At 43.8% G+C, this 288358-nt stretch overlaps 2 protein-coding genes and 1 long non-coding RNA gene across 4 annotated transcripts; 2 read left to right on the forward strand and 1 right to left on the reverse strand.

The window, feature by feature from the left end:
* Positions 1–12281: 12281 nt before the first annotated feature.
* On the reverse strand, positions 12282–219748 carry LOC137542453 (uncharacterized). Of its 2 annotated transcripts, XR_011025435.1 has the most exons (5): positions 219559–219748; positions 80320–80393; positions 46595–46818; positions 25378–25508; positions 12282–12517 (listed from the first exon to the last, which is right to left on the reverse strand). It is a non-coding gene; the product is annotated as an uncharacterized lncRNA (long non-coding RNA). The 2 variants fall into 2 exon arrangements; XR_011025436.1 differs by lacking the exon at positions 80320–80393.
* Positions 31054–42826, forward strand: LOC137541916 (uncharacterized). Its single transcript, XM_068263489.1, has 3 exons — positions 31054–31129; positions 34869–35438; positions 42781–42826. Exons 2-3 carry the CDS (start codon positions 34873–34875, stop codon positions 42824–42826), a joined length of 612 nt encoding a protein of 203 aa, XP_068119590.1. The 5' UTR covers positions 31054–31129; positions 34869–34872.
* A 7808-nt stretch (positions 219749–227556) lies between the features above and the next one.
* On the forward strand, positions 227557–230776 carry LOC137540869 (transcription factor MafB-like). Its single transcript, XM_068262057.1, has one exon. The coding sequence runs from the start codon at positions 227878–227880 to the stop codon at positions 228832–228834; it is 957 nt and encodes a 318-aa protein (XP_068118158.1). The 5' UTR covers positions 227557–227877; the 3' UTR covers positions 228835–230776.
* The last annotated feature ends 57582 nt before the right edge of the window (positions 230777–288358 follow it).

Genomic DNA, 288358 nt, shown 5'->3' on the forward strand with positions numbered 1-288358 from the left:
CAATTATGTTCCAGATGCATGTTTGTGCCATAGCAGATGACTAGTAAAGGTAAGCTTGATTAAGCATTGATACAAATGTTCATGTAATAATCATGACATGTTAGTTTGTACAGGGGCCAGAGAATATATAAAGTACAGTAGGTCTAACCTTTTCTTTGGAATGTGAGAACTGTGTGGACCTATAAGACGACAGGGCTGCCCCTCCTGTAATGATTCATGCTGGCTAGAGGCCCTGTATTGCTATTATCTAGATTGTATAGACTAGCAAGCCAGTGTTATGTTAATTGGGGGTCCTTCTGAGAACATCTTGTGAAGAAGGCCCCCTGCTAAGAACGGAAGATGGATAAAATAAATGATGTGTATGTTCTCTCTTAGATCATACTATCTCTCTCTCTCTATATATATATGCATTAAAAATTGCATTGATCACTTAGTCCTATATTACTGTTCACCATGTTTTCTTTAGCTTATTTGTACTGCATTTAGCAACATCATATACCGTATGTACAGTATATTAACTTTAAGAAAAACCAGAGCTGTTTTAGTCAACCAAAAATGAACCTGAAACTATCTTATGCACCTAGAATGATTGGTTTATAATAAGCCTACACAAAATAAAGGCGCCAGGAAATTTGGGCGCTGGGGAATAGCCAATAGTAGAATATCGGTAACGTTTACCGATATTCTACTATTTTACAGGGGTAACTCTCCTTAGGATAATATTGGTAAATATTACCATTATTTTACTACAGCTAAATCTAGCCCTACTCTCATACAGAACCCTCCTCCAATGCCTAACCGTAACCAACCCACCTGACCCCCTTTCCTAATGCCTAAGCTTAACTGCACCCGTTCCCCCATCGCAAACCCCGTTCCTGACACCTAACCTTAACAACTTAACCAACCTCCACTCCCCCCCCTTTGGTGAGCAAACCCCCGTTTCTGACACCTAACCTTAAAGCTGGAGGATTAGCCATACTATGCCAGGGAAAAAAACACATATATAAGTAGATAAATACTTGATCTACTTACATAACACATGTATTGTACTGTCCACGTTTTGATTTCACTGAATTTTATATAGTAAATGAAGAGAATTCTGTTCCTGGTGGGAACCATGTCTTTTGCCCACCGTTTGAGGCTAAATACTGATGTAATTTCTTCCCCTCTTTTTTTCTTTTCTCCTCCAAGTTACCTCAGCCTTGCTTGTAAACACAAGTGAGCAGAGGATCATGTTTCAGCTAGGCAGCTAGGCAGGGAAATAAAGGGAAGAGGAGGAATATATTATAGATAAAAAGACCCCCCAGCATGCAACTGTTTGGCAATGGCTATTAAAGGGCCAGTGCTCCTAAGGTATGTGATAACTCCAAACCATAACAGCAGAAAACGTTTTGAAAGTTTTGAATGCAGGATTAGCATATTTATCACTTAATACACTCAGACCAGTTGCTGTTGAAATTTGATTTTTATGGTGAAAATCCCGCTTTAACCCATTCAGGTTCCGTCGTTTTCACTTGAGAAATGTTCACCTCCCATTCATTAGCCTATAACTTTATCACTACTTATCACAATGAACTGATCTATATCTTGTTTTTTCCGCCACCAATTAGGCTTTCTTTGGGGGGTACATTTTGCTAAGAGCCACTTTACTGTAAATGCATTTTAACAGGAAGAATAAGAAAAAAATGGAAAAAATCATTATTTCTCAGTTTTCAGCCATTATAGTTTTAAAATAATACATGCCTCCATAATTAAAACTCACGTTTTTTATTTGCCCATATGTCCCGGTTATTACACCGTTAAAATTATGTCCCTATCACAATGTATGGCGACAATATTTTATTTGGAAATAAAGGTGCATTTTTTCTGTTTTGCATCCATCACTATTAACAAGTTTAAAATAAAACAAATATAGAAATATTTCATCTTTACATTGATATTTAAAAAGTTTAGACCCTTAGGTAAATATTTACATGTTTTTTTTTATTATTGTAATGGTTTTTTTTTTTTTTTATATATTAAACATTTTATTTGGGTATTTTTGGGAGGGTGGGATGTAAAGTATAGTTTTATAATGTAATTGTGTGTTATGTTTAACTTTTTTTTAATTTTAGTTGTAGTTTTACTTTTTGGCCACAAGATGGCGGCCATGAGTTTTTTTACATGACGTCACTCTAAGCGTAACTCACGCTTAGAGTGACTCATCGGGAAGGGAACGGCCAGAAAAGGCGCAGCTTCCGAGTGAAGCTGTCGCTTTTTCAGCGGGGGAGAGGAATCAGTGATCGGGCACCATAGCCCGATACATTGATTCCTTGGCTACCGAATCCGTGGCCGGGAGTGCGCGTGCACGCGCGCGATTGGCCGCGGGAGTGCGCGGTAGCGCGCTTGGTTCCTGGACGTAGTTTCTACGTCCAGGAACCAAAATAGGTTAACCACCCCCTCCTCTGGGGCAAACCCCCTTGCTGACAAGTGACCATAACCCCCCAGACAAACCCCCTTGCTGATGCCTATCCTTAACCGCTAATTCTAAAACATTGAATTGTTGAGAACCCTCCTACCTGCTACACCCAATGGGTTAAACAACTCAACAAATATCTTAAACTGGAAAAATTGGTGCATGTGCATAGGGGACACGCAGGTCGGTTTGAAAATATATGGAGTAAATGGCTTGATACCCTGGAGGTGGCTGGATCTAATAAGGGATAGACTCTTTGGGAGAGGAGTGGGCTTGTCATTTTTCAGAGAAGTACATAATGTGTGGTGGTAGAATCAAGACTTTTTTATTAGTATGTATATATTTCTTCTTTTATTGTACTACCATGTTTCCCAAAAAATAAGACACTGTCATATTAATTTTCCTTCCAAAATATGTGCTATCCACTGCTTATATTTTGTGGGGCAGATTCCCCCAAGTGTATATAGGCAGATTCCCCCAAGTGTATATAGGCAGATTCCCCCATTCCTCCAAGTGTATATAGGCAGATTCCCCCAAGTGTATATAGGCACATTCCCCCAAGTGTATATAGGCACATTCCCCCATTCCTCCAAGTGTATATAGGCAGATTCCCCCAAGTGTATATAGGCAGATTCCCCCATTCCCCCAAGTGTATATAGGCAGATTCCCCCAAGTGTATATAGGCAGATTCCCCCAAGTGTATATAGGCAGATTCCCCCAAGTGTATATAGGCAGATTCCCCCATTCCTCCAAGTGTATATAGGCAGATTCCCCCATTCCCCCAAGTGTATATAGGCAGATTCCCCCATTCCTCCAAGTGTATATAGGCAAATTCCCCCAATTGTATATAGGCAGATTCCCCCAAGTGTATATAGGCAGATTCCCCCATTCCTCCAAGTGTATATAGGCAGATTCCCCCATTCCCCCAAGTGTATATAGGCAGATTCCCCCATTCCCCCAAGTGTATATAGGCAGATTCCCCCATTCCCCCAAGTGTATATAGGCAGATTCCCCCATGTGTATATAGGCAGATTCCCCCAAGTCTATGTAGACAGATTTCCCCCCCTTGCCAGCTTGCTTTACCTGCTTTGTGCTGGCTCCTGTCCCCCTCCTTAAGAAAGTTGGATCCCCTTGCAGTTTATGCCAGGCATAATGCAAACTGCAGATCAGCGGCGAAGGCAGCTAATGTAGTCCAGTAAGTGTTGCCGTATACAGGAAGTGATCTCTGTTTACTTCCTGTACAGGGCGACGCTGTAACAGGGCTGCATGAGCTGATCTGCGGTTTGAATTATGCCCGGCATTAACCGCAGGGGGATCCGGAGGGGGACAGGACCAGGCACAGAGGAGGTAAAGCAAGCGGGCGGGCGGGTTAGTGAGCGATTGGGGGGGGGGGTGTATACGCTGAACGGAGCAGGACCCTAGCGCTCACTGTGACTAGGGCTTATTTTAGGAGGATGTCTTATATTTTGAGTTTACTCGAAATATGGGCTAGGGCTTTTTTTAAGGGGATGTCTTAAATTCGGGGAACACGGTATTTGTTACCACAGGATGATTCAGGTTACATAGCTCCACCTGATTTTTATTTTATGCCTGATATGTGTTTTTCTTGATTGTGTTTTTTTATGGCTCTATACTGATCTATTTGTGTCTTTCTGACTACAACTGTTTTTGTTAACTTTATTGTTGTCTTTTAGAATAAACTATGTTTGATTAAAAAAAAGAAAAGAAAATCTGACAGTGTTAAAACGATCTTTCTGACTGAATCACTATCCTCTACCCAGGAAGTATAGCTGGGAATGCCCATCAGCGTAAGGAAAGTAACTCAGACCTTCATAAAAGCAGATACAAAAAATGCCATTACTACTTCCTGTGGTAACATATTTCACATGTTAACAATTGAAGTCTTGTACTCACGCTTGATTAAACCCACCCAAGACCTCTGTGAAGAATCTAGCATGTGTACAGCGGCCTGCAACCTCCCTCTGCACCTCAGGCAGCAATCAGCCTGGTGGACCGACTCAGTAGAGGGCTGGTCGAAGGACCTGTTCTTCCCACTCTTTGCACTCTGTTGGTCCTCCGCAACCCACCCTCCCTCGCTTAGCAACAGATCACATCATTGGAGGCTAGTGACACGTCTGTACAGCCTTGGCCCTGCACTGTTCAAATCCTGATCTCTCGGATGTATGTACAAGGCTGTAGGGCCGGATTTGTAGTTTTTACCGTCCAAGGCTACTATGACCAGCCGCCCCCCCAGTCAATGGCAACCCCTCCCCACATACACACACATTTACTGGTTCCAGAAATCAATATATTTAAGACACACAATTTACATACCTCCTTGTCTTTCTCCTCTCCTCATCTGCTGCAGCTCGAAGCCCCTGGTCAGTCTCTCATCAGGCAGTGGACACACTGTTTTAATTTGTTCTCCTTCAGGCAGGTCACTCTCTCTACACCTACACCCTGGAGTTCCTCAGACCTATCTGTTAGTCTCAGCAGCGCTGAGTCACAAATGACGGGACGCAACAAACTTTTCTGCCTTTCCACAGCTCTGATAGGTTGGAGCTGGGTGGAGCGCCGAGTTGGACTCAAAGAGCAACTGTCGGTGAGATTGGTTCAGGTAACCGAACGGAACCTGTCCCCGTTGGCTGCCTCTTTGGCCCAGACCTGATTGTCTGTAGCCACCTGTTATGATCATTTGCAGACTCTGTGGAAGAAGCAGGGCCGGTTCTAGGTGAGTGTTTGTAGCACAGTTTGTAGCAGGTACTTGCTGCTGTGGTCAAAATATTTGGCAGTTTAACTACTGGAGTGTGCCAGCCTGCTGCCTGCCCCTTTGCACCCTGGAGCTCTAGGCCATGGCCTATGAGGCCTTGCCTGAAATCCGGCCATGCAAGGCTGTGATAACCCCTTTCTAAAAAGGTGATCAAATCACCTGTCCTCCATGCACTGTTCAGGTCCTCTCGTTCTTTATACAGACAAATATAGGAATCTCTCTTCCCTAAGTGTCTAGGAATACATTATACATTTTATTCATCATGTTACTTTTATCACTGTGATTACCAATCCTGTATATTGTATTGATTTTGTATTTTGTCACCAACTATGTATTTTGTATACTGGTGCACACCATTGCCTGTATTATTATCTACCCTATGTTTGTTTCTTACTTTGTACAGCGCCACAGAATATGTTGGCGCTTTATAAATCAATAATAATAATAATCTCTGCATCCATTTACAGATAATACGTTAAGTAGAAAGGATTTGTGGCCCCTACAGGTCTCTGCCACTTGTTGCCTTAACATTCAGTCTGACCATATTTAACTGGCATTTCTCAGGCACAAATATATAAAAGATGAAAGTACCAGTACAATAGATAAAGCCTGTCTTTCCCAGCTAAGAATGCAGCATTTGTAGATGTTTGAATTTACTGCACAATGCCTAAATAAACATCACCTGCTTGCAGCTCATATATACACAGAGACACAGGCAGATGACTTTGTTGCTTGGGAGATATATTTTTGCACACTTTGCAGGGTTCTCGGCATCTCCCTGCTTAGCTGATATGTAAATAAAGTGCTGGACCAGATTGGAAGTCGTCCACTGGGTGCGTTATTAAAGATTGCAGCAAGCATACATCACGCGTTCAGTGGCTCTGATGCTGGAACCATGCTGGGTATTTGGCAATCCAGCCTTGCTCAGCCTCATTGAGAACAGCGGTGGGCCGTCAGAAGCTCTACTTCTGCATGAAATATGTGTGTGCTGGTGGGAACGTCTTTTTTTTTTCCTTTTCTTTTTTTTTTGCTGGAACACGGATTGTGTGTGTGAACAAGTAATACTCCGTAGCTCGCTCTGCAAAAGAGTCACCCGCATGAGTGATGATATGTCAGCTTTGCTAACATGTCCCAGAAGCTTACAATGTCCTGTTCCTATTTCCCTATTTCCCACTTTGTTTAATAATTACAGTATCCTAGGGGTTCATTTAAGCGGCTTGAAAGGTATTTTTCACACATAAAGAAATAAGGTTATTATAGTTTTTTGTAACACTGTTTTTTATTAAGAGAACTAAGAGAAACATACAACATATTTGGTACATCACAGGTCGTAGTATGAAGAGTAGGGTGTGTTTTAGCAACAACAGTAGTTCTTCCGAGATAAGTATACCAAATAAAATATCATCAAGAAGAGGAAAAACAAAATCTTCAGCCAATCTTCTTGTGGCTCGTACTTCAATCTACCCTAATAAAAGAATATGTGCGAAAAGGCATCATCTAGTCATGGGTAAGTATTACTAGACAATGAAGATGGGGTGGCTGGGGAGGGGGGGAGAGGGAGAGAGAGAGGAGTAGGGAAGAGTAAATGGAACAGTTAAAAGGAACCAAGATTTATATGAGTCACGATGATCAGGGACCTTGCATAGCAGGTTGGAGGATACCTCATATGAAGCAGATAGTGCAAGGGGCGATAAGAAGGACCTAAAGAGTAGGAGATTGGCTGACCAGGTATAGGAAGAAGGAGTGAAGAGGATAAGTCACAGGTGGTATCCGAGTTCCTCTAGGGTAGCAGAGGTGATGGAGAAGATTTCAGGTATGAGGATAAATTGTGGATGGAAACATGGGGGCATATAGTCAAGAGTTGAAGGTCCAGGGATCCCAGATTTTATGGAAGGTTATTACAGTTTGATGATAGAGAAGGTCAGATGGAAAACATTTTCTTACTGCATAAGTGGCCTACATTGGGAGTTCAGGAGGACGTCAGGGAAGGGTGACGTCCTGGCTTAGGGAAAAAAAAAACATAAGCTTAAAGTAAACCTAAGGTGAAAGGAAACAGAAGTTTTATACATACCTGGGGCATCCTCCTGGATCCTCTGCAATTCAGTCCGGTAAGCTCGTCAGTCAGCGCAGTCCGGCCAGGCGCGCTCCCCCGTCATGTTCACGCTTGAAAGGAGATAGAGAAAGCCACAGGTATGTATAAAACGTATTTCCTTTAGTCTCAGGTACAAATTAAAATGTGCCCATGGAACAGGGTAGAAGCCTTTGGAAGAGAGGGAGAACAGGGAAGCCTCTGGATCATGAGTCCGGAAGCTTCCCACGTCATCCTGGCCCTTACCATTGTGGCAGATGGACACATATCCGACAAGAGCTTGTATGAGCGCAGGCACAAATTTTAAGGGGGTCCCGAGCAGTAGTGGCGGTCTGGAGGAAGATGTGGGAACTTTCTATAAGATCCAATGGCATTCCTCTTTTTAGGCAAGTATCAATTTATTTTGTTCATGCCACCTGATGTTCTCTTCTTAAGTAAGTATCAAGATGCTATGCTTAATAATTAAAGGACTTAGCATTTATTTTTAAAGCATCCTGAAGTGGTATTAATCTTAAATCTCATCTATGGTCTAAAAGCATTAAATCAGCATACAACTAATAGCAAAAAAAGAAAAAGATATAAAGTTACTGAAATGGTTTATACTGACACTGCAACTTCACTTGAAAGTGAATTGATAAGATTTCAATTGTGACTAAATTACTAAAGTAAATTGTCTGATTTACTTGAGCTATACTAAGCTGTTGAAAAAATGCAGAATAGCTTCTGGGGGGGGGGGGGGGGGGGTTTGAGCAAAGAAACTTCTATACCTTGTTTGCACAGCAATTACTTCATTACAAGAAAATCAAATAATGTATCCAGCAAACTGGCAAAATTATTAATCGGCTTAAGTGAGTGTAAAATGGATTTTTGAGTTTTATACCAATTTAAATTGGAATTCCAGGAATGAAGATACAACTCACCTCTAAGTATAGCCCTGAAAGAGTATCAGCCTAGTGTCCATTTATTTTGGTGCAAGCATCGGGGGCTGAATGTCAGAACTCTTCTTCTGGATATGTATAACTAGTATTGAGGGACGGGAAGGTTAGTATAAGACTTCTGGTGAATGTTAGGGTAGACTTAATGTTATGGTTAGGTAATAGTTTTGGGCGGCTTGAAACAGTGGTGATTCAAGTGATAGGTTAGTGTTAGAGATTGTTAGTTAAGATTAAATCGAGGCTTAGGTGAAAGATCAAATTTGGTGTTAGAATTCGGTTTGGAATAAGCTTAGGCCAAGGTCAAACCTATGAGAGGGGGTAGAAGGTTGTGCGCTCCCTCGCGTCCTCCTCCATGCTTTGCAGGCCAGTCCAGTCTCTTCCTCTAGTCACCACCAGTCCTGCTGCACTGCGCAGAAAGCTCCTAGCAATCGGAGCACAATAGGTGCGTGCACGGCTGGGTCGTGCATGCGCAATATGCGCTGTCTACTGGAGAAGGAGGTCGGGCTGGCCAGCGGAGAATCAGGGTATCCTGGGAGGAAAGTAAAAGAGCCCACAGCCTAAAGGGGGCTGAAGGAAGCCCCTGGCAAGTATAAATGCTTTATATTTCTCTAACTCAGTCAGCCCGATATACTAGGACTACTGCACATGCGCAGCCCAGGCTGCACGCATCCTTGGCAGCGAGCATTCTGCACGTGTGCAGTTAGTCAAGATTTGTAACTGCACAGACATAAAATTTTCGAGGCCATGGGAGTGCTCTGTCGGAGTCTTTACTGGAGCTGACTGCGAGAGAACAGATGGGACCGGAGGCACACAGAGGGAGCCCATGGACTACAGGGGGCAGGAGGAGAACCCCAGCTAAGTATAAATCCTTGTGTTTGTAACGTCTCAGGTACACGTTAACCCTTACAGTCATAAAAAAAAGGAACACAACTTCTAAGTAGAACTTGGACTATAGGGGCATGTTTCATATCCCGTGTCACGTCAGACAACCTTTACATTTGTTTATGGCTGGTCACAAGAGCAAATTACGAAACGTTCACATCCACGTGATCAGCTGGTCTTGCAATATGTAAACTGATTTGCTTAGCAGTATCTGTATATTGGCATTAGCTGTAGGTGCCCTAATATCCCTGTATTTACCTTCGCTGTACATTCCAATTTCCAGTTTGATGTCTGATGATTTGATATAAACCGTATATTTATTTGAAAATAGAAGAGAGATAACAGAACATCATGAAACTGTAAGGGCCCGTTTCCACTGGAAGCGGTGCGATGCGGCTACATAGCCGCATCGCACCGCAGGTGTCCTGATCCCAATGCACGGCAATAGAATAGTTTCCATGCTATGCATGTTGTGTGGAGCGATCAGAGAATCTGCAGCATGCTTCACATTCTCACACTGCCGCTTCCGCCTGCACCCGTGTACCATCTCCTCCAATATACTTCCGCATTGGGAGATACTGAAGTAATGCGAAGCGGCGAGGTAGCCGCATTCGTATCACTATCCAAGTGGAAACGGGCCCTTAAGTAGTGTTTAAATATGCTAACCCTTAGACTGCCAGCTATTTAAAAAAAAAAAAGCTACTCGCCTGTGCCAGCTATTTTGGCATACTGGTGACTGGATGATTTGACAAGCTCTACATGTTCCATAGTCCACTTTAGTTGGTAGGGATTGTGTTTAAAGGCAAATAATTGAGATTTGATACAGAATTATGGTAATTATGATGGAAATCTATGTTGCTTGCAAATGGGCTCAACCAATCTTTGAAGCATGGGATTGGACCATTTTCAAGCTGCATAGATTTTCAACAGCATTTGCATAATTCTGCTTCAACTTATTTGCATATCTCTAGCCAAATGAAAAGAGTGCACTAACCCCCAGCTACTTACAGTGCAGTAGAGTGACGTGCAATAAACCATAGGGAGAAGAACTAGAGGAGCAACATCCGTGAATCCTATAGCTATTCATACCTTTATTCCATCACTAGGATATGTATATACATTAAGGGCTCGATTCACTAAAGCGTGATAACAAAGTTATCACGTGTTAAAGCTTTTCACGCGCAAAAGCGTGTTGCGCGTGAAAAGTTTAGCGCTCGCGTGTTAATTTTTATCGCGGGTATAATGTTGCGCTTCACACGATAAGCGTGCTTTTCACGTGATAATTACGGAGCTTCGCGTGTTAAGCAGATAGAGTTTGGTACTGAAAGCAGCAATGGTGCTGTGAAACATGTGAGTTAATTCAATACGGCGTAATTCATTGCGCGTGATATTCTTTACGCACAGTGTGTAATTTAGTTTCCTGCTGTCTTGAATTGGACTATTTAGTGTGTGTATATAAAAGGGTTTTTTTGAGGGGGTGGTTTTGTTCTATGCTGATCGCTCGCAAAGCTTCAAGCAGATTGCGTGATGTGCTGTGTGCAGATATAACGGGTGATCTGCAATCCGTTCGCATGATCTGCAGTGATATCACGTGATACTGACGGCCGTGATAAGCGTTATCACACTTTAGTGAATCGAGCCCCAAAAGTGGAAATTCTGTAGTTTTCACAGAAAAAAACCTTTAGATGCAGAAATTCCATAGCATCTAAAGACCTTGGCAGCAAAGCAGAAGTGTTCTTTGCGGAAAATGTCTTAGGACGTCTTCGTCATATAGTGACAGCAATTACAAAATGTCTAAAGATGTCTACGGCAGTCTAAGGGTTAAACGCCTTTAAAAAATATATGGGTGTTTTGAACTCGATGCTGGCAACACTAAAGTCTACAAAAAGTTGTCACGTGCTAAAACCCCAGTTGTGTAATGCTGGAACCCTTGTGCCCCACAGATCCAGGACACTATCTGCACAGAGTTTGTATGTTCTCCCTGTGTCTCTGCCATTTTCCTGGGCACTCGCACATCCAAAAACATTGGGATAAGTTATTTGGTTCACCTCAAAAATTGTCATTAGACTATATGTTATAAACTAGATTGTTAGCTCCTCTAAGGAAAGTCAGTAAGATGACTATGTACTCTGTAATGTGTTGGAGGAGATGTCATTGCTATATAAAAACATAATGAAAATATAGGAGGACATTAGACTATGGTTATGGCAGGATTAGATTGTGAGCTCCTCTGAGGACAGTCTGTGACATGACTGTGTACTCTATAAAGTGGTGTGGAAGATATCAATGCCATATAAATAAATTATTATAATGTGGTTGGACAGTACTCTGTGACTATGGTAGGATTAGATTGTGAGCTCCTCTGGGGACAGCCAGTGACATGACTATGTACAGGTAGTCCCCGATTAACGTATGAGATGGGGAGTGTAGGTTTGTTCTTAACCTGAATCTGTTCTTAGGTCGGAACATTGTGCCATCTCTGTCCCTTGTACCTCCTCTGTGCCTCCAGTGTCCCTCTCTGTGTCACCTCTGCCCTTTGTACCTGTTTATACAAGTTTAAAAGCCATTTTTTCTTTGATTTTAAAAAAAATGTATGACTTGTTCCCATGGAAACAGAGAATCCATGCCGTTCGTATCGGTGGGTCATTCGTAAGTTGGGCGTTCGTAAGTCGGGGACTACCTGTATTCTATAAAGTGACGTGGAAGATATCAGTGCCATATAAATAAATTATTATAATATGGTAGGACAGTACACTATGACTATGGTAGGATTAGAGTGTGAGCTCCTCTGAGGACAGTCAGTGACATAACTCAGTACTCTATAAAGTGTTGCAGAAGATGTCGCTGCTCTATAAATACATATTAATAATTTAGTAGGACATTAGAATATGACTATGGGAGCAATTAGATTGCGAGCTCCTCTGGGGACAGTTAGTGACAAGTCTATGTACTCTGTAAAGCGCTGTGCAAGATGTCAGTGATAGATAAACACATACAGTACTAATAATGTAAGCATAGAGTTCTCTGCTACTAATATGAGTAAGTTATGTCTTGATATTTTATGTAAGTACATAAGTCTTCAGTAAAATTAATTTTATGAGAATGATAAATAGATCAGTAACACAGAGAATAACACAACAATACAGCTACTCCGTGAGCATTATAGCTGGTGTTATATTTTTCAGTAAACAATAGGGCAGGTGTTTCCTCAAATAACATAGTCCTGGTAGTGCTGAGCAAGAGAGGGCCACAGGCTCAGCGGTGAGTCTGAGTGTGATCGATGAGTCGGGGGTTCCTGGGATCTCTGGTGTCTTGGCATTGCTCCACGTCTTGCACAGTCTTCTTCATTAAATACCGGGCATATGCCTCTCTTCCACCACCAGCATCTGGGACATAGAAAGAAGTGCTGAATCTACGTGCAACTGCAAGATTTGCAAGTGAAAGTTTAGGGATGCTTTTTGATATTTTTACCACAACAAAAGTCTTTATTCTTTCTTTATTTTATTTTTTTAATAGTAACTTTTTATTAAGGCTAGGTTCACAGTGGCCGTTGCATTGTGTTCCCTGTAACAGCAGGAAAGCAATGCGATGGATTGAGAAAGCAGGGCCTTATGTTGTCTATGCATCGAGTGGCATACAATGAAGCATACAGTCGATGAAAAGTATGCTTCACTGTTGCTTTTACTGCACACGTTTTGCGGTAACACTTAGCATGCAGTGCATTATGATGCTGCACTCTTGTATACCGCAGTGCACCCATCTCACTGTGAATGTTGCTCAGGTGGTACATTGCAGCGCGGCAAGCTACATTACAAAGTGGCCGTTATGCCAGGCCGCAACGCACCACTATAAACGTAGCCATAATTTTAACACAAGTGTTGAAGGATGAAGGAGGTACCTAATACTGGGGGCACATCTGCCATCTGTACTGAGAAAGGGCGGTACCTAATACTGGGGGAACATTTGCTATCTATAATGAGGAAGGGGGTAGCCTAATACTGGGGGGAAATTTGCTATCTGTACTAAGGAAGGGGGTACCTAATACTGGGAGCACATCTGCTATCTTTACTGAGGAAGGAGGGTACCTAATTCTGGGGGCACGTCTGCTATCTATAATAAGGAAGGGGGTACTTAATACTGGGGACATATCTGCTATCTATACTGAGGAAGGAGGGTACCTAATTCTGGGGGCACATCTGGTTACCTATAGTGGGGTTGGGAACCTACCTAATACTGGGGGCACATCTGCTATCTGTACTAAGGAAGGGGGGTACCTAATATTGGGGGTAAATCTGATATCTGTACTAATGAAGGGGGTACCTAATAATGGGTGCACATCTGCTATCTATACAAAGAAAGGGGGATACTTAATACTGGGGGCACATCTGCTATCTATACTGAGGAAGGGGGGCACCTAATACTGGGGGCACATCTGCTATCTATACTGAGGAAAGAGGGTACCTAATACTGGGGGCACATCTGCTATCTATACTGAGGAAGGGGGTTACCTAATTCAGGGGCACATCTGATTACCTATAGTGGGGTTGGGAACCTACCTAATACTTGGGGCACATTTGACCACTTACACTTAACCTACCTGATACTTTGGGTACATATTGCTGCCTATACTGAGGGGGAACCTACTTAAGACTAGGGACACATCTGCTCCCCAGAGATGGATTAACATGTAATGGAGCCCTAGGCAAGGTAGTAGATTTGGGTCCACCTTGTGTCCTTTTTCGTAAGCTGAAATGGAGAGAGATCAGAGAAGAAGGCTGGTAGGCCCCTTGACACCCACTAGGCCCCAAACACCTTCCCGGGCTGCCTGGTGGATGATCCTGCTCTGCTGCTCCCTATACTAGGGTGGGCATAATTCAGGGGTGGGGGACTCACTTAGGAATCTCTGGCTCTGGTGCTGGAAAACCTTGTCCCGGCACTGGTTGAGTGTTACCACAAGAAGGGTTCACATAGTGCCACTACATGAAGAGGTCCTGGTGCCCAAACAACCGCTAGTTGTAACCGATTGTCTATGATCGTCTACAACCATTCTTTCCTATGTAGTAGCTGTTCGACTACTATCCACAATGGGTGCCCAACTCATAGATTGGGCTATCTGATGCCTCCCGATCCCTGCGCCCAAATGACCTCATCCGTAGAGGCTGAATATACTATGAAAAAATTTGCCCTCGGCTGCCTTCCCATTTGTCAGTTGCAAAAATGAACAGGTTTTCATGTGCACGTTTCGTGGTGCATTTTTGCACAATTGTATGTGTTTAATCATATTTATGCGCTTACAATACATTGATTACAAAAATGTACACAACATCTGGAATAAAGCAGCAAGCTGTCATTGGGCTCGATTCACAAAGCGGTGCTAACCCAGTTAGAGACTTTAGGCATGATAACCATTGCACCACGCTGGTGAAAAGCCAGTTTAGGTGTGATAAGTTTAGGCATGATAAGTTTAGGTGTGATAAGTTTAGGCATGATAAGTTTAGATAAGTTTAGATCGCTTGCAAAGTCCCGCACGCAAAGCAGCGCCATTAAACTGTATACGAAGTGCAACAGACTTTGCTAGCGTAAAACTTTTGATCAGCTGTGCACTGCGGTGCTAACGCAGTTGGTGCTTAAACTTATCATGCCTAAACTTATCACACCTAAACTTATCATGCCTAAACTTATCACACCTAAAGTTATCATGCCTAAACTGAGTTTAGGCATGATAAAGGGCTTTTCACTAGCGTGCTAACTGTTAGCACCGCTTTGTGAATCAGGCCCATTGTGTTACCATGATCATGAAAACACATTAGATGTAAAACAGCCCATTGATTAACATGGGCTGTCGGTGCTAGGTTTCTCCATCCGATGTCATGCCAGATTGACATATGCTGTTTTGCTGAGCTTTTGAAAACCGTAATACATGCCCTTTGCCACATGACTGTGGCCACATTTAGTAGGCAGCCAATCATAATGCCTTTGCAGGACCTAAAGCACACAACCAAAAAACAATCAATAGCCGCTGTAGTGACATTGTTGAGGAAGATTATTTAGATGAGTGACAATGACATCATAGTATTGGCTGCCTCACCCAATGACACCTCTATGTTTTTATTTGATGCAGGTCTGCTTTAAATATATACATATTAATGGTTTATATAACAGATTTGAAAATAGCTAAGTGCGCAATACTATCCACATAAAGCAACTATTAACTGCTATTACTATTCACTGAGTAAAGTATTTTAACATAGCAGCAGGATATGCAACAATCTCTGATCTAACCATTTCTCACTTGTTTAATTAGCCACATCATCTTGTTACAGCTCTTAACTGGTTCGCTGTCAGGGTGCTCAGCAAGACATTGCCTGTGTGATGGAGTGTATGGCTAGTCACTCTGCCAGGACAGCAGCATGGGCAATTTCCAGAATCTGTGAGATCATATATCGCTCTGCAGTGCACTACTGTAGTAGAACTGAAGCTTGTAACAGCAAGGCATTAACCCTGAGCACGCAGTCAGGGATATTTAGTAAGCCAGCGCAAGGAACAATAATCATGTGCTAAAGGACAAATTCATAGAGATGATCTCATAATTTGCTAGGGTTTGATGCCATCATGTGATGCAAATAAACACAGGCATCACTATCAATTGGGTTTCAATGTCAAGTTTGACATTTATATGCTGAAAAAATAGATGAATAAAAAAAAACAAAACTACTGTCAGCTAGGCCACAGTTAGAGTGACCTTTGTGTTACCTATGACAACAGAAATGCAATATATTGGGAAAGCGGCTCCCACCCGCCACACATTACACATGGTAACATATTGCATGCAGTTTGTTACCATGTTGCACTCCATTGTACCGCAATGCCCCCGCCGCACTGTGAATGTCGCATTGGTGGTTAATTGCAGTGCAGCGAGCCATGTTACAGAGTCGCCGTTAAGCTACACCGCAATGCACTACTATGAGCGTAGCCAAACTATCTGCAAGTCAGATTGTAATTTGCCTTCTTAAAACATAAGGTGTTTGCACTAATTCAGCTGTAAGTTTCCCAAAATGCATCACTACTGAATATGAAACGATCTCTTTATGCCCCTGAAGCCAGGCTCACATCCAGAACCTCTGGTGCCTAGATTTTGCCAAGAAAAACGCTAGGAAAATTGATATGCGCAGAGCTTTTTAAAGCGATTTTTCAATTTTCCTATACTTAACCTCCTGAGCATTACGCCGCTCAGGAGGATTTGCACTATTAGTCGTTCCCCCCCCCCCCCCCCCCCTGCGCTAATTTATTAGTTTAATTGTAACCATTAGATACTAGCTAGCACTAGGCTAGCTAATATTGTGTCCGGATCCCCCCTGATTGCCTGCTGGATACATTATCTTGCCCGGATCCCGCGATAGGGGCAGCCTCCCCGATCAGCTCCAGTCTTCACTATGGGGAGGATCGTACATGACATCTTGACGTCACCGACTTCATGCGCAGTCCCGATCCTCCCCATAGTGAGGACTGGAGCTGAGCTGGAGGCTGCTTGATCGCTGGATCCCGGCGTGGTAATGTATCCAGCGGGCGATCGTGGGAGGGGGGGTGGAATTGTGGGCAATCGGGGGGTGCCGGAAGACAATACTAGCTAGCATAGTGCTAGCTAGTATCTAAAGGTTACAATTCAACAAGTAAATGAATTCTTGCGGGTCCTGATCGGCCGGAAAACCTCTGCAGCGGCATGCTCGACACAGTGTTAAAGAGGAACTCCAGTGAAAATAACGTATTGAACAAAAGTGCTTAATTTTTACAATAATTATGTATAAATGATTTTGTCAGTGTTTGCCCATTGTAAAATCTTTCCTCTCCCTGATTTACATTCTGACATTTATCACATGGTGACAATTTTACTGCTGGCAGGTCATGTCCCTGGAAGTAGCTGCTGCTTGCTTTTTTGGCAGTTGGAAACAGCTGTTATTTCCCACAATGCAACAAGGCTCCCACAGTGTGATATCAGCACCATGGTCCTGACATCACACTGTGGGAGTGGTTTAACCACAATATCAGCCATACAGAGCCCCCTGATGATCCGTTTGAGAAAAGGAAAAGATTTCTCATGGGAATGGGGGTACCAGCTACTGATTGGGATTAAGTTCAATCCTTGGTCACGGTTTCTCTTTAACATTGAAGCACAATCTCCCCTAAAATGCTGCAGCATCTGCATTTCCGATTGGGAAATGAACCATGGGAGGCCCCATCAAGGTTTTGGTGGGGAGCTCCATGATTTGCAATTATGCCCCTGGTTGTGCCAATAGCATAACACCATGAAAACTAAATGGCATGCAGCTGGGAACATCAGAGTTAGAAAAGGACTTGGGAACTGGGCAGCATGGTGGCATAGTGGTTAGCGATCTCTCGCCTTGCAGCGCTGGGTCCCCAGTTCCAATACCAGCCAGGGCACTATCTGTACGGAGTTTGTATGTTCTCCCGTGTCTGTGTGGGTTTCCTCCAGGCATTTGTGTCTCTCCCCCCCCCCCACAACCTAAAAACATACAGATAAGTTAATTGGCTTCCCCCTAAATTAGCCTTAGACTATGATACATACACTACACGATACACACATAGACATATGATTAAGGCAGGGATTAGATTGTGAGCCCTTCTGGGGGACAGTTAAGGGAAAAGATAATATACTCTGTACAATGCTGCGGAATATGCCGCCACTATTCCAATACTAACGGGGCAGTTTCTAGGCTAAATTGTACCCAGGGAGAGGGTGTAAAAATTGCCCCCCTCCCTGTGGAGCCAGTATAGGTTAGCCAAGTCTAGTTGCGCCCAGTATAGGTAGCCATCTATAGGTCCCCCCAGTATAGGTAGGCAGACATAGGTGCCCCAGTATAGGTAGCCAGTAATATATGTTAGATAGGTAGGTGCCCCCCATAGGTGATGTAGGGGTGAGCCGCAGGGAGGGCGGCCCGATTTCTCCCTCGACTCCTCTCCCGGGGGCTGGCCCTCCGTGCTTCCCCCTCCACTGCAGAGTAAGGCAGGGAAGCATCCTATTGAGCGACTCACCCCACTCCTCGTTCCAATTGCCAATCACTTGCCGCTGGTCTCCTCTGCATAGCCATTGATCAGCGGCTATGCAGAGGAGACCAGTGGCAAGTGATCGGCTGTTGGAGCGGAAGGAGGTGAGTTGCTCAATAGGAGGCTTCCATGTGCTTACTCTGCAGCGGAGGGGGAAGCAAGGAGGGTGGTCTCGGGGAGAGGAAGGGAGAAGTCAGGACAACCTCCCTGCGGCTGAGTCCCAGTGAGACTGCGGCTCCCCACTCCATCACAGCGCCCCCCCTCCCTCAGCGCTCAGGGCGGTCGCACGGCTGGCACACCCCTAGAAACAGGCTGCATACTAAATAATAATAATTCTGGTTGATAATAACTTAAGCAAGCTTTTCGAATGCCAAGTGGCCGCAGCTGAAGTAAATACAAATCTGGGATATCTTAACACAGGAAATACAATCACAAGATGCTAGAATGCTACTTCCATTAAAATTGAAGGATAATTGTCAGAAAAGTGAAGTGTCATGTAGTCAGGGAACACCATTGCCGTGATGCAGTATGCATACTCTTCAGTTATTGTTATATGACCCCAAACACAGCAAAGTGATGCATTGTGTGTCCTGGTACCTTTCTCTTATGGCCAGAATTAACTTTTTCAGCAGTTTGTGCTACAGTTAGAACAATCTTGGTATATGAGCCCCCTAATCGTTCTATATATAGAGCTCATTAGAACAATCTGCTAAAATAAAGTGTGATATAGCCGTGGAATTAAGGCTTCATTGTTATCACACTTTGAAGTTTCCATCCATTTTTAAATTGGCTCATTCATGGCGTCCATCAATGCACTTTTCAGATGACCTTGACATTGTAAAATTTATTCCAAACCACAAAATTCTTTTTGTGAAATAGGTACTTTAAATCCAGCTAAAATATGAACTCTCGCACCTGACTGCTACACATTTCTAAAAAGCAGAAGGAAGATACTATAGAGAGTGCACTTATCTTTTTCATCAGGTGCTACAAGTGTACTACTATTGTCAGATTGCTGCAGCCAGACCAGTAGTTAAAGAGAAACCGTGACCAAGGATTGAACTTCATCTCAATCAGTAGCTGATACCCCCTTTCCCATGAGAAATCTTTTCCTTTTCTCAAACGGGGGCTCATCAGGGGGCTCTGTATTGCTGATATTGTGTTGAAACCCCTCCCACAGTGTGATGTCAGGACCATGTTGCATTGTAGGAACTAACAGCTGTTTCCAACTGCCAAAAAAGCCACCATGTGATAAATGTCAGAATGTAAATCAGGGGGAGGAAAGATTTTACAATAAGCAAACACTGACCAAATCATTTATACATAATTATTGTAAAAATTAAGCACTCTTTTGTTCATTATTTTCACTGGAGTTCCTCTTTAAAGGTCACTATTTACCCCCCCCCCCCCCTCTCTCTCTACACACACACGTATACACACACACTCTCTCTCTCTTTCTCTTTCTCTTTCTCTCTCTCTCTCTCTCTCTCTCTCTCTCCAGAAGTAATTCCTACAGATCTCCCAAACACCCCTCAATAGCGGTTGTCAATATTGAAAATTATATCACCTTCTCCTAGACAAAAGTCCTGCACCAGCCACGAATTTTCATTGGTCAACCATGAACCAATGAGAATCCTCCCTGTAAGTAAGGATACTCATTGGTCTTTTTCAATCCATTAGGGGTTCCTACACCTCAGTCTGGCACTGATCTGCTTACCGGGACCAAGCAGAGGGCTCAGCAGCAGCAGCACGAGAATATTTGCATAGCGGTGATCAGAGCAGACGTGGCAACCAGTCTAGTGAGAATGGACACTGTTTAGAGATTGATTTTTGGTAGACTCTAATATATTAATGTGTGTGTGTGTGTGTATATATATATATATATATATATATATATATATATATATATATATATATATATATATATATATATATATATATATACACAGAGGTGTGAAAAACTATTTGCCCTCTTCCTGATTTCTTATTCTTTTGCATGTTTGTCACACTTAAATGTTTCTGCTCATCAAAAACCGTGAACTATTAGTCAAAGATAACATAATTGAACACAAAATGCAGTTTTAAATGATGTTTTTTATTATTTAGTGAGAAAAAAACCTCAAAACCTACATGGCCCTGTGTGAAAAAGTGATTGCCCCATGAACCTAATAACTGGTTGGGCCACCCTTAGCAGCAATAACTGCAATCAAGCATTTGCAATAACTTGCAACCAGTCTTCTACAGCTCTCTGGAGGAATTTTGGCCCACTCATCTTTGCAGAATTGTTGTAATTCAGCTTTATTTGAGGGTTTTCTAGCATGAACCGCCTTTTTAAGGTCATGCCACAACATCTCAATAGGATTCAGGTCAGGACTTTGACTAGGCCACTCCAAAGTCTTCATTTTGTTTTTCTTCAGCCATTCAGAGGTGAATTTGCTGGTGTGTTTTGGGTCATTGTCCTGCTGCAGCACCCAAGATCGCTTCAGCTTGAGTTGACGAACAGATGGCCAGACAGTCTCCTTCAGGATTTTTTGGCAGACAGTAGAATTCATGGTTCCATCTATCACAGCAAGCCTTCCAGGTCCTGAAGCAGCAAAACAACCCCAGACCATCACACTACCACCACCATATTTTACTGTTGGTATGATGTTCTTCTGCTGAAATGCTGTGTTACTTCTACGCCAGATGTAACGGGACACACACCTTTCAAAAAGTTAAACTTTTGTCTCGTCGGTCCACAAGGTATTTTGCCAAAAGTTTTGGCAATCATTAAGATGTTTTTTTTCGCAAAATTGAGACGAGCCTTAATGTTCTTTTTGCTTAAAAGTGGTTTGTGCCTTGGATATCTTCCATGCAGGCCGTTTTTGCCCAGTCTCTTTCTTGTGCTGGAGTCGTGAACACTGACCTTAATTGAGGCAAGTGAGGCCTGCAGTTCTTTAGATGTTGTCCTGGGGTCTTTTGTGGCCTCTCGGATGAGTTTTCTCTGCGCTCTTGGGGTAATTTTGGTCGGCCGGCCACTCCTGGGAAGGTTCATCACTGTTCCATGTGTTTGCCATTTGTGAATAATGGCTCTCACTGTGGTTTGCTGGAGTCCCAAAGCTTTAGAAATGGCTTTATAACCTTTACCAGACTGATAGATTTCAATCACAGTACTTTTGTTCTCATTTGTTCCTGAATTTCTTTGGATCTTGGCATGATGTCAAGCTTTTGAGGTGCTTTTGGTCTACTTCTCTGTGTTAGATAGCTCCTATTTAAGTGATTTCTTGATTGAAACAGGCGTGGCAGTAATCAGGCCTGGGGGTGACTACAGAAATTGAACTAAGGTGTGATAAACCACCTTTAAGTTATTTTTTAACAAGGGGGGGGGGGGCAATCACTTTTTCACACAGGGCCATGTAGATTTGGAGTTTTTTTTTCTCACTAAATAATAAAAACCATCATTTAAAACTGCATTTTGTGTTCAATTATGTTATCTTTGACTAATAGTTAACGGTTTTTGATGAACAGAAACATTTAGGTGTGACAAACATGCAAAAGAATAAGAAATCAGGAAGGGGGCAAATAGTTTTTCACACCACTGTATATATATATATATATATATATATATATATATATATATATATATATATATATATATATATATATATATATATATATATATATATATATGACGCAGAACATTAATATTGCATTGCGCTTTTCTACTGGTGAATTCAAAGTGCTTGATCTGCAGCCACAAAGTGCCAGCTCTATAGACAGTAGCACTGTTGTGGGAGTCTTGCTCAAAGTCTCCTCATTGAATTGTTGCTGGCTTACTGAACAGAAAGAGCCGAGATTCAAACCCAGGTTGCCTATGGCAGAGGCAGAGCCCTTAACCAGATTGCCCATGTATAATCTGACTTTAGGTCATATGCAGAAGTTTAGGATTCATGTTGAAAAGAGGTAATATTTTGCTTGAAGCAATAGTGAAATTTAGTAATGCTAACATGTACTGTATTGATACATGCACATTTTTAATTTTAGTGGTAGTTAAGCTTTAAGTATTGCCAAAAATCAAACCTAGATCCAAGCTGACATGAATCTGCTCTTCTGCAATCACTCAGAATTCTGCTGGCACCACACAATGATTAATGTTGTCTTCAGATGCCCCGCAGTACAAAGCTTTTTTTTCCTTCCTTGCTGCATACTTGCAACCTGCAAATTAATTTAATATTTCTCTACAGTCAGAGTCGGGAGCAGTGAAACAAGGTTTGCAGGCAGATGAAGCGTGAACCATTTGTGGCATGTATTTAATCTCCGGACAATAGATAGAGATGTTAGTGAACGGTACACTAACTTCTATTTACGCTGCCTATTAAATGCAGCCAGTCTCAAGTCTGATGGGGAGTGTTACAGAGGCCTAGAGGGAACCAAAATTGAGCACTACATTAACGACTGCAAATGAATAAGAGAGGAGGGGGCTCAGACAGCAGACAGCTCTCACAACACAAAGTGATTCTTGACAACATAGATACCCAATACCCAAATCGAATTCATGTAATGTACTCTGGTTTCTGTCATTTCCACTTACAGGATCGTTCTATCATATCTGTTATTGCTACATGCAAAAACAATGTTTTATCAATACTACAAGTATCTAACTTGTGGTTCTGCTACGCCAAACAACATTTCAGCTCTCCTCATTAACAATCTGCTGTACGGCATACAGCAGAGGTGTAACTAGGGTGGAGCAGGCCCTGCAGGGGGGCCCAGAGGTGTGTGTGTGGTTGGGCTTACTACTAACCTTCCCTTTCTCTGATTCTCCTGATCAGGTGTTTTTGTGGCTACATATGTTATGGGTTTGAGGATCCTGATGGCCACATTTGTTTTATGTGCATTGTAAGATGGGCCCCCAGGCTGTGAGGGTCACCAAGGGAAGGCAAAGGAAGGGTTGCAAATATTAAGGGGCTTTATCTAAGTTTTGCTGGGGAAGGCCCATGATTTGTAGTTACGCCCCTGTCATACAGCCTCATGTCCAAAAAAGTTGTGATGTTGTGTAAAATGTATATTAAAGACAGTGTGATAATCTGCAAATCCTGCATGCCCTGTATTTAATTAGAAGGACAGTAGAGTTTGGAACTCTACTAACCAGCAGTCTCACAACCAGCCAGCACAAATCACAGACATAACTCACAGTGTTGAAGGCCAACCTCTTGTTTTTGTGCTCTCCTGTGTTTAGAGACTGGGTTCCACGACTCCCCCAAGGTTATTATACTTACTATTGAATACATTTTAAAAAAAATGTCATCATAGCAGCAATCAGACGCAACCAACAGAAAGCTCTGTTGGTCGCAATAAAAGGAGGCAGATTCATTTGTGTGCTAAGTTGTATGGCCTTGCAGCAAATTGTTAAAGCTGCAGTGTGCTGAATTGTAAAAATGGCATGGTCACTAGGGGGGTGTAAGCCTTTGGTCCTCAAGCAGTTCAAGGGGAACAAGTATGCTACGTCAGTGTTTCTCAACATTTTATTGGTTTGTACCCCTTTTAAAACCCCGTACTCACCAAGTACCCCCTAGCATAGTAAACATTATCAAAAGTACCCCTTGAAAAATATATATTTAATCTTAGCACATGATAATTGGTTCTAAACAATTTCCAAGCATTTACTATTGCTTTTAATTAGCTAAAATACTAATATGATGGTGTTTAAATACGACTTATCATTTTCTAAAACTCTAAATTTGTTATTCTTGGTTAAGTATATCAAGCCCGAGTACCCCCTGGAACCATCAGAAGTACCCCCTGGGGTATGCGTACCACACGTTGAGAACCTAGGTGCTACGTGACTTGCGAGCGACCTGCAAGAAAAAAGACAATCGTATACTCACATCGGTAGAGAACTGCATGTAATAGAGACATCAGTTCCAGAATATACAATTGTTGGTTTCTCACAAGTCACATAGCATACTTGTTCCCCTTTAACCATATGGGGTAATGCTCAAGAGAGGTTAAAGTGGGTACCATGATAGAAGACTGCACAAGGCGTACCTGCTAATACATATTGCTTTTATGTGGAACTGATGTCTTTATTGCATGCAGTTCTCAGCACCTGTGTATATGGGCTGAGAAGCGCATAAGCTTAGTCAATGCATTTGCAGGAGGCGGGAGTCTTTTGATCAGTGGTGTAACTAAGGAGCCCGAGGGCAAGTTTTATATGGGGCTCCAAGAACTCTAGTGATATAGAGCCTCAAAACCTACCAAGGACAGCTGCATTGTCGGAGAGCTGTATTTAGCATAAATCACTACTGCTTAAGTTCAGAGCTCTCTTGGCCGCGGGAGCGTGATCAGGGTGTGCACAGCTCGGGGCAGTACATACGCAGTAGCTGGCGACTGGCGGCGAAAGGGCCAGCTTAGTGTAGGTTGCCACTGCTCGTCGCAGGGAGTCAGGAGGACGTCATGGGCACAGGAAGACTCCAGAGGGCTGCAAGAAGCCCCAGGTACCGTATTTTGCGGAATATAAGAAGCTCCGGCCTAGGTTTAGAGGGCACAAATCAGGAAAAATAAAAATAAACCTAGGTGCGTCTACTCTGCAGGGACATTTTATGGGCCTTTTACCCTCCCAAAAACTGTATCTAAGCTACTCTATCTACACCAGCCTTTCTTAACCTTTCTACCCTGGAAGAACCCTGCAAATAACTTTTGGATCTCAAGGAACCCCTGCAACCCATTATTTGATCTTAAGGAACCCCTGCATTTATTTTGCAGGAGGCATGGTCTTTAAAAGTATGGCTGTGTGGCTGTTTATTTCACTACCCCTATTACACTGCCACTCATTATACTGTCTCCTGAGCCCCCAATTTAGTGCTTCTTGTTACAGTACCCCCTATTATATTGTGCTCTATCATACTTCCCCCACGATAGGGGAAAATGCCAAGGAACCCCTGCAGAGTACTCAAGGAACCCTGGTTGAGAAAGCCTGATCTACACTATACTGCCCAGCTACACTACACTAATCCCTGCTGCCCCTACCAGTTACATTACACTACAATTATCCCTGCTGCCCTACCAACTATGCTACACAGCAATATACAACATTACACTTAAACTACACTACACTGCACTAAACTACACTGCAGTACAATTAACTAAACTACACTTCACTGCACTTAACTACACTACACTGCAGTACACTTCCATACTATACCTGTTCCTGCCGCCGCGATCCTCTCCCCCTTTGCTCCGGGTCCTACATCTTCTGCAATGTCATGCGTAAGTCCCACCGCACATGCACCTCTAGCGTACAGGGACAGCGTGGATGCAGATACATCTTATATTCTGAAAAATATGGTAAGTTAAAAAACATTTTCAGACTTAAATATCCCTTTAAGATTCCCGATTGCTTCCTAGGCACATCGGCTGCATCCATAGCCATGCTCACATTGAGTATTTTTTTATTTTTTTTTGCACTGACTATAATTGCGTCAAAATATTTTTTGCACGAAACAATGATTTTTGTAAACATGCAGAAAACATACGTTGTTCACATTAAACCAGTGTTGCCAATAATCCGTCTACATTTTCTACATTTTTTTTCTCTGTCTTCGCATCCGAGAGCCAAAACAGCTTTTTGTATAAGATGAACGCAGAGCTGGTGTGGCTGCTCAGCATTTTCCTTTGCCAAATCTCACCCTAAGGGCAGACAGAGCCATTGCTGATGCATTTGTGACATCCCCCTTTTTTCATATGTACCAGTGCAGACTGTTTATTTTTACTGACATCTGTGTGCGCCAGTTCTACAGGGAATTCAAATGTGCCTTAGACCAACAGGAGTTTTATAGCTTTAAGACACAGCTCATGGTTATTAGTGGGTGCTAATTTAGCTGGAAGCAATCACATGGAAGCTAGCAAAGAGTTCTCACTATAGCCAAAGTATTTATTAATATCTAAAGGAAAAATGCTATTGACCCACACAAAGCAAGTAATTAAGTTGTAGTGCAGCATAATAGTTGTGCAGTAATTAATTCCCAAATAGAAATACATATCCTATTGCAGAGATCATTTGCTTCTCTATGCACCAGAGAAAATGCCATCCATTTGGCAATATTAAATGAGAAATCTTTTCTCCAAAGTACAAAAATCTTTATTAAATAGGTAACGTGTCAAATAAAAACAATTAAAAACTACTACATGCAGCAGGGCATAGTGTCATGGTAAATACAATGATCTATGATGCAAATCACAAAATAACAATGGAAAGACAAGGGCTGATACAGTAAAAAGTACAATCTGGGCCAAGCGAGCAAAGTAGGAAACCAAAGGTATATAAAATGCAGACACCCGGTCCTGGTGTATGAAATGTAGGAGACAGTAGACAAGGCTACTATTTGCGTGCAAATGGAGCAGAGACCTCTTAAATAAAAAAGTAACAGTATCTTACCACAAATGTCCCCAGGAAAACACCAGCCGTGCTGCCCCTCACATGTATCGCAACAGTCCATTGCTTCTTCAGAGGATGTTTTCCTACTTTGTTCGCTTGGCCCAGATTGTACTTTTTACTGAATCAACCCTTGTCTTTCCAGTGCACTTTGTTCTCCAGTGGAAAGCTCAGTGGGCAGCTTCTGGACACATCTGTAGAGGTGATAGCATTATCTTTTGTTTACATTCCTTTGTCAGATACATTAAAGAGACTCCGTAACAAAAATTGCATCCTGTTTTTTATCATCCTACAAGTCCCAAAAGCTATTCTAATGTGTTCTGGCTTACTGCAGCACGTTCTACTATCACCATCTCTGTAATAAATCAACTTATCTCTCTCTTGTCAGACTTGTCAGCCTGTGTCTGGAAGGCTGCCAAGTTCTTCAGTGTTGTGGTTCTGTGATGCATCTCCCCCCTCCAGGCCCCTCTCTGCACACTGCCTGTGTATTATTTATATTAGGGGAGCTTCTCTCTTCTCTCTTATCTTTTACAAGCTGGATAAATCCTCCTCTGAGCTGGCTGGGCTTTCACATACTGAGGAATTACATACAGGCAGAGCTGTCTGCACTCTGCAGGAAGAAACAGCCTGACACTTCAGTGGAAGATAGCTGCAGGGGGAAAGAAACACACAAATGATCTCTTGAGATTCAAAAGGAAGGGTGTATACAGCCTGCTTGTGTATGGATGTATTTTCTATGTGTGGACATACTGTACATCAACCTACTTCCTGTTTTGGTGGCCATTTTGTTTGTTTATAAACAAACTTTTTAAAACTGTTTTTAACCACTTTTAATGCGGCGGGGAGCAGTGAAATTGTGACAGAGGGTAATAGGAGATGTCCCCTAACACACTGGTATGTTTACTTTTGAGCGATTTTAACAATACAGATTCTCTTTAAGTAAACATTACCTAACTGCCAAAACTAAAGGTCCGTACACACGCCGGACTGGAGGCAACAACGGGTCCGTCGTCACCTCCCGCTGGGTGGTCGTTCCAGCGACAGTCCGGCGTGTGTACAGTCTGTCTGCAGACTGATACGGCTGTTCAGAAACAGCCGTATCAGTCCGCCGACAGACTGTACACACGCCGGACTGTCCCTGAAATGCCCACCCAGCGGAAGGTGACGGCGGACCCGTCGTTGCCTCCAGTCCGGCGTGTGTACGGACCTTAAGCTTTACTGAGCTGAGAAGCAGAAAGAGCTGAGTAGAGATCACTAGATAGATTTTAATATATAAATACAGCAGCTATGCAGTAAAAAGCAGTGACAGCTGTCAGAGTAGATAAACTGGACTTTGGGAACCTGTGAATTGTAAACTGACAATATTACTTGTGCACAAAAGCTAATATGGTAACTGTATGGGTAATAACAAGTACAGTAGGAAACCACAATTTTATTTAATGTTATGTTTTTTTTTCCAAATTTAAGGAAAGCCTACAGAGGAACTGTAATGACAATAATTGAATGAATAAAATAAATTTTTTTCCCCCGCAATATTAATTTATAATGATTTTAGTCAGTGTTTGCCTAGAAAAAAATATACCTGGTCTCCCAGAAGGCTCTAGAGGGGGGTGTAGAATTTTTAATATCTAAATGAGCCTAGGCAAAGCATCACTGGGAAAGGACCAATATACAGGTGTATATAGAAAGTGCTCCTGCTGCGGAAACCAGAAAAATTCTCATAAAAGTGGGTTACTTGAATAATGTACTGCATTCTACTATTTTTCACTACAGTGCCTCTTTAAAGGATACCAGAGGTGAATTTAAAAATTGTTCTTTTACTTACCTGGGCCTTCTTCCAGACCCCTGGATTTGTATGTCCCATCCTCTTGGTCCTCCTCTTTGCTCAGTTCTTCGGCACACTAGCAGCCAAGTCACATGCATGGGCCCGGCGGTGTGCATCCTTCTGCGCATGCGCACTACATCATGTCTGGGAGACGCGCATGGGCAGAATGCTCCGGCCCACTGGAGCATGTTCAAGGACATGTGCCGCCGGGCCAACGCATGCGCAGGATTGCACGACTGGGTGACTTGGCTGCAGTAGTGAGCCGAACAGCTGAGCGAAGAGAAGTCCACGGAGGACAGGTAGAGACATACAAACCTATGGGGGCTGGAAGAGGTCCCAGGTAAGTAAAAGAAGAATTTCTAAATTCATCTCTGGTATCCTTTACGGCTATAGGAAAGGGGTTGGAAACTATTAAGGATTTTTATTTCAGTCTGTGCCCCAGTTGTAAGAGTTTGCCTCACTTTCTGTCTAGACAGTAACAGAATATTACATCGGTTTTATTATGGTACTTAGACTAGACATTTATACAGTATGAGATGTTATCCCAGTCAGAAGAAGTGTTTGCTGGTGGCACAGTAAAAGGCTATAAATCATGGCTTATGAAGTACTTTTCCTGTATAACATTGCTTGGCCAGATGCCGATGATAAGTGTTACTCAGTGTTGCTCTCTGTCCCCTGTCAGGCTCCCAGCGAGATGTATGATAAGTTCAAGCATTGCTTCTCCTTTCCGCTGATTCCCACATCCCCTCTGCTCTATGAGGCTCTTTAACTGTATATTACACAGCCTGGACTGTCACAGTGAGCCTCCCTCACTTAATAAATCCATCCATCTCGCTGACACATGTTTAGAGCAGCATCTCTAGCGACGCACTAAGACCTCACTCGGAGAATGAACACGCAGCTCTTTATAATGGAACCGAGACTCTTGTCATGTGCAGGCCCTTCACTGTTGAATTGTGACAATATTTGCCTTTTCTCTGTACATGTAAGGCTGCATCCAGTACATTAATGCTATAAACCAATGGTGCTTCTTAAATTAAATCTATACCAAGATTGTTCTACATCAATAAACAGTACACCAAGTTGCACAGCATGTAGGGTGTTGGCCTTCCCTGCCATAAGGTTGCAGTGAGCTCTGCTGCATCTCCTCTAATGCCGCAGACAACCATATCTCTGTACTGGTGCAGAGACTCAGGGTCTGCGCTACCATTGGGGCAAGTTGGGCAATTGCCCCAGAGCCCTCAAGCTCTGCCAGGCCCCCCACACTGCTGCCCCCCCCCCCCTTCCTTGATCATCCCCCACAGCTCTACTATGCTCACCAGGCCTCAGCATGATTAGCATTTCAACTCACCTGTTCCTGCGCGCTGCTCCATCCTCACTCTCTGTCTTCTTACCCGTTGGCTGCCTCTGCGCTATGACACATTACATGTCATTACGCAATAACATGCATCGGGTGATAGAAAAGAGGCAGGCAGCAGGATGAAGATAGGAAGCAATGGCGGAACAGCTGCTTGGACAGGTGAGTTGCAATGCGGGGGGAGGAGAGGTGTCCGGTAGCGCTCAGGGGCTGAATTTGGTGTGAGGGGTGTAAAAGGGGGTCCCAGTGTTACCTTTGTTGCGGTTGTGGTGGTGGTGGGTTTTCCCTGTTGGCTGCCTCTTCGCTAGGAAATGTCACGTCATTGCGCAATAACATGCATCGTGTGATAGAGAGGAAGCAGGCAGCAGGATGACGATGGGGTGCAAGGGAGGAACAGTGTGCTTGGACTGGTGAGTTGCAATGCGGGGAGGGTGGTGTCAGGCAGTGCTCAGCAGATGTGACCATGCCTAAGGCCCCGTTCACACTTGCGGTTTTGTAAAAACCGGAACGGATGTCCGGACTGCACCGGATCCGGACCGGACCTAATCCGTACGGTTCCTATCCGGATCAGGTCCGGATCCGGTCCGTTTGCATCCGTTTTCCGTGCGGTATGAACACGGTTGCGGTCCGGATCCGGTTTCTTAAAGAGATAACAACCTGTATAAATACCTGGGGTCTGGGAGGTCAGCAGAAGCTCTGGGGTCATTGTTGGAGACAGGTGGACGTGTGGAGACCATCCGTGGATACAGAGACTGCATTTGGGACCATGGATCCAGTCATTTTTTACTCGTATTACCTGGGAATTCTCTCCTTCCTGTTGTTCACCTACTACTATGTGGGGAGAAGGCGTGCTCCTCGCAGGAGATGGTGGGTGCACCCTCTACTAGCCAGGAGGCAGAGGAAGGGAGAGTTCCAGGCCCTCCACCGGGACCTCAGACGACACCCACAGAAGTTCTACAGCTACACTCGGATGTCTATTCCCCTGTAAGTATTTAGGCCTAAATACACCAACCCCCACCATCCCTAAACACCCCACCCTCACCCCCACAACACCTCATCCCTGTATACCTAGCTAAACACACCACCCTGACCCCCACACCCCTGTATACCTAGCTATACACTACACCCCCACCCTCCACAACACTCCCAAACCTCTGTAAACACACCTCCCCCATCCTCCACCCAACACCTTGTCCCACAACATACTTTACAGCTTCTTCCTTTCCATCTCCTGACAGGTTTGATACCCTCTTGGAGATGGTGAAGGATGACCTAAGGAAGAAGGATACCACGTTCAGGAGAGCAGTCACACCACAAGAACAACTACTCATCACACTGAGGTATGTAAAAACAATTTTTTTTTTTTATAAAAAACAATTATTAACCTTTTCAACATGAAAATATTCTTCCAACATGGAAGACAAAACATTTCTATGGTATAGCCCGGTCAGTGTTGAGGAACACCAACCACCAACTTTGTGCGGGAAGAGTTGCAGGGCATAGCTGCCCAAGTGTCTTTTGGGGACACCAGTCCCTAAAATTAAAGTGCTTCCAAAACCTAACCACTGGCACATGACCCTCGGAGCCATGGATCAAGGACACAGGTCAGTGAAAAGGCTAGGCCTCTCACCGACCAGTCAAGGTGTCCTTCATCCATGGTTCCAAGGGTCTTGTGCAAGTGGTTAGGAACAACAACAACAAAGTGATGAGCAAGAGGAACCGACGGCAGAGGTGCAGGACTACAGGTCTAGTGCAACAGGCACAAGGTTGTGACCCAGGTAGTGTCTTTCGGGGGCACCAGTCCCTAAAATTAAAGTGCTTCCAAAACCTAACCACTGGCACATGACCCTCGGATGCCATGGATCAAGGACACAGGTCAGTGAAAAGGCTAGGCCTCTCACCGACCAGTCAAGGTGTCCTTCATCCATGGTTCCAAGGGTCTTGTGCAAGTGGTTAGGAACAACAACAACAAAGTGACGAGCAAGAGGAACTGACGGCAGAGGTGCAGGACTACAGGTCTAGTGCAACAGGCACAAGGTTGTGACCCAGGTAGTGTCTTTCGGGGACACCAGTCCCTAAAATTAAAGTGCTTCCAAAACCTAACCACTGACACATGACCCTCGGAGCCATGGATCAAGGACACAGGTCAGTGAAAAGGCTAGGCCTCTCACCGATCAGTCAAGGTGTCCTTCATCCATGGTTCCAAGGGTCTTGTGCAACTGGTTAGGAACAACAACAACAAAGTGACGAGCAAGAGGAACCGACGGCAGAGGTGCAGGACTACAGGTCTAGTGCAACAGGCACAAGGTTGTGACCCAGGTAGTGTCTTTCGGGGACACCAGTCCCTAAAATTAAAGTGCTTCCAAAACCTAACCACTGGCACATGACCCTCTGAGCCATGGATCAAGGACACAGGTCAGTGAAAAGGCTAGGCCTCTCACCGACCAGTGAAGGTGTCCTTCATCCATGGTTCCAAGAGTCTTGTGCAAGTGGTTAGGAACAACAACAACAAAGTGACGAGCAAGAGGAACCGACGGCAGAGGTGCAGGACTACAGGTCTAGTGCAACAGGCACAAGGTTGTGACCCAGGTAGTGTCTTTCGGGGACACCAGTCCCTAAAATTAAAGTGCTTCCAAAACCTAACCACTGGCACATGACCCTCGGAGCCATGGATCAAGGACACAGGTCAGTGAAAAGGCTAGGCCTCTCACCGACCAGTCAAGGTGTCCTTCATCCATGGTTCCAAGGGTCTTGTGCAAGTGGTTAGGAACAACAACAACAAAGTGACGAGCAAGAGGAACCGACGGCAGAGGTGCAGGACTACAGATCTAGTGCAACAGGCACAAGGTTGTGATCCAGGTAGTGTCTTTCGGGGACACCAGGCCCTAAATTAGTGCTTCCAAAACCTAACCACTGGCACATGACCCTCGGAGCCATGGATCAAGGACACAGGTCAGTGAAAAGGCTAGGCCGCTCACCGACCAGTCAAGGTGTCCTTCATCCATGGTTCCAAGGGTCTTGTGCAAGTGATTAGGAACAACAACAAAGTAAGGAGCAAGAGGAACCAAAGGCACAGGTGCAGGACTACAGGTGCAGTGCAACAGGCACAAGGTTGTGACCCAGGTAGTGTCTTTCGGGGACACCAGGCCCTAAATTAGTGCTTCCAAAACCTAACCACTGGCACATGACCCTCGGAGCCATGGATCAAGGACACAGGTCAGTGAAAAGGCTAGGCCTCTCACCGACCAGTCAAGGTGTCCGTCATCCATGGTTCCAAGGGTCTTGTGCAAGTGATTAGGAACAACAACAAAGTAAGGAGCAAGAGGAACCAAAGGCACAGGTGCAGGACTACAGGTGCAGTGCAACAGGCACAAGGTTGTGACCCAGGTAGTGTCTTTCGGGGACACCAGGCCCTAAAGTTCAAGTCCAGCAAAAACAAAAGTACCCTGACATATTCATCTGAACACCTCTGAACCTTGGTTGAAGGAGATGGGGTAGGGAAAAGGTTCGGCTAAAAAGCCCTGGGATGGTATCCTTCCTCCGATGTTCGGAGGTATTCAGAGGAGCATGTCCAGGAACAATATGACTGTTTTTTTCAAATTGTATTGACACCACTACTAGAGAAGGTGGGAGTTGCTGCCTGGAAATCCGGACTTTCTTGGGTGCTGGTCGTGGATGAGCTGGACCCTGACAGCGGCGGTCCGTATTGACTGCCTCTGTAGCCAGTGTACATCTGTGATGAAGATTGCCAGGGGGGCACCACTGTAGGTTGTGGGGGTCTAAAAAATGGTGGTTGGAGCAATGGCGTGTCCATGTGTTGTTTGATCGCCTCCAGCAAAGTTGAATGGCACGCCATCATGTTTTGGGAAGGCACCTTTTCCAAATACGGTAGTAGAGACATCACAGTGTGAAAACACGGGTGTGCCTGCAATTTCAGCAGTTCCTTACTTTGTTGATGCATTTGCTGCATCATGTTCTGCAGCTGGCCCACCGACTGATGATGCTGCGCACGCAGTTGGTCGATTTCTCCTCTGTGCATCTCATGCATCATTTTAAGCTCGTCCCTGTAGTGCCCATGTACAGCTTCGAGCTCACATTGCAGTGAACTGATGTGGGCCTTGTACTGCTCCATGATATGGCCCCTGTCCCCATCTTGCAACTGCCGGGTTATGAGAGTTTGGTGGCTCTGCAGAATCCCGAGAAGTCCGGAGACAGCCCCGGACATCTCGGACTCTGTCTCTCTTCTTGTTGGGGGGAGGGCACCTCGACGCCTCAGTGGTGGGGTGGTAGCATCTTCCCGTCCTCTGGCTTGCGTAGGGGTTGCCCTGCGCGCTGGTTGTGCTGCAGTCTCTCTGTGCTCCTCTCTTTGCTCTTGGTCCCCTGGAGCTTCCATACCGGTCGATTGTGGAGGTGCAGCTTCTGCCACACTCGGTCCTGCAACCTCCAAATCACAGCTTTCTTCGCCCAAGTCAACCTCAATGTCGAGAGATTTGACAGGGAAGGACTCCCTCCTCCTACTCCTCTCCTCGGGGCAATATGTCACATCGGTGACCTCATCATCCACCAAGCTCTCCTCACTGCTGAAGCGTGCCTCCTCGGTCGGTTCCTCTTGCTCCAAATTGTCTTCAGTCCTGTAGATAAAAACAATATTTATTGGTTTGCCAAACAGCATGTGGCGTCAATTCACAGAGCTAGCAAACACTTATCAAACACTATATCAACCGTTTGTAGCAAACGTTTGATAAAGCATTTGAGAAAAGTTTGCTAAAGCCATGGGAATTGAGGCAAGTTTTAGCAATACATGGCCGAAGTCATGGTAGTTGTCTGGTACAATGAGTTCTCAGTTCCTGCCCACAGTAGTGGTACTTACTGTCTAGGTTCCACGCTTGCATTTATGAAAGTTAATTGCTTGGCGAATTGGTATTGCTTTGTGCGCTTTCCGCCGCCACTGCCACTTCTTTCGGCAATTGCTTTCCTGCATAGAAATTTTACGTAGGCATCCCGGATATTGCGCCACCTTGTCTTGAACCTTTCTCCTGTAACGACATGAAAAATTGATTTTGATTATTTCTCTTGTAGGTACATGGCAACTGGACAAACATATACATCGCTACATGTGACATTTCGTATTGGGAAGAGCACGGTGGCAGGCATCGTCGTGAGGACTTCGAGGATCATTTGGACGCGACTGAGGGCCAGATACATGCCAGTGCCAGACACCAAGAAATGGGAGGAGATCGCCCAGGGCTTCTGGACCGAGTGCAAGTTTCCTAATTGTGTTGGCGCACTGGATGGGAAACACATCCGGATTCAGAAACCCGTGGGGAGTGGCAGCCATTATTTCAACTATAAAAAATACTTTAGCATTGTTCTAATGGCAGTGGCAGATGCGGACTACAAGTTTGTGTACGTGGATGTGGGGTCGTACGGTAGTTCCAATGACTCTGGAATCTTCCAGCGTACGACCCTTTGCCGGCTGATGGAGGAAGGCAGACTGCGTCTCCCCCGTGACAGACCCTGGCCTGGGACAAGGGCACCGGCCTACCCCTATGTGTTTGTGGGGGACGAGGCCTTCGCCCTGTCTGACCATGTAATGCGACCGTACCCAGACAGGGGACTTGATGCCAGCCAGCTACACTTCAATGCTCGGTTGAGCCATGCAAGGAGAATGGTGAAGTGCACATTTGGGATCCTGGTGTCAAAGTGGAGGGTGTTCCACACGCCCATGCTGCTGAAACCGGCCAACGCAGTTGTCGTGGTGAAGGCAGCATGCATCCTCCACAACTTTGTGCGGCAGGAGGAAAGAGAGACTCCGGAACCCCCGAATGTGCTGCCACTAATGCCCCTGAGGAGGTATGCAACCAGGCCAAGGGTAGTGTCACTGCGGAACAGGGACCGACTGAGACTTTATTTTAACACACCACCAGGACGAGGGTGAATGTTTGGTTTTTTATATGTTTTGTTGAAATGTGTATATTTTGTAGTTTAAAGTTTTTAAGTGATTTAAAATGTGTTAATTTTTTAAAATAAATTGTTGTTTAATAATTGGTCATTGTGTATGTTTTATGTGCACAGGTGGGGTACATCACAGGTGGGTGGGATACATCACAGGTGGGGTACAGGTGGGTGGGATACATCACAGGTGGGTGGGATACATCACAGGTGGGTGGGATACATCACAGGTGGGGTACAGGTGGGTGAGATACATCACAGGTGGGTGGGATACATCACAGGTGGGTGGGATACATCACAGGTGGGGTACAGGTGGGTGGGATACATCACAGGTGGGTGGGATACATCACAGGTCGGGTACAGGTGGGTGGGATACATCACAGGTTGGGTACAGGTGGGTGGGATACATCACAGGTGGGTGGGATACATCACAGGTGGGGTACAGGTGGGTGGGATACATCACAGGTAGGGTACAGGTGGGTGGGATACATCACAGGTGGGGTACAGGTGGGTGGGATACATCACAGGTGGGGTACAGGTGGGTGGGATACATCACAGGTGGGTGGGATACATCACAGGTGGGGTACAGGTGGGTGGGATACATCACTGGTGGGGTACAGGTGGGTGGGATACATCACAGGTGGGTGGGATACATCACAGGTGGGGTACAGGTGGGTGGGGAACAGGTGGGTGGGCCACGGGTGGATGGGCAACACGTGGGTGACACAAATCAATAGCAAAAGTGGAATACATCACAAGCAAACAAAACCACAAGCCCCCCCAAACACTTCTAGTCACCATACCCTCTGTGGCTTGCTGTCTCTTGCTCAAGTTTTCAAAGCCCTCCACGTACAGCTTGGCAATTTTTTTCCACAGGCCTCTGCATTTTTTTACGTTGCTGTGGTCCGCATCCCCCTTGTCCCACAGGGCTGGTATCTGCTGCACCTGTAGGATGAGGTCTTCTGCTGTGTAGGGCCTCACCTCCTCGTTATCAGACATATCATCAGACATGTTGCTGCCAAAGAGCTCCAGCATGAAATCGCTACTGCTCCACTCTGTGAACGCTGGGCCCATGTGGTCCCCATCCAAAATGGCCACTATACCATAGAAAAAGCATAGGAAGTGGGGTAGAACGTCCGGTTTTTATAGCCAGTGTGTTGTGTGCTCTCCGGTTCTCATTGGTTTGTATTGGCCAGATGCAACAGTCCGGCTCCGCTCCGGATACGTCTGCCGGAGGAGCCGGACCAAAAAATAGCGCATGTTGGATCCTATGCCGGAGTCCGGATCCGGTCCGGCTCCGGTCCAGACGAAACGGACGCATGTGAACGGACGCATAGACTTTCATTGCTATGCCGTGCGTCCGTTCCGTCCGTTCCGCATGCGGTCCGGCTCCGGCACGGCGATTCCGGACGGCGACCGCTAATGTGAACCGGGCCTTAACCTTTGAGTAATCTCGTGAGACCCCAGTCCCAGCACCTTTACTATTTACAATGCGCTATCATTTTTTAAAATAACTATAGATTCCTGTATTAGTCTGTAATCTATAATATATGGTAAATTGATCACGCAAAAACTCCAAACAGGGTGTGTGGTATATGTGTGACAGCCAGGAGTATATCTCTTCAAGCAAGTGGTTGTAGTAATACCAATGTCAGTGGGAGGGTTTCTTTTTGAAATTGTAAGTGTATGTGTTTTTATTTGCAAAGCGGACCTTAATAAAGTTCTGGACTGTAAGGCTGCAGGAGCCACCACCAACTACACTACACTTCACTAGCACCTGCTGCCACCTCCAACTACACTGCACTTCACTAACCCCTGCTGCCACCACCAACTACACTGCACTTCACTAACCCCTGCTGCCACCACCAACTACACTACACTTCACTAACCCCTGCTGCCACCACCAACTACACTACACTTCACTATCCCCTGCTGCCACCACCAACTACACTACACTTCACTAACCCCTGCTGCCACCACCAACTACACTGCACTTCACTTACCCCTGCTGCCACCACCAACTACACTGCACTTCACTAACCCCTGCTGCCACCACCAACTACACTACACTTCACTAACCCCTGCTGCCACCACCAACTACACTACACTTCACTAGTCCCTGCTGCCACCACCAACTACACTACACTTCACTAACCCCTGCTGCCACCACCAACTACACTACACTTCACTAGCCCCTGCTGCCACCACCAACTACACTACACTTCACTAACTCCTGCTGCCACCACCAACTACACTACACTTCACTAGTCCCTGCTGCCACCACCAACTACAGTACACTTCACTAACCCCTGCTGCCACCACCAACTACACTACACTTCACTAGCCCCTGCTGCCACCACCAACTACACTACACTTCACTAACCCCTGCTGCCACCACCAACTACACTACACTTCACTAGCCCCTGCTGCCACCACCAACTACACTACACTTCACTAACTCATGCTGCCACCACCAACTACACTACACTTCTCTAGCCCCTGCTGCCACCACCAACTACACTACACTTCACTAACCCCTGCTGCCACCACCAACTACACTGCACTTCACTAACCCCTGCTGCCACCACCAACTACACTACATTTCACTAACCCCTGCTGCCACCACCAACTATAGTACACTTCACTAACCCCTGCTGCCACCACCAACTATAGTACACTTCACTAACCCCTGCTGCCACCACCAACTACACTATACTTCACTAGCACCTGCTGCCACCTCCAACTACACTGCACTTCACTAACCCCTGCTGCCACCACCAACTACACTACACTTCACTAACCCCTGCTGCCACCACCAACTACACTACACTTCACTAACCCCTGCTGCCACCACCAACTACAGTACACTTCACTAACCCCTGCTGCCACCACCAACTACACTATACTTCACTATCCCCTGCTGCCACCACCAACTACACTACACTTCACTAACCCTTGCTGCCACCACCAACTACACTACACTAACTAACTAACTAACCCATGAAATACCTCACCTGACCCTGTTGCGCTAACTTCTCCTCCTCTGTCTCGCTTTGGTCATCCAAAACATCTGCTGTCCTTCCGGGTTACAGCGTCCTCCTTGGCACTTCCTGGTTACAGTTCCTCTACTGTGTGACCTGCGGTGCATGTGCGCCTTGCATCATGCGTGACCCCGGCACACCTGTGCTGAGGTCACACAGTGGAGGAACTGTTGGGGTTTCCTATTGGTTTCTCACTATACAATGGGATTCCTCAGAAATATCATGTACCATGCTGGCTGGTATAGGCTAGTATGGCAAAGCCCCACATAGGTAGGCTCAGCCACCCGGGCTATACTAGCCTGCATGCAGTACAAGGGCTTAAAAACAACTTTGGGGAGGGGGCTGTGTAATTTTTCTCCGTATTGTTGGTTGGAAGCTACAGTTCCAACAGTGAATGGTTGAATGGTTTTGTAATCAGATTTTAGATCTTGCCAGCAGTTAATGCAGGTGAGCTCAGCAATTGCATGGGGCCCTAGATGAGGAGACGGAGGGGCTAGTGAATGAAGCAATGGCTCTGCTAGATGATTGTAGGCGTTTATCACTGGGTTCACTCATGTCTGTGGGAGCAGTCATTTTTACATAACCCACTTAACAGCTCTGGATCTGAATTGCAGGCCTGTAAAGGAAAATGTAAGTAAGACAGTGGTATACTCCACCTTTCCTCTACTTTGAAAGTTAATTCTAAATTAATGGTAACAGAGTCTTCAGGGATAAAGAAAATTCAGGATTTGATCATTATTTTGTCCAGAAGCCGAGGGTTAATATGCTCAACATCGTCTTGCGTCTTTTACCTAGACAATGCTTCATTCTGGTGACAAACTCCATCCATCTTACAACAGGACCGGATTCCTTCCCTCTCCCTCATTTTTCCTGTCCCTCCATAAATCCTGGTTCATTTAATTAATCTCACTTCTGCTGCAGGCTTCATAACACCAGCCTCCTCAAGCACACGCAAAATTAATTTATCTGTTTACGGCCATCGCATCTGAGGATACTTTACATCTGTCATAATTACGCTTACATGCACACACATGGGGCATCATGGAGTGTGCCAGTTTTAGAGAACACATGCAGCACCTTGACTCAGTATGGCTTGGGGGGGAGTCCTCATTGTTTGTAAGGGATTTAATATTTGCTCATCCCTGTCTGTGGTCTGTTTTGGCTCTGTATGTATGTATGTTCACATTATAGCCCTGACCTTGCTGTCCTTTCTGTCATGCTGGATGGGAAGATTACGTAGTAAAAGCTATGGGAGGGAACAGCTGATGTGCACAGGTGGGATTCCAGCCTTGTAGTAGGACTATTGTAGCCTCACACTCTGTCTCTGCTTTCTCTCAGCTGTCTCTTGTTCCCATGAACCCTAACACTTTACGCTTACATATCTCTAATAACTCTATGCATACCAGGAAACCTATTTACTTATAGCAGTCTTGCTAGCTATGATGTTATTCTTAGGTCGCATTCATATTGGTGATTTATTAAGTTGTGACAGTAATGACACTTAAAGGAGGTGATTACAATCCTCAATGGACTCAACAGGCATTACAGCTATCTAATATAACATCTTACTTAAGATACATTTAAGCTAATGCATCCCTTCATTTTTACTAAAGGGAAACACCAAACACTTAGAAAACTAAGTAACATTTTGCTCAGTTTTATTTATTTTTTATGCAGTTAACAAAAAATATTATTGGCACATAGTACAAAATACTGCTTAAGGGCTTGTTCACACTATAAGCCTGTGCAGATTTTTTTAACCACTTGACCACCAGAGCAATTTTCACCTTTCAGCGCTCCTTCCATTCATTTGTCTATAACTTTATCATTACTTATCACAATGAAATGAACTATATCTTGTTTTTTTCCACCACCAATTAGGCTTTCTTTGGGTGGTACATTTTGCCAAGAGCTACTTTACTGTAAATGCATTTTAACAGGAAGAATAAGAAAAAAACAGAAAAAAAATCATTATTTTCTCAGTTTTCGGGCATTATAGTTTTAAAATAATACATGCCTCCATATTTAAAACTCACGTATTGTATTTGCCCATTTGTCCCAGTTATTACACCGTTTAAAAAATGTTTGGCGCCAATATTTTATTTGGAAATAAAGGTGCATTTTTTTCAGTTTTGCGTCCATCCCTAATTACAAGCCCATTATTTATAAAGTAACAGTGTTCTACCCTCTTGACATAAATATTTAAAGAGTTCAGTCCCTAAGGTAACTATTTATGTATTTATTTATTTTTATTGTAATTTATTTTTCTTTTTATTACAAAAAAAAATAAATTGGGATGTGTGGGAGGTAATGAGTTAATTTATAATGTAAAACTAGGTATTTATTTATGAAAAAATTTTTTGGATATAGTTTTACTACTTGGCCACAAGATGGCGACAGTAATTTTTTGTTCATGCGACGTACGCTTACAGGAAGCACAATGAGGCTGGGAAAATCACAATGATCACGCTGCTTCTCATAGAAGCAGCTGATCATTGCTGGGGGGCTTTTTCCCGTTCATTGATACGTTCCCGTATATGGTTTTTCCCGTTAATTGATCTTCGGGTGGGCGGCGGTTTGCACGAGCACGGGAGCGCGGACAGTGGCGGCACCACCAGGGGCGGTACGTGTTTCTACGCCCGTGGTGGTAAAGTGGTTAAGCTCTGGCGATTTTAGAAATCGCCCTAAAAGCACTTGTGCAATGATTCCCTACGAGAGTGTCCATATATGAGCGGTTCAGTTACGATCCGCTTCCACAAGTGCTGCCTCTACCATTTCTGAGCGCTTTGGCTCAATGGAAGGTATAGGGAAATCGCTAAGCGCTTGAAAAAGCTCTTTGTAAAGCGATTTTCCGAACGCTTTTAAGAATAAATACATTGGGCTTGATTCACTGAAGCGTGATAACTGCTATTACAGCAGTTACCTTGCGGTCTGCCGCGCACAGCGCTTTGCGCATGCAAAGCATTACTCCGTGTGATAAAGGCAGATTTGCGCGTGATCACTCGCTTGGTTCAAGCTTATTCTTCAACATTACCTCTACATTTTAAACTGGTTTTAATTGGCTTTTTATTTATGGACAACTCCAAACTATCAATAGTGTTGTTGTCCTGTTCTATAATTGATTTATTTTTTTCAGTACTCAGTTTCTATCATGCTGGTACAGACTAACCAACAAGCTCATGGTGAACCAGAACTAGGAGTGTGTAAGGGGCTACAATGGTCCTAAAACCCTCTTACTAAAATGTTATGGAAAACAAAAGTTTGCTTTCTTAAAACAGAAAGAATTTGCAATAATTCAGGTTGGAGTGAGCTTGAAATGTCTCCCAGTGCATCACTGCTGAATATATGCAAATTAACCATTGTTGTCCTAAGAAGCTAAACACACCTCCAGATTTGCTGGAATGCAATGATGTATCATTTTGTTAATTTGTACAGAGCCATAATAATCTAACATGCATACAGACTGTTTCGGATTGGTTGATCCTCATCAGGCTCTGTACAAATTAACAAGCTGACACATCATTGCATTCCAGCGGATCTGGAGGTGTGTTTAGCTTCTAAAGGCAACAATGGTTAATTTGCATATATTCAGCAGTGGTGCCTGGGAGACATCTCGAGCTCACTCCAACCTGAATTATCACAAATTCTTTCTGTTTTAAGAAAGCATTCTTTTGTTTTCCATATCTTGCTGGTAAACCTCAACAAATTTGTCAGTATTAGTGGCAGAGCGCAGTGCTCCAAACAGCATTGCTCTTGTCTGCATAATAGCCAGTTACAGTACACCTGAGCACAAATCCTGTGACTTCAGGAAAACCAGTTAAAACACTACACAATAAGCAACCAGGGAAGATGGGGAAAGATCTTTTGATCAAGTTGTGCAATCTGTTATTAGCTGCAGCCATCGAGGGCACTTTAGCTTAAACCATGGTCTGCTGACATAGCATCAAATCAGAACTGGTGAACAATCCATGTAATGGATCTTTCTTATTTTGTCCCAGAGTGGAAGAAGCCGTCAAGAGGGTCACGGGGGGAAGTCTGTCTTGATTCCTCAGGAGCACAGACCCTGGAGGCAAAGATTTTTTTTAAAAAGAGTTCCAATCCATTTCTGGGATACCGGGGCATACAAGCCGTGAAGTGAGTACAAGAGGAGTTCTGTGTCGAAGGCAATCAAAAGCACATTCTTTACTAAGAAAACTCCAGAAAAAAATCTGAAAATGTGTCCACTCATGTCTGAGTAGAAGGGTGCCAGACTGGCGTCTTTCTGGCAGGTATGGGTGGACAATAAAAAACTCCCTTGGGCAATCTCAACTGTCAGGTGGGTCACTCATGGTGCATTAGGTCTCCTTCTTTGAACATCTTTCCAAAACAACTAAAGGTTCCAAAACATCCCACCAAGAGACAAATTCTGTATGTTACCAAACCTCTAGATCAGGGCATGGTCAGAGAGGGTCTAGATTCCAAGAAGTTAGAGGTTGTGTACTTCACTTTATTTTTTGAGAAGAAAAAGTCTGGATACTGCCACCCAGTCACAGACCTTAAGAGACTCAACCAATTTATACTGTTAAAAAAATTAAATATGAAATCTTTACAGATCATTCTATCCACCTACTCTAAAAACGTTATGCTTTTCATCAATTTGCAAGATGCATAGCTGCGCATGCCTATTGACCAATTCAAAAGTATCTCAGATTTGCAATAGGATTTTGATGATATTCTCCTTGTAGCCGAGTCGGAGTCACTTCTATGGCTACACAGATTGAGAACTCTCCAACTTCTACAGGTCTTTAGGTAGTTAGAGAATTAATAAAAGGGCTAGTTGCAGCCATTGAGATCCTTCATATACCTAGGAGCACACTTAAGTACCATCAGAAATTCAGTGTTTCTACCAGTCAATCTGGATTGTCTTTATGTCTTTGGAGTTTTTTAAAGGGACTCTGACCTCTCAAAAATGCGGCGGAGGGACTGGGAGAGGAGCCAGGACCACACCGGCGGACCTCCCGACCTACGGTGGGCTGCAGAAAGCCCCAGGTTAGTACCATTTTTGTTTATTTTTAGAGCTCGGAGTGACTATCCCAATGGTCAAATGGGGCTATTAGCGTCTCACAATATTTCATCAGAGCTTTCCACTTCTGTGGAACAAGTTTGGTGTACAGCAGCCTATCCATATTTTTATAGCCACAAAGTGCTCCCTGCAGTGGTGGATGAGAACATCCAACCTCCAGAAAGGTTTTTCTCTTATCCCCAGCAAGTAGATAACCTTGTTAACAGATGCCAGACAGTCAGGTTGGGGAAAAGTTTGCCACAACTTGGTGGCCCAAATCCTTCTCAAAAATCTCCAACAATCTGGAGTTGAGAGCAGTTCATCTTGCTCTATTATTCTTCACTCAAAATCTCAAGAAACTAGCAGATTGCCTAAGATCGAACAACAACATGAGTGTAATGACACAGTGGCACGTAGATCTCAAGTCATAAAAATAATTAGTATCCCTAAAGTGCTGGAAAAATAACCTCTGACATCAAAATGCAGTCTATGTTCCTAGAATCCCAAACTCTTCGTCACTGAACTATTTTTCAACTACGGGTTTGCGGTTAGTGTCTTCAGGAAATTCATTTGTTTGTTTGTCTCATGTCACAATCACAAGCTTCAAGCATTGTTTTCCAAGTTTCCTGCAGGCTGTCCATGGGGACAGATGACCTTCTGCAGTGTTGGCCCTAATTTACACCTTTCCTCCTAGCCCACTAACCTTCAGATTTCTCAGGTGACTTAAAACAGAGAATTTCACGACAATAGCTATAAATCCACGCTGGCCCAAGAGGTATTGTAATCCTCTCCTATCTCAACAGAAAATGTGCCTGCCAAACGTCTTACTCAGTTCAAGATTTCCTAGTCAGGATAAATTTCTAGCCCAACCAAATGGCACCTGGTGGCCTGGAGGCTGAAAGGTTGAGGCTTCTTTAGATTGTAAGCACGCAAGGGCAGGGACCTCCTCCTATTGTTTCTTTGCTGCTGTAATTTATCATATGTACATGTACCAATTTTAGTGATATCTTAAACCGCATAAAAAACTATGTACAATATGTATTTATCCTTATATTGCTAATGTCATGATCACACAGTGTATTGCACTTCTCAAGTATATATGTTCCCCCAATATTTGTTTTGCACTATGTACAGTGCTACAGTTGGCACTATATAAATAAAAAATAATACTAATAATAATTCTTACTATCAGTTGATCCATACAATTAGCAGTTTTTCAAAACACATTTTCTCTTAAAGAAAACCTGAAATGAAAATGAAAAGCCAAAATAAGCATACACAAGTCATACTTACCTTCCATGTAGGCTACTCCTCATTGTCTTTCTCCTGTCTCGCGTCCTGTTTGTTCACTGTGATCAAGGGAATTTTCCGTCCTCCATTTTGAAAATGGCCATTACCCATAACAGCTTTCTGGTCAGCACACAGTTAAACTGTAACATCGCCCACTTGAACCATAGGGAAACATGGACATTACCTGGTACATCAGTTGTCCTATCAGCTATAACTGACAGCAACCGATATTTTATTGACAGCAACTGATATATTTCAGATCTGACAAAATATTGTCAGAAGAAAATGGTGAGCTTCTGAGAGGAACTGATGGCAAGGTAACTATGTAATGTTCATTTGAAGTTACCTCATGTGTTTATTTTAAAAAATATTTTTACTCAGTACAGGTTCTCTTTAATCATGAATTTGTAAACCAGTGAGACTGTAAACACAGTTGGTCAAGGTAGGTGGTTGTTTGGTAGTTAAAAACCAACCCATAACAGCTATGATGGGCAGTTACTCAACTCAACCTCCCTAAAAATTCTGAGATCTGTTGTTGTGGCGCAGTGTACCCACGTTACAACAGTATTCTGTACTCGGTAAAGTGGTGCAGAAGACGTTAGAGCTAGAAAAAGTTAAGATTTTTGCATCTTTGAAGCAGGGGTACCAGAACAAGCAGGGTAAATATTGGTTACAGCTGGTACCACGGGACCAACTGTTCAGTGGAAGATTCAAAGAGTTTACTAGAATTAAATTTGTTTGTTTTAAATAAAAGTATAGGTACAGTAAAAATATATATATACAACATGCATTCATGAACTTGTAAACATTTAAGATTTAATAGTAAACTTGACTAAAAACAGTATAGTTTTCTATGTTATTTCTATGCAACATGGCTAAACTGTTAAATGTAAGATTCACAGTATAATACCCATTGCAGTATCAAGAACTCCAGTATCTGGAAAAAGTGGCCACCTTTTAAGGCCTGTTTTACACATGGCCATTGCGTTGCAATGCTCTGCCCTATCATATAGCACCGCAATGCAAAAAACGTAATTCATATGAACCTGCGGCAGAGTGTGCCGACAGGGTAATATGCATAGCGCAGTCCCCCGCACGCCCCTCGCCTAGTGACCTACTCACTGCTGGACAGGAAGTATTTCACTGGGATTCCAGGGTTTCCTCATCGTATTCACGTTGTTTCCCGCATGCGCGCTGCACCTTAACATGGTGGTCCTTTAAAAACGAACAATCGCCGTGGGTGGCCTGCGGCATGAAACTTTGTTTAATGATTCTTTGTTAAACTGTGTTACACAATATGGTAAACAATTGTTTGCCGCAAAAAAAATAATCTGCAAAATTGTGGTGTGGTTATGGACCTTTACTGTGGAATTAGTTGTGCTCACTTGACTTATTTTCTTGATTCCCTAGGGTCAGTGGTTATTCAGAATATTTCACTCAAACCATCCTTTGTTCAGTTTGACTTGTTGCTGGCTACTTACCTATTTCTTGTAATCTGAAACATATGGGGTTTTGAAGCGTAGAATGGAGCCATGTAAAGCTGTTGATAGCAGTTTTCCTTTGTGGTATGGAAAAGACTACGGGACCTTCTTCAATCTGTCAGACCTAGGCTACAGCACATATTCTCTTTTGACGTTACTGGACATTACCCTTTTGTGAGGTTGACAAGCTATCTTCCTGTCCTGCTCATTTCTTGTCAATCATTCTATGGAGAAGCAGATAAAATATTAACCAACAGTCAGTGAATCAAATTGCTGACTACTACATAAAGATTTCACAGCGCTGCCGTGTACCCAACACTGCTATAGATGCCACAAACAAATGACACACAATGCCATTAACATGCTGAACCAAAGTGCTGCTGATGACTGTGCTTTACTATTTCATGTTGCATAGATATAGTTTACATTGTACTTATTTATATATTTATTTATTTTTGCGTAGATAGTGGTGACACATTTTCTGCTGCTCTTTACAAAGAACACTGACCAATATCACTCACTGTTCCATAACACAGCTCACATTCTAATGTCCCCACCTGAATGAATCAGGTGACCTTTCTAATATGATTTTATGTTGCGAAAGCAATATGGAGCACATCAAGAAAGCACACACAACAATAATTGTGACATTTGTATAGCGCTTTTCTCCTGTCGGACTAAAAGCGCTCAAAAGGCTACCCTGCAATGGTAGGGATTCTTGCCCAAGGACTTCTTACTGAATAGGTACTGACCCTAACCAGGATTCAAACCCTGGTCTCCCATATCAAAGGCAGAGCCTTTAACCAGTATTGTAGTCTAGAGCCAACATACCAACTCTGTGCAGATAGTTCCTTGGCTGGGATTCAGACCTGGGACCCAGAGCTGCAAGGTGAGAGAACTAACCACTGCGCCACCGTGCTTATGTTTAGTGGTTATAGGTGTTGGTAAATATTGATCAGCTATACATGTGTTGGGGCATGTGCAAACAACTGATAGATGTGACATATCAAGGATGAAAGCTTGCAAGACTTACCTGCAACAGGTGATAAAGGTGGATAAAAATGTTGTACATGTGTGCAGTGCCGTAGCTAAGGAGCTGTGGGCCCCCGATGCAGTCACAACCTCTGCAACCCATATTGCTACGCCCCTGCATGTGTGTATGCATTCCTGACCAATCCATTACTGATAAGAAGATCGATCACAATGATAAAATGTCTGGAAAGATTGTCTCATGTCTACTAGGCCTTAAAGAGGAACTTTAACAAAACATTGTGTGTGGGTGGGGGAGGGGGGATAAATCAATACATTGCAAAGTGAGAAGTTAAAAATAGAAAATTGAACAGGAAATAATTGATATTTGCCATGTAATTGTTGTTTGATTCACCGCAACCTGGCAGGTCATCATCTTTACTGCTGGCAGACATGGAAGAAACAGAAATCACCAATGTCAATAGCTATACACACTCAACTCAATAACAATGTGATAGATTAAAAGGTTTTTTTAAATATATATGTATATGCACAGAGGGAGATACTGCTTGTTTGGCAGTTGAAAACAGTCCTTATTTCCCACAATGCAATGAGGTTCACATACAGGAAACTGTATGACTCTCACAGTTATATAAAAGTACATTTCTACATGAATAATTAGGGCAGGTTCTAGACTTCTTTATCCGCCTGAACCAGCCCCGCAGGCCATCCTACCTTTGTTGCTGCTGCACATTCTGACTCTCCGAATCAAGAACTCAATGCTGCCTCTAGTGTTGTGCTCTGCTACTCGCCTCCTTCCTTCACATCTTGCTTCTGTGAGGGACCAGCTCCACTATACATAGTGCCACTCCCTTCCTCCTCCTGACATCTGATTGGGTCACAATCAGCACCTGCATTGGTTATTGGAAACTAGTACTGCTGCTATTGGTCACTTTTCTTTTTATCTCATCACCCAGGCTGTGAGTTGTCACTATGGCAATAGCAGGTATGTTTTTATATGTACAGAAGGATCCGCAAACCAAGCAGTGGTAGAAAACGCTGGTATTCTTTATTCAACAATTCCACATGGCGGAATGCAATAAAATCACAAGGTTCAACTGACGCGTGTCGGGCTTACAATCTTACAATCAACTATGACTAAGGGCAGATTGTAAGCCCGACACGCGTCAGTTGAACCTTGTGATTTTATTGCATTCTGCCATGTGGAATTGTTCAATAAAGAATACCAGCGTTTTCTACCACTGCTTGGTTTGCGGATCCTTCTGTACATACGCATGGATTGGCCTGGCTTCCCAGATCCTGCACCCATTGGTTGAATTGGTAGGGGGTCGAGCGTTTTTGACTTTTCAGTTTATGTTTTTATATGCTGCCCAGAGCCGGATTAAGATAATTCATTGTCCATAAGGGACTCCTTACATCACTTCATGCTTGGCTTCTAGGTAAAAGGCAATGCCAGCTTCAGAAGGAGGACTGCTGTGCCATTCGTCCTGGTTTCCCCCTCCTGGGAGAAGACGTGGTGCTTGGGGGGGGGGGGGGGGGGGGTCCTATAGCTGCTAAACCCACTCTGTTATTATAATAGGCATGGCTATTTGAGTGGCGTGGTGTTCATATGGTACAGCTGACCTGATCAGAGCAGCAAAACATTTTGCTGAATGCTGATAAAATAACTGGAGAGCATTTATGGTGTATTTTACAATTTGAACTGTGTATTTAGAGTTGCTCTACAATAGCGATTTTCGTGTGTTCTGTTAACCTGTGCATTTTCAGTATATGATACAAGCTAGCCATATCTGTCTCTTTTTAAAAGTACAGTATACCAAAACCCGGTGTCACTACGTGTTAATGCCATGTTAATCAGCATGCTGTTTATTGATTTTCTATATTTTGTCCTTATTCTAAGTGAGTCCATGGACTCAGCAAGCAAGGAATTAGCATTTATTAGACACCTCTGGGACTGTCACTTTACAACATCAAAGAGTCTTCTGTGCTAAACTCATTGATACAAATGACATGTCTGATCAGAACACTGCCCCTGAGCCTCCTGAGATGTGCCTCCATTAAAAAGACATAAATACCATTACTTCATGGTCCCTACTGTGCACAATCTAATCATACCTATGCACAAGCTTTTCCATGAGCCATATGAGACATTCACATCTTTCTTATTTTATTTATTACAGTTTCCAAGCTGGCAAACTAAATGAGAACCTGGGCTTGCTGTTCAGATTGAAGTTAAACTCAAATTCATCACATTAAACCTTAGGTTCAATCCATTCTGCATAACAATGATAATCAATGAAAACCAAGCAAACTGCCCCATAATGCACTGATTCACCAATCAGGGGACAGGGATGTCTGGCAACCATGTTGGTTATGGCAGGAATCTGCTGCCCACTCTAAACACATGGTATGTACTCCACCGAGACTTTATTAAAAAAAAGGATGGTAAATTAACCTATACATTTGCTAATAATTCCTAGTTGAAGCAGGATTATGCAAATTGTGTATGCATATGTATGCATCTTGGACCTATCAAATTACACTTCAGTGGGATTTGATTGGTCCATTTTCACGCTGCATGCATTTGCATACACATTTTATTTACAAGTCTGCATTATAACGAATAAAAAGAAAATCAAACTAAAGCACATTCTGCTCATTTAGTTTTGGACACACAATCCATCCAATTGTAAAGAGCCAAAGTCTGTCATTCCTCTCACTCTTAGGGCTTGAGCCCCTGACACAGCTGTGTCCGCCTTCCAGTTACACATCAGTGTTACAGATGCTGAGAAGCGGACACAACTGCGTTAGTGGGCTGTCAGTGTTACTGTCTACATATATATATATATATATATATATATATATATATATATATATATATATATACTATATATATATATATATACACACACAGAAAGAGAGTAAAGCATACATCTGTTGTGTAAAATATTTTTATTGATTTTTTTCATAGAAAAACAACAGCATTAACAACAACCAAAAAAACGAGCCCCCCAATCCTCTTTAGTCCACAGATTTTTGTCTAGTACCTAACAAGCACCACAGATAATACAGTAAGAAAAAGAATACATAACAGGGAATATATGAGTTACATCATTTAGGGTAACATTCCATATTCACATATCAATTTTGAATTTAGACAAACAGCGGGTCCAGATTTTGTAAAATTTATTTTTAGATTCTCTGTTTTCATATATATTTTTGTATATTGGGAGATCCGTATGCCTGGATGACTTGATGAGATCTTCAAGAAGAGGTGCAGTTGCACTTTTACATTTTAGGGCAATCTGCCTCCTGGTGTAAAATAGGAGCAGTCTAAAGGTGCGTACACACATGCGACTATAGTCGTTTGAAACGATCGTTCCCCGATAGTTTCAAACGACGATCGTTTGAAAAAAACAACCAACAACCATTAAGTCTAACGACGGACGAGCTAGATCGTTCAAAACGAATGATCTAGCTTGGCGGATTTTTCCCAACGACGATCGTTTGCAAAAGTAGTACAGCGTTGGAAACGATCGCTCGTACTAAGCTTGACATGCGCATTTCACTTTTTCTCCATGGAACTTTTCATTTTTATGCGCAGGCGCAATAGTTACTTGTACGTGATGTAACGTTCGTTCTAACGATCTGATCGTTACACGCCTTTTAAAACTAACTTTACTTAGGTCGTGCTTTCTTCAATTAAAAGTTTGTTCGTCCATAACGAACGATCGTTGTCGCATGTGTGTACGTAGCTTAAGAATAGCTTTCGTTCTGAAAGTGAATTTTCACCAAAGATATTAAGCAACATGGCCTTATAGGTGGAGGGACAGAGGCATCTATAAGCTTTTGAAGAGTTTATAAGGGTAAGATAGGTTTGGTGGAGTTACTTAAAGCGGACCCAAACCAAAATTTTTTTTAATTCAAAATATTTAGTTGCCTCACTCTGACACATACAAAGATAAATAAACACTCCTTCAAGCCTATGAGCATTTCAGTGGATACTTTTCACACTTCTCTTTTCATAACTAGGGTTATGCAGGTGGCAGCCGTTAGCAATTCCGCCTTTGCCGGACACCACCTACTCCACCAATCCGCCGGATTCTGTCCTGGCAATATGAAGGGAAGGGAGGGGTCCCTACAATGAATGTAAAATATTTTATATTTGTCATCATGTAGCCGAAAAAGGCTGCTATTTATTATTTTATTTCTGAAATCTTGTATTTTCAATTTGGGTCCACTTTAAGTGCAGATCATTTATGACAAGCTGCCATCAGAGTTTGTATAAAGAATGAGATAGCCTCTGCCCATTCCTCCTGAGTTATATCTGTCCATACGGTAGAAAAACAGCGCTGGGCACCAAAACAATTCTTCCAAATTTATTGACAGACCACACACAGAAAGATTACAGGCAGATGGAGGTGTGTGGTCTGTCAATAAATTTGGAAGCATTGTTTTGGTGCCCAGAGCTGTTTTTCTACTGTATGGACTTTACTCTCAATTGATGGTGCACACTACAAGCTCCATAGGCAGACCACTGTGCTTTGAGCCAAGATCGAGTGCCAGCTCCTTTCTCTCTCCTTATCCACTAATTGTCGCTTTGAGTCCACCAGGAGAAAAGCGCGATATACAGTGGCTTGCAAAAGTATTCGGCCCCCTTGAAGTTTTCCACATTTTGTCACATTACTGCCACAAACATGAATACATTTTATTGGAATTCCACGTGAAAGACCAATACAAAGTGGTGTACACGTGAGAAGTGGAACCAAAATTCATATATGATTCCAAACATTTTTTACAAATAAATAACTGCAAAGTGGGGTGTGCGTAATTATTCAGCCCCCTGAGTCCATACTTTGTAGAACCACCTTTTGCTGCAATTACAGCTGCCAGTCTTTTAGGGTATGTCTCTACCAGCTTTGCACATCTAGAGACTGAAATCCTTGCCCATTCTTCTTTGCAAAACAGCTCCAGCTCAGTCAGATTAGATGGACAGCGTTTGTGAACACCAGTTTTCAGATCTTGCCACATATTTTCGATTGGATTTAGATCTGGACTTTGACTGGGCCATTCTAACACATGGATATGTTTTGTTTTAAACAATTCCATTGTTGCCCTGACTTTATGTTTAGGGTTGTTGTCCTGGTGGAAGGTGAACCTCCACCCCAGTCTCAAGTCTTTTGCAGACTCCCAAGAGGTTTTCTTCCAAGATTGCCCTGTATTTGGCTCCATCCATCTTCCCATCAACTCTGACCAGCTTCCCTGCCCCTGCTGAAGAGAAGCACCCCCAGAACATGATACTGCCACCACCATATTTGACAGTGGGGATGGTGTGTTCAGAGTGATGTGCAGTGTTAGTTTTCCACCACACATAACGTTTTGCATTTTGGCCATTTAGCCCACATGGCGTGTGGCAAACTGCAAACGGGACTTCGTATGCTTTTCTGTTAATGACTTTCTTCTTGCCACTCTTCCATAAAGGCCAATTTTGTGCAGTGCATGAATAATAGTTGTCCTATGGACAGATTCCCCCACCTGAGCTGTAGATCTCTGCAGTTCGTCCAGAGTCACCATGGGCTTCTTGACTGCATTTCTGATCAGCGCTCTCCTTGTTCGGCCTGTAAGTTTAGGTGGATGGCCTTGTCTTGGTAGGTGTACAATTGTGCCATACTCCTTCCATTTCTGAATGATCGCTTGAACAGTGCTCCGTGGGATGTTCACGGCTTTGGAAATCTTTTTGTAGCCTAAGCCTGCTTTAAATTTCTTAATAACTTGATCCCTGACCTGTCTGGTGTGTTCTTTGGACTTCATGGTGTTGTTGCTCCCAATATTCTCTTAGACAACCTCTGAGGCCGTCACAGAGCAGCTGTATTTGTACTGACATTAGATTACACACAGGTGCACACTATTTAGTCATTAGCATTCATCAGGCAATGTCTACGGGCAACTGACTGCACTCAGACCAAAGGGGCTGAATAATTACGCACACCCCACTTTGCAGTTATTGATTTGTAAAAAATGTTTGGAGTCATGTATGATTTTCGTTCCACTTCTCACTTGTACACTACTTTGTATTGGTCTTTCATGCGGAATTCCAATAAAATTGATTCATGTGTGTGGCAGTAATGTGACAAAATGTGGAAAACTTCAAGGGGGCCGAATACTTTTGCAAGCCACTGTAAATGTTCTATGTTTGTCTGTGTTTGTAATTCAGTTAGATCTGTTATATCCCTCTTTCACAGCAAATATGTTTTTGTATGTCAGATGTATCTGCATTTATTGGGATGCCATAGATAAGGGAGATAGGTCCAGCATGACCTTATTGGCTTAAAGAGAAACCATAAACAAGAAATGAACTTCATCCAAATCAGTAACTGATACCTCCTTTCCTATTGGAATTTTTTTCCTTTTCTCAAACGGATCATCAGGGGGCTCTGTATGGCTGATATTGTGGTTAAACCCCTCCCACAGTGTGATGTCAGCATCCGGGTGCTGACATCACACTGTGGGAGCCTTGTTGCATTGTGGGAAATATCAGCTGTTTCCATCTGCCAAAAAAGCAAGCAACATCTCCTTCCAGTGACATCACCTGTCAGCAGTAAAAATGTCACCATGTGATAAATGTCAGAATGTAAATCAGTGAGAGGAAAGATTTTACAATGGGCAAACACTGACTAAGGCCTCAATTCACTAAGCTTTATCAAACACTTTATCAAACGTTTGATAATTTAGCTCATGGGTAAAATCTAATTTTAAATTCACTAAGATGTTATAGATTTATTGAGCGTTTTATCGTTAAAACATTTAATAAATATAACACCTTAGTGAATTCAAAATGAGATTTTTTCCCATGAGGTAAAATATCAAACGTTTGATAAAGTGTCTGATAAAGCTTAGTGAATTGAGGCCTAAATCATTTATACATAATTAATGTAAAAATTATGCACTTTTTCATTACGTTATTTTCACCCGAGTTCCTCTTTAAGAGTTCTTCTATGGGATGAGAGTGCAAACCCACCTATGGGAACCAAACTGTGCCTGAAATGCATGATGTAACTGGATGTATCAGAAATACATTGAGTTCAGCAAAGATAATTGATTTTTTAAGTGTATTAAATTGTTTAATTTCCCTCCCATCAAAAATGTCTCTAAGTTTTGTTATACCTTTCCTTACCCAGATAGATGGGTAGTGAATAGATAAGAATTCCCTAAGTTTCATATTATTCCATAGGGGGGTAAAAGGTGACCACTGATTTTCGTGCAAGAGAAAAGCAGCATTCTAAATCTGAACATAGGTAACCATGGGCATAGTCATGGAAGAAAGTGTACATCTGTTGGTGCAGAAATTTCTGGGCCTCATAAGGGAAAACCTACTGGGTCTGCCTCACTCCTCCCCATTAAGGTGAACTCCCTACATTTAGGTTATCACTGGCAATCAGCAAAGTTATGTGACATTTAGTATGCAATCTTATGGGATTACTCTCACTGCAGTGCTTGAGCAGCGCTTGCAATTTTCTCAGCGATTGTGATTCTCATTCACTGAAATGAGAATGGCAAAGCACAAGCATGCTAAATCACAAAAAAACTGCAATGTAAAATTGGCTGGCCAAGATACACGCAGCCACACTCACTGACCGTCTGTACATTCTGTGACTTGCAATTGAAGCCCATGTTTGTGGGCCCCAGACTCACTCAGGCTCCATAGTGCAGTCCCACCTGTGATGCCCCGAAGGAGGCCCTGTATTCAATACATAATAGCAACATCTTTTTTTAGACAGGCCAAAAAGATGTGAATTTGCACACACTATACACGTACCAGGTGCCAACTCTCACTAGTGCGAACGCCGGACACTCAGGGATGGCGTTACAGGTAAAGTATCAATGCAGGAGCACATAATACATTTTTTTGGGGGGAAGGGGAAGCAAAGCCGGGGGTTTCTGTGACGAATGCAGGGGCACATAATACATTTGGGGGGGGGGGAACAAGGCCGGGGGTTTCTGTGACGCTTGAGATCATCGCACGCCGTTACTGCCATGCACCCGATTCACCCCGAGATATCACAGCATATCCGATCGATACATTCAACCAATTTCAGCACGTAATCAGTCAAATCGTTGATTGGGTATGCTTGTAGCAGCACTGATTTTCATCTGATTCGATAATAATTATTGAATCGGATGGTGTAACAATCGGTGTCAGCTCGCAGAGAGAATCTGATTATTGGTGATCTGCAGTATCACCAAGAATACAGATCTATACCTGATTATGGATGATCTGCAGAATCACCAATAATACAGATATAGTGCTAACCTCTGGACACCTCTAATTATATATATATATTGAGTGTTTGGTGTAACAGTATGACTTTGAGTAACCCACCTGAAGAGCAGGTGACCCTAGGCAGTACAGGAAGTACTGCTATAGAGAGTACAGAAACCTTCCAGCAGCCTGAGACTTTCCAAGGGGTGGAGTCAGGCTGAAGGTAGGAAGGACCAGAGAGTGAGTGACACCTGGAGGTGGATGTCAGTGACGGATCTGGAGACTATCTCTTTAGTGGAGAGAGATAGCTCTCGAGGTCGGGCAAGCCAGGTCGGCAACACACGGACAGACAAAGTACAAAGACAGAAGGCTGATTCGGTATCCAGGGCAGGCAGGGTTTGGCAACGAGATATCAGATATGCGTGGTACCGCATCAGAAAGCAGAGGGATAGTCAGGAAAGCAACAGATCATAACAAATATCAAACAATGCCTAGTCTTGGGTGTGAGGCCCGTGATCTCTACACCCTGGAACTAGTCTGATGTATAACAGAATGATAACACAAGTTCCCTAGTCTTGGGTGTGAGGTCCGTGGTCTCTACACCCTGGAACTAGTCTGATGTATAACAGAATGATAACACAAGTTCCCTAGTCTTGGGTGTGAGGTCCGTGGTCTCTACACCCTGGAACTAGTCTGATGTATAACAATGATAACACAAGTTCCCTAGTCTTGGGTGTGAGGTCCGTGGTCTCTACACCCTGGAACTAGTCTGATGTATAACAGAATAATAACACAAGTTCCCTAGTCTTGGGTGTGAGGTCCGTGGTCTCTACACCCTGGAACTAGTCTGAAGTATAACAGAATAATAACACAAGTAATCTGGCTCAGTGTGAATTAGCAGGTCCTCCTGGTTCAAACACACTGTTGGATCTGACTAAGGTCTGAGTGCTTCCACATAGTGATCGCAACGGCAGACAATTTGAGAGTGGCCAGCAGTAACCATATATAGAGCAGTGCTCTCTGGCGCCGCCCTAAAGTGATCAACCAATAGTTACCAGCTCTGAGGTCAGCTGACCGGCCTGGTCAGCTGATCCCCCCTTGGCCATCATAAAAGTTCTGCCTTTCAGCGCGCGCGCATGTATTCCTAAACCTATGTGAACTAACAGGCTCAGCCACCCCAGCTGCACACTGCTGCGTGCAGACCGCCGAGTTGGACGCGGAATCAGCCGCCTTGCTGCTAGTACACGCGGCGGCTTTTCCGCGTTTTCTCACAGGTGGTCGATCGATTGCCAAGTTGACAGATGTATGGCCACCTTGAATGATGTGTTAAACCATAGAAAATCACGTACACTACTTTTACTATGGCAAGAAATTGTAATCTCATGCAGAGCAATACCTGTGGACACTCTAGTCCATGTTGTTCATCCAGTAGTTTGCTGAAATCAAGAGTCAGGAAACTGATCATATGCTTCTCCATGAGTTTTGCTATGTGAAATATAGGGTTTGTCAGCACAGACAGCTAAAGAACAGAGTTCTATAATACTGTACATCTCATGCTGCTAATCGGGAGAGGTTATAGGAGGAAATTTAAACCATAAAGGTGGCCACACACAATACAATACAATTATCAGATTTGATGGCAATTCAATAAAAAATGTAAACTTTTTTTTGTTTGTTTTTTAATCGAGCAAGAAATCCAATCGCATTTCCCATTTTTATTTGATAAAAGTTGATCGGGAATGGTGGATTTTTCTGATCAATTTTTATGAAAATTAAATGGTGTGTGGTAGATTGTCAATTTATTAATATATACATCCAAGCAATTTTCTCAACGTTTCCAAGCATTTTTTTTATAATTGAGGAAAAATGTAACGTGTGTGGTACATTGGTCAGATTTTTTAAATGTCTCAATTAGTCAGAACAATTGATTGATATTCTTGAATTGAACAGATATTAAAAAAAAATTGTATGGTGTATGGCAACTTGTGTATGGGCGTGGCCGCAGCGGCAGCCCCAGGACCGCCTAACGCCAATCGGCGTCAAGTCCTGTAGCTGCAGTTTGTAGGAGATCACGCGCAGGCTGTGCACACATCTCCTGCTCGGGGGCGGAGCCCCGCCTTCAGTCTCCGAGCGGCTATTGCCATTGGCTATTGACTGTTAGACGGCGCGATTTACATGTACAGTGATGCGATCGGCAGCAGCGCTGTACTGGGGACAGCCGTGTGACATGGCTGTCCACTCCATAGGCTGGGCAGTGATCGGCTGTCAGAGGTTGAAGCTATGACAGCTGATCACCCTGATTGGTTGGCGGGGGGAGGGAGGGAGCAGGGGAAGCACAATGAAAAAAAGCAATTTTTATTAAAAAATAAATGAAATAAATATTTATTAAAAAAAACAACAACAACTGTGGAGCGATCAGACCCACCAACAGAGAGCTCTGTTGGTGGGGGGAAAAGGGGGGGGGGAATCACTAGTGTGCTGTGCAGCCCTGCAGCTTGGCCTTAAAGCTGCAGTGGCCAATTATGAAAAGATCAGGCTGGTCTTTAGGGGGGTTTACCACCGTGGTCCTCAAGTGGTTAAAGAGACTCTGTGATAAAAAAAGTTTCAGTTTCCGAGGGGGGGGGGGGGGGTGGGTGGTAGGGGTTTACTCACCTCCGTAGGGGGAAGCCGCTGGATCCTATCGAGGCTTCCTGCATCCTCCTCCATCCCACGGCGGTCTCGCTGCAGCCCATGGAAAGCACAGCTGACAAATTGTCAGGCTGTGCAATATTTACCTTTCCCTATTCCAGCAGGGTGTCTTTTGTGTCTCTCTGCTCGAAAATAGACGGAAATAGCCGATCTCAGTCGGGTCCGCTCTACTGCGCAGGCACAGGAGACTTGTGCCTGTGCAATACAGTGGACCCTACTGCGCTGGAGCAGGGAAGGTAAATATTTACATCCGCGCCGTTCCTGGACCTGCAGCGAGACCAGTGTGGGATACAGGAGGTCGGGGAAGCATCGATAGGATCCAGAGGTTTCCCTCTTCTGAGGTGAGTACCGTCAAGGGGAATTTTTTAACTTTACAGATCCTCTTTAAGATTGATGAATGTACCAAGGCTGTAGATAAAAAAATGAATATCAGTATTTTTCTACTCTGCATGAACTGCCTTAGGCCTGGAACCCAATCGCTAGCAATTTGTGATAGCGTTTTGCAAGCGATTTTGGGAGCGATTACCCTGCTCCTATACAATTCATTAGAATGGAAACCCTCCCAATGCTGCATATCCTGCGATTGCGATTTTCTTAATCTCAGTCGCTGTAGTGGATTCTGTCCCATCCATTTACATTTGCAGAGCATTTAGGGAAATCGCTAGCAATTTAAAGCGCTCCCTAAACGCTCAGAAAATGCTCTAGTGGTTTCCAGGCCTTAGAGTTAACTAGTATTTCCCTTTACGATAAAAAACTACATAATGAAATGTACCACTGTAGATTTAGCAAAGCGTTCCAATATTCTGCAGCTTCTGTTCCCATCAGTCTGCACTGCCATCTGTGGAGTTGAGTGATGTCTGTATTGCACACCTCTGTCCAGCCTCAGGATAGTTTACACTGCTCCGTACTGCCGTTCACTGGCTTAATATACAGAACTTTGCCTGCATGAGACATTAATAATCAGCAGCTGAAATATGGGAAACAATAGGGAGTGTGGACACTGTGAAATCCATCTCTTCAAGGCACCACAGCAGTGATTAATCTTTAGTGGCTGAGCTGTTGTACAAGATGCTGTCTAAAAATGGGATGATATTTGTCTTGTAGACAAGGTAGGTGTGTGTAAATGCTGGGAATGTAGACGCTGCACACTACATAGATGTAGAGCAAGAGGAGGAGTTACAGGCTGCTCTGTGGGAAAAGTCCTGTTCTGTGGACAGAGTTATAAAAGTAAATGATATATTGTGCTGCAGAAGAAGTTGTCAGAAAATTATGGAGCTAAAAGGGAGCATTTCTTCCTCTTTACAGGACCTCGACATCTAATTGGAAAAGTGTGTTTTTATGACAAATTTTTAACTGTATTCACAGTATGAAGGATATGATACATCAGAGCTGGATCATCCACAAGGCAAACCTAGGCAGCTGCCCAGGGCCTGGAGAGAGTCTGGGGGCCTGGTGGATGCTAGCCTCCTCCAAATCTTATAAAAATAAAAAGCCAGGTGATCATCAGCGGTGGGCAAAAACTGCTATCTTTTCTAGTGCCCCATTTCATCTGTATCATTTTCTGGGATACATTGCCTTCCAAACATATTCATGCTTCTAATATTTAGAATTAGTGTAGCAATAGCCATAGCAGTTGCTATGGGGCCCTGGAGCATAGGGGGCCCAGTGGGTACTTAATGTATTCGCCATTAACTTTTATGTGTTTCTCCACCATCTGACTTTGTCTCAGTGCTATGGACTATATGTAGTTTTGATTGCATGAGAATGTAAATTGCTTAATTAACTCCTATCCACAGGGTAGGGGCAGGTGGCATTGCTCAAGAGCACCAACATCTGAGGGCCCCATGACAGTTTTGCTATGGGGTCCCATGATCTATAGCTACGCCACTGATATTTAGGCAGAAGACATAGCAGTAACTAAGAGATGGGGTCCAATTGATCTTTCTCTGAATTGGCTTCAGTCTACTGAAATCTGATTGGTTGCTGTGGCTTACTGTACTTTTCATACCATAGCTCTTGCAACAGCTTTCTTTGGTCTTTTTTCTCATTAGAATTGATGGGAAATGTTCCGTTTCACTATTCCTTCTCTCCACTCATAGTTGCATCCATCTCTGTGTATCCTCATGATATTTGACCTTGCTGTCTTGTATTTTTATTTACAGTTTTTTTCCTCCTGATTACATTGATGCTTGAAAAGGGGCTTTCTGGAGCACAAAATAGCTGGTGCACTTGCAGGTGGCTGTTTATGTCCTTTACAGTGTGTTTGGTATATCTTGGACTATTGGCACATAGTTGAATTTGTCTTTACTGGCCTTATATAATACTGTAGACCTTTACAGTGTGTTTAATATAATTTGGACTGTTGGCACATAGTTGAATTTGTCATTCAGTGGAGTTCCTGCTGCCAATGTCATCCAATGGAGTTCCTGCTGCCTGTGTCATCCAATGGAGTTCCTGCTTCCTATGTCATCCAATAGAGTTCCTGCTGCCCATGTCATCCAATGGAGTTCCTGCTGCCTGTGTCATCCAATGGAGTTCCTGCTGCCTGTGTCATCCAATGGAGGTTCTGCTGCTTATGTCCTCCAATGGAGTTCCTGCTGCTTATGTCATCCAATGGAGTTCCTGCTGCTTATGTCATCCAATGGAGTTCCTGCTGCCTGTGTCATCCAATGGAGGTTCTGCTACCTATGTCATCCAATGGAGTTCCTGCTGCTTATGTCATCCAATGGAGTTCCTGCTGCCTGTGTCATCCAATGGAGTTCCTGCTGCCTATGTCATCCAATAGAGTACATGCTGCCTATCTCATCCAGTGGAATACCTGCTGACTATGTCACATGAGCAGCAACTTTAAACACCATGGACTTATATTGTAATATTGAACTATCTGCTCATGCAGTCACAGGTATGCAGATAAGCAGTTTGTTGCTTCTACACTATTAATCTATGGGCCTTCAGGTTGCTGCTGGTGTGACGTACCCAGCACAAACACTATTGAATGTCATTATGAGAAATGTGTTGCTACTGCAAATCACTATGTGTGAAATAACAGGAATCTGATGTGATATTGATAACATTCTTCGTACTGCTTGATCCAATCTAAAGCTATGAAGAAGTTGAACGCGCACCACTTTTATGGTAACAAATAGAGTCGTTCAATGAGATGCAAAGAAATCTGGGTTGATGCAAATTTTGAAGGAAATGTATGCAGTTTGGACCAATCAAATGCTTTTAGTGCAACAGTTCAGTGGTCTGTTTTTAAAGAGACACTGAAGCGAAAAAAAAAATATAATATAATGAATTGGTTGTGTACTATGAATAATTACTAGAAGATTAGCAGCAAAGAAAATATTCTCATACTTTTATCTTCAGGTATATAGTGTTTTTTCTAACATTGCATTATTCTATAATATGTGCAGATTACACAACACTCAGCATTCAAAATTATTCTTTCAGAGCAGTCTGTGAAGTAATGACCTCTCCTCTAGCAGAGAAAAAGTAAACAGTTAACTTACAGTTGAGATAATAAAAGTCAGATAACAGCCCTCTCCACGACTAACTTAGTCGGAGAGCTTAATGGCTTGTTTGCATAGAGATAACTGGAGTTTCTCAACTCTTCCTGTACTGGAAACAATTAGACTGATGTATCTGATCTTAATGTTTTATTTCTTAGCTGTACTACACATACAAATCATAATATCATAATTTTTTTTTCGCTTCAGTGTCTCTTTAAGATGCATAAATCTTTAGTTTCAAAATACAGTTATCCAAATGCCAAATTGGAAGCTTTTATTTGTTTACAGCTAGCACCAGCTCTCCCTGGGAGCTATTGAGTAAAGAGTAGACAGCCTTCAGGATGTCGGTGCTGCGAATGGCATATATTTAGTTTGTAGGCAAATGAGTTTGGCATGAGATATTATTATTGTTGATAAATTGATATGACCAATATTATTATTATTATTCATATTATTAGTATATACTATTCTTTCAAACTCGTCCTAATCTCTTCTCTCACATTAACCTTTCTATTCCCGCGACACCTAACACTCTCTATCCTACTACCAATACTCCTAACACTAACCCTCTTACTCCGGTTACACCTAACACTATCGCTTCTACTCCTGCTACACCCAACACTAACCCTCAGACTCCTGCTACACTTAACACTATTCCTCCTACTCCTGCTACATCTAACACTATCCCTCCTACTCCTGCTACACTTAACACTAACCCTCCTGCTTCTGCTACAACTACTCTCTACAAATACTCTCTCTTCTACTACCGATACTCCTAACACTATCTCACTGCTGCTAATTCTAACACTAACCTTCCTATATCCAACACCTCCTTCTGCTACTTACCAATGAAAGATGCCCCCTTGCTGATTGTATTGCTGTTGCTTCCTAAATGCTGCACTGCCACTCCCAAGGAATCTATTGCAAATTGAACTGGATCTAAGTATTAATATTGCAAGCTATATTAGTGCCAAGGACGCCACCTGCCACTGCACCAGATGGAAAGAGATTTGAATGTTTGAAGAGATTATCAAAATTTTGCCTCGGGTATTATCATTTGTAGTTTATGCCCTAGTGCATCAGACATCATGAGGACTATCTTCACCTCTGTGACAGCCTTCCCTCTTTAACTTTTGTTTATGACTCTTTGTACTTATTGTGCTTGCACTTTGAGTGATAGAACTGCCTCTTCTTATTGCTGTTTTAAAATCAGATACTGATTCCAGCGATCTGAAGAAGGGAGTGACTCCCAAAAGCTAATTCTTTAATCACAAATAAAAAAACTATCACTTATAGTAATCAACCTTCTTTTGAGACCAGACACTCCAAACAGCTATTACTTCCAATCCGGGGTACACCTGGCAGTACGGAAGTCATTTCCTCCTGCTGTAAAACACAGCTTGCTAGATTTAAAAAATTAGGTAAAGCCTATTTTTATATATGGCCAACTGGTTTAGTTATTTTTAGTCCTTGTGTAAGAGGTCGCCAAGAAAACATGGGTATATATTAGAAAGGCGTAGACAATTAATCTGCATACTCTGGAGGGTACTTGACATACACTAGAGATTGCTTGGTCTTTTTTGCATAAGTAAAGGTGTACATTGTGGTGATGGAGAAGAATTTATATAAGCTAAAACAGTCTATACCATCTGCAAATCCAGTGAGCAGGAATTAACAAAGCTCTCTCTTTTTTTTTTTTCTTAAAAAATAAATAAAATAAAAATAGAATTTTGGCTCATTATGAGTTAACACGCAAGGTGCTCTGAATGGCTGTATTAAAGCAGAACTACTGTGTACATGAAGCAAACTAACAAATAATGTTACTAACATTTAAAATACATCATTTTTCAAATTTCAGTTTTAAAAATTATTGTCCACAAATGTGTTTGGGAATATCTCTTCTGGTTTAATGCAAATATGAATGACCTCTACTTGCTGTACTAAACTGCTGGCCCTTATCCAATTCACTTTTTCCCTAAGTTTTCTCATAGGGGTTGATTGTTTAATTTTCTATATAAAACGTTTCTGCACTTTGCAAAAGAAAAAATACCAAAAAGTATATCAAGATTATGTTTGCTTGCTGGCGGCTTAAAAGGTATTTTATTGATAAGTTGTGAAAATATCACTAAAGGCTGGTTTACACTACAAGAGCTTTTCTACGCGCTTTGTGATTTGCAAAAGCTCTTGCTAATGTTAGCCTATGTGTGTGTAATCACTGGAGCAATGTGATTTTGTAAAAAAAAGTTCTTTCAGTGTGAACCAGCCCTTAGGAAAAAACTTAGGAGAAAAAATGGATTGAACAAGGGCCGTTGTGTTCATTGTTCTACCACTCACTGACAGGGAGAAGAAGGACAGTTTGCAGGTTGCAGACTGTCTGACAGACAGAACAGGGCAACAGGACTAAGTGAGACAGGGCCAGGTCGCCGGCTGAACTAGCAGGACAGGCTACTCGGAGTCGCATCTACATCCCCAAGGCTCAGCGAAATTTGCAGAGGATGTACAGCAAAGTCTCTTTTATCTGGATCAACGACGATCGGCTGATGCCGGATAAGTGTGTATTCTGGTTGCTTGAGACTCAATGTTAAAAATGGGCCTAGCTGATACTGTACCATACCCCACTCTATATGGTGGCCTTTGTCTGCTGGTGGGCTGTGTCCTTCTGGTGGCCTAACCTGTCTGTCTTGCTGGTGCCTGTGTCCTGTGGGTGGCCTCTTTCTTCTATCTGCTGGTGACCTGTGTCCTTTAGGTGGGCTCTGTCCTGCTTGGTAGCCTTCCCAAGGAATCCTGGTGCCTGGGCATAGGCAAGAAGCCTGTAACAAATGCGGCCTAGCCACAAGACTGAAGCCGGGGCCTTGTTTTTTAACTGTAGCCGCGGATGGCGATGGCCTGTTGCAGTAGTCCACCCGCCTGCGGATTTTTACCCAAAAGCTTCCCCAAGGCTTCTGTGAGGAGAGGAGGGGGAGCATTGGGGGAGCCCTAGAATCCTGCCTTTTGCAACATTTTATCTGCAAATAGGCCTGGAAATTGCTATGTTTGCTGTGGAGTCTCAAGCAGCTGCAGGTGCCGGTTGCTTGAGAATTCTAGTTAGTTGAATTCTGGGGGTCTTGCTGTAGATATACTGTCCTCAGAACAGGAAGTGGTCAATCGACCTTTCCTTTTTACCTGATTCTTTTTTTCCAGCATTATAAATGTGTAAGCTTAGGGCAGAAAAGGGGACAGAAAAAAGGGCTGAAATCTAGGAAAAAAATAATGAGGAATTTATAAAGTTGCATGTCTCCTATGTTACTGGGCCTTTCCTTAGTTTATGCAACCATATAGGAGTGGAAATTGACTTTTTCAGGTTTCATGTTTGTATTTTTCAGCATTATAGATGTGTAAGCTTAGGGTAGAGGAAGGGGCAGGCATGTTTGAGGAGAGCCTGGGAGTGCATTATGTTGAGTAACGTACACTCAGGTTTCAAGGTTCTGCAAGCATTCAGTGGGCTGGTGGAATTTGGAATGGCTTCCAAAATGTTCATATAAGAGAAAGTAAAACAATGAAAGAGTTGGTTTCTTACGCCAGAAGAAGGGGAAATAGGCAGAAATGATTTGACTATTAACTTTGGCCATTATTCAACTCACCGTTTCTCCTGGGAGATAAGTTTTCATCTTCTGTTTAAATAACCTTGCACTCTATAAGTGAAGAAGTAGCAAAAAGTTGGTGAAAAGTGCTGTCAAAATTATTCTTAGTATTTTCTTGCTTGCTGGGGGCTTAAAAGGCATTTTATTAATGAGGTGGGAAAATATCACCTGAGAGAAAACTTAGGAGAAAATCTATGTTGAATAAGGGCCATTGTTTCATGAAGAATAAGGAAAATGTTCAGGTCTGCTATAACGACCATGAATATCCATAACTCTCTTTTTGGTGATTAACCATCCACTCCTGCTCTAAATAGATTCTGGAATTCTGAGGTGTAATGGTTTCCTGTGATTGCTTTTGTCACTGTGGAGCTTTCAGTGCTGCTGTTCATCAGGGCAGTAGATTCAGGTCAGCGAAGGCCTCATGAGTGAAAAATGATAGCATTAGAAGAAGCGTGAAGAGTTATTTTTCACAGAGACAGCCAGTTGTCTGGCAACCTACACCAGGGCACTTAGCACCTTACCAGAATTGGCCACAACGCGGAGGACACTGAAAGAGGAACTTAACTGAACATAATGGATAAAATTGCACATGTTTTGTTACAGTATTCATTTATAAATTTTTCAGTCAGTTTTTACCCTTTGCAAAATCTTTCCTAACTCTGATTTACATTCTGAAATTTATCACAGATTGCTGCTGGCAAGGGAAATCACTGCGAAGTCTTGTTTTTTCTTCTCTGTGAAATGAGCAGGTACATCACCTGATCTCCCAGAGTGCTTTGAGACAGAAGGCTGCATGACATCATGGCCTAGGCTGTGAATTACTGGAAGGGTAGCGTGACATCCAAATATCCAGCAATAAATAGATATAGAAAGTGTTTCTGAAACTGAAACCAGGATAATTAACAAAATGTCTATCCTGAATGATTTATTACATTCTACCAAATTTGTGTTGAATTTTACTGTTCTCCTTAAAGCTTAAAGAGACACTGTAAGAAGAAAAATGTCCCATGGGGGGTACTCACCTCGGGAGGGGGAAGCCTCCGGATCCTAATGAGGCTTCCCCCACCGTCCTCTGTCCCACGGAGATCTCGCTGCAGTCCTCCGCACAGCGGCCCGACAGACCCGACAGCCTGTTCAATATTTACCTTTCCAGGCTCCAGCGGGGGAGCTGTTGCAGCTCTTCTAAAGGAGATAGGCGGAAATAGCCGATCTCCGTCGGGTCCACTCTACTGCGCAGGCGCAGGAGACTTTTGCCTGCGCAGGCGACTTTTGCCTGCGCAGTAGAGCGGCCGGACGGAGATGGGCTATTTCCGCCTATCTCCGTGGGAAGGAGCGGATACTGCTCCTGCGCTGGAGCCAAAAGGTAAATATTTACATCGCCGCCGCTCTGGGAGGATTTTTGCCGCCACCGTGGGACCGAGGAGGACGGGGGAACCCTTAATAGGATTCCCCCACCCGAGGTGAGTACCCCCTAGGGGAGTTTTTTTCGTTACAGATTTTCTTTAAAGTGAACCTCCAGACTAAAAATTGACTCAGCAGCACTGGAAAGGCCTGGTGTTTCTTTAACTGTTTCACAGCATCAGAACCTTTTTTCTCTTTTACAAGCCTCATTTTTAGCTGCACAGAAAAAAACTGCCCGGGCATTTTTCCCCTAATGCTGTGCAAAGCATGATGGGATTTCTGATGTTGTTGTTCTCGTTCTGCTGTTTTGGTGCAATTTTTTTGTTTTTTTACATTTTGAATTTGAGATTTGAAGCCTAGCGCATGCAGCTGGGAGGGGTGATCAGGACACAGGACAGTTGGAACTGTGTCTGCTGCTCCCTGTCACCTCCTTTCAACCAAAAAGATGGCTGCCCCCATGACAAAGATGGCAGCCCCCATGAATCACAAACATTTGCCTGTTCTTTTAAAACGGGGTGGGTAAGAGATTATATTACCTATCTATTCTAATTAACATAACTAATGTAACTTAATGACAGTATGTTTGTTTAGGCTGAAGTTCCCCTTTAAGATCTAACTGAATAACCTTTAACATAAAAATAAAGTAAGAGCTATAATACCTATATTATTATTTTGTTCTTGCCAAGAAGTTTTATTTAATTGGCATAACATGGTAGCATATGGATAGCAACCTGAAAATTACACATGTAGAAATATTTTGGCTTTCATATTTATGTTTTAGAGGAAAATGTATGTTGCTATGTGCAGCTGAACACTTTCTAGTATTCTGGTATTCAGGGCCTTGAAATAGCCCATATTGTAGGGCGAAACGATTGTCGACCTCCTCGGCACCTCCTTCCTGATGCATTGATGCTCAATAAGTATATGGTTTTATTGCTGCCAATTTTTTCTCTAGTACAATATATTTTTTTTATTAAATTAGTGATCAGGGATCAGTTTTGTAATATATTGTAATTTTTTTCTTTTTTTAGCAGAATATTTATAGTTGCAAACATTATGGCTAATTGACTATAGCAGATCACTTAGTGGACATGCTTTTAGCTGTGTTTTTCAAGAGCGAGCTGTCTTGTGTCCGTTCACTTAGGCCTCATGCACACCTAAAAATGAAAACGCAAACGTTTTGCATTTTTGTGCGCAGTTTTTTCCCCACTGCGTTTTTGTAAAAAGTGTTTTTCTAAGCGCTTTTTCAGAGCGGTTTTGTAATTTACTCCCTGACACAAGTCAGGAAGTGAACTCTTTGACCCGGAAAATAATAAATACAATGTATTTATTCTTAAAACGCGAATGCAATCGCTGCACAAAGCGATTGTGTGAGCATTTTGCGTTATTCCTATACCTTCCATTGTAGCAAAAACATCTCAAAAATTGTACAGGCACCGCTTTGCTGAGCGGATTGGAAACGAACCGCTCAGCTGTGAACTCTCTCATAGGGAATCATTGCACAAGCGTTTTGTGGGCGATTTAAAAAATCGCCTGCGCTTGAAAAAAGGTGGCCCCTAGTGTGAACGGGCCCTCACACAGCTAGAGCAGCCTAAAAGGTGCAGGTGCTGTAAGGCAGTAAAATGCAATGTCATGTCAATCAATGTTTGCATATCATCTTACTTATACTCTAAAGCAAATAAGACCAACCACAACACAGGCCACAGCCTCTGTCATTGGGGGTAAACACACAATTCAACTTAAACCAGATAACTTACAACAACCATATTTTTATTTTCTTATATTTACTTGAACAACTGAAGAGATTGCTGGTAAGGGGGTGATTACACCACACCAAGTCCATAAGTGACAGTCACTAAAGAACATGCCGTATCCCCAGTAAACTAGACGGCAACAAATACGGAAGGGAGGGCGGGAGGCAGCTCCCAATCCAGTCTCCAAGTGCCACAGAGGATTGTGCAGAGGTTCCTTATATGAACTCCTACCAAGATTCCAATTGGCGGGGCTTCAGATGAAGGGAAAACTTCAACACCAATGGTGTTACGTCTACAGTGCATTGGCTCAGACTCCAAGATCTGCTATACAGCAGCATCCTTCTGAAACTTCACAACCAGCACCTGTTACAAACAGAAACAGTACCACAGCCTTATACCATACACACAATCTACTGAGTCTTCAGCAATCCTGGGGATGCTGCTGCACCTTCATAGTTGCGATGTTCCCATTGCAGCTTGTTATTCAGCGCAGTGGCATTTTTTGTGCTAAGAATCTGAACTAACAGTTTGAATTCCTAATGATTTTTTATAAATGGCCTTTATAATTTCTTTAGTCGCTTAAGACCCAAGCCCAAATCTCTATACACCCATAGCCAAGGATTTTGGAAAGTGCTATATTAACAGATAACACATTTTGGTAGATATTAACCACTTATTTACCAGGAACACTCCCTGACTAAGATATCTCATAATGAACCACTCACCATAAATAAGGATAAAGATAAGAGCTTCTGACAGACATTGGGCTGTCCTGATCCTGCATTTGTCCAGGTTATAATTATTTTAGTATTTATAATTATTTTAGTATTTATAAGCACCAACATCTTCGCATTGCTTTACAGAGTTTATATAGTCTTATCACTAACTGACCCTCAGAGGGTCTCACAATCTGACCCCTACCATAGTCATATGTCTATCGCAGTCTAGGGCCAATTTAGAGGGAAGACAACTTGTTATCTGTATGTTTTTGGGGTGTGAGAGGAAACCTTAGTGCCCGGAGGAAACCCATACAAACACAGAGAACATACAAACTCCATGCAGATAGTTCCCTGTTTGGGATTTGAACTGGGGACTCAAGTGCTGCAAGGGGAGAGACACAGAAGCGCTGAGCTTTGAACCAGACCTATTTGAGTTTTATGCTCCGTTTCTACTGCCTGATGAAGTGGGAGATGCCCGCGAAACGCATTGCCCTTGCACTTTCTGGAGTATATAAATACATTTTTGTTGTCTTGAATATGCAAAACACTTGTGTGTGTCTGCTTGGAGGAGGTAAGTCCACCTTTGCCTCTCATTTTAAACATTTTAGAATATTTTATCCTTTTGGCGCCTCTGTCTGCTTATAAAGTAATTTGGTATACATTATACCCAGAGGATCAGCATGACAGCCAGGGACATTCTGAAACAGCAATTGTGGCCTCAGTATTCTTCTCCTGGCAGGTTGCTCAGCTCATCAGCCAAAAATAATTGACTCACACCTGCAGGGTTCATCAGTGGGCTTGTTTAACAGCCTAGCTCAAAGAGTAATGCTCAATTGTCCATGGCAGTCAGGCATACATTTGCATTGGTTTGCTAACCCAATTTCTGATTTGGTCACCAGAAATCACAAAGCATATCTGGACTAGTTATGATGTTGTTATACGTGCTTGAAATGTACACCTTTTGCATTTGCTGTTTTGTAAGCTGAGTGAGAAACGTTTCTATAAGTGCTAAACCTTTACTGGGAAAGTGACTAATTTTTATTTTGTGAATCTGGGTTGTAAACAGATGTTAAAAAGGTCAGTTGTCACAGAAGCTAAACCACCTACTGATTTCTTCATGTTTTGGGGACGTCAACTGAGATATTTCTATATTTCCATACCATAGTTTCCAGCCATCGACCTTTTGTCTCTTCATGTTCCATTGTTGATAATCTATAATTCATTTAGGATTCACCTAATGCAGAAGTGATAAGGGATATTTAGATTCATGCTTCGATGCTACACATTACTACATTTTCTTTTCTATCTTTTTTACCATTTTGAAAAAAAAATGTAGAATGAGAATTTGTTAAGTGAAAAAAGTAATCCTACTTACACTTAGAACTTCTATCTTCTGCAACACTTTAAAGAATACATAGTCATGTCACTGTCTGTTCTCAGAGGAGAATATAATCTAATTCCTACCACAGCCATAGTTTTATGCTCCTATCATAATCTTAAAGCTCCTACACACATGCAATTTTTCCACACAACCAAACCGAGGACATGACCAACCACACGACCAAGGGATTGCACGGCTTGCATTTTCCATGCAACAACCAACTGAACAACCAACTCATTTGCATATTGCGCACCCAAGCGGAACGATGGACTGCACAATGTAGCCTCATTCAAAAAAAGTACAAGTCATTCAAACAACTTGTACACACCCGGCCAACTGTACAATATCAGCCCTACAGTCGTGCGAGTCGATCCGCCTGTTGGATCGGGCAAACAGCCTGTTATCAGTCGTTTGTCTGATAGTTTGTCACACGTTCACACCCCAACTGTCGTCCAACAGACCAAGTTTGGATGATAGTTGGGTGGAAAAGTTGCACATGTGTATGAGCCTTAAAGAAAACCTGAACTGAAAATTAAAAGTGAAAATCAACATACCCAGGTCATACGTACCTCCCATGTAGTCTACTCCTCAATCTCTTTCTCCTCTCCTGTGTCCTGTTTGTCCACTGTGATCAAGGGAATTCTCTGTCCTCCATTTTGAAAATGGCGGTTACCCCATAACAGCTTCCTGGTCATCACACAGTTAAACTGTAACATCGCCCACTTGAGCCATAGGGAAACATGGACACACCAGCTCTCCTCTCAGCTGTAACTGACAGCAACTGATACATTTCAGTTCTGACAAAATGTTGTCAGAACTGGAAGGGATCATTGTCAGAAGAAAATAGTGAGCTTTTGAGAGGAACTGATGGCAAGATAACGATGTAATGTTCAATTGAAGTTACCTCATGTGTTTATTTTAAATAATTTTACTCAGTACAGGTTCTCTTTAAGACCAGTTTTGCGGGGAAACATTTGACTTATCCGTTTGTTTGTAGGATGTGGAAGGTTATCAATTTTCCCAGAAGAAACTTGCACAAATGAAGAGAAAACATACAAACTCTGTGCAGATAGTGTCCTGGCTCATATTTGAACATGGGATCCTGATGCTACAAGGCCGGGAATGGCATCTACATTTTTAACATGTTAGATGTTCAGTTCGATAAATTAATATAACATACTGGTACGAGGTATAGAAATGATCTTATCATTTTTGGAAGATGTCCAAAACAGTGGAATTAGTGCTGTATCTGGGTTAGGAATAATTTACCCTCTTTCTTTCCTATCCAACTTATTACTAAAAGTTGCTGAAGCAGATTATTTTTTGACCTAGCACATTTCAGTATTTGTTGGGTGGAGAAGTCAGATGATATGTATGTAGCTTACCGTGGTCATACTAGATCAGACGAATATTTTCTGAAGTCCTAAACTTCTCTGCAGTGTGTCGACAGCGAGTGATGTTCCTATTATTGCACATTACCCTGAGTGTAAATGCATTAACTTTAGTGTATAATGCTTAAAGGCAACACTTAACCTTACTGAGAGGCCAGTGCTAGCTAAGCATTCCCTTAGAATAAAAACTAATGTATAAGTCCCTTATCTTTTAACTACCTGGAAATCATTGCTCTGGACCTGAACTCTGCAGAGAGGAGAGCTAAACGGGTCTCAGGCATAATCTTTTCTGATGAGTTCATGTAGCGTGATGAGAACTATATGGCCTCTTGCATTCTTCATTCTAGACTGCACTGGAGATACAGAGAGACAGCAGAGACAGGCTGGGCTCTTCTGCGACGAGCAGCAACAAGAATCACAGTACAATTTCATACCCTGTGATTAGATAGTTCTGCTGTACTGTTTATTAATATTTTTCTGTGCAAAAGCTTTTTATCTTACATTTGTTTGTAGATATTTGTAAACTAGATCAGTGGACATGATGTAAAGCACACCGAAGTGTTCAGAAAGTTTAAAAAAAAAAGAATAGTAGACGTGATCTCCTTGGATTGCTTTTAGCGGTGGAGCAGCTTCTGGTATAGTGGCATAGGCCACAACCTCTCTATTAACTAATGATCTTTCTCGATTCTGAAACAATATAGTACTCTGACATTGGGCCTACTAGCTTTTTCCTTTTTTATTTCTTTCCTTTTGCTGTTTTCTTCAACTTATGTGATTTTGACCAAAGCGCTGACTAATTTCATAAATGTTTGGAGCTCCAGTTGCATCAATTTTTCTCGCTTTTTATGTATTTTGGATGTTGAAGTGTTATGCTTTTATGCGTCCATGCCTGGACACCAATATTTACTGTTATGTAACAAGCCCCTGGCAGCCGTTCTGTCCCTCGCTGCAGCTCCGGTGGTCCAGGGTCCCCTCCGTTGCAGGCTCCTGACCATGTGAGTGCGATCACCTGCAGCACTCGTGCAGGCGCATTAGATGCCGACCCAGCGAGGTCGGCATCTGCTGGGCACAAGCCCAATGATAGAAATCGCTCATGCACATCTTCATTCTTTCATGCACAACCACTTCTTTTTGCTGGGCTTGCTTGATTCACGACTCGCACATGCACAGTTCAGAATCACTCATGCACACCCACACGCACTTCCTCTGGATTATTCGATTGAGAGGGCTAGTTCAATATAAAAAGGACGAGGATAAGGAGGGTACCCCAAAGACAACGAGGATGGTCACCAGCAGCTAATCCACCCTACCATGGACTTAATTCACTTTTTTTCAACTTTTCATGGGTACTTTAAGCCCAACCCCTGATGCCCCTCTGCAGCCGTTAATAAGTAAAATATAAATGAATAAATAGCCTACCTACTAAGGAACAGGAGATTTCAACAGGGGCTTTTTCAAAGGAGAGACACAGTTTTGCTTTCCTAACACAGATAGTGTTTGGTAGTACAGTATAATCTAGTTGTAGTAAACTAAAAGGCAGAGGCGTATCTAGAGGGGTGCTTGCATGGGTCGTGCCATAGGCACCACAGCAGGGACCAGGAAAAGCAGTTTACTATATCAGAAGCTTACTATATCAGAAATTGTCCTAGAAATGTCCCAGCAGGCCTTGGTACATTCTCTGCTGCATAGGACCAACTTTGTCCTCCCACTGGAGGTACAGTACAAGCAATTGCACATTTAATGGACTACAAGGTTAAGTATACCTTAAGGCTCCGTAGCCAGACTGGACAGTGTAAAATGTGTACAGTGTAAAACCAAGGAGGGTGGAACTTAAATTTCTATTGTCCTGCTTCAACTTTTATAGTGTCAGGCCAGTAATATACAAAGGGACACCAGACAACCTGTGCCAGCCTGTCCTGTGTGTGAAATAATACATGTCCACCTCTAGTGCATTGTGATCTAATGTGTCTACAGCGGTTTTACTGGAGGGTTACAATACATTAGAATGGTTGGAGACTGGGGAGGGCTGGTTGCCAATGTAGTTCTAATTAAGCATGTTTAACCAGTTCACCCCAAGTGGTTTTTACCCTAATGGACCAGAGCACTTTTCACCTGTCAGTGCTCCTCCCTTTTATTCCCTAATAACTTTATTACTACTTATCAGAACAAAATGATCTATGCCTCGTTTTTTTCACCACCAATTAGGCTTTCTGTGGGTAGTACATTTTGATTTTGATTTACTCTATATGCGTTTTAACGGGGAAAATAAGAAAATAGTGGGAAACAATTCATTATTTCTCAGTTTTCGGGCATTGTAGTTTTAAAATTAAACTTTCTCCTGTGCTTAAAACAGACACATTTTGTTTGCCCAGTTGTCCCAATTATTAAACCGTTTAAATTATGACCCTATCACAATGTATGTTGACAATATATTATGTGGAAATATAAGTGTTATTTTTCTGTTTTTTTTTCTTTTTTTGTCCGATCCATAATTACAAGCCCCTATGTAGTAAAGGTTTAGTAATATTCCCTCATAAAATATAAAAAAGCTGAGTCCCTAAAGCAACTATTTATGTTTTTTTTTTTAAACTGATTTTTTTTTTGTATAAATGTTTTCTTTCTTTTTGGGGGGGGGGGGCTTTGGAAGTGTAAGTTATTAATTTTTAATTAATATTGTGTATACGTATATGATTATGTATGTGCCTGTATGTGTAATGTAACTTTTTGGCCATAAGATGGTGGTAGTGAACACTCTCCTGTTCACTAGGAAGTGTTCACTTTTTTTTAACATTTTACTGAACTGTGACGGCTTCCTGTTTTATGAATGGTCATGGCCGCTGATCGCAGTCACATCCATTCATTCCAGGCATTGCGATTGGGTAGAGGACTTCTTCCCCAATCACTTAACGCGGAGACCCAACAGGTAACGGCACCGGGAGCGGCGCGCACACGTGCGGAGCGGGAGCGAGCAACTTATTAAAACGTCCTGTTGCCGTTAACAGGCTCAAACAGGACGTTTTAATAAGTCAGTTTGCCATTAACTGGTTAAGTGAATGTAAACAAAAAAACTAAAAAAAGATACTATTGAGAGGGAATGCTCTGGGTCCTATAGAGCCTTCCTGTTCCTCTTACGGTCCCCTCATTCCAACGCTGTCACCCCCGTCCTTAGCAGTATTTGACCAATCATGCTCTGTGCCACCTCGGGAGGCTTCAGAAGTTTTCGGGGGCCCGAGTGCTCTTGAAGAAGGGTGGCTCCGCACTGCGTCTATGTGAGCACTCTTTCCCCCGCGCTCTTGCAGGCACATTACAGAGCCACCCGTCTTTGGGATCACTCGGGCTCCCGAAGACTTCCGAAGCCTCCCGTGGCAGCAGATTGGAACGAGGTGAAATCGCTGGAACGAGGGGACTGTGAGAGGAATGTGAATGCTCTATAGGACCCAGAGCTTTCCTTCCCTCTCCATAGGTAAGTATCTATTATTTTGTTTTTGTTTTTTGTCTCCACGTGATTAAACTGATTTCTGTACACTCAGTCAGTAATAGAAGGATTATTGACCAGTCTTATTTTATTTAATTTTAAGCTAATTTAGTTATAAGTACATTACCACCTTATAGAGTAATGTCCATCCCAACAATGTCTTTCCCACCATTCCACATCTATTATTATTATTATTGATTGTATTTATAAAGCGCCAACATATTACGCATCGCTGGACATTAATTTAGGTTACAGACAATATTTAGGGGTGACATACAGCAATATGACAATACAGAAATACAAGAAAACCAGATCACACAGCACAGTATGAGTACCAGGTAATGCTTAGTCAGTCACTGGAGGGGAGCATGGAGATTAGGCAAGTTAGGTTCACTCAAATGCATAGCATGGGTGCACAGTAATGGAGGTGCATGATCAGGTAGGACACAAAAGGAGGAGGACCCTTCCCGAAGGTTTACAATATAGAGGGAGAGGTAGGGACACGAGAAGTAGGGGACCAGAGTTCAGGTGTGGGTTTAGAGCAATTGTGAGGGGTGGTAGGCCAGAGTGAAAAGGTGAGTTTTGAGGGCCTTCTTGAAGGTGGTGAAGGAGGGGGCTGTCCTAATGGGTGGAGGTAGGGAGTTCCATAGTGTTGAAGCGGCTCTTGAGAAGTCTTGGAGGCGTGCATGGGACTGGGTGATGCGGGGGACGGTCAGGCGAAGTTCATTGGCGGAGCGGAGTGAATAGCTTGGTGTGTATCTCTGAGTAAGATCAGAAATGTAGGTTGGACAGGTTTTGTGGACAGATTTGTAGGTCAGACACAATATCATGAATCTGATTCTGGACTGGTTAGGAAGCCAGTGGAGGGATTCATGGAGGGGAGCCGCCCTGGTGGAGCGATGGGAGGAGTGGATAATTCTGGCTGCCGCATTCATGATGGACTGCAGTGGGGCTATTCGGGTCATGGGGAGACCAGACAGAAGGGCATTGCAGTAGTCGAGGCGGGAAATTATGAGGGCATGGATGAGGAGTTTGGTGGTGGCAGAGGTCAGGAAAGGGCGAATCTTACAGATGTTACGAAGGTGGAAGTTGCAGGACTTTGTGAGGTTTTAGATGTGGGGAGTGAAGGAGAGTGCGGAGTCCAGTGTGACACCCAGACAGCGGGCTTGATAGGTAGGGCGAATGGTAGTGTGGTTAACAGTGACCTGCACATCAGGGATGGCCGGGGTGGGAAGATCATAAATTCCGTTTTGTCTAGATTTATGGCCCATACTCACGGGCTCCAATTGTCGCCCGTGAGTATGAGACGCAACACGGGCGCACACCCCGAACCGTCGCTCGCCGCTGCTGTCGCCGGGCGATTGGCGCGGTCAATCGCCTGGCGACAGTTGCCGCCTCAACTGCTGCTAGTCCGCGTGAGTATGCAGACTAGCGATAGCAACCTCTATCCACAACACGGAGCTTCCGGCGGCGGGGGAGGAACGTCGGCGACAGCTTCCGTCGCACAGCTGATCCCTCTTCCGCGTGTGTACGCGGAGGGACCTGGTGACGAGCTGTCGCCGAACTGTCGTGCACACGCTCCCGTGTGCTAGCGACAGCCCAAAAAAGTTGCCCGTGAGTATGGGCCATTAGTTTCAGTAACCTAGCGGACATCCAGGAGGAGATGGCAGATAGGCAGGAGGAGACCTTGTCCATGGTAGTGGTGGATATGTCACGGGTGTGGAGGTAGATTTGGGTGTCATCTGCATACAGATGATAGTTAAAACCTCTTTACTTGTATTCCCCTCACCCTCAGAATGATAAAAATGGAGATTATGACAGTTTTGTTTAGAAGTATGCTGCAATCGATGAGGGCTGAAAATGCAGACACAGTTCATAATTTATTTTGTGTAATGAAAGTTTTTTTAAGGTATTTTAGACAGATGATACTGAGCTTGTCCCTGGATACATACGATCAGTGATGTTTATCTTGCCCTCTTATGGCTGAGCCTAGCCTCTTTTGCATATGGTAGATTTCTGCTATCAATAACAGTTGAGCTAGCCACATCTACCTCTTCCGTGACCTGGCATTGATTATTCTTTGATGTTGAAACGCTCCTTGCTTCATTATCTTGCTATCTTTACTGTCACTGTACATTGTTTTTATGATACCATCTTCCAGATATGAGGAGGTACTCATGATGAGCTGACAGGCTTTCATGATTCAATAATAATATTATAAAGATGTTGTATTATGGTCCCTATTCACAGATTCTTTACGAAAAATTGGCTCATTTGAGCCATGTTACTGGTGTAAATACTTGTGCATGTCTTATGTCTGTCGGACCATAAGGTCCATCTATTTTGCACAAGTATTTACAACTATCTTGAAGTGCACACATGTTGCAGCTCTCCTGCGCACTGTGTGCAGTATGAGGAACCAAGAAAGGGGAGTGAATGATCGTTCCTAGGGTTCTAAGCAGAGCAGAGTGGGGGCCATAGCTTCACTGGAGGGTATGGATGGTGCTGTGACATATGTCACACTCACAAAACATTATTAAAAGCAAGAAAAAAATAAACAAAACACTTGGTTCAGGGGTACCTTAATGTGGCACTGTTGTGACATATAATAGAATGCAGTAAATATTCAGGATGCATATGTATTAGTATGCTACACAGTCAGTTGGGTGCAGGGGGAGTTAAGTGACGGCTCACCTGCCAGTACTGAAATATGTCGCCGCCTGAGATAAATATTATAAAGTAAATAGGAGAGGAAGGATTCTACAATGGGCAAACATTGACTAAATAATTTATAGATGAATATTGTAAAAAAAATTGATCAACAATACATCAACTTGTATTACTGATTTAGCTTTTGTACTAAGATACAAGTTTATCACTGCTGCTGAGTCATCAGCTTTCTGTAGTTATGTGTTATCATGGTCAAATCCAGGGGCGTTGCTAGCTAGGATCTGAAGAGTTTCAGGGCACTTTTGGGCACTCTGCCAGGAAATGATTGTGGCCATGCACCAGAATGTGGGTGTAGTCATTGGTGGAGCCAAATTTAAATGAACTTAACAGCGTCCTAAGTAGGCCTGCCCAGCAAAATGCCCCCATAGAAGAACCACAGCTCCCTGAAAGCCCCCATAAAGGCATCACAGTGCCCAGCATATCCGCAACTGATGCACCACAGCTCCCAGCATGCCCCCCATTGAGGCACGACCACTGACTCTGCCTATGGGACATCCGGGGCACCCCAGAATGGTTCCAGGGCATGTGCCACTGATCTTTGGGCCTAGCAACGCCCCTGGTCAAATCCATTCCGCAGCTGTCCCTTCAGAAAGCTGCATGCTGCCTCCTCAATTGTGCTACCGTGGTCTGAAGTTCATAAATGTTGCCACTGTGCATAGGCTGAACACTCCCAGCTATGAGTGCGAGAACAAAAGCATGTGGTTGCATGTGTGCAGTAGCTAGTGATTGGCTTTGTCGGCCAGCTCTTGCAGGGTCACTGCTGCTCAATGGAACAACAATGGTCTGGAAGAAGCTCCAGGTAAGTTAAACTGGGCACCTTACTGTCACTTAAAGTGTACCTGAGATGAGGGGGCATAAAAGTTTTATACATATCTGGGGCTTCCTCCAGCCCCCTCTGCGCAGATCGCTTCCACGCTGACGTCTAAATCCTTCTAGATGCTCTGGTAGCAGCCCCATTTTCCGTTGCCAGTTGGCACAATGTGGCCAAAAACACTCCCCCATCTCGCTCTTGTGGCTGGAAGCAATTTGCAACTGCTCTTAGTACTGCGCAGGCGCGGAACGCTCCCAGGCAGTGGGAGCATGGTGGGACCACGCATGTGCAATACGCCTGACTGACCGTGAAGAACGGGGCTGCTACAGGAGCATCTAGAAGGCTTTAGACGCTGGTGTGGGAGTGATCTGCGCGCAGGGGGTTGGAGGAAGCCCCAGGTATGTATAAAACTATTATGCCACCTCACCTCAGGTTCACTGGTTTCCTTTAATGTTGGTTTGACAGCTTTACCTCTTTATTATTAATTTCTATGTGATGACTATTTCTTTCATTTTCTGGTGGTTATATGTGACTGTGAATTACCATTTTGATACATTGTACCATGTTCTAGTCAATAAAAATTATTTATATATAAAAAAGAAGGGGTTGGATTGATAGCGTAGATATGTAGCATTATTGATCCTTTCTAGACGTTTAGGAAACACTTACAGTACGTAGAAGTAACACTTTAGAAACTGACAGTAAGCAAGCAACAAGACTTGCCTTTACCACTTATCTTGAGGGAAGGCCTGCAATATCTCAGTGGGAGAAAAAATGACTACAGGTTCAAATTAGCCTGTAACGGGACAGAAGATTTAAACCATGTTAAACACCATTGAAGGTTTTAGGACTGCAGTCGCGTGCCCTTTCCTGTAAATCTCCTCAGGCTCATTTTAGTGGCACACTTCTCCAAGCCATTACAGAGGCACCAACATCTTGAAATATTACATCCTTCAAAACCTTACTGCGCATTTTCCACACTCCATCTCTTACCCACAATCAGTGTTTTGACCACGCTTCGATCTCCAGAAGAGAAAGGGTCCCGCTTTTTAATTTCCGTAATGTTTCTATACAGGGGGAGGCAGAGAAAGCAGCTAATTAAAAAAGGGGAAAAAAAGACTGTTAAAAGCCGACAGTTCGACAATAATTCTGTTCCGTTGTGCCGGAGAAGTTAATGTGGCTGCCTCTTAACACAGATGTTTTAATTAGGCACTGTTAATAAAGGGAATATTGTAGAGATTAAAAAGCCAACACGAATATGTGAATGTAAAATGCTAGCACACAGTGTAACACTGGTCATTAGCAACAGTTCGTAAAAGAAACAATAGATATAAAAGGCAGATTATAAACAATGTTACTACAGAGTAATGTGCCTGGAACAGATTCTTGAAGACCTTGTAATTCTTGCTTCTCACTGAAGTGGATACGATTTCACGCAGGCTGTTAAGGTCAGCCTCTGGTTGGAAACATTATACATGTATACACATTTTTATGCAGAATTTTATTGTGATAGCAGGGCTGTTATGGAATCTGAGAAACTATTTAAATAAAATCTTTAAATAGAGAGTCATAGGTCAAAATGTCTCATTCAAAGTATATGATGAACACCACTCACTAGCAGGTAAAAGAAGCACTTAGAGCATGTATAGGTGGACTTGGCTGGCAATGCACATATTCCTGTCCAAATCTTAGACCTCAGTGGCGTAACTACAATTCATGGGAAAACTTTAATGGGGGCCCCCAATGTGCATATCCCTTCCCTTGCCTCCCATTGGTGCCCTTCACAGCCTGCGGGCCCATTTCACAAGGGCCATAAAACAAGTGTGGCCATCATGATCGTCACACCCAAAACAAGTGTAGCCACAAAAGCACATGATCTGCAGTTTAGTTCCCTGTATGGGAGGAAGGGAAGGTTAGTAGTTATACAGGGAGTGCAGAATTATTAGGCAAGGTGTATTTTTGAGGAATAATTTTATTATTGAACAATAACTATGTTCTCAATGAACCCAAAAAACTCATTAATATCAAAGCTGAATATTTTTGAAAGTAGTTTTTAGTTTGTTTTTAGTTTTAGCTATTTTAGGGGGGTATCTGTGTGTGCAGGTGACTATTACTGTGCATAATTATTAGGCAACTTAACAAAAAACAAATATATACCCATTTCAATTATTTTTACCAGTGAAACCAATAGAACATCTCAACATTCACAAATATACATTTCTGACATTCAAAAACAAAACAAAAACAAATCACTGACCAATATAGCCACCTTTCTTTGCAAGGACACTCAAAAGCCTGCCATCCATAGATTCTGTCAGTGTTTTGATCTGTTCACCATCAACATTGCGTGCAGCAGCAACCACAGCCTCCCAGGCACTGTTCAGAGATGTGTACTGTTCTCCCTCCTTGTAAATCTCACATTTTATGATGGACCACAGGTTCTCAATGGGGTTCAGATCAGGTGAACAAGGAGGCCATGTAATTTTTTTTTTCTTCTTTTATACCCTTTCTTGTCAGCCACGCTGTGGAGTGCTTGGACGCGTGTGATGGAGCATTGTCCTGCATGAAAATCATGTTTTTCTTGAAGGATGCAGACTTCTTCCTGTACTACTGCTTGAAGAAGGTGTCTTCCAGAAACTGACAGTAGGACTGGGAGTTGAGCTTGACTCCATCCTCAACCCGAAAAGGCCCCACAAGCTCATCTTTAATGATACCAGCCCAAACCAGTACTCCACCTCCACCTTGCTGGCGTCTGAGTCAGACTGGAGCTCTCTGCCCTTTACCAATCCAGCCATGGGCCCATCCATCTGGCCCATCAAAACTCACTCTCATTTCATCAGTCCATAAAACCTTAGAAAAATCAGTCTTGAGATATTTCTTGGCCCAGTCTTGACGTTTCAGCTTGTGTGTCTTGTTCAGTGGTGGTCATCTTTCAGCCTTTCTTATCTTGGCCATGTCTCTGAGTATTGCACACCTTGTGGTTTTGGGCACTCCAGTGATGTTGCAGCTCTGAAATATGGGCAAACTGGTGGCAAGTGGCATCGTGGCAGCTGCACGCTTGACTTTTCTCAGTTCATGGGAAGTTATTTTGCGCCTTGGTTTTTTCACATGCTTATTGCGATCCTGTTGACTATTTTGAATGAAACGCTTGATTGTTCGATGATCACGCTTCAGAAGCTTTGCAATTTTAAGAGTGCTGCATCCCTCTGCAAGATATCTCACTATTTTTGACTTTTCTGAGCCTGTCAAGTCCTTCTTTTGACCCATTTTGCCAAAGGAAAGGAAGTTGCCTAATAATTATGCACACCTGATATAGGGTGTTGATGTCATTAGACCACACCCCTTCTCATTACAGAGATGCACATCACCTAATATGCTTAATTGGTAGTAGGCTTCCGGGCCTATACAGCTTGGAGTAAGACAACATGCATAAAGAGGATGATGTGGTCAAAATACTAATTTGCCTAATAATTCTGCACTCCCTGTAGGTGTGAAAATCATTATGGCCACAAGTGTTTTATAACCCTTGTAAGATGGGCCCTGTGACCACCAAGGGGAGGCAAGGGAAGGGGTGTGAACATTGGGAAAAGAAATCAGTTATTAAAATCTAAAACAGATTGTAAGTAGGTGTACTAATGTCCTGAGGAAGGATTGCCAAGGTTGGTATAAATATTTTATTGTGCACAAAAACTACATATTTTCCTGATGATACCTACTTCCTCAGATGTCGTTTCCTTACTTAAAGAGACACTGAAGTGAAAAAAAAAATGATATAATGAATTGGTTGTGTACTATGAATAATTACTAGAAGATTAGCAGCAAAGAAAATATTCTCATACTTTTATTTTCAGGTATATAGTGTTTTTTCTAACATTGCATTATTCTATAATATGTGCAGATTACACAACACTCAGCATTCAAAATGATTCTTTCAGAGCAGTCTGTGAAGTAATGACATCTCCTCTGGCAGAGGAAAAGTAAATAGTCCAGGAACAGTTGAGATAATAAAAGTCAGATAACAGCCCTCTCCACGACTAACTTAGTCGGAGAGCTTAATGGCTTGTTTGCATAGAGATAACAACTGGAGTTTCTCAACTCTTCCTGTACTGGAAACAATTAGACTGATGTATCTGATCTTAATGATGTATTTCTTAGCTGTACTACACATACAAATCATAATATCATAATTTTTTTTTCGCTTCAGTGTCTCTTTAAAGCTAACCTGTAGCGAAAAAAACCCTGATATAATGAATTGTATGTGTAGTATGGATAATGAATTGAACATTAGCAGCAAAGAAAAGAGTCTCATATTTATTATTTTCAGTTATATAGGGTTTTTTTTTTTAATTTTTATAACATTGCATCATTCTTTCACAGTTGCAGCTTTAAAACCATACTCTGTCTTTTAAGCTATAAAACAAAGCAGAAATAATGACCCTTTGAAGTCTGCCTTTCACTGTTTCTTGGCTTTTTAAGTGCTTTAGAAAACAGGACTGTATTCAGCCAAGTTGGTCAAATAGCTCAGAGAAGCTCTTTTGCATAGATAACATTTTTTTTAACTCAACCTGTACTGGAAAACAATCTAAGACTCTTTTCTTTGCTACGAATGTTCTATTTGTTAGCTGTACTGCACATAAAATTCATTAACTCATAAGTTTATTTTCGCTTCAGATTTTCTTTAAGAAATACATCACACACTAAATGCATCTTTAAAGTGAACCTGCAGTGTACAAATAAAAAAGTTTGATCGTTAAAGAGAACCCGAGGTGTGTTTAAAGAATGTTATCTGCATACAGAGGCTGGATCTGCCTATACAGCCCAGCCTCTGTTGCTATCCTAAACCCCACTAAGGTCCCCCTGCACTCTGCAATCCCTCATAAATCACAGCCATGCTATGAGGCTGTGTTTACATCTGTAGTGTCAGTCTCAGCTGCTCCCCCGCCTCCTGCATAGCTCCGGTCCCTGCCCCCATCCCTTCCCTCCAATCAGCAGGGAGGGAAGGGATGCAGGCGGGGACTGGAGTTCTGCAGGAGGCGGGGAGAGCAGCAGACTGACACTATAGAGATAAACACAGCCAGCTCTGACAAGCTGTTTGTCAGCAGCGTGGCTGTGATTTATGAGGGATTGCAGAGTGCAGGGGGATATTAGGGGGGTTTGGGATAGCAACAGAGGCTGGGCTGTATAGGCAGATCCAGCCTCTGTATGCAGATAATATTCTTCAAACCCACCTCGGGTTCTCTTTAACTCAGTAGAAGGAAGCCTCTGGATAGCCTAAAGGCTTCCCGATCCATCTTGGAGCCCACCATCCCTGCACGGGTCCCTCAGAACACATGCGTGAGTATGGCCACACGTATGCAGTAGTGCAGAATGGCTTGTACTATTATGCAGGCACGGCTGTACTTGCACATGTGCAGTACATCTGCGCTCGTACCTGGAGGAGAGCGCAGAAGAGGAAAAGGCTCCAGGCCAGCAACGGTGGGGTCAGGGAGGAAGCATCTACTTTTTTCCCTGCAAAGTTACAGGTTTTCTTTAAAGCAGAGAAGGAACTTTTGGATGTAACCTGCATAAATATTTATAATACATATATCACACATTCTAAAACCGTAGTATCAGAATGTAAAAACTGATAAATATAACATACCTCATAATAGCAACATAAGGTAAAAATATCTACTATTTATAGCTTATGATGCTATTATGAGGTAAGATAATTTATAACTTTTTATATTATGATACTACTTATAATGTATATATGGTATGTACTGTATATTCATGCAAGTTATATCCAAAATGTCTTTATTTGCATTTTAGATACTTCTAGCATGTGATGCATTCCTACATAGGCACTGATGTCTGGGAAAGAGAGTTGGCCCTACAAAATGCATTGTTTTTGTGGCCAATAAACGTTATCTACTGATTTTGGTTGTCTTTGCTCTGGGGGTAAGAAGTAATGCCTACCTCTATTATCTTTTCATAAAAGAAAATGGTTTTATTCCCATGGATGCCTCCATGTAGCACTGCCTATCTATCTATGGTTATCTAGGTATACTAAGCACTGTTTTTAGTTTTAACACTCCAGTTTGGGGTGCAAATTTCTCTATTTAAAGAGACACTAAAGTGGAAAAACAAATATGATGTACCGGTAATGATTGGTATGTGTAGTACAGATAAGAAATAAAACATTAGGAGCAGAGACATACGTCTAATATTGTTTCCAGTACAGGAAGAGTTAAGAAACTCCAGTTGTTATCTATGCAAAAAAGCCATTGAGCGCCACGACTTTCAAAGTTGCAGAGAGTTCTGTCTTCTGAAGCTTATTTCAAGTGTGTGGCACTGTATTGTTTTTTTTTCCCTGCAGATAATAGTTCTAAAGTTTACTAGCCTGCTATGTAAAATCATTTAAAATGCTGAGTAGTGTGTGAATTTCAAAAATTAGAGAATGATGCAATGTTATAAAAAAAAGATATAACTGAAAATAAAAATATGAGAATATTTTCTTTGCTACTAATGTTCTAGTAATTATCCATACTACGCAACCAAGTCATTATCATTATATCATAAATTTTTTTCTGCTTCAGTTTCTCTTTAAGGTCTACACTGCCCTAGCAACCTTCTTTTATGAGCATATTAACGGCACAATATTACTTTCATTGTACATAAATAGTATACGTATTAGTGACTCCTGTGTCCACTTGTATTTCTTTTTATCCTTTGGGATATCTGGAAGCCCATACATATAAGTTAATGAAAAGGTCAAGGCTTTGGTGAAACTTTATCCTCTATATACTTTTTTTTTTTGTGACTAAGATTGTTTAGCATTTCATTAATATGAACTGAATGTTCTCTTTAAAGAGAGTCTGAAGCGAGAATAAATCTCGCTTCAGACCTTATAGTTAGCAGGGGCACGTGTGCCCCTGCTAAACCGCCGCTATCCTGCGGCTTAACGGGGGTCCCTGATCCCCCAAATCCCCTCCGTAATGCGGGGGAGCGCTTCCTGGTTGGGGCAGGGCTAACCGCCGCAGCCCTGCCCAACGCGCGTCTGTCAGCGCGTATCTCCGCCTCTCCCCCGCCCCTCTCAGTCTTCCTTCACTGAGAGGGGCGGGGGAGAGGCGGCGATGCGCCGCTGACAGACGCAACTGGAGGCAGGGCTGCAGCCGTTAGCCCTGCCTCCAGGAGCGACCAAGTCTGCGACCAAGTGTCGCAGTGAGGGGTTTGGGGGTGAAGGGACCCCCGTTCAGCGGCGCTATAGCGGCGGTTTAGCAGGGGCACACGTGCCCCTGCTAACTATGAGCTCTGAAGCGAGATTTATTCTCGCTTCAGAGTCTCTTTAAATGGATTACCTTGACTATCCAGAGTGCCACAGAGCAAGGCATGAACTGCTTTTTAGCTGCTTTTAGTGAATTTTCTTGTGTATCTCAGGCAAAAGTATCTCCCTCAGCTCTATGACATGCAACAAAAAGAGTGTACACATGCTATACTAAACATGGCCAAGATGGCCGTTCAAGACTGCCTCGGCTGGTAATTGAGCTTGTGTACTGGTGTCCTCTGAACTCCTTTAAAGATACGGAACGTTCAATGTTTTAACAGTGACCTCCAAGTGCATTGTTCCTTTCCCACATAAGCTGGTCCCCTGAGGTGCAGCACTATTCTATCACAACATGTATAGTGTGAAAGCTGTCTGAGGACTGGGACACCCACTAGGAGCGCTTTTTCAGCACTTGCCGACCACCGGCGATTGGCAAAGCAATACTCCAGTGGATCCCTGTGGGAGTGGTCCCACTACCATTGTTGCGATCGCCGAGTCGTTCCGGAGCAATCACATCAGTGGCTACAATAGCCAAATCACAATTGCTCCTGCAATCGGGGTGAAATTGCTGCACTCCCCACAATTCGTGAAATCATTGGTGCTTTGCGATTGCCACAAAGTGCCATTAGTAGGTCCCAGCACTAAATCTTACAATTTTTTATGCAGCTTTATCTACCATTTACAATTTTATGTGAGCCCAGATGTGTATATCTATCTCTGTATTCTCCTTACTATATAATAGTCATATATCAAACTAACTAACTTCTTTTGTTAAATGTATAGCAGCATAAGTAAGGATAGAGGTAGAAAATTAGATTTTTACGTTTTACTAATCCAAAGTCTGGCCATATTCTGTAGTCTGCACTAGAAAATGGTGTACAGATTACTACACTGCCACTCAGTTGGGCACAGGGTGAGCCAAATGACAACTCACCCTACTGTCGCTGAAATTCCCAGAAGCGTAAAATAACATTTCCCTCCGAGTCGTAGCTACCTGGAGGGGTTAGATTCGTAATTCGGGGTCCGGCTATCACCGGCATCTGAATTACAGCTACACAGGTACGGACTATAGCATTGCAGTCACGTCTGCAGCCCCGATATCAGGTGCTACGTGGCACCATCCCAGCACCTAAGTGACCTGCTTTGTAGAAAATGATAAGTATAACTGAATCAGTCACTGTAAGAAAACATCAACCTAATTTGTTTTCAACTTATCTGTTCCCCTGAGGGCTAAGGCACAAAAAAGTGCATTTCACCTTTAAGCCAATAGCATTTAATAATAGAGAGTAATGGGTTCAGATTCCTGTCCTAATTACCAGACACTAGAATTTGTCACTTCACAGCTGAACAGTCTCCCAATTAAGATGATTTCCTTGCTTAATGCTCTTGCTAATTACAAAAACACTTCCTATTTCTTTTCATCTGTGATGTCTGGATATATGGCTGTAGCCATCAACAGATTTGTATTACTTAAAAGCAGTTTTTAGGTCTTTTTAACCTAGAAAGTTTTTTGCTAATTTTTACCTTATTAAAAATATGTGAACAATGATCTGTGTAGAGGTCCTGTGTATGCAGCTGAGTTTTAAGATTACATAGATGTTGTTGTTTTTTTAGTTCCTAAAATACTTGTCTTTAACACAGGAATGCAGGAACAAGAGAACGTTTGATGCACACCTAATTCTTGATTGCTACTCAATGCAAATTCCAAAACAATAACGGTGCAACCTCCAGATTTGTAAGAAATGAAGTGTCATATGGCTCGACAAGAAGAGGATGAGACCAGGAGCACACGCGTGTATATTCCAACACTTTAATGTATCCTCTTAAGGTAAAAATCCTTTTTCCAAACTGCAGTGGAAATTTTTTTTTATAATTTTCAGGCAGATGAAGACCAGCAAGAGGTACGGAGGAAATGCAGAGTCCTTACATTTGGATGAACAATGGCACTAGGCACTAGGATTGGCTGCTCTGCAAGCTGCTGCCACAATACAAGGGAAATACAAAAACCAACCTAATTTTGAGGAAAAGCAAGTTGTATAAGAAAAGTTCTAATTTCACCCAGTCAGAGGTTTTGGGGCTGTTGGTATATACAGCCTATTCAGTATACTGGCCGTAAGAAATATTTTCATCAGATCCAGCTGAGACTTTCATTAATGTGTGAAACATTAGCAAAAAAACTTTCAAATGAGAGACGCTAAATGCTGCCATCTTTACTTCCTTACATTTCCTCTTGGAATATCCAGGAAAGAGCATTATAACTTGCCTGTCGGAGTGTTCTGGTGAGTGTTCTTTAAACATTTTACATAGGATTTTTTTTGCCATCTTGATATTACTTTTAGTTCAGTTGAAAAATAGTAAATTATATAATAGTAACTATATAGTTTTATTTTCTATGATTTCTTTCCATGGCTTTACGTACTTCATTCATTAACAGAATTTCCACATTCCAGAAAAATAATGCAGAAAAACTGCCTAGTGTAACTGTAGTTCGAATGACTTTCAGTGGCCCTGTAGTTAGGGCTGTGTAGTCGGAGTTGAGGAGTCAGAGCAATTTTTGGGTAACCGGAGTCGGTGGTTTAATAAACTGAGAAGTTGGATGATTTTTGTTCCCACTCCATAGCCTTGCAAGGGTTGTGGAGTTGGAGTTGAGGAGTTAGAGATATTTGGTATATGGAGTCAGAGTCAGGATTTCATAAACTGAGGAGTTGTAGTTGGATGATTTTTGTACCGACTCCACATCCTTTCCTGTAGTGGGTCAGTGCATACTTTTCTGGTAGAAAGACATCCTCGGAAACCTTACTACCTTCAAAACAAGTAAGCCTATATTACACCAGGAGCTTGGAATCCTGGTAGTGGCGTCAGCCTGCCTTGTTGAAAAGGCATAGCAGTATCAGTACATATGTCATTATGTGGTCCTCTAGAGCAGTGTTTCTCAACATTATTACAGCATGTACCCCTTTTTGAGAAGTAAAGTTTGCTGAGTACCTCATATTGTGAATAACATCCAATGTACCGCTTGATAAAGAGATATATTTGTTGAGTAATCTATATTTTTCGTGGTTTCTGAAATATTCCTTTATGCCAGAGGTGTCAAACTCAACCATGTAAGGGGCCAAAATCTAAAACCTTGTGGGCCAAATTGTTTATTGAGATTTAACAATTATTGAACAAACTAAGTGGTGAAACTATAGCAACTATGGAGGGATAACCCAAGCCCCCCCCTTTCTGTACAGTAACGCAGTGAAGTAGTTTAATATTTCCCCAGTGCTGTTTCGGCAGAGAAGGATCAAGGTGAAGTGTCCGAAACCAGATGCTAGCCTTCACTTCCCCCATAGACTTTTAGGTAAGTTAAGGCGGCTGTTTTACCATGGAGAGGCTTTGGATCCCCAGAGGGGCCACATGTTGATTTTGCTGAGTGATTCAGTACGGTTGTTGCTTCAACTAGAAACACTGTCACCGCTGTGCTTCTCTAGATGGAAAGGCAACATGCTGTTGTTCTTTTATTGCTTACAATGATGCGTATTTAAAGCACTGGAGGGCCACATATAATGGCAAGGAGGTCCTTTTTGGCCCATGGGTCTTGTGTTTGACACCTGTGCTTTATGCTTTTAATAACTAAAAGCACTCTATTTATGCATCATTTAGCATATTTTAAATCCAAAAACTCTTGGGCCGCAATTCACTAAGCATTACTGCATTAGGTAATGCTGAAAATAGCTTATTTTACCGAACACCTTCCCAAATTTCATTTCACTAAACCTAAAGTGTAAAATACAGAATGCGGTATTTTACCGACCTACATGATTTGAATGAACTGCCTTTAGTGAATTGAGGCCATTGTAATAGATTAACAAAAGTTCAAGTATCCCCTAAACCTAGCCTAAGTACCCACAGGGGTACACACACCACCTGCTGGGAACCTAGGCTCTAGAGGACTGTTTTAAAACAGGGCTCAATAAATACCGTAATGCAGTATACTTGGGTTTTTGCTTGTAACCCCATTTTATAATATTGGCATCCCATTCTTAAAATGTGTTGTATGTTCCTGTGTGTTTAGAATGGTAGTAAACTTGCTGCAGTAATGGTTCCTTTGTGAAAAAAATATTTTTCTGTCATGTTTGTTTCCTTCTCTGTTTTTGTAAATTGTGTGTTTGCAATGCTTAGTATCCCTGTTCTGCATACACAGTGTTCTCCCCAGGCTCTTTTAGCCAGGTGCTCCACCCGGCTAGTTTTGGTGAGCACCCAGCTGTCATCTGCTGTAAGCAGAGAAGCGCCTGCCATGCATACTCTCATCTTGTTCCTCCCGGCTATTTTTTCATGCCACCCGGCTGGAAAAAAATTCTGGGGAGAACACTGATACATTAAATACAGACCTAGTGGGGAGTTGTTTCTTAATGTAAGCAATAGTAATCTGTATTATAACTATATTGCATTATCGATCAGAGCCTTTTTTGTTTTAAAGCATTTTAATTACGCTTGAAACAGTAATGATTTTCCCTAATCTTTTGAGCTGGGAAAAGAAGATTTGGACAGGCAACAGTGCTATTCCCAATGTAAACATTGCACTCTTTAGCTCAATACTCACCTGGCAATGGATCGCAGAACCTCACAGTATCACCTACCGACAAATGAGGTTCCCCATCCATCTTTCTGCCCATGAGAACACTTGACGTCATGTGACCAGTGCACAAGCCTTTTCCCTAGTGCAGGGGGAAGAAAAATATGTACTGGACTGATGCAGTGCCTTATAGGAAGGGTAGTGGCTCGAACTACCAGGGTGTAGGTTCCGTAGTTGCCTGGGGCTGAAAAACAATGGTCATATTTGTTTTTTTACCCTGTTCAAAGATATTTACAACCCATTTGTTCTAAAAGAACTATAAGAATGTAATAGTTCTGTTCTGTGGGTTGGAAAGTTGGTACACCCCGAAGTGATGTTTCAGTTGGCTCTGATCAACGATTTAGTATATTTCAAGGATATCAGAACTAAACAAATGTGCCCAAAAAGTGTATATAAGTACATACATCCAGTATGTTATCCACACCAGGATCACTTCCTCCATTTCTTCACGCGAGGCTCAGTTTCCCAGCAACCCGTCCCGGACCAGTCACTGACCACAAGTGGTCTGCAACCTCTAAACAGCATATTCTTCACCTGCACATACACACAGTTCACTCTCGGATGTCACTCTGCCTGCACTCCTGACATCACATGCACTGCTGATAGTTTTATGAGCACTTGCTTGAGTGAGTTACATCGATTGAGTTACATCGATACAGTTGATTGAGTCACATCGATGATCAGGCATAGTCACGGCTGGGTAACACCACTGCGAGTCAAACTCTGAAACAAGTGGTGTTACAAATCCCACTATTGCAAAAGAGGTGCTGACTGCACATTTCAGCTGTTCGTCCGAAACAGGCCTTAAGGCCTGTACACACTGCAAATGGCCAAGCGTCATCACAATGCGATGTGATTGCGTTTTTATCACAATTCTGCTAACAATTTTTGTGCATTTGCAATACATTTTTCATTTTTTGTACCTATGTTTGCAAAGTTATTGTGATTTTACTGAGGCCATCTTCCTTTATCCTCATGTAAGAAATGACCTTTCAAGAGGAAGTTCCAAAGTCTTCTGGGATTGTTTACCCAAAAAATGAAATGAAAATTGCAAGTCACTGTGATTGCGACTTCATGGAATCACATGGCAACCCTGTGGACAGTGCTTTGCGATTCTCATTATTATCGCAGGGACCTTGGGATTGATAAAATGCGTGCAATTCTAAAGTCGGTTTTAAGCACAGCTAGTGTGCCCAGACCCTTACAGTGCAGGTTATTAATCTCTACTTACATCAGCAATATTGTCAATATGGAGCATTGTTTGGATGTATCTGGGGCTGTAGAAATTGATGGAATCTGTATATACCTTTGTGTTTTCATTTGTGTATAAAAGTAACCATTAAAGCAAACCTAAAGCAGAAAAAAATAATAATGAGATAATGAACTGTATGTGTAGTACAGCTAAGAAATAGAACCTTACTAGCAAACAAGAGTCTCATATTGTTTTCCAGCATAGGAAGAGTTAAAAAGCTTCAGTTGCTATGTGTGCAAAACAGCTTCTCTGAGCTCGAATACAGTCCTGTTTCCTGAAGCTAGTGTTGGGCGAACATCTAGATGTTCGGGTTCGGGCCGAACAGGCCGAACATGGCCGCGATGTTCGGGTGTTCGACCCGAACTCCGAACATAATGGAAGTCAATGGGGACCCGAACTTTTGTGCTTTGTAAAGCCTCCTTACATGCTACATACCCCAAATTTACAGGGTATGTGCACCTTGGGAGTGGGTACAAGAGGAAAAAAAATTTAGCAAAAAGAGCTTATAGTTTTTGAGAAAATCGATTTTAAAGTTTCAAAGGGAAAACTGTCTTTTAAATGCGGGAAATGTCTGTTTTCTTTGCACAGGTAACATGCTTTTTGTCGGCATGCAGTCATAAATGTAATACATATAAGAGGTTCCAGGAAAAGGGACCGGTAACGCTAACCCAGCAGCAGCACACGTGATGGAACAGGAGGAGGGTGGCGCAGGAGGAGAAGGCCACGCTTTGTGAGACACAACAACCCAGGCCTTGCATGAGGACAAGAAGCGTGCGGATAGCATGCTTTGTACCGCCATGCAGTCATAAATGTAATAAAGATAAGTGGTTCAATAAACAGGGACCACGCGGCAACGCTAACCCAGCAGCAGCAGACGTGATGGAACAGGAGGAGGCGCAGGAGGAGAAGGCCACGCTTTGTGAGACACAACAACCCAGGCCTTGCATGAGGACAAGAATTGTGCGGATAGCATGCTTTGTACCGCCATGCAGTCATAAATGTAATAAAGATAAGTGGTTCAATAAACAGGGACCACGCGGCAACGCTAACCCAGCAGCAGCAGACGTGATGGAACAGGAGGAGGCGCAGGAGGAGAAGGCCACGCTTTGTGAGACACAACAACCCAGGCCTTGCATGATGTACCGCCATGCAGTCATAAATGTAATAAAGATAAGTGGTTCAATAAACAGGGACCACGCGGCAATGCTAACCCAGCAGCAGCAGACGTGATGGAACAGGAGGAGGCGCAGGAGGAGAAGGCCACGCTTTGTGAGACACAACAACCAAGGCCTTGCATGAGGTACCGCCATGCAGTCATAAATGTAATAAAGATAAGTGGTTCAATAAACAGGGACCACGCGGCAACGCTAACCCAGCAGCAGCAGACGTGATGGAACAGGAGGAGGCGCAGGAGGAGAAGGCCACGCTTTGTGAGACACAACAACCCAGGCCTTGCATGAGGACAAGAAGCATGCGGATAGCATGCTTTGTACCACCATGCAGTCATAAATGTAATAAAGATAAGTGGTTCAATAAACAGGTACCACGCGGCAACGCTAACCCAGCAGCAGCAGACGTGATGGAACAGGAGGAGGCGGAGGAGGAGAAGGCCACGCTTTGTGAGACACAACAACCCAGGCCTTGCATGAGGACAAGAAGCGTGCGGATAGCATGCTTTGTACCGCCATGCAGTCATAAATGTAATAAAGATAAGTGGTTCAATAAACAGGGACCACGCGGCAACGCTAACCCAGCAGCAGCAGACGTGATGGAACAGGAGAAGGCGCAGGAGGAGAAGGCCACGCTTTGTGAGACACAACAACCCAGGCCTTGCATGAGGACAAGAAGCGTGCGGATAGCATGCTTTGTACCGCCATGCAGTCATAAATGTAATAAAGATAAGTGGTTCAATAAACAGGGACCACGCGGCAACGCTAACCCAGCAGCAGCAGACGTGATGGAACAGGAGAAGGCGCAGGAGGAGAAGGCCACGCTTTGTGAGACACAACAACCCAGGCCTTGCATGAGGACAAAAAGCGTGCGGATAGCATGCTTTGTACCGCCATGCAGTCATAAATGTAATAAAGATAAGAGGTTCCATAAACAGGGACCGGCAACGCTAACCCAGCAGCAGCAGCAGCACACGTGATGGAACAGGAGCAGGCGCAGGAGGAGAAGGCCATGCTTTTTGAGACACAACAACCCAGGCCTTGCATGAGGACAAAAAGCGTGCGGATAGCATGCTTTGTACCGCCATGCAGTCATAAATGTAATAAAGATAAGTGGTTCAATAAACAGGGACCACGCGGCAACGCTAACCCAGCTGCAGCAGACGTGATGGAACAGGAGGAGGCGCGGGAGGAGAAGGCCATGCTTTTTGAGACACAACAACCCAGGCCTTGCATGAGGACAAAAAGCGTGCGGATATAGCAGCAATGCTTTTTGCCGCCATGCAGTCATAAATGTAATACAGATGAGAGGTTCAATAAACAGGGACCGGAAACGCTACACCATCCCAGATGTTCATTGGTCATGTTACTTGGTTGGGGTCCTGGAGTGTTGCGTAGTCATTTCCAATCCAGGATTGATTCATTTTAATTTGAGTCAGACGGTCTGCATTTTCTGTGGAGAGGCGGATACGCCGATCTGTGACGATGCCTCCGGCAGCACTGAAACAGCGTTCCGACATAACACTGGCTGCCGGGCAAGCCAGCACCTCTATTGCGTACATTGCCAGTTGGTGCCAGGTGTCTAGCTTCGATACCCAATAGTTGAAGGGTGCAGATGGATTGTTCGACACAGCTACGTCATCTGACATGTAGTCCTTGACCATCTCCTCCAGGCGATCGGTGTTGGAGGTGGATCTGCACGCTTGCTGTTCAGTGGGCTGCTGCTGCATGGGTGTCAGAAAATTTTCCCACTCCAAGGACACTGCCGATACCATTCCCTTTTGGGCACTAGCTGCGGCTTGCGTTGTTTGCTGCCCTCCTGGTCGTCCTGGGTTTGCGGAAGTCAGTCTGTCGGCGTACAACTGGCTAGAGGAGGGGGAGGATGTCAATCTCCTCTCTAAAGTCTCCACAAGGGCCTGCTGGTATTCTTCCATTTTGACCTGTCTGACTCTTTCTTCAAGCAGTTTTGGAACATTGTGTTTGTACCGTGGATCCAGAAGGGTATAAACCCAGTAATTGGTGTTGTCCAGAATGCGCACAATGCGTGGGTCGCGTTCAATGCAGTCTAGCATGAATTGAGCCATGTGTGCCAGAGTCCTACCAGAATCCTCATCATCCTCTTGTAAACGTTGTGATAGTTGTTGTGATGCATCATAGTCGTCACCTTCCTCCTGGTCTGCTTCTGCTGACCATTCGCGCTGAATTGTGGAAGTCCAACGTGCACCGCTCTGGCCCTCGTCAGTGGTGGCATGAAATTCCTGCTCCAACTCCAGCTGTTCCTCCTCCTCTTCTTCGTCATAGCTGCTGGGGCCAGCGTTCCCTGAGGCGGATGGCCTGATGTTGGTACCATCACGCTGATCGTTTTCTCCTTCAGATTCCCCCAGTTGCATCATGACAGCTGTTTCCTTGATTTTCAACATTGACCTCTTCAGTAAACACAGCAGTGGTATGGTAATGCTGACTGAAGAGTTGTCACTGCTCACAAGCAACGTGGATTGCTCAAAATTTTGGAGGACTTGGCAGAGGTCCAACATGTTGGCCCAATCGGATCCACAGAAGCTTGGCAGCTGTCCGGATGCGCCTCGGTACTGCGCCGTCATGTACTGGACCACTGCACTCTTCTGCTCACAAAAGCGTGCTAGCATGTGCAGCGTAGAATTCCAGCGCGTAGGGACATCACACAGCAAGCGATGGTGGGGGAGATTGAAGCGCTCCTGCATCTTGGCGAGTGCCCCCGAAGCAGTACTGGAATTTCTACAATGTTTGGCCACTCGACGCACCTTCAACAGAAGATCGGCCACGCCTGGGTATGTCCTCAGGAACCGCTGAACTACTAGGTTCATCACGTGCGCCAGGCAAGGGATGTGTGTCAGCTTAGCCAACCTTAAAGCGCGAATGAGATTACTCCCATTATCACACACAACCATGCCCGGTTTCAGGTCCAGCGGTGCCAGCCACAAATCCGTCTGTTCCTTTATTCCCTTCCAAATGTCCTCCCCTGTGTGCTGCTTATCCCCAAGGCAGATCAGCTTCAGCAACGCTTGCTGACGCATGCCAACAGCTGTGCTGCACTGCTTCCACGATCCTACTGCTGCTGGGTTAGCGTTTCCGGATGAGGTACAGCTTTGAGATGCGTTGGAGGAGAAGGAGTCAGAGAGGTAGGTGCTGCTGTTGTTATCCAGTGGGAGGGACGGCGGTGCAGCTGTTTGCGGCGTGGGCAACACCCGCGCCGTAGCAGGTGAGGAATCGCTGCCAGGCTCCACAAGGTTTACCCAGTGCGCGGTAAGGGAGATGTATCGACCCTGTCCGAACGCACTCGTCCAAGTGTCAGTGGTGAGGTGAACCTTGCAGGCAACGGCATTCTTCAAGCTTCGGGTTATTTTGCTGACCACGTGCTCATGCAACTCAGGCACTGCAGAGCGCGCAAAGTGGTAGCGGCTGGGAACCACGTAACGTGGGATGGCCACTGACATCATGCCCTTGAAGCTGTTTGTCTCCACCACTCGATATGGCAGCATTTCGCAGGCCAGAAGCTTGGCTATGCTGGCTGTTACTGCCACGGCCCGGGGGTCATTTGCTGGCAATTTCCTCTTGCGCTCAAACATCTCCGACACAGACAACTGAACCGTAGCGCTGCACACGGAAGGGCTGTTGGTTGTTGTGTTTGATGAACACTGGGAGACCTCAAGAGCACTACTCCGGAAAGTGACAGTGTCAGCGTCGTCTGATGTTTGTGAATGTTGTGAACCACGCAATGGCTGGGCTACTGCTGCTGCTGAGGCGGGTCTGGTGGTGAGTCTGGTGAACCCAAGGGAGGCAGTGTTGCTTTTACCCTGTCCTGCCGCGTTTGCCCACAGAGTGGGATGTTTGGATAGCATGTGGCGGCTCATGCTGGTGGTGGAGAGGTTGTTAATACTTTTCCCCCTGCTCAGACGGGTCTTGCACACCTTGCAAATCGCCATGGTAACATCCTCAGTGCAGTCTTCAAAGAAAGCCCAGACTTTGGAGCACCTGCCTCCTTGCTGGCGATTTCTGTTTGCTCCTCTTTTGCCTCTCACTTGAACTTCCACGCTTGTGGTGCCTGAAATTGCGCGCCGCCTACCTTGTGGCACAAGGCGAACTCGTGCAGCAGTGGGTTCTTCAACAGACTCATCTGTGCTGCTGCTACGACGGCGATGTTCTCGTTCACAAACAAAATCTGGGTCTATGTCCACATTGTCCATACCCTCCTCTTCCATCTCCTCAAACTCGTCATATGTCATTGTGGGGGGCCGCCGCCGTGGAGTAGAGCTCCCCAGAACAACCTCTGCGCAGCTCACTCCAACGTCGTCTTCCAGATCTTGTCGGCCGACCTCCTGCAATTGCAACCCCTCCTGCCCGACTTGCTCTGGGATTTGGGTTTCTGAGTCCTCCTCGGACTCGCCTTGTATTTCAGTGCGCGGTGCATTTCCCACAGTTAATGGTTGTGAATCCGGGCACAACATTTCTGGCTGTTCCTCCATTGACCTTTGAAAGGTGGAAGTTTGTTGGGCTGGGAATAGCTCCTGCGAATACCCCATTGTGTCCTGAGGTAATTCATCGGACTGGTTATCTGGCAGTTGTGTGCGTGGTGTCGCTGCCGGTTGTGTCAGCTTTGTGCCCACTGGCTCCTTGTAACTGGCTGAGGACTCGGACCTCGTGCGTGATGTGCTGGTGCTGCTTAACCCACTGCTGGACGCTTGAGAGGTCATCCAAGTAACTATCTGGTCCTGTTCTTTTGGATCTGTGAGGGTTGTTGTCCTGGACAACATGGGCGGTATTGAGTGGGTTTTCTTGGGTGCTCCCCTGTGGCCTGTACGTGAACCGTCAGGGGAAACACCTCTTCCCTTGCCCCTTCCTCTTTCACCGGATTTCTTCCTCATTTCACTTATCCTTACAGTACACACTGACTGGCAGCAGTACAGTGGCAGTACAGAAATGCTATACAGTACCACTATTCCCAGCAGCGACACAGAGCACAATGCTATACAGTGGCGGGTGAGCGGTGTACCACTATTCCCAGCAGCGACACAGAGCACAATGCTATACAGTGGCGGGTGAGCGGTGTACTACTGTTCCCAGGCCCAGCAGACACAGAGTGGAAGTAAACACAATGCTATATAGTCTGGCTGAGCGGTGTACACAGAGTGGCAGTACACACAATGCTATATAGTCTGGCTAAGCGGTGTACACAGAGTGGCAGTACACACAATGCTATATAGTCTGGCTGAGCGGTGTACACAGAGTGGCAGTACACACAATGCTATATAGTCTGGCTGAGCGGTGTACACAGAGTGGCAGTACACACAATGCTATATAGTCTGGCTGAGCGGTGTACACAGAGTGGCAGTACACACAATGATATATAGTCTGGCTGAGCCGTGTACACAGAGTGGCAGTACACACAATGCTATATAGTCTGGCTGAGCCGTGTACACAGAGTGGCAGTAAACAATGCTATATATAGCATGGCTGAGCGAGGTACACAGTGGCAGTACACACAATGATATATAGTCTGGCTGAGCCGTGTACACAGAGTGGCAGTACACACAATGCTATATAGTCTGGCTGAGCCGTGTACACAGAGTGTCAGTAAACAATGCTATATATAGCGTGGCTGAGCGAGGTACACAGTGGCAGTACACACAATGCTATATAGTCAGGCTGAGCGGTGTACACAGAGTGTCAGTAAACAATGGTATATAGTCTGGCTGAGCGGTGTACACAGAGTGTCAGTAAACAATGGTATATAGTCTGGTTGAGCGGTGTACACAGAGTGGCAGTAAACAATGGTACATAGTCTGGCTGAGCGGTGTACACAGAGTGGCAGTACACACAATGCTATATAGTCTGGCTGAGCGGTGTACACAGAGTGGCAGTACACACAATGCTATATAGTCTGGCTGAGCGGTGTACACAGAGTGGCAGTACACACAATGCTATATAGTCTGGCTGAGCGGTGTACACAGAGTGGCAGTACACACAATGCTATATAGTCTGGCTGAGCGGTGTACACAGAGTGGCAGTACACACAATGATATATAGTCTGGCTGAGCCGTGTACACAGAGTGGCAGTACACACAATGCTATATAGTCTGGCTGACCCGTGTACACAGAGTGTCAGTAAACAATGCTATATATAGCGTGGCTGAGCGAGGTACACAGTGGCAGTACACACAATGCTATATAGTCAGGCTAAGCCGTGTACACAGAGTGTCAGAAAACACAATGCTATATATAGCGTGGCTGAGCGAGGTGCACAGTGGCAGTACACACAATGCTATATAGTCAGGCTAAGCCGTGTACACAGAGTGTCAGTAAACAATGGTATATAGTCTGGCTGAGCGGTGTACACAGAGTGTCAGTAAACAATGGTATATAGTCTGGCTGAGCGGTGTACACAGAGTGGCAGTAAACACAATGCTATATATAGCGTGGCTGAGCGAGGTGCACAGTGGCAGTACACACAATGCTATATAGTCAGGCTAACCTGTGTACACAGAGTGTCAGAAAACACAATGCTATATATAGCGTGGCTGAGCGAGGTGCACAGTGGCAGTACACACAATGCTATATAGTCAGGCTGAGCCGTGTACACAGAGTGTCAGTAAACAATGGTATATAGTCTGGCTGAGCGGTGTACACAGAGTGTCAGTAAACAATGGTATATAGTCTGGCTGAGCGGTGTACACAGAGTGGCAGTAAACACAATGCTATATATAGCGTGGCTGAGCGAGGTGCACAGTGGCAGTACACACAATGCTATATAGTCAGGCTAAGCCGTGTACACAGAGTGTCAGAAAACACAATGCTATATATAGCGTGGCTGAGCGAGGTGCACAGTGGCAGTACACACAATGCTATATAGTCAGGCTAAGCCGTGTACACAGAGTGTCAGAAAACACAATGCTATATATAGCGTGGCTGAGCGAGGTGCACAGTGGCAGTACACACAATGCTATATAGTCAGGCTAAGCCGTGTACACAGAGTGTCAGTAAACAATGGTATATAGTCTGGCTGAGCGGTGTACACAGAGTGTCAGTAAACAATGGTATATAGTCTGGCTGAGCGGTGTACACAGAGTGGCAGTAAACACAATGCTATATATAGCGTGGCTGAGCGAGGTGCACAGTGGCAGTACACACAATGCTATATAGTCAGGCTAAGCCGTGTACACAGAGTGTCAGAAAACACAATGCTATATATAGCGTGGCTGAGCGAGGTGCACAGTGGCAGTACACACAATGCTATATAGTCAGGCTAAGCCGTGTACACAGAGTGTCAGTAAACAATGGTATATAGTCTGGCTGAGCGGTGTACACAGAGTGTCAGTAAACAATGGTATATAGTCTGGCTGAGCGGTGTACACAGAGTGGCAGTAAACACAATGCTATATATAGCGTGGCTGAGCGAGGTGCACAGTGGCAGTACACACAATGCTATATAGTCAGGCTAAGCCGTGTACACAGAGTGTCAGAAAACACAATGCTATATATAGCGTGGCTGAGCGAGGTGCACAGTGGCAGTACACACAATGCTATATAGTCAGGCTGAGCCGTGTACACAGAGTGTCAGTAAACAATGGTATATAGTCTGGCTGAGCGGTGTACACAGAGTGTCAGTAAACAATGGTATATAGTCTGGCTGAGCGGTGTACACAGAGTGGCAGTAAACACAATGCTATATATAGCGTGGCTGAGCGAGGTGCACAGTGGCAGTACACACAATGCTATATAGTCAGGCTAAGCCGTGTACACAGAGTGTCAGAAAACACAATGCTATATATAGCGTGGCTGAGCGAGGTGCACAGTGGCAGTACACACAATGCTATATAGTCAGGCTGAGCCGTGTACACAGAGTGTCAGTAAACAATGGTATATAGTCTGGCTGAGCGGTGTACACAGAGTGTCAGTAAACAATGGTATATAGTCTGGCTGAGCGGTGTACACAGAGTGGCAGTAAACACAATGCTATATATAGCGTGGCTGAGCGAGGTGCACAGTGGCAGTACACACAATGCTATATAGTCAGGCTAAGCCGTGTACACAGAGTGTCAGAAAACACAATGCTATATATAGCGTGGCTGAGCGAGGTGCACAGTGGCAGTACACACAATGCTATATAGCCAGGCTAAGCCGTGTACACAGAGTGTCAGAAAACACAATGCTATATATAGCGTGGCTGAGCGAGGTACACAGTGGCAGTAAACAATGCTATATATATAGTGTGGCTGAGCGAGCGGTGTACTACTGTTCCCAGCAGCGACACACAATGACTGGGGGGGACCCTGGCTAGCGTGGCTGGAGAGCGAACTACCCTGCCTGCCTACCGAAAGCTAAACCCACAGAGAAATGGCGGAGATATGACGTGGTTCGGGTATTTATTTACCCGAACCACGTGACCGTTCGGCCAATCAGAGCGCGTTCGGGCCCGAACCACGTGACCCGTTCGGCCAATCACAGCGCTAGCCGAACGTTCCCCGAACGTTCGGCTAGCGCTGTGATTGGCCGAACGGGTCACGTGGTTCGGGCCCCCCATGCGCTCTTAGTTCGGCCATGTGGCCGAACGGTTTGGCCGAGCACCGTCAGGTGTTCGGCCGAACTCGAACATCACCCGAACAGGGTGATGTTCTGCAGAACCCGAACAGTGGCGAACACTGTTCGCCCAACACTACCTCAAGCACTCAAACAGCCAAGAAACAGTGAGAGACAGCTTGAGATAAGGTTTTACTGCATCAAAAGTCATTATTTCTGCTTTATTTTATAGTTTGAAAGACAGTGTAGTTTTAAAATTGGGACTGTGACAGAATGATGCAATGTTATAAAAAAAAGGTATATATAACTGAAAATAAAAACATGAGACTCTTTTCTTTGCTACTAATGTTCTGTTCATTATCCATACTACACATAAAATTCATTATATTTTATTTTCGCTACAGGTTTGCTTTAAAGGGGAATATAAATCGTATAATACCATTCATTCGCTTTGCAGACAGTACATGTAGAAGAGCAAGTTCTGACCACACAGGAATTCTCATGTCATTTCCTGGTTTTCTGGCTGATAAATTCCCATTGTGTCTGCATAGAAGCGCGCCAGCGTGTTAATAGCCCTATGATGGAGCATGCACTGTGTAGCCTGACATGTAAATGAGATTCGGTTAATGGGAAAGGAGTGTATGCTAATCGCATGTAAATAATAGACTACAGAGTGTATGAGAGCTGTTATTTAATGTACACCAATCGGTGCCATGCTGAGAACTCTGACATACACACACAAGGATGCGTAATTAACTAATATTTATCATGGATGAGAGAAAGCATGAGCGCCCAGTAATAGTGTGTATGATCACTGGCTTCTAAACACCACTGCCAACGCTTTAAAGATAATCTATCTTGCAAGTGTGTTTATTAGTAGCTAGGTTCACTGTACAAGTCGCTGCAGTATTATGAATTGTAGGGAATAATTATTAGTAATTCAGGTCTCCAGCAGCACAACTGTACTCTAGTTTATGGTTGGAGTCAGCCATGTCTACATAATATATTAAAATGTATTAATGAAACAATACAGTATCTAAATCCAAATTCAGAATTGCTAATATATCACAAATGCATTATAGCTGGTTAGTGTAGCACCCCTGTTCCATTGTAATTCAATCATTTGTGCAGAGCTACTGTATATAACTCATAGATTTACTTGTCTTTATTAATGTAGGTTTTGTGTTGTGATCACATACTTTTTGACATATTACAAAATGTGTTAAAGCTCCAGTAGTGAAAATGGGGCCTTTGCAATTGCTACAGGAAGTGCTAAGGTCTGGGAACTCAAACACAGAAGCATTGCCCTCTGAGTCCCCGAGAGATAGAAAGTGTAAAGGTGTGCCCACTAGCGATCCAATTTCCAGAACTATCGACAGTCCAACGATTGTTACGATTGATTGGAAATGATCATTTGGGATCATCAACAGAGCGAAAATGATGAGTAATCCAATCAGAGTAAAAAATAAATAAATTCTGAATTCAGAACCATGTAACGATGGCTAGAACAAACGTTCATCAGTCAATCAACACCATTAGCAGTACCCAATCGATTGTACGGTCAGTCGTTCAAGTGATTGTACCCTCAATGGTCACCTTCAAGTGTGAACAAGCTAAATTTTCATTGCCTGCAACTGTGATTTGTGCGGTAATTAAAAAGTATTTTTTCCAGTTTATCAGGTGTGTAATCTTCTGGAGGCCAACCTCTCTATATGATCATTTTAATAGTTATCTTACATTACCCTAGTAAGGAAAATTGACATTTCGGGCGCCTCCACTCCAGTATTAGATGCCTGTACAAAATTCATTCCTGCAATAGGGGAAGGAGACACAGAGAGCCCGATATGGTGCAGTATGTACTAGAAAGTTAGGGTGAAAGTATAAAATGTAAGAATAATACTCACAAATCTGGGTTACCTTCCAGGTAACCACTATGAAGGCAGGTGGGGAGATTAGACCTGTCCCCACTCAGGATTAAGAAGTCGCTCTCTGTAGATAGGAAAAAAGGGGTCCAAATCCCCACCACCAGGGTTGGACACAACTTGTAAGCAAGGTTACAGAGGCGCCAGTAGTATAAAATTGGATAAAAACTTCTAAAAATAGGGAGGCAGTTGCAAACCAGTTCAGTCAGCTGCATACAACGCACGTTCCCAACACTACATCAGGAGGTCTTATGTCACTATGCGTTTCGGGGGACACCCTCTTCATCAGGTCAGGTAAAAAAAGGGGTCACTTGAATAGTATTGTATGTTGTGCTATGAGTGGTTACAGGAGCTAACACTTTCTCATGAGCACTTGTCATGCCACCTTGTCTGTGATGGTATGCCAAAGAGTGTGACCAGAGATTACTAATTGATGGGAAAATATCAACTGGACTCCCCATCCTGCTGTTCTGTGCTGAAATGGTGCTGGATGTGTCTCCTCCTCGGCCCTGAATTCAAACACCAATATGATATAAATAAAATGGCTTTTATTTTACAATATTCATTTATAGATTATTGAGTCAGTATTTACTTATTGTAAATCTGTCTGATCTATATGGAATGTTCATTACTGAGAGTTTTATGCACAGGGGGAGATATTGTTGAAAAAAAACATTATTTACCACAATGCAATGAGGTTCACAGACAGCAAACTATCGGGACGATGGTCATGACATCACACTTTTTGAGGGGTTTCACCACAATATCCGCCATACAGACCCCCTTCACACCTCATTCTGACACAGAAAGGTGCCATGTGGGCACTCTACTCAGGAGGCTGAGAAATGGTATGTTTAGTTCTGTGCTTGGAGTTGGGCTTTAAACTGTAAGCATAAAAGAGAAAAGCTGCAAACTGCTTGCTGCAGACCTATGAAGATGATCTAAGTGCAGATGTTGTTAAATTAGTTATTTCATAGCAGTCAGTCACACAGGATAGATGTGCTCCCTTCAGAAATATTACATTTTGTGATTTGCCAGCCAGTGGCTGATTGACCGCTTTTAGCTTTAGGTTTGTTGGTATGTTATTCTGAATTAATGCTTCAAACAACTATTTTGTCTTCTGACACAATATTTTCTGCAGACGTCTGTAAGAACCTTTCCTCTTATGCGCATATTAATATTAATGATATGTCTTCCCGTAATGTCAGACAGAAGTTGTCAAAGCCTCAGAGTCCTCTCCCATCCAGGCTATACCTTCTTTCCATCCATCTTTTATGTGTTCCACTTTTCTTATCCTCCTTACTTGTCTTTAATTTTTACCTTCCTTGCTCATATCATGTCCTTTGTTCTTCTTCCCGTTACCCCCAAATACAGCATCGCGTCTGCTGAGTCCATTCTTGATGTGTGCGATTTTTCCTGGCCTTTTATTATGGCTTAACAAGAAGAAACTCATCTGTTAAAGGTATATACATCCTTGCTTAAAGGAGTTGCGAAGTGAAATAAGTATATTCTTTTTTCCTTTCCTTGGGCTTGTTGCAGCCCCTAGAAGTGTATGTGACCCTTGCTGCAGCTAAGGTCTTCGCTGGTGTCCCACTGTCAACCTTTAATGGATTGCTGACCCCATCAGGTCAGCAGCTTCTGCGCTTGCATTTGTGTACCCAGCATAAAAGAGGAATACAGTACAGCTATGTTTTGTTTTAAATTGTAAATTACATTTTGTGACATCACGTACAAATTACTACCACAGCCTCTAGGTCCCCGGGCAAAATTTATCAATAGTGTCTGAGAGGAAAATCTTAGGAGATTTCTAGAAATCATGTGGAACTGTCTTTAAGTAGGTGCAATTTCCTTCTAAAGCAGGAGGAGATAAGACGGGTTCTCAGAATTGGTGCAGTCTGTGAGGGAATCCTCTGAGTGAGGTAAGATGTACTGTGGCAGCTTTAATACAGAAAAGGGAGACTCACAATAGTGTTTTAATGGAAAAACAGCCAGAGACCTTTTAAGGTAGCTGCTGTCTTGACTTCACAAGGAAGAGATTTGACTGACAGCTGTTAGAGAGAACTTAAATTCAGTCATGAGGGGAATAAATCAACACTTACAGCACAAGCTGACAGTTGATCCCCCAGTGTGGTAGCTTTGCATGAGCTTCAGAAGTGGTATCAACCACTTCTTAATTCTAGCACAGGTTAGCACTGGTTTTGCAATGTTCTATCAGTACAACATTTCTTTTTCTAGAAATTCATGCAAAACTAGTGCAAAAGTTCTTATTTTGTAAGTAGAGAATTTACTCTCAGAACACATGCAGATGACAATACTGATCAAATGGGTAGGAAATATGAAGAAGAAAAAAACGTTGTAATTGCTTTGATCAATCTAGCCCCCTGACTCCAGTCTTATTATATAAATATATACTATACTGAGCATGAACGCTTGTGAGAGTATACCTAGATTCCACAATGGGTGGTAGGTCTACTGCTGAGTGCGGGGAAACACAAGAAACTACTGCTTTTTTTGTTACATAACAGGACTGGCACTAGGGACCCAGGGTTATGGGACCATGTTATGGGACATCCAAAGTATGAATAATATGTAACTAGAGGTGTGACATATGGATAATTGCACTGTACTTTGAAAGTACAATTATCTTAGTCTTATGATATGTATGGTTCAAAGGTAATTTATAAGTGTGCTACACAAGTGAGTTAAATAATGTCTCTGTGGATACATGACATGGCAATCCCTTGTCCACTGATAGCTCATCAGTTTGATATCTCCAGTACCAGTCCTATAGCAGCTATTGGTGCTGCACACAAGATTTAGGGCTGGTTTACACAGACGTCTGAGGAGGCGTGTCATTTCTGTTCTTTTAAATGCTTAACACTGACCAGTTTCAGTCGCCATGTTGATTAGTCAAGTCTTTTGTAAGTGGTTAACATCAATTGCTAAAGCGTTCACGTTTAAAAGATTTTTTGGCCCAGAGGATTATGGTCCATTTCCTGTCCTCTCTGCCTTGAGAATTGTGGCCCACTTCCTGTCAGACGCATACCTCTAGAACGCCTTGAAAAGACAACCAGATCGTTTGTTGGCTTTGGAAGGCGACTGCCAGTGGTTTCTATTGTCATTTGGAGAGCGCTGACGACTCCAGAAGCCGCATGTGGTTTCTGAGAGAAGTCGATGAACCGTAACACTTTTGAAAACATTCTTCAATGCTATCAAATGTGAACACAAAAACGCTATTGATAACGGTAGAGACGATGCGATTAAACAACAATAAAAACCGCTGACAGTCATCTGTGTGAACCGACCCTCAGGCCCCATTTACACTTAATCAGTTGCTCTCGGTTATAAATGAAAGGACAACTGAGTTTACAAAGTTATGCCCATGTTTCCCAATGGCTCAGTTCACACTATACATAATTTAACTGAAAGATGTTTCATAATGCACTGCTATGGAAAAGGAAAAAAAAATGTGTAACCAACTGATTAAGTGTAAATGGGGCCTAAGGATGCTTTATAGTTCAAAATTTCATCTGAAGCAATACCAGTCTTTGTCAAATAGTTGAAACCCCTCAAAAACACAAATCCCTGAAACATGAAAATACAGGGTCAATCAAATGGACATTTTTGTATATCATTTTACTAACATTCCTGTCACTATACAAAATGTGCTATCAATTAACTTTTGCTCCTAAGGCTAGGTTCACAGTGCTCACAGAAAAATTCTGCATGTCAGCTTACTGCCCATAAAATTCTATGGGCCTGTTCATAGTAACTGATTGCGTCATTCTAACTTGCTGCATGCAGGCTTTGCATTAAAGTCTATGTCCAGTCTCCATTGCAGTTCACATACATTTTAACACGTGCGTTATGCAACTGACCACTGTGAATCCAGCCTAAGTTTTCTTCTAGGAGATCATTTTTCATTTTCCCTTTAACCACACAGCCCGTGGGTTGTTTCCACCTTATGGACGAGAATTTTCACATTTCAGCGCGCCTCCCTCATTCATTCCCCAATAACTTTATCACTACTTATCACAACAAAATGATGTACTGTATTTTTTGGACTATAAGGGCCCTTTTCCACTAGCAATCGCTAGCGTTCACGCTGAACGCTAGCGATTGTTGAATAGCAAAGTGCAGGAAAGTTCCGGAGATTGCGTTGACGATTTTGCTATGCTGTAGTGCATAGCAAAATCGCAGCAAATATCGCTCCGCGGCGCGATTGCATTTGAGGCATAAATGAATCGCGGTAGTGGAAATAACCTACCGCAATTCCTGTGTTATTTAGCAAACCCTAGCGATGGTAAAATCGCTAGCGGTTTGCGATTTTGAGATTCAGCTAGCGCAAACGCGCTAGTGGAAAAGGGCCCTAAGACTCAATTTTTCTCCTCCAAAAGTGGGGGAAAGAAGTCACTGTGTTTTATTGTCTAAATCGGATGTCAAACCGGTCCTACGAGGGCCGAGATCCTCACACATTTTTGATACAGCTCAAATAAATTGATGGGTCTGAATCAGGGAAGGTGCGGTCCATCAGGTAGAACACATTCCTCTCTTTCTCAGTCCATCCTAAACACTGGCATGGATCTGGCCCTCCAGGCCTGGAGTTCAAAACCTGTGGTCTAAATGCAGGGAGTTCCTGACTTGTGAACGCCTGCCAAGACGAACCTCCAACCCGCCACGGTGTTGGGAGCTCCTGGCAAGGACACAGGGACACGAAGGGACATAGAGGAGGACACAAGTGGGGCACAAAGGGGCATAGAGGAGGACACAAGGAGGACCAAGGTGGACACATGAGGGACAGTGTAGGACACACGGAGACACAAGAGGTACAAGGTGACATGAGGTACAAAGGGGACATAATCCACAAGATGCCCCTTCACCATGGATGCACCAGGATTAGTATATATCTATTTTTTTCCTGATTTTTTGTCCTCTAAACCTTAGTGCGTCTTATGGTCAGGAGCATCTTATAGTCCAAAAAATACAGTATATCTTGTTTTTTCCTCTAACAATTAGGCTTTCTTTAGGGGGTACATTTTGATAAGATTTTTTTTTCTAAACACCGTACATTTTAACGGGAATATTAGGGAAAAAAAAATATTTCTCAGTTTTCGGCCATTATAGTTTTAAAATAATACATGCTACCATAATTAAAACCCATTTATTTTATTTGCCCATTTGTCCCGGTTATTGCAACATTTAAATTATATCCCTAGTACAATAAATGGTGAAATTATTTAATTTGGAATTAAAGGGACACTTAAGTCAAACAAAAAAAAATGAGTTTTACTCACCTAGGGCTTCCAATAGCCCCCTGCAGCTGTCCGGTACCCTCACCGTCTCCCTCCGATCCTCCTGGCCCCGCCAGCAGCCACTTCCTGTTTCGGTGACAGGAGCTGACAAGCTGGGGACGCGAGTGATTCTTCGCGTTCCTGGCCACAATAGCGCCATCTATGCTGCTATAGCATATATCATATACCATATAGCAGCATAGAGGGTGCTAATGTGTCTGGGAACGCGAAGAATCACTCGCGTCCCCAGCCTGTCAGCTCCTGTCACCGAAACAGGAAGTGGCTGCCGGCGGGGCCAGGAGGATCGGAGGGAGACGGCGAGGGCGCCGGACAGCTGCAGGGGGCTATTGGAAGCCCTAGGTGAGTAAAACTCATTTTTTTTTGTTTGACTTAAGTGTCCCTTTAAAGGTGCATTTTTTCAGTGTTACTTTGGAAGTGACGCAGGCAACTTATTGATCACAAAATATGAAAACACTGAAACTGGAATTCAAGACAGCACTGTTTGCTGATGACACAATCTTCACATTAACTAACCCACTTGTCTCGGTCCCAAATCTTTTTAGTGAAATTGATCATTTCTGCCGACACTCTGGGTTTAAAATCAATAAAACTAAATCTGAAGCTATCTCATTTGACCTCTCTGAGGCGCTCTGCTGTACACTTTCACACACGTTTGGCTTGAAATTTAAACCTGGGGGAATCAAATATCTGGGGGTTACAGTGTCGCACGATCTCGAGGACGTTTATAAGCTCAATTATATCCCTATGTTTAGAAAATTGCATTCTTTATTAGATGAGTGGCAGTACTACCGTATTTCGTTGTTGGGACGGATCCATGCGATAAAAATGACGCTGCTCCTAAAGTTATTATATCTCTTCAGGGCTCTGCCTATCAGGGTCGCTAGGAAAGACTTAGAGATACTTCAGTCTAGAATCACAAATTTTTTTTGGGGCAGGACGTAGACCTCGTATTAAGTATGCATACCTGGCCAACTCCACAAACTGGTCTGGGGGCTCCTAGTTTATTACATTATTTCTATGCTGCTAGACTTTCTCAGCTATTTCAATGGTCTTCTCCCCAGGGCCTAGTAAGGTGGGTAGACCTCGAACGGGAAATGATCCACCCCTTTCCCCATTAAGTATCTATTATGGACCCCTAGGCCTTGTTTAGGCCTCGAAGCTCCCCTTTTACCGATCATCGAATCACTAAGTATCAAAAAATCTCTTTGCAGAATGTTACCTCAACTAGCCTCGTTCTCTAGCATGGAATCTCTATTTTATAACCTTGATTCCCCCCCTGGGGTTTGTGGCCTGGCTTGGGGTGCCTGGAGGAATGAGGGGATTGTGTCTGTGTCGGACTTATGCTGTATACACACTTGAGATAAAAGTCTTTGGAAAAGGCAAGATTACAGACCAATTTTACCCCATTCCATGTAGTATGAGAGCCATACTCTACACAGTCTATTCTATGGAGCTGAACTCCCCATCAGATAAAATCTTTGCAAGATGCTGCACACAAAGATGCCCGTACACATTCAAAAGATCATTATCTGCAAAAGATCGCTTCCTGCAATAGATCCATTCCTGCAAAATGCATTCATAGTCTATGAGATCTACAGATCATCATACACACCTTGTTTAACAGGCAATCATCTGCAGATAATCTGCAGATCAGACCCACCAGGATGGATTTTCAGATCTGCAGATGATTGCCAGATATGCAGATGAAGTCTGTTAAACAAGGTGTGTATGAGGATTTGCAGATCTCATAGACTATGAATGCATTTTGCAGGAATGGATCTATTGCAGGAAGAGATCTTTTGCAGATAATGATCTTTTGAATGTGTACGGGCATCTTTGTGTGCAGCATCTTGCAAAGATTTTATCTGATGGGGAGTCCAGCTCCATAGAATAGACTGTGTAGAGTATGGCTCTCATACTACATGGAAGGGGGTAAAATTGGTCTGTGATCTTGCCTTTTCCAAAGACTTTTATCTCAAGTGTGTATGCAGCATTACTCTCAGAGGGCTCTATTCTCTCCTGGTCTCAGGTACAGGAGAAACACCAGATTACTAACACAGAAAGATTCAGGTTCATGCAACTCCACCATTTTATGCAATCCAGAAAGGCAAAGGGTTTACGTTTTACACAATGTAACCTCGAGTCCACTTATTGCTCTTACCCTCTTCCGGAAGGCCTTATATCTTCCATGTATTACGACCTCTGGTATGCCAAGCACGATGGGGCCTCCAAGGCTATGCTTAAATGGCAGGAAAGGCTCGGGGCAACGCTAGATGAACAACAATGGTAGGTCATTTTCTCTGCTATAGCTAGCTCTTCCAAACATATAGTAACCAAAGAGAGGAATTGCAGACTGATGTATGACTGGTTTAGGACCCCGGTAACGCTTGCTAAATGGGGGTTGACCCAAACAGATTTATGTCTTCTGCTGATCAATTACATTGTTGGTGGTCCTGCCCACTGATGGTCGATTTCTGGTCCATATCTTTCTCTCTGGCTTCTGAGGTTCTTGGGAAACAAATCCGTCCTGAACCTTGGTCGGCCCCGTTTCATAGTCTGGCCCCTGGGCTCTCCAGACATCAGAACAAACTACTTGGCCAAATATGCAACGCCTCAAAAGCCCTTCTGGCTAAGTACTGGAAATCCCCTCCCCTTCCCCCCCCCCCCCCCCCCCCCCCCCACGAAACCAGAGCTGGTTAATAAAATTCAAATTATATATATAATGGAGAAAATGACCTCTTACATCAGGGAGACTATGCCGGCCTTTGATAGGATTTTGGAACCATGGGAGGCGTGGACCTCGCTGCATCCTTGAGCACTGATGATATCTACCTTCTTGATCATGAAGTATTTCTGCTCCCGGTTAAGACAGTCCTGGTTAAGGTTCAACTGGCGGTTTTGATTTTGTTCTTTTCTTTATTTCTTTTTTCTTTTCAGTTTTTGTTCGTTTATTTTTCTTTTATCTTTTATTTCCCCACAAAGTTTGCATTGTCCTGGAATGCATGGGCCACAGGATATGAACTTCCGGGCTCTTTTCTCACCTATGGCCTATATTGCGTTAATATAAAGCATTTCTGTCAGATGTTAGTTGAAAATATTATCTCTGTAACCTGGACAATGCCACCTACTTATTTTCTCTGTTTATTTTGAAAAACTTAATAAAAATAAAGTGGGAAAAAAAATATGAAAACACTATCTCACTCACCAATTCTTGTGCCCAAAAACTGTATACACCAACACCGTATATACAGGAACAGCCACATATATACCAAAAGAGTAGGAGGCGCTTTTGTTGTATGTTTTGTAGATGTTAGTCGTATACTCATATATGGCATAAGTTGATATAATTTAATCAGCCTACCTTATGAAAGGAGACATTGTTCAAGAAAATAGTCAGGTAGATTTATTGGTAAAAGCACTTCGGACAACGCGTTTCGCGGTGTAAACCGCTTCCTCAGGTCAAAGTAACGTGCTTAAAAATAAAGAAAATATACATATGTGGACGCTCAGCATACCATAATATATATATATATATATATATATATATATATATATATATATATATATATATATATATATATATACAAAATTATACATGAGAGGTTTTTTTTAAAAACATATGTGAGAACATATCCAAGTGTACTAGCCACATATATAATTAGTATTATGCAGGAGAACAGAGGCGCCAAAAGGATAAAAGGAAGCTAAATGAGCTTAAAAACCAAATTCTTGGTAAATAGAGGAGGTAGTGGTGGACTTACCTCCTCCAAGTAGACACACAACACTGTAGTAAAGACAGTCAACATACTTTATTTATGAACTCCAAATATGCAACGCGTTTCGCAGGTTTGATCCCGCTTCATCAAGCAATAGCAACAGAGCAATAGCATATGTGGTCAGTAGAAGAGCCAGGCACATATATAATTAGGACCAACCATAAATAAAACAACTATGCTGCCGTTCTGGGATTACAAAATTAAAAACATCTTTATTGTATCAAAAATCAGCAGTATCAAAAATGACAATCATCTTAACATGCCCTAAAAACACTTAAAACAGTGCCGAGCACTCCTCACAATCATCATACACAGTAATCCCACACACACTCCATTCATTCTGGTACCGGTACCAAACCCAGATAACTAGCAGAGTGTGGAGATAGGGATAGCTGCAATGCGATATGGAAATAACCCGATTTTCCAGCACCACACCAACAACCAAAATCCCAGCTTGAGAAACAGCACGTTGAAACATTAGATAGATTACTTTCAGTGTCTTACCACCCAGCAGACATACGGTGTAGCCCTTGTATATGTTCAACGATCACTTCCTGGGAGTTTTTAAGTTAAAGAGGAACTCTAGTGAAAATAATAATATAAAAAAGTGCTTCATTTTTACAATAATTATGTATAAATGATTAAGTCAGTGTTTGCCCATTGTAAAAGCTTTCCTCTCCCTGATTTACATTCTGACATTTTTCACATGGTGACATTTTTACTACTGGAAGGTGATGTTACTGGAAATATCTGCAGCTTGCTTTTTTGGCAGTTGGAAACAGCTGTAAACAGCTATTTCCCACAATGCAGTGAGGTTCACAGACAGGAAACTGCCAGGACCATGGTCCTCACAGTTTCCTGTGGGAGGGGTTTCACCTCAATATCAGCTATACAGCGCCCCCTGATAGTCTGTTTGTGAAAAGGAATAGATTTCTCATGTAAAAGGGGGTATCAGCTACTTATTGGGATGAAGTTCAATTTTTGGTCACAGTTTTTCTTTAAGGCAACTCATTGATGTCTGCGATTACGTGGACCTGAGAGGAGATGAATGAATGGGAACTTTGTTCGATCGGGGGTGGGAGCGGCGGAAACGAGCAAGCAGGAGGCAGCGTGGTGGCACTATTTAAGAATGATCACTGTTTTTGTACAAAAACAGTAATCATTCTCACCGGCTAAAAATGGATTGGCTCAAGGGACTTGCCACCAATTCCCCCCCTGACACCGGGAGCATCGCAATTGCGGGCTTCTGTCCACACAATCACTTGCACAGCCCCCCCCCAAACTGCAAGGATGTGAACCTCACGTGCCTGCAGCTGTAGCAGCACCTGCCGCAGATGTGAGGCTCGTGTCCCTGTGGCTAAAGTGGTTAAAATAACTGCAACTGAAAAAAAAAGTACCAAAAAAGTAGGTGAAAAAGTACTGTCAAGATAATTTTGAGTATTTTCTTGCATGCTGTTGGGTTAAAAGGCAATGTATTGATAAAGTGTAAAAATATCACCTAGGTGAAAAAGTAAATTGAATATGGGCCTAGGAGAACAGTCAGTGGTCAGAATCATTCCTCTGGCAGTGGATGTGCGTTCTGTGCAGCGCTGTTACTATTCATGTGAGATCATTACTACATTTTGTTCTCTTTCAACAATCACTAATTAAAACCGTGTAACTTCAAGGACTGATGTGCGGTACATCCTTGTGCAGGTGTAAGCGACTTATTTTCCTACTTGCTATACATTAAGTAACGCTGTCTCATTGTATATCTGTATTCTCTCTTATCTGTGAGGTTTAATATGTGTATCTGTGTGGAAGTCTGAGCAGAGATAATCACAGCACTCCCTACTGTGTTAACTTTCCTTTCTAATAAATGTACTCTGTCCTCCCTACTTCCCAGCCAATTTATCCTTGTCCCCTTTACAGAAGTGACGTTCCTGTCCCAGGGATAACAAGCCAACTTCTACATCTCACACTTAAATGTCATTTGTTCTGTGCAGTAACTGGCTGCGGATCAGCGATCCTACGCAGACCCAATTATATTAACCTGTGTGGGACAGCGTCTTAATGACACCATATTAACAAGAGAAGAGCCTCGGCTGGCTGGCCTTTCCTTTTTTACATTTAACCCTTCTGTTCATCACTAGGGAACGTGAGACATGCATTGCGCAAGCTGTAGGTCACCGAGAAGAGTCTCTTTCCTTCTCCGGATAAGAAGCGATGCCTGGTTAAAGTGAACCTAAAGCCGATAAAAAAAATGAGATTAACTCACCTGGGGCCTCCCTCAGCCCCCTGCAGCCGATCGGTGCCCTCGCAGCTCCGCTCCGATGTCCCAGGACCCGCCAGTGAGCACTTCCGGTTTCGCCATCACCGGCCGACAGGCATGGGAACGCGAGTGATTGTTCGCGTTCCCAGCCTGTATATCGCCCCCTATGCTGCTATTGCGGCCAGGAGGCCGCAATAGCAGCATAGGGGACGATATACAGGCTGGGAACGCGAACAATCACTCGCGTTCCCATGCCTGTCGGCCGGTGACGGCGAGTGACGGCGAAACCGGAAGTGCTCGCCGGCGGGTCCTGGGACATCGGAGCGGAGCTGTGAGGGCACCGATCGGCTGCAGGGGGCTGAGGGAGGCCCCAGGTGAGTTAATCTCATTTTTTTTTATCGGCTTTAGGTTCACTTTAAATAGTAATCTAAATTGGCTTTGGGTTGGTAACGGTTGGAATCCTACTGGAATCCATAAATATTCAAGCCCGCATGTCTTAAAGAGGAACTGTTGTAAATATAGAATAATGAATAAAATTGCAACATTCATTTGAAAATGATTTAGTCAGTGTTTGCCCATTGTAAAATCTTTCCTTTACCTGATTCTGAAATGTATCTCTTTAGCCCTGTCAGGTGCAGCTCTGGGGAATGTTTGTTTCCGAGAACTCCGAAGCCAGTAAAAATAATTCCTGGTCACCCAGAATGCTCTGGGAGGAGAATTGCGCATAGCCTAGGCTAAGCTTCACTGGAAGGGTGGGGCTACATACCAATATACAGCAATATATAAATATGTGAAAAAATACAGCAGGTTGTTGGTGGAGGGGGGGGGGTTATTTGTGCAGTAGAACTTGAGTGAAAATTTGCTTTTAATGGGAACGTGACCACTGACTCTCATTAGCAAGCACATTTTTGTTCCATTAGGACGCTAACAAACCATATAGATGGAAACAAGGCCTAAACTTTCAAGTTACGTGATAACTACCGTATATCTGCATTTCTTTCCACAATGAACTTCCATTTATCTATAATAATTTGAAAATGTGACGCAGCTTTTGGCCATTCACAACAATGACACAGAGGAAAGACCCTAAAGGGTCACCCTACAAAAGGGCGAACAAGCAGTTTGCCAGAAAAATATCATTATTGTCTGAAATAACGACTTCTTCGGGACACCAATAAAACAGTGGAAATGAGTGAGCTGGCATGAACTTCTTTCACTGGGAAGAATGAGTTTTCCTCATGCCTCACGTGTTACATGCAGCATATTGGTGTTTTGTACCACCAGAAGACTAATTAGTGTGGATGGGGACCATGTACTTATTTTGTTTATTTGCTGATCTCGCAAAAGGGTAATATGTTTGCGCTACAATTGCAGATATATTTTGTACCATTTGCCGTAACATTCCAAATACACATCCAAATTGCATTGCAGAGTTCCTTATAACTTCTACTAGGGATGTGCTTGGATACTGTTTAGATGTTGGAGGAATCTCAGGCATTTGGTCTGGGATATTTTGTGCTCATGTCTAATTTCTGCTGACCAGCTTCTCCAGTGTGTGTCCTATTCTATGGCTGAAAGGCAGGGATGGTCTCTGTTCAATCAGGTCCTCTGTGCTACCTCAGCAGGATGCTGCTGGGTAAACATGCACAATGTGTCTCTGGGGCTGTGGATGTTTTGCAGGAGTTAACCATTAACCAGATAAGTCACAATCTCCTCTTCTTCTGCAGCCACCTCCTCATACATCAATCAGGAAAGGAACCATGTGTAGGTGGACAATCCTTCTATTCCCTGACATGGGATACTTCCAGAGGTACAACCACTTATTCATGTTGGGATACTTTCACAGGATATATCTTTCCTTGTATGGGCTGTCCTAAAAGAACTGTATGCTCTACAGTCTACACAGAGTCAACCAGCAGAGATATTATCAAATCAGTGCACTGTGTGTTATAAAGCAGGAACTGAAAATGGATTCCGACTCCTGCTTGGCATTTCCCGTCTACATTACCACTGTCACCTAAAGCAATCACAACATTTTTAGTGATATCTATCTACCATCTTTATGTAGCTTAGACTAATTCTCCCTTGCAGTTTGCTTGTGACCACGAGTGATTAGTTATGATTTTTGGTACCGTCGTGACCAATCAGTCAAAAAACGGCTTTCATGAAGTAAATGGCCTTGCGTTTTTGTTTGCGCTGTGACACCAGTGGTTCTAGATCAGGGAAGTCAAACTGGTCCTTCGAGGGCCGAGGTCCTTACACATTTTTGACACAGCTCAAATTAATTGATGGATCTGAATCAGGAAAGGTGCGGTCCATCAGGTAGAACACATTCCTCTCTTTCTCAGTCCATCCTAAACACTGGCATTGGATCTGGCCCTCCAGGCCTAGAGTTAGACACCTGTGGTCTAGATGAACCACCACCTATAGGGACATTATTAAGTGATGACAATGAGCCTCAGGGGTGTGTATGATTGAAGCACCACTTCTTGTAGGTGTTGGATGAGGCCAATCATTAGAATATTCCTAAAATTCTATTACCTATATTCTACCTTTGGCAGTTTTATCAGGGTTTCTTCCGCTTATTCCCATCAACTAGCAATTCTATTCTCCTCCCTCCTCTCTTAAAGTGGACCTGAATTCATGCACAGGGCACAAGCAAAACACAGATGAATCCATCCTGTAAGTATTTAGCGAGTTTAGTCTGTCTAATTCCCCCTCATCTGTGACTAATCACAAGTGTAATTTGATCTCTCAGCTGTATCCGCACTGGAATCTCGTTAGTCCTCGGCAGAGCAGCTAATTTGTAAATGCAGCATGTTAACCCTATGTCTGCTTCCATGACAGCAGAAAAGTTGGAAGGATGTAGACACACTGCAGATTTTTTTGCAGGATTTCTAGCAGTTGCAACAAATAAATGTTTTTCTTTGAGGCTGGTTGCACACATAGCAGAAACGCTAGCGTAGCGGGAAATGTTTCGTTTTATGCAGCAATGTTAGTTTACGGGACGCAGATGAAGCTGTACAGTTGCAAATGCTGGTAGTGTTGCATAATATGCAGGCTGGCTGCCAAAACACACATAATGAAAGTCTATGGTAACGCATATGCATTGCGTTTTTTTATGCGTTTTTAATTAAAATGTAAAGCTCTCTGATGTGTTTCCACTCCCTGTTGTCTTCATAGTGATTTGCATAAAGTAAAAGAAAAAACGCATATGCTTTTACATTAGGGAACAGCAAACACATTAAAACACGCAAAACGCATGAAAAACGCATCTGCGTAAAAAAACCGCAAAAGGCCGTAAAAACGCAATAGAATATCGCAAATGCACCATCTTAAAACACTACTTTTTCATGCTATGTCATATGTGAACCCAGCCTGAAGGTTATTATGGTGTTGTGTATCTTTTAGAGCATAGAGGAAGTTCTGAGTTCTGGTCCGCTATAACCTCTTCCCAATATGCCCCTTCTGGATGCCTGCAAACTCCCCACAGACGTTCAGTTCTTCCTGATGCCTGACCCTAATCACCTCTAATGTATATTTCTTTCTGACACCTAATCCTATCCATCTAACCCTATCCTCAAACTATCAACCTCCTAAAATACTGTAGCTCCCAATGAGCAATATAACAATATTTGCCAAGCAATTTTAAATCGATTTTCACAGTGATTAAAAATGAAATTCCAAAGGACATAAGCACGAGAGCAAGCGCCGATCTGGCGTGAAACGGCTGTAGTGCCGACCGTCAAGTCCCTGGTCACCTAATCCCTGCGCACCCCGCCACAGATTCTCTATGGGGTTCAGGTCAGGAGAGTTGGCAGGCCAATTGAGCACAGTAATACCATGGTTAGTAAACCATTTACCAGTGGTTTTGGCACTGTGAGCAGGTGCCAGGTCATGCTGAAAAATGAAATCTTCATCTCCATAAAGCTTTTCAGCAGATGGAAGCATGAAGTGCTCCAAAATCTCCTGATAGCTAGCTGCATTGACCCTGCCCTTGATAAAACACAGTGGACCAACACCAGCAGCTGACATGGCACCCCAGACCATCACTGACTGTAGGTACTTGACACTGGACTTCAGGCATTTTGGCATTTCCCTCTCCCCAGTCTTCCTCCAGACTCTGGCACCTTGATTTCCGAATGACATGTAAAAGTTGCTTTCATCCGAAAAAAGTACTTTGGACAACTGAGCAACAGTCCAGTGCTGCTTTACTGTAGCCCAAGTCAGGCGCTTCTACCGCTGTTTCTGGTTCAAAAGTGGGTTCATGTTTTCATCTGCTGAAAAGCTTTATGGAGATGAAGATTTCATTTTTCAGCACAACCTGGCACCTGCTCACAGTGCCAAAACCACTGGTAAATGGTTTACTGACCATGGCATTACTGTGCTCAATTGGCCTGCCAACTCTCCTGACCTGAACCCCATAGAGAATCTGTGGGATATTGTGAAGAGAAAGTTGAGAGACGCAAGACCCAACACTCTGGATGAGCTTAAGGCCGCTATCGAAGCATCCTGGGTTTCCATAACACCTGAGCAGTGCCACAGGCTGATTGCCTCCATGCCACGCCGCATTGAAGCAGTCATTTCTGCAAAAGGATTCCTGACCAAGTATTGAGTGCATAACTGAACATCATTATTTGAAGGTTGACTTTTTTTGTTTTAACACTTTTCTTTTATTGTTCGGATGAAATATGCTAATTTTTTGAGATAGGAAATTTGTGTTTTCATGAGCTGTATGCCAAAATCATTTATATTAAAACAATAAAAGGCTTGAACTACTTCAGTTGTGTGTATTTGAATCTAAAATATATGAAAGTCTAATGTTTATCAGTACATTACAGAAAAGAATGAACTTTATCACTATATGCTAATTTTTTGAGAAGATACTGTATTAATGTTTCACCTTTGGCAGAAGGACTGAATAAAGCGCTTAAAGAGACAGGTGCATGGTCTGCTTCAATGCACTATATGAAAATGAAATTACGTTGTGACATGGAGGGAACAGGCATGCTGAAATATATGTAGCTAATCATTAGCTATATGTATACCATTTTACACGGTAATATCATATCAAAGTGTTTGCACCTTTTTGGTGCAGTCTGTATCTATAGTTACTGTTAAAATAAACATGTAGATAATACTTAGGCTAGGTTCACAGTGGTCAGTTACATAACTCAAATCTTATAATGCGTTATACTGAGTGTGAACTGCAATGGAGACTGAACATAGACTTTAATAGAAAGAATGCACCTGCGCCGACTGGCCCAGTTGCAGACGATCCAGGTGGCGCAGAAGGACGGTGAGGGAACGAAAAGTCTGGAGGATGCTGGAGGAAGTCCCAGCCAGGTATGTATATATTTTTTTCCTTCGCCATCTCAAGTAACCTTTAAAAACTGCAAAACCATTTTTTTTTTATGGTGTATGGCCACATTGGAGCCAGGCGTAGTTCCAGGCAGTTAGGGTGTCCACGTTTGTCTGGTTGGCTATGGTGCCTTATCTGGGTGTCACCCTCAAGCCCGGTTTATAAGCTTGTCCCAGAATTAGCACTGTTTGTAGAAGTATACCAGTCGGCGCACAATTTTCATATTTGATGCATCCACTTGTAGAGAAATCCCTTTTGGAAAAGCTAATCTTGTAACTCGGATCGCCTCAGAAAACAGGTAGTTGCAAGGAGCCTGGGTGTTTCTTGCCCAGCAAAGAGAAAATCACCTGACCCTACTCACCTCCTCTCTCAGCTGCTGAGAGAAAAACTCTGTGTGGCCGGCACTGCAGCTACAATTTAGCAGAGTTGCAACATCTTCCTATCCATTGCCTCTTAGCTCAGGTAATCCTTCCCACACCCATTGTGTTTATAATAAAAATGGGTGTTCCTCTCATTATCCTGCTCTGCCTGCAGTAAGAACATTTTTGTCATTTCGCTTTAACTAAGTTTTTACAGAGACACTAGAGAAGAGTACGGGTGGGATTACATGTGTTATTACTCACTGAGCAAGAAAGGAGATGCATGAAGTAGGAAGATGATAATACTCTACTGAGCTGCAGTACTGGCCACAATGATTTAATTTATCTGCAGCAGAGATAGTAAATTGGGCAGGGGGGGGGGGGGGGGGGGAATGGTGTCAGGTGCTCAGGTTGATGCCCCTTCCCTGCTCTTGCTTAATTACCTCACTTGGCTGATGATTGGACGGGGGAGGAGTATGTACAGCAGACAAAATGCCTTGCAGCATTTGTCATTGGCACAGGAAGGTAGGTTTTCAAACCCAACCAGCCAGGTAATAAAAAGTAGTTATGCACAAAGGGCATATGTACTGTACAATGCCCCACCCCACTCTTCTCAGGGAGATAAGCGGGTAAGTATCTGTCAGCATCCTCTCTATCCAAGTCACATGGGTATCAATGCACATGTAAGACTTTAAAGGACAACTGACCTGGAAGGGATATGAAGGCTAACATATTTCTTTTATTTTTAAACAATGCAGATTACCTGGCTTTCCTGCTGGATATCAGAAGTTTGACTTAAAGCATACATAGGGTGAAAATAATTATAGCAAATTTACTTACCTGGGGCTTCCTCCTGCCCCTCTTCTGTGTCCCTTGCCGCAGTTCCGCCTTCAGCCACTCTTCTCGAGTTGCCTCCATAATAAGCGGCTGGAGTGTTCTGTGCAGGTGAAGTACTTATGTGAAGAACGCTCCTTATGTCTAATTCCCCCTCACGTGTGCCGTGTCCAGGCGCTAGCAAATGCGCAGATACCACCGACCGGGCTAAGTTGGTGGTCGCTACGGAGGGAACCCCAGAAGAGTGGCTGAAGGCAGAACTGCAGTGAGGGAAATGGACACTTCTAGGGGGCCAGAGGAAGCCTCAGGTAAGTAAATCTGCTATAATTGTGTTTACCTTAAGTTTTCCTTTACGTTTTACTGGATAGCTGCATGCTTGTATCAGCTGTGTGATTCAGACATTGCTGATACATGAAAGATCAGCAGGATGCCAGGCAACTGGTATTGTTTAACAGGAAATAAATATAGCAGCGTCCATATCATTCCTACAGGTCAGTTGTCCTTTAAAGCTTGTTATTCTCAGGTATATACCTGTCTGTGATTGTCAGACTTAGGATAAAATGATTTGATTATTAGAAAGTATTTAAAAGGGTACTCAGCTACTGAGACATTATAAAAGCTCCTAGTTTGGATACAGTGGTCTGGTGTTTCATACTTCAATATACTTCAATAAGGCAGAAGGCAGCGGTAGTAAAAGATCAATAAGACTGTGATGTCTATATCATTCCTGATTGTACATGGTCAGTGGTGAGGTATGTGCTATTTAATGCTAGCAGAGTAAAAGCAGCTACAGATAAACGGCGCTGAATTTATCTGCCTGACTGTTCTCTGCCTTCCATGCGAGTTCTGTCTTATTCCTGGAACCACGATCAAAACTGTAACTTATTAGCTGAACACACACATTTTCAAAACCATTCTCTAAAACTTCCAGGCTAAAGCTACTGGCGTAAGAAAGTCTTCCCTGGGCAAAAGAGTCTTCCGTCCCTTTAGATAAAAAAAAAAACCTCAAAGGTGAGCAAATTTACAAGGATGAGAAGCTTGCTATAAATATGTGCCGAGTTCAGACGCCTGCCTAACATCAGAAGGGGTAATTAAATTCTCCCTCGCTTATTCCAGGCATCCTGTGTACTGCAGGCATTGCATGCCACACTTACAAAAGCAAGTGTATCAAAGAGAATTTTATTCTTATTTTTCAGGGTTGGGGGACCGAGGGGTGGGTGGGCAAATCTACTGTACTCTGGAGGCAAACATAGCTGTCAGATGTTGGACCTGCTGCTCGGGAAATAATATCTGCTATTTGCTTAACATTTCTCATCTAGAAAGCACTGTGCACTGGAGTTTTCTGACTTCTGAGCAGCCACCTCTAAGGTAGGATACTAGCAATTAAAAAGTTGAAAGAACAAGTGAAGTGAGAAGAATATGGTGTCTGCCATATGTATTTCCTCTTAAACAATACGCGTTGCCTGGCAGCCCTGCTGATCTATATGGCTTCAGTATTGTCTGAATAACACCAGAAACAAGCATGTGGCCAATCTTGTCAGATCTGACAATACTGGAGCTTTAATACTGGTGGCTCCCGCCCCAGCTCCTGTCCATCAGCTGTCCATTGGTGATTGGCTGCCTGCCTTGGTGTCAACACTCAGCACAGAACATCGGCAGCATAGTTTTTGGAGCTACTCCACAGCGGCCCTGCTGATTCTGCTCATCTGTCCTTTTGCCTGCTCATCAGACCTTTTGCCTGCTCATCGGACCTGTTGCCAGCCGCCAGTTTTTGCACCCCCTCCAACTTACCAGGGCCACCTGCCTAAGCCATGGCCTGGAATTAATCCTTGCAGTCCTGCCTGCATGGCCTTGGAGATCCTGCACTCATCCACCATGCCACAAATAATCCATCTCTGGCCGCCAGCCGCTCCTGAGTAACTAACCGCAGCAGACTGATTTTTCTGAGCGTGGCCACAGGGACAGTTAACCAGGCCACTGGCCAGCCATGTTAAAGCTACAGCCCCATGGGACTCTCTGTCTCGCCTCTATTTTTATTATTTCTTACCTTGTTTTTTCTTTCTTCCTCTCTCTCCTACCCTTCCTTAGGACATTCTGCAGGGCATCCAATTCACTGTGAGCTGTTGAGTGCTGCAGAGAATGCGGCAGCTCCGCTCACATAGCACTTAAATGACCCCTTGAGAGCCTATCCACTATGGTCTGGGTATTATGTACGCCTACACTATGTATATGTACTGCACGTTTATTTACTGAACCATTGCCGACCCTGAACGTGACAGAAATAATTCCGGGTACAACCCCCATTGTACTTGGCGAAATATAGGAATTCTGATTCTGATTTTAAGCTTACTGAGAATTTTAGAAATTCTTAGCTGGATGCAAATTGTACTGGAAAAATACTTACAAAGTGCTGATCTTTTAGAGTTTTTTCAGGTTTGTTTTAAGAAGATATATTGTAGGAATAAGTATTTTATTATAAATTAAAGTTACAGGGAAATTGATATTGACAATTACAGAGGCACAAGCTTACAATAACTAGATGTCATTTAAGAATGACATTTCTCAGCTGGAGGAGCAGGAAGTGTCAGCAGGCTGAAGTCCTCCCGTTGAGTATTTGCCTTTCTGGTCACCATTGAATTAGCTGTCCCTATATCCAGCAAGCAACCATGATTATTTCACTCATGGGCCCATATGCAATTCGCTTTTCTTCCTTAGTTTGCTCCAAGTTGACATTTTTAAACTTGTCAATAAAATGCCTTTTAAAGGAATACTGTAGGGGGGTTGGGGGAAAATGAGTTGAACTTACCCGGGGCTTCTAATGGTCCCCCGCAGACATCCTGTGCCCGCGCAGCCACTCACCGATGCTCCGGCCCCACCTCCGGTTCACTTCTGGAATTTCAGGCTTTAAAGTCTGAAAACCACTGCGCCTGCATTGCCGTGTCCTCGCTCCCGCTGATGTCACCAGCAGTGTACTGCGCAGGCACAGACCATACTGGGCCTGCACAGTATGCTCCTGGTGACATCAGCTGGAGCGAGGACACCGCAACGCAGGCGCAGTGGTTTTCAGACTTTAAAGTCTGAAATACCAGAAGTGAACCGGAGGTGGGGCCGGAGCATCGGTGAGTGGCTGCGCGGGCACAGGATGTCTGCGGGGGACCATTAGAAACCCCGGGTAACTTCAACTCATTTTCCCCCAACCCCCCTACAGTATTCCTTTAAGCCACCAGAAAGCAATAAAACACTCAAAATCATTTTGATAGTACCTTTTCAACTACTTTTTGGTACTTTTTTAGTTGAAAAGTGCTAGAAAGTTATTTTAAATTGAAAATGAAAAATTATCTACTAAGAGAAAACTCAGATGAAATAGTGAATTGCTTATGGGTCCAGACTAAGCTCCAGTAAACAGTAAAGGCTTTACAGTAAGGGCCTGTTTCCACTACACGCAGATTCTGCATGCAGAAAACTGACTCCAATGAATGCCTATGGGAAATCTGCATCAGAAAAATTGCGTTCAGTGGAAACAGGTCCATAGACATTCATTAAAGTCAGTTTTCTGCATGCAGAATCTGCGTGTAGTGGAAACAGGCCCTAAAGGTGTTACAGTAAAGGTTTGTATGCAGTGGAGTAGCAATAGGGGGTGCAGAAGTTGCGACCGCACCAGGCCCTTGGGCCCTCCTTCATCTATCTTATTAGCTTTTTATTGTTGCTAGCTGATAATGAAGACCTCTATAAGTGCATTGAATAGTAGTCAGCTTTAACAAACTATTTCCTTACTCTGATTACACCTCTCTGACACTGCAGCTGTCCTTGGTAGGTTTTGGGACTCCATATCAATAAAGTGCTTGGGGCCCCATGTAAAACTCGCACTGGAGGCCCCAAACTCCTTAGTTCTGCCACTGTTTGTATGGGTTACAAACAATATACATAGCAAGGCTTATAAACTCAAACAATATACATGTGAAGGCTTGGGATATTATTGTTAAAGTCTGCTTCAGAGAGAGAGGGAGAGAAAGGCATATTTAGTCATTTTATTTTTGGGCTGTGGGAGGAAACGAGTGCCCAGAGGAAACCTACAGAAACATTAAGATATGGACCACTATACAGAACTGTCAACATGCTACATTGTGCTGGACAATCATTTATAAGGGGTGCATATTAAAACCATACACGGATTATGTCAGGAGTCCTACAAGTGAGGTTGTGTATCCAGTGTCCTCTAAATTTAAAGAAACCTTCCCCTTTCACTTTAGTATAGATATCTATTCTGAAAAATCTGAATTTTCTGTTTAATTAGAATTTCAAACACTTGCTAAATCTGCTCACATCAAACCAGCAAATGTTGATTCATGTGATGAGGTAATGACTAAGGTGGCCTTGAAAATCGAGATAATCTGGTTAGAAAAAAGAGTTTAATCTTAAGTAGGCCCCAGTGAATAAATTAAGAATTTACTAAATTTTACATACTGTACAGCCTAATCCTTATTCAATCCACTTTTTATCCCTAATGCTGGGTACACATGATACGTTTTTCCACTCAATTTTCCACCCGATCGTTTTTTCTGCTCGATTCTCTTATTTTCCGTTCGTTTTTCTTATCTTTTTCCATTCACTTCTATGAGAAATAGAGCCAAAAAATGATCAGAAGGAATATCGGACATGTCAGAAATTATCTATCAAACCCATCTTTCGGGGGTAAAAACATATGGGGTTTGATTCACTAACTGGCACTAAGCCAGTTAGTGTGCCTTATCACTTAGTGGGCACAAACTACAGCGCTAACCTTATCTGAGGTTAGTGTGCCTTATCTGCAGTTTGCGATGTAGCTTTGTCCATCTTTTAGTGTGCACAAAGCTATTTAGTGTGCACAAAGCTACTTAAGGCACACTAACCTCAGATAAGGCACACTAACCTTAGATAAGGCACACTAACCGGCTTAGCGCCGAAAAACTCTTTTTTACTCCGGCGCTAACACTTAGTGCCGGTTAGTGAATCAAGCCCATGGTGTATTCCCAGCATACGTTTATTTGTTCCTTTCAAGCCACCAGTAAGCAAGAAAATAATTTTGGCAGTACTGGTTTGAAAAGTTATTTTAACCAGTTCCTCATTTTAGTACAGTATATCTACACCACTTGAGACTTCATCTTAACCTCAGTGGTTTTCATCCACAGTCACACATTTTAATTTAAAACTGTAATGGCTGAAAACTAAGAAATAATGATTTTTTTCCATTTTTTTTATTATTATTCCTGTTAAAATGCATATAGAATAAATAATTCTTAGCAAAAAGTACCACCCAAAGAAAACCTAATTGGTGGTGAAAAAAACAAGATATAGATCATTTAGGTGTGATTAGCAGTGATAAAGTTATTGGCAAATGAATTGGAGGAGCGCTGAAAGGTAAAAATTGCTCTGGTCCATAAGGGGAATACAACCTGGAGTGGTCAAGTGGTTAACAGAAGATGAAAAATTATCTCCTAGGAGAAAATTTAGGCAAAAAAAGTGAATTAAATAAGGGCCTTTGTCTCACTTTTGCTTCCTGTATGTGCTACAACTGAATGACTGTCTGATTACTCCTCCACCGATGCCCACCTAGATACTATTTGTATTTAAATAAGAAAATATAACTATAGTATGTAGAATACATGTTCAATGTTTTGCAGCTTTTTGATTATAAGAGTGAAGAAGTTATAGGTTTAGGTTACAAAAAAAAAACAAATGTGTTTACTTGAGTGCCCTTTAGACCTCCTAACTTTGTATTTAAATGTCTACCTTCCAATTTCTTTAATTTCAAGTGAATCAGATAGTTAATGTAAGAATTATGGGTATTTGCACAGGTCAGAATCTGATTTACATGTCTGTATGTGCCAGTGACTTATTCTCTAGCAAATAAATGAATAATCATCTCCTAGCAGCGTGAATAACTGAGCGTTTAATTGATCTGGTAGTTTGGATTGTGTGAAAAGAATTGATCGTACTGTGACTTGTCCTTTTTATCCCAGTAATGCACTCTCTAATCAATTGCTGGAAGTTAAATGAGGAAAGAGGGAACTTGTGCATGAGGACATTTACTATATCTGATTGCCTGTCTGGCCATTTAACGGCTGCATAAAGCACAGGATGAGATCTATCCAGGGATATTCACCTGTGCTATTTGCCTGCATTAGCCAATATTTGCCATTTATAAAGTGAGTGTTGCAGTCTTGCAGAGAGTGAGGGAAGGAACACACTAGGCAGAATCGCATGAGTTTTCCCCACAGCACATAGTGGAAAACGCATATGCAATTCTGCCTAGTGTGTTCCTACCCTGAATGCCAGCCAGTGCATAGTAACATATGTATTGAACAAATGTGTGTCAGCTTCTACACAGAATTAAGAGAGTACATATTATTCTGGCACGGTTCAGTTCAACGCTAAAATCAGAGGCGGCGTTAAATACTATTCCCCTTCCGAGTTGCGACAACCAGAGCCGGATTAACCACTTGAGGACTGCAGGGCTAAACCCCCCTAGTGACCAGGCCATTTTTAGCAAAATTGGCCACTGCAGCTTTAAGGCCAAGCTGCAGGGCCGCACAACTCAGCACACAAGTGATTCCCCCCCCCCTTTTCTCCCCACCAACAGAGCTCTCTGTTGGTGGGGTCTGATCGCTCCCCCCATGTTTATTTTTTTTTTAAATAAATATTTATGTTGTCACTTTTTTAAAAAAAAAAACCTCTTCCTTTAATTCCTTTCCCTCCCTCGCTCCCTCCCTCCCCACAGCCGGCCAATTACGGCGATCGGCTGTCATAGGCTTCTGCCTATGAGAGCCGATCGCTCTCTTGTCCCCCATGGGGACAGCCGTGTCACACGGCTGTCCCCAGTGCAGCGCTGCTGCTCATCGCAGCGCTGCACCAAGTAAATAGACGGCACGCCGTCTAACAGTCTCCCGAGCGGCAATAGCCGCTCGGAGACTGAAGGCGGGGCGGAGCTCCGCCCTCCGAGCATGAGATGCGTGCGCACCATGCGCGCGATCTCATGCTAAACAGAGCCCCAGGACTTTACGCCAATTGGCGTTAGGCGGTCCTGGGGCTGCCGCCGCGGCCACGCCTGCTGGCGTGACGCGGGCGGGAGGAGGTTAAGGCTAAATGGGGCCCTAAGCAAAGTAACTGATTTGGGCCCCCCCATTATGTCATAATAGAATCAGAAGATGCAGCTGCACAGCAACATGCCGCACACACCGGGGCAGCCGAGCTACTGGTTGCTATTGGCAACAGCCCGCTTTCCTCTGTGGGTGCACAATGCAGGGAATAGCAGCGGCAAAATGCAGAGTGAGAGATAAATGGCTGGGACATTTGCACTCAGGGGCTGGGGCACCCCTGTGAAGAGGGCGCCAGATATCACAGCAGCAGCACTTTCCCCCTGCATCTCCAGCCTGGCAATAGCAGAAAGCTCTGGACACCGCCAAACCGGAAGCCGTTCCCCAGACAGAATGACATAACCACCCCCACCACCGAACAACCGATTTCCTCCCAAACTAGACAGCCACCATGCAGCCTCCATCCCAGTGAATACGATAGTCCAGCAGAGAAGGCAGCCACAGCGGGGGAGAATGACAGCACCAGATGACTCACATTCACCTATTGCGATCCAAGCAATAGAGGTCCCATCATCCGGAGCCCATCTGTCTCCTCTAGAGTGCTGCCGCTCTGTTACTACTACTATTACTACTTCCTACTTCCTGTCTGATCTGAGAATCAGGAAGTTCAGAGCGAGCGGCTGCACTGTAGAAGAGACAGATGGGTTTCAGATGACGGGATCTCTATCGCTTGGATCATGGATAGGTGAGTGAGCATTTGCCATCTGCTGCTATCATTCTTGCTGCAGCTGTGGTTCTCTGTGGGAAGGGAGGGAGGAGTGGGCAGCGGCAGAGCGCACAGTAGCAGGAGAGGGGACCTAGGAGGAGAGCCTGGCTCTGAAGACAATCAGCAGCGCACGGCATCATTTGACAAGACAAGACAAATAGCATTTATATCGCGCTTTTCTCTTGGCGGACTCAAAGTGCCAGAGCTGCAGCCACTAGGACGCGCCCTATAGGCAGTAGCAGTGTTAGAGAGACTTGCCTAAGGTCTCCTACTGAATAGGTGCTGGCTTACTGAACAGGCAGAGCCAAGATTCGAACCCTGGTCTCCTGTGTCAGAGGCAGAGCCCTTAAAGGGACTCTGAACAGTGCCTGTGGGTATGCCTTTAAGCATACCCACAACTAATTAATTACATCCTCACACCTACCAGCATGATGTTTGTAATTATAGCTGCCGACTTTTTGTGTAATACAATGTAACTATGGAAAGATGCATATCATTTTGAAGCTCTCTTTCTCCTCTTTCCAATGATAGATAAACTGCCACCCTACGCCTTTTAGTTTTCGCTATTTTCGAGATCGAAATTGCTGTGGCCGAGATTTCGATCGCAAAAATAGCGAAAAATAAAAGGCATAGGGCGGTGGTTTATATATCATTGGAAAGAGGATAAAGAGAGCTTTAAAATGATATGCATCTTTCCATAGTTACTGCACTGCTCAGAGTCCCTTTAACCATTATACCATCCAGCCACCGCTGACAGGATGGCGAGGGCTGGTTTATGTGCTGATGGGGCCCCTTTGACTCTGAATGGGGCCCCAAGCGCCTGCTTTTGTTGCCTGGTTGGTAATCCGGCCCTGGCGACAACTCATAGGGGGAATAGTATTTAATGCCACCTCTGAGTTTAGCGGCAGCAGGGAGAGCTGTCATTCGGCCCTCCCTGCGCCGAACTGTTTGGCAGCCACCTGGAGCCGTGAATTAGCGCTACGTGGGGCGTGCAGCGTAGCATTGCTGCTATGACAGCGCACAGCTTGGATGCACGGACGATACTCGGCGCCGCGTGACGAAATAACCTGCTTCGGAATTAAGATAACTACTGACCGGAAGATGGATCGTAGAATCAATCTCAGCAGAATCCACATATGTGTACTGCGGAAACGAATGATGGGTGCAAATGAGGTGTAACAATCACAGTAATTTGCGTGGAAGTCAATGGGGATCTGAGGGATTGCTCATTCAGTGGTCCGTCATGACAGTCGTCGAATTTGAATGGCCATCGCGAGTAGTCGGGCGCCTTTTAACGTTGTTTAAAGAATTTTCATTCCATGATTTTACTTAATATTGTAAAAAAACGATTGTCCGCCATGAGATAAGTTGTTACAAAAATCGCACCATGTGACCATTAGACTAGGTTCACACAATACCCAAAAAATGGACGGTTTTCCGGAGCAGAGACAAGCGGATAAATGGACATGTTGACGGATTCTACGTTATCTGTAGGACCCATGCAGAAGTCCATTTTCAATGTATCTGTTGTCTCTGTTGCAGTAACGGAACGCAAAGTAAGGAGTCTTGCAGGACGCTTTTGGACACTGCGTACAGTACTTATGCTGACCGACATAATGAGAGTTATTAGCCTGCACTAGGGCCCCTGGACCAGAGGGGCCCAATAATGGCCTCTCTTCAACTGCAGTATTAGCTTTTCATTGGTGCTATACACCTCTCTGACGCTGCAACTGACCTTGGCAGGTTTTGGTGCTGCATATCAATTGTTATGTGTTTGAGCGCTTGAGGGGGCCCAATGTAAAACCCAATGTAAAAAACGCACTGTGGCCCATAGCTCCTTAGATTCGCCAATAATGAAGGGTCTATAGAAATAGACCATATCCAGCCTCACTAGTTATTTCAATGGAAATCAGACATGAGACATTTTTTGTTTGGACATTATAAACGCTAAAAATTGTACAAAAAGTTGCAGCTTCTGTACACACAACTTTTCTCAGTGGGTACTCTAGAAATCAAAGGAAAAAATCCTCACCTAGACCCTTCCCAATACTAAAGCAGAAAGTCATCAGGTCTCCCTTGCTGCCTGTTATCAAAAACCCAAAACACATGCTATGATGGACAGCGACGGATACAGAAACCTATTTTGATGGACAAAAAATATCAGTTTAAAACGTTCATGGGATCTGCTGTGACCGTACATGTGTCCAATCAGGAATAGTGTGGGCCTAGAGAAGAGCAGAGCTAAATAGGCACAGGTTAATAGTGGCTCTATCCAGTTAGTGGTCAGTCATTGGATTTGGAACTAGCACTACTCTGTTTTGATTGGCTGTAAGCAGAAATATGATTGAGAACTGGACAAGCTGCACCACTTACTAGCTTTGTACCACATTATTCGGCTACCAATCTGCTGCTGCTTTCTCCACTGCTTGATTCAAATTTAGTATCACACCCAATGAGGCTTTCAGTTGATACACTGCCGAATGTCAGTTTGATCACAGTGAACCTGTGTATGGCCACTTTAGAGATGTATTTAGATACACAAGGTCAGAGTAGGCTATGCAAATGAATACATCCTTGTAATGATGGCCAAACTCAGTGAACCATCACAAAATTAAGAGCAAAATCAAATGTTCTTCATAATTGCTGGGAAATTTATCAGTAAATACAGGATTAATATTTTATGATTTCTACCCTGATCAAATTTTTTGGAGCTACGTATGCATTATATGGTTACAAATAGGGAAAACATTGTAGCTAATGACTGGTTTACCAGATTTTGGTAGCCCGTGACAAGGCCAGTTCAAGGTCCGATGGGGCCCCAGGGCAAAGGTGACCTGTCCCCCCCCCCTCCCCCCATGCAAACTCAGCTGCCAGGGCCAAACAAACCAGCTGCTGCCCCCCTATCTCCCCCCTCATTTCACAATACCAGCATCATAACTTACCTGTCTTCTTCCTGCTGTCTGCCTCTTGTGGCCTGTGCATGTTATGTGCAAGCGTAATGACAACTGCTGGTCACTAAAGGCAAGTAGCAGGATGAAGACCAGGAGCACAAAGGAAAGGAACAGCTTGCCAACCATTGGGACAGGTGAGATACCAATGCTGCTATTGTGCAGAGGCCCCGGGGAACACATAACCATTACGGGGAGGTTGGGGACCCAGGGCAATTACCCCCCTCTCCTTAATGAAAGCGCTGACCTGTAATGTAACCAAGGATAGTAGTTTCTGTGCAGCAGGTATTCCCAATAAGAGATATACTTTATGTGGCTATGATTTCAGCTGTGTTTTCAAAGCTGTGAGTTTCATCTGCTAGTGACCAAAACAAAGCTCAAGTTTTATGTGCAGGATAGGCTTTTGCACAAAATCTAATCAATCTGCAAACGCTGAATGAAGAATGTTTGAAGTATCTGCTTTTGTTGACTTCATCAAACACTGAGGATGGTGTCTCCGCTGGATGCTAGTAATGTAGCTAGGTGACATTTATTTAGAGATCAGTTAAACTTAGGCATTTATATCCATTTTTAATATATTGCTTTGAAAGTGAAATTTCACTATGATTGAAGAAAAGGAAATCCCTTCAGTTCAGCTCTGTACTATGCAGGGGTTAACTGCAATGCTTATTTCATCTAGCTTATATGAGAGCATTTAAAGGGGTTCTTTCGCGAAAAAAGTAGGCAGTTAAAAAATGTGACAGATGACAGGTTTTGGGTCAGTCCATCTTTTTAAGGGGGATTCTCAGGGCTTTCTTTGTTTTCAACAGCATTTCCTGAACAACAGTTGCAAAATTTAACTGACATTATAGTGTGCAAGTGATTAGGGAGGCCGGCTGGTATCTTGCTATTTTGGCAGTTAAACTGTTGTTCAAGAAATGCTGTTGAAAACAAAGAAAGCCCTGAGAATCCCCCTTAAAAAGATGGACTGGCCCAAAACCTGTCATCTGTCACATTTTTTAACTGCTTAGTTTTTTCGCGAAAGAACCCCTTTAAAGCAAATCTGTGAGGAGAAAAATGTTAAAAATTGGATACGTACCTAAGTAGTGGGAAACCTCTAGATGCTCCCATTGGTTTATTACGCAAGCAAAGAGTGTTGTCATAAAAAGAGTTCGTAGGGATTAACTGGACAATTAGGATAGGAATTGGAAGGTGAGAGCTTTTCCGTACTTTTGTCATTGCATATAGTAATTAATATGAACAAATTGTTGATGTTATTAGGAAATATTTACCAGTCCTATATGGGGATGATTTGTACTAAACTCAAAGCAAACAGCCCCAGGAAATAAGTACAGCGCCACCTGCAGATTCAAATGATGCACATGTAAATCAGCCCCTAGTTGCTGAATGTTATCAGGGGCCAGGCTGCCTAATCTTGATATTTCAGGGACAGCCTGCCTGATTTTCTTATTTGAGGGAAATTCTGCCTAATTGTTATTTGGCTAGCACGGCTACCCAATTATGTAATTTATTTAGTTGTGTTTTTTGGGGACATGATACCTAATTGTTATTAGGAGAACACGGCTGCCTAATTATGTGATTTGGGGACATCCTTGCTTATGGTGTTATTTTGGGAATATACTGCCTAATTATGATCTTAGATTTGGAAGTCTCATATAGCTGTTTGTACTGCAGTTACAACCCTGTTCTTGGATATATGGGAAATTGGGGTAAGGATGGCAACTTAGTATGGGGACAAGACATGTCTAATGGTGGTAGTTCATTTTAGGAGGAATGTTTCAGACTGATATTGACAACATCTATTCTACTGTATGGATAAAATGGGTTTTGAAGTCTTAATATCCTTGAAATATGACAACAAGGAGTGGAGAAATTAGCCAAACAGCTTTTTAAATATTAGAAATGTCAAAATGAATGACTGTCATATAAAAATGGTCAAACATTAATTTCAAACTTTTCTTGTCCAATAACTATGTTCCATGTTGAAGCCACATGTTCCAATGCAAATATGTTGGTGCAGTGCAGACATTTTAAGGTGCAAGCATAAATATTTAGCTTTTTCACATAATGCTACAAAATGTTCCTAAATGTGGAACTTTGTAATATTCAGTTTCCTGTGAATGTAATGTGTGGCTCAACTCTTTCTCACTACTTAAAAAAGACTTCAACTCTTGCACAGGAGACAAGGAGAACACAGAAAAATCAACTCTGTGTCCACCCTGTGTGTACTTATAAAAAACAGCCTGTCCAATTATCCACATTGAGGGTAAAGAAGCAGGTATTTGAATGCAGGCCCGGATTTACCTCACAGGAGCTTATAGGGACAGATGTCCTGGCACCCTAGACTTTGCTCACTCCGAACTACAAACCCCCACTGAACCGCACTGCAATTGTGCTGGCTGGCCCAGCTGTCACCTCTCCCCTACATCCCTTGCCCATCATAGGTAGCTACAGGTGCTCCTTAGTCTTAGGTAGCCAGAAGTATCCTCAATATTAAGTAGCTAGATGTGCCCCAAGTAGGTAGCTAGAGGAACCTCAGTATTAGGTAGCAAGAGGTGCTCCTGACTGAAGGGCAGATCTCATCAGTGGAATGCCGAGAGCAGGGTGAGTAACCTCTCATTTACACTCTAATCAGGACTCTGCATAGGGAAGGAGGGAGGTGCTAGGGGAGGGGAGTGAGCCGCCTTTCCATCAGCAGGCGCCTGTAGGCACATGTCTACAGTGCCTTATGTTAAATCCGGCCCTGTTTGAAGGTAATGAAGGTAAAGAAGAGGGTGTTTATAGCCAGCACAAGCAGTCACATTCAGAAGCGCTCCATGCATACTGGCTCTACATACTCTGGTAAGTTCTGTATTTTCAATTATACTTTCAATTCAATTCTCTCTTCCATTCGCCCCTTCACTTGTTTTGTTTACTAAGCACCAAACTTGTTTTATTCCCTGTGACATGCCTGTTTTTAACATGCAGAAGCATGCTGTTGATTTGATCCAGCTTTCTCTGCAGATAGTATTAGCCCACAGGCATGCCTAGTGCATTGATTTATGTTCGTTTTAGAAGAAGTTTTTACTTTTACTTTTTTTCTGGTTGATTGATTAATTTGTCTTGTAAAGTTAGCCTATGGTGGGCTTAACTTGATTTAATGAATTCACAGGCATATTGTACTTTCTATTTTTATGTGGAAATGTAACATATAGAGATGCCATTATTGCGGCTTATACCTGTGTGCATGAGTGAGCATCCATGAACACATGTGTATATTTATGCACGCAGGAACTATCTATTTATATATATGTGTATACCCATGCAAGGCAGGAAGTAAGTGCGCATGCATCGGATATACGCAGGCTATTACATGCATGCATAGCAGATGGATATAGGCGATGTCTTATCACTTCCGTCTTACATACGGTATTTTGAATGCAATTGTTTTTTAGCATCATGTTTGCCATTACGTGATGATTCTTATATATTATATTTTATTGTTTATTATTTATTGTTGTATACTTATCTCAAAGATATTCTGTCCACAGAGTGTGTGTATTGAGCGATACACATTTGTTGATTTTAGGCACTCTTATTGGCCTGAGGCCGAGGAAGCGAGCTTAGACCTGTGAAATGCATTGCCTGTGCAAAAATAAAATTCTCTTTTTTCCTATGAGAATGCCCTTGTTGAGGTAAGCCACTGTAACGATTGGTGTAGCAACCCAGATGTCTGATTATGTGTGATCTGCAGAATCACCAATAATACAGACGTTATACCTGATTATGTGGTGATCTGCAGTATCACCAATAATACAAGTATAGCTGGTGAGCAACGAGGTATGTAGTGCTCGGTGCAACAGTAACAGAATAGTTTAGCTAAACCTCACCAGAGGAGCTGGTGGGTACTATAGAACACTGTAACTGATTATGTAAAGACAAAAGAAAGAAAACGAGTGTGGTGTGATATCGGTGTGATATCGTTATTACTTTGCGTGACAATTGTTATGAGGAATGATACTCACAAATATAGGTTGCCAATTCCAGGCAACCACTAATTGCGCAGGCGGGGAATTTAGGCCTGTCCCTGCTCAGGCTAAAAGGTCGCTCTTCGTAGATAGAAAGAGGTGTTCACACCCATCCAGCCAATGGATACAAATGTATTCAAAGTAATTACAGAAGCGCCCTGTGATGATTTGCTCAGCTGCCTGTGCAGGCAGGCAGCCCTTTGACCATTGTGTAGGTTTGCATGCTGCAGGACTCTAGAAAGAAGAGCTTCTGTCAGTTTTGCAGCTTGTGCTTGCAGAGGAATTTGCATACGTTGTCATGCAAATTGCCTGGCCACATTCATTGGAGGCGTGTACTATAAGTACTATGTCTTTCCCACAATGCTTCGCTGGTCATAAGGATTTCGTCCTATGTAACACTCCTGGTGGGGTGTCAGCCTTACTCTCTGTTTGAACATCAGCTTAGAGTAACTCCTGGAAACTGTGCTAGGCAGATTTCCCTAGTGCAGTTAGGATTGTTTATCTGTTTTGTTTGTCTGTTGCGATTGTCCTGTCCCAGCGGTGGTCGATAGGAAGTCGTTCTGATCTCTGTTCTTGAAACATAGCTGGTGCAGCGGTTGCTACCAGCTATCTCTTCTGTTCTGCCTCTCTGGATCGCGCTAGCCACTTTTCGCTATCGCTGTGGATCCTTCTGTTCTGTCTCCTGGGATCGCGCTAGCCACTTTTCGCTAGCGCTGGGGATCCTTCTGTTCTGTCTCCTGGGATCGCGCTAGCCACTTTTTGCTAGTGCTGTGGATCCTTCTGTTCTGCTACTCTGTACCTGGATCGCGCCAGCCACTTTTCGCTAGTGCTGTGGATCCTATCTCTCGCTTGTCCCTGTTTTCGTGTGTCTGTCTTGTCTGCTACGACCGCTTGCTGGAGGCTCGGTGAGGTAACCGTTAAGCAAGCGTTCGCGTCCTCTGTTTCATGTTTGTCTGTCGATGGTTAGTTAGGCATGCTTGTCTCTATTGTGCTTATCACGTGGAGACCACGCATAACCGCGTGCACTGTTGCGAATGAGTGCGGTGTTCGCGGTTAGCTAGCGTTTGTTATTTTCCGCATCTTCTCATTGTATTATTTGCTGTGCCTTTGCTACCCTCGTATTCTATTCTGATCTGCCTTGTGTCACGTCTGGCGATCGCACCTCTCGCGATCGCGTTCCTATTTCATATCTGCTGTTGTGTGTGCGCGGTCGCGGGGTGGCGACTGGATTGGTGCACACACATACAACCTGTCCCTTTGCTCGTTCTCATTCGCAATCGCCTCTCTTGCGATTGCGTTCTGCGCTTTGTACAATTCCTGTCTGGCATTTGTGGAGGTACAGAGGATTGGTTCCTCTGCACTCCCCAGCGCCATCTGCCGACAGGAATTTCCCTCTACAGGTGCGTAGCACCTTTTGCTGGGTGCCTGCAATTACACGCTTGTGGAGGATTTCCGCCGTGTCAGCGCACGCGTTGTGCGCTGATCACGGAGAAAGTTCCACAATCGTTACACGCCCGAAGATTAAAAGCACTATACATTAAAATCCTAAAATGGGGGGTACTGGATGACTTACCTCCCCAATGAAGACAATTCGCACTTGTTCAAAATAATAATACAATTTATTCTTACTCCACAAGTAACTGCAACACGTTTCACGGGTCTACAGCCTGTCGTAAAGAGCCGTAAAGCGCGTCCGCATGACGCAAGTCCCTAAAGAGATTAATCATCTCACAAATCTGCTCCTTTGAGTGTATATGTATTGATGTTGATAGATCCTCTTTTTTATTGTTGTTATTTATAATATTCCCATTACTGATCTTTTCTGTAATTTCTTTCAACTGGGATTTAATGCTTATTTTCAATCCTATCTATTTGGATGTCTCCATTCCGGTCCGGAAATTTCCGGTATCTTCTGCTTCTAATTCGTCCAGGGCTTGTTCCAAAACCACCAGAGCTTCAGCCATACCTGTCCTTGCTTTTGCTGCCGGTTCGTTCCAAACAAGAAAAAAGCTAAAAGTTATTAGTACCGGCGCTGGCTACAGTTGGGTATGGCCCTTTAAATGTTTTTTCCCTTCGGTGCTGCTCCTTAAACTGGGTGGTGCCAGAATGCTGATATAGGAGATACAAGGGAACAAAAAGAGCGCTCCGATGGTGCGTTACCACTTTAATTAATTCACACGCTTTAAAATCAAGAGTAGCAAGAGTTATACACAGAATATCAATAACAGTAAACAATAATCCTAGTCTTGTGTGAAATCCCTGGTTTTCTCCCAGATCAAAGCACACCGGATACTATCTAAGGTCTGAGCGCTAGCACATAAGTATTCGCAACAGCAGACAAGTTGCGAATGAACAGAGAAGGCTTATGAAGCAGAGGAGACCCCACCGCCACGCCCACAACAATCAACCAATCCGGAGCGCCGTGAGTCTCCTCTGACGTGCCTCCTCCCTGCATAAAGGTCCTGTCTCCGCGCACGCCCGCGCGATAAGGCAACTCTATGTGCAAACGACAGACCCGTCCTTGTTTTCAGTGTTACTGACATACTACACCATTTGGGCTCCCGATTTTTTTACTCTTCTTTCCAGGGTGTCCCGACACCCATTCCACTGTGTCTAATTATCCCTTCTCAGCAAGTAAGTAATGGGCTAGTGTAATTTGAGTTGTCAGCTGTCTGCTGACTCTGCCAAATTCTGAGCTATTATGTAAGAACGGGAGGTTAACCCTTTCTGTGCTCCCAGGACACCAGGAAACAACCACTACAGAATCCCAGTAGGAGTCCTATAAGCTATAACAAGGAAATGTTTTTCTTTAAAGATTATTATTCTATTGCTTATATTTTAGAGCAGCTTGGAAGTTCTGAGTTCAGTTCTGCTTTAAAACTCTTTACTGGCTCATAGATTTTTTTTTTTCACCTCCCCATCCAGCTGTCAAGGGATGGGGCAAAACAACTTGTTTCTAAACAACCAATGTGCATAATAGATTGCATCAGTTTTCAGGGCTTCTGTGGTACTCTAACAACAAAAAAGTGCTTGCTTGCATCCCCTGTGCCTGCACAAAATGCACAACAAAGCACATTACGGTGGGCTGAATTATTTCTATTGCTGCTACTTACAGCTTATTCTTCCCATGCATTAGCGACTATTACATGTAGTATAAAGTATTCTGGAAAACCTATCAGCAGACGGAGGATCTTGGGCAGCACACATCTGATAAAGAGCTATTTTTCACCTTCTAATAACATCCCCCTCACATCTTAATAAATGCATGTTTGTTGACTTGTGTAAGCATTGCAGTAAATAGATGGGATCCATAGCAGGAAGAGAGTACAGGAAGCATATGCTCTGTGAATAATGACTTTCCACTGCATAAGAAGGACGCAATTCATAATAATCCCTTGCTTTTCTCATTTTGCAGTGTACAAGGGCGATTAATCAATTTGCCGGTGTTCTGTCACCCGCAACAAATTTGCCAGAGCCGAGACAAATTTATTGCTTCATGATAAAAGAACTTGTTTAGAAGGAAAATAAATGAAATGGATTGCTGTGGTATTTGAATGGGATGCTCACATGTAAGGGCCAGACAGAGGTGCCTATCCCCTATTATTACCCTTGTGCTTTGAGAATAGTTCAAGGAGAGACTTCAGTTTTGTATCTTATTATTTTGGTGTATTGTAAGGGAGAATGCAAGACTTTATTTTTAACCCATTGTTCTATTAAGCAATGCACGCAAGGTGTAACATCATCAGTAGTGCTATTTCTAATGCCATGGGCATCTTTACTCAAGCTGGGGGAAGTTGACTTACCACTAGAAACTATGAAACCTATTTATAAAACTGCATCAGAAATATTAACTTTGTAATGCCTGATATGAGGACATGCTATTGTTAAAGAATGCAGTAAATTATTTTGGATATCCACCTTTAAGGTAATTTTCCTGCTTTCAGCATCAGAAATACTTAATATACAGTAACTACATACAGCTGTATATTGGTATGTAGCCCCACCCTCCCTGTGATGTTTAGCCGGTGCATGGCAGTACTTTGAAGGGCAAAGCAGCCATCAAGTGGCAGATCCCTTCAGAGAATCTTGTGCAGAGTTATTAATGCATGGGGTTATTGAGAGTAAGTGGCTAAAGCTATTGTTAGGGTTACTGATAAGGTAGCACTACACAATTTGAATCAGTTAATATGATCTACTTTATTAGGTAGGTCTGATTGATTAAATACCGGTAGGCCTTTAATTTATGGATTTCCCTAAAAAGCTAACTTTTCATCAAATTCAGTGGCAAGATCAGTCAAACATGTTTTTCTACCATACTAATAAGTTCATGTCTATAAATGTTATACTGTACCATTGAGTACTATCCTATGCAAATCTACAGGTTTCCATCAATTTCCAATTCATTCATGCACAAAATGTGGAATCGAAGAGCAGCTCTAAATGATACAAGGAAACTAACCTGTTATATCAGCCTTTCTCAACCTTTTAACCCTGAAGGAACCCTGCAAATAACTTTTGTATCTCAAGGAACCCCAGCAAACAATTTTTTGATCTCAAGGAACCCCTGTATTTATTTTGCAGGAGGCATGGTCTTTAGAAGTATGTGTGGCTGTTTATTTCACTACCCCCTGTTATAGTGCCACTCATTATACTGTCTCCTGATCCTAGTGCTTTTTATTAATGTACTCATTATTATTCTGACCCCCAATTTAGTGCTTATTTTTTCAGTACCCCCTATTATAATTTGCTCTGTTATACTTCCCCCACGATGGGGGAAAATGCCAAGGAACCCCTGCAGAGTATTCAAGGGACCCTGGGGTTCCAGGGAACCCTGGTTGAGAAAGACTGTGTTATATAGATCTTTTGGTTGAATCCCTGTGGGATTAAGGCCACCAAGAGTGTTATTCTGCTTAGAAGCAGTATTGGTGTTTGTATAGAAGAAGAGCATAGTATCCGGGCTGGTGTACAGGTCAAGGTCAGTATGAGTGTTAGTGTAAGGCTAAGGGCCATGTCAAAAGGAAAACCTTAGAATTGCTGTAGACCCTTTTTTGGAGTTCTTTTTCATCAATGAAGGTCTATGCCGAGTACTATGAGAGCCACATTTTCTAGCAGTGAACACTAAGGGGTCACCTTGTGAAACTTCCACATTCTCCTGTTTGCCTTTTTAAACCCAGAAAGCTTAATTTGCAGATTTCTGTTCTCAGGTTAGATCCTTATTCAGAACAGGTGTTCAGATTGATATCTGCACCGGAACACCACAGTTTGAGAATGACCAAATAGCAAGAGGAGCTCACGGCAGCTCTTCCTTCTGTTTCATAAATAAGGCCCACAGTCCCATTGGCAAAAGCTGCTTTTCATCTACTTGTGTATGCTTGTTAGCTGTGTATATCTGTTGACTGACCCACATGGCAAGGAATAACATTTGAGCATTTCCCATTGGACACAACCAACTTTTTAAAAGCGAAGAAAACAAATAATATTAAAATTAAAAGGTTGATTGTTTTCCAATCTTGCCTTGATTATCAGGTTTCTAAAAAAGCGTCCTGTGTGTGATATTATATTGCTCTATACTTACTCTAGGCCAGGGTGACGCAGTAAGTGTTAATTCTGTGGTACCCCACATATCTCAAGGAGAGATTGAGCGATTGTTCTGCTTGTCATGCTAGGCCACTGTTGGATTGTGAAACACATCAGCTAACTAGTGGATATCCGGCCCTTGATATCTGGACATCATTTTCTTTGTGGGGGAAGGCCTATTTTGCTGACACACCGGAAAGATGTGAAACAAATTAACCTGGGGAAGACTTTATCAGAACATCGTATTTTGTGTTCTCTCGCTTCTTGAGAAACTTGTGAGGGCCACAACTGATCGCAATCTCCTGGTGTTCGCCTGCCTTAGACATGCTCCATAACCACATGGACTGAGGAATCAAGGTCAGTGTCGCAACACAATGGAGATGTATATCAACATCTGCCCCGATTTAAAAAATAGGCAGATTTGATCAATCCGTTCTGGTTAATAAGACCTATTTTCTGTTTCCTGATAAAGTTTTTTTGTCAGGTTTGCTATCAATTTCTGTGGCTCAGACGGTTTAATATTTTCATTTGTGTTCTTAGAATTATGGGACTGCTTTTTAATTTTGTGTTTTGTTGTTTGTACCAAATAAGAACGTTGAGCAAAAGCACTAATGAATCAGACCATCGCACCCAGCACGATATGTCTCCGTTTGACAACATAATGGCCCCTGGCCTATTTTTAGGACCCTGACCTGTTATATCTATACCAAATGCTTCAAAATCCTCTGAGCTTATGATTGTATGCCTTTCCAAGGAGAATGGATAAAACAGAGAAGGCTAATCCTTCCTTTAGCACTCTTCTTTGGGTAAGTGAGGGTTGGCTCTCCATCGTGGTTGGATATACAGTAAGAAGGACATCAGTACACGGTTATAGTACGTCAAGAAACAGATATTTTTAGTTTCTTTAACCAGTTCAAGGCCATGTTACCATCCTAAGGGACTTAAAACAAAGAATGGTCTTTGTTTTAATGGATAACCGTACCCGATAACTGTAACATTGGTTTGGTTCCTTGATTCCATTTAGGCCTCTTGCACACTGCATGCATTTCCGATTCTGCTTTTTCATCGGTTTTTACCTCCGATTCCGATTTTTAATCTTCACTGCATGCTGCGTTTTTTGATCCGTTTTTCTGTTGAATGTATTCAGGGAAAATCGGAATTGAAATTCGGAAACGGAATCGGAATCAGAAAACGGATTTGCAGTGTGCAGGGAGCCTAAGCTGATTCCTGTAGTTAGTTTTTTTTTTCTATTTAGCAGGACAATTTGAAACCAGCTTGAACTTTATTTTGTATTAAAAGACTATCTGAAAACACTCACACAAAGAACTTCAGAAGCTTCAGAACTACAAATCAGGATAAGGTGAAGGGAGTGATTTGAACAGTGCTAGCCTAGGAACTCTGCAGAACTGTAAAGTTTGAGTGTTTTGCAGAACGGGACAGAAGATGATGAAAGCCCCAGGCTTTAGTGACGCTGACATTAAATTCCGAGTGACTGCAGAGCAGGGAGTCCCTCACATGACCGTCTGGCTAGGATATCAGAGGGAGCTGTCTAATGAGTTAGCAAGGCTTTATGTCCTATTGAGATGAACAACACACAGTGGGCGGAGCCAGGTTTGTTTAATACAGAAATATTGGCATAGCTCCCAACTATCCCTCTTCCGGGGTGACAGTCCCTCTTTGGGGACCACATCCCTCTGTTTCACTTTCTTCCATATTTGTCCCTCTTTTAAGGCTGGTGTACAGATCTGTGTTAATATATGGATTTGTCTACTGAAAAACATTTTTAACTGACTCTAAACTTTATTCCCATCAATTAAATTAATATATTTCTTATTTTGTTACGTTACCATGAAGAAAAGCTAATGATGATACAAAAGACCAATGTTGATTAAATGATAAAACTACATCTTTTGAATGCAAATTCTTTGTGATATGCATGACTAGGGGCGTGGTTAGAGGTGTGGCAGGGGCAAGTCTTAAAGTTAGTTACTGAGATGTTTCATTGATCCAAGCATGGATAAAAGCATTTAATTTGTATACTGTCTGTCTTAAAGTGGCGTACATGGGTTATAGCCAGCCGGTCACTTTGTTGCAGGGTGAGCCGAATGACAGCTGCTCAAGTTCCAGGTGGAGTTAACTACTATTCTCCCTCCGAGTCGAGCAACTGGGCGGGGGAAGTAATTCAGGGTCACCGGCACCCGAATTACACTTCTTCCTGGCCATAAACATAATAACATTATTTCTATGGCGGCACCCAGGTCAGGCGCAGCGCGGGGAAAAGAGCGCACGCCGAAATGTCCTGCTTCGCATAAAGTGTCCATCTTTGTTATCTCAAAAAGTTGGGCAGTATGTTTTAGGTGATCTTAGCTCTCATTTATTTCACAAGTAACCAGTGTAGACTGTACTGCTGAAATATTAGATTGTCGTGCTATATCGGTTTTATAATGTTACTGTATTATACATTGTATGCTGGAGCTCCCAACTGTGTGTACGTGCTGAGAGGTTGTGATAGGGTATATCCACTGTGCATACAACACCTGTTTAGCTGTGTGAATAACTTGTTGTGGAGGAGGTGAGCCACCAAGATGTGTGCATCAGCATTTCTGTGAGCCTTGTGTGGTTAGCAGAGATAAGCTTGAAGCCACAATTCAGCCTTGTATTCTTGAAATTAAAAAAAAAAAAAAAGATTTTAACTTACCTGGGGCTTCTTCCAGCCCCCCGGGCTCATACTGTGCCCATGACGTCCTCCTGATTCCTTCCAGCCAACAGCGGTGACCCCCGCAAAGCTTGCCTGTCGGCAGCTACTGCGCATGCGTGACCCTGAGCTGTATGCACTCTGGTCGCGCTCTCACTGCAGGGAGCATTCTGCACGTGGCTCAGGGCCACGCATGCGCAGTAGCCGCCAACACGCATGCGCAGTAGCCGCCAACAGGTCAGCTTTGCGGGCATCACTGCTGCTGGCTGGAGGGGATCAGGAGGACGTCATGGGCACAGTACGAGTGCAAGGGTCTGGAAGAAGCCCCAGGTAAGTTAAAATCTTTTTTTTTATTTTCCTTAAAGGATACGTCCAGGCAACAACAAAAAAAAAAGTTCCACTTACCTGGGGCTTCCTCCAGCCCCTGGCGCAATAACATCCTGATGACGTCAGCGAGATCACGTGACCCACGCGGTTGAACGCAGAAGCAGCCGACCTCAGCTTTGCTAGCGGAGGAGACTGGGAGCCACCGGAGCTGCAGTGGGGGCACATGACGGCTGCCAGGGGCTGGAGGAAGCCCCGCCTTTTTTAAGTTGCCTGGCTGTATCCTTTAAGCATCCCTTTAAAGAGGAACTTCACTGTATATAACTTAATAAAATTTCCGATTGTACAATCTTACCTCACCCTGATCCACATTCTTCAATTTATTAGAGATGGTGGCATGTTTAATGCTGGTAAGGTGAATCACTGTTGAATGTTTGTAAATAAACTCCCCCCCATAAATTGAGCAGGAACATCACAAGATCTCCCAGAATGAAGCAGATAATAATAGCACAAGTAAATGTGGGTGCGGCAATGTTTTCAATGTTAATTCACCAGTTACAGATTATCATAAGCACAGGCTGTTAAATTTGGGCATGATGGTAATCACTAATTAATTAACTATCTGCGGATCGCGTTGGTTGAAACCTACATCCTACAGGTGGCTGCGCAGCTCTGACAGGACGTATATTTAATCTGCTTTCCCGTACACTACCGACGATCGTGCCACTCTGTACCCACTCTAGGCCACTCTCTTTGCCATCTTTATGGCAGCAGAACTCTGTGAGCCGGTCAGGAGCTGCTTTTATTGGCTCCTGACCGCGTGATCACTGTTAGCCAATGAAAGTGGCTCCTGACCGGCTCACAGAGCTCTGCCATCATAAAGTTGGCAGAGAGAGGGGCCTGCGGTGATGAGAGGACAGTGTAACCGGCAAAAGCGGCGGGTATGTGCTGCAATTCGTTGGGAGGCGCCATTTTGTGGTACCAGCAGCCTCTGGTCCTTTAGGGGCCGGAGACTGCTGGTACACAAGGGGTTAAAGTAACAGGTTTACAAATGTTCTTTTGTTGTTGGATTTCAGTCCCCTCTATACTTCCCATCCTTCCTATGTGTCTTTAAATGTGTACTTTTCCTCAAACTGGTTGATAAAACGTTACCTTTTTTTTTTTTTATTACTTAGCATATGCATTCTTCTCATACACATACTGTGTGCAAGGAAGGTGATTTGCACACTTGTCTTTCTCATGCAGAAAAATAATAAATCACCTCGGTTATATTTACAGGCGATCAATATTTTGACAAATACGGATATATACTCATGTTTACTTAAACACCAACACGTCCCACGCGGATTAGGGCAGAGCTAACTGCCTGTCAGATGGACTTGCATTAACCTGCTAGACGCTTAATGTAACCCAGGCTGCGTGGACAATCAATGAGCAAGAGCCTAACGTTTATTGTAAACAGAGTGCATTAGGCTACAGCTTCTAAAGGTGGTCTATGGATGAGCTGAAGGTTTTGGCACCCGCTCTTGTGAAAGGGGAGAAGGAGAGAGAAATTTCCAGGATGGAGCCAAATGGAAAAAGCATATTAGGAGGATGCTTTTCATTCATTACTGTCAGTTTAATCTCTGAAAGGCACAATTAGGGATATATCATTAGTATTACATTACATTAGATGATTCTGCTTGATGCATGTGTGCCTTCAGTAGAGTATTCTTACAAAGAGCAAAATGTTTGTATATTGTCACTAAAAAACATTTGTTTGAACATTTTGAGTAACATTTTATTTGATCCACCTGGCCAGTCAGGCTCACATCGCACTGTTTTGACACAGCCCAGAAGATCATGCATAATACTGGCCCCTCCCCCATTTGCATCACATTAGCTATGTCCCTGCTGGTCAGGAGAGGGAGAGGGATAGGTTATAGGGGGAGTGGCACATCCTAGAACTGGCAGCAGGAGACCAGACCACTATGGTGATGCAGGCTGCCCCTCCCCAGAAGGCCCCAGCCAGTAGTTCTAGCGTGATGACATTTCTGAGGATGGGTGCATGGCGTAACCACAAATCATGGGACCCCCCTTCTGCCACAGCAAAGCCTTGATGGGCTCCCAATCCTCACTCCCTTTACCTTTCCTACTTCTGGTGACTCTCAGTCTTGGGGCCCATCTTGCAAGGTTCATAAAACAAGTGTGGACACCATAATCTTCACACCCACAACAAGTGTATCAACAAAAACACCTGATCTGAAGAATGGATGTCTTTATTGTAGGAAGACAAGGTTAGGAGTAGTGGTCCCCTCACAGTTCTGGGACTCCTTGTTTCAGGGGCTGCTCCCTTGTTGTTATGCCCTTGGGTGGGTGATTATGTGGGGTTTGCGGGGGAGGGGGGGAAGAATAGGAGGGAGGGATGAAGTAAGATCAACAGTATAGATTGGCTTTAGGACTTCCAAATATAATGGACTGCCTGTTTATTTGAGGGAAACAAAAGGGAACATTTCATCTTATGCAAAAATTACAAAACAAAAATCCTAAGTGCCTGCCGCAGCTAACCCCTCCTCCCAAGACACCCCCACCCAAACTAGGAGCCCATTTTTTTTCTTTCCAAAATTTGTAATGTATTACAACAGATAATTCATTAGAGTCAAAATGAATGTTTGTTATATAAACCTGACCTGGGGCTTTAATCTGGATTTGGAGACAGACAGTTTAAATAACGAATACATCCATAGCTCTAGCTTCCCTTACTAATACATCCACTCCTCTCTTTTTGCATGGTTCCGATTGCTTTCTATAGCTAGAGGCCTACTCTGGACATAATGTACATAATACCTGCTTGCACCTCACTAGTGTACTCTAGCTAAAATCCAGCTGCCTTCAGTAATATCAACATGTAACCCGCACCTATGACATTCTCCTGTATCACTTTTTTTTATTATTGATTTTAAGTGTAAAAATAATTTTTGAAATACATAGACAGTTTCTCAGATTTTTCAGGTGTCTCTTCCCTCATACACTGAGATTTACAAAAACAAACACAGCTATTTACATTATTTCTGCCCCCCCCCCCCCTTAATTTCAACCTTATGTTAGGAAGATTGAGAAACTTGTGTGGGAGAATACTCTTTCCTCACTCAACTGAGGGCTAGTGCACACCAAGATCGCTATTGCAATCACTAGTGCTTATGATTTGTGATAGCAATTTTGTGAAACGATTTTCAGAGCGATTTTTGAATGAATTAGCGTTTTTGTACATTCATTCAAGCTGAATCGCTCCAAAAAAATGCTACATGCAGCGCATTTGCGATTTTAGAAAAATCACAATGCTGCTGCGGGAACACCCTCGTAGGGTATCAGTAGCCTAGTGTTTTTCAAAGGGTTGGCAATCTAAAAAGCACTCAGAAGAGCTCTTGGTGTGCACCGGCTCTGACTGTTCTTTTTCTGGTTTCAGTAAGTTCACATCATCGCATATAAGAGTCAGGGCTGGTTCACAATGTGAGTGATTGCACTCAGTTTGCTGATCACCAGCGAAAAGCATTACAGCAGTGTCACTCTATGAGGGTAGGGTGTTCTCACTGCAGCATTCTGATTTTGAGAATAATGAAAACGTGCTGCCTGTACCATTTTTTACAGTGATTTCTCTTAAAGGAATGTGCAAAAACGCACATTAATTAAAAAATCGATCTAAAAATCACTTTGCAAAATTGCAGTCGCTAAGCACTTAGCAATTGCGTTTTGTAGTGTAAACTGAGCCTAAAGCCTCATACACACGGATAAGACATGTGGGCTGAAAGGGATCAGGACCCGATCCCATGGGTGACATTACAGGTTTTAACAGACTTGTCACTAGCCTGCTATGCGGGAGGAGGAGGGTCAACACAGTGGCGGGGGAGTGACGTCACACCGCCAGTGAGGCGGATAGGGAGGACACTTTAAAATAGTGGTCACATGACCATTAGACTTGTCTTCTTGACAGTTACGTTTGATTGAGGAGGAGAGATATAGCACCCCAGGCATATACAGCAGGACTTGATTAACCTCTTCAGGGTTGAAGTGGGCGTGTCCCAGACTTTCATGTCACAGACCCTTATGTGAATGCCCAGGGCTAGCAGGAAAAGTAGTCCAGCGGTCACGTGACCCCCGTTACATTTACAAACAAAGCAACACTTGATATTTTCTTTCAATTTTACTCCGCTATTGATATTAATCTGTTAGGTGTCGGTAACAGCAGATGTTTATGGAATTCACAAGCAATTGTCCACGTATGTATTTTAATACATATTATTTATTATGATAATATTATGAATCCCTCGTCATTCACCATTTTTTTGGGACATGTACAATAATGAAATGCAGAAGAATGGTCACCCAGCTTAGCAATGATCAAGACGATTGCGTGGCTCCCTTATGAAATGATGCCAAGTAGCAGCTCTCAATAATTCTGAGGGATTAAAATGATGATAAAAGTAATAGTCCATTACATTACCTACTTCAGCAGGATTGTAATGAACGCCGTAAATTGCCGGCTGGGCTTCTAACTACTCCTATCTATTTAAAATGAATTTGTGGGGTTACTTTCATTAACTGCTCAGACAGCAGACTCACATGTTGCTTTAAATGGCCGTAAAACCGTTTTGGAAGTAAAATATGTCTCGGAATCTGAGAGGCAGTTAGAGAGGAGTCAGCTTGGGATGTGCCAGGTATGGGGATACTGTGTGATGATGGACAGGTTATTACTGGGAATATACTGTAAACATCTTGTGTACTGACAGGAACACAATCACTGTGAATCCTAAAGTTACAATAGGATGGATTTGAGTGATCAGACTGTCTACGCATTTGTATGTCAGTTCCTGAATGTAATATTAATATTATTGATTTATAAAGTGCCAGCATATTCTGTGACGCCGTACAGAGTGAGAAACAAACATGTGCTACAGACAATGGTATATGCCAATATACAAAATACAGAGTTGGTACCAAATACAGAATTGGTAGTGACAGTGACAAAATTAATAAGTATAAATGTGTAACAAATTCCAAGACACAAAAGGCTGAGAGCTCTGCCCTTGTGAGCTTACAGTCTAAAGGAATATCTTTGGGACGTGGTGCAGTCCATATCAATAGCTAGTTACTGGTGTTCTGAGCCATTCTGCATATGCTTCCAGGTTGTGGATTGTGGATTTTGCTGCCCAGGGAGGCAGAGTTTTGCGCTGTAGCTCTGCCTCTACTGGAGTTAATCTCTGCTGCTCTCTGCATCTCCCTGCCCCTCCCATTCTTCTTTTACTGAGAGGTGCGGGGAGGGGCGGCGATCGGCTGAGATTGACTCCAGTGGAGGCAGAGCTACAGCGCTAAGCTCTGCCTCTACCAGGAAGCACTCCCCGATTTTTGCCCCGGGGGTATAAAGGCCTCATTTTGCCGCTGCGTTTCAGCACCGCTCATATTGCTTAACATAAATAGCAGGTAAAAAGAAACATTTTAATTGGCTTCAGACTCTCTTTTAATGTATTTTTTTTCCTATTTATCTATTGTTCAGTGCTGCATAATATGTTGGAGCTTTATAAATACAACTAACCGATGAAGCCCGTTTAATATTGGGTGCTAGGTTGGCGCATGTCGCATCCCCGAGTGCACGCCCGCACCTCCATCCCCCCTCATGCTCGCTGCACGGCCCCGCACCTGAGCAGTGCAGCGGTGGCTCAAAGGGATGCAGTTGGACGCAGACACCTGCGCTTTTATCAGGTAGGATGAATAATAATAATACATAGGAAATAGTCAGGTGTTCATAAATGCCAGACTAACAGATGGCTTTTCAGGTTTGACTTAAATGTTTCCAGGGGTGAAAATGTCCTAAATGGGAGTGGCAGGGAGTTCCAAAGTGTAGGAACAGCATGACAGAAGGCTCTGTCTCCAAAGGTATTGAGATGGTCCCTGGGGGTAACCAAGTTATTAGATTCTTTTGATCTAAGATTGTGGGGGGTGAGATGTTGTTGCAACAAATCCTTCAGGTATCCAGGGCCCAGATTGTGCAAGGATTTGACTGTCAATAAACTAATCTTAAATAGAATTCTCCATTTTATGGGTAGCCAGTGGATTGAGACAAGGATCTGTGTTATGTGGTAATGGCGGGTTTGGTTTGTTAACAATCTTGCAGCAGTATTCTGTACTAATTGCAGGTGGTATAGGTCTTTGTTTGAAAGACCTGTATAGAGAACATTCCAGTAGTTATGCCGTGATATGCTGAAAGCATGAACTAGGGTTGAAAAATCTGCTAGAGGAGGTGCTTAATTTTTGCGTTCTGTACGTGAAAAAAAGAATGTTTCACAACAGCTGAGATTTGAATCCTGACGTTTAATTCCCCATCAATTAGTACACTCAAGCTGTGCACAAAGTCTGAGCTGTTCAGGTCTGAATGCCCTATCCCTATCCTTCACTGAATCATTAGTCTTCATCTCATCCTCAGTGGTGTCTAGCAGACTAAACACCCCCTTCCCTTCCCCAACACCACAGGCAGTCAGATTGACAGCCAATAAGCTCTATCCAAACTGACCTCTGACACAATTAGACATAGGTACATAAAGTACTAGTCCTGCTAAAGGTTGTCATGCAGGATTCAACCAAATTGATCGATCTTCCAGTTTTTTGTTCAAAATGATTGATTGTATAGAAAAATTAAAAAATACTTTTTTTCAATTGAGAAAGAACTATCAATTTTACCAAATGTTTTGAAAAATATCTAATCGCACATGTTGGAAAAATCATATAGAAAAACAAGAAAATGGAATGTTTTATTCAGTCACTTTTTGGGTGGAATAATCAATAAGTATAGCAGTATATTGGTTTGATTTTTTAAATTATTCAATCAATTATCATATTTCTTTGGATTAAAAAAACACCTCAAACCAACATTAAATCGTGTGCAGCCACCTATCGATTCACATATTTTTTTCAATTGACACAGGAATTGTTTGGGAAGTGCTGCTAAGGTGTATACATTTTAGTAGCAACTTCTTTGTTTACTGTTATCAAAATACATTCAAACTTTACTGACTCCAAAACTGACCCTGACTGAGCCATGAGGAGTGGGGAAATTTCCCTCACACTTGATCAGTTAACTCTATGGCCTAGTGCACACCAAAAACCGCTAGCAGATCTGCAAAATGCTAGCAGATTTTGAAACGCTTTTTCTTATTTTTCTGCAGCGTTTCAGCTAGCGTTTTGCGGTTTTGTGTAGCGGTTTTGGTATAGTAGATTTCATGTATTGTTACAGTAAAGCTGTTACTGAACAGCTACTGTAACAAAAAACGCCTGGCAAACCGCTCTGAAGTGCTGTTTTTCAGAGCGGTTTGCGGTTTTCCTATACTTAACATTGAGGCATCCGCAATCCAAAATCTGCAGCAGCCCGGGAGTATGCGTTTCTGCAAAACGCCTCCCGCTCTGGTGTGCACCAGCCCATTGAAATACATTACCCTAGCGGATCCGCACCCACAAGCAGATCACAAACCGCAGCGGAAACGCTCCGGTTTGCACTAGGCCTATGTGTAGCTCTGTGTGTGGCAGAGAAGAGAGCTCCCAACAGCTGCAGCTCCTCTGTCCTGTGTTTCTGACTGACCTGTCTGAAGAGAGCAGAGGAAATGTAACTAATTGTCACAGCTTTTTCATACTGTTTTTGCTTTCAGAGTTTGATATGTTTGATATGTGCTTTCTGTAGTCTGATATGCAACTCTGGCTGTGCATTGAAGCAGACACCCCTTCTGCAATTGATTTGTCCCAATATAGCTAAATCCTACCCTCAATAAATGACAGCTTTTGCCTCTGATATTTAACATGAAAAGTAGGAAAATGTTTACACAGCGACATTATTTGCACACTGTCATTTTAGAACTCTTGGGTATCAATAGTATACCTTTAAGTAACTATTGTTATTTAGTATTTATATAGGGCTGACATCTTCCACATTGCTTTACAGAGTATAATCATGTCACAACCTGTGCCACAGAGGACCTCACAATCAGGGCCGGTTTAAGGGGCCCCAGGGCAAAGTTAAGCTGGGGCCCCCTCCCCCCACCCCATGGCCTTCCCCTGACCTCTGCAGGGGCTCCCCTTTAGAAATGCTTGGAAGTCTGCATAATCATCAAGGGAGGTGGGGGGGGGGGGGGACCTAAAAAAGTGGTGATTGCTGGGAAAGCCCAACCCAGCCAGTCATTTTCTCTCTGAGCAGGGTCGGTCTAGGACGTTGGGGTGATCCAACTATCACAAAGGGCTTGATAATACAATAGAGTGGAGAGGCAAAGTTAAGCTGGGGCCCCCTCCCCCCACCCCATGGCCTTCCCCTGACCTCTGCAGGGGCTCCCCTTTATAAATGCTTGGAAGTCTGCATAATCATCAAGGGAGGTGGGGGGGGGGGACCTAAAAAAAGTGGTGATTGCTGGGAAAGCCCAACCCAGCCAGTCATTTTCTCTCTGAGCAGGGTCGGTCCAGGACGTTGGGGTGATCCAACTATCACAAAGGGCTTGATAATACAATAGAGTGGAGAGACACTGTTGTTCCTGGGCTCCAAAATGGAAGAGCAGAAAGAAAATAACACCAGATCGATATTCCAACCTCTATCAAGACTTGATTACTGCAATTGAGACTTGAATTTAGCATGGTGATATCATTACACATTTTCTGTTTTTGCTTCACAGGGGACTCGCTTATTTTATCAGCCTACGATAATTAAATACATGAGTAGGCCTAATCCATCATCAGTTTATTTCATAATTCAATATTGGAGCAGCTCAATGAAAGCAAGACAAACATTACAGTAACAGTCGAAGGAAAGCAAGAAAGATCCATTTAAAATGATAATTTCAAACAGATGGCTTAACATAAAGTTTGAGATTTTTTTTTGGGGGGGGGGGGGGGGGGTTATCTCCTAATTCATTCAGAGCTGTATGTTCTCTAGATTCCGTTTCACGAGAAGAGTAAAACATGTTTTATAAGATACACCTGCATGTGAAGCATTTGCTTTATCGTCTGCCTTATGTTAGATTTGAAATGTGAAGCCTTGTTTCCTAGTGGTACTAACTGGGTTATTCTGAGCCCCACCTGCAGGGCCTGTTCTAGCAAACTTTGGAGGGTGTGCTGTGATCCCCCCTCTCCCCCAGAAATGCTGATCTCAGAGAGATCACCATGACCAGTCAGAGGGGAAGCTTTGGCACGTGATGGCACGTGACCAATCAGGCAGGGGTTCTTGCACCAAACCGGCCAATCACAGCCCCCCTCTGCTCCTTTTGCTAACTGGTGCCGATGGTCTCATGGGCGGGACCACAGCACCGTCATTGGGTCAATCACTGCACTCGATCAGTAGCAGTGGTCTATCAGACCTCGATAAGAGGCATATATCGACACCTCACTTGCTTATGATGTCATAGGGATAGGCGACAGATGCCACCGGTCGAATGAGGTCGGGGATGCATGGATGAGGAGGGTAGTGTGTTTGCTAGGAAGGCGGGCGGGAGAGGGAGAGGAAGCAGGCTCCAGGTGACCAAAGCTGTTTGTCCAAATGCAACCCCCTTGCCGCTTTAATCATGTGATCCAGGTGGCTTCATGGTAGGTCCACCCCTGCCCTCCTGATCTATGTATTACTTTAGACCTCATACAGAAGTACACCTGTGCCTCTTGACTCTCGATCCATGTACCTCTCACACCCAAATGGACCCGCTTATGCACAATCCAGAAGTCCAGTGGTCAGGTTATAAAAGGGTCAGTGGTTTGGTCTACCATTGGTTTTCACCTGACTTCAGGAGAGCCCGGTTTATAAAATCAGAGGGACCTTTTCCAAGGTGGCAGTTTGATGCCATTTTGGCCAAGAATCTAGTGTATATACAGTTGTTCCACAACATCGAGATCTTTCACAGATGTATAGGTTATAAAATATGATTATGTAGCGGATGTAACTACAAATCATGTGGTTCCCTGCAAGACTTAAATTGCCCCCTCCTAATCCCTGGTAGTGACCCCCATGGCCTGTAGACCCATCTCCAGGGGACATATAACAAGTGTGGTTATACTGACCCCCATTATCAATGCAACAAAAACACCTGCTCTATAGGGAAAACAATGTATAGGGTAGGTAGTTGGGGTCCCCAGTGATTCCAGGGGAGGTTGTCCCCATAGTTATGCCTCTGATAAGTACTGTAGTTATCTTAAAGGACAACTGTAGTGAAAGAGATTTGGAGACTGCCATATTTATTTATTTTAAAGGAATACTCTAAGCCAAAAAAAAAATGATATTTACTCACCCGGGCATCCCTCAGCCCCCTGAAGCTGGATGGTGCCCTCGCAGCCCCGCTCCGATTGACCTATCCCTGCCGGCGGCTACTTCCGGGTTCGGCGACAGCCGCCTACAGGCTGGGAATGCGGCTGATTCTCTGCGGGCCCAGCCGCTATATCACCCTATATGCTGCTATAGAGTATATATATATATATATATACGCTATAGCAGCATATAGGGTGATATAGCGGCTGGGCACGCGGAGAATCAGACGCGTTCCCAGCCTGTCGGCGGCTGTCGCCGAACCCGGAAGTAGCCGCCGGCGGGGACAGGACGATCGGAGCGGGGCTGCGAGGGCACCATCCAGCTTCAGGGGGCTGAGGGATGCCCCGGGTGAGTAAATATCTTTTTTTTGGGGGGGCTTAAGTATTCCTTTAAAAAAATACCAGTTGCCTGGCATTCCTGCTGATCCTCTGCCTCTAATACTTTCAGCCATAGACCCTGCACAAGCATGCAGCAGATCAGGTGTTTCTGACGCTGTTGCCAGATCTGACAAGATTAGCTGCATGCTTGTTTCTGGTCTGAGTCAGACACAGCTGCAGCCAAATAGGCCAGAAGGGCTGCCAGGCAACTGGTACTGCTTAAAAGGATAACAATATGGCAACCTCCATATACCTCTGACTACAGTTGTCCTTTGAGTGCTCAGCTGAGTTCTTGTTATAGTGATATTACAAAATTGTTGGAATCTTGTGAAGTAAAGGTGCCCATACACTTTATCCACTTTCCCATTTGATTCCCTACAGATGTGATTGATCTGCAAGGGATTGATTCCCCAAAAATGTTTGAACAACTTGGTAGATTTTTACCAAAATCAATCGAAAGTTTAGATTGGACAGGGTGGGAGATCTAAGTCAATTTGGGGAGCGGCAGCAGTTTTGGTAGATCGACGGCCTGTAGCGATTTTCAGTAGATTTCAGCAGGGTTAATGTTTCCTTGTCATCCATTATTAGTAAACACTAGCAGTGCTTTGGCTAATTACAGGCAGAGAATGAAACAGAAGATAAATTCTCAGTGGATACATTAAAATTTAAAAAATACAGCACCTATGCAATAAATTGCAATGGCAGCTTTCCGAGCAGATAAACTACACTTTAGGAACTTGTAAATTGTAAACGGTTGATAATACTTGTGCAAATATAACTGTATGGGTAATAAAAAGTATTATTGAATGTTATGTCAAAGTTTAATCCTGTTTAAAGAGAACCAGAGACGAAACATCCTCATGTATTTTACCATATATATCAGTGGGAACATGAGAGTAAACACCTACTCTGCTCTTTGTTTCATTCTTCTCTGCTAAATCTGCCTGTTAGCAGCTCTGATAAGAATCCCCGACTGAGCATTCAGTCTGGCTTTCACTGGAATGATTATAGCTGAGTCAGTCTTCTGTGATGTTTTTTCAAGCCGAAGTCTTCCCCGTTGTGGCTCTGCTTTCCTGCTATGTATCCTTCTAGCAGGAAATCAGGGCCAGGAGGGGGCAGGCTTTGGCTTGAAAAGGAATGACAGAATACTGACTCAGCTATAATCATTCCAGGGCAAAGCTAGACTGAATGCTCAGTCAGGGCTGATAAGCAGGCTGAGCAGTGAAGAATGAAACAGAACAGGGTAGGTGTTTTCTCTAATGTTCCCATTGATATACAGGGAGTGCAGAATTATTAGGCAAGTGGTATTTTTGAGGAATAATTTTATTATTGAACAACAACCATGTTCTCAATAAACCCCAAAAACTCATCAATATCAAAGCTGAATATTTTTGAAAGTAGTTTTTAGTTTGTTTTTAGCTTTAGATATTTTAGGGGGATATCTGTGTGTGCTGGTGACTATTACTGTGCATTCACAAATATACATTTCTGACATTCAAAAACACAACAAAAACAAATCAGTGACCAATATAGCCACCTTTCTTTGCAAGGACACTCAAAAGCCTGCCATCCATGGATTCTGTCAGTGTTTTGATCTGTTCACCATCAACATTGCGTGCAGCAGCAACCACAGCCTCCCAGACACTGTTCAGAGAGGTGTACTGTTTTCCCTCCTTGTAAATCTCACATTTTATGATGGACCACAGGTTCTCAATGGGGTTCAGATCAGGTGAACAAGGAGGCCATGCCATTAGTTTTTTTTCTTTTATACCCTTTCTTGCCAGCCACGCTGTGGAGTACTTGGACGCGTGTGATGGAGCATTGTCCTGCATGAAGATCATGTTTTTCTTGAAGGATGCAGACTTCTTCCTGTACCACTGCTTGAAGAAGGTATCTTCCAGAAACTGGCAGTAAGACTGGGAGTTGAGCTTGACTCCATCCTCAACCCAAAAAGGCCCCACAAGCTTATCTTTGATGATACCAGCCCAAACTAGTACTCCACCTCCACCTTGCTGGCGTCTGAGTTGGACTGGAGCTCTCTGCCCTTTACCAAGCCGCCGCTAGTACTCAAAGTAAGGCGGCTGATTCCGCGTTCAACATGGCAGCTGGCGCGCAATCGGAGCGCGGAGAAACCGCCGCATGCCCAGACAACAGGGCGGCAGATTCCGCGTCCGACGCGGCAGGTAGCACGCATAGGCCTACTCTTGTCAGTAATACTGAATGCGGGGAAAACGCCGCACGCACGGACAGCGGTGCGGCGGATTCCGCATTCAACACAGCAGAAACATTACAACACATGTCTGGTGTGGCTGGGACTGATAGTCCAGACTAGTTCAGGAGGATGCGCGCGCGCGCAGAGAGGCAGGGCCTTTATGACAGTCAGAAGGGAGTCAGCTGACCAAGCCGGTCAGCTGACAATTTCAGCAACTTCCATTGGTCCAGCACTTAGGGGAGGCGCTAGAGAGCGCTGGTGTATACATACTGGGTGCTGGTCATTTCTCTGGTGTCTGGCGTTGCGATCACTACGTGGTAGCACTCAGACCTTGTGTTTATTAGACAGTTTTGTGGGTGTTGATGATCACGGAGCTCACACCTTAGTCTAGGAATTCTGTTATTATCTGTGTTATTATCTAGACCAGTTTCCAAGGTGTTGATGATCATGGAACTCACACCTTAGTCTAGGATTTCTGTACCATCTGTATTGTTATTATTATCTAGTCTAGTTCCAGGAGTGTTGAGAATCTTGGAGCTCACACTCAAGCCTAGGCATTGTTGATTATCTGTTATGACCCTCTGCTTTCCTGACCATTCTTCGGATCTCTGATTCTGTACCTTTGTCATTCTGATACTCTGTTGCCAAACTCTGCTGGTCTTAGGATTCTGCACCTGTATACTGTCTCTGTACTTTATCTGTCCGTGTGTTAACGACCTGGCCTGTCCGACCTCGAGAACTCTCTCTCCTGTTAAGAGATAGTTCACAGATCTGTCAGTGACACTTCCTCATTGGTGTCACTCACGTTCTGTCCTTCCCACTCTCAGCCTAGCTCCGCCCCTAGGAGAGCTTCAGTCCTGTGGAAGGAACCTGATCTCAAGCAGTATCTCTCACTGTGTAGCACCCTTCTCTCTGGTGCTCTCCTCAAAGTATTACTGTTGCACCAAACACTCTTATCACTCAGGTATCCAGAGGTTAGAGATATATCTGATTATCGCTGATACTGCAGATCATCAATAATCGGGTATGTATCTGCATTCTCGGTGATACTGCAGATCACCGGTAATCAGACCCTCTCTGTGTTACACTGATCGTTACACCCATCAAGACTCACTCTCATTTCATCAGTCCATAAAACCTTAGAAAAATCAGTCTTGAGATATTTCTTGGCCCAGTCTTGACGTTTCAGCTTGTGTGTCTTGTTCAGTGGTGGTCGTCTTTCAGCCTTTCTTACCTTGGCCATGTCTCTAAATATTGCACACCTTGTGCTTTTGGGCACTCCAGTGATGTTGCTCTGAAATATGGCCAAACTGGTGGCAAGTGGCATCTTGGCAGCTGCACGCTTGACTTTTCTCAGTTCATGGGCAGTTATTTTGCGCCTTGGTTTTTCCACACGCTTCTTGCGACCCTGTTGACTATTTTGAATGAAACGCTTGATTGTTCGATGATCACGCTTCAGAAGCTTTGCAATTTTAAGAGTACTGCATCCCTTTAGGGATATCTCACTATTTTTGACTTTTCTGAGCCTGTCAAGTCCTTCTTTTGACCCATTTTGCCAAAGGAAAGGAAGTTGCCTAATAATTATGCACACCTGATATAGGGTGTTGATGTCATTAGACCACACCTCTTCTCATTACAGAGTTGCAAATTACCTAATATGCTTTATTGGTAGTAGGCTTTCGAGCCTATACAGCTTGGAGTAAGACAGCATGCATAAAGATGATGATGTGGTCAAAAATACTCATTTGCCTAATAATTCTGCACTCCCTGTATATGGTAAAATACATGAGGGTGCTTCATCTCTGGTTCTCTTTAAACAGTAGAGCTGACAAGTTCTGTCAGTTTTTTATTGATATCCATATTATTACCATGTTTACATAGTGATAAATGGCTTTCTAGTGATAGAAGGCTTTAATTGTTAGCAGTGTCTGTGTTGTTGAAGCACAACTAAAGTGAAAGTAAACTGGTGAGATTAACAACTGTATCTATAGTGCTAATTCTAGAAATGACTTTCCAGGAATCCCATTGTATTATCCTACCTAATAAAAGCTAAGTGGATTTTTGTTACTGCGCATGTGTGCAGTAACGGACAGCTGGGACCAGGGAGCTGGACGGGCGAGCGAGGTGAGCGGGTGTGGGGGCGCGCCTGTGTCGGGCGCACCGGGCGCGCGCTGTGGCGGTTGCAGTTGCGTGCGCGTGCGTGCGCACTGGCGGCGGCCGCAGACCTAGAGGCCATTTTTCAACGGGCTGGGTCTACTAGTTATGTATATAAAGGTTAAAATCGACATTTACCACTTTTAATTCAAGAAGTTTTAATCAGGATGATGCCATTTGTTGGCTAACTAAAAATGAATAAGAGTAAGCAAGCTTTCTGCCTTGCAGCCTTCGTCGGGCTTACATCCTGGTATCATCCTGATTTAAAACTTCGTGCTTTTACTGATGGCTAACACGGTAAAATACCCTACTGCTATCTTTTAATTCAGCTCTAATACAGACAAATACTGAACTGATAAACTAGTTTGATGGCCCCTGCATTCAGGATTCTTAATTCTTGCAGCAACATAAAAAAAAAATATATATATATAGATCTCTCCCGCTTATGCCCCGTGTCCACTTGTATCAATGTGAGTATGCTTGCAATTCCCTTTACCACAGCTATGGGGATTCACATGTGTGGTGCAAATTATGCTGCCAACCATCTGTTTTTTGCCATTGCTTCCCCATCCGAATTCACATGTGAGTAGCCGCGGAAGAATTGCATAAGTGAAAACGGCCCTAAAGGAACTCAGGCTAGTTTTAAAGTTAGTAACCCCAACCAGATGAATCGGGGATATCCGCTGACAAATCATCGTTCCCTGATCCATCTGGCCAAACCTGAAAGCATTGTTTGCGCAATTGTGTAAATAATCACTTACACGAATGTGGCAAAACCTGCAAAAGTCAAGCATGGCAGATCGTCCGCTATTTAATCCAGCATGGCGGTCGTTCAAAAACGAACAATCACTGCGGGTGGCATGCCTGGTAAAACATTGTTTAACACGCTTTCGTTAAACGATGTTGCGCAATATTGCAGAAAAATAGTTCATCACAAAAAATTGTTCCGATAATTTGTATTGTGGGTGGATTTGGACTTTACAGACACGTTTATCTCAATATGGTGTTGATTCAAGTAGTGCTGTTAATATTGCCATGCACAGACATCACACAGCATTATTACCAATACTAACTCCAGCAGACCGTGTGTTGCGCAAGTAACATGACCCACATGGGTAACGTTAGTGTTGTTATTGTAACCTTACCATACTTATGTACTGTGAGTCGCAATAATTGCGCACTACATGGTACTCTGCTGGCATTAGAACCAGTAACGCTACTGTGCACGGAAATAATAACTGTGCTACGTGAATCAGGCCCTATGTTACAGATCACTTCATGTACCCTTTAGGCAGGGAACACACTTGACTGTTTTTGTGCGCGTTTTCTGCACAGAAAAACTGAGAACTCATGTTAATCAATGGGCTAATTCACACTTATGCTGCATATACACTTGAGATAAAAGTCTTTGGAAAAGGCAAGATCACAGACCAATTTTACCCCATTCCATGTAGTATGAGAGCCATACTCTACACAGTCTAATTTATGGAGCTGCACTCCCCATCAGATAAAATCTTTGTGAGATGCTGCACACAAAGATGCCCATACCCATTCAAAAGATCATTATCTGCAAAAGATCTCTTCCTGCAATAGATCCATTCCTGCAAATTGCATTCATAGTCTATGAGATCTGCAGATCCTCATACACACTTGGTTTAACAGACTTCATCTGCATATCTGGCAATCTTCTGCAGATCTGAAAATCCATCCTGGTGGATCTGATCTGCAGATGATTGCCTGTTAAACAAGGTGTGTATGATGATCTGCAGATCTCATAGACTATGAATGCATTTTGCAGGAATGGATCTATTGCAGGAAGAGATCTTTTGCAGATAATGATCTTTTGAATGGGTATGGGCATCTTTGTGTGCAGCATCTTGCAAAGATTTTATCTGATGGGGAGTGCAGCTCCATAGAATAGACTGTGTAGAGTATGGCTCTCATACTACATGGAAGGGGGTAAAATTGGTCTGTGATCTTGCCTTTTCCAAAGACTTTTATCTCAAGTGTGTATGCAGCATTAGGCTCATATGCAATTCACTTTTTCACCTGAGTTTTCTCCTAGGTGATATTTTTAAATTTGTCAATAAACTGCCTTTTTAAGCCACCAGAGAGCAAGAAAATACTCCAAATAATTTTGATAGTACTATTTCACCTACTTTTTGGTACTTTTTTAGTTGAAATGTGCTGAAAAGTTATTTTAATTCAAAGATGAAAAATTATCTCCTGGGAGAAAAGTCAGGTGAAAAAATGAATTGCATATGGCCCTTATGCTACGTACACACATGCAACAACGATCGTTCGTTGAGAACGACGAACGAACTTTTAATTGATGAAAGAACGACCTATGTAAAGATAGTTTTAAAAGGTGTGTAACGATCTGATCGTTAGAACGAACGTTACATCATGTAAAGCAACTATTGCGCCTGCGCATAAAAATGAGAAGTTTCACAGAGAAATAGTGAAATGCGCATGTCAAGCCTAGTACGAACGACCGTTTCCAACGATGTGCTACTTTTGCAAACGATCGTCGTTGGTTAAAATCCGCCGAGACAGAACTTACTTTTGTAGCGATTTGGCTCGTTCGTCGTTTGCCTTAATAGTCGGTGGTTCGTTTTTTGTAACGATCGTCGTTGGTAAAGATCGGGGAACGATCGTTACAAACGACTATAGTCGCATGTGTGTACGCACCTTTCAAGGGGAACTGAAGAGAGAGGTATATGGAGGCTGTCATGTTTATTTTCTTTTAATCAATACCAGTTGCCTGGCAGCCCTGCTGGTCTATTTCTCTGCAGTAGTATCTGATTAAAACCAGAAACAAGCATGCAGCTAGTCTTGTAAGATCAGACTTATAAGTCTGAACCACTGAAACACCTGATCTGCTGCATGCTTGTTCAGGGGCTATGGCTAATAGTATTAGAGGCAGAGGATCAGCAGGGCTGCCAGGCAACTGGTATTGCTTAAACGGAAATAAATATGGCAGCCTCCATATACCTCTCTCTTCAGTTCCCCTTTAATGTGTTTTTTGCACGCAGAAAAAAAACTGACATTCTGCATGATGATTCCGCACATTCAGTTTTCTGTATCAATTACATTAGCTGCTTTGAAAACATGTGTGCGTTTTTCTGAACAGAAACACACTTCGGGCTTGATTCACAAAGCAGTGCTAACGGTTTAGCACGGGCGTGGTAAACAGTTAGCACGTGAAGTGCCATTCGCGGACTTTTGCGCACGCAAAGTTCAGCGACTTGCGCAATCGCGGATTTTTGCAAGCGCAAATTGCAGCGGATCGCGCGCAAAAAACGCGATCGTGCGAATCACGGCACATTGTGCGCGCAAAAGTCCACGAACGGCGCTTCGCGTGCTAACTGTTTAGCACGCCTGTGCTAAACAGTTAGCACGGCTTTGTGAATCAAGCCCTTAGTGCGCAAAAATGTACTCAGAAAAACGCGCACAGAAAACTGATAGACAAGTGTGTGTTCCCCAGTCTTAACCACTTAAGCCCGCCGTTAGCCCCCGATCAATGAATGAGAATATAATTCCCATTCATCGATCTAAGTCCCCCCGCAAAAAAAAACTGGCGGTCTCTTATCAGAGACAGCGGTATTTCTGCAAAAGAGAAAGTTCCCCGTCCTCTTTTTAGTTCCTGTGTATGGTTATTTTGACATTTTATTTTCAGTTCAGGTTCTCTTTGAAGAGAACCTGAACTGAAAATTAAAAGTCAAAATAAACATAAACACGTCGTACTTACCTCCTGTGTAGTCTACTTCTCAATCTCTTTCTCCTCTCCTGCGTCCCATTTGTCCACTGCGATCAATGGAATTCTCCATCCTCCATTTTGAAAATGGCCATTTCCCCATAACAGCTTTCTAGTCAGCACACTGTTAAACTGTAATATTTCCCACTTGAGCCATAGGGAAACATGGTCATTACCTTGCACATTCAGTTGTAACTGACAGCAGCTGATATATAACTGACAGCAACTGGTATATTTCAGTTCTGACAAAATATTGTCAGAACTGGAAGGGATCACTGCAAAAAGAAAATGGTGAGCTTCTCAGAGGAACTGACGGTGAAGTAAGTATGTAATATTCATTTGCAGCTACATCATGCTTTTATTTTTTAATAATTTTTCTTAGTTCATGTTCCCTTTAAGTGGTTAAACGATACCCAAGGTGACATGTGACATGATGAGATAGACATGGGTATGTACAGTGCCAAGCACACAAATAACTATGCTGTGTTCCTTTTTTTCTTTCTCTGCCTGAAAGAGTTAAATATCAGGTATGTAAATGGCTGACTCAGTCCTGACTCAGACAGGAAGTGACTACAGTGTGACCCTCACTGATAAGAAATTCCAACTATAAAACACTTTCCTAGCAGAAAATGGCTTCTGATAACAGTAAATATAAAATGGGTCAATAGTTCATAGATTTTAGCTCTGGCAAACTTCAATGAATGTGTCATTGAACAAAGACAATAAAACAGTTAAAAATTAAAAAGTAGATTTAAACAAAATAAAACTGTGGAATATCTTGAAAAGTCATTTTTCGGAGAAGGAAGATAGATACAATCGTTTATTTCATTTGTTTATTTTTGCCTCGGGTGTCCTTTAAGGTTTTTCATCGCTCCCTGACCAGATGAACCACACCAAGTTTGTAGAATGCTCCTAACCCCCAAACAGTAGTTAAGGAAATACAGTATGTTCTCACTCTATTCACTGTATTCCAGATGAAATAAACCTTTTTTACTAGAGGTCTGCTTCAGCCTGCAGTGAGAGCTGATGTCCATGCATGTAAGCAGGCAGCAGGGATTGTTGCTGCGCTCGCCTACGTATTGCCTAGTGAAGAGGGGGTCTGTTAAGTGAAATCAAAGTTGTCTTACAGCCTTTTGTCATTGTCCACGTTCTTCTCTCCCACTCAAATTAGAGCCTCTGTCTTTTTGAAAAGTGGTATGAATAACAGACATCATCTGAAAAGCTCAATTAAAGTTGAATGCTGGTCTTTTCCCCTCTCTCTCTGACTGCTGTCTGCTGACACAGCTTTTGCCCTTGGTTAAAGATTAACAGAGTAGCTGCTGCTGGAGATCACTTTGTTTCTTGAAACACAATCACAGCCATGCAAATCAATTCCTAATTGGAGAATGCCAGGCTCAAGTGCCATGCTGACAGACGTATTGTACTACGCCTAACGCTACATACTCAGGCTGAATAATTACCACCAAACAATTTTTCCTGATCATTTCGGGTGACAGTTTAACCAGGTTATACCGACATGCTGTTAAGCTGTTTCCTAAGCAACTATGCAATGGAGAGGGGAGCAGTGAGGACGGGTAGGTGGAATCCACAACCGCAGTGGTTTACAGCTTTTTATTTTGTAACTTCATTAATAGCCCTTACTGCATTAGATACTTAAAGGGATACTGTAGGGGGGTCGGGGGAAAATGAGTTGAAGTTACCCAGGGCTTCTAATGGTCCCCCACAGACATCCTGTGCCCGCACAGCCACTCCCCAATGCTCCGGCCCCGCCTCCGGTTCACTTCCGGAATTTCAGACTTTAAAGTCTGAAAACCACTGCGCCTGGGTTGCTATGTCCTCACTCCCACTGATGGCACCAGGAGCATACTGCGCAGGCCCAGTATGGTCTGTGCCTGCGTCGTGCGCTCCTGGTGACATCAGGGGAAGCAAGGACACGGCAACCCAGGCGCAGTGGTTTTCAGACTTTAACCACTTCCGGATTCCGGGTGGTTTGGCTGATCTGTGCTGCGGGGGCTCTTCAGCCCGCAGCACAGATCAGAAATCAGGCAGGGCGATCAGACCCCCCCCTTTTTTCCCCACTAGGGGGATGTCCTGCTGGGGGGGTCTGATCGCCGCCGCGCTGCTGTGCCTAGCGGGGGGGTTCCTCAAAGCCCCCCTCCGCAGCACTAGTCCTCCCTCTGCCTCCTTCCCTCCCTCTCCCGTCCCCTGTGTGCGGTGCAGGACGGAAAGCCGTCCTGCTCCGGATAGGATAGGCTTTAGCCTATCAGATGCCGGCGATCCCCGGCCAATCAGAGGCCGGGGATCGCCGATCTCCTCTACGGCGCTGCTGCTGCGCAGCGCCGTATATATGTAAACACCGGGGAAGATCTTCCCCGCGTGTTTACATTTACCCTGCGAGCTGCGATCGGCGGCTCGCAGGGTGTTCACGGAGACACCCTCCGTGAACTGACATGGAACGGCCGCTCATACGAGCGGCCGTTTCCATGGAAACCACTTCAGGATTCAGGGGCGTAGTTAAGCGTACGCAGAATCCTGAAGTGGCTAAAGTCTGAAATTCCAGAAGTGAACCGGAGGCGGGGCTGGAGCATCGGTGAGTGGCTGCATGGGCACAGGATGTCTGCGGGGGACCATTAGAAGCCCCGGGTAAGTTCAACTCATTTTCCCCCGACCCCCCTACAGTATCCCTTTAAAGAAGAATTGAATGATGTTTGGCAGAATGCTGTAAATCTTATAGGATAACCACTTTTAAGTTAAATATCCCGGTTTCAGCATCAGAAATACTTACTATAAATGTATATTGCTGTATATTGGTATGTAGCCCTCCCACTGAGGCTTATCCTAAGCCAGCAGTGGCCATCCTATGGCACATGTGCAAGAGGTGGCACTTCAACCCTTCTCTGCAGGCGCACACACCACTGGCCTTCACCGCCACTAGATTGCAGAGTTTTCTTTAATTATTAAAATATCCAGGAAACCCCAACCTAGTTCTGCACTATGAGGCAGACAGGAGAAAGAGGACCCCCCCCCCCCATTAGGGTCTCCCCCTCCTTCTACATCTTCAGGAAGGCCCTCACAACTCACATTTTCACTCTCGTCTACACCCCCCACTTACATTTCATGTCCCTACCTCTGCCTCTAGATTGTAGGCCTTCGGGCGGGCAGGGTCCTCCTCCTTATGTCTACTACCTGTTCATGCACCTCCCTTACGTACACCCATCCTATGGATCTGAGTAAACTCGACTTGCCTAATCTCCATGTTCCCATCCTGTGACTGACTAAGCATTACCTTGTACTCATACTGTGCTGCGTGACCTGGTTTGCATGTATTCCTGTATTGTCATATTGCTGTATGTCACCCCTAAATATTGTCTGTAACCTTAACTAATGTCCAGCGCTGCGTAATATGTTGGTGCTTTATAAATACAATAAATAAATATTTTCACCTGCTGCCTTACTGCGCATTGATATCTCCCGACAGGTAATTTGTAGTTCTTTTTATATAGTTGGATAGTTAAATGTGTAGTAATTGCTGTATTTCATATGTGAGGTGATTGATGAATTTTAAATGGGTGGGTTTTGCTGCATTTCATATGTGAGGTGATTGATTGAGATTTTCAAATATGTGAGTAATTGCTGCATTTTATATGTGTTTTTTTTTTTGCTGCATTTTAAATGTAGATTGTCTTTTAATATATTAGCTCTTTTTTCTTTTGATTTTAAATGGGATAAATAAGTGGATTTTGGGTTGCAGTTCGGGCACTTGGGGCCTGATTCACAAAGCGGTGCTAACAGTTAGCACGCTGGTGAAAAGCCCTTTATCACGCCTAAACTCAGTTTAGGCATGATAAGTTTAGGTGTGATAAGTTTAGGTGTGATAAGTTTAGGCATGATAAGTTTAGGTGTGATAAGTTTAGGCATGATAAGTTTAAGCGCCAACTGGGTTAGCACCGCAGTGCACAGCGGATCAAAAGTTTTGCGCTAGCAAAGTCTGGTGCACTTCGCATAGAGTTTAATGGCGCTGCTTTGCGCGCGGGACTTTGCGCGTGATCTAAACTTATCTAAATTTATCATGCCTAAACGTATCACTCCTAAACTTATCACGCCTAAACTGGCTTTTCACCAGCATGGTGCAATGGTTATCACGCCTGAAGTCTCTAACTGGGTTAGCACCGCTTTGTGAATCGAGCCCTTGGTCTCTAAAAGGTTTGTCATCATCTCCCTAGGCTGTTTCTTATGTGGAATCCCCCCCCCCCCCCCCACACACACACACACGAGCATTCTGGGAGACCAACTATGTTTTTGTACAGGCTTCAGAACTCTTAAAAAACATTCCCCGAACATCACCTGGCAGGACTAGAGATGTTGCCACCTGAGATAAATCAGAGAGAGAAAAGGCTTTACAATGGGCAAACACTGACTAAAAAATTTGTAAACTAATATTGTAAAAAAAAAATAAGCAGTTTTATTCCTTATGTTATTTTAATTACAGTAGTTTATTCCAATAGTAGGAGCCCTGAGTGTCCTGATCAGGTGAAATCTATAGCTTTGTCCCACTCTCTTTTTAGCTCTCCTTAATCTACTCTTGAATTCCTTTTCTTCTTCTCAGCTCATTCTTCTATTTTTTTTACTCTGTTCTTTTTTGACTGTTATTATCAGCCAAATGCACCAGGACTATTTTCAATCTTTAAATCAGTACAGTATACACCATTTTTGCATATAGGAATAATACTAAGTAATGAAATCATTTCATACAGTCCTGTTCTATTTATTATAATGCTTCTAGATTTGCTCTGGTCCACAGGTAAAGGGTAATTTTTAATTAAGGGAATCCCCCCGGATGGTCCCAGTCTGTCCTGTATATACCCCTGGATTATCCCCTCTGCGCATACAACACCCTGACGGGGCAGCGGCACACTGGAGTGGATCGGAATCACAGTGAGGGACCTGATAGACTGTTGAGGGCGGGAAGCAGCCCCAGGTAAGTTAAACAGAACTTCTTGCCCTCGCCTTTGGTATCCTTTAAAGAGAGTCTGATGCCAAAATAAATACTCCTTTTTAGCCAGTAAAAATATGTATTTTTAATGCCTTCAGACTCTCTTTAAGCTCTAAACTCAGTCAATATGTCCAGAAAGATTGTGCATTAAAGGGAAGGTCCAAGCAAAAAAAAAAAATGAGTTTCACTTACCTGGGGCTTCTACCAGCCCCATGCAGCCATCCTGTGCCCTCGTAGTCACTCACTGCTGCTCCAGTCCCCCGCTGGCAGCTTTCCGACCTCGGAGGTCGGCGGGCCGCATTGCGTACGTTTTTACGCATTCCCACTAGTGCAGGAACATTAACACATACGTTTTTACGCATTACTGGTTCAATGCGTAAAAATTTACGCATTGAACCAGTAACTCGTAAAAACGTATGTGTTAATGTTCTTGCACTAGCGGGAATGCGTAAAAACGTACGCAATGCGGCCCGCCGACCTCCGAGGTCGGAAAGCTGCCAGCGGGGGACTGGAGCAGCAGTGAGTGACTACGAGGGCACAGGATGGCTGCATGGGGCGGGTAGTAGTCCCAGGTAAGTGAAACTCATTTTTTTATTTTGCTTGAACCTTCCCTTTAATCATAAGGAGCAACCTTGAGCGTTGTACAAAAATGCTGTTTGGCTGGATGACAGGGTAGCACACGATCGAGTGGCGTCTGGTAGGACAAGCATAACAGGCTTGCTCATTGCTCATAGTTTATCAATCTGTTCCGCTGCATTGCTAATTGATGTAGGGCAGCTGTTCACACACTCGATTCTTAGCCCAGATGGCACCAACTGACCACCTGGACCAAAGATCATCTAGCTTGTCTATGAAGCTTAACGTGGCATTTGGTATTTTGATCGTCCCTAGTACTTACTGGAGCTAGTTCAGCCTTCTCAATCTTCCATTGTTAGTAAAGGTGAATAATAGACAATACTATTACTATTAAACTAACTCATAGGTTTATTGAGTATATTAATAGAACATACAAACAAGCACAAATGTAAGCAGTGTAAAAGTACATATACATAAATATTATAGCAACTATCTGACATGGTTCCATACCAAAATATTTTGGTAAAACTGTAAATATTGTCCAAAGTACAATCTTCATATTTAAGGCAGCTATTGCAGATAAATGCCTTTTGGAAGACTCAGTCATGTGACCTAGGGATCCATTTACAAAGGCTTGCAACTACAATGAAAGTGAGTGCTCCCTAGCCAGGGAGCTTCTCTTACTGTGCAGCACATACGGTAGCTACTATGCTTACCAACTCCTCTGTACTGCCTAGAGATTAACCCTTTGTGACCAACACTGCAGCTGCAGCAAATTCTTACGAATGTTTGAGACTCCGTATGAGACTTTTCTGGAGCTGCAATGCTAGCCACAGAGAGTTAAAAAGTATCTGTAATGACTCATTGCAGAATATTATACATGAACTGGGATACTACTTTTTTCCTTAATCATCCTGGTTTCAGCATTAGAGATGACCGAAATCTCCGATCCGCAATAGACTTCAATGGGGAGGCGAACTTTGAAAACTAGAAAAATTTATGCTGGCCACAAAAGTGATGGAAAAGATGTTTCAAGGGGTCTAACACTTGGAGGGGGGCATGGCGGAGTGGGATACACGCCAAAAGTCCCAGGGAAAAATCTGTATTGGACGCAAAGCAGCGTTTTAAGGGCAGAAATCACATTGAATGCTAAATTGCAGGCCTAAAGTGCTTTAAAACATCTTGCATGTGTATATATCAATCAGGGAGTGTAATTAGAGTACTGTTTCACAATGACACACAAAACTCACTGTGTAACGCATCACAAACAGCTGTTTGCGTAGTGACGGCCGTGCTGGACTGGTGCGCACCATGGCCAGAGTGCAAGCCATGGCTGTTTTCAAGCCCATATGATCGCCGTGCTGTGGTAGCTCAATGATAGAACAACAGTGACTGTCCAGCTGATCAAATTTGGTCTGTCCACAATGAAGCAAGGACCTTATTATCTTGGTTGTGCCACCCCCCGAGACACTCATATAGCCGGCGGTCATTGCTTCATTGTGATACGCAAGCCCCTTCACCGCGGCAAGGTAATGATCATGAAGGGGAATGGGCACATGTACATGTCTTTTATTTTGTTCAGAAGGATCCGCAAACCAAATGCTGGTAAAAAAGTAGCTGTATTCTTTATTCAAAAAATTCCATGTTGCAAAGCAATAAAAACCACAAGGTTCAACTGACGCGTGTCGGGCTTACAATCTGCCCTTAGTCATAGTTATCCCCTTCTGTGTATTATTTCCTTGTGGGCAATTGGAGGCACATTGTTTCTTCAGAGATGATTTTTATGCATGTATTAAAAATTTTTAACTTGTACACTGATTTTTGATATATTCAACAACTTTTGTATGTATTTATGCATATGTATACCTGTACATGTCTCCTTTAAGGTGAAGGCTGGTTGAGGTATGGGGAAGAACTTGATCTTCTCCCACCTACATAAGGCCTTCCCCTTCTAGGTTCACTTTTAACTATGACTAAGGGCAGATTGTAAGCCCGACACGCGTCAGTTGAACCTTGTGGTTTTTATTGCTTTGCAACATGGAATTTTTTGAATAAAGAATACAGCTACTTTTTTACCAGCATTTGGTTTGCGGATCCTTCTGTGCATATTTGTGGACTGGCTTGGCTCCTTTGATTCTGCACCTGCTGGTTAATTCTCAGGGGGTAGAGCGTTCTGAACCTTCATATTTCTTTTATTTTGTTGTTGCAGCCACATTGCAGCTAGAAAAATTAGGCAGGCATGTACACGCACCAGAAAAATTATTATAGCGGCCGCTGCTAGCAGCCTGGAGTCCTGGACCCTGTTGGTGGTGGCGGAGAAGGTAGTCAAGTGGCCTGTGAGCAGAGGTGCTGTGTAGGGAGCAACTTAGTCTTGGGGCAGGCAGTCACAAGGCATGCAGGCAGAGATGCTGTGTGTGGGGACTGACTTAGGGCAGTAGCCCTCTGGGATTCATGCCTCATTCATTTTGATAAAGGTGAGGTACTGAACACTTTTGTGACTTAGGCGACTTCTCTTCTCAGTGACAATGCCTCCAGCTGCGCTGAAGGTCCTTTCTAACAGGACGCTTGAGGCAGGGCAAGACAGAAGTTGGATGGCAAATTGGGACAGCTCTGGCCACAAGTCAAGCCTGTGCACCCAGTAGTCCAAGGGTTCATCGCTGCTCACAGTGTCTACATCCTCCTTCTCCTCCTCCTCCACAGAAACACCTTCCTCATCATCTGAGTCTGACTCCTCTTCCCCACACGACTCTTCCTCCTCCCCCCTCTGTGCTGCCGCAGGTGTTGAGTAAACATCTGATTCTGATGTAAATTGCTCCCACAACTGTTCCTGCCGTAACTGTTCCTCTTCACGCTCCTCCACAGCTTGATCCACCACTCTACGCATGGCACGCTCCAGGAAGTAAGCGTACAGGATCAAGTCGCTGATGGTGCCTTCACTGCAACTCAGCAGGTTGGTCACCTCCTCAAACGGCCGCATGAGCCTGCATGCATTTCTCATCAGTGTCCAGTTCGGGGGCCAGAACATCCCCCAGATTGTGTACTTCTACTGAAATTGTAGAGGTACTGGGTGGCGGCTTTCTCCAGTTCTAGCAGGCGAGAGAACATGACCAGGGTCGAATTCCAGCGAGTCGGGCTATCACATGTCAAGCGTCTCACCGGCAAGTTGTTTCTCCGCTGAATGTCCGCAAAGCGTGCCATGGCCATGTAAGACCGTCTGAAATGCCCACACAACTTCCTGGCCTGCTTCAGGACGTCCTTTAAGCCTGGGTACTTTGACACAAAACTTTGAATGACTAGATTCAGCACATGTGCCATGCAGGGTACATGTGTCAGCTTTCCCAAATGCAAAGCGAAAAGTAGATTGCTGCCGTTGTCACACACCATGTTGCCGATCTCCAGCTGGTGCGGGGTCAGCCACTGATCCACCTGTTTGTTAAGAGCAGCCAGGAGAGCTGGTCCAGTGTGACTCCGCTTTGAGGCAAGACATGTCTAAGATGGCGTGACACCGTCGTACCTGGCATGCAGCATAGGCCCTGGGGAGCTGGGTCTGTGTAGCTGGAGAGGAGATCGCAGCACCAGTAGAGTTGAACTGCAACTCAGCCAAAGAGGAGGAGGACGACGACAGCAAAGAGGATGTAGCAGGAGGAGCGGAGGTGGCAGGAGGCCTGCCTGGAGGTGTCACAAGTTGGTCCGCTGCACAGCCATGTACTCCCTGCTTGCCATCGTCACCAGGTTAACCCAATGGCCTGTGTAAGTAATGTAGCGGCCCTGACCGTGCTTGGCAGACCAGGCATCTGTGGTCAGGTGGACCCTTGACCCAACGCTGTGTGCCAGAGATGACACTTCTTGCCTCTCAACTTCACGGTACCGTTTGGGTTTCGCCTTTTTAGAGAAATAATCGCGGCTTGGTATCTTCCACTGTGGTGTCCCAATGGCCACAAATTTACGGAAGGTCTCAGAGTCCACCAGCTTGTATGGTAACAGCTGGCAAGCTAACAGTTCCGCCACGCCAGCTGTCAAACGCCGGGCAAGGGGGTGACTGGCAGAAATTTGCTTCTTCCGCTCAAAGATTTCCTTTCTCGGACACCTGGCTGCTGTGGGCAGAGGAGCAGGAACCGCTCAAGGGCAGAGGCGGAGTGGAGGAGGGTGGCTGTGAAGGTGCAAGGGAGAAAGCGGCTGAAGATGCTGCACCTGAAGGAGGAAGGGGAGAAGGAGGGTGGCTTTTCTTTTGTGTGCTGCTTTTGCTCAGGTGCTCTTCCCATTGCAGTTTGTGCCTTTTCTCCATGTGCCTTCGTAAGGCACTTGTCCCTACGTGAGTGTTGGCCTTTCCACGGCTCAATTTTTGAAGGCAACAGATGGCATTGCTCCAATCGGAGGCAGACACATTAAAAAATTTCCAAACCGCTGAGCCCCCCTGGGGTGATGGCACTATGGTGGCATCAGCAGCTGACGTTGAAGAGCATGTTGGCTGGCTGTACATAGGTGGCGATACATGGCGCCGGACACTGCCACCAGCTGTTTCTGACGACAAGCTCCCCCTGCTTCTTTCAGCAACTCGTTTCCTCCTACTCCTCTCTGACTCCCCCTCTGAACTGTCCCCCTGTTCATCTCCTCTATTGGGAACATATGTGGAATCCGTATCATCGTCATCATCATAATCATCCTGCCCAGCTTCGCTTGCCTCAGACACCTCCAAAACTGCACCAACAGCAGGTACTTCATCATCTTCACACGTTACGTCCATAGTGTCGCCACCTAACTCACACATATGAGTTGGTGTAACTTGCTTAGCGCCTTCATCTGGTTGTAACAATAATGGCTGTGAATCAGTTAATTCCCCACCAATTAACTCCTGCGAAGTGTCAAATGCAACAGATGTGGTGCTTGTAGTAGCGCTGGTGGCTGCGGAAGATGAGGTGTTCTGTGTTAAATAGTCAACCACGTCCTGACAATCTTGGGAGTTGATGGGACGTGCTTTCTTCTGAGCACTGTACTTTGGTCGAGGGCCGCACGAAACCACATCAACACAACCTCGCACAGACCTGCCGGGTGGTCTTCCTCTGGGTCTGCCTCTACCTCTGCCTGTTTTGTCCGTTGTGTCCATATCGGGGGTAATGAAGTGAAAGGTATGCACTGACTTGACTAATACAATGTGCAGTCACACAGGTGCAGTTAACAGGTATGCATGGAGTGGTATATCACACTGCGTGCACTCACGTAGGCAGGTGGGTGCACTGAACACAACAGGTAGGTATATGCAGTGATGAGGTAGGTGCACTGAACACAACAGGTAGGTATATGCAGTGATGGGTATTAAAATGTGCACCTGTCACACACAGACAGGTAGCGAACATGTACAAAGACACTGCGTGCGCTCAACTCACGTAGGTAGGTGGGTGCACTGTGAAGAACAGGTAGGTAGGTATGTATATGTAGTGATGGGTATTACAATGTGCACCTGTCACACACAGACAAGTAGCGGACAGGCACAGTGACACTGTGTGTGCTCAACTCACGTAGATAGGTGGGTGCACTTTGAACAACAGGTAGGTAGGTAGGTATATGCAGTAATGGGTATTACAATGTGCACCTGTCACACACAGACAGGTAGCGGACAGGCACAGTGACACTGCGTGTGCTCAACTCACGTAGGTAGGTGGGTGCACTGTGAACAACAGGTAGGTAGGTAGGTATATGCAGTACTGGGTATTACAATGTGCACCTGTCACACACAGACAGGTAGCGGACAGGCGCAGTGACACTGCGTGCGCTCAACTCACGTAGGTAGGTGGGCGAACTGTGAACAACAGGTAGGTATATGCAGTAATGGGTATTACAATGTGCACCTGTCACACACAGACAGGTAGCGGACAGGCACAGTGACACTGCGTGCGTTCACGTAGGTAGGTGGGTGCACTGTGAGCAACAGGTAGGTAGGTATATGCAGTGATGGGTATTACAATGTGCACCTGTCACACACAATCGTAATAATCCGCACCACCTTCAAGTATGTATCTTCATTTATTGGTAGAAAAAGACAAACAAATTAAAAAGAACTGCATGGCAAGACAGTCCGCTGTTTCGGGCTACCTGCCCATCTTCAAGTTGCCCAGTGAACTGGGCAACTTGAAGATGGGCAGGTAGCCCGAAACAGCGGACTGTCTTGCCATGCAGTTCTTTTTAATTTGTTTGTCTTTTTCTACCAATAAATGAAGATACATACTTGAAGGTGGTGCGGATTATTACGATTGGATACTATTGGATCCTGTGGTGTCCGGGATCTTTCTCCAGCACACCTACCATTCCTTACTGGATGGTTTACCAGAGAGTGCTACTCCATACATAGGAATTACTACTCACCTGTCACACACAGACAGGTAGCGGACAGGCACAGTGACACTGCGTGCGCTCAACTCACGTAGGTAGGTGGGTGCACTGTGAACAACAGGTTGGTAGGTATATGCAGTACTGGGTATTACAATGTGCACCTGTCACACACAGACAGGTAGCGGACAGGCACAGTGACACTGCGTGTGCTCAGCTCACTTAGGTAGGTGTGTGCACTGTGAACAACAGGTAGGTAGGTATATGCAGTAATGGGAATTACAATGTGCACCTGTCACACACACAGGTAGTCACTGAATATACTGGGCCTGGCAGTGGCACACACACAGTATGAATTATCAAGGGTGTCTATGCAACACAAGTGTCAGTGGGACACACAGAAAGAAAAAAATAGATCACAAGAACAAGATTAGCTCTCAAAAGAGCTGTTGTGGGGTGCTACTTTAGCAATAAAAATCAGCAAGGAGCAAGCTAAGAAGCCTGCAAGAGCCTAACTAATCATTCCCTATGAGAGAATCTGCAGCAGCTGTCCCTTCTCTACCTACTGCAGGCACACAAGTGAGTCCACTGCCTGACGCTGCCTGCCTTTTATAAGGGGGGGGGGGGGGGGAGTGGCTCCAGGAGGGAGTGTAGCCTGATTGGCTACAATGTGTCTGCTGACTGTGATGTAGAGGGTCAAAGTTGACCCTAATGGTGCATTATGGGGGCGAACTGAACTGCCGGAAAAGTTTGCGGTTCTCCGCAATCGCGAACCACTGGAAGTTCGCCGGAAACCGTTCGCCGGGAAACCGTTCGGGCCATCTCTATTCAGCATCTAATATCTTTATATTGCTATATATTGTTGTATAACCCTGCCATTCCAGTGCTATTTAGTCTTGGCTCTTGACGTCATGCAGCCTTTTCCTCAAAGCACTCTGGTATGTTCCTGCTCACTTCACAAAAGAAAAACAAAATCCTCAGTGATTCACCTTGCCAGCAGTAAAGATTCCAGAGACTTTGAAAAATGTAAGAATGTAAATCAATGTGAGGTAAGATTCTACAATGGGCAAACATTTACTTAATATTATAAACATAAGTGATTATATACAGTGCTATTCCTCTAATCTTAGCAGTAGGATGGGGGTGGGGTTTGGGAGATTGGAGAGAGAGGTAGTCAGTTGATCTCTGCTGAAAAGGAGACACAGGCTTGTGCCCACTCCCTGACTACCTCCTGTAGGTGGTTATTATGAAGATACCCTGAATCCTAGAGTAGGAGTCCTGGTGCCTGTAGTCTGAAGGGAAAACCAGGAGCCAAATATAGTTGTATCTTTAGGTTTTCTAGGAAGAACAGTAATTTTAATGAATCAATACTCAAAAAAAGGGGGGTTGAACTTGCAACCAACTTATAGGCCCACAGGGAAATAACCATCCTCACTCGGTATTCCAGATCTACCGGAACCTGGTTGATCGCTCACCTCAGGTTCTTCTTAATTGTAGTTAACTACAAGTTGGATAGAGTATCACTTTCAGTGGAGGTGCCTAAGCACTACACAATGAGAATTGTGTGAGGTGCCCAGTGTATTTTGTTCAATATTCGCTAATTTTGGGTGACTGTAAATAAGTAAATAGAGGTGTCTTACCTCTTCAGATGATTCACACCAAATAATGAAAATAAGTTTTTCTTAATAGCGGTTACATTGTAGACAACACGTTTTGCGAGTCTTTGACCACTTCCTCAGGTCAATAATACAGAATAAACCTGTTATGGAGTCTGTGTGGAGCATGGGTGCATGTATAGTGTATAATAGCGAATATTGAACAATATACACAGGGCATCTCCCACAATTCTCATTGTCATGTAGGTTGCGATAGTTGCATGGACAGCTTTCTATCCAGTAAATTACAAGTCATCTTAACGGAAAATGTAACTACAGAAACCAGACCTACACCATGAAGTACAATGCAAAAAGACATTGGGCTCAATTCTGGTAGTGTTTAGTAAATAATTACCTCATGGAATTGGATTTACCTCATGAGGGAAATCAACTTTTGAATTCTGGTAGTTTAAGTAAAGTTTTACCTCATGTAATTTCATGAGGTAATTCATGCGGTAATTTTCTACTAAAAATGTGTGGTAATTAGTAGTGAAATACCTCACACTTGAATTCTGAAGTGAAATAAGGTGCGTGTTTGCATGTCTTTTACCTCACATAATTAGACCTACCTCTACCACATGATAAATGCAGTGCTGTGACAGAATTGTGATATCTGTCACATAACATGGAGCCTTTTCAGCTTGTTCTGTGTTCAGGGCCCCCATATTTTGCTGAAATAAGTAAAAGTGATCTGACCAACGAATCCCCCCCCCAGCCCCAGCTTCCATTTTGTTTTAAAAAAGAAAAAGTGCTCCAAACCCTGTACAATCCTTCATCTGCTGCTGCCCCCCCCCCCCCCCCTCTCAACATTGCCATTCCCCAACCACTGGTTGGGGAAAAAAAAGTAAAAATGCTCCAACCCACAGCCTCTATTTTTAGAAAAAATTAAGTAAAACTGCGGCAAACACAGATTTCTCCCCCCCTCCTCCTCTGGTTAAAAGTGCTCCGAGGCCCCCCCCCTCCCTCTGCAGCCTCTAAAAGTAAAAGTGCTGTAACCCCCCCTCCAGACCCCCAGCCTCTAAAAGTAAAAGTACTCACACCCCCAGTCTCTAAAAGTGCTGACCCCTCCCCCAGCCTCTAAAAGTGCTTCGACCCCCCCCCCCCTTTTTTTTTTTTTTGTAATGGATGCCTATAAATTTACTTTTCATAGGTTGCTACATAATCAAATACACCTTCCCTCCTCAAAAAAAAAAAAAAAACATCTTCCAAAGACTATCCTAACTTATGGAAGACAATTAAAGACTATTACTTATTTGCTGCAGGCTTAGGCCTCGTTCACATCTGCTGCGCCGAAAAACGTGTGAAAGCGCGTGGTAAAAAACGCATGCACTTGTGCGCGCTTTAGTGCGCGTTTCTGTGCGTTGCGCTGCGCTTCTTTAAAGCACGTTTTGCTTGTTGTACCAGCAGCAGTTGTCAATAAAACTTTGTTTTTGTATGTAAATGTATTTTTTTCTCCAATTAGGGGTAAAAAACGCATGCGCTTGTACGCGCTTCTATGCGCTAAAAAAGCGCAACCATTCACTTGTATTGATATGCACTTTCCAGCTCAACGCACAGAAATGCATGCAACCCTACGTTTCTGTAACACTGCTCAGCGCAACGCATAGATGTGAACCAGCTACATTTAGTTACATGGGAAAGTAAATACCTTGCTGATCGCACAGGGCAGTGCGCTGTAAAAAGCGCACAGAAACGGCCCTGATGTGAACGAGGCTGAAATACCTCATGTTTTACCTCACTCTATGTATTTACCTCATGTTTTACCACATGTTTTACCACATGTTTTACCTCGTGTTCTGAAATGGAGAAAAATCTTTCAGAATTGATAAAAGAAGAGGAAAATACCTCATGAGGTATTTTACCTACCAAAAAATATTTACCTCACAGAGCTACCAGAATTGAGCCCATTAAGTTGAACAGTATATCGCTAATTAGTGCAAATTCAAATCATATGCATTAAAAATGGGGGGCAAAACTAGGGCCTTAAGAGTATGTCATTGCTGATCTTACCTATAGACGGCTACATATGGATGCTGCTGGCATTGAAAAGGTTAATCTCCTTGTCTGCTTTTGCCCAAACTACAAAGCCCTGAAAGCTGGGGAAATGGCCGCGGCGCACAAGTGAAAATGAGCTGTACGCAGCCTCTTGTTGTACCATGATTGATACTGCAGGGTGTAGGTGTAATGAAACCTCCGCTGTCTGCTCATCTACCTGTGATTTATTGACTACAAATTTAAGATGAGAAAAGGCCCCATACCAGGTCTTGTAACATCCCCCTCAAAGGAAGAGTGGTCATCCATCACTCGGGCCTGCACAGAGCCCGCTGTGAAGACACTCACAGGATCAGCCAATAGTCTCCTTTGTTGCCATTCCTAACAAGTGTTTGATCAGCAAAAGTCTATTTTGGTTGGTGGACCTTTCAAGACCAATTGGCATTGGGTCACTGATTTCACTGCTGTATTATCTTCTTTACAAGACTTACCAGTTGGGCGAGAGGCAGAGATTAATGATGCCACCACCAAGCTGCAATCTTCAGCTCCTGCGATGCCAGATTAAGATTTTTTTTCCTCTCTCCCCCCAAGTCTTTGGGCTGGGTGGGGGGACTGGCGAGCAAAAAAAAAAAGATAGGGGCACTTATTAGTAATTAAACTCATATTGTGTAGAAAGGTAAACCCTGCAGCTCAGGTAGACGCGATTGAAATAAAAATTTGCTGCACTTTCTTCAGAGGCAACAGACTTATTAAAGAGAAGAACTCTAGTTGCTTTTAGGGATACATTTTGTAAGAAAGCAGTAGAGTATTGTATTGTGTTAGCCACCAGTTAAATCAGGAAGTTTTTATTCAGGATGATGCCATTTATTGTCTAGCTTAAAAGTTATTTTTGGCCAGTAATGATATAATTTGCTGAACTATCAATTTCGAATGAAAGATCGTGAAGATCAGATTAATGAAATTGATCCAAATTTCGGTTCGATCTCGTCAATCTGATCGGATTGGTTAGGAGATTTTTGTCCATTAGTGGTCCCAAATGATCATTTATGATCATTCATACATAGAATCGTTCTAAATCGATAGTTCAGCAAATTGTATCATTAGTGGCCACCTAAAGGTGATCACAATACAATTAATCATGTTAAGGATCAGTAATTCCAACATGCATCATCTGTTGTCAATGAACATGTGACAGATAACAGCTGGCTACTTAAATGTTAATTTTTAAAGAGAACCCGAGGTGAGCTCAAAAAATGAAAAAAAAAATTAGGCTACCTGATCCACGGGGCTGAGCAGATCAGGTAGCCGCAAAAAGACGCCGCTCCAGTGGGCCGCAATGGCCCACTTTCACTTTCGTGACCTCTGGGTCATGAAGCTGCTCTGAGAGACTGCACTGTGCCTCTCATAGCATGCAAGGTGTCGGGGGAGCAGCAGGAGGCGTGGCCAGGGGGAGAGAGCTGCCCAATGGCTGCTCAGGAAACCCTGCAGGATCACTCCTGGCCTTGGACAGGGAATTCCTCTCCCCTGTGTTTACCTCTGAGTTAGCGACAAATGTTGTTACTAAACTCGGGGGGCTATAGCGCGGCGGTGGGAGGGCGGAGCGGTGGTTAGGGGACACAGAGCCATGTCATTAGGCAGAGAACATGGCTCTGTGTCCCATCTGCCCTCCGAAGATCCACCTCGGGTTCTCTTTAAGTTAGCCAATAAATAGTATCATCCTCATTCAAAACAATGATTTTGTAAGACAAAAAATGATCTTCTGTCAGGGGCGTAACTAGAGGGTAGCAGCACCTGCAATTGCAGGAGGGCCCAGAGCTGCGTGGGGCCCCAGCTACCGACCTTTCCTTTCTCCAATACAGGGGACTATACTTCAGATCAGGTGTTTTGTGGCTACACTTGTTATGTGTGTGTGAAGATCACCATGGCTACACTTGTTTTATGACCCTTGTGAGATGGGCCCCAAGGCTGTGAAGGGCCCCAAGGGGAGGAAAGGGAAGGGATGTGAACATTAGGGGGCCCCTTCAAAGTTTTGCAGGGGCCCCATGAATTGTAGTTATGTCGCTGTGTTCTATATAATGCTACTGAAGCAGAAAATAAAAACGGCAATATCCTGTTTCTGGTGCTTTTGAATGCTAAACAAGCCATTTCATGCTATGCAGTTTCTCCAGCTCTTCTTGGCAATCTCTAAATACCGCCGAGTTATCTGTCGAGCAGTCTATTTTGTTACATAACAAGAGGCGCAAGAGACAGCTTGCTACAAGAACTACAGCAACAGTGGAGTGAGCGGGAATCACATGCCGGATGTCCTACAATAGAACTACAATACCAGTGGGGGGAGCGGGAATCACATGTCGGATCTCCTACAATAGGACTACAATAGTAGTGGAGGGAGCGGGAATCACATGCCGGATCTCCTACAATAGGACTACATTAGTAGTGAGGGGAGCGGGAGTCACATGCCGGAACTCCTACAATAGGACAACAATAGTAGTGAGGGGAGCGGGAATCACATGCCGGATCTCCTACAATAGGACTACAATAGTAGTGGAGGGAGCTGGAATCACATGCCGGATCTCCTACAATAGGACTACATTAGTAGTGGAGGGAGCGGGAGTCACATGCCGGAACTCCTACAATAGGACAACAATAGTAGTGAGGGGAGCGGGAATCACATGCCGGATCTCCTACAATAGGACTACAATAGTAGTGGAGGGAGCGGGAATCACATGCCGGATCTCCTACAATAGGACTACAATAGTAGTGGAGGGAGCGGGAGTCACATGCCGGATCTCCTACAATAGGACAACAATAGTAGTGGGGGGAGCGGGAATCACATGCCAGATGTCCTACAATAGGACAACAATAGTAGTGGAGGGAGCGGGAATCACATGCCGGATCTCCTACAATAGGACTACATTAGTAGTGGAGGGAGCGGGAATCACATGCCGGATCTCCTACAATAGGACAACAATAGTAGTGGGGGGAGCGGGAATCACATGTTGTATCCCCTACAATAGAACTACAATAACAGTGGAGTGAGCGGTATTCACATGCCGAATCACCTACAATAGGACTACAATACCAGTGGGGGGAGCGGGAATCACATGCCGGATCACCTACAATAGAACTACAATAGTAGTGGGGGGAGCGGGAATCACATGTTGTATCCCCTACAATAGAACTACAATAACAGTGGAGTGAGCAGTAATCACATGCCGGATCATCTACAATAGAACTACATTAGCAGTGGGGGGAGCAGGAATCACATTATTATTAATAATAATACTTAGTAGTTTATATAGCGCCGACATCTTCCGCAGCGCTTTAGACAGTATATATATATATATATATATATATATATATATATAGTCTTGTCACTGACTGTCCCTCAGAGGAGCTCACAATCTAATTCCTGCCACTGAAATCACCTACAATAGAACTGCAATAGCAGTAGGGGGAGCAGGGATAACATGCCAGATGACCTACAATAGTAGTGCGGGGAGCGGGGAGTTGGATCACTAAAGGGGAGGCCAGCGACATTGGGGGACATGTATTCTCATGTCAGAGACTATTAGAACTGATCTTCTCTGGCAAAGTCTAGCATGTGTGCGCAGCTTTAGGTTTAGAGAGTTGCATGATAACACCCAGTAATGCAGAAAAAAAACACAACGGACATAACTAATAACACTATACAAGTTTCCTGGTGATTTGTATTCTAAGCAGAGTACTCCTTTAAAGTACATATTGCACCATAATATAAAATTCCATATACAGTAAGACTTCAAAATTCACACAAGTCACCAGAATGGAAAATTTCACATAAGATTCCAGACTGAAAATACAGAAGCCTAGATGAAGATTAGTCAAGGTAGTGAACAGAAGTGATTAGCTAATTAGGATTCAAAGCTACTAACTGATGAATCTGACTTGTTCTTCTCTTTTCTACAGAGGAGAGTGATAAGGTTCTACATTTCTTGTGACTGTCTCTCTCTACATTCCAGGCTTAAACTGAACCAAGCACTACTTGTAGCACAGAGGCAGGCTCGGAGTGAGCCACCGAACCACCGATTTTTCCTTCGGTGGGCCCCGGCCGCCCCGTCTCCTGGGGGCCCCAGAGCTGAGAAGGAGGGAGGCACAGCGCAGGAAGGGGGGAAATTGTGTACAGAGCGGCAGGGAGGGGGGGAAGCCTCAGATCAGATGCAGAGTAATTAATTAGCGCAGCAGGAAGCATACATAACTACTCACCTCCCTGCGTTCCACTGGCCGCTCACTCACCGATGATCTCCTCTCGGCATAGACGCTGATACACACGCTGCTTCCTGTTTAGCCGGAAGCAGCGTGTGTATCAGCGTCTATGCCGAGAGGGGAAGATCAGCGGCGAGTGAGCGGCCAGTGGAATGCAGGGAGGTGAGTAGTTATGTACGCTTCTTGCTGCGCTAATTAATTACTCTGCATCTGATCTGAGGGGGGAGCACGGAGGGTAGCCCGGGGAGAGGGAGGGAGAGGTCGGGCTGCCCTCCCCGCGGCTCCGGCTCCCCCCTCCATTATGGGGGGAAGCTGCCTATCTAACCTATATTGGGGAACACCTACCTAATCTCACCTATTCTTGGGGGCAGCTACCTATCTCACCTATACTGGGGGCAGCTACCTATCTAACCTGTACTGGGGGGCACCTACCTAATCTAACCTATACTGGGGGCACCTACCTAATCTAACCTATATTGGGGGACACCTACCTAATCTAACCTATACTGGGGGGCAGCTACCTATCTCGCCTATACTGGGGGGAAGCTACCTAATCTAACCTATACTGAGGGGCAGCTACCTATCTCACCTATACTGGGGGGCAGCTACCTATCTAACCTATACTGGGGGGCAGCTACCTATCTCACCTATACTGGGGGGCAGCTACCTATCTAACCTATACTGGGGGGCAGCTACGTAATCTAACCTATATTGGGGGGCACCTACCTAATCTAACCTATATTGGGGGACACCTACCTAATCTAACCTATACTGGGGGGCAGCTACCTAATGTAACCTATACTGGGGGGCACCTACCTAATCTAACCTTTACTGGGGGGCACCTACCTAATCTAACCTATACTGGGGGGGCACCTACCTATCTAACCTATACTGGGGCACCTACCTATCTAACCTATACTGGGGGGCACCTACCTACCTAGCCTATACAGGTGGCAACTATACTGGTTACCTATATTGCAGGCACCTAACCTATCTAACCTATACTGGGGGGCACCTACCTATCAAACCTATACTGGGGGCACTTACTTATCTAACCGGTATTGGGGGCACCTACCTACCTAGCTAGCCTATACAGGTGGCAACTATACTGGCTACCTATATTGCAGGCACCTACCTAACTAACCTATACTGGGGGCACCGACCTATCTAACCTATGCTGGGGGCAACTATTCTGGCTACCTATATTAGAGGCACCCACCTAGCTAACCTGTACTGGGGCACCTATCTATCTAACTTATACCGGGGGCGCCTGCCTATCTAACCTATACTGGGGGCAACTATACTGGCTACCTATACTGGAGGCACCTACCTGGCTAACCTATACCGGGGGCAACTATACTGGCTCACCTATGCCTGGCTACCTATACTGGGGGAGGGGGGCACAATTTTTACACCCTCGCCCTGGGTGCATTTTAGCCTAGAAACTGCACTGCCTAGGGCCCCCCCCCCTGTTGCGCTCCCCACCCCGCCAGAATTGCAGCCAGCCAGCGGCAGCAGCGGGGAATAGTTTACCGGGATCAGAGCGATAGCTCTGCGTGCTGCTGGGCTGGTCTGGTCTCATGCACTTACTGTCCAATCACGCTGTCACAGTACTTCCTGTGAGAGCGTGTTTAGACAGTGCAGCGCAGGAGATCAGCAGTGGCAAGCAGAGCTATCGAGCTGATGCTGGTAAGTGATTCCTGCTCGCTGCCGCTGCTGGGTGCAATTCTGGAGGGAGGGGGGCGCGGAAGGGGGTGACCCTAGGTGAGGGGGAGGAGGAGGCTTCCCCCCCCCTCCCTGCTGCTCTGTGCCCACTTTTCCCCCTTCCAGCATGCATGGGGGCACTGAGACCTGCATACCTAACTGGGGGAGTGCGGAAGGGGGGCTCTAGATGAGGGAGGAGGAAGCTCCCCCCCCCCTTCCAGCATGCATGGGGGCACTGAGACCTGCTGCTGCATACCTAACTGGGGGGGAGCACGGAAGGGGGGACTCTAGGTGAGGGCGGGGGGGAAGCTTCCCCCCTCCCCGCCGCTCTGTGCCTGCTGCCCCCCCCCCTTCCAGCATGGGGGCCCCCACTAACTGGGGACCTGCCTTTGTGGGGATATATGCTGTCAATCTAATTGCAATTAGTGGGGATATCTGCTTCCAATCTAATTGCATTTTGTGGGGATATCTGCCGCCAATCTAATTGCATTTTGTGGGGATATCTGCCGCCAATCTAATTGCATTTTGTGGGAAAATCTGCAGCCAATCTAATTGCATTTTGTGGGGATATCTGCCGCCAATCCATTTGCATTTTGTGGGGATATCTGCCACCAGTCTGATTGTAATTTGTTGGGAAATCTGCCGCCAATCTGATTGCATTTTGCGAGGAAATCTGCTGCCAATCTAATTGCATTTTGTGGGGATATCTGCCACCAATCTGATTGCATTTTGTGGGGATATCTGCTGCTAATCTAATTGTAATTTGTGGGGATGTCTGCCGCCAATCTAATTGCATTTTATGGGGATATCTGCTGCCAATCTGATTGCATTTTGTGGGGATATCTGCCGCCAATCAGATTGTATTTTGTGGGGAAATCTGCCGCCAACCTGATTGTATTTTGTGGGGTTATCTGCTGCCAATCTGATTGCATTTAGTGGGGATATCTGCCGCCAATCTGATTGCATTTTGTGGGGGTATCTGCTGCCAGTCTGATTGCATTTTGTGGGGATATCTGCCGCCAATCTGATTGCATTTTGTGGGGATATCTGCTGCCATTCTAATTGCATGGCGGCTCCTATAGCTATTAGAAACCAGAAAAAAAAGTGGTGCTCGGTTCCCTTTAAAGGGTATCTGAAGTGAAAATAAACTTATGAAATAATGCATTGTATGTGTAGTACAACTAAGAAATAAAATATTAGTAGCACAGGAACCAGTCTCATATTCTTTCCAGTACAGGAAGAGTTAAGAAACTTCACTTTTTATCTATGCAGAAGAGCTTCTCTGAGCTCTCCGACCCAACTTGGGTTGCTGTGTTTTTTCTGAGACACTTATACTTCAAAGAAACAGTGACAGGCAGCTTCAGATAAGATTTTTACTGCATGGAAGTTGAAAGGGTCATTAGGTCTGCTCTGTACATAGTTTATAATACAGTGTGGATTGTAATTTGCTAATATGATAGAATGATGCAATGCTATAAAAAAAAAGCTGTATACCTGAAAATAAAAACATAAGACTCTTTTCTTTGCTACTAATGTTCTATTAATAATCCGAACTACACATACAATTAATTATATCATAAGGCTTTTTTCGCTTCAGTGTCACTTTAAGTGACTGTGCACAGTAGGCTAAAAATGATGTTAACCAACAAGATGGCGGCTTCCATGCAGACAAAACAGGCAGCCGGGATTAGATTAGCCATAGAGAAAGAAGTAAGGCCTTATTCATGCAACCATCTTGGCACTTGTCTTCCCAGTGAGACTGCCTGCATGCTGCTAAGAAAACATGTGTCATAGCTCTCTATGGGCACATCAGGGACAGTTCACCCAGGCATTCATTAGCAGTGCTCATTTGGCATCCTGTCACCATATGGTAAAAAGTCATCATAAGCGATATCTCAGAGGCAAACGGCTTTTACACACAATTTGTACAGGGTTAATTCAGCATTTGGATAGTGTTCAGCATAGTGTTTTGCCCAGGCAGCAGCTTGGCAGTTACCAACACCAGCTACACATTATGCAAAAAAAGCAATCAAACCTGAGTTGCAGTTGCAATGTGTTGTGGTTTTTCCCTACCCCGTGTCCTTTACAGATTGCCGTTGCAATATGGTGCTCAGTGGCAAAGTTGATGTGGATGGCTTTCTTACTGTTCATGTGAATGATACTGACAGTGGAAACATATTGTGGTAAACACGTCTGGTACCTCTGGGTGCTGATATTGCCACATTTGTTTGAAGCATGCCTTAAGTAGAAGTGTTCATAAGTACTGCAAGATCCGCACCGTCTAAAACCTTCCTTTTATTTATAGCTCTTTAAAAATATGGCATCACAATTAAAAACAATACAACAACATGAGCCGGGTCTGTAAGGTGGTGATGCACAGCGTTTCAGGACTCCAGGTCCTTTATCAAAGCAATACACGGGCTCTGAGTCCAAAACACTGTGCATCACCACCTTACAGACCCGGCTCATGTTGCTGTATTCAGGGCCGGATTTGTACTCTTTACCGCCCAAGGCCAATTTCACCAGCCGCCCCACTTCAGTATAGGTAGCGAGATGACCCCTCCCCCTCTCCCTCCAGTATAGGTAGCGAGATGACCCCTCCCACTTCCCTCCAGGATAGGTAGCCAGATGACTCCTCCATCCTTCCCTCTAGTATAGATAGCCAGATGACCCCTCCATCCTTCCCTCTAGTATAGATAGCCTTAGGACCCCCCTCCAGTATAGGTAGCCAAATGACCCGTCCCCTCTTTCCCTCTAGTATAGGTAGCCTGATAACCCCTTCCACTCCCCCTCCAGTTTAGGTAGCCAGATGACTCGCTTAATCCCTCCCTTTCCCACTCCTCCCTTTCAGTACAGCTTGCCTCCACACAGCAGCAGCCATCAGTGTCACTCACTTCTCTGCTCATCTCCAGTGCAGACCCTTCCTCTTCCCCTCCGTCTCCAATGCTGCCCAAGTCCGTAGCCGCACGCCACAACGCCAACGTGCACAGAGAGCAAGATAGCCACTGCACAGGTGGCTGGCAGCAGGGAGATTAGGCGCTCACTTGATCTCCCTGCATTGCAGCATTTGCAGTCTTGAAAATAGTGCACCAGTTTAGTTTGCTGCTTTGGTGCCCTTGCTCCTGTGGTGCCCTATGCCATGGCCTAGGTGTCCTAGGCCTAAATCCGGCCCTGGCTGTATTGTTTTTAATTGTGATGCCATATTTTTAAAGAGCTATAAATAAAGGAAGGTTTTAGACGGTGCAGATTTTGCAGTACTTATGGACGTTTTCCTGTGAATCCAGGGGAGTCTCAGCATGTCTCAGACTCTAGGGATCTCAGCACGTCAACAGACATTGGTGCAGTAACAATTGGTGATTTAAGTAGAAGTGTTCAGTACAGAAGCCTGCAGCACACCATGATGTAGTAAAAATCCAGGAACTTATCATATCTGAAAGACAGAAAGGCAGCTGAAACTTTTCAGACACCTAAGTCCTTCATCACAGCTCGCCATTTACAGGGCCGGCGATACCTTAGAGGCAAAAGAGGCAATTGTCCCAGTATTCCTGAGTCTGTAGGGCCCCCCAAGGTGTCTCCCACTCAACTGTTGGTCCCCAGGGCCTCTACAGAGTCTTTGGTAGAGTAGCTTTCACCTGTTCCAGCGGGTGCGCTCCTCTGTCAGTCTGGGGCTCATTGCACTCCCATCTGCATCCACCGCTGGCCACATCTTCTCTGTGACGTGCAGCGTGTTATTACATAATAACGTGCGCTTGGTCATGAAGGAGAGGCACCCCTGCTATTTCATAGGTGGGGAGTGTATGGAGCCACGTACTAACAGAGGGAGGGGGTGATGGTGGGTTTAGCAGCCAGCATAGGGGCCCTGGGGGGGGGGGGGGAATTGGCTGCCTAAAGCAGCTTTTTGGTCAGGGGTTGGGTGTCTGTTGGGGGGCCACCAGGTTAATTTAGTCCGAGGGACCCATTGTTACTAAAACCGGCCCGGGCCATATACAAACAAGAGATTACATACATACAAAAACACCCTGCCCTTTAGGGGTTGGACCAAACACCTGAAAGGTAACAAACTTGGTCAACACCTAAAGATCCTTACATAAAATGTACTGTAGGAGTCATCTTTAAACACATAAAATCAATGTATTATCATATTAATACAAAGAGTTAAGATCCCGCGTTTAAACCATCTGGTAGCCTAGTACCCAGATTAAAGATCCCTTTAGCTTCTCATAGTTAAAGTTTGTGATAGCTATCCCCACCTCTTACTGGGTAAGTTCGTTTCTCCCTTAAAATAAAAGGACCTCATATTTCCTCCATGTTTTACAACATTGGAGATATTGCCAGTATTCCAAGAGGGTCCACGTTTATGCTCCAAAATACGACGATGAGTGATCTGGTGGTGCAGACTACATATTGTACGCGACATAATGTACATGAAACAACATATACCACATATTGACTATTACAGTTAATGAAATGTCAAATCGGATATGTGTGGCTATTCGAAAATGACACCACTTGTTTCCCTCTCTGAATATTGGCATTGAGAGACACCACAGGTCAAGGACCCCATCGGTGAGAGCCAATTACCTGAACCAAAGCTAGGAGATATAAGGCTAGGCGAAGTGGCGTTACTACCACTCAAGGGACCCCCCAGTGTTCACATCCCTTCCCTTGCCTCCCCTTGGTGCCCTTCATGGCCTTAGAGCCCACTTCACAAAGGTCTTAAAACAAGTGTGCCCATCATGATCTTCACACCCATGACAAGTGTAGCCACAAAACACCTGATCTGAAGTATAGTCCTCTGTATCAGAGGAAGGGAAGGTTAGTAGTTGGGGCCCCCCACAGCTCTTGGCCCCCCACGCGATTGCAGGGGTTGCTCCCTTCTAGTTATGCCCCTGGCTAGGAAAGAGAATAGATCCCAAAGAAAGCTTCCTCCTTGAAGCACATCTATAGCCATCCTCTAGGACTTGACATATTTGGTCATCTACACATAGAACTAAAATATAACATTTAACAAAGTCCACAATCTTGGTTTACTCTGTGCTACAAGCAGTGACTAAGGTCAGTACAGACTTAGAGTCCCTAAATACACACGTATTCATCAACGTTGGCATCCTATTTCTGGATAAAGTTATATGTGTAGCACATTTTTTACATATTCAGCAGTGATGCATTGTGGGACACCTCAGAGCTCACTCAACCTTAATAATCGCAAATACCTTCTGTTATAAGAAGGTAAACTTCTGTTTTGCATATCATTTTAGTAAGGAGGCTTTTTGGTCTCTTTTAGCCACTTGCACACTCTTAGGAGTTCTGGCTCACTGTGAGCTTGCTGGGCAATCTGTTACTTCACATTTAAGAGCACATAGGGAAGAATCGCATGGAAACACAAGGTCTGTGCATTGCGACAGCATTGGCATTTCCCACAGCGTGAATGTGAGAAAGAGGCCTTAACAAGACCCTGAACAGGACCAAAAATGCCTTAATGGACTTACCTGGGGCCTCCACCAGCCCCCATAGTCCCTGAGGTCCCTCGGCATCCTCTGGGTTCCCTCCGTTCTTCCGCCGATGGCTCCATTAGCCGCGCGACCTTTCAAGGAATTGTGTGCAACTGCGCATGTCAGGTCCCTCCATGTGCTCGTCTTGCTCGCACGTCCATTGCTGTGAGTATTCTCGGTGACATGTGCGCGCAGTTGTGCACAACTCCTCGCGAAGTCGCGCAGCTAACGGAGCCATCGGCAGAAGAACGGCGGGAGCACATAGGGCGCGAGGGACCTCACTGGAGGTAGCCCCTGGTAAGTTCATTATGGCATTTTTTGGTTTTGCTCAGAGTCCCTTTAAAGTAACTGAAGCTTAAAAAAGGCTGTCAAGTTTATCTAGTTAGCCTGCATAGTCAAATAATTCATTTTTTTTATTGTAGTATAATTCTAGTTGACATTGGTTTTGTCAAAGCATTGTGTCACAAGCAGACATGCAGAGCACACTTGAAGACCTCTTATGTACGTACAGATTATAGAAAACAGCTACCAAAGCATTTATATGGCAAGGTTATGTCAGCTGCATGTATCTGTGTACATTGTACTTACACTATTAAGATATTCAGCTGCTTATTTTCAGCAGCTGTAAAGCCTTTCTGCTGCCCGTATTATCATGGCTGTTTGGGCACACTGCATACACACTGTCCAAGACTCCTCGTTTGTCACAACAAGCTTTCCCCAAATTCAGCACTGAAACCTCAGACCATTAGCTCATAAACGGCTTGATTTCTTCTCAGGTGACCAGCGGGTACTAATCTAATCAAAGCCAGGATGGGGAACATCTTTTGCAAGACGGAAGACGCTGAGTAAGCTCAGAGCTTGGCAATTTTATACCCCATTCCTAGCCATAATGGAGCGCTCACAGAGGAGGGGAGATGCTCTAATTAGATGCCAGGCCCTGTCATAAACATGCTTCTCTGCAATTTGCAAGGAGAGCAGCTCCTGTGTTGTCAAAATCCAACAACATGTCCCCAAGGAGAAGCTATTTAACTCGGATCAGAAACCACTCTGCTTTTCAAAGTTTTCCTGGTGGCTGTACATTTTTTGACATTAAACGTGTTAATGCTGCAGGTTATGAACAAATGGGAGGAAGGGGGGAGGAAAGGGAAAGAAAAAAGGGGGGCTGTGGGTGAGGCCATTTTTTTGTTTGCTATGTTCAGCTTTCCTGGGTCTGTAACGCTGCAGAGGCAGAGAGGTGTAGTTACTATGACGGATGGAGTCCATGCGGAGGTTAGGAATAAGATTGCATGGCTGTTTTGCACTTATGTGCATAAGCTTGTTTTAAGCATTGGCCCTGTGTTTTTACCTGTGACATCTCTTATAGTGAACTTAAGTGTACATAGAAATATGGGAGAAAGGGAAGAGGAAATGTAGGCGTCCACCAGAGGAAGACGTTTGGGCGCCGCCATAGGCGCCCATTGAAATAGTGGTATTGAGGGAAATGTATGCACCTGCGGCGCCCGATAAATAGTGGGAACTGGGTCCAGCACCCGATGTGTATCGGGCACCGCAGTCTTCCAAACAACCCCTGAATGCTAATAGATCAATGGGCGCCTAGGAGATCCTCAGCCTGCCCCTAAAACCTAAATCTATCCAACCATGTCCTTTTATTTGTGTAATAATCCTTGCTGCTTGCACTAAAGGTGCATACATACATCCAATCTTGATTAGAGAATTTTACCATTTCCATGTAATATATGTGTCTATATACTCAAAATCTGTCAGCTCTCATACTACATGTGAATGGTAAAGTAGTCCAGTCAAGATTGGATGTGTGTACTGTATGCACCTTAACTGGTACTCACCTTTCATCATTTTCAGTAAGTGTATAATTAAGTTTGGAAGCACTGGCATGATGACATTCAGTGAGTGGGAATGAAGGCTATATTGATATAAGCATGTCAGCATGCGACTGTGGCTGCGAATCGGATAGTGGAGCACCACAAGATCTTCAGAAGACAGCTTGTAAGTATTAAAACCATTTTAATTTTAATCGCCCTTTTTCACTTATTTTCCATCTTTGTGTAACGGTGGGATGAAACTCAAATTTAACACAGCATAAAAATAATAGGAAAAAAATAATCAACTGGTTTTCAAGTTACTGGAAGGGTTAGTAATTTAAACTTCTACTTCACTCTGAAGCTAATTGATATTGCCGTTCAAAGCAGAAAAGCTTCTGCTGTATCCAGGGGAGAAGCAGAGAACTTGTCCTGCTTTATTTACTCAACAGTTACTTATTTACAAGACATTTTGTCCAGCAATGATATCAGTTAGCTTCAGTGAAGTGTAACTATGCCTTCCAGTGGCATTATACCAGTCTTCTTATGTTTTCTATTAGTTTTTTTTTTTTTTGCTGTGTTTAATGATTTAGAGCAAAAATGCAATTTTGAGTTTCATACCACCTTAAAGGATACCCAAGCCATAAATAAAGAGTGTTCTTTTACTTACCTGGGGCTTCTTCTAGCCCCAGAATTCTTGTAGGTCTCTCGCTGTCCTACCGGTCTTCTTACCTGATCCGTTGTGGGAATGCTCTGAAATGGTGGCGTGCTTCCTTGATCGCGCTTCCACAGGTATAAAACAAACGTTTAGGGACTTTTATACAAATAGAGCTCCTTGCTGTACATCTCTGGCAAATTGGTCTTAGAATCCTTAGACAATATTAAGTATACAATCGTTATAAACATTAGATGCTGTGTATTATTTTGAAATGAACCCACATTGCCACACTTAGCTGACCTCCCATTTTCATACACCAATCTCTAGAGTTCCACGAGGGACAGGAATAGACAGAGATGCTCATCATCAACACCAGTGATTTACTACCAGGGAACATAAGGGAGCAGGAGGAACATGCCCAGGGAGCAGAGGCTTCTGATTAACTGGAGCTCTCTTTGTGTTCTGCTGATGATATTGTGCCACACAAAACCTGGCCTCCCTTGTGATATTTGCACTCACCCCCTCATTATTATCCAGCCTTCCTGGTGGAATCTGTGAGGGTTAGATTGTGATGATGGGGCAGCTTTTCTGAGATGACAATTCCACTCAGTAGGACGGATGTCTAGCATCCCCCAATTCCGATTTTCATGAATTATGCATAATTCTCTTTGCATGGCTGTCTTCTGCATGATGTTTCCTCGGTGTGGAAGGTTGGTTTGTGAATCCAGCAAGTCAGTCTCTCCTGCGCTCTGCAGACCACTTGATGAGATAGCGCTCAGTACTGCTGTTTAAGTCTATAGGAAGCAGTCCTAATGCAGAGCAATGGCGTTTGACACTAGTTAGGCAGTTTTCCCTGTGGCTCAGCATGCATACGTCTGCACTTCTTACTGCTATGGTTTTTATAGGCTTGAGGGAAGGGAATACCACTTGGAAGTAGAGTAGCTCACTGACATACGAGGTGAGTGCCTTTGGTTGCACAGTTTGTAATAATATGTGTTGGAACAAGACGATGTCCAATTACACAGTGCTAAGGATGTTCAAGATGTCCTCCAAACCCCTAAACTTGTGAAGCTCATTTATGTGATTTGTGCCTTATTGTCTGAAGGTGACAATACATGGGTTGGTGGGTTGGCAGTAGTGACTCATTCAACACATAACAGCTAGAGATGGTCATGTCTAGGAAAGCTCATGGAGAAGCATGTAATCAGTTTGGTCAGGTGATAGATAGGTAAGCAGCCCCGTTTCTAGGGGCGTGCAGGCCTTGCTACCACCCTGAGTGCTGAGGGAGGGGGGGACGTGATGGAGGGGGGAGCCGCGGCTGCGGGGTGTGCGGCCCGACTTCTCCCTCCCTTCCTCTCACCGGGGCCGCACTCCGTACTCCCCTCTCTGCTGCAGAGTTAGTGCAGCAGGAAGCGTTGTACAGAGCAACTCACCTCCCTGCCGTTCCAATCAACGGTCACTTGCTGCTGGTCTCCTCTGCATAGCCGCTTATATTCGCTCTACTTCCTGCTAATCAGGGAATATCGGGAAATAAATCATCTTGGCTAGTTTAAGAAAAGAGAAAGTTTAACACATCTATATTGGCAGTGGGATGTTTTGATGATTTCTTTTCTAAGTGAATGACTTTATGTTTGATGATTCCTCAGCAGACCTGACTGACTGCAGTTTGTAGAGAACTACCTGTCTTGTTGGAAATCACAGGCAGTTCGCCATTCCCTACTGGTAAGCAGGCTCCAGGTGTCTGTGAGCCTCTCCTATTGTACAGACCAGAGCACAAGCCTGAACTGAGTGTTCTATTTTGTATTCAGCTGTGAGAATTGTAACCAGAAGGCCAGAGTGCGCTTCTGCTTTACACCATCCTTTACTGTCTGCGCTCAGTTCTACAATTAAAGTGTATCTCCAGTCACATATTGTAGCGGCTGTGTTACACTCAGCATGTCCTTTGCTGAAACAGACTATTACTAATAGAAATTGTTTATATTATATCCAGATATTTTGATTTACAAACTGATGTATGTGTGTCTCCTCCTTTCTTGCCTGGATTCTGAAGAGCACCGTACATCTAGACTTACCTCTGAGCGTTATCTCTTGTCGAAACTATTATTTTTACTCCTTCCCCACCTTCCTGGCCACCATGACCTCCCCCTTCCCCATAACAAGTCTGGCCACCATAACCTCCCCTCCCCCCCACCTTCCCCATAACAAGTGTGGCCACTATAATACCCCCCACCCATAACAAGTGTGGCTACCATGACTCCACTTACACATAAGTGTGGCCACCATGACTCCCACTACCCATAAGAAGTGTGGCCACCATAACTCCCCCCACTCATAACAAGTGTGACCACCATGACTCCCCCCACCCATAACAACTGTGGCCACCATGACTCCCTCCCCCCATAACAGTTGTGACCACCATGACTCCACCTACCCATAACAAGTGTTGCCACCATGACTCTCACCATCCATAACAAGTGTAGTCACTATGACACCCCCCACCCATGACAAGTGTGGCCACCATGACTCCCACCACCCATATCAAGTGTGTCCATTATGACTCCCCCCACCCATATCAAGTGTGGCCACCATGACTCCCTCCACCCATAACAAGTGTGGCCACCATGACTCCCCCCACCCATATCAAGTGTGGCCACCATGACTCCCTCCACCCATAACAAGTGTGGCCACCAGACTCCCTCCACCCATATCAAGTGTGGCCGCCATGACTCCCCCTACCCATATCAAGTGTGGCCACCATGACTCCCACCACCCATAACAGGTGTGGCCACCATGACTCCCCCCACCCATATCAAGTGTGGCCACCATGACTCCCTCCACCCATAACAAGTGTGGCCACCATGACTCCCTCCACCCATAACAAGTGTTGCCACCATGACTCTCACCACCCATAACAAGTGTGACCACCATGACTCCCCCCACCCATAACAAGTGTTGCCACCATGACTCCCACCACCCATAACAAGTGTTGCCACCATGACTCTCACCATCCATAACAAGTGTAGTCACTATGACACCCCCCACCCATAACAAGTGTGGCCACTATGACTCCCCCCACCCATATCAAGTGTGGCCACCATGACTCCCTCCACCCATAACAAGTGTGGCCACCATGACTCCCTCCACCCATATCAAGTGTGGCCACCATGACTCCCCCTACCCATATCAAGTGTGGCCACCATGACTCCCACCACCCATAACAGGTGTGGCCACCATGACTCCCCCCACCCATATCAAGTGTGGCCACCATGACTCCCTCCACCCATAACAAGTGTGGCCACCATGACTCCCTCCACCCATAACAAGTGTTGCCACCATGACTCCCACCATCCATAACAAGTGTGACCACCATGACTCCCTCCACCCATATCAAGTGTGGCCGCCATGACTCCCCCTACCCATATCAAGTGTGGCCACCATGACTCCCACCACCCATAACAAGTGTGGCCACCATGACACTTCCACCCATAACAAGTGTTGCCACCATGACTCCCACCATCCATAACAAGTGTGACCACCATGACTCCCTCCACCCATATCAAGTGTGGCCGCCATGACTCCCCCTACCCATATCAAGTGTGGCCACCATGACTCCCTCCACCCATAACAAGTGTGGCCACCATGACTCCCTCCACCCATATCAAGTGTGGCCACCATGACTCCCCCTACCCATATCAAGTGTGGCCACCATGACTCCCACCACCCATAACAGGTGTGGCCACCATGACTCCCCCCACCCATATCAAGTGTGGCCACCATGACTCCCACCACCCATATCAAGTGTGGCCACCATGACTCCCTCCACCCATAACAAGTGTTGCCACCATGACTCCCACCATCCATAACAAGTGTGACCACCATGACTCCCCCCACCCATAACAAGTGTTGCCACCATGACTCCCACCACCCATAACAGGTGTGGCCACCATGACTCCCCAGACCCATATCAAGTGTGGCCACCATGACTCCCACCACCCATAACAAGTGTGGCCACCATGACTCCCTCCACCCATAACAAGTGTTGCCACCATGACTCCCACCATCCATAACAAGTGTGACCACCATGACTCCCCCCACCCATAACAAGTGTGACCATCATGACTCCCCCCACCCATATCAAGTGTGGCCACCATGACACTTCCACCCATAAAAAGTGTGGCCACCATGACTTTTCCACCCATAACAAGTGTGGCCACCAGGACTCCCTCCACCCTTAACGAGTGTGGCTATCATGACTCCCACCACCCATATCAAGTGTGGCCACCCTGACTTCCCTCAACCATAACAAGTGTGGCCACCATGTCCCTCTCCCATATTAAGTGTGGCCACCATGATTCCCCCCACCCATAACAAGTGTGGCCACCATGTCCCCCCCATATCAAGTGTGGCCACCATGTCGTCATCCCCCCATATTAAGTGTGGCCACAATATCACCCCCCCCCCATATTAAGTGTGGCCACCATATCACCCCCCCCCCTCCCCCCATATTAAGTGTGGCCACAATTACTCCTTCTGAGAACAGAAAGTAAAAACGCTCTCAGATGGAGGAACAGACCACAGTAAAATGTGAGGAATTTACCATAGTTATCTCCTTTCTAAACTATTCTGTTTATTCCTCACCACCAGTGACTTACCAAAACATGGCTGCCTTGCATAATGCCAGACTATATAGCTTCTTTATGTAGTACAAGTGCACTAACTAGTAAAGTCACATTAGTCAAAAAGATGAGCATATCATAATCTGTGAGAAATAGGAAAAGAGCAGAAATTCCTTTAACTTAATTAAGGTTAAGTCTTTTATCGCAAGTGAAGTTCACCTTTAATAATTATCCGCTTATTTAAGTCTTCCTTTCAGTTGGTGTGCAACAGTAGACACTGCTTTGTTGGTCAGGATAATGGAATGTCTATTTCGGATTACATTGATTTATATCCATGTCAACTTTGCTGGGGGTCTGTTCCCTGAAATGTAGACAAGTAAAAGTAATTGTACACCTTCAACACAAGTAAATGCTTTGCTCTTGAGCTGAGCCCCAGCTGGCTGTCAAATGCTAGAGAACAGACACTTTGTTGAGTGTCACTTTTAAAATACATTTTAATTATCTCCTTTAGGTTTTATCAGTTTGTTAACAAGCGTAATATGCAAATTGGGCCACTTTGTGGTTATTAACACTATCATTCATAGGATCTTGTGCAACAAAGCAGGGAGAACATCCAAATACTGTAAAACTTGCATCATAATAACAACAACAATGCTTAAAAGAATCTCTGCCTCCTCAGCATATATATGAACATTTCAAAAGGGCTAATGTCTAGCATGAAGGTGGCCATACATCAGGAGACTTGACAGGAGAACGGCCATCTGATTCCATAATTATTATTGAATCAGATGAAAATCGGTGCTGCGAAGAGCATGCCCGATCGGTGATGGGACCAGATTCGGGCTGAAAAATTGGTTGCATGTACTGATCGTACATGCTGCAAATTGTAGGGCCGACTTGCTCGATTGGGTGCACGGCAGTAACGTGTGATATTTGGACAAACGCCCCGGCACTGTCCCCCTAATGTAAAATGTTTTGCCCTTTTTTTTTACTTCTCAGGACAGAGAAGTACAAAAAAGGCAAAAACTAAGTAGCCATGTGTCCTCAGATTAATGAGTACTAAGTAACCAAGTGCCCCTCCTACAAAAATTAGCTGTTTGCCTCCAGATACAAAAATGAATTAGCCACTGTGGCTCCAGATATCAGTATTATATATTTTCGCCCCCTGATATGCGTATTAAGTATCCATGTGTGACTCCCAGACAGCAGTAAGGGATAAAAAAAAATGAGTTTTACTCACCTGGGGCTTCTACCAGCCCCCTGCAGCAATCCTGTGCCCTCGCAGCCTCTCACTAATCCTCTGGTCCCCCGCTACCAGCTAGTTTCGTTTTTGCCGACAGGCCCGACAGGACTGGCCACGCGTAGCTTTCTCCGCATTCCCGACTGTATTTAGCGCTATTATGGGCCGCATCACGTACAAAAATATGCGTTGCCGCATATCTATACGTAGGTAATGCGGCAATATACGTAGGTATCTTTATACACGTTGTGAGGGCACAGGACAGCTGCAGGGAGCTGGTAGAAGCCCCAGGTGAGTAAAACTCATTTTTTTTCTGGCTTAAGTGTACCTTTAAGGACCCATGTATGCTCCCCAGATAGTAGTATTAGGGAACCATTTGTGCCTCAGATAGTAGTATTAGGGAACCATTTGTGCCTCAGATAGTAGTATTAGGCAGCCATTTGTGCCTCAGATAGTAGTAATAGGGAACCATTTGTGCCTCAGAGAGTAGTATTAGGGGACCATTTGTGCCTCACATAGTAGTATTAGGGGACCATTTGTGCCTCAGAGAGTAGTATTAGGGAACCATTTGTGCCTCGGATAGTAGTATTAGGCAGCCATTTGTGCCTCACATAGTAGTATTAGACAGCCATTTGTGCCTCAGATAGTAGTATTAGGCAGCCATTTGTGCCCCAGATAGTAGTATTAGGAATAGGCAGCCGTCTGTGCTCCTCAGCAGGGTCGTAACAATCTCCCCCGCAACAGATGCGAGATGCGTAGGGGGAGAAGCCTGAGGGGGGGGGGCGTGGCTCTGGGGGAGCAGTGGGCACACACAGTGGTGGGAGGGGGGGCAGCCCCCTCGGGCTCCCTCTTCAGGGAAAACAGACTCATCTCTTGCTTTCCATGCAATGTCCGGCCTTACTCTCCTTCCTGAGCTAATTATGCTGATCAGAGGAGGGAGAAGCAGGCCCGGATTTATGTTAGAGGAGCCTACAGGCACTAGGCACATATGTCCTGGCAAGTCCTTCGACTTCACCCTCCATGGACCTAAAACTCCAACCAAACTGCACCACAAGTGTGCTGGCTGGCCCAGCTGTTACTTCTCCCTTACTTCCCTTGCCCATCATAGCTAGCTACAGGTGCCCATTAGCATTAGGTATCCAGAGGTACCCTCAGTATTAAGTAGCCAGATGTGCCCCTGACTGATGGGAGATGTCATCAGTGGAATGCTGAGTGCTGGGTTAGCAACCTCTCATTTACACTCTGCTCAGGACTCTGCATAGGGAAGGAGGGAGGGAGCCACTCAGGGAGGGGAGTGAGCCGCCTTTCCATCATTAGGCGCCTGTAGGCACGTGCCTACAGTGCCTTATGGTAAATCCGGCCCTGGGGAGAAGCAACACGTCGGGCGCGCAGGTAAGTTACTTACCTCTCCAGCATGCTCCGCTGTGTACTCTGTATTCCCATTGAAAGCTCCATAGAGACCCATTGTAGGCCCCTGATCGGGCCTAGAGCACACTATAGGCTTCCATGTACATGGGTCTGTGACACCAGCTCCTGCACTCAATTGCACATAGCTTATTAATGTATTTATTTTTACTATGCTGTGCAAGGAAGTGAATTCCACTGGAAGTCAGAATCTAAGTGTTCTTTGTGAGCATTCCGTTTTTGTGGGTTTCTTCTAGAAAATAGAGCTTTCTGGTCTGCATGAAAGAAGTTAGGAGCTGGTTTGCTTGCAGTAGGGCTATAAAAATGTAGAAAAGTTATGGATCACACTGTGTTTTGCTCCTGTTTCTGGACAAAAGGTAGAAAGTCACACAGAGCAGAGCTCGTTCAGTACAGCAGGAGAAGCCTGGCTCACTGTGCTGCTCAGTTCAGATGTGGCATTCCGCACCCAGGAAGTCCAGGAATAAAGAGCATATTGCCAGATCATTTTATCATTTGATTTATGAAAACTCTGACAGCCTTTCAGAATCCATACATCATTTATGAAAGGTTTTTACACAAATTTCATTCTAAAAATGTGCCAGGAGCTCTATTTCCAGAAAGAGAAAATATACTTCCTCCGATACGTAGCAGTTTAAAAGAAAACACTATTCTCACTGTAATTCAGGTGTGAACTTCAACTGCCATGTTATCACCCTCAGAGAAGACTGCCAAGTCCCTCCCTCTGGAAGCAGTTGAAAAGGGCTCAAGACGTGTCCTGTTGAAAAGAGTTACCTTTTCAACAGGGCACCGGGGGCTGTGATAGGGTGAGTACCGGAAGAGGGTTAATAATTGTCACCCACGGGGGAGGGGAGAGGGGGCTCGGGCGGTAGTGTAAGGTTAGGGAGGTTAAGGTTAGGCACCACCAGAAGGGAGGGTTCTGTGTGAGAGTAGGGTTGGGTTAGGTCATACTAAAATACTGGTGAATATTGCTGATATTTTACTATATGAACTAAGTTGTAGAATATTTCACTATTGCCTGTTTCTTGCGCCATTTTCAACACCTGACTTTATTAAATGTATGCCTCCCTCTCCCTACACAGAGGCACTTTTTGTTTACCTGGCTGTTTGGTCACCACCCCCTTCCTTAGCACCCCTCTACTCGCCAGAGTAGATTGAAAGGCTCCCTGCATCTCCTCCCAAAATGTACTATGCAGAAGGCAAATGGCAGACTCAATATTATTATTTTTATACCGTATTATCTGGTTGGCTGCGATTGCAGTGGTGACTTCCTGTGCTAATGTCAGATCCCTAGCCCATCATCATCCACATGATGTAGTCAGGAAGTAGATGGGAGGGGATACCAGCCAGTCTTTTCCTCTGAGCACAGAGTTGAACCTGCCCCACTGTGTTCTACAGGAGGGAGGAGGTGGGAGGCAGTTATTGGATGACTTAGAAATTCCTATTCTCCTGGCAGCTCTCTACTTTGTGCATAGATCTCTTGCTTGTGTCACTAACTCTTACAAAGAGGATTTTTTAAGAACAGCTGTTTCAAATATGTAAGTTATGTCTGTGACAGCATAGTCTCCAGTCCACCTTTACAAGCAATTAAAAATGCACTAGGGGGGACTAGAGCTTTAAGAAGATTTGGAAAGAGATTAAAAAATGAACATGATCAGTAATGCAGTGCTAGGCTGCATGTGAATGTACTGCCCATGTAATTACACGGGCATGTCCCCATCTCTGCTTTATTACGGATCATGTTATCCAAACCTCTGGATAAAATGTACGATAACTAGCTCTTTACTGCAGCAATCCTTCATGATATGATAAATAACACGCACGTTACAGCATGGGGCGTGTGCATTGTGTTATGCATGTAGTGCAGCGTGAACTTGGCCTCACTACATTTTCCACCTGCAGCAGTAGCCACTTAGTTGTGACCAGAATATATACTGTATAGTACTCGGTGTGCACGCATTGACTAAATAATTTATTAATGAATATCTTGTGGCCAAATAGTAAAATTACACCTACATTTTTTTTTATTTTTTTAAAAATACCCACACTTACATTTATAATTAACTACTTACTTCCCACACTCTTCCAAAAATACCCAAACAAAACTTTTAATTAAAAAATTACAAATAAAAAAAAAAGTAGTTACCTTAGGGTCTGAACTTCTTTAATATGCACGTCAAGAGGGTATATTACTATTATTATTTTTTAAATTATGAGCTTGTAAATAGTGATGGATGCACAACTGAAAAAAATGCACCATTATTTCCAAATAAAATATTGGTGCCATACAGTGTTATAGCGAAATAATTTAAATTTTTTCATTTTTTTTCTTAATATTCCCATTAAAATGCATTTAGGATAAAAGAATACTAAGTAAAATGTATGCCCAAAGAAAGCCTAAAAGGTGGCGGAAAAAACAAGATATAGATCATTTTGCTGTGATAAGTAGTGATAAAGTTATTGGTGAATGCATGGGCGGTAAAAGTTGCTTGCATAAGGTGAAAAAACATTGAAGGCTGAACTGGTTAAAAAGGGATTGTGAGCCACAAAATCAAATTCCATTTACCCACTACTCTATGTTCATTGTGCAGCCTGCAGCGTCACCCTGCATTGCAAGCACTCCAATCTATTCAGAAATGTTTCTGCTGTAATCATCTGTCAACCTGGCTCTATTTGGTACATTGGTGATGAGAAGGAAGCTTGTCGTCCCGTCGTCGTCCCCCCCCCCCACACACACACACACAGATTCCTGCTCCTCACTGATTGGCTGAGGGCAGTTCAGTGTGAGACAAGGACTTGATCTTGCTGTGCTCGTATGTTTACAAAGCAAGCTAGCTAGAGCAGATTCTCTGAGGAAAAAAAAAAGAGTAAGGGAGGAAATGACATCAGGATTGGCTTCAGTCAGATCGAACTAAAATGGCAAATGCCAGGAACAGAATTTTCTTTATTACTATACAAAGTTCACTGAAATAAAAATGTGGACTTTACAATACATCTGTTATGTAAATAGAGCAAGTAGTTATCAACTTCAGCGCTGTGTAATATGTTGGCGCTTTATAACTACAATTAATAAATAAATAATAAAGCTACGTCTATATGTGTTTTTTCCTGGCATAGAATGGCTGACCCTGTTGCTTTAAAGAACACTTGTAAGGAAAAAAAGTGCCCCTGGGGGGTACTTACCTCGGGAGGGGAAAACTTCTGGATCCTAATGAGGCTTCTTCCGTCCTCCCCGGACAGCCCGATCCTGTGCTGGGACCCGCCAGACAAAAAACAAGATCCTTGTTGCCACTGCACTCAGTTACAGTAGCGGCTTCGCACACAGGCTCCAGCAAAAAATAGCCGAGCCCGATCAGGTCTGCTGCACTGTAAGGGTGCAAGGTGTCTGTGCCTGTGTAGTAGAGAGGACCCGATCGGCTTTGGCTATTTCTGTCAGAGCCAGAGTCAGAAGCCTCTAGTGTGCAGACGTGCACAACGACAAGCAGCCGGCAAGGAGACCTTCGGGGGTCCCAGCGCTATATCCCTTCTGCTGCAGAGGACAGGGGAAGCCCCTTTAGGATCCAGAGTCTTCCCACTACAGAGGTAAGTATCCCCCAGGGGCACTTTTTTTTCCTACAGGTTCACTTTAAAGACAAGATTTTGTTACTGTAAATCCAACCTGACCCCATTTCAGTGGTGCTCTATGTACAATGACCAAGCTATCAGAGTGCATTAATTTTTACAGGCACTTGTGCTTAGGGATGTTTTATAGAAACATAATATAAAAACATCTTGTCTATTTTTGGACAGACTTTAACAGTTCCTGGTATGTTAATTGCCATTTATTGTGAGCAATTAAGCACTATAAAAATTTAAATAAGATACACTGCCATCTTCTGGCCATATAAGTGCACTGTAGATCAGTTATAAGTAGGTTTGAAAAAAGTTTTAAAATACCTGATTTTATTATTTAATTCCAACCAAATCACTCAGTCTGCAATGAATTGTACAGATTTGTGTACAAGTTGCATATAGACTAAATAATAAGCATGCTTATAGTAAATGAATTGTAAAATGATCAGATAAACATAGATAACATAAAGTTATCTTATGTGCAGAGACACATCTATCTGTATAATCCCTGGTACCTGACTCGGTGTTTGTAAAGAAAGTGGTCACTGCTTATCTTATGGTGTGTACCACCCTCAGGATTCAAACCCACTAGCAGCTTTTTCTAAGCGCTAATGATTTGAAAAAGCTCTCGCTAATGCAATGGAATGCTATAGGGGATTTTTATAAAATCACATCCCTCTAGTGGGATCACACCCATAGCATTACATTAGCAAGAGCTTTTCAAATCACAAAGCGCTCAGAAAAGTGCTCCTAGTGGGTTCCAGGCCTCAGGCAATTGCTAGTGTTTTAAGTAGTGTTTTGTAAGCGATTTCATGTGTGTTTTCCAGTGATTTTGGTAGCGATTTTAACAAGAGTAAGCTTTTTGCCAGCGATTGTGATATCGATTTGCGATGAGTGATTTTAATTCTGATTTGTCTTTTCAAAGTATTATATATTTTTTTACAGTTGGCAGTAACTTAAAATCACATACAAATCTCTATGTGTAGCGATTTATGAGTGATGTGCCAGCACTTCAGTACTTTACATTGAAGTGCAAACGCTCCTAAAATACTACATGTCCTGCGGTTAAGATTTTGCTATTCACAATCGCTGCTGTGGAATTTGTTACATTTGTTTACATTGGCAGAGCCTTTTGGGAAATCGCTAGCGATTTAAAGCACTCCCTAAAAGCTCTAAAAAGCGCTCTAGTGGGTTCCAGTCCTCAGTAATTTTACATCTGATAGCATATTATTCACTGAATGTTAAAGAGGAACTGCACTAAAAATAACATAATTAATAAAATTGCTTATTCTTTTACAATATTCTGTCATAAATTATTTAGTCAGTGTTTTCTCATTGTAAAATATTTCCTCACACTGATTTACATCTGAAATTTATCACTGGTGGCGATATACAGTGGGATGTGAACGTTTGGGCAACCTTGTTAATTGTAATGATTTCCCTCTATAAATCGATGGTTGTTACAATAAAAGAATGCCAGTTAAATATATCATATAGGAGACACACACAGTGATATTTGAGAAGTGGATTGAAGTTTATTGGATTTACAGAAAGTACGCAATAATTGTTTAAATAAAATTAGGCAGGTGCATAAATTTGGGCACTGTTGTCATTTTATTGATTCCAAGACCTTTAGAACTAATTATTGGAACTCAAATTGGCTTGGTAATTTCAGTGACCCCAACCTACATATACAGGTGAATCCAATTATGAGAAAGAGTCAATTGTAAGTTTCCCTCCTCTTTTAATTTTCTCTGAAGAGTAACAACATGGGGGTCTCAAAACAACTCTCAAATTACCTGATTGTTCACTATCAGGGTTTAGGGGAAGGATACAGAAAGCTGTCTCAGAGATTTCAGCTGTCTTTTTCCACAGTTAGGAACATATTGAGGAAATGGAAGACCACAGGCTCAGTTCAAGTTGAGGCTCGAAGTGGCAGACCAAGAAAAATTTTGGATAAACAGGCGAATGGTGAGAACAGACAGACCAGCCCAAAAGACCTAAAACATTATCTTGCTGCAGATGGAGTCACTGTGCATTGTTCAACCACTGGGCCACTTTACACAAGGAAATGCTGTAAGCGAGAGTGATGCAGAGGCTTTTCTACACCCACAGCACAAACAGAACCGCTTGAGGTATGCTAAAGCACATTTGGACAAGCCAGCTTCATTTTGGAATAAGGTGCTGTGGACTGATGAAGCTAGTGGTGTTATGCATGGAGGAAAAAAAACACAGCATCCCAAGAAAAACACCTGCTACCTACAGTAAAATATGGTGGTGGTTCCATCATGTTGTGGGGCTGTGTGGCTAGCCAGTGAAGGGACTGGGAATCTTGTCAAAGTTGAGGGACGCGTGGATTCCACTCAGTATCAGCAGATTCTGGAGATTCAGCAGATTCTGGAGTCCAGGAATCAGTGACAAAGCAGAAGCTGTGCCAGGCCTGAATCTTTCAACAAGACAACGACCCTAAACACTGCTAAAAATCCACTAAGGCATTCATGCTGAGGATCAAGTACAACGTTCTGGAATGGCCACCTTAGTCCTCAGACCTGAATATAATTGAAAATCTGGGGTGTGAATTTTAGAGAGCTGTCCATGCTCAGAAGTCATCAAACCTGAATGAACTAAAGATGTTTTGTAAAGAGGAATGGTCCAAAATACGTTCAACCAGAATCCAGACTCTCATTGGAACCTACAGCAAGTGTTTAGAGGCTGTAATTTCTGCAAAAGGAGGATCTACTATATATTGATGTCATTTCTTTTTTTTTGTGGTGCCCACATTTATGCACCTGCCTAATTTTGTTAAAACAAATATTGCATGCATTCTGTAAATCCAATAAACTTAATTTCACTTCTCAAATATCACTGCGTGTATCTCCTATATGATATATTTAACTGACATTTTTTATCGTAACATCCAAAGATTTATACAGAAAAATCATGACAATTAACAAGGTTGCCCAAACTTTCGCATCCCACTGTATCTAGTCCTGTCAAGTGTAGCTCTGCAGAATGTTTGTTTCTGGGAATTCTGAAGCCAGCAAAAATAATGCCCGGTCTCCCACAATGCTCTGGGAGGAGAGTTGTGCATAATAAACAGCGTAGGCTAAGCATCACTTGGAGCGTGGGACTACATTCCAATTCACAGCAATATATAGCTATAGGAAGTGTTTCTGATGCTAAAACCATGAAGATTACCATTAAAGTGGGTATCCTGAGTAATTCACTGCATTTTACTTTATGTCACTACAGTGCCTCTTTAATTACCAAACGTAACACTCATACAGTATATCTTTGGATATACATATCCTGGATAAATGATCTGCATTGTAGGCAAAAAATATAAATTGGCAAAAAATATAAAAAAATGCTGTCACGTTCATATTTTTTAAAGCAAACCTGCACCCAAATACAATAAATAATGGTAACAGTAGAGGTTAACTTATTTCAAGTGTAACTGGCATAAAATCAAAAATCAATTCTTTATTTTTATCTGGTAAACAAGTATAAAGGATACTAATCAGGCAATCCAAAAGTTAAAATCACTATTACTTTTCTTGTTGATAAATGATAATTCCCCAGTTTACATGACTTTTATTTGGTACACAGAAAATTTGGTACACAAAAGAGAAGTTGCAGGGCATGCTGGGTTGTCTTTTTTTGCTTCTCTACTTCCCCTCAGACTTAACTAATGCAGCCTGATTGGCTGAAGCCTCTTTCTCTCCTGTTTTTCCCTCCCACATTTCTGTTCCTCTCTGATTCGCCAAAATTTCTCAGGCTGAAACAATGCACTTTCTACAGTGAAAGGCGGGCAAATCAGGCAGAGGAGACTAAGGGCGGATATTACATCACAACTGGCTTCAAAATAGCCACAGTAACTATGGAAACTGTCTAGAATAGGATTCTCTACTTTTCCTTTATAAAATTCACAGGAATCATAACGTGGACAGTGGAATACATATGTTATGTAAGTAGAGCAAGTATTTATCTACTTATATATTTGTTTTTTTTTCCCTGAGATAGTATGGCTGGCAGCTCCTCTTTCAGCATCTATTTTTATTTCCTATATATTAACACTAAATTGTCAAGTCAGATTTCACTGGCCCTTTTACAAAGGAATAACTGATAAGAAACAACTTCTGTTTCTGCTGACATGCTGAGATGACACAACACTTCAGGCAGAAAATGCTGTGAATTATCCCTGTTGTGTGCAGAGGGCTGACATCTCGAGCATGATGGCAGCTGCCATGCAGCCGAAACAGACAGCAGAAATCACCTTTGGGAGAAGAAGTATCAGCAGGAAATGCTGTGGTAAGCATGGCTGTTACTTCAAGAAGCAGACAATGTTGCATTTTGGTAGGAATAGGTAGGATGCAAATTTGTTTTGGTTCTCTGCCAGGCCTTCTATTCTGCCATGGAAAAGTGTTATCTATGGGTCTTTCCGTATGGTAATGTGAAAAAGAGACTGTAATTCACCAAAGGTCCTGCTCCACAGTCTGGTCAGTCGTAGGCATTGACACATCCTCTAAAACATCTAGTCTGCTGAGCCTGCTAATTTAGCCAGCCTGGCAGGCACCAGATACCATCTTGTTGGCACTTTATATGCAATTACATGGCAAAAATGTTTTTTTTTTATTAATTATGCCTTCAGTTCAGAGAACTCAGTAGTTCTTAGTTATGCTCTGCATGAGAGGTATCGTACCCCTTTCAGCCTAACATGCATCCTATAAGTATGAGACCAGCAGCCTGGTACCCAACATGCTGTTATCTCAGACAAGATTTCTCAAATCTTTTCAGTTCCCTAACTGAAAATATACATTTCCTGATTAGGGAAAGGAGGATGTGATTACATGAATTCCATTGAACTCTGTATACTGATCCAGATTTCAGATGTGCATCTTCACAGTGCCAGTTAGCAGCATATGTGCACCCCCTGCTCTGCACAGGGCCAGAAATAGCCGCCTGCTACATAGCTATGTGTGGGGGTTTTGTGACACTGGGGTCCATGCAGAGCAACATGCACAGGACAACAATGCTGAGAACAGGCGGACTGGTGGCAGAGGAATAGACAATGCTCTCATCTTCCTTTCCTCCAATCTGCAGCCATTTCATGAGGGAATGACTGGTATTCTCATGTGCTCCAGACACCTTAGTTGGCTACTATATGAACAAGATGCTAACAAATCCACTTTTAAAATGAACCTGCCTGGATAGTGATATGAGATCTGCTGTTGCCAAGTTTAAAATAAAGGGGCAATTTTGGGGTCCACGAACCAGATCCTGGCCTTCTCAGCTGCCAGGGTGCTTTAATGGCTACATACTATGCAGATTTCAAGCGTTATTTGCACTATTTGCATCTCCAATAAAGGTGTGTACACACCTGTAATATATGTCGCCGTGAGCGACATCTCTGGGTGGGCCAGTACAGACGTAGCTAAGGATCCAGGGGCCCCAGTGCGAGTTTTAGATGGGGCTCCCAAGCACTTTATTGGTATGGAGCCTCAAAACCTTCCAACCAAATTTTCAGTGTAAGAGGTGAAACCAGAGGAGGAAAACCATTTGTTAATGACCACTATTCCACTATTACCAGCATAGCACCGATGAAAAGCTAAAAGGATGGATAGAGGAGGGCCCCTAGTGTCCAAGGGCCTGATGCGGTCGCAACCTTTGCATCCCCTCGTGCTGTTGCTATGCAGGGGTTGGAGGGACAACAGAGTGGTGCACGTGTGACATCAAACGGCAGCAAATACAAAAAAGTTGGCCGCCGTCGGGTAACTTAATCCGCTGACTCGACCACTCACAGGTTGGGGTCAGAAGCTGCCGTACACACGCTTCATAATCGTCTGAGAGGGTCATGGTCTCCTGCCTCAGCCAACTTTATTCAAGCTTGTTTTTGAAACTTAAAATGCCTTCGTTCCATCACTGGTGCAAAAGTAGCACCCATGGAAGACTGAGGGCCTGCTCCTCATCCTTTCCACCTTGCAGAGTAGCGCAGGAAGCAGTGTAATATTTACCTGTTCCAGCGCTATGGGTTTCTTCTTCCTCCCAGCAACCACTCGCTCTGTTGCATGGCATGTGACCATGAGCCAGAGGATGGCAGCCTAGAGTGAGTGGCTGTCCATAGGAAGAGCAGACACATAGTGCCAGACCAGGTAAATATTATTCCCCTTCTTGCACTTCTCTGCAAGGTGTTTGTTGGGGCCCCAGGATAATTTTGCTAGTGGTCCCGGAGGGCTTTGTTATGCCCCTGCTACCGCTACTACGGTATGTTTCCACTGTTACTTCTGTACTTTAGCTAATATCTGCTGCCTGCTTTTTTTTCTCCCTGCATTGCAGCTGCTATCATGCGGATGATGTCACCACCATGCACAGAACATCGTTTTCAGAGTTTCATTTTCTTTGTGTGTCAAAAATCTAGCTGTCAGGGAGAATCAGTTTCTATTCATTCCATATTTTTTTTCCTTATTGTGAACAAGTTAGGCTAAAATACACCCTGTTTGTCTTGGTGTAAGTAGGAATTTGCAATACAAACTGATTACCTTATCATTTCAGTAGAGGATCTTCACTTTAGTGAATCTGGTTTTTGCATGTTCAGGCAGTGAAGCTTTTGGAGGGGATGTAAGATGCAGCCTAATAGAAGGACCAATATTTGTACCCTTACAGAAACCTACATACTATGCATACTACACACACTAAAGCATTTATGGCTCTGGTTTACTAGTCTAATAAGATGTCTTTAGATATATCCAAGCATATCTAGTGGGCATATTTTATATTAAATTGTGATGAACACAATAATATCTTGAAATGCGTAGTATAAAATAGTCCTCGAGGTTGGCTGAACTTTTATTACCTTTTATTAACTTTTATTACTGGAGATGGCTTGAGAAGCCTGGAGGCCTATGGACATATGTTAAGCTAAGTACCCATGTCACGATTTTCCCGCCGACCGATGATTTCTGAGCACCAAGCGGTCGTTTCCGTGATATCGTGACGTGGGTACAGGCGCACAACCACGTAACGTCACTTAGTGACGCAAGAGCAACCGTCATGGCAGATCAGATCACTAAGATCCCCGACAACTCCCATGCAAAGTGCCACCGTAAGAGAACAGAGGCGCCAGCAGGATAAAAGGTAATAAAAGTTTTAAAATTTGCTGGGAGGCAGTGGTGGACTTATCTTCGGAAAGCAGACTCAAAATACTGTCTGAATTAAACAAATACATTTATTATTGGTACCCCAAAAGATGCACCGCGTTTCGCAGGCACAGCCCGCTTCATCAGGCAATAAGATAGGGGACAAACAGTAGCTCGTCAGTAGCACGATTAGCGCCTCTGTCGATATAGGGGCGCTATTCGTGCTACTGACGAGCAATCGAGAGCCCAATATGGTGTAGAATTGTTAAGTTGGTTGTGGTTTAAAGCAAAATATTTAGATATACTCACAAACATGGGTTACCCATAGACAACCACTTGAAGTGCAGGTGGGGAGCATTAGAACCTGACCCCACTCAGGTTTTTAAGATGTCGCTCTCTGTAGACAGGAAACGGGGTAGCACCCATCCACCGAGGGTGGAATCAAGATTTCAGCAAGGCTTGGTGTACAGAGGCGCCAGAGTAGAATAAAAACGTTTAAAAGGTCTAAAAGAGGGGGATGTTCAGGTGGACTTACCTCCCTCGAAAGTATAGAACTCAATTGATTCACAATATATCAATACAAAAATTTTATTCAAGTAGAGTTGAATAAAATGTTTGTATTGATATATTGTGACTCAATTGAGTTCTATATTTTCTAGGGAGGTAAGTCCACCTAAACATCCCCCTCTTTTAGACCTTTTAAACGTTTTCATTCTACTCTGGCGTTCTGTACACCAAGCCTTGCTGAGTATTTTGAGTCTGCTTTCCGGAGGTAAGTCCACCACTGCCTCCCAGTAAATTTAAAACTTTTATTACCCTTTATCCTGCTGGCGCCTCTGTTCTCTTACGATAATACTGTGTCCACCCCTGGTGGAGGGGTGACCTACCCCTACTTATCTGATCTACAGAAATCGACATTTTAATCCTGAGTGAGAACAGGTTTAATCTCCTCACCTGCATCTTCAGTGGTTGCCTAAGAGGTAACCCATGTTTGTGAGTATATTCATCTCACACTTACATTTATCCACGGTTTCCAATACATACTACACTATATTGGGCTCTGGGTGATTCTTATTTATGCAAAGTGCCGCGATTGCTTGAAGTCTTGTTCGCTCCCGGCGTGTAGCATCATGTGACATTGTGCACACCCACCGACAGGAAGAGGCGTCGCTGACGACTGGCATCAAGGGGACGTCGCAGGACGCGTGGGGCGGTAAGTACGCAGTTTCAGTAAATCAGGTCCACAGGTTCAAAACAATCAGCCATACTGAGGTAACCTGGCAAGTAATATGACCACAACACTCCTTTCGCACAACTTCTCATTTCCAGCACTGCCTACTGCAGTGAGCGTGTCTACACATCGAGTATGATCTATATGAAGAATGTATGCTCTCCACTTATCCCCCACAGCCTACAAACACAGATAAGTTAATAGGTTCCCCCCAAAATTGGCCTAGTCTACAATATCTACATAACAGATATGACATAGATTGACAGATTGTGAGCTCTCCTGACAGACTGTTAGGGCTGGAACCCACAAGAGCGGTTTTGGGAGCATTTCTGGAGCGTTTTGCAAAAACGCTCAGCTAATGTTAATGGATGGGGCAACTTCCACTGTTGCTACGCGACGGCAAGCTACTAAGGCGGAGGAGCGAGCGTCATTGCTCCGAAGTTACAGGAGCCGAAGAGGACTTATAAGTCCTCCTCTTCGGCTCCTGTAACTTCGGAGCAATGACGCTCGCTCCTCCGCCTTATTAGCTTGCCGTCGCATAGCAACAATCAATGACGCGGCGGCAGCGCTGAACACGGAAGTCTGCCTCGGAAGCAGGGCAGCCCGGCAGACCAATCAGAGTGGCTGAAAAGACTAGGAACGAGAGCGGTTGTCTCTCCTCTCGCTCCTAACTTGTAGATGCGGGTCGCGCGCTGCACCACTCAATCTGCTGTGGGGGAACATCACAATGGGTCATTCCACATTGTACACAGCTAGAAGAATCACCTCTAGCATAATGACCTGCTCCAAAATCCGACGCCGTCAGTTTGCACAGGGGACGCCGTCAGAAAGGTAGATAAAAAAAAAAGACACACAGCGCAGCAAAATCATATGCTGTGTTCACTCTAACTTTTAATGGTATATTGATTCATACTGCTGTTAAAATTTGGTCAACTTCGATAGTATTCCTTTAATCGCTCATTAAAACCTGCATGGAGCGATTTTGCTAGCGTTTTAACCTTACCAAATACTGTAACAAAATTAAAATTAATTGAAAGGACCAATCAGACTTTAAAATGCTAATCGCTAATCGCTACACAATCGCTGGCAAATTGATACACTTTGTAAAATCACTTCCTAAAACGCTCATGAAACTGCTGACAAACTGCTCATACAAAATGCTAGCGCTTGCGATTAGCGATAGCATTTTGCAGTGGGTTCCAGGCCTTAAAGAGAATCTGTATTGTTAAAATCGCACAAAAGTAAACATACCAGTGCGTTAGGGGACATCTCCTATTCCCCTCTGTCACAATTTCGCCGCTCCCCGCCACATTAAAAGTGGTTAAAAACCGTTTTAAAAAGTTTGTTTATAAACAAACAAAATGGCCACCAAAACAGGAAGTAGGTTGATGTACAGTATGTCCACACATAGCAAATACATCCATACACAAGCAGGCTGTATACAGCCTTCCTTTTGAATCTCAAGAGATCATTTGTGTGTTTCTTTCCCCCCTGAGGGGGGAGTGCATAGCAGAACCACAACACTGAAGAACTTGGCAGCCTTCCAGACAAAGGCTGACAAGTCTGACAAGGGAAAGATACATTGATTTATTACAGAGACTGTGATAGTACAAAGTGCTGCAGTAAGCCAGAACACATTAGAATAGCTTTTGGAACTTGTAGGATGATAAAAAACAGGATGCAATTTTTGTTACGGAGTCTCTTTAAGGTGTCTATACATCTAGTGAGGATCGGCAGATCAACCAAAAGACAGATCACCCTCTGATCAAATCTGATTGGAGCAGCCTGTCCTGTGGAGAGGGGAATGGGGTGGTGAGCAAGAGATGAGTAAGCAGTAGGTGCTAAACAATAGTGGTCTCTTGAGTCGGGGCTTCAGTGATCAGGTCACTAAATTATGTCACTGGACAGATATTTGCCCAATTGGATTGCATCTGTATGAATGATCATCTCATGCAATGAATATCCAGCATCTGTAGAGAGCTTAAAGTTGCCCATTAACGGTACAATTTTTAGTGAACAATCATATTTTAAATCAGAATATTCAGCTTGCATTGCATGAAAAAAAGTTGATAGGCCCAATCAATCCTGAACAATCTCATTATCGATCTTCCCTTAAATCGATGATCGTTCCACATGATTGATTTTTTCCGTACATATGATCATAACTGGTGGAGAGAGGATCACAAGTTGATGGGGATGACGATAGATTAAATACGATCTTTTCAATCTGAATGATCTTATTGAAAATTTCATCATTGAAATTTTTGTACCACTAATGGCCACTTTAAACTTGCCCATTAACCCCCCTGGCGGTATGAAAAATTCCGCCAGGGGGCAGCGCAGCAGTTTTTTTTTTTTTTTTTTAAATCATGTAGCGAGCCCAGGGCTCGCTACATGATAGCCGCTGCTCAGCGGCATCCCCCCAGCCCTGCCGATCGCCTCCGGCGATAGGCGATCAGGAAATCCCGTTCAAAGAACGGGATTTCCTGGAGGGCTTCCCCCGTCGCCATGGCGACGGGGCGGGATGACGTCACCGACGTCAGCGACGTCGGGACGTCATTGGGAGTCCCGAACCACCCCTCGGCGCTGCCTGGCACTGATTGGCCAGGCAGCGCACGGGGTCTGGGGGGGGCCACGCGCCGCATCAGATAGCGGCGATCGGGCGGGGGCCGGCGGCGATCAGAGTGCTGGCGCAGCTAGCAAAGTGCTAGCTGCGTCCAGCAAAAAAAAAAAATTATGAAAATCGGCCCAGCAGGGCCTGAGCGGCACCCTCCGGCGGCTTACCCCGTGTCCAGCACGGGGTTACCGCTAAGGAGGTTAATGATACAATCTTGATTGTACGATCTTACTATATCTATATGGTTTGCAAAAGTATTCGGCCCCCTTGAAGTTTTCCACATTTTGTCATACTACTGCCATAAACATGAATCAATTTTATTGGAATTCCATGTGAAAGACCAATACAAAGTGGTGTACACGTGAGAAGTGGAACGAAAATCATACATGATTCCAAACATTTTTTTACAAATAAATAACTGCAAAGTGGGGTGTGCGTAATTATTCAGCCCCCTTTGGTCTGAGTGCAGTCAGTTGCCCATAGACATTGCCTGATGAGTGCTAATGACTAAATACTGGAGTGCACCTGTGTGTAATCTAATGTCAGTACAAATACAGCTGCTCTGTGACCACCTCAGAGGTTGTCTAAGGCCTAGTGCACACCAAAAACCGCTAGCAGATCCGCAAAATGCTAGCAGATTTTGAAACGCTTTTTCTTATTTTTCTGCAGCGTTTCAGCTAGCGTTTTGCGGTTTTGTGTAGCGGTTTTGGTATAGTAGATTTCATGTATTGTTACAGTAAAGCTGTTACTGAACAGCTACTGTAACAAAAAACGCCTGGCAAACCGCTCTGAAGTGCCGTTTTTCAGAGCGGTTTGCGGTTTTCCTATACTTAACATTAAGGCAGAAACGCATCCGCAATCTAAAATCTGCAGCAGCCCGGGAGTATGCGTTTCTGCAAAACGCCTCCCGCTCTGGTGTGCACCAGCCCATTGAAATACATTACCCTAGCGGATTCGCACCCGCAAGCAGATCGCAAACTGCAGCGGAAACGCTCCGGTGTGCACTAGGCCATAGAGAATATTAGGAGCAACAACACCATGAAGTCCAAAGAACACACCAGACAGGTCAGAGATAAAGCCTTGAACATCCCACGGAGCACTGTTCAAGCGATCATTCAGAAATGGAAGGAGTATGGCACAACTGTAAACCTACCAAGACAAGGCCGTCCACCTAAACTCACTGGCCGAACACAGAGAGCGCTGATCAGAAATGCAGTCAAGAGGCCCATGGTGACTCTGGACAAGCTGCAGAGATCTACAGCTCAAGTGGGGGAATCTGTCCATAGGATAACTTTTAGTCGTGCACTGTACAAAGTTGGCCTTTATGGAAGAGTGGCAAGAAGAAAGCCATTGTTAACAGAAAAGCATAAGAAGTCCCGTTTGCAGTTTGCCACAAGCCATGTGGGGGACACAGCAAACATGTGGAAGAAGGTGCTCTGGTCAGATGAGACCAAAATTGAACTTTTTGGCCAAAATGCAAAACGCTATGTGTGGCGGAAAACTAACACAGCACATCACTCTGAACACACCATCCCCAGTGTCAAATATGGTGGTGGCAGCATCATGCTCTGGGGTGTTTCTCTTCAGCAGGGACAGGGAAGCTGGTCAGAGTTGATAGGAAGATGGATGGAGCCAAATACAGGGCAATCTTGGAAGAAATCTCTTGGAGTCTGCAAAAGACTTGAGACTGGGGCGGAGGTTCACCCTCCAGCAGGACAACGACCCTAAACATAAAGCCAGGGCAACAATGGAATGGTTTAAAACAAAACCTGTCCATGTGTTAGAATGGCCCAGTCAAAGTCCAGATCTAAATCCAATCGAGAATCTGTGGCAAGATCTGAAAACTGCTTTTCACAAACGTTGTCCATCTAATCTGACTGAGCTGGAGCTGTTTTGCAAATAAGCATGGGTAAGGATTTCAGTCTCTAGATGTGCAAAGCTGGTAGAGACATAGACAATTGCAGCAAGAGGTGGTTCTACAAAGTATTGACTCAGGGAGCTGAATAATTACGCACAGCTTACTTTGCAGTTATTTTTTTTTTTTTTTAAATGTTTGGAATCATGTATGATTTTCGTTCCACTTCTCATGTGTACACCACTTTGTCTTGGTCTTTCACATGGAATTCCAATAAAATTGATTCATGTTTGTGGCAGTAATGTGACAAAATGTGGAAAACTTCAAGGGGGCCGAATACTTTTGCAAACCACTGTATGTAGTAGACAGGTGAACTGAGCGAATATACTTTGCATATATACTTTCGGTAGTCGCTTCCATTGCATATAATTGATAAGATTGTACAATCAAGATTGTATCGTTAGTGGGCACACTATGATTGTAACTGACATAATAGAGCTTGGCTATCTGAATGTGATTACAACTGGCATAATATTACACAAATTCTGATTCCTAAACAACAATTGTTAACCTTACTGGAGGAGACTATTTGCATAAAACTTAACTTTTAATAAATACTGATAAAAACGTTTATTTGACTGACTCACAACAGTGATCAGTGACTAGCAGGAAATGACAGGGTTTGCCTAACCATTCATAGGTACATTGATCCCCAGCATCTCATTGTTAGAACTTCATGTCTGAGCCCTACAACACTTTTTCACATAGATATTGTACAATCAAGATTGTATCATTAGTGGGCACACTATGATTGTACCTGATATAATTCAGCTTGGCTATCTGTGTACAGACTGATTGTGATTATAACTGGCATAAGAAAATATCTCTATGCAGGCTGACTGTGACTGTCTGTAACTGGTATTAGAGAACTTGGGCATCTCTATGTAGAATGACTACAGCTGCTGTGAAATCTCCTAGTTCCCAGTATCACCCCATCTAAAAGTATATCGATGCTTGATTAGACTGCACAGCCAACTCCCTCGCCCATAGATTGTCTTTCATATATAAGAAAATATATAATAACTAGTCATTTACAAATGCCGACAAGACTGTATAAATCGCTATTTATACAGATACATTTTACACATTAAAATATTTTTCCTTATTTACTATTCACTTTCACTGAATTATTGTTTATTATAACTACAGTATTGAACAGAAGACCTGTACAAGGCATTTTTTTCAGTATGGTATTATATAAGCACATCTGCAATCTCAGGCGATATTACCGTCCAAGTTTCCCGAAGCGCTGCTGTACATACACTAGAGAGGATGGTACAATTCCCCTGATTATTATTACATCATACTTGAAATACTGCAAACCTCACATAGAACGTCTATATTCACGTTCCCGTTTCAATAGGAATTAACAGACGTTCCTGTTCTTCGTATTGACCCGTTCATTTCGCAGCTCTCATCAGAGTATGGTAATAATTAATTGTAACGCCTCAATACTGTTAACCCCTTCTGTACAAGCAGTAGACAAATCACTGTTTACACTAACAAAGACATATATAGTCAGAAAGAATAATTCATTCGCTATAATGAACTCAGCTCTCTAAACAGTTAAATGATATCAACTAAACGTCTATGCTAGGTGAGAAAAACTAACAGGCAAAAATCACAAAAACTAACTGGAGAAATGGCAGTTCTACGTTCCTATACGTCATACCAGCTGTTTATGTCCATATCTCAAAAGCTGTGATTTATAAAGTACCGAGAACGTTTGAGAAACGCTAACTTTGTGTTTATGAAAAAAATATATAGAATAAACATTAGAGAAACGCTAAATTTGTGTATATGATAAACATTGCATAAAGGGAACGTTAGAGAAACGGTAACTTGGTGTTTATGATAAATATTACAGGAGACGTCCGAGAAACGCAAAGTTTGCGTTTATTTATGATAAACATACAAACCACCAAGCATTTTGAGTTCCTATGTAAACCAGACAGATGTATAGAACGGGTTAAAGAAGCACCACTGAACCCCACTGAAATCACAAATAGCGAGGACTGATTTCTCTCTAATCCCTAATGCAAAAGCATGACCTCTCCAAGCACAGCTAGTAATTAAAATAACCTACCAGTTATGTGACTATATCTTCAGATCGGGTATGAATGAGCGAATTATATGACAGTCCTCCGGCCTTCCTGCTCAGATGCTCTGCAGTGCACTACACTGAGGAGGGACATATTTCCCCAATAAGTTCTGCAGAACAGAAAAGAAAGTGAAGGTGTGATAAGTGCCTGTCATTTTACAGATCGTGGGTTGCTGGTGCCATTACTGTGAACTAGCAAACATCGACAGTTTCCTTTCTGTAGCTGTTGGTAGGTGAATTGATGATTAACTAGCAGAGATCACCTCACTCCCACTCACATCCACTTTCTGCATGGGAATTGCTGCAGCTTTCAGAGTACATCTGTTTAGTTCGTATTCTCCTCTTTGCAGTGGTGCAAACAGCTCTCAGGGTAATTTATGGAAGTACTTAAAGGACAACTGAAGCAGGATATAAAGGCTGCCATGTTTATTTCATTTTAAGCAATACCAGTTCCTTGGCACCCTGCTGATCCTCTGCCTTTAATACTTTTAGCCATAGCCCCTAAACAAGCATGCAGCAGATCAGATGTTTCTGATATTGTCAGATCTGACAAGATTAGCATGCTTGTTTCAGGTGTGATTCAGACAGTACTTCAGCCAAATAGATCAGCAGGATAGCCAGGTAACTGGCATTGTTTAGAAGGAAATAAATATGGCAGCCTCCATATTCTTCTCACTTCAGTTGTCCTTTAAGGGGGCAAATAATCTTGGAAGCCTCCTCTCCCATTTTATTAATTAGCTGAAGCTCCGCTCCCTTCTTTGCATTCTGTAACTGCGGGGAAAAATGCGTTTAAAATAACCTTTTAAGACTATATTACAGTAATGGCATGCTCTTTATAAACGGTATTTAATAATCAATAAGCCATTCCACCGCGGCCACCATGTATTAGAATATAAATATTTCGCAGAGATGAGAGGTAATATCCATTACCCATACAGACATCAGGGTTTTATCTACAGGACTTTGCATATCTGTATGGAAGGCTTATGCTTAGGCACACACGTGCACGCTTATTTAAAACGGCCCTTTAAAAATTAATTTTCTTCCATCAACACTGCTGTCTCCGCTCCATTAGAGATGAAGGATGGCGGGGTTCTATGTGCAGAATGATTGTATGGGGACAGCACGATCCTCTCTATTCTTGATGCAGCGCTGGGTACATGAGCTGCCAGAGGCTGGTGGATGTGCACGCTGGACCCCCCCACCCCCAATAATGCCGTCCCATCCCCCACCCCTTCCCCTAAATATTTGGGAGAACTCACCCTCTGTCTCTGGCCAATTATCCCCCCCCCCCCTTCCCCGAGATAAATGGAAAGCAGAAACACTTTGGAGCTAAAACTGCTGAACCAAACAGATTTTCAATTGTCTGCCAGCTGAAAGGGTTAAAGTTCCTACCCCCGGCCGGACTTTCATTCAAATAAGAATTGATTGGGAGTTTTTATCGGCACCATTCATGGATAGAAGAAACACTTATCGCCTCCTTCCGAAACAGAGGCAGCTTTGGGATAGATGGATGGAGGGATATAAGGATAGATAGATAGATAGATAGATAGATAGATAGATAGATAGATAGATAGATAGATAGATAGATAGATAGATAGATAGAGGTTTCCCATGAAGGGTGAGAATGCTACATTGTTTCTTTGACATTTTGCTACATAGTTGCTGCTCTAGTTTATCACACTGGTTACTTTTGTTGCGGAAACTGCAAATGGGGTAGTGCTATATGACGGTTACACTACACTGAAGCCAGAACAGAGGTAATTTTTAGATTCCTGCTCCTTCGTGCAATCTACATCGTGTTTCTTCTCTTTACACTGTTTTATTGAATAGTCTGTGTCCTGTGATCAGAGCAGTTAGTGCACACAGTACTGGTGCTGATGATGGAGTGTGAGCATGTTATGTGATTGTGTTACCGAGTACAACCTGCTAGTGCTAATGGAGTGTAAGCATGTTATGGGGTTGGGTTACTGACTACAACCTGCTAGTGCTGATGTAGTGTGAGCACAGCAGGTTTGTAAGTATACACACTACTAACTGATGAAGTGTGAGCATAACCTGTGTTGGGTTTGGGAGTACACACTACTTGTGCTGCTGCTGCTGCTGCTGCTGTGTGAGTATAGTCTGTTTTGGGTTTGAGAGCTGTGCTGAAGGGGTATGTATATAGGGTATGCTGGGTTTGAGAGTACCCACACTACTTGTGCTAAAGAATTGTGAGCATAATGAGTACAGCTGCATTTATGAGCGCACACACCCTACCTGGATTTATAAGTATAAGTACACATACTGGCAATTGGATTTATAAGTAGGCACATTATATACCCTGATTGAGTGTGAGAATAGTGTGTGTTTGGCTTGAGAGTAACCATAGTAATTTGTAGGAAGCTAGTGCAGAGATAGTGTGTGCTGAATTATACAGTCACGCCATGTAGCTATATTGTGGGTGGGCTGTGTGAGTATAGTCACATCACTATTGCTACAATAATGTGTCAATATAGTGTGTGTTGGCTGTGTGAGTATACACACAACTGTGCTGTAGGAGTGTGGCTGTAGTATGTGCTGGCTGTATGAGTATACACACAACTGTGCTGTAGGAGTGTGGCTGTAGTATGTGCTGGCTCTTTGAGTATACACATTACATCATACTAGTGCTGCAGGAGTGTGGCTATATACTGTTGTCTGTATTGGCTGTATGAGTATACAATATCAACACTATTGCAGCAGGAGAGTGGCTATGGTGTGTGCTGGCTGTGTGAGTATAGTCACCCCAATTGTGCTGCAGAAGTGTGGCTATGGTGTGTGCTGGCTGTGTGAGTATAGTCACACCGATAGTGCTGCAGGAGTGTGGCTATAGTGTGTGCTGGCTGTGTGAGTATAGTCACACCAATAGTGCTGCAGGAGTGTGGCTATAGTGTGTGCTGGCTGTGTAGTATAGTCACACCAATAGTGCTGCAGAAGTGTGGCTATGGTGTGTGCTGGCTGTGTGAGTATAGTCACTACTGTGCTGTAGGAGTGTGGCTATAGTGTATGCTGGCTATGTGCGTATAGTCACACCACTAGTGCTGTAGGAGTGTGGCTATGGTGTGTGCTGGCTGTGAGAGTATACACACTACTGTGCTGTAGGAGTGTGGCTATGGTGTGTGCTGGCTATGTGAGTATAGTCACACCACTAGTACTGTAGGAGTGTGGCTATGGTGTGTGCTGGCTATGTGAGTATAGTCACACCACTAGTGCTGTAGGAGTGTGGCTATGGTGTGTGCTGACTGTGTGAGTATACACACTACTGTGCTGTAGGAGTGTGGCTATGGTCTGTGCTGGCTATGTGAGTATAGTCACACCACTAGTGCTGTAGGAGTGTGGCTATGGTGTGTGCTGGCTGTGAGAGTATACACACTACTGTGCTGTAGGAGTGTGGCTATGGTGTGTGCTGGCTATGTGAGTATAGTCACACCACTAGTGCTGTAGGAGTGTGGCTATGGTGTGTGCTGGCTATGTGAGTATAGTCACACCACTAGTGCTGTAGGAGTGTGGCTATGGTGTGTGCTGACTGTGTGAGTGTACATACGACTGTGCTGTAGGAGTGTGGCTATAGTGTATGCTGGCTATGTGAGTGTACACAGGACTGTGCTGTAGGAGTGTGGCTATAGTGTATGCTGGCTATGTGAGTATAGTCACACCACTAGTGCTGTAGGAGTGTGGCTATGGTGTGTGCTGGCTGTGTGAGTATACACACTACTGTGCTGTAGGAGTGAGGCTATGGTCTGTGCTGGCTATGTGAGTATAGTCACACTAGTGCTGTAGGAGTGTGGCTATGGTGTGTGCTGACTGTGTGAGTGTACACACGACTGTGCAGTTGGAGTGTGGCTATAGTGTATGCTGGCTATGTGAGTATAGTCACACCACTAGTGCTGTAGGAGTGTGGCTATGTGAGTATAGTCACACCAGAGCCGGGACAAGGTCCACCAGCACCCAAGGCTGAGACACCAAAGTGCGCCCCTCCATCCATCCCACCCCAGCCCTCACACACTGATTGCTATTAGACAAACAGATGCCCCAGAGCTCCTAACTCCCCCAACATCTAAAATGTATCCCTTTTTCTTATTTCTCTCTGCTTCAAACACAATAGGGAAATGATAGCTGAGTGAGTTGTGTGCCCCCTCCTACTCTGCTCCCTGAGGCTGGAGCCTCTCCAGCCTATGCCTCTGACCGTCACACCACTAGTGCTGTAGGAGTGTGGCTATGGTATGTGCTGACTGTGTGAGTGTACACAGGACTGTGCTGTGGGAGTGTGGCTATAGTGTATGCTGACTGTGTGAGTATACACACTGCTGTGCTGCAGGAGTGTGGCTATGGTCTGTGCTGGCTGTGTGAATACAGTCTCAACACTAGTGCTGCAGGAGTGTGGCTATAGTATGTGAGTATACAACCACTCCAGTAGTGCTGCCGGAGTGTAGCTATATTGTATGCTGGCTGTGTGAGAGCATACACATTACTGTGCTGCAGGAGTCGTGGCTATGGTGTGTTCTGGCTGTATGCTATAGTGTGCGAGTATACAACCACACCACTAGCGCTGGACGAGTGTAGTTATAGTGTGTGCTGGTTGTGTGAGTATAGTCACAACACTAGTGTGGCTATGGTGTGTGCTGGCTGTGTCAGTATACACGCTACTCGGCTCAGGCGTGTAAATATACATATATATATCGCTTTAGCGTGTGATGATTTAGAAAAAACACAGGACACTTCAGCATTTGCCTTCTTGCTGTATTCGCTGCTCACATTTGTTGCTTAGCGGTCTTCTCAGTTCTTCGGACCACGGACTTTATATATATTCTTTATATACAATCCTATTTCTGGAACTTTTTTTTTTTTTTTTTGCCTGTCACAAATAAATACCGAATATGGAATGTTTGAGGTTTCCGTATCAAGGAAATCTCTGCTTTATTTCCAACTGTGCAGCTTTGGCCACTTGGGGGCGCCATTTATTTCTCTAAAGTGATTTCTCAAAACTTGTCACTATTGTTGCGAAACGCCGACTCAAAAACTAGAGGCTTGCTTATTAAAACAAACAAAAGACTCAGGTCTGCAAGCTAGAATGATTAGTGGATGCCTAATTCCCCAGAGCCCGGGGTGGATAGCCTGCGCCTGCTCATTTCCCTGCTGTATGCCACAATGCAGCTCTTTTGCAGAGTTTGTAGAACCTTTATTACTGCAATTGTAGCCAATATGCCACTCATATTAATAAATGTAAGCATGCGTGCTCATTGCTTGATAGAGACCCTGAAAGTCTAGCTCTTTTCTGTGGAAATTATGATATGCAAGGCATCCTATTGGTGTTTCGGAAGATTGCTGGTTGCGTAAAGGTGTCGTTCAACAATACACTTTTGATTGTACAATCTTGCCTCATGTATGTAATATGTGGGACTACCTAAAGTATGTGTTCATGTTATATTGACGCTCCGTCTCCGGGAGAGTACTGCACCTGCGCCGAATGCTCCTGGTGATGGGAGTGCAATGGCAGCGAACGCACAGCTGAACTGTGCATGCGCCAACTGGAGACATTTAAGAGGAAATTAGGTGGCCCAGAAGGATAGCAAGGGAGCCAAAGGTCTGAAGGGGGCTGGAGGAAGCCCCAGGTATGTATGAATTTCCCCGCACCCTTGTCTCAGGTACACTTTAACATTGACTGTATGCTTCACCGCATGCGTCGCAATGCATGCATAACCTGTGATTTGACTTTTCTGTTGCGCAGGGTTGTTGTTTTTATAGGCGATGCAATGCAACTGCCCACTGCAAATGTAAACTGAGGAAGCGGGTAGGACCCCTGAAACGCGTGGTCTTTGTGTTCAAAATTTTCCATTATTTTATCCCACCCATCTCCATAGCCTAAGGCTAGGATCACAGTGGGCATTACCTTCCCTGTAACAGCAGGAACACAACGTAATGGAATGGGAAAGCAGCACTTCACGTTTCCCGGGTGTGGCATCACATACAGTCGCTGAAAAGTATGCTTCACTGTTAATGCATGTTTTGCAGTAACGGACTGCATGCAGTGCATTATGATGCCGCATGCCAATATACCATACCTGCTGCACTGTGAACATCGTTGTTATAGGATCATTGCAGCGCACTGCTTTGCAATTGTAATTTAATTCCTTTTTTTTTGTATAGCGCTTTTCTCCTGTTGGACTTAAAGCACTTGCGAGGCAGCTACTAGAGCGCACTCAGTAGGCAGTAGCAGTGTTAGGGAGTCTTGCCCAAAGATTTCCTTACTGAATAGGCGCTGGCTTACTGATCAGGCAGAGCCAATATTTGAACCCAGGTCTCCTGTGTCAGAGGAAGAGCCCTTAACCATTACACTGTCCAGCCACTGTAATGCAAGGCAAGCTGTGCGCGACTAGGAATGAGCGAGATTCGGCTCCACGCTTCCAAACAGAAGCAATGTGTCAGTGGGCGCGGGCCGTGGCACCTATGTCGCCACCTATTGCCGTGGCGCTGAACGTTGCTCTCCATCCTCTCCACTCATGGCTGTGAAGGTTGAAGTTTTGGGAAGATGAAGAGCAGCGCACCCACTAAGACACGGGCTATGTCACCCATCCCTAAGGGTAGGAACACACTAGGCAGAATTGCATATGTGTTTTCCATTATGTGATATGGAAAACGCATATGCGATTCTGCCTGGTGTGTTCCTACCCTAAGGACAACGGGCACATTACAGCTACGTTCCAAATGAATGGTGACCAGGTATGTTGCAACATGTTAGGCCTCTTGCACGCTACATACGTTTCTGATTTTTTATACAATCCTATTTTTGATTCCGATTAAAAAAAAAACGTAGCAGCATGCAGTACTTTTTTTTAATCGTAATCCAAAACCAGGTCGCATAAAAAATCGGAATCGCATGTAGTGTGCAAGAGGCCTCACGCTGATTTCTAAACCTGTTGCAATGTGCTTTGCAACATATTCAGTGTCAACTTACTCTTTTAGCTGCCCACTAATGATACAATCTTGATTGTACAATCTTACGACTTATATGTACTATAACGCTGGGAACACACAATGCAATTTCCCGTCCGATCGGCTGGAAGTTGGCTGATTATTTTTGACAAGTCTGATCTGGTTCCGATCGAGAAAGGGATCGATTTTGCGAAGTTATCATCAGAAAATCGATCCCTTTATCGATTGGGAGCAGTTTGGACATGTACACACGCTACAACTTCCTGTCGGATCACCCGTCGAACGGACAGGAAACTGCATTGTGTGTTCCCAGCATTAGGGACTAGCTAAAGTATCCATTCAAAGTATACTCACTCAGTTTACCCTTCTGCTACATAGATTTGGTAAAATTGTACCATCAATAGGGTATAATTAGTGGCACCTTTACAGTGAGGGGTGATTTTGAATGTTCAGAGTACACAACTTAGTGACACTGGGACTTGTTTTCTACCACTATAGGCACAGTCACTGTATCTTAAAAAAAGGAGTTAAATAATTAAGTTTTCTGCAGGACTGGCCAAGACCTTAGGCACATGTAAGTACAATTACACTGCTGTAAAGCACCCTGCAGCAGCATTGCAATGTCTCGTGAGCAATGAGAGCTGCACTGTATAGTTGTGCTGTTATTGCAGTTATATTATAGATTTAATAAGGATCGTGCTGCTTTCTGCACGCAGAAGTTTGAGACATCTCACATTTTCTAGGCAGGATTACAGTGCGAGGATTTAATAAGAGGTATGTAGAGTGTATGGAGGAGAAGGGATTGTGCTTTGGTATTGCCTGGTCTTGTTCAAGCAGTAGCTCGTCAGCTGACTTTTCCCCTATCTGTCACTTTTCAAGAACAACCCCCCTCCTCCCTGCCCAGCTTTATGCAAATCTCGCCATTCCCGGGGTAAGGATTGGTCAGCACCTCCAGGAACACGCCCCCTCCCCTCGTGATACACCGCTGGGCATATAAGTGAAGGTCTTGCATTAGGAAAGCACAGATGATCTGCAGAGCTATTCTGTACTCTGACAGAGGCTTGGTAATAAAAGCACAATCTGCTCACTCGAGAAGTTCCCCGAGCCAGTTCTGCACTTGGAAGTTACAAAGTGAATCCAGGGAGGACTGCGAATCCCTGACAGGGGGCGGGCTGCCTCTACTGCACTGGGCAGAGACACTAGAGAGCTGAGCCAGCAAGAACAGCTCGCAGCTCCTGGCTGCGCTGTCTTCTGCAGGAACTCCGAGGAGACCTTCTGCGCTTGGACTCCTTGGGTGTGCAGCTGAGGCACGCTCAGGGCGCAGATCTGGAGTAAGCGGAGGTGACCAGTATGGCCGGAGAGCTGCCTATTGGAGCAGAGTTGCCAACTAGTCCACTTGCAATGGAGTACGTCAATGACTTTGACCTGATGAAGTTTGACGTCAAGAAGGAGCCACTTGGCGGCAGAGCACCAGATCGCACAGTTCGGCTTTGCAACCGCTTGCAGCAGGCATCGGGCTCCGTGTCTTCCACTCCGATCAGCACCCCTTGCAGCTCAGTGCCATCCTCTCCGAGCTTCAGTCCCACAGAGCAGAAAACCCACCTGGAAGATCTGTACTGGATGGCGGGCAGCTACCAGCATGTTAACCCCGAGGCTCTGAACCTCACCCCGGAGGACGCTGTGGAAGCCCTCATAGGTTCTCACCAGATCCCACCGCAGCTTCAGGGATATGAGGGCTTCAGGGGTCACCATCACCCACATCATCATCCAGGCCAGCAGCACCACCAGAACCCCCACCAGTACCAGAACCTCGGACACGAGGAGATGGTTCACCCTCACCAGCACCCTCACCACCATCACCACCACCATCAAGACTCTCCAAGCCAAAGCAACAATTCCGCTTCCCCGCAGCAGCTCCACAACAGCCACCCGGCACACCACAGCTCCAACCAGGTCGAAGACAGGTTTTCTGACGACCAGCTGGTCTCTATGTCTGTGCGGGAGCTAAACCGGCATCTGAGGGGCTTCACAAAAGACGATGTCATCCGCCTGAAACAGAAGAGGAGAACCTTGAAAAACAGAGGATATGCCCAGTCCTGCAGGTTCAAGAGGGTGCAGCAGAAACACCACCTGGAGAATGAGAAGACGCAGCTCATCCAGCAAGTGGAGCAGCTGAAGCAAGAAGTCAACCGGCTGGCCCGAGAGCGAGATGCCTACAAAATGAAGTGCGAGAAACTGACCAACAGCAGCTTCAGGGAGGCCGGGTCCACCAGCGACAACCCATCTTCTCCAGAGTTCTTCATGTGAGTTTCCCCTGTGACATCTCTCCATCCAGAACTGTAGAGAGGGAGGATCAGAGGGGGGTGCTTCCTTGTCATACGAACTCTACTTTCTGTAGACTAGTCTGCAGGGGGTTGTATGGGTGCACAAGAGAACGTGATGCTAATGTTACACTGGTGGATTTTTTGGGGGGAGGGGGGGATTCCACCTTGCTTAGGGGGTAAGGTAAGGACATTAGAGGACTTTGGCATGACTTTACCTTAATTCCACCAAGAACTTTTACTGGACAATGTCACTGCCACTTTGGAAGAAGAGAAGAACAATGAACATTATATGCAGATTTTTTTCTCTCCATCAGATATATATCTACTCTGGGTGATAGAAACCTAAGAAAACTGAACAGGTGGGACATTCAGTGCACCCTGACCCCTTGGTTTTATTGCCTGCTTGAGTATTTAGAAAATATATAAAAAAAGGAAAAAAAAACTGCATTAAAATGTTAATCCTGCATGCTGGACATGTATGGTAATACTTTCTATTTTGTACCATTATCTTGTTTAACCTGAGCATGCTTTTTTATTTCTCTTGGCTCATCCCTCAAAACTTTCATTTGTTCTTTTGCTCTCCAGTGTTTGTCTGTTGCTGCTTTTTTATGAAATCCTCTATTCTCCTAATTTCATACTAACCTGTAAATATTAAAACACAAACTTTCTGCCCATCTATACCATTTCCTGTGGTTAGCAGACATGATCCTTTTTACGTTTTCAAGTAGAGGTTGAGGACCTTTTCTTTCATTGTGTTGAGGATGATAATAGTTATGTCTGTGTGGTGCAGTTACATTTTATTTTTTGCCCCTGGCTTTTTCTTTTTTTGTTACTGTGATTTCCAAAATGTCCATCGGTGCTATCGTTGTAGGTGGTTCCTGCTTAAAAAAATATATATAGTGTTGACTCTTGTGATAGTTATGCATATTTTGTACCTGTGTGTAGGTATGTACGTACATTCACACATTTACAAAGTCTTCCACCCGTGCCAAGTCAGTATCTAACCCTACGTAACCCTTTAAGCATCAGACCGATCTACAATAAGCATCATGCCTAGCAGGTGTGTTATTCTGTCCTTACAGTTATACAGGGACTATATCCCCCCTTAACATAAAACAAAGTGGCATGTGAGTTTAATATTAGCTGACATAAGGATTGTGCAGATCTGCAGTAACATACTCTCTAAGGGGGAAAAGCCAGGCTGTGTTGTGACAGCTTAAATGGTGACTTATATAGATACTAAATGCTTCCTATCACCTCTGCTACTAAGCGTTATGTTCTGCTGTTTATTTTCTACTACAGCAAATTAATTGATTTTCCTATTCTTCATTTCCCCCTCTTTTTCTGCTCAGTTTATTTATATATATATCTATATCTATATGTAGCAGTTATTTGCAGCTGGTTGCTGTGCAGTTTCATTTATTTTCTGCAGGTCAGTAAAAGTTAAGTGATGCTTTGGGATCGCAGCATACCAAATTAAGAGATAAAACAAAACATTTTTATATATATATGTGTATAATTTTTTTTTTTTGCACTGCTGGTGCAGCTGCAGTTTTAATTTTCTTTTTGTTTTGTCTGTAAGTTAATAGTAGTGAACAGGATTACATGGACGTCACAATGCTTGCAAGTCTTGAAATATTGGAGGGTTTCTGTCAGTACATCAGCAATGATATGTAGATGGGATTATTATTACTTTTTAGCATCTCTGATTCAACTGTGTTGAAATCATGTCTGATCGGTGTTTGTTGTTTTTTTTTTTTTTTTTCTTATTTCATGTGGATTCTGAAGGGATACATTTCCAAAACTTGCTTACAAGACAAACGTCAAGTTCAAATCTGGTCTATTGTAGTTTTTATTCAGACTGGTTTCTGTTTTTTTGTTAATAAAATTGTTTCCTATTTTGCTTATTAAAATCATTGAAATGGCGCATGTTACACGGACTGGTCTTTCTTTTTTTAATTTTGGTGTGCCCGTCACCCAATTTATTAAAAGTTTTTTTGTAAATCTAGGCTGTAAAGCTCAAGATATACTGTGCCAATTAATGGCCGGAATCTAAAAAAAAATCAATACAGGGAATTAGATGTGTGTGGTGCTTTTTTTTTTTTTTTATTGCAGCATTTTGTACATATGGAACCTTCCAGCCAGCATAAAGTGTGTTCTTAGTTGCGGGTTCAGGGTCCATACTTGTGCCATAAAGTAATTTGCTGGCCTTTGGACTGAAAGCTGACAATCATTGACACACATCCTCACTCAGGACATGGTCTGGGGTACACGTCTACAGCAAACTACTGGTCTGTTTCATTCATTCATGTTAATCCCAAGATTATACCCCATAGTAACTGTTTCATTACTATGGTTCATATGGGGCACAAAAAAGGGATTAATTATGAAAGTTAGATTGCTTGAAATCCTCCAACCTCCCCCCCCCCCCCCCTTTCACAGCTCCACACTAAATATCTGAAAATGAGAACAGGAGTAGAGATCTATCCTTGCAGAAATTAAACTCCTGCAACAAGTTGCTACAAACTCCATTTAGCTGTGTTACAATTCTGAACTTGCTCAAAGGTGTTTGCAGAGGTTCTTAAGTTATTTTGTGAAAACATATTGTAAATGTTTATTGCTTAACAGGTAACCATAGAAATAAATAAAAATAACAATCTAAATTTGACATTTTAGAAAAACAATAACAAAAGTAGAGCAAAAGCAAAAATATAAACCATAAGCTTGGCAGATCATATGTATTCCGGAATATGTGGCATACAAGTTAGGGGTAATGTTTTGTGTTACCTACCAAAGTGTGCAGAGTATAAATAAGAATTCTCATATGTTGAGTAGGTTCCAATAGCTTAAACTTGCTGCACATTTCCATTTTAAGCTGGTTATCATTCATTTTTCAGTGTTTTCATTCATTCCATTACAAGACCTATCAAACAATCAGCCTTGAACAAGTTCCTGCCTCTGCCTGGGCATTTCACCTAGCTGACCCTCAAGCAAGGTAAAATCTCACAATAGCTCGTAACAGGCACACAATTAATAAAGCGGTCATTACATTTACCATTTTGTTACCGATGTTTCATTAAGCACTATTTTTTAACGCTTTGCCCTGTGATCGAAACATAAGATTTGAATTTTGCAGAGGTCTTCGGCGCACTGCATTATGCTGTCTGGTATTTAGTAGGTTTTAAAGGTCATGTAAACAGGTGCTTTTAATATCATGTATGCAGTGCAATTTCAACCTCTCTTTGGCTATCATAGCACATGAAGCAATTAAAAACGGCAGCAGTTGGATTGCAACCATTGAAATCGCTGTGCCGCAAAAAAAATCATTGCCAGTAAGTGGTTAAAAGGGAATGAATATCACCTGTTGAGCCCTCATGCCACACCGTATGGGATGGGACACCTTTGCTTGCATGGTGTGAGGCACGCTTGGTTCTCAGTGTGCGGCATTCCTTTGGAAGCAGAGGGGTTAATGTGTTTGATTTGGCAGTTAGCGAGAGATCTAGAGCGGAATATGGTGGGAACTGCCATAGCGTATTACTGTCCTGTCATGCATGCATTGAATAAATGGCTGGACTAATTAAACAACAAAAAAAGACAAAAAAATAAAGAAATGTCTCTTCTTTGAGAGGCGGCAATGGGATGTCTCTCTTCCTGCATTTCTGCAGGGTAACGGGTCTAGCAATCCACTTCAAAGTTCAGGAATCTCTGCAGAAAAGCACAGAGAGCAATGTCCCTTGTGCCTCTACAATTCAGCTGTCAGGCTGCAGGACGCTCACAGATTTAATAGTTTATCCAACTCCTGATGTGTTAACAAGCTGCAGTCATTATCACACACTTAGCGCTCACTGCTTGTGAAGTGTACTAATTGTGGGCAAGAAAAATTCCACATCTTTTGAAATTCCTGCACCTGGTTGGTTGCTTGATGTAGATTTTCCTCACATACGAGCAAAAAAAGTACCGCTGTTATGAGTAGACCTCTTGATTTCATGCAGCTCATAAAACAAACAAGTTTAAAGGCTCATCAGCTTTTTGCAACAACTTGTTCTTTAACTGCGTTTTAGTCTTTATCACTTACTGCACAGAAATCTGTCACCACAGATGTAACACAGTGACTACAGACAAAGCACCACTGATAAGAAGAGAGCTAAATTCAGCTACATTCCATTAGAATGTCCAAGCTGAGTAGATGAAGTAATTGGGCAGACTATATTGACTACTTTATGGGATTATACTGACCAAGTCAGCTGCATGGGATGGAGAGCATTTGAGGACTATAGTGGCCAAGTCAGCTGCATGGGATGGAGGGCATTTGAGGACTATAATGGCCCAGTCGGCTACATGGGATGGAGGGCATTTGAGGACTGTAGTGGCTAAGCTAGCTACATGGCATGGGTGGCTTTCTAGGACTTTAGTGGCTGAGGTGGCTACATGGGATGGGAGGACCTTTTTGAGGTTATAGTGACCATGATGGCTACATAGGACTGCAATGACCAAGGCAGCTATATGGGGGCGAGTGCTTTCAGACACTCTGGTGATAAAGTCACTCATATAGGATGGAGGAATTTATAGAAGCCATGCGGGGGTTGGAGGTTTTGGGGACTATAGTGACCAAGCGAACCACATGGGATAGGTTTTTGGGAGCTATGCTGACAGGTTCATTAAAAAAAATATAAGGTTAAAAGCTACACGTAAATCTGTGAAACTTTATTTTACTGAACTTCCTTTCCCTAAGAAAGCTTGACACAAAGTGCAGAAGGTGTGTGCATACTTCCTATGAATATCATATTCCAGCCAGCTGAATTTACTGGTGTCTGCTAAGCTTTGTACTGATATGCTTCTATATTGATGCCTCAGTATATTTCAAAAGGGCACTTGTAACTCGCTGACTTTTTATTCCCTCATTACATGGGATAAAATGTTATAGGAGCCGGCAAGGAGAATTCCTATATTAAAATAAAATGACGTTTACTATGTGTTCCCGCGCTCTTCCACCAGTGCTGGAGTCGCAACAATTCTGCTTGTTTTGATTACTCAAGTTGTGCATTAAATATTCAGTTGCCTCTTGGAAAATCAAGCCTGGAATTTAATTCCATTTACCCACCACAGGATAGATGGTCAGTAAAAGAGGTTAGCAGGGGGAAAAAATACATAAAATGACAAAGATTTTCACTTCTACCAAGTGGAAAAAGCAATCACTCAATGGAAAGAAACAGCAGGAAAAATAACTTTAACCAAAAAAGATGATTTTTAATGACGAGTGCAACGTTGCAAAGCCTATATGAGCTAAGAGCAGCAGCATTTGCTGATTTCGGTTTTGCTGATCAGCATCCGGTAGTTGACAAGTGACAGCAGCATCTTGTAGGGACCTCTTAATGCTTATCTGTATTCTTACCAAGTTAGGCCAACTTATTTATTTTTAGAACTTTGACCCTTTTAAACTCTCACATAGAAACTGAGGGTCCAGCAGATGTGACAATAATATACGATATGAGATAATCTGAACACAATGATGGATAGCTACACAAGTGAAAATATACTCTTAGGGTGTGCAAGCAATCTTACTTTATATATACAGTGTGTTACAGCATAGCTTATACGACCGCTCTATGTTCTCCTCTCATTCTCGCTTACCTGCCTGTTTAGTGTCACCTCTCCTCTCCCTGGCATATTTCGTGTTGCATGTTTAAGGAGCTCATACATCAAGCAGGCAGATGTGACGTCAGTAGCGTCAGTGCACATATGTGCCAGGGCCCTCGATAAAGGACACGTGTGCTTTTCAGGCTTCTGGCTCTCTTTTTTTCATTCAGCCTCATTTCATGAGAAACCCTGTTTGTGCTGAATCAAAGCAATATCTCAGTACCCTGTGAAGGCTATAATTTATCCAGGTCATGTATATCCAAACTAAAATAACAGCAGCTTCAATTCTGTTAATGCAATTCTGTTCGATTCTGATTCAATTCAGTAGCTACATTCTGTTGAAGTCACTCATTGCATCTCAATGCAGTCAACTTATTTTGTGTTTGGAAATATATGCACTGTTGGGAAGCTGCCCCCCAAATCAGCACAAATATAAACTGTCTGCTTACTGCTACATTTCTGCTGCAAAAACTAAGATTTCTGCTGCTTTCATTTTAAAGATAGCAATTATTGTTTGTCTAGACAATGACATCACCCAGTAACCCCCCCCCCCCCTCCATACCCCCCCCCCCCTCCATACCCCCCCCCCCCCCCCAACACTTTGGGCAAATATTAGGCAAGGGGTCAAAAATCGTCTTATACTTCATAGTATTTCGTGGGCATGACTTTCAGAGCTGCAGGCCACAGGAAGGCTTAAATGATCCACCATCAGGTCTGGATTTATTAAAAAAAAGTCTCCAATATTAGGAGATGAATGTTTAAGAGCCTCAGACCATAGCCATGGTTGCTGAAAGATCAATTAATCAGCAATTAGCAATGCACCTGCGGGAATGACTTCATTATATTGTAAAATCCCTTCTGCTGTAGATGCATGGATCCATCCCCAAATGCATGATTGATAATTCAGTAACTTTGCAGAAACCATGACTACGGTCTGATATTTGCCCGACCTGAGTTGGAAACGTTGGCCACGTAATGGCTGATCATATCTAATCAATCCAGGTCACTTTTGCAGAATCTCGCCATGTTCTCCAATCATCTCCAGTCCAGAAGGACCTCAGTAACTCAACCCCCTTGTGTCTTTATCTCAACATATGGATGTGATCCTCTCACAGAATACTGCAGGCATCTGTATTGACATAAATCTCCAATCAACCACTTACCACACACTTGCTGGAAGACTGATGATAGTCATCTCTGCTGGATAAAACAACTTGTTTTCAGCTACTAATCTTTACATTGAGTGTCTCACACATTTTGTCTTCTTCACATCTTCAGTCAAAGGTGAGTTTCTACGTACTGAAACAGAAAGTGACATTGTGTGATCTGTCGAGCGTATACTAACTAGTGTAAAGTCTACCTATGCAAGATTATGCAAGTGACTGACAATATGTAGCTGATGTGTTCTTGTTTATTCTATTGCCTAAGCTACATGAAAGGACGTATCTGTATTCCCTGATTAATTCTGTTTGAAAAATATAATGCATTCGTTTATTTTTGGATAGTCCCACACCAGTGCATGGTGCTGCAGGGTTATGAGCTGGTTTTGTATAGCGGCCTAAATAACGGGGAGGGTAGATCTAACCATTTTATTATAGAACAAGAGGACCTTCCTTTACCCTGGAGCATCACTGTTGTAGGATCAATTACTCATTTACTAAAGGAGAGATACAACTAAAGGCAATGACATTTCATTGGGATCTCTTTAAACATCCAGGCCCTTATTCAATTAACTTTTTATTTCCTGAGTTTTCTCTCAGGACATATTTTTTAATCTTCTCTTTAAAATGTTTCAGTACTTTGCAATTGAAAAAACACCAAACGGTAGGTGAAAAAGTAGTAGCAAAATTATTTTTAGTATTTTCTTGCTTGCTTTATATTTAAAAGGCATTTTTTTGGGCCCATATGCAATTAACTTTTTCTCCTGAGTTTTCTCCTAGGAGATTTTTTTTCTTATCTTCTCTTTAAAATAACTTTTCAGTACTTATCAATTGAAAAGGTATCAAAGCGTAGGTGACAAAAGTACTATCAACAATCATTTGAGTATATTTTGCTTGCTGATGGTGTAAAAAGCATTTTATTGACAAGTTGTAAAATTATCACCTAAGAGACGACTCAGGAGAAAAAGTTAATTGCATATGGGCCCTAGTCTGTTGTACAGGAAATTAAAATAGGAAATTCTCTGCTTTTGATTGGATAATTGAAGTGACCACGGTTAACGTCACTGCACTTCACTTTGTATCCTGTTTAGTAATGTTATTCCTCCTAACACAAAAGGTGTTAATTATTATTTCTTTTTTTTTCATCATTCCTAGAAATAAGTTGCTGTATTTATCTTACTATTATGCTATATTCTATATCAAGTCTCTTGTTTACCTCTTTATTTTATTGTTGTTGTCTGGGTGTTTGTGGCCTATATTTCCACCGTTATGCACCTCATATTCGCTAGCTCTTTAAAATGACCATGTATCAAGGCATCCAACCATAGCGGCATTGCCGTGCATTATTACTGCTGAGACCGGAGTCTCATTTGCCTCCCCAGATAGCAGCTAGCGTTTTGCGTAACACAGTGGTTTGCCAAACCATGGAACATAAGACGCGGCTCAGAAATATATATGTCATGTGTGGTGTTACCGCAGCGTCTGGATCACACTGAGACAATAGTACAGGATGGAAGCAGAACAACCACAATTACACTTGCAAGAATATTATGTGAAATTCGAAGCTGGTTGGAGTGGTGTCTCCCATTATTCTGGTGCGGGCATCAAACATTCATTTTAACCACTTAATTGTAACTTTCTCGTGTAGGTAGTGTACATCTTCATCTCTTTGGTAAGGGGCTTTACAATCCTTTATTATTTCAGTAAATCACATCTCTGTGTTGGGATAGATTATTGAGAGTCTGCGTTGCCATGCCGCTCGCAAGTAGTAGATTGCATCTTCCTTCGGCTCAGCATTTCTCCGTACGTTTGACTGCGAGATTTATAGGAGGATATTGCACCGCATTAGAGAGATGCTGTAAATGAGATTTTGCTGCATATTTGCAGAGTCAGTATGGCAAACAGCAGCACCCGTATGATGCAAGTGAGGCTACTCTCTCTTCGGTAATAGAGATGTAGCAGACACAGACATATATATGCATACCCAAGAACGCATGGCAGCTACGGTTGTTTGTACACTTCCCCCTCTAGCATGTAATGCTGTAAGGCTTTCATGTCATATACTGTACAAGCTGTTTTTTTAACTCACAAATATGTTTCTCTTTGGATGCACAGCTGCATAACTGAACCCGCATTTTGTCCCTAATATTAAAGTGAAGTGGTTTTGTATTCATTCTTAAAGCGGAATTAAACTCAGGACTTCCTCTCTGCTCTAAAATATTAGCCACAGCATGATAACCTTTATGAGAAAACAAAATTCTTTATTACAATTAATGGAAATCCTAAAAAAAAAACCTTGAAGTTTTGCTTGGTTTCACTTGTGCAGAAGGCACTGAAAGGGTTAAGCCTCAAGTGCAGAACAGTCTATTCACAATTATTGATGTAAACTAATTGGACAGGTTGAGTTGCCTAAATGAACTCAGACGTGAATGTCTTCAGCAAATATATGTGTAATAAAGACTTTTCATTGTGTGCTGTGCAAGAGTTTGGGTTTGCTTTAAGTGTGATTCAAATGCTTTGAAATTAGGCCCCCGAATATGTAGTTATCTTTGCTTTGCTAATTTTTTAGCTTTATTGTAAAATACGGACTGTACAATTTCATGTGACTCACACTATTTATGCTAAGAAAAGCTCATCACTTCTCCAAACGACTGCTCGGTATGTGCTGAAGTGCCGGTAAGATCTACATAGAGATGGTAAGCAGTGAAGACTTCACAAACAGGGGAGAAGCTGCTGTTATCACATTTCATAGAGAGAGATCAGTTTTAGCTAGCTTGCCAATTAATAATATAATATACTTGCAGTATTGATTTTTGAACTGTTTCAAGGGACCAAACTGTACAGTTAGACTGGCTCCTGATTAGGCCGCACTCCCATACTCAGTATTTCTTGAAGTGCTGATAAGATCTGCTCAGGGTGATGAGTGCGAAGGGTTAAGAGAAAGAATGGAACACTTTAGAAGCAGTAGGAGCTTTTTAGAGTTATGGCCCTTATTCAATTCACTTTTTCTCTTACATTTTCTCCTAGGAGATAATTATTCATCTTCTGTAGTGGCTGGATAGTGTACTGGTTAAGGGCCCTGCCTTAGATATGGGAGACCAGGGCTTGAATCCTGGCTAGGGTCAGTACCTATTCAGTAAGAAGTCCTTGGGCAAAACTTCCAAACACTGCAGGGTGGCTGCAGCTCTAGGTCACTTTGAGTCCAACCGTAGAAAAGCGCTATATAAATATTAGGTTTAAAATAACTTTTTTTTTTTTTTTTTTTTTTAGCTCTCTGCAAATAAAAAGTTGGTGAAAAGGTACTGTCAAAATTATTGAGTGTTTTCTTGCTTGTTAGTGGCTTAAATGACATTTTATTGATAAGGTGTGAAAATATCACTCAGGAGAAAACTTTTGAGAAAAAAATGAATTAGGGCTGATGTGTTGTAAATAGGGATCAGCACACACTGCAGCTAATTTACAATCAGTACAGGCACATCATTACTTTTAATGTATACACTGTGGATGATGTACTGTATTTGTATGTTGAGGTGGTGTGCCATAAGGGAAAAGGACCCATTTTGAAATTACATTGCCGTTGTTTGTTTCACTGTTTGAGAATTTGCATTACTTCCTGTCTGGACAAGAAATGGGCATCCCCTACAATAGTGACACAGACAGCCACAAGCAATACGTTTATGTAGAGTGGGAAAGAGTTAAAATGTCTGACTAGTTTTTTTTTATTACTTCTCCCCCCAATCCTTGTTCCCAAGACAACTAATTTTCCTGTTAAAGCCTCAAAACTCTGCGGAGGTCCCAGAGACAGCGTGAGGGAAAGCTCGCCAATGGGGTCAGGGACAACAATAAACTCCCAAAATCTCTTAACGCCTTTACGCCGTTTTAAATCTAAAATAATAGTTTTCCTGGATTTGTGCTGTAAGTACACTATCACATTACAGTCTGTGACCAGGTCAAAAAAAGGCCAGCAACCTGCCCAAGAATTTTGCTCTAATCAAGCAGCCCCCATAATTACCAGTTTTCCATCCTGATCTGTGGACCTTTATTTAATAAATGACTAATGGCAGCCTCTTCCGCAGAGCCAACATCTCCCACTGGCCTTCACGGATCTGAGTCCCTATTCATGTGTGCCTGGCCAGGTGCACAGCTTAAGTGTAATTAGTGAATCTTCCGCACGCCCTCCAGAGATTTCTGTGCTAGTGAGTTTCAAATAATCGCTGATAGCACTAAAAATTATGAAGTGCTAATACATTTCCACCAGGAGCGTATTAACCGTTTCCTGCTGAGAAGCCTCCAGCCGTACGTACGTGCTGCTCTGGCACATAGGCATGCACGGCACTGCAGAGCGAGATACACTCTAGCTTCCCTGCTACAGCTAATGTGCTGCATTGTTACGCTTTATTTGCCTAGATAACATTTATTATAATGTAATTCTGAAAAGTATTATGGAAATGCATTCAGCAAATAATATTCAATTACTGTGTCAATGTATATATTATACAGGCTGTACCATTTTTTTTTCTTTCATCTGAATAGTATACATTTGATTAAATCAGTATAAGATTTTGAAGATGGCTTTTCTTTTTAAATATTTTTTTTTTTCTTTCTCGATTCTAAGTGACAACAGCTTTCGAATTTAACAGCGTTCTGCCATTTTGAGTGGAGTTGTGAGGCTCTGTTTTCTTGCATTGTCTCCCTGTGGAATCCCGCCAGTGTGAATGGCTGCTTCAGACAGACAGAGCCTATATTTTGGCCAATCACACCACTAAAGCCGCTGGACGGAAACCTACAGATTTCTTTCTACAGTGGAAAAGGATTAACTGCTTATTTATCAAAGAAAAACAATTAGTCGGCTTCAGCTGTTCTAGTACAGTGTTTCTCAACATTATTAACCTCTTGAGGACCGCTGTGTTAAACCCCCCTAGTGACCAGGCCATTTTTTGTTAATTGGGCCACTGCAGCTTTAAGGCCAAGCTGCAGGGCCGAACAACACAGCACACAAGAGATTCCCTCCCCCCCCCCTTTCTCCCCACCAACAGAGCTTCCTGTTGGTGGGGTCTGATCCCCCCACAGTGTTCTATTTTATTTTTACAAATATTTATTATATTTCTTTTTAAATACATTTCTTTCTTTTTTTCTTCCCTAAACCCTCCCTTCCTCCGCTAGCCAATCACTGTGATCGGCTGTCATAGGCTTCAGCCTACACTCGCAGCGCTGTACAAGGTAATTAGACGGCGGTTTCCCCATCTAACAGTCTCTGATCGCCGCTGGGAGTCTGAAGGCGGAGCTCTGCCTTCCAAGCAGGAGATGCTGCTAGCCCCATAGAAGGCCGTTCACGCCAATCGGCGCGTGGAGCGTTCCTGGGGCTGCCGTCGTGCTCACGCCTATTGGCGTGGAGCAGTCGGGAAGTAGTTAAAGCAAGTACCCCATTATGCATGATGGTGTTTGCCAAGTACCCCCTGTTGTGGGTTACATCAGCTTAAGTACCCCCTGGACACATACTGTATGTTTGTTAGGAGTACTCTATAGCTATGATTAAGAGATTTACAAACATTGTTTATGCCTTTAACCTCCTTAGCGGTATGCCCAACACTGTGTCGGGCATACCGCTCTGTGGCCCCAGGAGTCCCCCATAATACATTTTTTGTCCCAAATGAGTGTAGTGTAAAGCCTTTAGCTAGCACTAGGCTAGCTAGTACTAGTGTCGGACACCCGCCGCTCCCCTGTGATCCCCCCCGATCACCCAGTTTATACATTACCCCTCCCCCCTCCTGGATCCAGCGATCGCGCAGCCTCCCTGCACAGCTCCAGTCTCTCTACGGGGAGGATCGGGTTTGCGCATGACATCATGACGTCGGCGAAGTCATGTGCGATCCTCCCCATAGTGAAGACCGGAGCTGTCCGGGGAGCCTGCGCTGATCGCTGGATCCAGGCTGGGTAATGTATAAACGGGGGAGCATCAGGGATCGGGGGGTGCCGGGCATTTATACTAACTAGCTAGAGGGTTTTCAGCCACTGGATCTCTGGGGGGGACTGGCGGGCAAAAAGTGTCAAAACCTCCTGAGCGGCATAACGCTCAGGAGGTTAAAGGACATCCGAGGTGAAAATAAACTGGTGAGATAAACAATTATATCTATCCTCATTCTCCTAAAAATGACTTTTTTTAGATATTCCACAGTTTTATTATATATTTACTGTGCTACTACTGTTCAGGCGTGGGCCATACTTGCGCCTGCACAGTGTTGCCATGCTTGTGTGTGGACAGTAGGGCAACCCTGAAGAAGAAGAGGGTCTCAGCAAGCATCTGTGGGGTGCCAGAGGATGAGAGAAGCCTCTGCATCCTCTACTGAGGTAAGTAATGTTTCTTTTTTTAAAAAAACTCACAGGTATACCCCTGGGATAAACATATTATATTTTGAGAACTTGGGGTCTAGAAGACATTTCATGTCCACAGTGTGGCCAGCGCAGTGTGGTTTACCACCATGGGGCATCCCAATGCACTATCCCAAAATGCATGTGTTAACTGTGACTGTGAAGTGGTCTTTTCATTTATTTTTTTGTTTCACTCTATGTGACGCAATGGCTAAGGCTACATCTGCATCACTATGTACTGCTTCCTACCCACCCTCACCATTGTTTTAAGGGTCTCCATGACTTCCTCATCTCCTAACATATCCTCACTGGCTCCATGGCTGCCAAGCTGTAGGCTTATCTCCTCATGTAGGCTTATCAATTCACCACTAAAAGGAAGCAATAACAATAAGCATATAATAATCTGCGGTCAAACTGCAACTGTGAAGGGTTTGCTTATCATAAAAAAAGTGTCCTGAGCTCCTGGGGCTGAAGATGAGCAGAGCAGTGTTGATATCCCTACTGATCCTGGCACTGCATTGGGAGCAGGTTTTGTGAGGAACATGGAGGTGCTGTCTGTGTTTAAGCACACCTGAAGTGAGAGAGATATGAAGGCTGCCATATTTAATTCCTTTTCAACAGTGCAAACTGTCTGGCTGTCCTGCTGATCCTCTGGCTCTAATATTTTTAGCCATAAACAAGGATGCAGATCAGACTGGATTAGCCACATTCTTGTTCCAGCTGTGTGATTCAGACACTGCTGATGCCTGAAAGGTCAACAGGACAGCCGGGCAGCTGGTATTGTTTAAAAGGAAACAAATTGACAGCCTCCACATCCCTATTACTTTAGGTTCCCTTTAAGGTTAGGCCTACGGAGAACAGTTACCTGTCCAGCATAGACTGTTTTTCCATCTTCCTCTTAGGCTAGGCCAACACCATGCTGTATTGGCAATATTTCCGCCACAACGTATTCAATGTATGTTTTTGATGCATCTGCTGTGTATGTTGTAGCATGCATTTTGTGTTTTTAATAATGGAAAGCAAAAGCGGCATGATTTTGGTAGTGGCCGGGGGTGGATTTTTAAAATATATTTATTATTTTATTCTACCACCAACATGAATCCTATTTAATTACTGGCTTGTGCTGATGTAAATGCTAATTCTGTTACACCAGGCAGTAGAGCACAGGCAAGAAATTATTTATCTCCAATTTCCATTGAAAACTCCAGTGAGAATACATGTAGTTCGTCTCTGTCTGCCGGCATATAAAGCATATGCAGTGTTTGGAAAAGTCGCACAAAGTGGGACCTAGCATTCCGATGCCGCAGTGGAGACAGCGGATAACACAGTGGCGTAGCAACAGAGGATACAAATGTAGTGACCGCTCCAGGGCCCCAGGACTAGAGGGAGGGGCCCACTAGGGACCTTCCTTTAACAGCTTTATTAGCTCTTTATTGATGCTATGCTGGTAGTGACCACTAGAGATTGCTCGAACCTCCGATTTTAGATTTGCGGACCTCGAACGCGAACTTCCACAAAAGTTTGTGTTCACACGAACTTTGCGAACCGCAATAGGCTTCAATGAGCAGGCGAACTTCCATAACTACAAACATTGTTTCTGGCCACAAAAGTAATGAAAAAGATGTTTCAAGGGGTCTAACATCTGGAGGGGGTCAGTGACTACAAGAGGAAAAAAAGTTTTCAAAAAGACCTTCTACTTTTTGAGAAAATCAATTTTAAAGATCTCTACTGCATGTGGGAAATGTTCCAACCGCCGCTGACTTTAACGGTTAATAGCAAAGCCCCCTTAACCACCCTTGCGTTCTATTAAGATCGCCAGGGCGGCTGCGGGAGGGTTTTTTTTAAATTAAAAAAAAACTATTTCATGCAGCCAACTGAAAGTTGGCTGCATGAAAGCCCACTAGATGGCGCTCCGGAGGCGTTCTTCTGATCGCCTCCGGCGGCCAAAAGTAACACGGAAGGCCGCAATGAGCGGCCTTCCGTGTTTTGCTTACTTCGTCGTCAGCCGACGTCCTGACGTCAGCCGCCTCCGATCCAGCCCTTAGCGCTGGCCGGAACTATTTGTTCCGGCTGCGCAGGGCTCAGGCGGCTGGGGGGACCCTCTTTCACCGCTGCTCGCGGCGGATCGCCGCAGAGCGGCAGCGATCAGGCAGCACACGCGGCTGGCAAAGTGCCAGCTGCGTGTGCTGCACTTTATTTGGTCAAAATCGGCCCAGCAGGGCCTGAGCGGCACCCTCTGGCGGTAATGGACGAGCTGAGCTCGTCCATACCGCTAAGGTGGTTAAATGCCAGAAACAGCAAATTTGCATGGGCATGTTAAGAAGAACAGTGGGAACAAAAGGAAAAAAAAAGTGAATGATCATGAATGATCCGGTTATTTTTAATGAATTGAATCGAATGAATTGGCTCTGAACTGATTCATTTGATTTAATTCATTAAAAAGAACCGGATCATTCATGAACCGGTTAGTATAGCTTAGAATGGGTCCTGTCTGGACGCATAGCTGCCGGCTCCTGCTGTCTCTCCCTACCTGCCTTCACCTGTGTCACCCTCACCTAGCCTGGCAGCCAGTGCACCCATGGGTGCACCAGGTGCCAGGCTAGGTGAGGGTGACAGGTGAGCAGGCGAGGAGGACAGCAGGAGCCGACAGCTATGCGGACGCATTCTCTGCTATGTGGGGGGCGGCGGAGATCTTCAATCAAGTTAATTGAAGAAGATCACAAGATGAGAGGATAATGGCGTGGGACATTTCCGAGGATATTGGCGTGGGAACTTTTTTTAAAGGTACAGGTAAGTATTTCTGGTTAATTAAGAACATTAAAGGACTTTTTTTTTATGTGTTTTTATTTCATTTAACCCTTTGTGGAAATGGGTAAGGGGTGCTTTTGTAACCCTATACTCATTTCTCCTGGGAGGGTGGTGGGCATCTGGGGTCCCCTTCTTAAAGGGGACTCCCAGATGCCATCATGCACCCCCCCAGGGAGTCGTCACCCCCACCTCCTCCTGGGGCACCGGAGGTGGGGAAGAGCCCCTTGTCCATGGATTGGACAAGGGCTCGGGGGGAGAGGGGAAGGCTTTGCCGCCCCTCTCTCCCTGGAGCCCCCCCATACCATGGACCATGCTGGCTGGTATAGCTTAGGGTGTGAAACCCCACGCAGCCGGGGCTCCGCATTCTGGCTATCCCAGCCTGCATGGGGGGCAAGGGGTTACAGAGAGCTCGGTAGGGGGGACCCCACATCATTTTTAGGGGGGAAATTTCCCACACTTAGAAATAACAAAAAAAATAACATTTTTTATAATTTTTTTAAATATTGTTTCTCACTATCTTTTTAACATAGTCTGCAAATTTGGTATTGCTAGGACGTAAGGGGCCTTTGCTATTAACTGCTTAAGTCAGCGGAAATTGTTTCCCACGATCTGTCATTGACCGGCATTTAAAGGGACTCCGAGCTCAAGTTAAAAAGGAAAATATTACTCACCCAGGGCTTTCTGCAGCCCAGTGCTGGTCGGGAGGTCCCACAACGGCGTCCTGGCTCCTCTCCTAGTCCCCGCTCCGGAACGCCTGCTGGCGACACTGGGCCGAGTCTCGGGCTCCTTCTTCCGCGTATGACACGGCTGACGTCACCACGCCGGCCGCCTCGCGTTATCATGGCGGCCGGCGTGACAGTACGGCGCATGTGCGATTAAAGCGCGCATGTGCTGTACTGCCACGCCGGCCGCCGTGATAATGCGAGGCGGCCGGCGTGGTGACGTCAGCCGCGTCGTACGCGGAAGAAGGAGCCTGACACTCGGCCCAGTGCCGCCATGCAGCCATTCCGGAGCGGGGACTAGGAGAGCAGCCAGAACGCCGTCGTGGGACCTCCCGACCAGCACTGGGCTGCAGAAAGCCCCGGGTGAGTACTATTTTTCTTTTTAACTTGAGCTCGGAGTCCCTTTAAATGTATACGTTTTTTCCTTTGAACTTTTAAAATCGATTTTCTCAAAAGGTATAAGGTCTTTTTGAAAAACATTTTTTCCTTTTGTTCCCACTGTTCTTCTTAACATTCCCATGCAAATTTGATGTTTCTGGCATTTAAGGGGGCTTTGCTATTAACCGTTTAAGAACATTTCCCACACGCAGTAGAGATCTTTAAAATTGATTTTCTCTAAAAGTATAAGGACTTTGTTTCCCTCTTGTAGTCACTGACCCCCTCCACGTACCCTGCAAATTTGGTGTTTCTACTATGTAAGGGGGCTTTGCTATTTACCTTTAAAGTCGGCGCAATTAAAGTCTATGGGAAAAATGCGAACTCAAACTTTTTTGAAAAAAATTTGCGGTTCTCGTCAGGCGAACAAGTTCACCGGCGAACCGTTCGGGCCATCTCTAGTGACCACCTCTATACTGTATGTGCTTTGACTCTTTGTTACCATTAATAGACTGTTCACCTCCCCAGCTTACACCTCTCTGACACTGCAGCTATCCTGGCAGGATTTGGTGCTACATATCAATTGTTATGTATAGTGAGCTTGAGAGGGCCTAATGTAAAACTTTCCCTGGGGCCCAGAGCTCCTAAGTTACGCCACTGGGATAATGGGCATGTCTAAACAGTAAGCTGGACGGAACGGAATCAGTTACGTTTGTCACGAAGTACAGCCTAGAATATAATAAAATCATCAATGTTATAAAGAAATATCTTCCAGTGCTGCACTCCAATGCAAAACTTAAAGAGAACCTGAACTGAAAATCAAAAGTCAAAATAACCATACACAGGTCATACTTACCTCCTGTGTAGTCTACTACTCAATCTTTTTCTCCTCTCCTGCGTCCTGTTTGTCCACTGTGATCAATGGAATTCTCCGTCCTCCATTTTAAAAATGGCCATTACCCTATAACAGCTTCCTGGTCAGCACATTGTTAAACTGTAATATCACTCACTTGAGCCATAGGGAAACATGGACATTAACTTGCACATTCAGTTGTACTGACAGCTGCTGATATATAACTTACAGCAACTGGTATATTTCAGCTCTGACACAATCTTGTCAGAACTAGAAGGGATCACTGTAAGAAGAAAAAGGGTGAGCTTCTGAGAGGAACTGACGGTGAGGTTAGTATGTAATATTCAGTTGCAGCTACATCATGTGTTTATTTTAAATAATTTTACTCACTTCAGGTTCCTAAACAGGGGGTGCACTTCTCATCAGGAAGAGCCCGTACCTTGGGGTCCGATCTGTCTCCTAGCCTTTTTTGATCCCAGCTGTCGACTCGTGCTCCCACTTGGCTGACTACCGTGGGTTCTTATGCATGTGGTTTCTCCACATGCCATTGCTGTAAATGTCATCAGGGAAGGCTCTGGTTCCTGCCTACCTCCTCCGCCAAGCTGTTACAGCTTCAAGGGCTTTTTCGATGGTCTATTGGGGATCGCAGCACTGGAGCGGCCTGGTGGAAGAGGACTATCCAAAAGCTTACCTCTATTAAGGTGAGTACCCCTTTTGGGCACTCTTTGTTACCCCTTACAGGGACACTTTCAAACAGAGGGTATTTGCAGTCATTCGGCTTTATGTGAGCAAAAATGATCTACCATGGCACATCACTTCAGCTCTGTAAGTGAAACAAGCAAATCATTCCTATTTGCCAATTCCTACCCACTGAGCCATATCAATCCATGCCTTGATTTGCACTGATGAAAGGTCAGTTTACATCAATCAACAAGTAAAATGAATAGGCTAGAAGCACACTGTACACCAGCAGCTCTGGATGTGTGTTTGGCTTTTCAGGGACACAAAGAAATCATTTGTATAGTCACTCACTGAGCAAACATGATACATTATGAGGCTACCCTGCATATATCTTCTGTTTTAAAAGGCAAAAACTGGGATAGACATACACCAGTTTCTTAGAAAAAGGGTAAAATTAAGTCTATTGCCTCATCAATCAGGGCCCTTATTTAAAGAGGAACTGTAACCAAGGATTGAACTTCATTCCAATCAGTAGCTGATACCCCCTTTCCTGCTAGAAATCTTTACCTTTTCTTGAATAGATCATCAGGGGAGTCTGTGTGGCTGATATCCCCTCCCACAGTGTGATGTCAGGACCTAGGTCCTCACATTTTCCTGTCTGTGAAACTTTTTCCATTGTGGGAAACACCAGCTGTTTCCATCTGCCAAGCAACCAGTATCTCCCTCTGTGCATATGTAAAGCTATAAAAAAACAACCTTTTAGCTTATCGCATTGTTAGGGGTGTGGTTAGAGATAACGCAGTTGGTGCTGTCTTTTCTTTTCATGTCTGCCAATAGTAAAAATGATGACATGCAGGCGTATTGTGGCTCAAACAATATGAACAAATTACATGGCGAATATGAATCATTTCTTGATCTCTCTTCTATTTTTTAAAGAGACTCTGAAGCCTCTTAAAATCCTTTTTTTATTAAACAATCCTGTTTAACACATTAGCCCTACCTAAACCGCCACATTCCCGCGGCTGCAAACTGTCTAAATCCCCCCTAAATCCCCAGGGGGTGATCTGGGGAGCACTTCTGTGTGAGGCCGGGCTATGAGCCGCAGCCCTGCCTCACACGCGTCTGTCAGCGGTGCATCGCAGTCTTCCTTCGCTGAGAGGGGCGGGGAGAGGTGGAGATCCGCCTCTCCCCCACCGCTCTCAGCGAAGGAAGGCTGCGATGCGCCGCTGACAGACGCGTGTGAGGCAGGGCTGCGGCTCATAGCCCTGCCTCACACGGAAGCGCACAGGGGCAGCAAAATCCACGACCAAGAAAGTCGTGGATTTTGCTGGGGAGAGGGAGGGCGCGTTAGGGGCGTTTTAGACAGTTTACAGCCGCGGGAATGCAGCGGTTTAGGTAGGATTCAGGTATTCAAAAGGATTGTTTAAAGAGTAACTGTCATGCTGCAAAAGCTAATTGAAACCTCCTGTGTTAAACAGTTTAGAAGGAAGCCAAAAAGGCAATACTGAAGTTAAAAATCTCTCTTACTTTGATGTGTGCTGAACAGCAAGGCTGTTATTCCCAAGCTCCTAAGGAGGCTGGCAGGACGCATAACAGATACTGCAAAGCATTCTGGGGTGCTTCTTCTCCCCACTGCACTACCTTGGGTCCTCCCCTTCATTTCCCTATCCCGCCCTAAGGCTGCTTTCACAGTGGGAAGTTACAGACTCATGTTACAGCAGCTTGTAACAGCAGCCTAAACTCACAGCACTGAAAAATCACAGGGCACATGTTCCGTTAGAGTATACTGCATGAGTCAGCTATTGTTCCTAGCCACATGGCTAATTAATATTCACTGCACAGTAGTGTTGTCCAGATCATGAACCATTAGGATCTTTTTTGTGAGTGAATCATCAGGAAGCAGGGAGGATATGACATCACAATTGGCTTCATAGGAGACAAACAAACATGGAACCTCCCATGAGCTGTCAGGAGCATCATTCTCTGCAAATACTATATAAAAATTCTGTGAAATCCAAATGTGGACAGTGAAATGCATATGTAATGTAAGTAGAGCCAATATTTAGCTACTGATATGTGTTTTTTTTTCTCTGAGACCCTATACCTAACAGCTCCTCTTTAATAAAAAAAGGATTTTTAAGAGGCTTCAGAGTCTCTTTAACTTCTCACTTTGCACAGTATTGAGTTATTTTTTTCCCTTTTTCGCTAAAGTTCATCTTTAAAGGGATACTGTAGGGGGGTCGGGGGAAAATGAGTTGAACTTACCCGGGGCTTCTAATGGTCCCCCGCAGACATCCTGTGTTGGCGCAGCCACTCACCGATGCTCCGGCCCCGCATCCAGTTCACTTCTGGAATTTCTGACTTTAAAGTCAGAAAACCACTGCGCCTGCGTTGCCGTGTCCTCGATCCCGCTGATGTCATCAAGAGCGCACAGCGCAGGCCCAGTATGATCTGTGTCTGCGCAGTACACTCCTGGTGACATCAGCGGGAGCGAGGACACGGGCGTGCAGGCGCAGTGGTTTTCTGACTTTAAAGTCAGAAATTCCAGAAGTGAACTGGAGGCGGGGCCGGAGCATCGGTGAGTGGCTGCGCCAACACAGGATGTCTGCGGGGGACTATTAGAAGCCCCAGGTAAGTTCAGCTCATTTTCCCCCGACCCCCCTACAGTATCCCTTTAAAGAGAACCCGAGGTGTGTTTAAAGAATGTTATCTGCATACAGAGGCTGGATCTGCCTATACAGCCCAGCCTCTGTTGCTATCCCAAACCCCACTAAGGTCCCCCTGCACTCTGCAATCCCTCATAAATCACAGCCATGCTGTGAGGCTGTGTTTACATCTGTAGTGTCAGTCTCAGCTGCTCCCCCGCCTCCTGCATAGCTCTGGTCCCTGCCCCTGTCCCTTCCCTCCAATCAGCAGGGAGGGAAGGGATGCAGGCGGGGACTGGAGTACTGCAGGAGGCGGGGAGAGCAGCAGACTGACACTATAGAGATAAACACAGCCAGCTCTGACAAGCTGTTTGTCAGGAGCGTGGCTGTGATTTATGAGGGATTGCAGAGTGCAGGGGGACCTTAGGGGGGTTTGGGATAGCAACAGAGGCTGGGCTGTATAGGCAGATCCAGCCTCTGTATGCAGATAATATTCTTCAAACCCACCCCGGGTTCTCTTTAAGGTGTAAAAATCAGACCTGCTATTAAAAGTCTGCAAATGAATTAGCATGGCACATTATAATTAACAGATTACATGATTATTATTTTTAAAAACATAATTTTCCCTCAAATGAAAAATGTAGCTCTCCTCCTATTCCATGTGACTTTTGACTTGGTACAAATGACACGAGTATTGTGGGTATTCATATAATTAGAAACTCTAAGCAGAATCTGGGGAATAAGTGAGTCATAGGATTAAGCACAATAAATTGAAAATATAAGAATATGCTTAATGATGTATAGGAATTTAAATTCACTCCAAGTATCCCCATAACCAGCAGTTTATATTAATGTTGTATTTTAGTATGAAGATGTATTCACATAAAACTGATGTCGAGAATTTTCTGTTTTCTAATTCCGCTGCTGCTGATGTTATGTTAGAAGAGATTATATATTTATTTTACTGTTTTAAAGTGGAACTGAAGATCATTTTAACACAAACAGTTTCTCTAACCTGGGGCTTCTGCAAGCCCCCAGCAGCCGCCCTGTCCCGTGCCGGTCCTCCACGATCCTCCGTTCTCCTGCCACCACTCCATTTCATTCCTCGACTTGTAAGTCGGGGCCTGCGCAGCCCTGCCAAGCGTATCCTTTCTACGCGTTCCCATCTGCAATAGCGGTATTGCGGACTGGAACGCAAAGAAGGATACACGTGGCAAAACCGAAAGTAGCTGGCGATGGGACGGAGGATCGTGGAGGACTGGCGCTCGCCCCATGGCTGCTGGGGGCTTGGGGAAGCCCCAGGTAAGTTAAACTGTTTGTTTTAAAATGATATTCAGTTCCGCTTTAAGGCACATACCTTTTTTTTTTTTTTTTTGAAGTTGTAACGATTGGTGTCAGCACGCAGAGAGAATCTGATTATTGTCATAACATATATCAAACAATGCTTATTCTAGGTGCGAGGTCCTTGGTCTCAGCACCCCGGAACTAGTCTGAAGAATACACAGATGAAAATACAGTATTCCCTAGACTGGGTGCAAGGTCCGTAGTCTCAGCACCCTGGAACTAGTCTGAAGTATAACACAGATGATAACACAGTTCCCTAAGCTGGGTGTGAGGTCCTTGGTCTCTACACCCTGGAACTAGTCTGAAGTATAACACAGATGATAACACAGTTCCCTAAGCTGAGTGTGAGGTCCTTGGTCTCTACACCCTGGAACTAGCTTAAGCATAAACAGAATACAATACAAATAATCTGGCTAAGTGTGTATTCCCAGGTCCTCCTGGTTCAAACACACTGAGGATCTGACTAGGTCTGAGTGCTTCCACGTAGTGATCGCAACGGCGGACAACTTGCAACTGACCAGCAGGAACTATATATGGAGTAGTGCTCTCCAGCACCACCTCTAATTGCTCAACCAATAGTATCCTGCTCAGGAGTCAGCTGATTGGCGTGGTCAGCTGACTCTTCCTGCTTAGTATAAGAATTCTGCCTCAGCGCGCGCGCGTGTATTCCTAAGCCTATGTGCACTAACAGACTCAGCCACACCAGACACACGCTGCCGCGTGCAAACCGCTGCGCTGGACGCGGAACCAGCCGCCTTACTGTTGTTGCATGCGGCGGCTTTTCCGCGTTCTGCCCTGCTACTAAACACACGCTTCCGCGTGCAAACCGCCGCACTGGACTCGGAATCAGCCGCCTGCTTAGTAGCACATGTGGCGGCTTTTCCGCGATCTCTCACAGAAGTGTGGCAATATTTTTGTGGCCATATTTTTTGTGGCCAGTGTGGCCATATTTGTTTTTTTGTGGCCATAAGTGTGGCGATTACGACCTTTATGGCGTATCGGATCTTTAAGTTCCCTGACTCCTCCTCCCTAACTCCTGCACAAAGTGTCGCAAACGCTTGAAGTTTCATTCACAGCCGTCATGACCTGTTCCCACAGTAGGAAGATAAAATTGGGAACACGCATTTGTCAGGCCGTGTCGCCGTGGGTTCCCCAATCCATCTTGTACCTTTGAGGCCCTTTTTATACGGGCAGCTGAACGCAGTGAATTTACTGCCTGTCAAGTGCTCTCATGCACCAGCGGGCACTTGTTAGCGCTCGGCATCAGCAGTGGACTAGCGGAAACCCCATGGAGTCACACTTGTGCATGGTTGCAGCCTTGCTCAGAAGCAACATGTTGTGGTTCTTTGCTGCTGTGTAACGCCACTGCATGTCAACCGCTGACACACGTGTTATTACAAACGCTGCCATTCAGCTGAATTGAATTGCCCCCAAGCAAGCACACAGTTCAGTCTCCTGTCTGAAAGAGGCCTTACTAAATCCCTTTCTCCTGTTTACAAATTGCTGATAGATCGCCGATCATACTTTAATGCTGGGAATACGCAATAACATTTTTCAGCAGATTTAATGTCCGATTGATTTTCCGATCAAATTTTTGATCGTTTTTTCTTATCAATTTCCATTAACTTCTATGAGAAAATGATCAGAAAAACAATCAAAAATAAGATCGGACCTGTTGGAAATTATCTATCGAGCCATCTGTCTGCCAAAATACCTTATGGTGTATTCCCAGTATAACACACATCGCAAAAAGGAAACTTCAGCCTTTGTATAAAAGGTTTAAAAGACACATGAAGTGAGAGGGATATAGAGGCTGCCATATTTATTACCTTCTATCTAAACAATGCAAAGTGCCTGGCTGTGCCCAGCGGTACTGCTGATCCTCTGCCTCTGAGGCTACGTTCACAGTGCCCGTTGTGTTGCATTGCAGTTCGGTAAGCCGTGCTTTAACACTGTAAATGTGGCCTGATACTTTTAACCATAAACTGTGTACAAGCATGCGGATCAGATGTCTGACTGAAAATAAATATATGTGATACGATATCGTATCTGTAGAACTAATCCTAAATAGAACTTTTATAGAGTCCCATATTCTTATTTTAGTTTTAAGGATTGAAAATCTAAGTTTGAAGTTTGAGCTACTTTATATAAATCTTTATTTGCTTATAAAAAGAGGTGCAAAAACATTACGATATATACTCAAGTATAAGTCTAAAAATGTAGTATAGGGGTCGACTTATACACGAGTCACGGGCAACACTGAGTGCACTGAGTAATGTGTGTACTAATAGTGACATTCCCATTTGCAGCAATTTACCCAGTGGTAAGTGTTACTTAGAGGAAAGGAAATGCCAAGAAAACACAGGTGTGAAGGTCCTGGCCACAACAATTAACAAGGCAGGGGTTAGGGTGGAAATACTGAGCTGCATAAAAGGGAGTGAATAATTGCAGCACTTGGGGGCCTGGAGGGGTTATTGGCTGCACTTAAGGGACAGAAGGGGTTAATGGCTGCAATAATGTATGCAGTGCACTCATTGCCGCCTCCTGAGCCCCAAGTGCAACTATTAACTTTGCTGGGTAGACTTATACTTGAGTCAATAAAAAATTCCAGCTTAAAGAGACACTGAAGCGAAAAAAAAAATTATGATATTATGATTTGTATGTGTAGTACAGCTAATAAATAAAACATTAAGATCAGATACATCAGTCTAATTGTTTCCAGTACAGGAAGAGTTAAGAAACTCCAGTTGTTATCTCTATGCAAAAAAAGCCATTAAGCTCTACGACTTTGAAAGTCGTGGAGAGGGCTGTTTTCTGACTTTTATTATCTCAACTGTTCCTGAACTATTTACTTTTTCTCTGCCAGATGAGAGGTCATTAGTTCACAGTCTGCTCTGAAAGAATCATTTTGAATGCTGAGTGTTGTGTAATCTGCACATATTATAGAATGATGCAATGTTAGAAAAAACACTATATACCTGAAAATGAAAATATGAGAATATTTTCTTTGCTGCTAATCTTCTTGTAATTATTCATAGTACACAACCAATTCACTATATCATATATTTTTTTTCGCTTCAGTGTCTCTTTAAAAGGGTTGAATATTGAAGTCGACTTATACACGAGGTCGACTTGTACTCAACTATGTACAGTACTTCAAGAATAAGTATAATCAAAATAAGCATAATCACAAGTGTATAGGTATGATAAACAGGTTTGTCACAGAAATAATGCATTCATATTATGGAGCCATTGCCAATAATAAACATTAACACTCATAAACGTTTTTTAGAGAATGTACAATACTTAAAGAAAACCAGTAACAAAAAAAAAGTTCCCCTGGGGGGTACTCACCTCAGTAGGGGGAAGCCTCAGGGTCCCAATGAGGCTTCCCCCACCGCTGCTGCAGGCAGTCCAGCGCTGGCTCCCCCGAAGTGTCCCGGAATCCTCCCTCGATAAGCCTGGTAAGCGCTGATTTATTTACCTTTCCTGGCTCCAGCGGGGGGGGGGGGGGGGGCGCTGTTGCGGCTCTCCGCACGGAGGTAGGCGAAAATAGCCGATCTCCGTCGGGTCCGCTCTACTGCGCAGGCGCAGGAGACTTGCACCTGCGCAATCGAGCGGCCCGACAGCGATCGGCTATTTCCGCCTATCTCCGAGGTGGAGAGCCGATACTGCGCCTGCGCTGGAGGTAAATATTTACATCCCCGCTGTTCGGGGAGCTTTATCGCCGCCGCCGTGGTACAGAGAAGGACGTGGGAAGCCTCAATAGGATCCAGAGGCTTCCCCCACCAGAGGTGAGTACCCCCCAGGGGAGGTTTTTAAAGTTACAGGTTTTATTTAAGTGTAACACCAGGGAGCAGAGCTTGTGCGTTGGCCTGTCTGCTTGTATAATATTTCTTCGACCATCTATCCCATATTTAGTGGTACTTACGGTAGCCAGGGTACCTTTATGAGCATGGATTAGGAATTGGTCTATTGTAGTCTTGCAGTAAATGCTTTATTATGATTATTAGTGATAGCAGTAATAAACTTTATTTATAAAGCGCTGACATATTACGCAGCACTGTATAATAGATGGGGGGACATTACAACATTAAACAATATTACACAGGGACATTATAGAATTCAACAATGGAACTACTTCGTGTTAAAGAAGGGCTTTAGCATGGAATTTTTTTTGTGGGCAGTGGGCATGTCTTCCTCCGACATACTTTGGAGTGAAGTAGTATTGGACTCCCCATAGTGTCATGTGGGAAAGATACTTGTTTCCAATAATTTACCACTGGCGGGGAAGGCCGCTGCACGTGTCCAGGTTTGATCCATAATTACCACTGTTCCTTTCGCTCCCTTACAGAGAAGTTATAACCTATTGAATTTTTACTTTTGATCACTATCCTGCTGTTAGGAATATTTATACAGCCACACAGGAGTTTTATAACCTTAATTAGTTTTCAAGAGAGCTGCCGTTGAAGCCTGGCATACTGACTGCACTGGTTTACTAATTCCTGCAGTGAGGAGGAGGGGCTGACAGGCAGTTTAGTGAAGTCCTGTCCACCATTCATGTAAAATAGCCCTCAGCCATGTGGCAATGCTATTTAAGCAAAGAGATTCAATTCGATGGTAGCAAAGTGCCTCTTCATATCTTTTTAAGTAGGAAGCTGAGGAATCTGCATTAAAGGGAAATTCCTCTTTTTTATAAAATGGCCATAAATATATAGAGAGGAGCTATGCGAACCTTCTTGTAATGAAGCAGAAGGGAAGTGATTTATTTCTGTGCTGTGAACATGGCGATGTTGAAGATTTCTCGTGTGCTAATCATCGTAGGTGTCATATGAAGAGGAAATATGTAGCCAAATAAATAATGACACGCTGATTATCTCCTATAGCTGTTGCAGTCATGCTGAGATTTATGAAAATTTAGACATTTCACTTCATCTGTGTTTTATTTAATAGACCGTTGCGTGTGTGTAAATTAGATCATGTTGTTTTTAGTGACTAATAAAGACTGAAAATTTAGGCCTTACAGTGAATGAATTAGAAAACTGCAGTCAAATTGGTGGAGGGCTTATTCCTACTAGATGCAGTTGTAATTCGCAAGCGTCTATATTCCGTTGCTGCTCCAGCTCAGGTATGCTCTCTCACTTGCAAAGCAGTCATACTTCTCTACACTTATTTCTTCACAATCCCATAACCCTAAACAACTTTTTAACACCTTCAGCTCTATTCTCCACCCCCCGCCTCCCCCTACAACCACATGCTTGTCTGCAGAAGACTTTGCAGCATACTTCGTGAGCAAAATTGAAACACTACAGAACAGCTTTCAAAAGCAAATCTCTTCACCAGTCCAATCACCTCTTCCTTTTTTCTCTTTTAGCTCCCCAACTATCAACTATCCCTCTCTACATAACCACACACTCACTCAAACCTCCTCCCTGCTAACAACCTTCTCTGCCTTAACTGAACAGCGTCTTTCTTCATTAATCTCTAAAGCTCATCTTACTACATGTGCCTTGGACACTATTCACTCTCATCTTATCCCCCAGCTCTCCTCCCCCCTCATTCCTGCTTTAACAACACTGTTTAACCTTGCCTCCAAACTGCTGGAACCCCACATTTACGTTTGTAGTTTCTTGGGGGGCTCAGCGCACCTCTGATTGGTGGCCATTCGGAGGCGGCCTGGTGATGCGCTGATCCACCTATGCGCAATTTTGAATTTTTACTTGATAGCGCACCCAGGCTATGCATATGCATAATTTAGGATTAGTTAGTGTTAGGGCCCCTTCCGTGGGGGATGACTTCTTTGCAGTGGGAGGGACAAGTACTTAATAAGTTGCATGCAAGCTATTACGGAAACCAACATCCTCCAATGGTAGATCGGTGCATTTTATTTTAATGCTCGGTGTGTATTTTATCCCACTAGTGGGGCTTGCACTCTCAAGCAGGTAGTCAAAAGGATGCAATCTGTTTTTAAGTAGCGCTGTTCCTTTCCTCGCCATGTACAAATGTAAGTAACTTTGGTCAGCTGCTCCCATTTAATAGCATTGCTTATTGATGTTTATGCAGAGCTTCTGTTTGGTTTCAAGGTGCGTTTGTAGTTTCTTGGGGGGGCTCAGCGCACCTCTGATTGGTGCCCATTCGGAGGTGGCCTGGTGATGTGCTGATCCACCTTTGCTAAATTTTGTACAGACTTTGCAGACGTCAATTAGGATGTCCAACATGCAGCCAAACACACAGAGAAAGCATGGTAGGGCTGGCTCACACAGGTGGTAAATGCGGCATTTTCAGCGGGCAACAAAAGCATTATTTGAAAGGGAACAACCACCATCCCATTAAAATGAATAAACGCAGTTTTTAAACAATGGTTTTCGCTGTTGATGTCGTTTGTATAAACGTTGTGGTAGATCCTGTCATCTTGTCTGTTCAGTGTTTCCATGTTGCCCTAGGGCAGGCATGTCCAAAGTCCGGACCGGGGCCAAATGTGGCCCACCAAGTCTTTTGTGGTGGCCCCTCCGAAGCTCTCTACAGCCGTTAATTTCATGCAACCCGTAGGCCATAGCTGCAGGGGCCACCTTGTATCGTCGCTCTTCCTCCCTCTTTGCTCACCTGTAGGTTATCAGTCACCACTGTAGCAGTAGCAGCCACTGCCACTATGCCAGCAGCAGTAACAGCCACTGATTAGCAGCAGCCACTATGCCAGCAGCAGTAACAGCCACTGATTAGCAACCACCACTATGCCAGCAGCAGTAACAGACACTGATTAGCAGCAGCCACTGTGCCAGCAGCAGTAACAGCCACTGATTAGCAGCTGCCACTATGCCAGCAGCAGTAACAGCCACTGATTAGCAGCTGCCACTATGCCAGCAGCAGTAACAGCCACTGATTAGCAACCACCACTATGCCAGCAGCAGTAACAGGCACTGATTAGCAGCAGCCACTGTGCCAGCAGCAGTAACAGCCACTGATTAGCAGCTGACACTATGCCAGCAGCAGTAACAGCCACTGATTAGCAGCTGCCACTATGCCAGCAGCAGTAACAGCCACTGATTAGCAACCACCACTATGCCAGCAGCAGTAACAGACACTGATTAGCAGCAGCCACTGTGCCAGCAGCAGTAACATCCACTGATTAGCAGCTGCCACTATGCCAGCAGCAGTAACAGCACTGTTTAGCAGCTGTCACTATGCCAGCAGCAGTAACAGCCACTGATTAGCAACCACCACTATGGCAGCAGCAGTAACAGACACTGATTAGCAGCAGCCACTGTGCCAGCAGCAGTAACATCCACTGATTAGCAGCTGCCACTATGCCAGCAGCAGTAACAGCACTGATTAGCAGCTGTCACTATGCCAGCAGCAGTAACAGCCACTGATTAGCAGCTGCCACTATGCCAGCAGCAGTAACAGCCACTGATTAGCAGCTGCCACTATGCCAGCAGCAGTAACAGCCACTGATTACCAGCTAAATACCAGCTGCCACTGTGCCAGTAGCACTATGCCTGCATGCTAACTGCACACGGTATATGTGTTATTTCCCGTGGAAATGTTTTATTTGACAAAATGTCACAGGCCTAGTGTAACTAACTGCAATCAGCAAAAATTGTGAAATTTTACTGGGGTGCGCCATAATGGCCGCTTTGTAATGCATCTTACCTCACTGCAATGCACCACCTACAGAGATGTTCACAGTGTGGTGGGTTGCAGTGTAATGGCATGTGTTACCACAAACAGCAACAGTGAAGCATACTTTTTATTGACTGTTTCCCTATATGCAACACAACGAATTGATAACATGTGGAACCACTTACCCATTGCGTTCCTGCTGTTACAGGGAGCACAACGTCCACTGTGAACCTAGCCTAAAGGGGTATCTCATAACCATGCTCACCTCCAGTAAGCGGGTGTCTCATAGCTCACCATGGTCCCACCTAGTAGCTTACCTTAATTCCATCCAGAAAGGGGTTGTATCATAGCTTACCATGGTCCCATCCAGCAAGAAGGTGTTGCATAGCTTAACATGGTCCTATCCAGCAAGGGAGTCTATCGTAGCTCACCATGGTTTCATCCAGTTAGAGGGTGTATCATAGCTCATCTTGGTAAGGGGGAGTTTCAAAGCTTACCATAGTTCCATCCAGCAAGCAGATGTGTCATAGCTTGCCATGGTCCCATCCCGTAGGGGTTGTAGCTTACCCATGGACCCAGTGTCGGGCTGGGAGGTGGAAAAGCTAAGGAAATCCACTTGCTGGCCAAACAGCAGTAGTCAGGTGTTGCTGCTCACAGTGAAGATTTGCTACAGACTTCTACTTGGAGTGATAACACAGGGTTACTGCTGCTTGGCCAGTAAGTTTATTTCCTCAGCTTTTCCACCTCCCAGCCTGACACTGCATGGACCCATCCAGTAAGGGAGAGTATCATAGACCACCATGGTCCCATCCAGTTAGAGGGTGTATCATCGCTCACGGTGTTATGTTCTATGACACCTCCAGGCCAAGAAATGGAGTAGCTACCTTTCTCTCCACTTCTGCTTATAAAATATTAAAGTTTCTTTTTATTTTACAATCCATATTACTTTTCTTCTTTTCCCTCTCCCCATCATTTCCAGGTTATTGGGAGAATAGTGCAGCAGTCAAGAGAAAGGATATTTGTGGTTATTTGTAGTATTTGTTGTCATTTATTTAAGGTCACAAAGGGAACTTGTTTAACTGCAGGGGCTGGGGAATTCGCATGCATAAGGTTCATAAGACTTGGAATTCCATTTAAATGGTCTTTTAAAAATGTCCGTCCTTCAAAGATTATCAGCTGCAAAAAGTTTTACTAACTTTCAAACCTCCTTTGTACTTGGCTTTCTGACTCATGCTGTGTATAGGAGATAAGAAAGGACACAAAATACTGTGTTACCAGCTCCAGAATTTTTTTTTTATCTTTTAAGAAAATAGAATGGCTGGATTCTCCCTGGACAAACTGCTTATCAATGGTAGCACAGCATGAGGGTAAAACACCTCCCTAAATTCAATTTCGCTTTTGTTGAGAGAAACTCAGTGTTTCTAATGTGGCCCTCAGTTTGGTTCAAAATACTGTACGGATTAACGTCAAAACGTTTTTTTTTCAGGCCTTCTCTTCTTTTTACCCCTTGTTTTGTTTTTAGGTGTGTATAAAACATCAGCATTCCACAGTGCTTCTCAGAGAAACTGGCAGACAAGAATGTAAAAGTTTCTTGCCAATGATTTAGTCCAGGTGTTGAAGAGGAGTAACAGAGCCTCTTGCACCATGCTGCAAATTATGCTGCAACAAGGTGGGAGTTTCTGAGCAGGCTTCTAGCACCTGTTCCCCAAATAAAAAATGAGAAGCTCCAAGGACTGAAATGACACAAAGGAACAAATACCAGAAGTCAACAGTGCAATATGGTAAAATACCAGTAGATATTTAGGTAAAGAGGATTACACTTTTCTGGTTGCTATAAAGATGCAACCACCAATAAGGCCCATGAAGGAATTACTGCCACCGCTCTGGTTTGTAAAGATTCTTACTGGTCATGCTCCTGATGATTCAGCAGGTCCTGGGACTTGGCTAAAAGAAGCAATCTCCCCACATTGGTGTGAAACAGGAATATTGGCAGGTGGATGCTTCCCAAAATAATAAAACAATTAAAAACAGTTTAAAAAGAAGATGCGGTGGTTGGCTGACCCCTTTTCTGTGCAATAAATGTTTTCAGACTTTCTTAGAGTTGTACTTGCTACTAATGTATATCTTACAACTGCAGCCTCTCCTGTTTCAACTGTTTTTAATTGTTTTATTATTTTTTGGACGCCTCCAACCACCAGTATTCCTGATAAAATACGCAGAGTCCTGTTGTTAAGGCGGCATAGAAAAGCAGTTTGAGCTTACTGTTAGTTTTGAATGGAATGGAAATACATTTTTTGATAACACTAAATTGTTTAAGGGGCCCATACACCTAATGATTTTCCCGCCGAAATACGGCCGTTTCGATCACAGTGATCGAAACGGCCGTGAAATCGCCGCGCACACCGCTGACAGAACGATGGATTTCCGTCCGAAATCCATCGTTCCCGTCGACTCCCGTCGATCCATCCATGCAGAAGATTTTTCTCGATCGCCGGCGGGTCGGGAGTGCGTTGATAGCGGCGTTCGAATGCCCGACGACCGACGCAATACAGCGGAGATACAGGACCAGGCGGAGAAGAAGACAGCGGTGGACCAGTGGACTCGCGCTGGCTGGAACAGGTAATGTATGCAGGGGGAGGGGAGGGGGGGGGGCAGCGGCAGCTCCACAGATTGTGATCGGTTTCAGGCTGAAATTGATTCACAATCTGTTTGCAGTAAGGTGGCCATACGATCCCTCTCTGATCAGATTCGATCAGAGAGGGATCTATCTTTTGGTCGAATCTGATGGTAAATCGACCAGTGTATGGCCACCTTTAGAAAACTTATGGAGCACCCTTCATATGGATAATGAATCCTTGACCACTTATATACCAGGACTCATATGCAATGGACTTTTTCTCCTGAGTTTATTCTTTCATTCTTGGTCTAAACAATGTCTTTTAAACCTTTAACAAGGAAGAAAATACTAAAACTCTTTTGATAGTACTTTTTTACCTACTTTTTGATACTTTTTTAATTGCAAAGTGTTTAAAGGATACCCGAGGTGACGTGATATGATGAGATAGACATGTGTATGTACAGTGCCAAGCACATAAATAACTATGCTGTGTTCCTTTTTTTCTTTCTCTGCCTGAAAGAGTTAAATATCAGGTATGTTAGTGGCTGACTCAGTCCTGACTCGGACAGGAAGTGACTACAGTGTGACCCTCACTGATAAAAAATTCCAACTATAAAACACTTTCCTAGCAGAAAATGGCTTCAGAGAGCAGGAGAGAGATAAAAAGGGTCAATCATTCATAGATTTTAGCTCTGGTATACTTCAATGAATGTGTCATTGAGCAAAAACAATAAAACAGTTAAAACTTAAAAAGTAGATTTAAACATAAAATAAAACTGTGAAATATCTTAAAAAGTCATTTTTAGGAGAAGGAAGATAGATTCAATTGTTTATTTCATTAGTTTATTTTCGCCTCAGGTGTCCTTTAAAAGTTATTTTAAAGAGAAAATGAAAGATGTTCTCCTAGGAGATAACTTGGGAGAAAAAGTCAATTGCATATGCCCCCCTATTGTTAAGAAGGACTCTATGAACTCTCTTCATCTGCCCCCACACAAGTAGCTTTTGGTAGCACATGACTGCACTCTGCACACTTTACATACGTGAGCTCATACCGGGGGCGGACTGACCATTCGGGCACGGGCTGAGGGCCCATGGTCGGGGTGGGGGGTGGGGAAGCCAGAGCACCCTGAGCAGGAGGGAAGGCAGCCAGTGAAAGGGAGCGATGGGCACAGCGGCGGAGAAGGGGGGACGTCTCCCCCCTTCCCTCACCTTGGGGCCCTCCTTCCTGGCTCTCCCCTCCGGGTTAATGTTTATTAGTTTCGGTACAGCGGCTGAGGACTTACCGCTGTTACAGCCACCGGAGGGAGCTTTGATCTGTGTGCCGCTAGTCTGGTCTACTCATCGGTAAGTCCCCAGCCGCTGCACCGAGACTTACAAACATTAATCCGGAGGGGAGAGCCAGGAAGAGGGGCCCCAAGGTGAGGGAAGAGGGGGAGATTTCCACCCTTCCCCATCACTCTGCCCACAGCTCCCTTTCACTGGCTGCTTCCCCTCCTGGGGACACCTACAGACCTGGCTATACTGGGGGCACCTATACACCGGGCTATACTGGGGGCACTGATAGACCTGGCTATACTGGGGGCACCTATACACCTGACTACATATACTAGGGACACCTATAGACCTGGCTACAAATACTGGGGACACCTACAGACCTGGCTACAAATACTGGGAACACCTATACACCTGGCTACATATACTGGGGAGACCAATAGACCTGGCTACAAATACTGGAAACATCTATACACCTGGCTACATATACTGGGGAGACCAATAGATCTGGCTATCTATACTGGAGACACCTATAGACTTGGCTATCTGTACTGGGGACACCTATAGACCTGGCTACCTATTCTGGAGACACCTGTAGACCTGGCTATCTATACTGGGGACACCCATAGACCTGGCTACCTATTCTGGGGACACCCATAGACCTGGCTACCTATTCTGGGGACACCTATAAATCTGGATACCTGCACAGGCAACACCTATAGGCCTGGTTACTTCCACTGGGGATACCTTTTGACCTGGTTACCTATACTGGGGGCACCTATTTTGGGGGAACTGCTGCCAGATTAACTATTTTTGGGGAACAGCTGCCAGATTAAGTGTATTTTTGGGGAACCGCTGTCAGATTGTGTATGTTGGGGGAACCGCTGCTTCCAGATTATGTGTATAATGGGGGAACCACTGCTGCCAGATTACATGTATTTTGGGTGATCCGCTGCCAGATTACGCATATTTTGGGGAACCACTGCCAAATTATGTGTATTTGGGGGAACGGCTGCTGCCAGATTATGTCTATTTTGGGGGAACAACTGCCATATTATCTGTATTTTGGAGGAACCACTGCCATATTGCATGGATTTTTGGTGATATGCTGTCAGATCACATGTATTTTGGGGGGAAACACTATGGCAGAGTTCAAACTTCCCCGGCAGACCATTTACACTACTGCTAAGGTCATGTATATTTTGCCCCACCCATGGCCACGTCCACATTCTGTTGCATGACCACACCCATTTTTGGCGCGCGGCACATGGTTGTTTGTCAGTGTAAGATATCTGTTGGCAGTAAATTATTATATCTTAAGTCTGTAAAAAATAACATGGAATGTGGGACAACACTGGTATGGGCCACATAATCTCCTATTGCCCGGGGGCCCCATGAGTTGTCAGTCCGCCCCTGGCTCATACTCTGTGTTAATGTTGATAATGAACTGCTGTATTTGTACTCTTTTTGTATTGTATGCTGTTCCACACTGGCCCTGTACATGCCAAACCCAATTCCGGGCACGATCCAGTCATGCTTGGCAACATAAAGATTCTGATTCACTAAAATTCTTAGCTTCATGGTTATGCTATGCAATATATAGAAGTTTTTATTTTACAAACTATTAGTACAGAGCAGCCTATCTCAATCCAGGCCTGTGTTTTCCTGTGTTCTAATGGCCAAGATGCAGAAGGTTCAAAATTATTTACACATTATCATATGTTGGCAAACTAATCAATCAATACAGATTCATTTTCTGTACTGTGATCTTCTGTGAACAGCACCCCCTATAGTCCAGTATTCTGCTAGGTTTTGGCCTGAGGTTTCATAGAATTATTTACTTTAGGACATATCCAATTGAGAGAAACTGTATTCACTTCAAGCAGGAAAAAAAGGATTTTATGTGCAACCAGGTCTGAATGTTTGTAGTGACCACAGTTGATCTTCCCCAGCCTTTACTACACACCTTCTTTTGTAATTCACAAACCTCACTAGAGTGTTTGTACAGGATTTTCTACAGAAGATTAAAATACGTTTTGGTACGTTAGTTTTGTATCCCAATTAATAATTCATATTTTACATAATTAATATAATAGTGATCTTGTATTCCAGAGTGTTTAATTTCATTTATTTAGAGCAAATGTAGAGATTCAGACACACATTTAGCAGGTGTATATTAACTAGTTTATACACAGCAGAAACAGTTCTGTTTCGCTTGTTATAAACTGCACTGATCTTTTCCATCATAACTACTTTATTGACATTTTAAAATAAGAATTTTACAGTTAGATAATTGGAATAAAGTGCTGAAACCATTAAATGTGTTTCAGTAAACAAATACATATATTTACATAGATCTGTAAGTCAGTTCTTATTCTGGGACAAATGAGGGAGAAAGAGGGACATAGGAATTTAATTTCCAAAGATGGTCTTGTCCCTCTGAAAAGAGGATAAGTTGTGAGCTATGCATGCCAATGGTAGCATCCAATGACATCAAAACAATCCTGATGCTTGTCTCAGGGATTAGCAGGCCCAGTGCATCAGGAGAACATTAAGTGCCCTGGCTGCTATACTGGGCTTTCCTAGCTGCTGAGTTGGGGTCGCCTGGCTGCAGTGCTAGACTGGCCTGACTGCTGGGTTTGGCTAGCCTTGTTGGCTACTGAGCTGGGCTGGCGCTGGCCTGGCTCCTGTGTTGGGCTGGCCTGGCTACCCGCTGTGTTGGGCTGGCCTGTCTAGTGTTGGTTTGAGTTAGCCTGGCTGCTGGGGCTAGGCTGTCCTGGATGATGTGTTGGGCTGTCTTGGCTGCTCTGCTAGACTGGCCTGGCTACTATGTTGGGATGGCCTGTCTGGTGCTGGGTTGGGATAGTCTGGCTGCTGTGCTGGGCTGGCCATGTTGCTGTGTTGGGCTGGCCTGTCTGGCTGCTGGATTGGGCTAATCTGTCTGCTAGGGCTAGGCTGGCCTGGCTTCTGGGTTGGAACGACCTGGCTGCTGTGGTGGACTGGCCTATCTGGCTGCAGGTTTGGGCTAGCCTGGCTGCTGTGCTGTACTGGCCTAGCTGCATGCTGTGTTGCGCTGGCCTGGCTGCTGTGCTAGACTGGCCTGGCTGTTGTGTTGGGCTGGCCTGGCTGCTGGGTTGGGATGGCTTGTCTGGTTGCTGGGTTGGTTTAGCCTGGCTGCTGTGTTGGACTGGCCTGGCTGCTGGGTTGGGATGGCTTGTCTGGTTGCTGGGTTGGTTTAGCCTGGCTGTTGTGCTGGGCTGCCTTGGCTGCCGGTGATGGCAGGGCCCCCCAAAGTTATTGTGTCTTGTGTTTGGTTTAAAATAATATTGCAAGCTTCCTATGACAGCGTCAGATGTTACTATAAAATTGTAGAACTCATATAAGCCTTTATAGCAACCACAATAGTTGGAATGCTTGCTTGGTTTGTTTTCTTTAACACATCTGCAAAACACTTTCATGAGCCCACCTGATCTAATTTTAATTAACAGTGAGAGCCATACGTATATAGAGTAGTACAGTGTGGAGCTAGACAGAGATGAATGCCTTCTGGAGCTTGGGGAAGGTTGGGTGGCTATGGATCACAGTATATACGCTGATTTATCATTTTCATTATAGGAAGGGCCTGTTGTGCATATTTCGTCAGAGCACTGCAACAATTCTTAGGTTAAAAGATGGCTGAATATTCATAGCTGTTTAGCCCTTTGTGAAATAACCAGGCCTTAAGACCCCAGTGGTTTGGTTACGCATTTGTTCCTGCTAACAGTGGCCACGCCAGTTTTGTTAATTGACTAATAAAAATAGGATAATAAATAGACCTCACGCTATAATAAATACATCTCATAGAATAATCTGGATGGAATAATATGCAGTCTTTGGCTGCTGGCCATGCAGCTTTCATACATTTTGGCAAGCCTTTTGGCTTAAAAAAATAGAAATTAATTTGCATTTGGATTTGCCTCTCTCATTTAAAGGCAACTGAGCCCCTATAAGTGAAAATATATAAAATGAACCCCCCCATAAGGAAGATTCATAATAGAGTGGGCCGTTGGTTTGGGTGATGGTCATTACTTATGTAGGATCATTTCTAACAAGTGCTCAGTTGCCTTGAAGCAGTGTTTCCCCAACCCTGTCCTCAAGGCCCACCAACAGTGCATGTTTTGTGGAATTCCACAGAGGTAGTTAATCAGTTCTGCTGAGACACTAATTACCTCACCTGTGCATGTTTGTGGTTTCCTGCAAAACGTACTGTTGGTGGGCCTTGAGGACGGGGTTTGGGAACTCTACCTTAACCTCCCTGGTGGTATGATTATTTCCAGATTTATTTTCCAAAAGCGGGGGGTTACCGTTAAAGAGGTAGAGGATACAGGAGGTGACATGATGAGATAGACATATGTATGAACAGTGCCAAACACAAATACACAAATAACACATGTGGTACACAAATAACTATGCTGTGCTCCTTTTTTTCTTTCTTTACCTGACAGAGTCAAATATCAGAAATGCAAGTGACAGTTTCTGTCCAGTCAGGACTGGGTTGGACTATAACATAACCCTCACTGATACAGTAAGTAATTACAGCCATAAAACACTTTTCTGTCAGTAAATGGTTTCTGAGAGCAGGAAAGAGATAAAAATGGTCAATAATTCATAGATTTTAGCTCTGGCCTGTTCCAATGAATATATCATTGAGCAATGATAATGAAACAGTAAAAACGTAAAAAGTAGATTTAAATATAAATTAAAACTGGGATGTCTAAAAAGGTTATACTTAGGAGAAGGAGGATAGATACAATTTTTATCTCATCAATTTATTTTCACCGCGTGTTTCCGTTAAAGGCTTAGGCTCCGTTCACACCTAAAACCGCAAAACACCGGCGATTAGCGTTTTTGCGAGAGTGATTTTTCCGTGATTAACGCGGAAAAGTCACTGGACACTGTAGCCGTTTGGGAGCGATTGCGATTAGCAGTTCTACACATGCTTATCTCAATCGCTCTGGAATCGCCGGCAAACCGATGCACGTAACACATTTGCAGTTAACGTTAACCGCAAAACGTGGCAGTGAGAACACTGCCATAGTGTTACATGTGCTAGCGGTTATTAAAAACCGCTAGCGGTTTGCCTTGAGCAGGAATCGCGCGATTCCCGCTCAAGTGTGAAATGACCCTTACAGAATACCTTAAAACAAAAATATTAATTAATGATTGCTACCAAGTGTACAGGTTAACTTTTGCAGTAACCTTCAGGCTCCATTCACACTTACTCCTTTACGTCACATCACACAAAATCGGTGCATAACATCGCAGAAGCAATGATAGCCCTACTGTGGAATTTTTTTTTTCACATTTTTAGCTAGTGATTTCCAGCGATTTTATGTATTGTTTCCTCGTTTGCATTTTTTTAGGCACTTGTGATTTTGCAGCATTCCTGTACTTATAAACTGGTTGCACACATGGTACAGTGTGATTTGTAAGCGTTCCATAGCTCATTACACCACACAATTACATGCAGATTTGTCTCAGCGGCAGAGAGAGCCGACCAGGAAATCTGCATGCCCCCGCTCCCTGAACGTGTACGCATGTAACGTCAGACGCCTCTTGTGTCAAACCCCTCAGTCACATGCACCCTTCCAGAGAGGAAGTACATCACGCAACTTTGCCACTATGCTCACTGCACCACTACTGCAACAATCTATATAGATTGTTGTGTTACCATCGACTCTAATGCAATTGTGTGGCGTGCAGTACTACTTGTACCGCTCGGCAACGTGCAACAGAGTCTGCATCAATTGAAGCATTTCTGTTGCATCGCGCCGCACCATGTGTACTGTGGCCCATCTCATAGAGATTAATGGCCACTGTGACTAGCTGAGGCAGAGGAAATTACCATGACGCAACGAGTGCCAGTAGCCTTAACACAAGTACAATCGCTGAAACAATTGCTGTAGGCACTGTGTTTGGGAATTTAAAACAATTGAATTGCTCTAGTACAGAAGTGCCCACACTTTTTTGGCTTGTGAGCTACTTTTAAAAATTAGCAAGTCAAAGTGATCTACCTATGTACAATTTTAGGAGCACACTTGTATATACAGAATGGAAAATGTAGTGGGGTCTGGATCTACCATGAAGGCCTTCGCGATCTACCGGTAGATCACGATCTACCCAATGGGCACCTCTGCTCTAGTAGAATCACTTGCATAGGTTTAGATTAGAAACACCAGTGATCAGAATAATGCTTGTAAGCGCTTGTGGTGTTAACCCGTTTCTCACTAAGTTCATTGTACAGAGAAAAGAGCTATTTGGGCAGCGTGTTTTGGCGTAGTGGATAGCAGTGGCGTAGCTAAGGAGCTATGGGCCCCGATGCAAGTTTTACAATGGGGCCCCCCAAGCACTCTATACATAACAATTGATACGGCGCACCAAAACCTGCCAATGGCAACTACAGTGTCAGAGGGGGAAGAAGGGGATGGGGAACAGCTTGTTAATGATCACCACTATTCAAAGTATCTATAGAAGTGATTATTATGAGCACAGGACCCATAGAGAGCTAATACTGTAATTGAGGCAGGGCCCTTCGGGGCCCCTCTGGCCCAAGGGCCCCGATGAGGTCGCTACCTCTGCAACCCCTATTGCTATGCCCCTGGTGGATAGCATAGGGTTCCCGGTTCAAATCTGGGCTAGCACATTATCTTCATGGAGTTTGTACCGTATATTCTCCACATATTTGCATGGGTTTCCTTTGGGTACTCCAGTTTCCTCTTACTTTCTAAAAACATACAAATAGATTAATTAGTTTCCCTAAAAATTGGCCTTAGACTACAGTTGGAACACAGTGATTGATGAGGGTAGGGAATAGATTGTGAGGTCCTCTGTGAGACACTTACTGACATAACTATATATACACTGCAAAATATGTCAGTGCTACATTAGTATACAATAATAATAATATTTCATAGCTGTAGAAATAAAAATTCCTGTGGAATTGCCGTTACTGTGCTGGCACCAGAATTATTGATACTGAAATTACCTCTCTGTAGCAAGAATCCTATTATCAAGACCCAAAGCTCTTGTCCCTTTGCAGAGAATCTAGTGTGCCTCCCATGCTTCCCTCCTCCATAGCAACAGAACTCATCGCAAGGCGATAGCCTTAAAACATGTCTCTACAGCCCTCATCCCTGACTTGCCTCCCTGAAGATCAAGTCCTGATCCCTTTTTCGTGCATGTGTACACATCTAGGGCCTGATTCACGCTAAGTTTAGCGATGCCCGGTGCGACCCATGCGACGTTTAGGGAGTATCCAATGTGCCGTTTTGGGTGCATCGGGTGCACCTTTTTTGTTTCACGCGCCCTGGGCAGCAAAGTATGTTTAGGCATGCTAAGGGTGCTAACAGTTAACACCGCTTTGTGAATCATGCCCCTAGTGCTTGAATCAATAGCTCTCAGAATGGGATAGCTCAGATATACTTTAAGCTTGTTTGAGCTCAGAGGTCGGTTAGAAGTCCTGTCTGAAAACTTAACAGCAGACTTAAAAACATACCTGCTGATAAAATTATCTTTCCTGCTATTAAGCCTATAAGCCTACAATTCAACTGTTTACTGCCTTAGCCTGTTGGATTAACATGTTCCTGTTTTTGTGTTCTTACATTCTCAGCGCATAGATAAAAAGTTGTAGACAAACTAAGCATGACCAGCTCTTCCTTCTGAACAGGGAGCTCTGAAGTTGTTCCTGGGATCTCTACAAACCACTTTCCCATCTTTCTCCAAGTTCTCCTACCACCGATGGGACTACTTTGGCCTTCACTTTTCACATCCTCTCTAGTTCCTTTTAGAGGCTTTGCTTAGTTGTTCTCCCTAATGTTGCTGTCTCTTGTTGCTTGTTACGTATATCACCACTGCAGTCTTCTGTTCTTTTTCTAATACCAAGACGTCCTGTTGATTGGCCAGTACCTGTTGGAATCTGGAAGTCCCATTATTTTAACCCTATTATTCTCAATGAGTTTCTGTGGATTCTCGTTAGGTCCAGTTCACATTGGCCTTAAAAACGGTTTGTTTACTGGATCCTAACAGAGGAGGATCTTACGTTACTCATTAGAATGGATCTGTTTAGCCCAGGCATGGGCAAACTTGGCCCTCCAGCTGTTATGGAACTACAAGTCCCACAATGCATTGCAGGAGTCTGACAGCCACAGTCATGACTCATAAAGGCAAATGCATTGTGGGACTTGTAGTTCCGTCACAGCTGGAGGGCCAAGTTTGCCCATGCCTGGTTTAGCCTGTCCTGCCGAACGGACTGCAAGTTTCTGTCTAGTTTGATTGTACCATACCATGCACAATCTTGCTTTACCAGTTTTCGGCTGCACCTGTACCTGGCTTCCTATATTGGTTGCACCTATCTCTGGCTATCTGGGGGCACCTATTCCTGGCTACCTATACTGGCTGCACCTTTTCCTGGCTACCTATCCTGGGGGAACCTATTCTTGGCTGCCTAACCTGCGGGCATCTATTCTTGGCTACCTATACTGGCTGCACCTATTCCTGACTACCTATACTGGCTGCACCTATTCCTGGCTATCTATACTGGCTGCACCTATTATTTGCTACCTATACTGTGTGCACCTATTTCTGGCTATCTATACTGGGGGCACCTATTCCTGGCTACCTATACTGGCTGCACCTTTTCCTGGCTACCTATACTGGGGGCACCTATTCCTGACTACTTGTACTGGGGGCACCTACTCCTGGCTACCTATACTTGGGGTACCTATTCCTGGCTACCTATATGGGGGCACCTATGCCTGACTACCTAGATGGGGGCACCTATTCATGGCTACCTATACTGGGGCACCTATTCCTGGCTACCTATACAGGAGACACCCATAGCTGGCGACCTATACTGGGGGAACCTACTCCTGGCTACCTATACCGGGGCACCTATTCCTGGCTACCTATACTGGGGGCACCTATAGTTGGCTACCATACGGGGGCACCTATTCTTGGCTACCTATACTGGGGCACCTATGCCTTGATACCTATACTGGGGGAACCTATCCCTGGGTACCTATCTAGGGCATTTATTCCTGGCACCTATATTTAACTAGCTACAGGGATATGGAGCACTGTAAAAACAGCCCGGAGATTTAGGCACAGCCGATGCTGCCATAGGCTGTAATAGGAATTACGGCTATAGCGGTGCTCAGTGAGTCATTTAAGCGCCGTCAAAAGACGGAACACAAATTACTATAAAAATTACTATAAAAACACTGTAATTCGGCCACCAGCGATAGCTAGAAGCCGCATCACATCTTTCCTATCTACGGCAACCTGGAGGGGCAATAGTATTGAACGCCACCAGGACATTTGCAGGAGCAGGGTAAGCAGTTTTGCGGCCTTACCCTGCTCCCAAATCTCCCGGCTGCTTAATCATATGTATGCTGAGGGAGTGGGGGACATCTGGCTACCATACTGGGATGGCGGGCACATTATTTAATGTAAGGGGCAGCACGGTGGCGTAGTGGTTAGCTCTCTCGCCTTGCAGCGCTGGGTCCCTGGTTCGTATCCCAGCCAGGGCACTATCTGCAAAGAGTTTGTATGTTCTCTCCGTGTCTGCGTGGGTTTCCTCCGGGCACTCCGGTTTCCTCCCACATTCTAAAAACATACGGATAAGTTAATTGGCTCCCCCTAAAATTGGCCCTAGACTACAGTACTTACACTACATAATATAGACATATGGCAATGATAGGGATTAGATTGTGAGCTCCTTTGAGGGACAGTTAGTGACAAGATATATATATATACATTGTACAGCACTGCGTAATATGTCGGCACTATATAAATACTAAATAATAATAATAATAATAATAAAGGGGGAGGCCCGGGTCCAAATAATTGTGTGATATTGCATACTGGGATACCTTCATACCAGGGCGTTTTTATTTATTTATTTTTTCACTATTAATGTTTATTGTACAAACACATAGAAAAGAACATACAACAGCCTCACTCCTGAGGCATATAAACACCTTCACTACATACAAGTCAACATGTACACAACCCAACAAAATATCACAAGGTGTAGTCAAATATATTATGCAGGTACATGTATATTACCTATATCAGCAACCAACTAGCTTGGGCTAAAACAAGGAGTCGATTCACATAATGCAGATGTTGCATGGTCGGTTGCACACATATACTATAGCAAAACAGCAAGGATTATAGTCGACCCTCCCTCCCCCGGCCAAAGAGGTGATAGAGCCGCAATAAGAAAGAAAAGGAAGAGCGAAGCAAATAAGGGGGACAAAGAGAGAAGAGGAAAACAGAAAAAGTGGAGCAAGGAAAAACCCGATTCCACCTTATTAGGTTCCCATGATAACCTTGTATTCATCTGATTATTGAAAATCTACCTAAACTGCCCAGGTCAGCATATAATGTTGAAAGCAGTCCCAAGACGTGAGAATTAGCTCTTCCATGGCTTCCATAGCACCGCAGACGGTTGTTATTATTATATCGTTAATATTTCATACCGTTGCAACCCTATTTGGGTCTGTAGTAATTTTTCCGGATCAACACATCCATCGCATTGACCATGTGCTAATGGAACGGAGAGTCACAGATGGAAGACTGATGCCTTTTAAAAACGAATCCATCCCACAGACCATTTTGTCGTCCGTGCAAGAGTGAATGGGGCCTAACCTGGACTTGCAAGGTTTTCGTTTCTACTCTGTGCAGACAGATGTTCCTGTACACAGTGTCAGCTGCTCGGTTGGGCTGTTCAATGTATACTGTTCTTTCCTGCATCTTAAGCCTCGTACCAACCGACGATAATTGCGGCAATGTTAAATGATGTTGCCTCCCCACAGTGATCACGCAATGTTAAGCGATGGACCCGGTGGATCAGATCATTAAGATCCCCGACAACTCAGAACAAAGTACTGCGATTGCTTACTTCCTGTTCGCGTCTGTCATGTAGGTGTGACGTCAGGAGCAGGAGGAGGCGTCGCTTAATGACATTCATCAAGAGGGCGTTGCTGGACCCATCGGGTTTGAGTATGTAGCTTTAGGCCTGGTTCACATTAGCGTTTTTTTTTCTGGATCGGATCCGAAACGTATACTGTACAAACGGACCCGGACGCGAACGTATCCAATGTTAGTCTATGAGGCCGTACACATCCGGGTACATTCAGGTCCCCAGATCGGAAAAATGCCGCAGGCCCTAATTTGTACATATCATGGCTCGGCCCAACCCGGCTACCAGCCTGGTTGCTTTGGCCTTGGCATGGCATGTTGCCGTCCCTGTGGGTCAGGTTTAGAAGGCGACGCCCAAGGGACTCTGTGCCCACATTCTACCCTCACCCTTGGACTACAGTGTCCTTTTTGCACTTGTTTTATGCACTAGTTGGGCTTTGTGCCCCATTGTACCCGCACCCAGTATATCTGTCTGTTGAACTTTAAATTGTAGCACTACTTGGGCCTCCCCTTGGATGTGGCCTTCAGAACCTGTCCCCTAGGAACTGCAACATGTCATAGCTCGGCCCAACCCGGCTACCAGCCTGGTTCCCTTGGCATGGCATGTTGCCGTCCCTGTGGGTCAGGTTTAGAAGACGACACCCAAGGGACTCTGTGCCCACATTCTACCCTCACCTTTAGACTGAAGTGTCCTTTTTTTGCACTAGTTGGGCTCTGTGCCCCATTGTACCCGCACCCAGTACATCTGTCTGTTGAACTTTAAATTGTAGCACTACTTGGGCCTCCCCTTGGACGTGGCCTTCAGAACCTGTCCCCTAGGAATCACAACATGCCATGGCTCGCCCCAACCCGGCTACCAGCCTGGTTCCTTTGGCCTTGGCATGGCCTGTTGCTGTCCCTGTGGGTCAGGTTTAGAAGGCGACGCCCAAGGGACTCTTTGCCCACAGTTTGTTCTGTTTTTTAAAAATTGAATTTTTTTTTCTATCTTCCATGTTGGAAGACTGTTGCGTTCGGTACTACAGCGATGCGGGCCTGCTCCATGCTTCTCTGCTGCCATTTGCCTGTTCCCGATCACATGACTGATGAAAGTCACTTGATAGGGAGCCAGAGGATGGCAGCAGAGAGTGTGCAGCTGTGATGCATGGAAGAGACCCGCAACGCTGGAGCATTACACCGCCATGCAGTATGATGGGAGTGGGTGGAGGGGGGTGGTTTGTGTGTGTGTGTGTATTTGTCTTTATTGGCTGGGTGCATTTGAGGGGGGAGGGGAGTTGAGAGGTCTATGGACCCAGAGGACCCTATGCTATCTTTTTTCACAGGGGCCTCATACATTCTAGTTACACCCCTGACTATAGAAGTGCCAACTTAATTACATTTTCATTGAATAAGTCCTCTCAGCATCAGTTCAAGACTTTTACTTTATTATTATTATAATGGCTGTAGCAGGGGACTTTCCTGCATCTGATACTGAGCCCCTGGCAGACACTCACTGGAATTTGATTCTTAGCAATGCAGCAAAGAAGCCAACAGCCCTGTGCACTAATAATTATAATAATAAAATAATAAATCTGATCGGAAAGTAATTTGGAGGCAGCACAACCCTGGTAGATCAAAGGGCAGTTGCAGCGCAATGTGCTGGGCCTGGTGAAGTAACTGTGTCACAGGATTAACAGTGTTTGCTTTCAACTTTAGTAGTTTGTTTGATGTTAAAATGATATTCAAACAAAAAATTAAACTTTGCCCTCTGTTTTTTTGTCTCTAAAACCATATATTTTGTACACCCAAACCACTTTCTTGCACTTTTACATAGAGTCTGGCTTCTTTTTCATCCCTAGTACATATCATACATTATAGTGCTTTTGTGTAAAAAAAAAAAAAAAAAAGAAAAAAAGAAAGACAAATACTCAATTATAAGTCAAGATTTATTTCCCACTAAAATTACATTAAAAAGTGTTCATGCTTATGCACATTGTTTATGCTTGTAATACTGCTGAACAAACAGGCCTGAAACCCACTAGCAATACGTCACTAAACCATTTATAAGCGCTTGTGATTTGAAAAGCTCTTGCTAATGTAATGTTATGGGTGTGATCCCATTTGATCGATGTGATTTTATAAAAATCACCCATAGCATTGCATTAGCGAGAGCTTTTCAAATCGCAAGTGCTTAGAAAAGGCTGCTTAGTGGATTTGAGCCCTTAGGGCTGGTTTATGCTACTAGCGCTTTTTAAAGCACTAGTGATTTTAAAAGCGCTTTGCTAATGTGGAATGTGAGGGTTAAAGTGAACCAGAGATTAAAATAAACTAATGAGATAAACAATTGGATCTGTCCTTCTACTCCTAAAAATGTATTTTTTAGATATCTAAAGGTTTTATTTTATGTATCAACATTTACAAAGCAGATTTAATGTTTCTTAGTCTCTGCTCAATTGCAGTGTCTCAAGAGTCCCAATGCATGAACTATTGACCTTTTTATCTTTTCCTCTCACAGTAAAAAGCCCAGGTATCTGCTTAGGAAAGTGTTTTATAGCTGTAATTTGTTATCAGTGAGCCGACTGAGTCCTGACTGGAGAAAAACTGTCAGTTCCATAGCTAATTATAAACTCTTTCAGGCAAGGGAAAAAAAAGGAGCACAGCAAAAGTGTCTGTATGCTCGCCACTATATATGCACATGTCTATGTCACCATGTCACATGTCATCTCTGGTACATTTTAAGGTGCCCATACATCTAACGATTTTGGCGGGTAATCGAGCTATAGCCAGATCTCTCTCTGATGGAATGTGATTGGAGAGATCTGTTGACCATCATAAGCCGCAGGCCGATTCCTGACTGATTTCAGTATGAAATATTTTGGCAAGCAGCCATGTGGTGCTGAGTTATTGCCCCGCCACCCTTGGCCGCTGCCCCGCCTAGTGTAGTTGTACCCCTTGTGCCCCATGCATTAATATTTTACCTCTCTGCTGCCTGTAGGACTCACATGGTTGCCAGTGCATTGCGAAACCTGGAAGAGGAGTCCGGCGGGCGACGGAGAGATAAAGTATTAATGCAGGGGGTGCATGTTCACTGGGGGGACAGCCGCCGAGGGTTTCTGTCACGTTCATCATTCACGATTAATGCACAGGGTTACTGCTGTGCACCCATTGAGCATGTTGGTCCTACATTTTGCAGCATGTCCAATCGATACATGCGAACAATTTTGGCCAGAAATTGGTTGAATTGTAGATTGGGCATGCTTTTGGCGGCACCAATTTTCATCTGATTCCACAATAATTATCGAATGGTCCATGAAAATAAAACTTGACAAACACGCTAGATGACACTGGGTCAAGCCTGACGTTTACGACTGTCTCTGCTGAGTAATGGGTGTAATGTGTCTGCCGAGATCGCTTACTGCAATAATTGTCTGCCTCGTCCATTACCTGGTCTCCTTATCTGGCCATCAGAAGCTTCTCCATAGCCCCGCCTCCTTTCTTCATAGACACAAAATGAGTCACTTGGCTGTTGCCCAGCAGCACGTCTGTGCAGCATTGTGGCCCCGCAAATTGACTTGAATGACCAACTTCGATCCTGGCAGCTGACACGCATTGTGGGCAAATCTTTGTTCCCGTTAATATAACATGAGAAAAGATTTCCATCACTTCCTTTCTGGAAAGGAAGTGATGGAAATCCTCTCAGATTTGGGTACAGGACATCAATAACATTTCTAAGGAACTCCTTATCACACTATCCAAGAGTAAAGCATTTTGTTATTCTAAATGTGTCCTTTTTCTTGGCATGTACGTTTTCCTACAACCCTGGCAGAATATACAGTAGGGGAATAGTAGTGGCTGCTGCTCCTCTTTCTCTGCTCTGGACTTCTGCAATATGTCAGACACACACAGAGCTGGGACAAGGTTCCCCAGCACCCACGGCTGAGACACCAAATTGCACCCCTCCCACCCCAGCCGTCACACACTGATTGCCATCAAACTAAGAGGCGCCCCAGGGCTCCCAACCAGCCCCCCCCCCCAACCCCTTAATCTTTAGTTATTTGGCTTGCAGTCACTGCCATGTATGCCCTTTTCTTATTTCTCTCTGCTTCAAACACAATAGGGGGATGACATCTGAGTGAGTTGTGCGCCCTCCTACACTGCGTCCTGTGCCTGGAGCCTCTCTCGCCTCTGTCTTGGCCCGGCCCTGTGCACACAGATCACATAAGGTGCCCATACATTAGATGATGTATGGGCAGATCGACTAAGAGACAGATCTCTCTCTGATCGAATCTGATGGGAGAGAGATCTGTTGCCTGCCCATACACCACAAGTTGATTCCCGATCGATTCCAGCATGAAATCTCTCGAGAATCAGCCTTGTGATGCTGCATCTGCTGCCTTGCTGTAAAATGTACCCCCCCCCCCTTGTGCAGTACACTTTGCCTGTCGGTGTCTGCTGCTGGCTCCGTGCTCCCTGCTGCTGGCTCCGTGCTCCATCCTCATACATGCGCCCCACAAGGTTGCTGGTGTAACTTGGGCACTTGTGTGACATCAAACATGCACCCACGTATGTGCCACAACCGCATGGGTTGCATGTATGTGGACGGAGGAAGGAGCCCGGGGCCAGCGGTGGACACCACCAAGTAAAGTATACTGCATGGGTTACTGGGGGGCACACTTGACATTGGAATGACAGCACCGGGGGTTCCGTCGCGTTTGTTGCTCATCCCAATATCCCACGTCGATATCGCAGAGCACCCGATCAAGCATGTCGGCCGACATCTTGCAGCCTGTCCGATTGATATATGGAACCAATTTCACCCCTGAAATTGGTCGCATCGTTGATGGCGGCACCAATTTGCATCCAGTTTGATTATAATAATCGAATCATATGGTCAATCGGCTGCCAAGTTGCCTGATGTTTGGCCACTTTTATAGCTGAGGAACTCATTGGCTGAATGACAATCCTGTCTTTCTGTGAGGCCTGGTGCACATCAAAAAACGCTAGCAGATCCGCAAAATGCTAGCAGATTTTGAAACGCTTTTTCTTATTTTTGTGTAGCGTTTCAGCTAGCATTTTGCGGTTTTGGAAAGCGTTTTTGGTGTAGTAGATTTCTTATATTGTTACAGTAAAGCTGTTACTGAACAGCTTCTGTAACAAAAACGCCTGCAAAACCACTCTGAACTGCCGTTTTTCAGAGCGGTTTGCGTTTTTCCTATGCTTTACATTGAGGCAGAAACGCCTCCCCAATCCAAAATCTGCAGCAGCCCAGGAGTATGCGTTTCTGCAAAACGCCTCCCGCTCTGGTGTGCACCAGCCCATTGAAACACATTACCCAAGCGTTTCCACATCCGCAAGCGGATCGCAAAACGCTGCCGAACCACTGTAGTGTGCACTAGGCCTGACTGTTCACATTTTTTGTAAAGAAAAGAAATTGGCAGTCACTAAACAACATCATTTGATTTTCTTCGACTAAAGCTGACATGATTTACGTGAAAGCAAATGCGATATATAGTCTGCCCTTACACAAGGTGTGTTTCTGTATGTGTAATGAAATGCAATGTATAGACTGCCGTTATACAAGGTGTGTTTCTGTATGTGTGATGTATACAGAATGGGTTCCCAGGCTAAATTCACTTCCCTTCTTATTGGCTTTCATGTAACTAAGAATCTCATCAAGCATTCTGTTTTATAGCTATAAAAAATGCATGACATCCGGAGCTGAGGACAATGGGGATGCCGTATGCACTCGCTGTATACAATTTACATACATTGCAAACACACATAACACACACAATCTGACTTACTAATAATCTCATCCTTGTCCGCTGCATCCTGTCCTTTCTTGGCTTTCACTCTCCTTGGTGACTCTCCAAGGGGGTTTCCGCTGTTGAGACATCACTTTGTAGCATCTCCCATATAACTGGCAATAGTCATGTGCTACTTTGTGATAAATATATGAAAAGCATTCTAAATTAACCCTTCACACTCTGCAGGTATTTTTTAGTTGACAGCTGCCTCTGGATAAAAACAGGGACACAGTTAAAATGGAACTGTAGAGAAAATAATGTAACAAATATTTTTTTTTCCTTAACCTCCCTGGCAGTACGCAGATGCAGTGGCTGCGTCCGCGGGAGGGATTTTTTTAAATAAAAAATGTTTTCTATTTGTTAGCTAGCACTCGGCTAGCTATGTGCGGCAAGTCCCCCGACACCCTCTCTGACCCACACCCCCCCCCCACACTCGGACCGCCGCCCGCAATATCTACCTGTCCGCGATCCCGCGAGAGCCGCAGCTTCAGCAATGAGCTTCTCTGTGAGCTTAAAGGGACACTTAAGTCAAACAAAAAAAATGAGTTTTACTCACCTAGGGCTTCCAATAGCCCCCTGCAGCTGTCCGATGCCCTCGCCGTCTCCCTCCAATCCTCCTGGCCCTGCCGGCAGCCACTTCCTGTTTCGGTGACAGGAGCTGACAGGCTGGGGACGCTAGTGATTCTTCGCGTTCCCAGGCACATTAGCACCCTCTATGCTGCTATATGGTATATGATATATGCTATAGCAGCATAGATGGCGCTATTGTGGCCAGGAACGCGAAGAATCACTCGCGTCCCCAGCCTGTCAGCTCCTGTCACCGAAACAGGAAGTGGCTGCCGGCCGGGCCAGGAGGATCGGAGGGAGACGGCGAGGGCACCGGACAGCTTCAGGGGGCTATTGGAAGCCCCAGGTGAGTAAAACTCATTTTTTTTTGTTTGACTTAAGTGTCCCTTTAACAATATAAAACAGTTTTTATTTTAAAATATCCTCCCGGGGCCATGTGATCCCCTGCGGCGGCTAGCCCGACACTGTGTCGGGCTTACCGCCAGGGAGGTTAAATTATTTTTTTATATTGCCTTTTTTTGTCAAAAGTACATCATCATAGTGGTATACAGACAATTCTATCTAGAGGAGTAGTACACGGAAACCATATCTCTTGATAAAACATTTAAAAAGTTCAAACAGATACCTTATATAGATATTTTTTTTATTACTCTGGTAAAACAACCTTTATTATATCCTTTCTAGGCCAGGGGTGTCAAACTCAATCATGGAAGGGTCAAAACATAGTCTAAGTTGCAGGCCAAATTGTTTAAAGGAGTACTATCGATTGAAACGACTTTTTTTTTTAATACTCTATATTAGTGTACACATTACCACTAGTGCTAGGGGCACTTTATTTATTCACCCAGGTCTCTCTCTCACTATCACTGCTTAAAAATTCACACAGCTCATAGTAGTTTGGGTCACCCTGAGCTGCTTGGTTACTCTGTCACACAGCTCACAAATATATTTCACTGTGTCACTCACAGCATGCAGCAGACATGAGGAGAAATAGGCTAATCTGAGGTGGTAACAGGTAACTAAATGAGCTGTAATATTGCTGGAATATAACTAGCTATTGTGTTTACACTCAGACTGCTTGCCTGGCTGTCTGCTTGAGGTGATACACTCCAGGCTGCATCCACTTTACAAGCTGCTGAGAGGGGCAGATCACTGTTTACAATTAGCATTATTAGTATCTTTATCAGTCAAGAGAAGCAAAGATAATAAACACACATTTCTAGAATCTTTAACCCCTTACCACCATATCAACAAGATTCTTTCAGCAAGGTGATAATTAAATTATAAACTGAGGAGTTGATAGCATCTCCCCTTTGCAGAGACATGGTCTAGCCCTCTGGGAGCAGTCAGTATTAGATACATTTTGTATCCAACACTGACGCCAAAACTGACGGAGGATTTTACAGCTGAGAGGAACAGCTGTGTGAGGAATCAAATTACTCCTAGTACTTGCCCTAATGTGTGCTACAACATACAGCATTTAAAAATAAATGCATACATCGATAGTATTCCTTTAAGATTTAACATTTATTAAACAGTTTCAAAGTAAGTGGCATAACTATAGCGAACATTGGGGGAGCTCCTCCCCCTTCTGCAGAGTAGCTCAGTAGAGCAGTTTAATATTTACCTGTCCCAGTGCTGCTTTGGCAGAAAAGGATCAAGGTGGAATGTGGTCCAAAGCAAGATGCTACCCTTCAACTCCCCCATAATCTTTTTGGTAAGCTGAGCTGGTGGGGTAGAGGTGTAGGGGAGTTCACCAATCATAAAAGGGGTTTGGTTCCCAAGAGGGGTGTCCCATGCTGCTAGGGTGTCCAGTGGGTTGTTGCTGCACCCCACCTCAATCTGCCAATGTTTTATTCAGAATCACTGACACCGGTGTGCTCCTCTGGATGGGAATGCAGTGTGCTGTCGTTTTTATTGCTTACAATGATGCACATTTGAAGCTCTGGAGGGCCACATAAAATGGCAAGGAGGGCCTCCTTTGGGCCTTGTGTTCTGCACCTGTGTTCTAGTCTCATCCCTAAACCTTGGTAGCAATGGATAATGGAGACAAATATTGTGACCTTACAGAATTAAGGCCTTGGCAGTGGAGCTGTGTTATTTCTGAAGAAGCCCTGTATTTTCCTGTTTTTGTCTTGTGTCTTCTTTGATGGGTAGGTATGGTACCCTAAATTATTCTAACTTATAGACTCTAGAACCTTTTACTTGTGCTGTTTACCACCAGGATGTAAATGGATGCGTAGAATGTCAATGTTAACCAGATAAACAGTAACTAGTAGAACAATAGATAATAAACTGTATCAAAAACTGTAAGAAAACGGGACATTGTTACTCTGTTGTGAAAGTTGTGAAAATAGTTTCTTGTGTCTTGTTCACCAGGGTATTGGGCTTTGGTAGTTGGGATCAAATTGTTTAGTTCTTGTTCATATAATGGATTGTAGTTGAAGTTTCGAGTCGATTGATCAAAAAAAAACCAGCAAACATCTGCAAGGAGTTTGTATGTTCTCTCTGTGTCTGCGTGGGTTTCCTCCGGGCACTCTGGTTTCCTCCCACATCCCAAAAACATACAGATAAGTTAATTGGCTTCCCCCTAAAATTGGCCCTAGTCTACAATACATACAATACACGATACTGACATAGACATAAACCCACAGCCGAACTCTGGTCCCCTACCTCTCGTGTCCCTACCTCTCCCTCTAGATTGTAAGACTTTGGGCAGGGTCCTCACTCCTTTTGTGTCCTACCTGACCATGCACCTCCATTACTGTGCACCCATGCTATGCATTTGAGTGAACCTAACTTGCCTAACTCCATGCTCCCATCCAGTGACTGACTAAGCATTACCTTGTACTCATACTGTGCTGTGTGATCTGGTTTTCTTGTATTCCTGTATTGTCATATTGCTGTTTGTCACCCCTAAATATTGTCTGTAACCTAAATTAATGTCCAGCGCTGCGTAATATGTTGGCACTTTATAAATACAACAAATAAATAAATAAATAATAGACATATGACTATGGTATGGACTAGATTGTGAGCTCCTCCAAGGGACAGGAATTGTGGTCATTTTATCATAAAACCCCTGCTATAAAGATCAGTGTGTGGTTTTGCTATTTATTTACCAAACAATATTACGCCACAATGGGCAAACACACCAGAGAAATGGACAAAGGACCAATGAAAGAATGCTCTGTGGACTGACACATTTGACGTTTTTGACCAAAAGATCACATTGCAAGGTGTAGAGCAGGAAATATCAGAATATTTCACACGTATGGTCATAGGTGGGGGTGGAAGTTTTATAATTCAGGATTGTCTTAAAAAAGAGACATTAGGCCCGATCATATTCACTTTTTCTCCTTTGTTTTCTCCTGGGTGATATTTTCACATTATAAATAAAATGCCTTAAGCCACCAGCAAGCAAGAAAATATAATAATTTTGACGGTAACTTTTAACTGTTTGGTACTTTTTCAATTGCAGAGTGGCAACATTTTTAAACTGCAGATGAAAAATTTACTCCGAGGAGAAAACTCAGGAGATAAAGGGAATTGTATTGGGCCCAAAGTAATTTCAGGCCCATTTGGTGTTCTACATCATGTGGCAAACATACTTAAAAAGAGTGGCTACCATTCAATTCTGTAGTATCTCACCATTACTTGTGGTGCCACTTTTTCTATCCAGCAAGACAACAACCCTAGACATACTTCTAAAGTTTATAAAATCATAAAAATCCACTTAGGCCTACCGTAGTTCTCAGTGCTCAGTTGTGTTGCTGAATAATTCTGCATGTCAGCTCACTGCCCATACATTTCTATGGACCTTTTCACAGTACTGTGGTGTAACTGATCACATTATTCCAACTCGTTGCATGCAGGTATTGTATTAAAGTCTACGTCCAGTTTCCATTGCAGTTCACACTCATTATAACGTGCGTGTTATGCAAGTGTCCACTGCGAATCCAGCCTTAGGGTCGGTTCACACTTGTTTCAAAACCGTATCTGGGGCTCTGTGTTTTTGCCCTGGACAAAAACAGAGCCACGGATACCAATGTTAAAAATAGCGTCCGTCTTCACACACTTCAAAAAACGGATCCGTGGGCTCCGTTTTAGAAAACTGAATGGAGAGACCGGATTTTGCAAATTTTCACGGAGCCCGGATACCCGCAGAGGCAATGAAAGGCAACAAAAAATGAATCTCCCTCTACACAGAGAACTTTTGCACACGAAACGGATGACAAATCAGATTACCTACTGTCTGCTCCTCCCTTCCACGTCATTTTTGCGGACCTCTTTATCCAATAGAAACACACAGGAATGAAGGACACGTTTTTGACATATGTTTAAACGGACTGGAAACGTATGCTGCAAAAGCACAACATTTTGAAAAACGGATCATTTTTTAAAATAACTGATCAGTTTAAAACGCATTCCGATCTGCAACCTGACAAGTGTAGACCGACCCTTACTGTCACTTAACCCTAAACCCCCTCAGCATTGCCCTGCTCCAGTCGCTTAGTCCTAATTTCTCCCTAAAGAAAAGCCTTTCTAATGCCTGACCCTAACATTCCTCCAATGCTATACACTTCCTGGTGCATGACCTTAACTTCCTCCTCAATGTAAACTTCCTGATGTCTAACTTCCTGCCTTATATGCACCCATTTGTGATGCCTAACCCTAATCTCTTTCACAAAGTAGACCCCTCTCTAACACCTAACGTCCTCCCCTAATGTTAACTCCTTTCTGACACCTAACAAGTAAATCAAGCCTCTCCTTACCCCACACCCAGTGCTAACCATTCCATCACCTTCAAATGGTTGTCTGCTTTGGTTGTGAATTGCAGATTGATAGCACTCATATCTAACATTCCCTACCATGTGGCTTTCCATTGAGCTCTGCAGTTTTCTCCCATAGCTCAAACACATACGGGTAAGTAAATTGGTTCCTCTCAGAATTCGCCTTAGATCACACAGTATTAGGGACTAGGGATGGTCAATGGAATGCTAACAGTTCAGTGTTGATGCAAATTCGATGCTTGTGCATGTGATTGGTTGAGTTGAAAAATAGTAAGGGGCAGATGTGATGTCACCTTTGGCATCACAAAGAAACAGTAAAGATGGAAATCAGCCGAGATAGTTTTTTTCATAATTCATTTCTCCTAAATCTGACAGTTACACTAAAAAAAACAGAATACGTTATCTAAGTAATTTGTCGTTGGATGAATTGTATCTTATTTTTTTCAGTTAACATGGAGTTTCATCCCACTTCAAATCTCTCCTGGAATTTCTGCTTTATTCCTCTGATTCTTGGTTTCCTGTAACTGTGAACTCTATGTTACTAAAAAAGGCATTCCCCTAAATTCCACCCCAGGACTGCAGGATTTAATATCTTGAAAACAATTTAATTTACTGAAAGAGCAGCCTAAAAGTAGCATGTGTCCTGTTAGGGCCCTTTCACACATGCAGCTGACAAGCGGTGAAGTCACCGCCTGTCAGATGCTCTCCTGCACCGGCGCTGTACAGTCGCCCCTCACAGAGTGAGATATGAGCAGACTCGACATGTCTTGGTTCTCCTAGTAACACCACCACAGGTTAGTGCTTGACACGCATGGTGTTATTACCACTGCAATTCGGCTGCATTTAAATTGCATCCGAATTTCACTGGCGGGCGGCAGATGGGAGGCTGAACTGCTCAGCAAACACTCAGTTTAGCTGTCCATCTGAAAGGGGCCTTAGTCGCAGAAAATGGCTGCTGTGTCTGCTAGTGAGAGGGCTGTAGCTGTAAATAGGGTGGAGGAACATCACAACGTGCCTTTTACATGACAAGTCTGTGAATTGGGAGAAAGTGTTTCCTGCAGTCAGATAACCGCTCCTTTTTGCTGTAAAGAATGTATATTTTATTTTGGTTATTAAAGCCTGCACAGCCAGGAGGTTGGGGGTAGGGGCTTTCCAGCCTGTTATGCCAGGACCTGGGCTTACTTACAGTATACTGAAGAACGCATTCCGTTCCCTTCCAACTTATACAAAACTTTGCTCATGAGCCCTGCTACACATCACCTAGAGAGTCTGCTTCATATGAACTAATCCTTCCAGACAGATTTAAGGATCCTGTGCGTGATAGAAGAGATAAGTGTCTGTCATTTACTCCAACCATGCTTTAGGCCCTACCTGTTTTTATGGCTCTCTGCTTAGTGTCAAGCACCTTTCAAATAACCTACAGTTAAGTAGATGTTTAAGATATGCTCCAGCTGCAGCCCAAGAGTGCAGGTCAGCCTGGCTGGCAATAATCCCATATACTTAGTTATGATTAATAACTTTATCCACCTAGTGTCTTAAGGACTAACTGATTATCCTGCTACAGGTATTCTCCCTCCAGTGTGGAATGAAACAGCATGCACAAGAAACCCAAACTCCACAGATCACTCCCTATCAGCAATCAAGAACTCCTACCTGTAATAGACTAACCAGCAAGCTCATGGTGAACCAGAACTCATTGGAATGTGTGAGGGGCTACAATGGTCCTAAAAGCCCCCTTAGTAAAATACTAAGGATAGCAAAAGTTTGCTTTCTTAAAACAGAAAGAATTTGCAATAATACAGGTTGGAGAGAGCTTGAGATGTCTCCCAGTGCATCACTGCTGAATATATGCAAAGTAACCATTGTTGCCACACGTTGTTGCAGCAATGGTTAATTTGCATATATTCAGCTGTGATGCACTGGGAGACATCTCAAGCTCACTCCAACCTGAATTATCGCAAATTCTTTCTGTTTTAAGAAAGAAAACTTTTGTTTTCACTAGAATGGGAATCACAAAACGTAATCGCTGAAAGAAAGTAAAGTAAAGTTCGCAATTTGCATTTACAATTATGAACGAGCCTACCTCCACTGCTTTGAACCTCACTGTTCTCCTTTCTCCAGCCATCTCCTCTTTAGGAAAAACAGATAACATGACTTTGGAAATGTTAGATGACATGACTGAGCAATGCCTGAGCAGGAAGCAGCTCACCTATCCACCGTGTGCCTCATGTAGTGTCATCTCACCATCTCATCTCACAGGTTGGAGGCGTCTCTACCCTGTGACCCAGTCTCATATAAGTGATGTCAGTGCATGAGACTGGGCTCATGCGCCCCGGCGATGGAGAGAAGTCACTAGAGGAGCCGCGCTGTAGATAATTAAGCTGCTTCCACACTCACCATGGGCCCACTACAGCAAGGACCATAGCAGGTTCCTCTTTATGCTATATATTTGATTGCAAATATTTCTTGGAAAAATAGTCTCAGCAATGCATTAGTGTTCCTTTTGTTTAGACAAAATCTGAGGCCTTCTCTCTGAATGCTAATTTACACAAGAATCTATATTTCTGATTGATTTGGTTAGAATTTATTTCTTTTCTGTTTCCTCTTTCGTTTCTTATTTTACAACAGACTTGGGTTCCTCGGTATATAAACATAGTGTAAGTAGAATGTTCACCTTTTTATAACTAAATCAGCCATATAAAACATCAGCCATCACAAGATTTCCTCACCTCTGGTTTGCCCTTATTTGCTGTGTCGCTGAATGCTTTATAGCTGTAAGAAATACAAAATACAGACGTTTGCCTTCATAAAACAGAAGGTATTTGAGATTGTTCAGATTGGAGTGAGCTCTGAGGTGTCCCACAATGCATCACTGCTGAATATACAAACCATCTCTTTGTTCCTGATCGCTAAACACACCTCCAGAACCGCTGGAATGCAACAATGTGTCAGCTTGTTAATATTACAGAGCTAAACTAATCCAACATGCATACAGACTGTGTTGGAGTGGTTGATCCTCATCAGTGCATGGCATGGATTAATATGGCTCTAGAATGAAAGACTGACTGATGCTGAGTTTTCAGGAGGTCACCCAGTGGAGGAGACTGTTATGTAAACAACAATGACATTGAATAAAGCTGTTGTTGTTCAAAGAGCCACACAACAATTATGAGAGTAACTTAGCTTTAAAGAGGAATCGTGGTGAAAATAACAATGAATAAAATTGCTTATTTTTTTTACAATATTCATTTGTAAACGATTTAGTGTTTGCCCACTCTAAAGTCTTTCCTCTCCCTGAT

This window comes from Hyperolius riggenbachi, chromosome 12, assembly GCF_040937935.1.
Source record: "Hyperolius riggenbachi isolate aHypRig1 chromosome 12, aHypRig1.pri, whole genome shotgun sequence".
In the NCBI taxonomy this organism is placed as follows: Eukaryota; Metazoa; Chordata; class Amphibia; order Anura; family Hyperoliidae; genus Hyperolius; species Hyperolius riggenbachi.

Excerpts from the sequence above, each read along its gene's own strand:
- LOC137541916 (XM_068263489.1), top strand. The coding sequence starts at position 34,873 with ATGGCAACTGGACAAACATATACATCGCTACATGTGACATTTCGTATT. Across the intron at positions 35,439-42,780 it reads CAGCTACACTTCAATGCTCG|AGTGGAAGAAGCCGTCAAGA; the intron begins GTTGAGCCATGC and ends ATTTTGTCCCAG.
- LOC137540869 (XM_068262057.1), top strand. The coding sequence starts at position 227,878 with ATGGCCGGAGAGCTGCCTATTGGAGCAGAGTTGCCAACTAGTCCACTT.